At 44.7% G+C, this 279,823-nt stretch overlaps 3 protein-coding genes and 2 pseudogenes across 10 annotated transcripts; 3 read left to right on the top strand and 2 right to left on the bottom strand.

Annotated features, from left to right (window-relative positions):
- The first annotated feature begins 68,081 nt into the window (after positions 1-68,081).
- On the top strand, positions 68,082-71,877 carry LOC307098278 (phospholipid hydroperoxide glutathione peroxidase-like; annotated as a pseudogene). Its single transcript has 2 exons — positions 68,082-68,087; positions 71,190-71,877. The product of its transcript is annotated as a phospholipid hydroperoxide glutathione peroxidase-like (transcript).
- Positions 71,878-72,158: 281 nt separating this feature from the next.
- LOC307098277 (glutathione S-transferase P-like) lies at positions 72,159-76,399 on the top strand (annotated as a pseudogene). The gene is made up of 2 exons: positions 72,159-72,231; positions 75,817-76,399. The product of its transcript is annotated as a glutathione S-transferase P-like (transcript).
- Positions 76,400-93,568: 17,169 nt separating this feature from the next.
- CA12 (carbonic anhydrase 12) lies at positions 93,569-147,610 on the top strand. Of its 4 annotated transcripts, none has more exons than XM_079768210.1 (11): positions 93,569-93,817; positions 98,828-98,848; positions 127,993-128,172; positions 128,980-129,122; positions 131,544-131,639; positions 132,523-132,586; positions 132,810-132,967; positions 134,170-134,296; positions 143,086-143,118; positions 143,975-144,062; positions 145,209-147,610. In XM_079768210.1, exons 1-11 carry the CDS (start codon positions 93,733-93,735, stop codon positions 145,279-145,281), a joined length of 1,068 nt encoding a protein of 355 aa, XP_079624336.1. In that variant the 5' UTR covers positions 93,569-93,732; the 3' UTR covers positions 145,282-147,610. The 4 variants fall into 4 exon arrangements, with proteins under 4 accessions (XP_079624336.1, XP_079624335.1, XP_079624338.1 ...); XM_079768209.1 differs by having other exon boundaries at positions 145,206-147,610; XM_079768212.1 differs by lacking the exon at positions 143,086-143,118.
- Positions 123,317-189,463, bottom strand: APH1B (aph-1 homolog B, gamma-secretase subunit). 3 transcript variants are annotated; one of them, XM_079768214.1, is made up of 7 exons: positions 189,288-189,463; positions 187,846-188,016; positions 178,690-178,760; positions 177,501-177,623; positions 166,116-166,243; positions 161,257-161,449; positions 123,317-123,455 (listed from the first exon to the last, which is right to left on the bottom strand). In XM_079768214.1, the coding sequence occupies exons 1-6, from the start codon at positions 189,398-189,400 to the stop codon at positions 161,282-161,284; spliced, it is 774 nt and encodes a 257-aa protein (XP_079624340.1). In that variant the 5' UTR covers positions 189,401-189,463; the 3' UTR covers positions 123,317-123,455; positions 161,257-161,281. The 3 variants fall into 3 exon arrangements, with proteins under 3 accessions (XP_079624340.1, XP_079624341.1, XP_079624339.1); XM_079768215.1 differs by lacking the exon at positions 123,317-123,455 and adding an exon at positions 145,968-146,102; XM_079768213.1 differs by lacking the exon at positions 123,317-123,455 and having other exon boundaries at positions 158,106-161,449.
- A 6,033-nt stretch (positions 189,464-195,496) lies between these two features.
- RAB8B (RAB8B, member RAS oncogene family) lies at positions 195,497-266,448 on the bottom strand. Its single transcript, XM_079767621.1, has 8 exons — positions 266,253-266,448; positions 222,886-222,946; positions 220,055-220,115; positions 207,682-207,759; positions 206,599-206,688; positions 205,357-205,422; positions 201,885-201,935; positions 195,497-200,847 (listed from the first exon to the last, which is right to left on the bottom strand). The coding sequence occupies exons 1-8, from the start codon at positions 266,374-266,376 to the stop codon at positions 200,755-200,757; spliced, it is 624 nt and encodes a 207-aa protein (XP_079623747.1). The 5' UTR covers positions 266,377-266,448; the 3' UTR covers positions 195,497-200,754.
- Between the last annotated feature and the right edge of the window lie 13,375 nt (positions 266,449-279,823).

Below are 279,823 nucleotides of genomic sequence, written 5' to 3'. Positions count from 1 at the left end.
GCAAGATAAAATCAGCTGGAACCTCACAGTCACCTGTCCCTGACTTTTGCTAAAGTGTTGTGTGTTTTTTTAAACTGTTCCAGCAGTACCTAAAATAGTTCCCTCGTGATGGAAAATTTGCTTCTTCACACCTCTGTGTCCTCCCCTACCCCTTTCCCTTCTACCAGGCCAGCTCCTACTCCTTCTCCGTGAAGCATGCTGCCTCCTCAGGGAAGCCCTCCATCACTCACCCAAGCAGACCTCTAAGCTCCCCCGCTCCCCCCCACCCCCATTCTGTCTCTGCAGCTTGTTACCTGGTGCTGTTATTTTCTGTCTCCCTTGGAAACAGGAGCTTTTCTTTTTATCTGTGGATCCTAGGCACCTAGTTTAATAATTACAGATATTTTTTTAAAAGATTATATGGTGGGTGGGGTGGAAAGAGGTAGAAGAGGGCATAAAGGGGATACATGGTGATAGAAAAAAATAAAAGAATAAAAAGATTGTAGATTAAACGTTGGGAGTGCCCCCTTGAGCATGATTATATCAATTATTGCATGTAATGGTCCCCTAGGTATTCACAGAAAGGACCTCAACTCTATCAGAACAAAACTTAACATTTATTGGGTTCCACCTAGGTGCCAGATACTATATCAAAAAGTTGTTTTCATTTCTCCATTAATTCCCACAGCAAACCTGACAGGTAGGCATTATCATCTCCATCTTACTGAGGAAAGAACTAAGGCTCGAAAAAGGTTAAATAATTGCACAGAGATGCACAATTAATACCGGGTCTTTCATCAAAGTGGTAGCATCCCACCCACCCCTCAAACACACGGTTAGCTAAATGGTTTTGCAGTATTATATGGGGATAGCTGAAGTTCCTGATAAGGAGGAGTCTTAGGGACCACAGGACACAGAAGAGCCTTCTGAGTAACTAAAGAATCTTTTAGGTACCATAGTCATCATTATTCATCAACATCTTAATTTGTATTGCTTTTAAGGCTTCTCCTTTATCACTGAAATGTGAACAGCACTTTTATGAAGGAGATGGAAGGTTCTCTTGTTTAAGACCCACTTTGCAGACAAAACACTGACCAATTAAGAGAAACAGTGTTGCTCTAGCAACAAACAACTTTGACAGCGAAGGAGTCACTTCTTTCTCTGGGCTGACAGCGAAGGAGTCACTTCTTTCTCTGGGCCCCCTTTTCCCATCTGTACATCAGGGGGTTGAACTAAATGATTTCCAAGGGCCTTTCCGGGAGTACGCATTCAGTGATCCTGTGCTAGCTTATGGCCACCTCGTGACACTGGCACAGGCAAGAAGGCTCTTGTACCTTTGTGGCAGAGACTGCTAACTGTTCACCCCAAATCTGCTCTCTTTTCCTCCCGGATGAGAAATTTCTCATCTTCCTTGTAGCTAGGTGTAGCCATTTTTAGTCAATGGAGTCTGAGCAAAAATCGTAAGGATCAGCCTTGGCTGGCACTGTGGGCAGCTGGCCAAGACAAAAATACCTCAGTGTCCAGTTTTGTTTATCAACACATGGAAGAAAAGAGGGAAATAGATTCGAACAGGTCCAGGAAGAAATGTGGCTTTCAGTCTGTCTTTTCTGTGTTCTCTCTTCAACCATTTGTTCTTTTATTCAACTAATCTTATCTGTGCTCCTGCCACGTGCCAGGCACTGAAGATACAGGGACTCAACTCTGACCAGTGTGGCTAAATGTTTAGAGCATTAGCCTGCCATCAAGGGATCTCAGATTTGATTCCTAGTCAAGGGCAAGTACAGGTTCAATCTCTGGCCCCAGTCAGGGCACATGTGGGAGGCAACTAGTTGATGTGTCTCTCTCATTTTGATCTCTCTTCTCTCTTCTCTCTTCTCTCTTCTCTCTTCTCTCTTCTCTCTTCTCTCTCTCTCTCTTCCTCCCTTCCTTGCTTCCACTCTCTAAAAACCAAGGAAAAATATCCTCTGATGAAGATTAACAACAACAATAAAAAGATACAGGGACTCAGATCTTAGTGCTACTTGGGGTCTTCTATTGACATCCCGTTGCCACTATCAAAATGAAAAAACATTGTGATACCACTCTTTCCCCCTGAACTTGTTTGTGGCCTGAATGGACATCAGAGCCTCTGAGTTTCAAAGTGCTGTCTAGACATGGGGCTTTAAACCTTTTAATTATAATGACTTTACATGTAAAGGGCCTGTCTTGGTGCTTGGCATACATACACCCTCAATAAATGTTCGTTTTCCTGAGACCTTGTCAGATAGGAGGATTGATGAGGGAGAGAAAAGATAATGGCCTGAAATCATTGATTCTAGTATAGCTGGCACAAAAGGTTAAATTGTTGTTCTTTGAAAGGAATATGGACCAGATCACTCATTCAAAAATTTCTCTGATGCTCAAGGCTCATCTATATATATAAAAGCCTAAGCGACCGTCGCAACCAAAACAACTGAACAGACAACCGAACAGGCTGTGTGGGGCGACCAGGCCAGCGGCGGGGGCGGGGGGGGGGAGTTGGGGGCAACCAGGCTGGCAGGGGGGGGGGCAGTTAGTGGTGATCAGGCAGGCAGGCAGGTGAGCAGTTAGGAGCTAGTTGTCCCAGATTGTGAGAGGGATGTCCAACTGCCGATTTAGGCCCGATCCCACAGAGGTCCCGGATTGGAGAGGGTGCAGGCTGGTCTGAGGGGACTACCCCCACCGTGCATGAATTTCATGCACCGGGTCTCTAGTGGGATATAAAAGTGGGCAACATGAAGTCTCATCTTCAAAAGAATGAGGAAGGCGCAAGAGAAACAGATCAGCAAACAAGCAATTACAACACAGTGTGATAAGTGCTAGGAGGGGAAGTACAGGATGTTGCTTAGCCACAAACAAGGGGCAACTAACCCAGGCTGATGGGTGGGGGTGGGGGAAGCATGAGACAGGGCTTCCTGGAGGAAATGACATATGACCTGAAACTTGATTGATACCTAAGATTTAGCCAGGTAAAGTGGAGTGGGGGGAGGGGACATGGTATCCCAAACAGAGCGAACTGTATCTGCACAGGCTCAGAGGCTCGGAGAGGACCTGATACTGTCCGTCTGGCTGTCGAGTCATGGGCAAGAAGATGTGAAGCTGAGAGGTGAGGTTGGCAAGGCAGGCTGAAGCTGAATCTGGAACAGAGGACTGCCAACACAGGGAGATCCGGTCCTTAGGACCCTGACATCTTTCAGGGTTGCACTTTGCCAGGTCTGGGAGGAGGGCTAAGGGGGCAAAGATGCGGAAAGTTAAGAGATAAGACAGAGTAAAGAAAGAAACTAGCAATTATTAAACATCTGTAAGATGTTGGACAGCAGTAGTCATCTGAGCAATGCAAATTAAAACCACAGTGCACACCTACCTAGAAACAAATAAGCAGGAATTAGAAAGCAGATGTGACTCCCCTCCCCCAACCCCGCCCCCACAGTCATGACCATGAAATCCCTGAAACTGTGTGCTTGAGGAGCTTACAACCCACTGGGAGGGAAAGGAGTAGAATTTTGATGGGGCAAAGAACCCTAGGCCTGGAGAACCTCCATCTCTGCCTTCCTCTCTGCTTTGCCAACCTTAATCTGACCTGACAGTTCAGCTCTCTGAAATATTCAGCTAACCAGAAAAGGAATTTCTCAAACATCCAGAGCATAGATTCTTATGGCCCCAGACCCTTCTATGAGGTGCCTGATGCATTGGAAAGATTCAGGGTTTTGGGTGCAATCAGGCTGGGCCCTGTCTCTGCCACTAGCCTGCTGCGTGACCTTGAGCCAGCAGCCTGACCTCCGGAGCCTCCGTCTATGCAATGGGATTAATAATAGCTGCTTCTAATGTGGTGACTTGCCTGTTCTATCTCCCTTCCCCAAATACTTAGGTTTGGAAAGAGAGAACAGGGATTCATGTGTTATGATCGGAACCATTTCCTGAAGTTGCCAACACCCATCATTTATGCACTTACGTAACCAGGCCAAAGGTTCTAAGCATATTTTATAAGTACATCATCTAGAAAGCACTGCTGTGCCTGACCTGGTTATAAATTGGCAGCAGTGGGTGTGGGGGAAGGTATTGAACACCATTACCATCTAAAGAACAGTGGTGGGAAAGTAGGCACAGTGCCTTAGAGCCCTTTCGGCCTTTCTCAGTTACCTGTGGAGCAGCTGGGGCTTTCCGACTGCAAATGGAGGCCAGAAGCAGCAAGGCTTCATGGACGTACCCTTGCTGGGAGCCCCGAGGGCAGAATGATTAGACACCTGGCGGGGTCAGGAGTGTCACCGAGGAGGAAACTGGTCTCAGAGAGTCGATGTGTTTGTCCAGCACTCCACGAGTTCTCTGGATGGCTCCTGACCCCTTGGTGCTCCTCGCTTGCCGGAGTCTGCGTGCAGCCAAGTTGCAGAAGTGTTTGCTTGGGCACCTCCTTGGGCCTGTCCTGAGCTTAGGATGCACAAGCTGGTTCTACGGGAGAAAGAGATGGTACGGAGGGGAAAGCTCTGAGTGCAGCAGTCAGTATAACGGGTCCCTCCATAAATAACCTTCAGACTCCAGCCAGGGAGCCCTGTGAAGGCAGCGGTAGGCCCCGCGCAGAGTGCCTGGCGTGCACGAGGCACTCAGGGAATGCCATTAGTCTGGTATAAATAAATGTGCATCAAGTGAGAAGTTCAGTCTAAAGCTTACTCTGGAAGCTGTTGGCTCTGGAGAGGAAGACTTGGTGGGAGAGGGAGGGAAATTTACTTTTCACTGTACATCCTTTTACTCCTTTAGAATTTGGTACCACTGGTTTTGAAAAAGTTATAATTAGAGAAAAAATTTAAAGTCTAACGTGACCCCCGGTCAGGGCACATGCGGGAGGCAACCAGTTGTGTACTGCAATAGGAGGGAGAGAGGTGGGTCTTTAGAGTTAAACTAACTTAACTTTGACTTCCAGATAATCCTGCTACTTCCTAGCTCTGTGCCCTAAAACAAGCTGCCTACCTTCTCTGAGCCTCCGTATCTAACTACAGTGGGGACAATGATCCTCCATTGGACGGTTGTGAAGGTAAAATGTAGTAACATATTAACACCTTGAGAGACTCACCATGTGCCAAGCACTTTTCCAAATGCTGTCTGTCTGTGTTTTACCTCATTTCCTCCGTAAGACAACCCTATTAGAGGGATACTATTTGTTCCCTCCTCCCTATTTTACAGATGAGGAAACTGAGGCGCAGAGAGACTAAGGAACTTGCTTAGAGTCTCACAGCCAGGCAGGCCAGCTCCTGAACCTGGCTCTTCCCACCTCCACTCTGCTGCCTTGAAATGTTAGCAGATCCTTTTCAATAGGGAATTCTTTAAAAATATAAACATTTTCAAGCTCCCCCAAAATGTCTTTATAATTGTGGGCTGTTGGATATGGTGACAGGCTAGTGAGGGCAGTGCTGGTTAAGGAATCAGCAAAGCAAAAGTAGGGAGGGAGGGAGGGAAGAAGGGAGAGAAAGAGAGGGGGAGAGAGAGAGAGAGAGAGAGAGAGAGAAAGAGAGAGAGGTGCATCAGTTCTAATGCAATCAGAGAATATAGTTGAATTGTAGCATATGTATAATTTTTCTGTTTTACACTTTATTTCTATTATTTTTAAATTTTGAATTATGTATTGGAGGAGGGCGCCGTAAGTTCTTAGGACTTGGGGCCTCTGCAAACGTTAATGAGGTGAAGCAAACGTTTAGGCAGGTGCTTCCCCCTGTGGGTCCGAGGCTGAGTCATCTCCTGCTTATATGGCTGATTCTGCCTGTGGTATCGATAGTAGGTGTTTTTATGGTTTACATCTGATAGTAACTTATCTGTGATCACTTACCTCTTTTTCTTCTAATTCAGTTTTTTAAAATTCCAATGAATTGAACACCCAGGCAATTGGGCTGTCGATTTCATTGACTTTCTATTGCACTTGGAAGAAAAATACGGAGTAACCTCAAAAAATTAAAAATGGAACTGCCTTGTGACCCAGCAATTCCACTTCTGGGAATATATCTTAAGAAACCCAAAACACTAATTTGAAAGAATATATTTGCACCCCTATGCTCATGGCAGCGTTATTTACAAAAGCCAAGATTTGGAAGCAGCCCAAGTGTCCGTCAGTAGATGAGTGGATAAAAAAGCCATGGTACATTTACACAATGGCATTCTAGTACTACTCAGCCATAAAAAAGAAGGAACTCTTACCTTTTGCAACAGCATGGGTGGCCCTGGAGAGCATTATGCTAAGTGAAATAAGCCAGTCAGAGAAAGACAAGTACAATATGATTTCACTTATATGTGGAATCTAATGAAAAAAAATAAACGAACAAACAAAATAGAAACAGACTCATAGATAGGGAACAGACTGACAGCTGTCAGAGGTTGCGGGGCTAGGGGGAAAGGTGAAGGGATTAAGCAAAAAAAAAAACCAAAAAACAAAAACTCATAGACACAGACAACAGTATGGTGATTACTGGATGGAAAGGCGGGTAGGGGAAGATAGAAGGGGAGAGAGGGGGGATAAATGGTGACGGAAGGCAACTATACAATATACAGATGATGTATTATAGAACTGTACACCTGAAACCTATATAATTTTATTAACCAATGCCACCTCAATAAATTCAATAAAAAATTTTTTTAAAAAAAGGAAAAGGAAATCACAATTCCAATGAATTGAACACCCAGGCAATTGGGTTCTTAATTTCATTACGTTTTTATTGGAAGAAAAAATTCATCTGTGTGAGCTTCCTTAAAAAAAAACTTACGAAGTCAGAAATGAGTCTGAATTTGTGAGGGGTGAGGGCCCTTATTTTGCTTTGGCCGAGTTGAAAAGCCTTCTTCACCATGCCCCAGGTTGTGTTTCCTTTCCATTTCCCCTGTCCATGCCCCTAGGACCCCCAATGTTTCCTATTACCCTCCCCCTCTGCCCCCAACAATCAGGCCACTCCCTCCTCTGAGCCCCTCCCAAAGGCCTTGAAGGGGCCTGTGCTCAGCCCGTGCTAAGACCGGGAACTCCTACCGCTAGAACCAATCCTCCTCTTCATGCCCCGCCCCTCAGTGCTCAGCCTGGCAGTGGGCATTGGCCAAAGAAAGGAGGAACCATAAAAAGGCCCCATCCCCACCTCCCACCGCCCATTCTCACTGCAAACTTGCATCATCTCTTCCCGACTATGCTCTTATCAGAAGCTTTCAACAACTCCCCCGCTGCTCCTAGAAGCAAGCCTGGACCCTTCCCTGGCATGGCATCAGGGCTCCCCTACATTTGGTCCCCACCCACCTGCCAGCCTTGCTTCTCTCCACACCCCCACAGGGGCCTGACTGCTGAGCAGATCCTGAATGCTCTGGCCCTAGCTTCTCCCTCAAGCTGCTTCCTCTGCTCTGTTCACTCCAGCGGGTGGAAGTCCTCGCCTTTCCTAAGGCATACCACGAAGCCCATCACCTGGAAAAATTCTTCCCAGCACCCATCTCATTCATATTTTCTCTTTCCCCCTCCCTCCTTCCCTTTCCCCCCGCTTTCTCCCTTCTCTCCTCTCTTCCATGCCTCTCTCTCTCACACACACAGTGTGACTTGATCTTCCTCCATTCACGTTCCCTTGGGCCTCTGCTTGTACCTGAGAAACAGCACTTATTTCAGTCTGCTTTGGAATAGAATTCATCTTTGCCTCACCTCCCAGTTGAAAACTGCATCCCTAGAATGCCAGAGCTACTCATTCTTCATTCACATCTGCACATTTATCATCGTACTGGCCCCAGGGTTTTTTATACATAATAGTTTCTCAATACATGGTTGGCCCTTGAGTACCGTGACTTGATGGACAGAGCCTTGGCTTTGGCAATGGACACAACTGAATTTGAGCGCCCCACCACTTTCAATAAGTGTGTGACCTTGGACAAACCACCTACGTACTCTCTCTGAACTTCTTAGGTCCAAAAGCTATAAAATGTGGGCTATAATAGTGCCTACCCATTGGGTGGTGAGGAATGATTGAGATAATGTGCATAGAACATGTAACTCTTGCTGTTCATCAAGTAGGTTCCTAATAAACGTGAGTCACCAACTTCATCTTACGAATACTTTTAAAGAGCTGGACCCTGTGGAGTGGATATCTGGGGGAAAGCCTACGAGAACATTTGCATTGGAAGACAAAGATGACCTCCTTTCAACCTGGGCCTGTCTTCAAAAGGGATGGCAAAGACTGCAAGGATTCTTACGGAAGGGGGTGGCACAAAACTGGCAGCCCCAGGCCTTGTAGGATGTGGGCCACACCCTTCCCAACTAAAGAGGTCAGACACTGCCCAGGAAATCAGCTTGGGTGAGGATAAAAAACCACAAGTACATGAAGCTAGGGGATGACGAAAGGAAGGGGATATCAAAAGGACTAATGAAACACTCTTTCAAGAGATCTTTAACTGAACACTTAATTAAATCAGGTACAGTTCTAAGCACTGGGGAAATCAGTCCAAGAAAGGTACAGAGCACCATGCAAGTAATCCAGAAGAGGAAAACTCCAAGTCATGGACAGATTCTCAGTTAAATGGAAAGTGAGGTTAAAGGAGGACAGTGGGAGGAATGGGATCTTAAAACAATTAGTCAGAAATTTCAAGAAGATAACATCTACACAGATAACATTTCTTTAAAACATGTAAGAAAGGAGCCAGAGGGAGATCACACTGGCATTCTAGAGTAAACCAAAGTGTTTGCACTGAATGCTGGGATGATTCATTCACTCAGCAACTACTGACTGAACATCTATTTCTCTGGCCCACAGCAGGCTCTTTGCTGTTCCTTGCCTTCACCAGACACACTCCCCACCTTGCCTTTAATCTATCAGTGTCCTCTCTGTTTGAGGGCTCCCCGCCTCTCCAAAACAATAGCACCATTTAGAGAAACATAAACAAGCTGAAAGTGCTGTGACAGGAGAATGAAAAATATCCTAGTGAGGACCCCCTCTAAGTCATCTTCATACACCAGTGCCAGGCACCTAGTAGGCATTGAGGAGGTGTTTGGTGAATGAATGAATAAATATAATTGCTAGGCAATGAGAAGGCCACATTTGTAAATTAAGAAATGCTACCATGATTACACTTTTGTAAAAGTTCATTTAAAATTGTTTTAAAAATCCATTGGGAAACACTAACAGGGTTGAATGATGGAATTATGGGATTTTCTTTTTCCCCCATTTTGCGTACGATAGCAACATTTTTTAATAATGAAATTATATTTTAGCCCATCCCTGCCCTGCTTCCTCCCCAAAAGAGAATTGTGAGAATAATTTACTCCCTAATTTTGTGCCATGTGAAGACTGAGAAAACATGACCTGAATTTCATAATGCAACCAGATAAAATTTATCACCACATTATTTTGATGTGTGTGGTGATAGGCATGATCATTGTGTAGCCGGGCATAAATAATAGTCCCCATAAAACACTTTGATTAGTGTTAACTTGAAATAGCCAAACTGGGCCTTTCGTTGGAGTATTGGGGCAGGGGAGGCAGGAACTGGACCAAGGAGGATATGGCTCTGTTGGCTTCACGAGGAACCCCACTTTCCTGGCAGATGATGTCAGGACCTGGGAGCTCTGAGGACCTCGGCTGACAGATGTTCTGGCCTCCAAGTGTAGGCAGCAGAGCAGGGCAGTAACTGGGGCTTTCAGGCTTCACAAGGAGCTTTTCACCCCACCAGGAGTGCCACTACCACCCCAAACTCTCCTTTCCCTCCAGGGTCAGCCTTCCGGATATGAGGATGCCAATGAGGATACTGTCTATAATGTCATCAATAAATACTTATTTGGGCAGTGGAACCATTGTTTTTTAGAGGGCTAGAGGGACATGTTCGTTCATTCATACGACAAATACTTATTGAGAACTTGCAGTGCACCAACCAAAAGCAAGGTCCTACACATACATGATATCATCTCTTGCTTTTATCAACATTATGTGGATGTTATTGTCCCTATTATATAGGTAACCAAACAGGCTCAGAAAGGCTAAGGAACTCGACCTAGGTCAGACATTTAAGAAAGTTATGGGAATTGGTTGGAGAGGGATGTAAAGAGGGAAAGAGGAGTGATCCAGGCTGACCTTTGGCAGACTTGGATAACCATTCTCTCCACACTTCCCATTGGGACAAAGCAGAGGTTTCCAGACTTGGTGTTTAAAGGCTGTATGATTATCAATGACCACTCTGGGTCTCAGTCTCCTTGTTTATAAAAATAAAGTGCTTAAGAAGTATGTTTTTCAAGTGTCTTTCCATCGCCGGGTTCTTTTCACAGTGTTTCCACTTCTTGTGTTTGTAAAAGCTCTGCTGAACAATTCTCTCTGGCCACTGGTGCAGAGCAACATTCAGGTCTCTCCTGAGATTGCCCCATAGAGGATATCGGTGGTGCTGCAGGAGCCTTGGCTTCCTGGGAGAATACACACAACAGACAAAACCAACATAATCACTTGGTAGAAGCCAACTTTAATTACCTCTTTGCTTTAAAAAAAATAGATTTAGAAAACATTCTCACAGCCCTTCCCACGCTTACCACACCAAGGCTGCTGGAACATTTAATGACGGGGAGCATTTGTAGCCTGAACTACTGGTTCTATGAGTCATTTTAAGATTGGATTATATTTTACTTCCTACACCTCAGTTTCTTTTAGGCCTTGTGAGGTCTTTAATGATTCAGTCCTGATTTTGCAGGGCTGCCGAACAGTGATTCTAAAACAATATATTTGTCTCTACTTCTTTATTTTTATTACAATAGTCAATTTTTGGTTAGGTAATATATGCACGTGGTAAACATTCACAAGTCACTACAGAGTTTTCAGTAATTATCATGTGACCCAGCAATTCCACTCCTGGGTATATACCCCCAAAATTGAAAACAGACATTCAAACAAAAAGACATGAATTTTCATAGTGGCACTGTTCATAATAGCCCCAAAGCGGAAACAATAGAAATGTCATCAACTGGCAAGAGATAAAATGTGGTTTATCCAAACAATGGAATATTATTCAGTCATAAAAAAAGGAATGAAGTCCTGATATATGCCACTATTTGGATGGACATTGAAAACATTATGCTAACTAAAAGAAGCCAGACACAAAAGGCCACATATTATATTATTCCATGTATATGACATATTCAGAAGAAATAACTCAACAGAGATTTTCTCATCTGTAAATTAGTGGTTCCCAGGGTCTGGGAGAAGGAGGGCAATGGGAAGTGACTGCTAGTGAGTATGAAGTCTCCTTCTGGGGTGATGGAAATGTTCTAGAACTAGATAGTGGTAGTGGTGCACAACATTGTGAATGTACTAAATGTCACTGAATTGAGCACTTGAAACTAGTTAAAAAGGTAAATGTTATGTTATGTGTACTTTACCACAATACAAATAAAAAAAAGAGATTCATAAAAACGAAGTTCCTCTTTCTCTAGGTCCCCTTCCTGAAGACAAAACTAATACCAGCTCTCTTCTCTATCCTTCCAGATATTATTGTATGTATGTTATGTATGTGCATGTATATAGTGTTCATATATTATATATGTGCTTATGTTATGTATAGTATATATATGCATATATATGAAAAATATATATGTCCTTTTCTCTCTTTTTTTTGAACACAGATGGTCACACCATTCTATAACTTGCTTTCTCCTCTTAAATGGGTCATCTTTTCAATGTTTTGATCTTTCCAAAATGATATGTGAAAAATATCATCTCATTACAGTTTCTGTCTTTATTTACTTATGAATGAGATTGAGCATCTTTTTATGTATTTCAGATCCACTTTTATGTATTTTCTTATCTGTGAATTTTCTTTTCATATACTTTGCCCATTTTTATGTGAGGTTGTTTTTTGTGTGTTTTGTTTTATTTTTGGTTTGTAGGTGCTCTTTCTAAATTAAGATTCTTAGTTCTCTATGATATGAATTCCAAATATGTTACCCAATTGTCTTTGATCCTCTCCCCCCTAACATCTGTATAACCAGAAGCATTAATTGTCCGTTTGAATTACCCAGCATGGTTCCAGTTTTCCTGACTGGACCTTGACTGATACATTTGGGTGTTGTTGTTTTTATTATTGTTCATTTGTAAGAATTCTTTGAATATTAAAGAAATTGGCCAATTATCTATCATATGTTGCAATTATTTTTATTAGTTTGTTTTGGCTCTTGTTTATTTTTACTTTTATTCAGACATTTAAAATTTTTAATATATTCAAATTTATCAATGTTTGCCATTATAGTTTCCATATTTCTTTTTAAAAATGTTTTCTTTATTTTATTTTACTTTTTTCATCACCATTTATTCCCCCTATACCCTCTTCCAGCTCTACTTCCCCCCAATCACCATACTGTTGCCCATGTCCATGAGTTCTTTCTCTTTATTTTTTTTTTCCATTTTGCTCAATCCCTCCACCACCTCCCCAACCAGAGCTGTCTGTCTGCTCTCTATCTCTGAGTCTGCCTCTATTTCGCTTATTAGTTCAGTTTGTTCATTAAATTCTCATCTGAGTGAAATCATATGGTACTTATCTTTCTCTGACTGGCTGAATTCAATATAGTTTCCATATTTCATGGCCTGCTTAGATAGGCCTTCTTCATTCCAAAATTATAAACACATTCACCTGTATTTTCTTGATATACTTTCATGTTTTACATTGAGCTTTTTATTCATCTGGAATTTATTTTGGAGTAAGGAGTGAGGTAGCAGTATAATTTAAATGGTTTTCCCAAATGGAAAATGGTGTTTAGTCAATTGTCTCAATAGTATTTATTGAACAGCTCTTCCTTTCTCCTTTAATTTAAGATGCCAATTTATTAAGTATTACATTCACATGTATACTTGGGCCTATTTCTGGACTTCTTTTTCTATTGGCCTATCTGTCTCTTTATAAGTCAGTTATACTTTATTTAACCAGAAATCAGCATTTAGGGACTCATTAATTTAAATACCTCTACATTTGAAGTAAGGGAACTCTTAGAAGCGAAAACACAAGAAAGGGAGGGTGGAGTCCCTTCATGTCTGAGAAGCCAGAGGCCGATTCAAAAGGATATATTGAAAAATTAATCTCTTAAACCAAGGCTTCCTGAATAATTTTTAGTTGATAAAGCAAATACATCTTAAATGTCTGATTTCAACAAAAGGTTATGTTTTTTTGTTTGTTTATGTATTTTCTGGGAGATTTCATAAATTCTATCTTCCAACTCTTTTACTGAGCTGTCCCTTCCGCTATCATTTTTTTTAAAAAAAAAATTCCGAGAGTTCCTTGTTGTTTTCCAAAACTCCTTTTTAAAATAGCACCTGTTCTTGTTTCATGGATATCTTACTTTCTCTTCTCTTTTCTGCCTGCTTTTATAGTCTCTGAGTTCATCGTTTTGTTTGTTTTATCTTTTATCTTTTAAATTAGAGATTTTCCTCAGTTATATATATGATTTTGGTTCTTTATCCTTAAGAGTGAAGCATGAAAAAGCTCATTGGAAAGTGGGGGGTGGGGAGAGGGGGAGAGAGAATAGGGTTATTGATTAAAAGGCTTCAGGCAGGATAACGAGGCAGAGACCTCACTGTTTATTTAGGTGACCTTCAACTGTCAATCTCTTAAGCCCTTTTTTCTTGGGCAACTTTCTCCTGAAAAGAAACCTCCAGTCTCTTGTCTAGTGGGTACGTATCTGGCTGCCTGCTCCTTGGGAGTTAAGCTAGGGAAGAAACTGGGGGGTGGGGAAGTGGTACTGGCAACACAGGGACGCTACAAAATGGGAAGATTTGGGGGGGGGGGGGGCGGGGGCAGGAATTTGACATTTGATTTCTCAAAAAAGCATTAAAGTACTACTATGTGGAAAATCCATGTTCAAGACCAGTGAGTTTGCTGGGCAAGGCCTCCGGATACATGAGGTGTCGCTATATTAATAACTATTGACCTAAGTGTGTGTTTGAAGTACAGACACAGCTTGTACCCTTCGCAGTTCAACGGTCTCTGGCCACTGCACTGCTACCGCTTGCCCCTAAACACTGTACAGAGCCCATATGTGTGTGCTGGCGGGACGTGGGGATATGGTGGAGGCGGAGTCCTTTGGGAAACAATTTCATTCACAGGCATCCTAGGCTACTTCCCTATAACCTTTAGGGTTTTGTGCTGGTGACGACCATTTTGGTGTCTCTTAAAAGCTCTCAATTGTTCCTTCTTCCCTTTTAACTGGGGATCAGATGTGCGGGAAGGGTTTGCTTTGAAATGTTTTTGTGCCAGCAAGAAGGCTCAACGTGTACTTGTTTTAGTGCTCTGCCCTCAAACTTCCAAAGGGAAGATCTTTTATAAATTTGCTAAATTCGCTGTGAGCTTGTGTCTATCAAGCCCCGCTGTTGGCAAAGTATTTTGCAGGTTGACATGGCCATCATTTTAAAACAGGAAGTTAGCTTTTCATCCTTAGTCTGAAATCAAGTGCTTCTGAAAATAAAGTCTTCAGCCTGAGAATTGAACATGACAAAAGTCACCACAGGAAGCTAGGTGACTCTCTCTGGCTTTGCCTCTCCATTCACAGCATGTTCATTCATTCGTCCATCTCTTAAAGACCCAATTTGTGCACGGCCTCCTTTAACACTGCAGTCTACACCAACCAAATGAGCTACCCAGTCAAAATGCAAGACTTCCCATGTGCAAACTTGGGGAAAAGAGGCTTTATTTTCACTGCTGTAAAATATTCTCCGTCGTGTGAATGAAACACAATTCATTTATTCATTCTCCTGCTGATTCATGATGTTGGGTTGGTTCCAGTTTTTCCTATTACTAACAATACTGCAATAAACAACCTAGCACATCCCTCCTGTTGCCTATGTGCAAGTTTCATTCACTAAGGCAGCAGTTCTCAAAGTGTGATCTAAGGACTCATGGGGGTCCCTGAGGCAGTTTTAGGCACATGTCCACCTTTTAAATGGTAAATCTCATAACTTCTGAGAATTAAATTCAGATTTATTTAAAAAAAATTTTTTTAATTTGTTTTTTATTTTGTTAGAGAGAGTAGAAGGAAGGGAGAGGAGGGGTAGAGAGAAAGAAACATCAACGTGAGAGAGACATATGGATTGGTTGCCTCCTGCTCCTGCCTGACCGGGACCGGGGTTCTAACCTGCAAGCGAGGTACATGCCCTTGGCTGGGAATCAAACCCGTGATTCTCTGGTCCATGGGCCAACACTCTGGGGCCTGATTGATATTATTCATATAGAACTCCACCCAAAAAACAGCACGATTAAAGTATATATAGCTCGGGAATGCATACATATTTACTGAAACTGAAAACAAAAATCAGAAGGCAATGTTAAGCTGAAATACAGGATAGTGGCTACCTTTTTATGAGGAGGCAGGGGCATCGATGGGAGGAGGCAGATCGAATTAGTTCTTGGCCTGTGTTTTGTAAGGAAGGAAGAACCTTTTCTCTAGTCTTTAATGTTCTCTCAGCAGGTCTCAATTAAATTGACATGAGACAGCCCTAGCCGGCTTGGCTCAGTGGGTGGAGTGTCAGGGGCATATGCCTGGGTTGTGGGCTGGATCCCCAGTAGGGGGCGTGTAGGAGGCAGCCGATTGATGATTCTCTCTCATCATTGATGTTTCTATCTCTCTCTCCCTCCCCCTTCTTCTCTGAAATCAATAAAAAATATATTTTAAAAAATTGACATGAGACAGATACACAAAAGAAAAAATAACCAACTTTAATTACAAAGGTATGTATGGAGGACTCCACATACATGAGAGAGTCAAAGAGCCTACATACATGAGAAGTTCAGAGACAGAAATGGAAAATGAGGCGTATGGCATGCTGAGCTGGATGAGGCCAAGTGCCTTGGGCTTTTTAGAAGGCCATTGCAGAAAGATAAGAGCTGATGTTCAGTAATTAATCATTTGCTCTGCCACACAGATAGGTCAAAAAAGTTACTTCTGATGGTAACGCTTATTCTGGGCAATGTCCCTAATTTAAATTCTTTAAGGACAGGTAAAAGTTTCCGATGAGCTCTCAGGGCCTTGTCTGCCTTTAGCTCAGCATAATCCACATACTCAGAGCACATCGTGGGGTGACTCACTCTGAATCCCTATAGTTCATTATTGTGCTTTACAATTTACAGATAGGCTGCAGTTTTCGTTTATATGTATTAAGTGCTGTGTAAATATTTTATTTACTAGATATAAGGAAGACACAGTTTCAGGGGCACCCAGCCTGCTGCTGAGGTCTGAGTGGAAATCACACTCCTCTTGCCTCTGGGTTTCAATCAACTGAGAAAGAGACCCAGGGCGAAAAGTCTCGGCTTTGTTGCTGACAAAGCTGGATTTGAGAAAGTGGAGGCCAGATGGTTTTCTTCTCCTTTCTCCCTGGACCCAGGTGGTCAGATGCAAACTAGGGGGCCCCTGCTGACCTCTCCCCAGGTGGCAGGGCCGACTTGGTGGAGGAGGAGGCAGGAGAGAAGCCACTGAAGGGACAAGGAGGGAGGGGCTTTCCTTCCTCGGGGAGTGGAGTGCCGTCCCTGGATGAGACACACACAAACTCCTTCCCAGGATGAGTCCCTGGATGCAGAGCAGGAGGTGACAAATGCTGTGTGAGGGCCAAGAGCAAGTGAGCTGTGCCAGGCCGAGTTGTTTGCAGGTAACAGTGGGATAGAAGGCTTCTCAGAGGAGGCCACAAATATTTTGCCTCCGAGTTTTGAAAGATGGTTGGGATCTGGGCCGGTAAGGGGAAATGGTATTAACCCAGTGGCTGCAGCAGTGAGATCGGGCAAGGGGCTGAGGCCTCAGCTGGGGTTTCTGTGAGTCCCCTAGGACAGAACTGGCCCTTTTGTGGACACTAAGGGTGTGTCACCTGAAAGCATTGCAGCAGGGGGGTCACCAGGCGGGGCGAGTGAGGCAGGGTCAGGGGAGGGGCTGGCTAGGAGTGGGGAGAACCTCCTCTCTGTCTCCTCCCACCTGTGAGAGAACCCTTACAGCTGCTGATTCCTGGGCAGGCACAGGGAGACAGCAGGAAGCATGGGGGTCCTGCCCTGCAGAGAAGTCCCGACCTCACCCTCCAGGGAGACAGGTGAGCTGGGTTTGTGACCTGGTGGCCTGCCAGCGGCTTGATTTTGAGCAAGGAGCCAGGTGAGTCACATTCAGTGAAAACCTACTTCCTATGTGTCAGGGTCTTATTTTCTGTGCATCGTTTTCCTTGATGGTACCTAATCCTGACAACCACTCCGTGAGGCGGGCAGCCACATCTCCCATTCACAGATGAAGACTTGGAGGGTCAGGGGAGGTACGTAATTATCCAAAGTAATGCAGGTGGTACGGGATGCCACCTGTGAGGTGAGAACCCAGTTCTGTCTGCCACTAAAGGTGATGCCCTTTCCATTATACTGCTTACCCTTCCTGGGCCTCAGTTTCCCCTCCTGTAAAATGGGAATAACATCTACATCCCAGATCTGTCATGAAAACTAATTGCCCAGCCTAGCACACGGCTGACTTCCCTTCAAGTCCCAGCTGCAGGGTCAGGCTGACTCAGAGGTCGGCTGTACCTCTCTGGGTCTGGCTGTTCTGTGCCTCTTTTGGGCCAGGGACCTAACCACAGAGGGCAGGATGGTGAGTTACACGGCTCATTTCACATCATTCATTCTCTCACGTTTCTAACAGTTACATTTTCCCCCTCACTGACTGTAGGGGGAGGCCCCCTCCCCCGGTCATGCTCATTCACACCTAGGCTGAGCTCATAGCCAGGCTCTCTCATGAGTTAGAGCCTCACACTCTTGACCTGAGAGCCAGCCGTTTCCCACAGGCAGGGACTAAGAAACCAGAGTGGACCCACAGAGCAGTGAGCTAAGAAGAGGAACCCCTCAAACTATCAGAATGGGCCCCATGCTGTGCCCGCCTCCTCTTAGACGCTGTGGCTTCCGCGAGGCTGCACTTAAGGGGCCAGTGGACCTTATTTTCAAGGCTTGTTTGCAGTTCAATTTGTCTGATTCTATTTAATTAGATTTAGTTCCTTTCAACAGTGAAGTGGCAGGTGCTGGGCAAGGTTAGCGTGTTTAGGTTGCTGAAGCTCAGCTCCCCAGAAAACAACTTGGTTAGGGATGTAATTCCAGAAATGGAGCCTAATTCGCAGATATTTTAACTAGAACAGGGATGGAATGGGAGGGACTGGAAGGCTCTGTGAGTTTTATTATTATTGAGGAGTCTAGTTCTCTGCCTGTTGTGCTTCACCAGGGAGAGGGAGGATTCATTCACGTCTCACCCCAAACAGGCCAGGCCGCAGAGAGCTGCTCCCCCGCTGTAGTTTATAAACGTGTGTTTATGTCTCTACGGAGCTGGGCAAGCAGGGGGAACAAACATAGTTAAAGCTGTCCCCCTAGCATTCTCTCAACTGGAAATTTCCGATTCTGACATCCTGGTTAGCTTTTAACACGCTGAAAATATATCTTCATCTATGTTGAGTGGGCCATACTGACCACAAAACAGAAAGGGGGCAGTGATAGATATCAAGGTTAGCTGGCAAAAATAAAAGGAGTTAAACTAGTCAATGGCCGGAGAAACTGTACCCGTCAGCGGGACCTTACAAAGAGAGACAACACAAGATGAAGGAAAAAGCCCAGCAGAACTGAACACTGTTGACATTCTTGCAACCACAAATGTGAAGTGAGCTCAGAGCCCGGTGGGAGGGTAACAAAACAGAGTTAAGGTGGAGGTGGAGGCTGCTCTGCGCCTGAGTCCCACCCAGGTTGCCTGGGCAGTGGACTGTCTGCCTTGCAGAAACTGAAATCAGATGAGGAGAAAGTCACAAGCACAGGAGACTTTGTGAGTCTGCAGACTTGGGTTTCTCCCTCGATCCTGGCCTAGGGCATGTAGACAACCGGTAAGGTGGCCCTGTATGCCTGTGGCTGCCCCTTTGGCCCATGGGCACCACTGCCTGGCAGGAAGCTTCAGGAGCCCGGGACTGGGAGGCGTCAGGAGCTTAACCTCCTGGAGGCCCGCCTGAGGGCATGGATCAGAGACTTCACACCAGCCCTGTCCCTCAGGAGGGGCGAGAGAGAGGAGAGCCTCAGTCCACTCATTAGCCAGCTAATTAATTCTGGAGCAGGCCGTTGGAGATGTCATGGGGAGGACAAAATGAATGAGATGAGGCCCAGGCCCCCAAGGGGAGGGGAAGGCAGATGCATATTCACGACTAGTGACATAAGCCACATGAAGGTGGGTAAACAAAGCACTACAGGAACTCTTTTCCTCTTCAGTGGTCTTTTTCTTATAGAGGCCACGGTGGGATTTTTCTGTTGTTGTTTTTATTGATTTTTAGAGAGAGTAAGGGAGAGGAAGAGGGAGAGAGAAACATCCTTGTGAAAGTGAAACATTGATCGGCTGCCTTCTGCCCACCCCCTACCAGGGATCGAGCCTGAAAACCGGAAACTGGGCATGTGCCCTGAGCAGGAATAGACCCGGCAACCTTTTGGTGCATGGGACGATGCCCAACCAACTGAGCCACATCAGCTAGGGTTAGACCATGTTTTTATAGGGGAAAAAACAACAACCCCAAAAACAAACTTAGCAAAAGGAAAAAAATGAAAATCACATTATATTATCCCACCCAGAGAAGCATCATTAACATTTTGGAGTACATCCTATCCAGACTTTGACCTTATGCAAATATATGCATGAATTCAAGACAAATATGTGCTTTCTCGCTCTTTTTTTCTGAAACAGAATTATATTATAGATAGGATTTTGCCTTTTGGAATCTCACAACACACCACGAACATCTTTTCAACTAACACATATATAGACTAGTATTAGCATCGACGTATTTAATAGCTGCGTTGCAGTCATCATTTGACTTTAAAATAATTTAGTTGACCGAGGTGGGGAGATGGGGGGGATTGGGGGCTCCAGTGACAACACTCAGTGAACTTGATATGTGTTTCTTACAGTTTTGAGAGGCAGCATTGGTATCAGATCCTGCCTAAGAAACCTAAAGGGTAAATGCAGGCAGGCTGGCAACTGATGGACAAGATAAAGGCGAGGGGTTGTGCAGGGATCAGCCTCCGGTCCCATGGGCTGAGGGTGTGAGCATTTCTGAGAAATGCCGTGGCTCGGTGATTGCATCAGCATAAAGGTTACGGCGGGTAAAAGAGCTGAGACTTTATTTCCATGCTAATGAGGACCCTCTGGGAGGCTGAGGAGGGAACGAGGCTGTCAGAGCCCTGCTGTAGGAGATGGATCTGCTAATTGTGTGTAAGACAACTGGAGGGAGGGCGGGCAAGAGGACAGGAAGCCCGGTCAGCCGCTTACCAAAGTCTGAAGACAAACGTTCCCTCCTTCCAGGGGAGTTAAAGGTTCTGGGTTCAAGTGTGGCCTCTACTATCAATGAACTGGAATCAGCCAGTCGGTCACTTTCCTGAGCCTTACGGTCTCATCTGTAACAAAGGGCATAAAAGCAACCTCCAGGGGCGATGCCAATGCTCTGGCACTTGCTAAAGGTGGTGGTTGTACGACTTCGTGAACAGCACTAAAGCCGCTGAATTGTACACTCTGTGTAGCAATTAATCCTACGTTATGTGAGTTTCACCTCAATTAAAAAACAAAAACAAAATAACCCCCAAGGTTGTTGTGAGGATTAAGTGAGTCCAGTGGGTTTGTTTTTGTCGTATGTGGGCAAACAGGAAACTAGCTTAACCCTTCTGTGCCTGGATCCCTCCACAGGCATCGGGCAACAACTTATTGGAATCCCTTTAAGGTTTCCAGGCTTTTAGTTCAACTTGGTTACTAAAATCTCACTCACGGTGCAGTTTATAATTTCAATACAGGCATAGCTCAGAAATACTGCGGGCTCGGTTCCAGACCCCTGTAACACAGCGAGTATCGAGTCGTCATCTTTTTTTTCTGGTGGAGGATCTTGCCTTCAGTTGGTAAAAGACACGTCATCTGTAAAGCACAGTAACACTAGAGGTGCCTGCATCCTTGTTCTTCCCGGTCCTGCTGCTTCTGCACCACGGGGGCTGTGCCTGGCTGCAGGGAGCACAGGTGAGGAGTGGCCAGGGTGAGAGGAGGCCGTGGTGGCAGGTTGCTGAGTGTGGGAGGTGGCAAAACTGGCTCACAGTCCCTTTCCTGGGGCTTCCCTTGCCTGAGTCATCACCACGTGGCTCCTGGCCACAAAGCCTCCTCTGGGCGCTGCCGGGGATGGGCGGTTCTCTCCCTGCTCCGGCAGGGCGGTCTCCGTGTGGGTGCTGGACAAGCTTCCTGGGGCAGCATTCAGCCAGGCCCCACTGAGGACCCCAGGGGGCAGCTATGTCCCCCCATTCCAGAGCTCTCCTGGTGCTAGCTTGGCTGGGACTGACCACTCAGGCAACCCAAAGGTTCCCAACTGCCCCCCTCCCCCCCCCCCCCCCGGCCCCGGCCCCCTGCACGAATGCCTACTTTCTTCTGAGAGTCCCTTCCTGTGTCCTCCCAGCTTCTGGCCCCCAGCCGCTTAGGGTGAAGCCTCTGCTGAGTTCCAGCCCCCTGCCTGCTGCATCACTGGCCACTGGCTACAGGAAGCATTTACTTCTCCTCCTCCTCTGGCTTTATGCTCAGTTTCCGTTGATACCAGGCTAACATTTTCTTTCAGCGACTCAGCAAGGACAGATGCCGCACACGCTTTATGGCTCCTCCCTCATTGGTCCCTGGCCTGTCGCAGTCATTACTTGATGGACTCGAGGAAACTAGTCATTAAGGAAAAAGGAATGGGGGGGGGGGGAGAGAGAGAGAGGGGAGAGAGAGAGAGAGAGAGAGAGAGAGAGAGAGAGAGAGAGAGAAAAGAAACAGACGTTCTTAGCTTTTGTCCCCACGCCAGCCCTTGTCGGCTGAAAGCACACTCACCACCCTGCTTGCCAGCACTTCAGACATTCTGGCTCCTCTGGAGGGCGCTGTCACCGAAGACATGTCAAAATGGTAGGGCTTTTCAGACTGAAATGGAGGAGGCCGAGGCCTGTCTCAAGCCTCCCCCGCCCCAGGTAAAGCTGCAAGTGCTTACGGACACCGCCATCAAAGTACGGTATGTATAAACAATGGACATGTTTCCTCTCCCTGCAGTAACCTCCTCTTTCTCTTTTCCGGGTGAAGGTCTCCTACCGATCCTTCCAAGCCCAGCTCAAGGGCTATACTTCTGGGAAGCCTCCCCCTCCCCCCCCCCCCAGGGAGCAGTTAGGGCCCCGTCCTCTGTGTGCCCCAGGGGGTGGGCCCGGGCCCATGAGGCGTCAGGTTGGAAGGACAGGATGCTGGGCACAGCGCCTTTCCTCTCTCCCCGGCGGAGTGTCCTGTGAGGGCCACTGGACATCGTGTGTGTATGTTACCTGGTGCCGGAAGCTATGAAGCACCATATTAAAAATAATATCTGGCTGGGTTTACTTAGTTGCTTGTACCTGTTCCTGAACTATGAGCTCTTTGATGTCAAGGATGCTTTATTTATTTATTTATTTATATTTTAAAAATATGTTTTTATTGATTTTTTTTTAGAGAGAAGGGAAGGGAGAGGGAGAGATAGAAATAGATGGGGAACGAGAAAGAGAGAGAGAGAGAGAGACAGAGAGAGAGAAGCATTGATGTGAGAGAAACATTGATCGGTTGCCTCCTGCATGTGCCCTGATGGGGAATCAAACTAGCAACCTTTCGGTGCATGGGACTGAGCCACATCGTGTAAAATGTAGCCTCAACACTTTACACAATGTTCAGTGCAAAAGTGGGCACTGGACAGACGTGCCAGGCAGGGCAGCTGCTCTACCCAGGCCGCAGCCGGGCAGGGAGGCTGGCACCTGGCGCCTTAGAGCGGCACAGCTGCTGGCGAGGCCCTGGCCGGTCTTCCTTTGGGACTCCTGAGATCCGGTTTGCCTTCGCTGCTCCCAGGAGCTCTTGCTACCAACTCCTCCAGACTCTTGGCACGCTCCCTCTTGCTTCCCCAGCCACCCAGCACTTGACCATGGCCTCTGTCTTCAGCTCTCCTCTGGCAGGTTCTCAAACTGGACCTGCCACAGCCTCCCCAGCACTGACCCCTGCTTGACGGACCCAGGTTTTGTCTCCTTCAGCCAGGCTTCAGGCCTCATGTGTGATCCCAAGCTCAATGCATTTATATCAGCGTTAGAGAGAACAGCAGGGCTGTGAACTGATGGGCTGCAGTCAAGCCTGGGCAGACCTGGGGTCAGGTCCTGGCTCAGCCCCTTACTAGCTGTGTGACCAGGACCAGCCGCTGAACTTCGTAGAAGCTCAGTTTTCTCATCTGTACATGAGAAACACACACACACACACACACACACACACACACACACACACACACTTGATGCAGAGGGTCACTGTGAGGAGTAAATACGAGGACACCTCGTAAGCCCCTGGCCCTGTGCTTCACACATAGCAGATTCTCAGTAAGTGTCGGTTTCCTTCCTTTCCTGCTTTCAGGGAAGCCTCGTCCAAGTCTAAAAGTCCGCGAGCCTTGGAAACACAGGTGCCCATGTTAAACTACAACCTGGGAAGGTCCCCACGCTGCTAGGAAGTTTATCTTCCCAGAGGAACGAGGACCCCAGGCGACCTCTGTGTCCCACAGAACAGCCTCGCCCCAGGGGAAAGCCGGGCAGGTCCGGAGCGGGTGTGGAAGGTGGTTAGAGCTCACAAAGCACACGGACAGGGCAGTGCAAGCAGGAGCAGTCTTCCGAGAAGCATCGCGTGAGGAGAGCTCCGGGAGGCCTGGGCATGACCCCGGGGCTCAGAGGGAGGGCAGTGACCTGAGAGCAGGTGACCCTGTACACAGCCGGGAGCACAGGGCTCGCCCAGGAACCTCTGCCCTCGGCCGGGTGGAGCGTGCAGCATCTGACACGGACTCCCAGGAAAACGGGAGAACCGAGGCAGCACGTGCCCTCTTGGGCGGACGGTGAAATGGGTACATTGGGGACATGCCAAGCCGAACAGAAAGGTGGTGGCAGCAGAGGGGAGGGCAGCCAGTGGAGTCAACTTGCTGCGGTCCCTTGGAGCCGTGGTTCTGAGAGGGGTCCCGGGACCTGCTGTGTCAGTGTCACCAGGGTTTGTTAGAGATGCAGCAGGTCCCCGCCCACCCCCCTACAGACCTACTGAATGGGGTGCGATCAGCTGTCTGGATTCTAATAAGCCGTCTGGGTGATGTGGATGCTGGCTGAAGTTTGAGAACCACAGACTTGACGGGTGCTTTTGCTCACTAACCTGAAATTTCCTTCCCATTTTGAAGGGATGGGAGATGGCATGACACTGGAATGGTTATAGCTTTCAGAGACATTATCTGAGTTCAGAGCCTGGCTCCGCCCCCACGTGGCAGTGTGGGCTTGGGCAAATCCATTTATCACTCTGAGTCCTGATTTCTTCAAGTGTAGCACCTCTACTACGCAGGATTAGATGGTTAGGTTTAGAGAGCATGTATGGAAAGTATTTGGCAGAGTGCCTGGCACATAGTAGGTGCTCACCATCACGACCATCATCACCACCATGACCAGGAAGAAGCCCCTGCGGAGTCACAGCCATAGATGCATCTACGGAAAGTCATCAGGCCACACAGGGCGCATCTTGACCCAAGAGTGTTTAATCAGCTGCTCAGGATGTTACTGTATGCCACCTGGCTACATCCTCATTAAGCTAGGCACAACTTAAAGATAATAATCACGTTCAAATTTGAAGAGAAACTAACTTCCCTATCCAATTTGGATATACCCAGGAAAGCCCCAAGGAGAGAAGTAATTCTCATTATAATATAACCAGACATTTCCCCACCCTACCACTTTCCCTTTCCCCTTTAGATAAGCCCCTTAAGCACACAGAAGCCCTGGGTAAATATTTGTGGAGCGTTGAATGAATGGATTGACTCAATCTGATTTGAAAATGCCCAGCTGTTGTGCAATATAAGGAAACCAATCTGTGACCAGAGCTCTAGCCTCTTGTGGAAGAAGCATGGCAGCCATAGTACCTACAGGGTGATACATTGACATCCGGAGAAATGAGGCACCGGGGGGACTAGGAGAGACCAAGTCACGGGACAGGGGATGGACTTGGTTTTCTGAATTTAGTGAAGGCCTTTTATGATGCGACGGCCAGTGGCTGTACCCCTGGCTGTGCACATGGCATCTTCTTTCACGCCCAGTGCTGCCGTAGTCACCGTGTGGGCTTCCCTGCTTCCAGCTTGACTTTTTTTTAAAAATATATTTTATTGATTTTTTTACAGAGAGGAAAAGAGAGGGACAGAGAGCTAGAAACATCGATGAGAGAGAAACATCGATCAGCTGCCTCTTGCACACCCCCTACTGGGGATGTGCCCGCAACCAAGGTACATGCCCTTGACCGGAATCAAACCTGGTACCCTTCAGTCCGCAGGCCGACGCTCTATCCACTGAGCCAAACCGGCTTCGGCCCAGCTTGACTTTCTCCACTCAACTTCCCCATTGTCTACAGCACGTGGCTTATCATTCACTCCCACTCCCTGCTCGCAGGACGACGTCCCCATGCCTTGGCAGGGCGGTCAGCGTCCTTGGCAATTTGGTCCCAACTTCCATGTCCAGCGTTACTACCCACAGTCAGTGCCTCGGCCACACCCAAGTCCCAACTGCGAGAGACCTGCTCTGTCACCCCCCCTCCCCCCCCCCGCCGGCCCCTGACTGACAGGCCTGGGCCCCTCTCGTCCGCCTGGAGGACCTGGACACCTCTTCCCAGCCCCTGCTCCAAGGCAGTTTTCTGTGACGTGGGCCCGCCAAGGCCCAGTGGCTTCGTGAATGCTTTCCAAAGTCTTTACTGGACCTGAAATTCCCTTTACCTCCTTTTCCAACTCACGGATTCCTAGTCTTCAGAACGTGGCTCTAATAGTGCTTCAAAATTAAAAAAAAAAAAAAAAAGATTTCTTGACGTAATTCCAGACTTAAAAGGAAGTTGCAAGGATAGTACAAAGGATTCTTGTACACCTTCCACCCAGATATTAAGGTTTTGCTACATCTGCCTTAATCTTATCGATCAGGGTGTATCATTTTATTTTTTCTAAACTGTGAGTTATCCTTATACTTCTCTATTCCTTCAATGTGCATGTTTTCCAAAACCAAGGACATTCTCTGACATAATTACAAAACAATTATCAAAATTAAGAAGTTAACTTTGATGCCAACTATTACCTAATATGCAGATGTTACAGCAAAGGAAAATCCCGGATCATGCACTACATTTAGTTGTCATGTCTCTTCCGTATCTCTCTTTAGTGTCCCTTAAACTAGAGCAGTTCCTTGGTCCTTTGTTTGCTTTGTGTTGTTTTGGTCTTTCATGACAATTGACATTTTTAAAGTGTCTGGGCAGTTATTTTATAAAAGTACCTCATTTTGGGTTTGTTTGATGTCTCCTCACGAGGGGTCCGTGGTGTATAGATTCGGTCAGTGCATCGCAGAGGTGATGCTGTGTTCGTCTTTGTGTCACAGCAGGAGGCACATGACGTGGCTTTGTCCCATTCTGGTGATGTTAACATTGGTCAGGTGGTTGATTTGTTGATACATATGACTCCACCCTGGCCCATGAGGCCCTTCTCAAGGTCAAGGAGGGGTTCCATCTGATGTCCAGTACTTGAAGATGTGGAGATGCAGTTAGGTGAGATTCAAACACTGACTCAGCCGGGCTCTGTGGCTGCTTCTCAGCTAAGCCTCCCAGCAGCCCTATACTAGTAATTTAGTGGTGGTTGTGCTCAGTTTACAGGTGTGCTCAGGGAAGAGGAGTAAGTTGCCTAAGGGCACTTGACTGGTAAGTAGCAGATCCAGATTCAAATCCAGCTCTGTTTGCCACCTCCCATAACACTAATGCCCCGGAGACAATAGACAGTCAATAACATCCATTGTTTTAAAAAATGTTTTAAATAGAAAAATCTAACACCAAAACCATCAAAAAACAAACAAACAAACTTAATACTATCCTACATCAGTGAGGATGGTTTTTACTCATGTATCCCATCAACAAATGTTTATGGTGGGTCTACTATGTACCAGGCAGTGTTATAGATAATAGGGGTGTAGTAGTGAACAAATAGCTTGCATTAGAATGTGGTGGGACTCTGCAAATACCAGCAAATCCAACTAAAGTGGCTTGAACAATAACAAGAAGGCTAACTGTAGAGCAGCTCCAGGGTTGACTGAGCAAATCAAAGATGTCAGGGCTAAGGTTTATAGTCTCTGGAATTCTCTTAGCTTTCCCCTTGGGAAACAAGATGTTTGCCTTAGTTTAAGGCAAGACATCCTCAAAGGGAACAAAGGGGACATTCCTGTCATGGTCCCTGTATATTGAGAAAGAAAGTCTCGCTAGAAGCCTCCCAATAGACTTCCCTTCCACATCATTGGCCTGAACCACATCACCAGCCCATGCCTACACCCACCACTTGGCGAGAGGCGTGAGGCACCATGCCTGCCACCACCCAGACCACCTCCTGGCTCAACCATCCCCAAAGCACTGGGTTGTCAGAAGAGTAGGAGGAGAGTGAACAAAATCACAGTTTTTTTTTAAGAAGAAAAGAGGGGGAAAGGTTATTGAGAGGGCAACTGACAGTATTTGTCAACTCTCCCATTTACTAACTTACCAAATATTTACAGACTCTGGCTTCTTAGAAACTCTTGTTTATACAAATATAAAGTGGCCTCATTGCTATTCCTCATATTCATTGTATCAAGTTCTACTTTTTACTAAGTTACATAACGTCTCTACATCTATCCCTCTGTCTCTTGTCTCATTCCAAAATAAGGTCTCCAGTTTCTGAGTGCACAGAATCTTAGCCAGGGAAGATTTTAAGAAGATTCAATAACTGCTTCCAGGATGTTCATGGACCACTGCACAGGGCAGGGCCTGGAGGGTCCGGCTGCGCCAGCATTCACCGTTTAGTTGCTGGATGGGGAGACCCAGTGGAAGGGCCAGGAAGGCTGGGAAGACACTCAGGTCCGCTTTCTCAACGGGTATGGGAGTATTTATTTCAATAGTTTAACAACCAGAATGACGGTATCCATGGACACGCTGGACATTGGCTCCAATTCTCACAAGACCATTTGCAGTGTCAGTGTACTGTCTATGGCACAATCTTTCCTGATTCTGCCTCAGGGTCAGACATTTGGGCTGCCTCCGTTTAAAAAATATATATATATATTTTTATTGATTTCAGAGTGGAAGGGAGAGGGAAAGAAAGACAGAAACATCAATGATGAGTGAGAATAGTTGGCTGGCTGCCTCCTGCATGCTCTCTACTGGGGACTGAGCCTGCAACCCAGGCATGTGCCCTGACTGGGAATCGAACCGGTGACCTCTTGGTTCATAGGTCGATGCTCTGAGCCACACAGGCTGGGCTGCTTCCAGTTTTAACTGCAGTAGTCAGCTCAGTTCTAAGCATCCCTGTATACACCTTTGTTAAAATTGACAATATATAAACATACATTTATATGATATATGTGTATTTATAAACACATCCTTCATATTTTTTATTTATTTGTTTCCTTGGAACAATATTTCTCAAAGTGGTGCTCCACGGTCAAAGGGTATGACCAATTTTGTAATTTGCTGCAGTGATTTGAAAGCATGAGCCTATGGTTTAGAAACATCCTTACCTACTTTTTCATAGACTACTGCTGCTGGAGCGTGGGGAGGCACATGGTGCAGTGGGAAGAGGGTGGGCATTGGGATGAGGAGAGCTGGGCTCAGTTCTGGGCCATGTTACTTTTTGGTAGGGCTGGGGACCCGGCAGTCTCTCAGCCTTTCTGAAGCTTGGTTTCCCCGACTGTAAAACAGGGGAGATGCCATCTCTCTCAGCACCAGGCACAGTAGCACCCATTGCCTCTGTCTGTTCCTGACGTTGGCCTGAGGTCCTCCCGCCCTTGCCATGCCCTCACCAGGGCTCACCTTTGAGAGATTAACCTTTTGCTCTCGGATGTCGAGTGTGACACGGTTAGCATCGGTAGCAGCTCGATGAAAAAAGCAAGCGAGTGCAAAGGGTTAAGTCCAGGAAGGGGCTGGGTTTGTACCACACGGCAGTGTGTAGACTGCCACCTTCTGGTGTAAAGAGTCAGTGTTCAGATGCCGCAGGGCACCAAGCTGCTCCCCTTGTGTCCCATGAGGATCTGCCCCAACAAGCGAAGCTGCAGAAGGAGGGGAGGCCCTCCCCACCTAGGCTCGCCGTGGTGTTGGTGGTGCTTCAAGGTGATGTCCTCCTTCTGCCAGTGAAACTGTGGAGGGAGAGGCTGGGTTTTGAAAAAGCTGCTTGTACATGATGGTGTTTTGGGTTTTGAAGACGGTGAAGGGGCTGGCAAAGGCACCTTTGCAAAAGCAGGAGGTCTGTCAGTGATTTTTAAACCCTGTTTAGAGAGGCTGACGGCCGTGGTCAGTCAGTCCACACATATTTACAGAACACCTACCATGTGCCAGACAAGTGCTTTGGCAAGCAACATTGAATAAGACCATCAGGGCCCCTACTGTTCTTGTCTAGTGGGAAAGTTAGGGAATAAGATTATTTATTTTAAAATAAATATAATTTTTGCCCTGGCTGGTGTGCCTCTGTTGATTGGAGCATCATGCGAAACACTGAAAGGTTGTGGGTTCAATTCCGGTCAGGGCACATAACCAGGTTGCAGGTTTGATCCCCCACCAGCAACCTGAATCAATGTTTCTCTCTCACATCACTGTTTCTCCCTCTCTTCCTTTCCTCCCTCTCTAAAATCAATGAACATATCCTCATGTGAGGCTTAAATTTTTTTTAAATTAATATATTTAAAAAATATATGAAACGTATCATGAACTTGCAGGGGCCATGCTAATCTTCTCTGTATGGTTCCAATTTTAGTATACATGATGCCGAGGTGAGAACTATACACTTTTATTTATGTAACTGAAGACAAAATGGCATCTATAACAGAAGAATTTTCAACACAATATTTCACTTCCTGAACACTATAGCTACTCTTATTTTACTATCTTCCAGTCCCTGTATGGTTATAAGCACATTTTTAGAGCTATACTCATGATACACATTATCCTGAAGTTTGTTATATTTTACCCATAATAAATGCTTCTCCGTATTGCTACTTAATCTTCATAATTATCACTATGGCTCTATAAGAGGCAAAGTGTGACTGTATCAAAATCTATGTAGCAATTCCTGGTTTTTTTTCTCCATTTGCTTTAATAGATATTGCTGATGTTAACTTCTTCATGCAGATTTTTATTGCATTACCTTTCAGTAATCATGAATATGGTTCATCCCCTTTGCTGCCATATTGCTTCTCAAAAGAACTATTACTAATTTACAATGCCACCAATATGATACCAGTGAGTCAATTTTACCACAGCAGGTGCTTTGAATATTGTTGCTTTCATACATTCTTGAGAATTAATATTTTAAAGTTGGGCCCCAAATTTGCTTTCATCTGCATTTTTTGGATGCCAGTAGGCAGGTTATTTTTTGCACGTGTACTGTTTATAATTGCTCTTGTGTGAACTGTCTGTTCATGTTGTGGTTAAATTTTGAATGAGTTTCTTGTTTGATGTCTTTCCTTAGAAGAGAGAAAAGCAATAGGAGAGAGAGTGCAGTATTGCAGCCCAGGGACCAGAGTGGTACTTACTACATTATTCATTGGGTTAATAACTCCTCCTGGAATCTTCCTAAGAAAGCCTAGATGTTCCAGAATCTAAAGTGCTAGTCTCTTCTGCTTCCCTGAACTACGAAGTGAGAAAGGTGATTGTATAATACCCTTGGCTGTGCTTGACTCAATGGTGGAAATGACATAATTTCTTACTGTTTATGAAAAAGAGTTGGACACCAGCCCAGGTTACAATAATGCAAATGAAAATTATGTGATTGGAGAGTTAATCTAATGACTCTGAAGTATACAGCGTGTCCCTGAGTGTCTCCATTGGAGGAGTCCCTCTGATATGATCCAAACCCTTGGCCCAGAGAAGTGAAGTAACTTGCCCAAACTCACACAGCAAGCTAAAAGCCTAGCTCCCGATTCTCACTGCATCTTTCCTGTGTCCTGAATGTGAATGTAAATGAACCTGTGATTCTCTCCTTCCAGGGATTGTCTGCCTCCCAGTCTGCCTCCAGCACTGGGATTGTCTGCCTCCCAGTCTGGACAATTTCCAGAACATAGCTCTGGGAGTGCTTTCTGTGTTGGGAGTTGGCTTCCTTTTCCTGCAGGCCTCTAATGAGAACCCTGGGCCTTTTCTTTCTGGGAACTCAAAGTATTGTACCATGTAGGGTCTGAGCAGTAGCTGAAAGACCAGTTTATCAGAGCACAGATCCTCCTGGAAGAACCTACAAATGTTAGGAACTGGGTTTGTATGAAGGTGAGCCTTTTGACTCAGTCAGTAAGGCTTTCTGGTTTAATACCTCATTTCTGTTTTCTCGATGATTAGATGAAGAAGGGAACTAACATTTGGTTAACACATACTATGTAGTAGGTACTATCTCTTTTAATTTCATAAAACCACATCTGCCTTCACACCAGTCACAGATTTGGAAATGGAGGCTCAGAGAGGTTGCGTAACAGCTAAGATATCATTATCTCATTGATCCTCAGCTGGGGTGGGGGGACCTAGAATGGCCAGTCAGAACAGCCTAGGAGCTTTTTCAAACGATCCGTGAAGTTTCCATGCGTCTTTCCTATTGAGAACAAGTGCATCCTGCAATGCCACCTGTGGGATTTGTGTGCCCAGGTGCTACCCCACAGACATTCATTCTGGACGAGTGCCAACACACTGGTGCTGTCTAGTGGGAAACAGAAATCCATGTAGAGGGGCCGCAACAAAGACAAGGAAAATAAGCACCTGGGAAAATTCCGTATAGAAGAAGAGATAGAAGAATTCCAAGGATTGTGACACAGGGGAACATAACTCAAGACCAGAGAAGAGAGATAGTCTTGGTGGGTGGGAACGAACCAGGGGCAGGCCCAGAGGAGGCTGACCAATTCCCAGGAAGAATGTGGTCAGGGGAGGGGGGCCTGGTGCAGGATTTGGGGGGCACTTGTGGCAGAATCTCCGTCTACCACATTAGTATAGAGAGACGGCAGCTCTGGTAGAAGGAGCACTTGACCAGGAGTTCTAAGACCCAGTCCTGGCTGTGTGACTTCAGGCAAGTCCCATCACCTCTCTGTGACTTGGTTTCATTGATTGATTGATTGGTTGGTTGGTTAATTCTACCTGAGGATATTTTTTCCACTGATTTCTAGAGAGAGTAGAAGGGTTGGAGGAAGGGAGGGAGGGAGAGAGGGGGGAAAGAGAGAGATAGAGAGAGAGAAAGAGAGAGAGAGAGAGAGAGAGAGAGAGAGAGAGAGAGAGAGAGAGAGACATTGATTGGTTGCCTCCCCCATGTGGCCCAACTGGGACCAGGGATCGAACCTTTAGCCCAGGTATGTGCTCTTGACTGGGAATCGAACCTGAAGCCCTTCGGTGTGTGGGCCGACACTCCAACCACTGAACAACATTGGCCAGGGTGTCTTTCTCTTTGAAATGGACATAAAAATAACCTTCTCTGGCTACCTCTCAGAAGGAATTTGGGAAATGATTGAGTTAACTCACATGACAGTTTTTAATAACTTATGAAACACCACGCAAATGTCACAGAAGGACTACTAGGAGCAGCTATAAGCTCTAATTCATCATCATTCCGAATTTCAGTGTTTTCAGCTGTGGTTTATCAATGAGGTGAATTTGATGCCTGTTGAGAATCTGTGCACCAAAGCTTGGCTCAGGGCAAGCCCCCCATGTTAGTATTCCTACCCCACCCTGATGTTGTTGTACCACTAGCCCAATTAGTATGGATTTCAGCTACACAGAAAATACCCTCTGATAGTAATCGGACTGCCCTTAAAAAAAAACCCACCTCTTGTTCTTTAAACAGAGTTTTTGATGAAAAGTTCATTCATGTAAGCATATATATATATATATATATATATATATATATATATATATGCACACTAGAGGCCCGGTGCATGAAATTCATGCACGGAGGGGGGTTGTCCCTCAGCCCAGCCTGTACCCTCTCCAATATGGGACATCCCTCTCACAATCCAGGACTGCTGGCTCCCAACTGCTTGCCTGCCTGCCTTCCTGATTGCCCCTAACCGCTTCTGCCTGCCAGCCTGATCACCCCCTAACCACTCCAATGCCAGCCTGTTTGCCCCCAACTTCCCTCCTCTGCCGGCCTGGTCACCCCTAACTACCCTCTCCTACAGGGTTGATCACCTCCAACTGCCCTCCCTTGCAGGCCTGGTCCCTCTCAACTGCCCTCCCTTGCAGGCCGGGTGCCTCCCAACTGCCCTCTCCTGCTGGCCATCTTGTGGTGGCCATCTTGTGTCCACATGGGGGCAGGATCTTTGACCACATGGGGGCAGCTATATTGTGTGTTGCAGTGATGATCAATCTGCATATTACTCTTTTATTAGATAGGATAGAGGCCTGGTACAGGGGTGGGGGTCAGCTGGTTTGCCCTGAAGGGCGTCCCAGATCAGGTGGGGGTTCCCTTGGGGTGTGGGGCAGCCTGAGCGAGGGGCCTGTGGAGGTTTGCAGGCCGGCCACGCCCCCTGGCAACCCAAGCGGAGGCCCTGGTATCTGGAATTTATTTTCCTTCTACAATTGAAACTTTGTAGCCTGGAGCGGAGCCAAACCTGGGGCTCCCTCCATGGCTGGCAGCCATTTCTGTTGGGGTTATAATTGAAACTTTGTTGCCTTAAGCGGGTGGGCCCGGCCAGGGTGTGCGGAAAGCTTTGCTTCCCCTGTTGCCGCTGGCAACCCTGGCCTGCTCTCTCAAGCTCCATTCTGCTGCCATTTGTTTGAATTTGTTTACCTTCTATAATTGAAACTTTGTAGCTTGAGTGGAGGCTTAGTGTAGCTTTGGCAAGGGCAGGCGGAAAGCTTGGCTTCCTCTGTTACCTAGGAAACCTTGTTCTCTGTGGCTGTAGCCATCTTGGTTTGGATTAATTTGCATAATCACTCTGATTGGATGGTGGGTGTGGCTTGTGGGCATGGCTTGTGGGTGTGTCGGAGGTATGGTCAATTTGCATATTTGTCTATTATTAGATAGGATACACACACACACACACACACACACACACACACACACTAGTGGCCTGGTGCACAAAATTTGTGCATGGGGGAGGGGCCTATGTGTCCCTCAGCCCAGCGTGCACCCTCTCCAATCTGGGACATCCCTCTCACAATCCAGGACTGCTGGCTCCCAATCGCTTGCCTGCCTGCCTGCCTGATTGCCCCTAACTGCTTCTGCCTGCCAGCCTGATCACCCCCTAACCACTCCCCTGACAGCCTGATTGATGCCTAACTGCTCCCCTACCAGCGTGTTTGCCCCTAACTGCCCTCCCCTTTAGGCCTGGTCACCCCTAACTGCCCTACCCTGCCAGCCTGGTCACCCCTAACTGCCCTCCCTTGCCAGTCTGGTCGCCCCTAATTGCCCTCCCCTGCTGGCCTGGTCACCCCCAACTGCCCTCCCCTGCTGGCCTGGTTGCTCCCAACTGCCCTCCCCTGCAGGCCTGGTCCCCCGCAACTGCCTTCCCCTGCAGGCCTGGTCCTCCCCAACTGCCCTCCCCTTCAGGCCTGGTCCCCCCCAACTGCCATCCCTTGCAGGCCTGGTCCCTCCCAACCCCCCTCCCCTGCTGACCATCTTGTAGCGGCCATCTTGTGTCCACATGGGGGTGGCCATCTTCTGTTGGAGTGATGGTCAATTTGCATATTACCCTTTTATTAGACAGGATAGCATAGAAGTACAACTTAAAGAACAATAAAACAAACCACACACTGAGCTGAGGAAAAAATATCACCAGTATCTGCAGAGCGCCTACTTGTCCATCCCTGATGCATCCCCTTCACTCTTCTGTTCTCATAGTGTGTCCGTCTTTCTCTTGCATTTTAAAAATAACTTTACCACACATATTATCCCTAAGCAATATATTCTTTAGTTTTCCCTGTCTCTGAACATCTATAAAGGGGGTCATAGTATGAGTATTCTTCTATAACTTGCTTTTTGCTTCTGTGACCTCCCTGTGTTGAGAGATGCAGCTGTAGCTCATTCACTTTTACTGCTGTATAGTACTCCCCTGTGGGAATGTATTATCATTTATTTATCCTCCAACAACAAATGGACATTGGGTGGTTTCCAGTTTGGGAATATTATAAACAACACTTGTCTATGTCTCCTGTGCATGCTCTTGTGTGGTTGATTTGTAGTAGCTCTTTATAGATTCTGCACATGACTCCGTTGCCAGTTGTGTGTATTATCCTCTCCTGGTCTCTGGCTGGTCTTCTCATTCTGTGTGTGATTTTTTTTCTTAAATGAATAGAAGTTTTTAATTGTAGTGCAGTTAACTTCAATCTTTTCTTTCATTGTTTCCTTTCATTTTTGGCATCTTGTTCAAGAAATTATTTTTTTTATCTGAGGTCAGAAATATGATCTCCTGTAAAGCTTAAAAATGCCAAACGTCTTTCTTAGGACTGTTCTGTCTCCTGAGCTCCCGAATCTTTCCATAAAATGCTCCGGAAGCCTGAGGCTATTTCTATTCCCGTGGGTCTTCTCTCAGCACGGAGGCCTTGGAGTCCTGACAAATACCTAGAGAAAGACTCCATTCCTGGAGTGGGCGCTGCAGGCCTAGCTCTCAAAGGCCGCGTGTGTCCTGCGCTCTCTAATGGCCCCAGGCCTCTAGGGGGCGCACTCACACCAGACACGGAGCTCCCTGCAGCCTGCGGGGCTCAGAGAAGGAGCCATCCAGGGGCTCCTCATGCTCAGCCCCCGCCAGGGTGCCCTTGCCACCCTGCAGGCCGCAGGGGCAGCACCTCTGCCTCAGCCGATGGCCTCCTGTTCTTACCCAGCTTCTCCCTGGGCCTAAACCGCTGGTCCCAGGCCTCTCTCTCTTCTTGCCTTTGAAGGAACTACACCAAAGCTTCCCAGCGGGTCTTGCTTTCAAATCTGCCCTCCCACCTCTTGCTCTATCTCCTTTCTTGGAAACTTCCTGATCCCTAATGCCTTTTGGGGGACAACTCAGTAAAGATTTTTTATTGGGTCAGAGGCTACTGTGGTCCAAGCCTGAGCTGCTGTGGCTGCTGCTGCAGAGGGCGGGATGGAAACGTGCTGCACTCTGGCCCTGGCCCTGGTCCTGGGGGCGGGGGGTGCAGGGCTGAGGCAACCAGTGGCACTAGGAGAGGGAGGGGGGTGGTGGCTGCTAGGGCTTATGAGCTCAGGAACAGGGTGAGCTACTGCCAGGACCACTCTGGCCAAGAAGCAGGACGAGGGGCTGAGGCCTGGGACAGGGAAGGCTGGTGCGCCAGATACTCATTTGAATCCCAGCCCCTCCACTAACTAGATGCCAGACCTTAGTCAGGTTACTCACCCTTTATCAAACTCAGTTTCCTCATCTGTACAATGGGATAATAAAGTCTGCCTTGCAGGTAATTGCATGTACACTGCCTTGCAGTCCATTTAGTTGCCTCTGGTTCCCCTTTCTCATCTCATCTCATCTCATCTCATCTCATCTCATCTCATCTCATCTCATCTCATCTCATCTCTAATCTCAGGAGTCACTGATGCAATATTGGGGGTGCTTGTACCCCCCAGAAGGTGCAAGAAGACCTCCTGATGTCTGGGTCTGGAAGCTTTTCTAAGTGAGTGCTTCTCAGGCTGTAACATCCATAGGAGTCATTTTTTTTGCCATAGCTTTTCTCAAACTCTGTAGGTTAGTGACTAGGACAAGGCATCTCACACTTAATACTCGATGTAATATGTACATCAGATCACTTGGAGATCTTGTTAAAATGTAGATTCAGAGTCTCTGAGTCAGCCTGGGATTCTGCATGTCCCCAAATCTCCCAGGTCGTGCTGTTGTCTGGTCCTGGGAAACACCAGCATAGTGTGGTACTATGTCACTGGAATCGTTATGCCAGAATGATTTATAGAACCTTCCTCAAGTAGCAAACTTCGAGTAACTATTTAAGGTATATCGAAATAAAATAAATTAATATGGGTTTTATAACTAAATACTTACAAAGACAGAGTCTGACTTACTAGAAAATATTTTTTTAAAGTCCTTTCAGGTGTTCATAGAAATATTTTTAGACTTCCATGAGGGTCCAGAGTTGACATATAAAATTCTAATTTGAACCATAAAAATTAATGGTTGCACGGAGTGTCAACATTTTCCTTGCACAGCTTATATCTAGTACCTTTTTTTTTTAACCCTTCTTAAACCAGTGATTTTCAACTTTTTTCATCTCATGGCACATATAAACTAACTGCTAAAATTCTGTGGCACACCAAAAAATATATTTTCCTCAATCTGACAAAAAAAAAAGTATAATTTTTATTCATTCACACCAGATGGCTGTCGATGTGTTAGTTGTTGCCATTTTTTTATTTGACAATCTAAGGGAAAAGAGGTTAATGCCCCTGACTAAGTGATCAGGTATTGCATATTTTAAAAATTCTTTTGGCACACCAGTGTGCTGTGGCACACCTGTTGAAAAGCGCTGGCTTAGACCAAGTCTAGGCAGAGCAGAATGATTGTGCTCATTTGTAGATGACAGAATTGAGGCTCAGCCAGATTCAGCGATCTGTTCAATCACTTGGATTGTCCCTGGCTCCTCCCTGCACCTGGGTCCTGTGCCCCTCCCTCCTAGGATGATGTGACACAGGATTCTATGCACCTTCAGATCCTGTGTGTACAAGCAAGGCAGCTTTGGGGATAAGGAGACTAGAGAACCCCTAGCCCAGGTCAGAGGTGCAAGATACTAGAGCTAGTGCATTGTCACCCTTCTCCCTGACCCCACTCTGTACTTCCGGATTTTAAAATGCCACAGTCTTGCCTATACTAAAACAAGCATGTTTGCGATGCAAACACCCATCCTGTTATCTTCTTGCACTTGTTGTTTACAGGACAGCAGGAAGGTAAAAGTAGCCAGTGTTCAGCACCTAGCCTGACTCCCTTTCGCACAGCACGGCTGGGCCTATCTGATTGGCACCTGAAAGCTCTTAGACTTTTGTGGAGAAGGGGTGGCGGGGAGCAGCAACCATCTCTCTTCAGAGTGGGAGCTGATGTGTGTTAATCAGTTAGGCATTCATGAGTCTAAGGTTGTGTGTATGATTTTTTCAACCTTGAAGGTTTCAAATTATTGATGCTGGGGCCCCACCCTCAGATCTGCGGTGGGGCCGGGGTTTTTAGTTTCCCAGACATTCTGATAGAGAGCCGGGGTTGCCAATTGTCAGACTAAGGTCAAGGATTTGACTAGATCCCCCCTACCTCAACCCCATAGGCAGGTTACTTTTCTCTGCTCTGCCCTAGGTTTGGAGGCCTTGCTCACCTTGAATTAAAAATGTCATGTGAACTCCATTCCACACAAATCAGGTTGTGGGTATGGAATGCGGGCTGGAAAGGAGGCTGGCTCATTTCTTGGCTCAACCGCTTGCTATCAGAAAGGCAGCACCTGGACGGGGCCATGGGCACAGACCTTCTGGGCTTGCATCTTGGTTCCAGTGCTAACTAATGTAGTGACTCCGGACACACTGCTCAGCCTTCCTAAGCCTCAGTTTCCTTATCTGTGAAATGGGCCTATCAGTTGTTGAAGGGATGCACAGCTGGGGAGAGGAGAAGAGGACACACTTACATGACCTGAGCCCAAGTGTCTCCTTAAGTTTTGTATCCTAGGCACCTCACTGGCCTCACCTTCGTCCTTGTTAAGAGGGGGTGAGAGGAGATAATGCCTGGCAAGTTCTTGGAGCAGCACCTGCTGTGTGTCAGATGCTCAATAAACGTTGATTAGGAGCAGGGTTGGGTCTGCAACCCACCTCTTAAGTTGGTCAATTCCACTGGCGGCAACCCCTTCTCCAGAATCATCTCCCTCCCTGTCCCAGGCACCCCACAAGCCGGCCAGGCGGGCACCTCTGTCTCTGTCTGAACAGGTCCCTCCAGCTCCGGTCAGGCCAGCAAGCTCTGCAGCTCTATAAAAGGTGGTTGCAGTCAGTATCTTGAAGGCTGTAAGGAGTGGGACCCATCAGGTGACACCCCGTCAATGGGAGGAGATGGCAAAGAACCATCTCACTTTATATAAACTGCACTGACCCCCAAAGATAATCATCAACCCCACCCCAATGCATCTCACAGAGACTGGAGGTGGGGTGACAGCATTCAGGAGGGAGAAATGGGGTGCTAGTTCTGCAGAAATGACGATTGGCCTGTCAGAAAGTTTCTACAGGGCTGGCCACACGGGTAGAGTTGCTTTAAAAATGTTAAATGTTTCCAGTTATGGACTCTGGCGGGCAATTCTGGAAAAGAGGCAAGATCCCACGATCATGATATGTTGTTAAAGCACAGCCAGGCAGTGTTACACAGGGCCGTTTACAGCAGGAAGGGGGCCACCTCTTCTTGGGAGGGGTGGGGCTGAGGCCGGGCGGGGACCTGAAGAAGGAAGGCACCTGCGGGAGAGAGATGTTTGCAGGAAAAGACAGAGCCTGTTCAGGGAAGAGTCAGGAGACCCCGCCTGGCCGGCCTGTGGGGTGTCTGGGGCAGGGAGGGAGATGATTCTGGAATATGGGTTGCAGCCACTTGTGAGGACTATGAGTGTCCAGGTAAGGACTATGGGCTTCTGTTGGCTTAATGGGACACTCTGAGAGACGTTAAGTAGGAGAGTAACATCACAGGATGTTTTAACTTTTTCTATGTTGTCTCATCATGAAGACTATTACAATGAACTATATATTTTAAAATTTTCTATTTCTAACGTGTTTTAAAGTCATAGAGTGTACATCTACATCAACATCCCAGAACAAAAATTCTCGTGGGATTTTATTTATATAACCAATAATTAAAGGCAGGTACATTATATCTGTAGCTATTTGAACAAGTACCATAGTATATATTTTCATTTCTATTGAACTATAAATCCTGATAAGTAAATTGCGAAGTCTGAGCAACTCTGCCAAGTCTATAGAAAAATATGACTTACTATTTTTATTTGCATTTTCAATTAAAAATAACTTTGCTTTGAATAGCTTCCCCCAGTAACAATCAACGTTCACCTATGCTTACTGGGCATACAGCATGTCCCACCTCTGCAATGACATAGGCGAATAATCCAATAACTTCTATGCTTTTAGAAACAGCAGCCAAGTTTCATAATAACACTGTTTTCGCTGGTTTTTCACGACTCACCTTGGCCATTTCTAAAACTACTTGTACTTCCTCCCTTTTCTTCTTTTTACTTTTTATTTAAACAAGTCAAGCCCTGGCCAGTGTTGCTCAGTGGTTAGAGCTCAGCCCATGCACCGAAGTGTTGAGTGTTCGATTCCAGGTCAAGGGCGAGTACCTGGGTTGCAGGTTTGATCCCGGACCTGGTCAGAATCAGGTTCAGGAGGCAACCAATAGATGTCTCTCTCTCTCTCTCCTCCCTTCCACTCTCTCTAAAAATCAATGGGGAAAAAAATCCTTGGGGGAGGAGTAACAACAAAAAGAATTCAAATCCACATAAATGTTGTAAACACAATACAACAAACACTTGTATATCCTTTAATGAGATTCACTAACAACATTTTGACTCATTCTATCTCTTTCCATATATGTACATACACATAAACTATCTAATAAAAGATTAATATGCAAATTGACCGTACCTCTGCTACACCTACAAGCCATGCCCACCAGCCAATCAGGAGCAAATATGCAAATAAACCCAGCCAAGATGGCTGCGGCCACAGAGAGCAGGAGGGAGGCTTGGGTTTCCCCGGCAATGGAGGAAGCCAAGTTTTCTGCCTGCCCTTGTTGGCTCAGGCCTCCACTCAATGCTACAAAGTTTCAATGATAGAAGATAAATAAATCCCAACAAAAATGATGGCAGCCACAGAGCTGGAGAGAGCAGGAGGCTTGAGTTGCCCCTGGAGATGGAGGAAGCCAAGCCTTCTGCCTGTCCTGGCTGGCCCAGGCCTCCACTCCAGGCTATAAAGTTTCAATGATAGAAGATAAATAAGTCCCAACAAAAATGGCTGTGGCCTCAGAGCAAGCAGGAGGCTTGGCTTTGCTCAAGGCTACAAAGTTTCAATTATAGAAGATAAATAAATCCCAGATACCAGGGCCTCCACTTGGGTCTCCAGGGGGCGTGGCCAGCCTGCAAACCACTACAGGCCCCTCGCCCAGGCCACCCCAGGCCCAAGGGAACCCCCACCCTGATCCGGGACACCCTTTAGGGCAAACCAGCTGGCCCCACCCATGCACCAGGCCTCTACCCTATCTAATCCTATCTAATAAAAGAATAATATGCAGATTGACCATCACTCTAACACACAAGATGGCTGCCCCCATGTGGACACAAGATGGCCACCACAAGATGGCCAGCAGGGGAGGGCAGTTGGGAGGGACCAGAGCTGCAAGGGAGGGAAGTTGGTGATCAAGCCTGCAGGGAAGGGCATTTAGGGGGGGACCAGGCCTGCAGGGGAGGGCAGTTAGTGGTGACCAGGCCTGCAGGGGGGGGCAGTTAGGGGCAAACAGGCTGGCAGGGGAGCAGTTAGGCATCAATCAATCTGGTAGGGGAGTGGTTAGGGGGTGATCAGGCTGGCAGGCAGAAGCGGTTAGGGGCAATCAAGAAGGCAGGCAGGCGAGCAGTTGGGAGCCAGCAGTCCTGGATTGTGAGAGGGATCCCAGATTGGAGAGGGTTCAGGCTGGGCTGAGGGACACCCCCTCCCCACCCCCTGTGCACAAATTTCGTGCACCGGGCCTCTAGTACATATATATAAACACACATGTAATTTTTCTTTTGAACCATTTGAGAGTAGGTAGCAGATATCATAACTCTTTATTCCTAAATATTTTAGCATGTAACTTGTAAGAACAAGGATACTCTTTTATATAATTACAACACAATGACCAAATTCAGGAAGTTTAACATTATTATAATATAATTAGTGGCCCTTTGCAAGAATCTGTGCTCCAGTAGCTCTCTGCCTGCTGCCCCGCCCTCCTGTAGCTCCCCCACCCCCTCACCCCTCCCTACCCTCATAGCTTGCTGCCCTGCCCCTTCTGGTAGCTCTTCTCCGCCCACTTGTAGTTTGCTGCCCCACCCTCCTGCAGACCCGTGATCCGGTCGTTACACCTCACAGTGTATGGATAATTAGCATATTCCTTTCTTATTATATAATACAATAATACACATTCTTTTTTTTTTTAATTTCTTTATTGATTAAGGTGTCACATATTTGTCCTCATCCCCCCATTCCCATCCCACATCCCTCCCCATGGATGCCCCAACCCCCTGTTGAACTTAACCATTGGTTAGGCTCATATGCGTGCACACAAGTCCTTTGGTTGATCTCTCCCCCCTCCCCCCACCCTCCCCTATCCTCCCTCTGAGGCCCGATACTCCGATCGATGCCTCCTTGTTTCTGGTTCTGTTCTTGTTCATCAGTCTATGTTGTTCATCATTTCCCCTAGATGAGCGAGATCATGTGTCACTAGAGATATACTTATATGAACTGAATGTGAGATGAGCAATAATAGTTATGCTGACAGGCAAATGAATCAGTCTGTAGTGAGTTTCTTTCTGGACCAACAGTTCTTTTGAGACCCAATATCAATGTCCACCAGTTCCTTATGTGTACATGTCGGCACTGACCCCTCAGCTCTGGATGGTGGACAAATGGTGGTAATGCAGGTTCGATTCCCTCTGGTTGGGTCTCGGCCGGACTCAGGGGCACGGCTTCATCTGGACCCAGGGGCACGTGGCCTCACCTGGACCCAGGGGGTGCGTGGCCGCAACTGGACCCAGGTGCACGCGGCTTCCCCCGGACCCGGGATCCAGCCTCACCCGGATCCAGGGGCACATGGCCTCACCTGGACCCGGGATCCAGCTTCACCCGGACCCAGGGGCGCATGGCCTCACCCGGACCAAGGGGCGCGTGGCCTCACCCGGACCCAGGGGCGCGTGGCCTCACCCGGACCCAGGGGCGTGTGGCCTCTCCCAGACCCAGGGGCGCGTGGCCTCACCCGGATCTAGGGGCACATGGCCTCTCCCGGACCCGGGATCTAGCTTCACCCGGACCCAGGGGCGCGTGGCCTCACCCGGACCCAGGGGCCCAAGGCCTCACCCGGACCTGGGACATTCTTTAATCAAACTTTACCAATTAGTCCAACAATATCCTTTAAAGCAAGTTTTTCTCCCCCAATCCAGTTTCCAGTTGAAGAACACACATATCTTATTTACTTTTTACCTAGAGTTCTCTTTAATCCTCTTTTATCTGGAAGTATTCCTTAGTCTTCTTTTGTCTTTCAAAATATTGACGCTTTTGAAGTTTATGAGCCAGTTTTTTCATAGCATGTCCCTCAATTTGGATTTGTCTGATTGTTCTCTCATGATCAGATCTGATTTACGAAGTTTTGGCAGAAATACTCCAGGAACAGCGTGTCCTTCTCCATGCGTCAGGCCAGGAGGCACACGATGTCGGTTGTTTCATTACTGGCGATGGTAACGTGATCATTTGGTTAAGGCTGTGTTTCCAGATCCCTCAGCTGTAAAGGGTCCCTTCACCCTTTGTAATTAATAAATAATTTGTGGGAGAAGACTTGCAACTATGTAAATATTCTGCTTCCCAACACATTTTCACTTGATGCTTTTATCATCCTTTAAAGATGTTTTGCCCGTATCATTTGTTAGTATAATAGTTACAAAACTGTAATTCTCTTACCTATCATTTCTTCCACATTTGTTATTTGACATGAAGAAGAGCTTTCCTTTCCCTTACTAGTTCTTATTCTTTACTTACTTATTTATTCATATGTATACATGTTTATAAGTATCAGTACAGGCTAATAGATTCTTTTGATAGATATAATACGTTATAATCTTTTACTGTTATTATTTACTTTGATGCCAAAGTTGTCCCTGATTTGTCTAAGAGTAAACTGTTCACGGTGGCCCCTGTTTTTATTTTATTTATTTTTAATGTCCCTACCAGTTCTTTTTAAATTAATTAAGAATTTTTTTCATAAATGTCTTAGCACTCTCTCATTTTCTGGGTCCCAAAAGGTGTTCCAGACTCACCTTGTATTTCCCTCTCTAGTCCTGGACTCAACCATTTCTCCAAGGAGCCCTCCATCCTGTTAGTGGAGAACGGTTTTTAGAAAACAAGATTTGGGTGCTGGGTGTGATAGAATATGCATTTTAGAAAAATAAAATAAAGCTCAGCAGGTCATGTTGGGGCAGCTGCGCTGGGAGCCAGACAGCAGGCTTCTCCCTCCCTTGCTGTCTTCCCTGCGCGTGGCGCTCACCTCAGCGCCCTTCACTCAGCCACACGTGCTTCCCCGACGGGGCTGGCAAAGGAGGCCCAGCTGCAGAAATGGTGGAGCCATTTTTTGTGTGGCCTCCTGCCCTCGTTTGCTGCCTCCTGGGCATTAAAGGCGAGCCTGAGAGCTTGTCCTGCTCTGAAACTATTTAACCTTCGACATTCAAAGAATTTGCTGCTTTGGCTGGGACGCTCAGTTGGTTGGAACGTAGTCCTGTACACCAAAAGGTTGTGGGTCAGGGCATGTACAGGAGGCAACCGATCCATGTCTCTCTGTCTCTCTGTCTCTCTGTCTCTCTGTCTCTCTCTCTCTCTCTTTCTCTCTCAATATATCCTCAGGTGAGGATTTTTTTAAAAACTACCCCCCCCACCCCATTTTTCAATGGCTCCATTCTTTGGAAATATAAGATTTTGACTCAAACTCTGGTTCCTCTACCTGTGTGACGATGAGCAACTTAATATTTCTGGGCCTCAGTTTACTAGTACTCTGCTCTAAAATGGAGGAATAATCTTTAATATAAAAAAATAAATTAATATGAAAGTGCTTTGTGAACCACAACACCTCTATTAAAAGGTAAAGGGCCATTATTCCTATAAACTAAATCGTTTGATGTACTAATAGCTTAATGAGCTAACCCTCTCAAGTCACCAAAGCAGTTTGAAGAAATGGGAATCACTTTGAAGCCAGAGAGATCCAGTTTGCTATAGTTACCTTGGGTCTCAGTGTCTTCATCTGTAAAATGGGATCACAATACCTACTTGTAATTTGTTACTGGGTGTCTGCTGACTGACAGGGCTGGAGCGGGAGGAGGGAAAGAGGTGAGTGTTGCCGAAACCGGTTTGGCTCAGTGGATAGAGCGTTGGCCTGCGGACTGAAGGGTCCCAGGTTTGATTCCGGTCAAGGGCATGTACCTTGGTTGCGGGCACATCCCCAGTAGGGGGTGTGCAGGAGGCAGCTGATCGATGTTTCTCTCTCATTGATGTTTCTAGCTCTCTATCTCTCTCCCTTCCTCTCTGTAAAAAATCAATAAAATATATATATTAAAAAAAAACAAAAAACGAAGTGAGTGTTGAGTGTCAGGGTGAGAGGGCATAGAGCAGGGATTCTAAATCTTGGCTGAACCTTAGAATCACTTGGGGAACTTTGAAAAAATCTCAATGCCCAAGCTGTACCCCAGGCCAATTATAGTAACATTAATATAGTACAACTAGTAGCCCTGCGCACGAATCCGTGCTCCAGTAGCTCTCTGCCTGCTGCCCCGCCCTCCTGTAGCTCCCCGCCCCTCCCCCTCCCCACCCTCATAGCTTGCTGCCCTGCCCCCTCCTGTAGCTCTTCTCCACCCACTTGTAGTTCGCTGCCCCACCCTCCCGCAGACCCATGACCCGGGTCTGTGGATAAGGAGAACAGGCATCAGTAATTCTCAAAGCTCCCCAGGTGATACCAATGTTAAGTGAACTAAAACATTGAACTCTAACTCCTGCTGTTTCTTCTCTGGTCTTTTGTGGGATCATAACCCAAAATGGTAGCTAATGGTGGCCACTCCAGGCCTGGGGGCAAGGTGGCGAGGAAGTCACTTCAGGATGGGCGAGCCTTTCAGATTCCCTCACACAGGAGCAACTGCTGCATCGGGGCTGCCTGTTTCCTAAGGAGAGTTAGCTCGAACTTGTTAAGTGACGTCATTTGAAAGCTACACAGGTCAGATTGCAGCACATGCCGATGCCTCCCCTCCCCACACCCTCCCCAAGGACATAGGATCTTATTTTTAAAAACCCTCCTTAATGATAGTTATATAGTGAAATGTTGTTGAAGCTGCCTGTTCAAAACATCAACAATATACTTAAATGTATAATAAGCACATTATGCACTTAACCTGGGGTTAGATGGAGAATTGTCATCTTGACCACATGTCGGGCCGGGGAGAGGCCTCCAGGAGACCACGTGGGCGCCCTCGGCTGGGCCCTCGCAGGCGGGGCTGGTCCCTGGCCCACGTTGGAGTAATTTGGGCTTGGGAATTACAACGAGGCTTTGTGTCTACATTATGTTCTCGCCAGCACATTTTTGAAGTGCCTCTAATTTAAGGCCTGAACCCCGGAAGATGGAGGGCTGTATCCCCGAAGATGGAGGGCTGTATCCCCAAAGATGGAGGGCTGTATCCCTTTGCTTTGTCAAAGGGCTGGCAAGAAGAGCCAGCGCAAGACCCAGGAGTCTTAGCTCCTAGGATCCCCCTCTCTCCCTGGAGCAGATGTCTTTGCTGCCTGGAGATCTTTCCCTTTCCCAGGTAAATGCCTGATTCCATCTGCAAGGAGGCTGCTGCCTAGATCATGCAATAAGTAGTCCAGGTGGTTCTCAAATTGTCCAGGTGGCGGAACACCTGGAGGGTGTGGCACTCTTCCAGCTACGGTGTATTGATCACCAAGTAGGTGCCAGGTGCCTTCTGTGCATTGTTGTGTCTAATTGGCCCCACACCCTGCAGGATGGATAATGTCCCCTTATCCCCACGTATTTCCCAGTGATAACACCAAGGCTCAGAGAGGTGAACTAAGTTGCCTTAAGTTACACAGCTAATAAATGGCAAGACCGAGGTTGGAACCCAGGGCTGAATGACAGACTCCACTCTCAACACTAAGCTACACTATTCCATGTGGAGCAACCCGCCTCCTCTGACTTATAGACATATGAGGATTCGTGAGCAAATCTTGCCCCTGCACAAAACCATCAGGTCCAGAGGAAGTACTTGCAGAAGTCCCACTGCCCTTCCGGAGTGATTCCCTCTGGCCTCTACGCCCACCACCACACAAATGTGACCAACAAGCGGCAGGGAAAAGCAGTTCTTTCACTCTGGCTGTTCCCAGGGGCCGGTTCCCAGCCTTCCCTGGAAAGCTCACGGTGTGGACACATCTACGGCCTCCAAGATGTGTTTCTGGTTTTCACACTCGTTGTGGCCTCTCTGTGTTTGTGCCCATCCAGTGCTGCCCCCCCCCACCCCCACCCCCCGCCCCCCTGGGCAGCAGAGGCTAGAGTTGTAATTAATTTATCTTAACGTTTAGTCTTGATTTTTGGGTGGAGGGTGGTGCTTAAACAACAGATGTTTATTTTTCACAGTTCTGGAGACAGGGAGGTCCAAGGTCAAGGTGTGGGCAGATTCAGTGTCTGGTGAGGGCCTCTCCCTGGAGCATAAACAGCCATCTTCTGGCTGTGTCCTTCTGTGGAGGAAGGGATCTGTTTTACAAAGGCCCCACCCTCATGACCTAATCACCTCCCACCTCCTAAACCATCTCACTGGGGATTAGGTTTCAACAGATTCTTTGGGAGGGGACAGAGACATGCAGTGTACAGCAATGGGGATTCCTTGAGGGCAGGGATGTAGCTGTCTTGGCCTTTGTTTCTTTCATTCCTAGTTTGGAAACTCGCTCCAAAGTTACTGAAGCAAAACACAAGTAAGCAGATGGGGATTTACCTGGATGCGGGGTGAAAACTGACCACCGTGAGCAAGACTGGGACCAGAAACCCAAGCACTTCAGCATCTTTAACTCTCTCTCCTTCCCTTCCTCCCCCTACCCTCTCTCCCTCCCTCTCCGTCTCTCTCCCTCCCCCTCTCTCTGCCTTCCTCATATTCACCAGATCTCCTGTCTCCTCTCTAGACATTCATTTCCTCTCCGTCATCCACCCCTGATTTTTAAAATTCATGTCCATAGAATTACACTCACAGCATTGAAGCTGGAAAGGATCTTAAAAGTTACCCATTTAAATTTCCTTTGTTTACAGTTGGGGAGGCTGAGGTCTAGAGTTGTTTAGACACCCACTAAGGTAACACCATGAATTAGTGGTCAGACACAGTATTAACTACGAAAGGCCATAGTCAATATAGTCACGGGCTCCCCTTCCCCTTGTTGGTCTGTCCCAGGTTTTGTCCCTCTCTGACACTTGGATTCCTTTCCTAGAACCTACCGCTGGAAACCCTCCACCGAGAGATGAGCCAAGGTGGGCAGGACCTGTGGCATCTGTGGGTGGGCACGGATGAAACACTGGCCCAGCGCCTGCCCGTGGGAAAGGCGCTCACTGAATAGTAGCTAATGCTTGCATTCACTGCTTCGCCAGGCTCAGAGTTTAGTTTTAGAGAGGAGACTATAGCAGTCAGTTCCTTGTGGATGTGCACAGGAAAGGTGAAGAATTTCCATTCTTCCCTCTTCACTGCTCGGATGTGGATGCGGAGTTCAGGTCGCAGTGAGCCACTTATAATGATCGTTAGTGTCCCTCCAATGGGTATCGATCCATCATTACCCTCCCAGGGGTGGCCACACTTCAGTGCCACGATGGAAAGCAGAACGTGTGAAAGTCCTTGAAGACATCACCTTCCACGATGGAAAGAAACAACCCCCATCTCGCACATACGTTCAGATGCTGACGGCTATAGGTCAGGCACCAGAGAACGGAGATCCCCAGCAGCAGTAGTCACACTTCCTTACGTTTACAAGATGCTTCCAGTTTTCAAAGCATTTCCCATAATCACTGCGGCAATCCTGGGAGAAAGGCAGGGGAACCTTCTACCCGGTTTACAGATAAGGAAACTGTGGACTGACGTTGTGCAACAGAACTGGGGCTGAAATGTCTGCTGTTTCCAAGAAAGCACACTGATTCCCGTAGCCAGAGAGCAGAGGTTGGGTCCACTCAGGAACTATTTACCACTTACTCCATGAGCCCGGCGCTGTTTGCGTGTCAGGAAGGACAGTGCAGGGGACAGACGTGGTGCTGCCTGCCTTCACGGAGCCCACAGTGTAATGGAATTTGGCCAGGAGACTCACTCTCCATCTCCAATTTGTTCCTCTGCTCAGGGTGCTTGCTCATTCCAGCATGACCTTAGCATGAGTCTCTGCTGTAATTCTCCACCGGCACACGCTCCAGAAAAGCCGCTCCTTTTGCTCATCAGCCAGCACAGGCCTCCTCCAAGCCCGCAGATGCTGGCACTTCCCTCAGTGTGGTCGGCGGTGCCCACATACGGGCGGGCGATCAGAGCCCCACACGTATCCTCTCTCACGTCTCAGACACTCGGGGTCTGCGGGCCGGTGGTCAGAGGCCCGTCCTCACTTGTTGACCCAAAGCTAACAGAGGAGCCTTCTTGGTGCAGATGCCCTTCGCCACATTATGGTGACGGATCCCTGGCCCCGGGCCCAGCGACTTCTGTGTCAGATGTTGGAGGTAGAACAGCAAGGGACTGGGAGGCTGGAAGCTATTTTCATCCTGTCCCAATGGCTTAAAACACCGGCTTCTGGCGTGCCTTATTTAGATGAATAGTCTTGCCCTAAAAAAAGGCAAGGCTGTGGCTCAATTGAGCTCGCAAGTTGCTCAAAATGCTCTGGGTCCTGTCTGGGGCTATTCTGAACGTCGTTAGATGGTGTGAGGTGGACACAATGACTAGGCAACTGAAAGAGCTTCTGGGAATCGTCCCCCTGGACGTTGGGGCCAGGATGAAAAGCACTGGTGTCTGGGAGCCCAGCGTGCCCTTTCTGCCCACTGTCATTTTTAAATAGCGTGGCTGGGAGGCCGACTCACCCATTCAGAGAAAAGTGTGTTCCTAGCCTCCCAAAGCAGAGGGGCTGGGACTTGCAGACACACCGAGGGGAGCCCAGAGACCGGCTCCCACTGGGGAACCACACGTGCCACATGCACCAGGGACACGCTCTCTTGCGGAAAGGAGCCACGTGGCGGGGCTCTGGTGGGTAAACACATTCATTTCAAACCTCTTCTCAGCACCAGGCTGGCCGGAGGGGAGGCTGTGGAATAGGGTGAGTTTGCCTCTGGTGTCCCGTGCTGCCTCCTGATCACTCGCACCCCCTTCCCTGCCCCACTGCCGAGTCCTGTCCACACCCTCCTTTCCCAGACAGCACGCTGTGCTCCAAAACGATCTCTTTGTCTCGCCATACCCATCTCGTTAAACTATTGCTTTTTTTTTTCCATGTAGAACCCTCAGTGGCAGGAGAAAAATGTCCCCCACTTTGTCCCAGTGTCCAGCATGCCTGGTCTCAGGATCTGAGCAGGATGCACAGATGAGAACAGGTGTGAGGACAGATGTGTGGGCTCTGGAAGCTTGGTTCATTCCTGCCCCTGCTGCTTCCTGACCCAGTGACCGTGGTGGAAGGCTCTTCTCCTGTTGGAGCTTCCTTCTGTTTACTTTTCTGTGATGACCTCATGGTCACCAGCCTATCACTGGCTTCAGACAAATATAAGCAATATGGTGCGCCCTGTATGAGTTTTGAAATCATCTTTCCATCACAATGTCAAAACCGACATCCATCCACTTCGACGGACAGGCTTGACTAAGTTATAGTTGGACGGTGATGGCGGCAGCGATGCTCAGAGTGTGCAGCTAGCAGTGCAGGCTCTGCAACCAGACCAAGGCGCTCCGTAAGTATCACTATCACCAGTAGTTTACGTTTGTAGAGAGGGTTCAGATGCAACATCCAATTTGCACTGAGTCCTACAGCATCATCCTGGGAGAGGCAGAGAATCATACCCATTTTACAGATTAGGAAATTCAGACTCAAACGGAGGAATTGTCTCGTCTGAGCACGGAGCTCAGGTTTTCTGACTCCAAGACCAGGGCTCTTCCTAGCGTTCTTTGCCACCTGGACAAAGGTACTCTTTAAAGCCAAACAACACAAGCTCATTACAGGTCAATATTTTTGTAACTCTTTGTCAATGGCTGCATAAAATCAAGCAAAGGCTTAGATGTGGCTTTTGAATGGTGAGTTCCCCACCCCAATGCTTGCAGCTTGGCAAAGCTGCAGAGTCAGGTAGGACCTGCCAGGTGACAAAGGCTCTGTAAGGATGACCTCAGAGGAATGACCTAGTCTCCCCCAAGATGACTGGGGAACAGCCAGACTCTTTCTGGGCTGCTGGTGGGTGGGAGGGCGAGGAGGGAGGACATGAGACGTCAGATGACTGCTTCCGACGAGCTGTATTGAGGGAGTTCCTTCACTAGAGTCCAACTGCTCTCCTTAACTTCCCACTTCAATGTGAGAATGAAAATATTTGGTTAAAGGCAGAATCCAATATTCCACCCTGAAGAATAGTTCCAGAAATAAGGAGGAACAAATGCAGCCAGAACCCTCTGCCTGTGGAAACAATGGTGGCAAAGCAGTGATTCTTTCATTCTGTTCCTCCCACCCATCCACCAGTCCATCCCCATGGGCATTCTTTCATCCAACACAGTTATTCAGCTTTGACTCTTTTTTTATCCCGTCCTCACTCGAGGATAGTTATCTATATCTATACCTATCTCTATCTCTATCTCTATCTCTATCTCTATCTCTATCTCTATCTCTATCTCTATCTCTATCTCTATCTCTATCTCTCTATCCTATATAACAAAGAGCTAATATGCTAATTAGACCGGACGGCAAAACGACCTTCCAGAACGACCTTCTGGAATGACCTTCTGGAATGACCTTCTGGAACCACCAGTGGGCGGGGGTGGGGGGTGGGGTTGCAGGGCTGCGAAGCAGCCGGGGCTGCAAGGGCTGAGACAGCCAGGGCTGCGAGGGCCTACCCTTGCACAAATTTCATGCATCTGGCCTCTAGTATATATATATTTGCTTTTATAAAGAGATGAAGGGGGTGGGGAGAGAGAGACACACATCAATGCGAGATCAGTTGTCTCCCTTGGGATCGAACCTGCAACCTAGGTATGTGCCCTAACAAGGAATTGAACCTGCAGTCTTTTGGTTACGCGACGACACTCCAACCAACCGAGCCACCCAGCCGGGGCATCCGCTTTGACTCTTAAGGTGCCTATTCCGAGTGGCTGTGGCTCACCCCGCAGTCACCGAGAACCACAGCCAAGAACAGCAGCCTGGCGCCTCCTCTCAGGGGCACACCTGGCTCCAGGCAGCAGCGTGGTCTCCTCAGTGTGCACCTTCCCTCCCTCCTCCCTTTTCATCTGGCCCGAGTCCTCAGATGTGGTGAGGATGGTGATTTCCCAAAGCACGGCTGTTATTTTGTTTCCATATTCAGCCCACCTTGATGCCATGTGTTTACTTTCAAGGCACCCTTGCACCCTTTTTTCCCCTCGGCTTCTTAGAAACAGGTCCTCCCAGACGGACTCTTGGCTCCTCCCCCCTACACACAACTGGTTACACCCACACCCCCTCCTCGGAAGAGCCCAGAATGATGACTTCCTGTTGTCAGTGTCAGGAATCTGCCCCCGAGTGGGGAGTCACATGGCTGTCATGAGCTTGAGGCCCTGAGCTCTCTCCTCCACTGTCCACATGTGGAGGAAGGTGGGGCAGGGAAGGAGTCGGTGCGGCAAAAGCGGACAGCACGCAGCCCCGGGGGCCAGGAGACCCGGTGCTGCCTGGTTTTTGTCCTGGCTCTGCCAGTAATAACTTGCTCTATCTGTATTCCAAGGATGGGCACTTGCTTTGACTACAGGGCTACAGGGAGGACCATTAGCCACAATGAGATGTCACACGTCAAAAGATTCCAGGCTATAAAATATTATTCTGAATGACAGATTGCTGCAGGGACAAAAGAGAGTCCTGTGGATTCCCCTCCCACTTGGGTCTGCTTTTCTGTGGCCATGGAGGAAGAGGAATCACCTCTCCGATCTGGGGCTGCAGGGTCAAGTCCAGACAGCTCTAGAAAGGGTTGAGAAACCAGAAGTCTGTCACACAACCTCACAGGGCAGGTCCTCAGAGATGCTATCGCCGATGCTATCTGTGGCTGGAAAAAATGCAACATGTTTCAAAATCTTTAGCAAGAGTTTGAGAATATTCACCTGTGTAGGTAGGTGTTTTATAGTTCTGTTTCTCAATGTCTGTGCATACAGCTCTGTTTCTCCCTATATTTATCCCATTTCATTTATTTTTTGAAATTACTTTGCCTTTTCATTCCCATTTCTTTTGGTATTTCCCGCTTAAAGTGGTCATAATTCAAAAATAAGGTTAAAAACAATAATTATTCAAGGTTCATTGTTCTTATCTGTGTTTATTGAGTGTGTGGATTTTTTGTTTTGTTTTGCTTTTTTGTTTTGTTAATCCTCACCCAAGGATATTTTTTTCATTACTTTTTAGAGAGAGTGGAAGGGAGGAAGCGGGTGGGGGTGAGGGGGGAAAGATAGAGAGGGAAGAGAGAGGAACATGGACATGGATGTGAGAGAGACACATGGATTAGTTGCCACCTGCATGTACCCTTGGGGCAGGGGATCAAAACTACAACCCAGGTATGTGCCCTTGACTAGGAATCAAACCTGTGACCCTTTGGTGCTCTAACCACTCAGCAACACTGGTCAGGACATCTATTGAGTTTTAAATACCCTGTTCTGGTTTTTAAATAGGATGGATAGAATATTTTATGAATGGTGAAATCATTAAGCAAGAAAGCTTATTTTTCACCAACATACCAGAATGTTTTTTACAGCAGAGTGTTTGAAACTACAGAGGGTTCTTTTCAGATCCTTAATGAGCAAAATCTTCCTTTCGGGGAAGATTTTTAGAAACAGCCAAAAATGAGTTGGATTTCCTCTGAACCTTAAACAGCTCTGTCCTTAGCACCATCTAAACAGACCCTTATTCCCTCTTCCCTGCCTCGGGAAGCTCTCCAGGCCCCTCTCCCCAATACCCTCCCATGACGGCTCAGTTATGGGTCTGGGAGGCACTGCCTTTAGACCTGAGTGAGACGGGCTCTTATCTGGGCCTTACACTTTACCAGGCCTGCTCTGGCCCCCTCCTGTCCTTCCCTGGAGTGAGGAGTTCATGGGGCCAAGTGGCTGTGTACGGGGAGCCCACACTAGACCATCACACACACACTACCAGTGGTCGGCAAACCGTGGCTCGCGAGCCACATGCGGCTCTTTGGCCCCTTGAGTGTGGCTCTTCCACAAAATACCACGGCCTGGGCGAGTCTATTTTGAAGAAGTGGCGTTAGAAGAAGTTTAAGCTTAAAAAAATTTGGCTCTCAAAAGAAATTTCCATCGTTGTACTGTTGATATTTGGCTCTGTTGACTAATGAGTTTGCCCACCACTGCACTAGACCATCCCTAAGGTACCAGGAACTCCCAAATTCCCTGCCCAAGGGTCTCCAAGTGTAATTTCAGGGCCTGCACAACCTCTTTTTCAGGCTGTACTACTGTTGTGGTCACCCTTGGCAGAGAGGAGGGCTTGTAGATGGTGCAGGTGGGGAAGGGGTCAGGAAAGGCCTCTCTGAGGAGGCGACATTTGAGCAGAGGCCTCAAGGAAGTGAAGAAGCCCCGGGAGAGGGTGGGCGCTGGGGAGAGGAGCACTGGGCAAGGCCCTGAGGGCAGGGCAGGCCGAGTGGAATGAGGAGGGAAGGAGGTGGCAAAGGGGGCGGGAGCAGCCAGGGCCTGGGTCACGTAGGGCCTCGTTGGCTGTTGTGAGGATTTGGATTTTATTCCTGGTGATGGGATATTGTTGGAGGGTTTGCCACAGGGCAATGGTATGATATGACACACACAGGAAAGGGGACACTGGGACTTCTGTGTAGAGAATGGACTGAGGGAGGCCAGGTTGAAGCCCGGAGCCTCCTGCACAACTCCAGGCCCGAGTGCTGGCGGGGTGAACTCGGTCAGATGTTCTCATCCGGGAGTTCATGCACTTAGATGGGCAGAGGGGCAGAATATATATATCTCCCCTGCAGGGATGCAGACTGAGTGTGTACATTCCCCGCTGCTCTGAAATAATAGTAATCAAACTCTCCACTAGACCCGTTCACCTATTGTGGTAATAATGAAGCAATCTGTTAATATGTTTGTTATTTAAAATATTTTGATATCTATATTTCAAAATGATTAGTTTCTTTTGCAAGCCTCTCTGTTTTATTTGATGTATTTAAAAACAGTCTGATGCAGGGATCCCTGGGTTCCTGGCGAAACAGCTGCCAGGACTGGGGGGAGATAGTTAGTGCCTGTGCTCACACCCGCACGGGTTCTGGGTGTATTTGGCAGGCAGAGCCGGCAGAACTAGCTGATGGGTTAGGTTGGATGGGAAGGAAGAGGACTCAGGGGTCTTTGGCCTGAGCAGGTGGATGAAAACTGAGTGTTACTACAGAGAAGAGGCAGACGAGGGGAAGAGCAGGTTAGGGGGTGGGGCAGGACATGGAAAGCTCGGTTTGGGGCATGTTGATCAGCGGACCTCCAGGCGCAGAGGGCCAGCGGACAGCCGCATACAGGAAAGTAGAGCTCAGGGCAGAGACTGGGGCTGGAGATTCAAACTTGGGAGGCATTAGGCTGTAGGCTGTGTTGAAAGTCATAGGACTGAATGTGGTAAATGTCACTGCTCTCATCTTCTAGACAGGAAACTGAGGCTAAGAAGAATAAAGTGTGGTACCTACTATTGGTAGCTTGTTCTTTACGCCTGTCCTCCTCTACTAAGCAGCCCTGCCTGCTCAGCGGGCTGAAAATCACCTGGTGGATCAAAGCCCCTCACGCAAGGACCACATCAAGGCAATGGTCTGACAGAGCAGTGTGGTACCAGAACGATGAAATGCATGAAGTCGCCTTCCACCTTGACAAGTGGGACTTCTCCTAGTTCAGACCTTTGCGGGCCTGTGGAGCCCGGTCCCTTCCCGGGCACCGACCTGCTCCAGCCACAGCGTCTTTCAGGCCGAGATTACTTTAACAAGGTGGTAATTTACCTGCACAGCCAGAGACATTCTCATATACGATTGCTCACATTGAGCTAAACCTCAAACACTATTTACCAGAAACACAAGGGTGGTTAGTAATTTTGTTTTCAGACGCGAAGGAACGAAGGAAGGCACAGAGCAGTCGTGATCAACGTGACTGGCGGGAGGCCTTGCTTTCCTTATCTGTTATCTTCCTTATCTGTTATCGAAGAGGGTTAACGAGGTGTTGTGAACATGCCCGGGCTCTAAATGAGGTTTCACTTTTCTCTCAACTTGCTTCCCTGTGTGTGAATTCTGGGAACATTGGAGAGGGGTGGAAAGTTCAGGTGAGGTCACCAGGGTTTCTGTTCCTGGCTGGCTGCTCCGATCAGGGGTAAATCTTTCTATATTGGGTGTGGTTTTTTTTGTGTTTTTTTTTTGGGGGGGGTGTCTCCATCCTTTTTAAGCTCCTGAATAAGAAGGGAAACTCTCAGAAGTGACTGGAGAGATGAAATTCATGAGTATAGAACACTCTGAACATAACGCAAAAAGCCCAGAAGAATCCTGTATTTCACCCTGAAAGTATTTCTCAAGCGTTTTGTCTCCCAGACAGTGGTAGCACAGAGATAAAGTGCAGTGTGGAGAAAGGACCAGGCTTTGGGGGAGGGAGACCCAGCCCCAATCTCTGTGCTTCCACTTCCTAGCGGTGTGACCCGGGGGCAGGTTTCCCATGGTAGCCCCTGCTGGTGCCTGCAGAGTGCCAGGTGCTTCACAGAAAACAGCTTGTCCCCACCTGAAAGTCACTCCCATTCTGCACATGAGGAGACATTACCTCCAGTTCAGCGCAGGTCCCAGCTAGTGCGTGTCCAGGATTCATACACAGGTTATCGAGATGACCCCAGTTCTGCTCAGTAAGGCTGGGAGGCCTGGGGTGGGAAATATACGTGAAATACCTGGACATAATTGTTGCTCAGTGAACACCAGTTCTCTCTCTCTCTTTAGTGCTAACACAGATAATACAGGCTCACAATCCAGAAAAAATTCTTTCCATTCTTTTTTTCGTTAATCCTCACACCAGGATATTTTTCCCATTGATTTTTAGAGAGTGGAAGGGAGGGAGGGAGAAGGAAGGGGGAAGAGAGTAAGAAGAGAGAGAGAGTAAGAAGAGAGAGAGAGAGAGAGAGAGAGAGAGAGAGAGAGAGAAACATTGATGTGAGAGAAACACATCTATTGGTAGCCTCTTCACACGCCCTGATCGGGGCTGGGGATCGAACCATTCCAGGTACAGGCCACTGACTGGTAATCAAACCCTCGACACTTTGGTGCATGGGCCGATGCTCTAACCGCTTACCCACACCGGCCAGGGTGCTTATCATTCTTCATCACCCCCTTCCTTTCTTCCTGCCATCACTTAATTTTCACCAGCGTAAGAAGGAACCGTCCCTGGCCCAGGAATCTGCTTGGTCACCAGGAGGCTTTGTGGGAGCTTCTGCAGCCTTCCCCTCAGCAGGGCTGGGCCCTGCCCCTGATGTCCAGGTCTGTGGAAGGAGTGTTTTTTGCAGATCTTAGAATCAGCTTTATATCTGCTGAGCACATGCTATGGGCCAACCATGGCAGCCAGCATTTTGAGTGTATTTCTCACTTCATCTTCAGAAGAGACCCGTGAGGTAGGTGCAGCGATATATCTCTATTTCAGAGACGAGGAGACTGAGTTCCAGAGAGGGCCAGTTCCTAAGGCCACGTCACTCACCAGTAGCAGCTAGAATTAGAAAGCAGGTTTGCCTGACTCCTAAATTCTTCAAGCCCCTTAGAAAACAGACATTTCTTTGGGCAAACTGGGGTTTGCCCATCTCCTCCCAGCTGCCTCCTTTGTTCTCCCCACAACCCAGTAAAACAAAAACAAGCCAATATAGATTATTTGTAAAATGAAGATTTCTAGGCACTTGTGAGGGCCCAGGGCTTTAAGTAACTAGCCATTGTCAGAGGGAAAGCTCTGTGTGTTATGTGACAAAGGCCACGTGGACAGTCCACACCTCCGGACTTAGTAATTGTACCCCTGGGCTTCTGCTAAGGTTATATTTAACATAAACAAAAGCCTCCCTGAGTATGTTTATCATAAAGTTATTTTCATATCTAAAATTTAGAAGCAGCATAAATGTCCAAATAAGGAACTGGTTGTGAACCATATGCATGCACCCGCACGCCCGGCCACTACACAGCCATCCAAGTGGTGATTTTTAGACCGTTTAGAAGTGGACAGACGTTTATGGGCACATCACATATGATTAAGTGGGAAAAGTAGAGTATGAAATACATATGCACCTAAGCCCAGTGTGTGTGCGTGTGGGCGTGGTCTGGAAAAGAATGAATGAAAATGAAACTAGTGGTGTGAGGTTGGTGGGATCGTAGGTGCTTTTCGTTTTTTAAAAAAGCAGTTTCTGCTCCTGTCCAAAAAAAGTTCAAACAATAAAGAAGGGGTGAAATCGCAAGTATTTTCACTGTTCAGTGGCAGTTCCTATTACATTTTCTCGTGCCCTTCTCATGGAAGAATTTTTAAATTTAAAAAACTCCTCAATGCTACTTTTAGTTATAAACACAGCAAAACAAGTAATTCCACACACACTCTCCGCCCCCCAATAGTCAGTACCTGTTTCTTTCAGACCATCTGGATTCTTTTAATAAGAGTTTACTTTGGTTATTACCATTTGTTAAATTTTGAAATATTTCAGACATACAAAAAATTTAGACTAGACTGTAATGGTCACATGTATACCTACTGCCCAGTATAAAAAACAAAATTGAATTTAAAATACAGTCTTATTTTAAAGCCACTGTGTATACCCCCTAATCCCATCCCTTCCTCCCTTCCTGTTGATGGTCACGACTCTCCTGAATTTGCTGTTCATCATATATTTCTACTTTTGCTATGTATATATAGCTCTCCAAAATATCTGCTCTTGGCTTGCATGTTTTAAGTTTCTCTATAATTTACATTATACTGTATGTCTCCTTCCCAACTTGCTTGTTTCACTAAATATTATTTTTGTGAGATTTATCCATACTGATACAATAGCTCATTCATTTTTGCTGCTGCTTAAAATTGCCTTGTATGAATGTAGCAATCCTTTTGGTGTCCCACCTGCCTATATCCTCAGCGCTCACTGTTTCCCTGCACGCAGGCCTGGGTTCCCACATCACTGCCTGAAGGCTTTCGTTGGCTGCTGGTGCCTGCTTGGCTCTGGATTTAACAGCCCCCAGGAGCGGGCTGCACCCATCCCTCAGGGGAGTTGAGGGATAGATTCCCCACTCCCTTGCTCCTCAGGCGGGATGACTCAGAGTGAGGCACTTGTTCTACACTGTCTCCTAGAATTTCAGGTGGGACTAAGCTCCAGGTAGTTGCCCACAGTACTAACTTGCTTGATAATCATCTCCAGAAGTAGATCCGAACCAGAGCTTGGGGCACAAGGTAAAATTTACTAGGAATCAACACCTGTAAAAGGTAAGGGGAGAGAGCAGGATTGGGCAGAGGGAGAAGTAGAACCTGTGATGCAGGGCTGACGAAGCACTGGCCAGCCTAGTTATTTTCATATCTAAAATTTAGAGGCAACATAAATGTCCAAATAAGGAACTGGTTGTGAACCATATGCATGCACCTGGGAGCATGTAGTGGCCTCAGAGGTAGACCAAAACGGATAGGCCTTTATACCCCTACTTTGCTCAGGCCCTGGCTACGGGCTGCCCCAGGGAGGGCATGATCTCAGATGAAGCTGCTCCTGATAACGGAGGTAGACCCTGAAGGAAATGACAACTGGAGGCTGATTTCTGACTGCAAACCAACAGCTGGGCAGCAATGCCTTCCTTAAAGGAGACTCTGGGAAGTATGTTGGGGTGGAAGAAGTTTTCCTCTATATGTTCTTTCAGTTGGTCCAATAATTAAATTATATGAGACAGATTAAGAGAAAACAATCCAATTTAATTACATACATATGTATGGGAACCCCACATACATGAGCAGTTCAGACGCGAAAAGATAGAATTATAATATAAAGGAATAAGGTAATGCCCGAGGCCTCAGAGGGCCACAGGATAATTTGCAGGGTGATAAGAAGAGCAGATGTGCAGTAATTAAAACTTTGCCCTGTCCTCTAAATAGGCCATAAAAGCTTATCTATGGCAAAAACTCTTATTATGGGCCAAGGTCCAAATTTAAATTCTTTCAGAAAGAGGTAAAAGTTCCTCCTGAGCCTGCAGGGTCTTGGGTTGCCTTCAGCTCAAAAAAACCCACATGCCAAAGTAGCACATCTTGGGGAGGCCTGTTAGGCAGCCCTTCACAGCACATCCATGTCTACCACAAGAACACACCTTTCATTGGCTTTCCTGTCACATATTTGGGGTCACCTCCCACTTAAACTACTTGTACTTGTGTCCTTTGTCTCAGGATCTGCTTTTGGGGGAACTCAAACTAAGACAATGAAAATATCTCAGTGTACTTATTTATTTTCCTGTTAAGGGGCGTCCAAATTGTTTTCAATTTTTTGGTGCCACAAACTACGCTGCAATGAACCTTCTTGTACGAGTCTCCTTGTGTACGTGTTGTGGAAGTTCTAAAGTAAATACCTAGAAGCAGAGTTCTTGGGTTACAAAGCATGCATGTCTTTGACTTTACCAGGGGTTGGACCAAGGCCCTGTAGCTGAGGTCAAGATTGAGGGTAAGGACATGCTCGGGGACAGCCTCATGTTGAAAAGGTTTTGTGATACATGGACTTCATCACAGACCAACCCTCAGAATCTTACCTCTAGAGCAGAGCATCTCAAACTTTAATGTGCATACAAATCCCCCGAGGATCTTATTAAATTACATATTCTAATCCAGTAGGTTTAGGCTGGGACCTGTAATTCTACATTTTTGTCGTTTTTTAATCCTCACCTGAGGATGTTTTTTTTCCCATTTATTTTTAGAGAATAGAAAGGAGGGAGGGAGGAAGAGGGAGAGACACAAACAGAGAGAGAGAGAGAGAGAGAGAGAGAGAGAGAGAGAGAGGAAGGGAGGGAGGGGGGAGAGGGAGAGAGAGACAGAGTAACATCAATGTGAGAGGCACATGGATTTGGTTGCCTCTGGCACATGCCCTGACCGGTCCAGGAATCGAACCTGCAACCCTTTAGTGCTCTGCAGATGTTCTAACCACTGAGCCCACTGGCCAGGGCTGAAATTCTATAGTTTTAAACTTATGATCCTCTTCTGCTGCTCCATGGACCTTACATGGACCTCTGGAGAGAGAGCTATCAGAATATCAAAGTATAAGATCCATGATTTTTTTTTTTTTTACCATTGCTAACATAATAGGGTGGAAAGAGCTGACCTAACAGAGGGGAATGGGCTATGGGCCAAACCATTGGGATATTAGAGGGATATTAGTAGGCATCTAGGGACCATTGGTGGATTTTGGGGTAATGTCATTCTAATTTACTCCTCAATTTTGTCATGGTGGAAGATAGACTAGTGTGTTCTTACAGGAATCCAAGTCTATCTTGTTAAATGTCATCTGATTTTTCATCTCATTTTCATTGTTGTTCCAGACACAATGTTTGGCTGTGAATTTGCCTTTGAAGAGTGCCCTGGCCAGGTGGGTTTGTACTTCAGTCCCCAGAGGGGTTGACCTGCTGGGACATTTTGAGGATTCACAGCCATGAACCCGTCATGTGGGAGGGTTCTCTGTTTATTCCCATAAATGTAGAGGGGCATTTAACATCAGTTAAAAAAAACACCCACTTCCATTTCTATTCAAGATAGAATAACAAGGATTGAATTTACCCTAAAAAATAAGATAAAAGAACTAAAAAACTGAACAAAATATTTGAAACAATGGCAATAAATAAGATGGGGAACAAATGAGGTGAGCCCTACAATTATCTAGCTCTCTACCTGGAGAAAGTTTCTAGAGAGGAGAGAGCTGAATACAGAGACCTCCGAAGATCTGCTGAGGATCCCCTTTGAGTATTCATATGAGTGCTGGTCAGCCCATGCATGGGAAGAATCTTGCTGAGACCAGAGAAAGAGTCACCAAAAAGGATTTGAGGGAAAAGTACTCAAAGTTCACATAAGGCCAAAAATAATGCCTGTTTCCAACAGTCAGAGTGGAATTCAGGAGGCTCTGACTATAATACCAAGAAGGGTCTTGCCTTGGGGAAAATTTTAAGTCTAAATTAAATGCAGCTCTGATCTTGCCTAACAAAATTAAAAAATAAGATCTGAAATGATCAAACTATATCCAATTAACTTAACTGCATTCCAGAACAAAACTCAAGAGTTTTTATATAAATACAAAAATATTCAACATCCTACAAAGTGAAATCCACAATGTTTGGCATCCAAACAAAAAGTATCAGACATGCAAAAAGGCAGGAAAATACAACCCAGGATGAGGAGAAAAATCAATTAGTTCAAACTGACCCAGAAAGAATACAGATGATAAAATTCATATACAACAATATTTCTAAAGAGTTATTATGACTATATTCTATATCTCAAGAAGCTATAGGAAAGATTCAACATGATAACTAGAGACATGAAAGATATAACATAGACCCAAAGTGAACTTTTAGAGAGAAAAACTATAATGTCTAAGATGAAAACAGGCTAACTAGGATTATTAGATTAGACACCACAGAAAAAAGAAGTGTGAACTTGAAATCATAACAATAGAAACTATCCAAAATGCAACTTAGAAAAAAGACTTAAAAAAAAACAGAGAATCATTGAATTATGGTGTAACTTCAAATGGTTTGACATATGTGTAATTTAGAGAATGGAGTCCCTAAAATTGGGGGCCAAGGCCAAAAATAACATTGAAAGAAATAATGGCCAAAATGTTATAAATTTGATGAAAACTATAAACTCACAGATCCAAGAAGTTCAAAAAACCCCAAGCATAAAAGCCTGAAAAAACAACATGGAGGCACATCATAATCAAATTGCTTCAAGTGAGCAATAAAGAGGAAATCAAAAGCAGATGAGCAAAAAGACACATAATTACAGAGAAACAAAGTAAATATGACAGAAGATTTCTTGTCAGAAACAAAGCAGACTAGAGGACAGTAGAATTTTTAAAGTATTAAAAAATGATCAAACTAGCATTCTATACCCAATGAAAATATCTTTTAAAAATGAAGATGATCAAGAGAATGCGAAGAAAGCCACAGACTAGGAGAAAATATTTACAAAAGACACTACTGATAAAAGATTATTATCCAAAACATACAAAGAACTCTTAAAACTCAACAGTAAGAAAACAAACAAATAGCCCGGCCAGGTGGCTCAGTTGGTTGGAGCATTGTCCCATGTGGGATTTTGTGGGAATCCACAAAAAGGCTGTGGGTTCGATTCCCAGTCAGGGCACATACCTGGGTTGTGGGTTCCATCCCAGGTGGGGCACCTACAGGAGGCAACCAATCAATGTTTCTCTCTCTCATTGATGTTTTTTTCTCTCTCTAAAAATCAACAAAAAACATATCCTCAGGTGAAGATTAAAACAAAAGAAACAAAAAATGGGCCAAAACCTTAACAAATATCTCACCAAAGGAGTTATTAAATGACAAATGAGCACATGAAAAGATGCCTCACAATATATATCATCAAGGAAATGCAAATTAAACCAATGAGATACCACTATATACCTATTAGAATAGCCAAAATATGGAACACTGACAACATCAAATGCTGGTGAGGATGTGGAGCAGCAGGAACTCTCATTCATTGCTAGTGGTGATACAAACTGGTAAAGCCACTTTGGAAGACAGTTTGCTGGTTTCTTATAAAACTAAACACACTCTTACCATATGATCCATCAATCAGATTTCTTGATATTTACCCAAAGTAGTTGAAAACTTAGGTCCACAAAAACCTGCACATGGATGTTTATAGCAGTTTTATTCATAATTGCCAGAACTTTTAAGTGACCAAGATGTCCTTCAGTAGGTGAATGGATAAACTGTGGTACATCCAGACAATGGACTATTATTTAGTGCTAAAAAGAAATGAGCTATCAAGACATGAAAAAAAATGCATATATCTAAGTAAAAGAAGTTAATTGAAAAGGCTATGTACTGTATGATTTCAACCATATGACATTCTGGAAAAGGTAAAACTATGGAGATAGTACAAATATCAGTGGTTGCCAGGGGTGGGGTATGAGGGAAGAATGAATAGGCAGAGCACAGAGGATTTTTAGGGCAATGAGAATACTCTGTATTATACCATAACAGTGGATGTGTGCCATTATACATTTTCCCAGAACTCACAGAATGTACACCACCAACAGTGAACTCTAAGGTAAACTGTGCACTTTTGATTGTGATGTGTCAATGTAGATTCATCAAATGCAAAAAAAATGTACCATTCTGATGGGGGATGTTGATAATGGGAGAGCTATAAAGGGTTGAATGCATGTTTGGAGGCAGGGAGTACATAGAAAATCTTTGTATTTTTTTTTTTCTTTCTTCCCATTTTTCTGTGAACCTAAAAACTGCCCTAAAACAACCTTGAAAAGAAAGAATTATAACAGGCAAAAAAAAAAAAAAAAAAAAAAAAAAAAAAAAAAGACAGATGAAATACATTTACAGACATACAAAAGCTAAAAGAATTAATCACCAGACTTATTCTGTAAGACATGTTATTGTAAGTCTTACAAGTAGAGGGAAAATGATACCAGAGGGAAACCTGGATGTATATAAAAGAATAAAGAACATTAGAAATTTAAAGATATTTTTCTTCATAGCTAATAACCCAAAGACCATGAGGAGAGAAATAGAAGTATACTGTTATAAGACTTTTATAGATGAAGTGGCATAATGCCACTTGACGGTAAACTGTGATAAGTTAAAGATGTCTATATATATAAAAGCCTAGGTGACCATCTGACCGGCTGACCGGCCAGTACATATTATGTGCACTGACCACCAGGGAGCAGATGCTCAACGCAGGAGTTGCCAAGCTGTGGTGACTTGGCAGTGGCGGTTCTTGGGTGATGCACCCCGAACCAGAGAGGAGGGAGCCCAATTCCTCGGAGGGCCACGTGATTCCACCTTCGGCCATGGGTTATGTGGTTGCTGGGGCACTGTCAGCCCTGAATCTGGTTTACCGCTGAGCTGCAGTAATTAATTTCCTTTCCATGTGCACAAATCTGTACACCAGGCCACTAGTATATTATAAACCCTAAAGCAGCCACTAAAGTGGCACAATAAAGAGTTATGATTAACCAAAAAAGAGGCAGAACAAGATGGGGAAATGGACAAAAAATAGAGGGGGAAAATAGAAAACAAATAGGAAGGTGGTAGAATTAAAGCCAACAATATCAACAATCACAATAAATGTATATGGGCTAAATATCCAATCATGAAACTATGATTGTTATATTGGATAAAAAAGCAAGACTCAGCTATATGCTGTCTACAAGAAACCAACTGTAAATATAAAAACACAAATAGGTTAAAAGTAAAAGAATGGAAGAAAATACACCATGCTACTAGTTAAGAGAAAACTGGAGTAGTTACATTAATACCAGACATAGTAGATTTTAAAGAATACTGCCAGAGATAAAAAGGGTAATTTCATAATGACAAAGGTGTCAATTCATCAAGATAATATAATAATCCTAACCAACTGTGTACTTCATAATAGAGCTTCAAAATACATGAAGCAAAAATTGATAGAACTGCAAGGAATTATAGACAAATCCACAATTATTGTTTGAGATTTTAAAACCTCTCTATCAATAACTGATGGGACAACTGAATAGAAAAAATCCGATCCAAGGTGCAGGAAAGGAGTGAGGAGGAGATTAATTAACAATCCTTGAGGGCAGATAATCGGCCAAAATGTGAAAACATGGTTAATAAACTCAGTAACTCTGGGGCCAAGGGAAAGGAAATATTTGGTAAATATGAAGCTCTCTTACTACTAACTACGTATAATTAGGTCAGAAGATTCCAGCTTCCAGAGTCTCAGCCATCCTTCCTATTTTTATATAAACAATCCATAACAGGAATATTGTTGCTCTTTGATCATACAAGACCAGTCTGCAGCAGAATCTTTTGAATTTTATAAAATCAAACTGAGAGAACAGTCTACCACAGAGAGGAGACCTGCTTTTTAGTCTAGTCCTATATGCACTCTGAGTGACTCCAAGCATAGAAGACTGAAACAAGGAAATGAGGTAAACCACCATAATTAGAGGATAGTGCAGGATGGGCAGAGCTACTGAGGAGACAATCCCTCTATCTACCCAACATCCAACATCCATCCATCCATCCATCCATCCATCCATCCATCATCCCCCTACTTACTTATTTACTGTTCAACATTTATCCTTATCTGTCTATCCATCCATCCACTCACCCATTTATATAAGCAGTCACTAACATTCTGGGTCAGGGAGTGGGGGTGGGGGACAGCTTCACTTGTGGCCCCCTGATCTTTGGTCCTATTAAAGAGTAACTAGATTTCATATCTTATTTGCCTTCAGGAGAAATTACCATCATTGTCCCTTGGGGGGCACTCTGGAAAAAAGATATCCTGTTGCATGAAACCATGATCTATCCTGTCAACTCCAGCCTTCTCAGACCAGGCCCTACAGCACTGGGTTTCCAGGAATTAGGGCAGAGTGAGAGACACCCCTTGGTCCAATTGTGCTGAATGAAGGGAGAGAGAACCATCAGACAAGAGGCTCTTCTCCAAAAAGGGAAACCGAGATGGGTGGGAGTGGGGTTCACGTCTTTCCCTCTACTTCTCCCATTCCTCCCTTGTTTCTGTCTTTCCTACCTTCTCCACTCAAGAGTACAATTTGGTCCTTAAGAGCCAAACAGTTGGCAGATATGTGAACGTCTCTTAGAAATGCTGAAATAAACCCCCCGTGAGAGGGAATTGGGAGACCTGAAGACAACATCAGCTTTGGAGTCTAGGTTCAAATCTCAGAACTTAGAAGATATATAATATTAAGTTATTTCACTTCTCAAGTCTTGGTTTTCCCATCTGTAAAATGAGAATAATGCCAACCTTGTAGGGGTGATTGAGAGAACTAAACAAAATAACGCATTTGTGGGCATTATATTTTCCAGGCTACAGCCTTAGATATCTAAAAAAGAAAACCTAACTTTATTTTTCTGTATTTTAACTTTAAACACTATCCTGAGCTCCCGTTTTGCCTCCTGGTTAAATATAAATAAACAACAATAACAAGACAATAGTCTATTCCAGGCAAATGCAGACAGTTGAAGGTGTTTCTTAGTCATTTTGGTTTTAAACTACTCAGTCAAGGAACTATTTTCTCTTCTCTTTTCTTCTGGGGTGTCTGTCCTCCTTTATCCTGGGGGCTTAAGTGTTATCACCATAGTGGACGAAGACACCTTCCCTGGTTTATTCCCTGAAATGCGATCCATTTGACTAGCCTTTGTTCCAGAATATCCTGGCATCTTTCTCTACAGCAGGGCTTATTTTTCTCTTGGAAATACAGATTCTTATAAATCCAAGCTCTGCTTTGTTCACTCAGAACTGTTCCGGGCCCTGAGTTCAGCATGTACCTACACATCGCTGGTACTGTCTGCCTTTCCCCGAGGGCGAGGCCTTATAGCCAGTATCCCTGAAGCCATTGCATTGAGACACCTGGACTGAAAGCTTAATTTATTTTTCATTTTAAAAATCAGATAAAATATTGATTATTCCAGTAACTGAGATTCATTTGCCTAAAAAATGGCGATAGTAAGTCCCTATATTATCATGAGGCTAAGATGGGAAGGCAGGCAGCGTCAGGTGGAGGGAAGCACTTAACACATGCCAATGGGATTTCTCTGTTTCCCCCAGCCGGTCCCTAAGATGACGTTCAAAGTGTCACCTTTCCCTTCGTTTGTCTTACACTGTCTGGTGGGATATGGTTAATATAAAACAGACACTAAGATGTTTTTAAATGTCAAGTGAAGACAAGTTAGGACTTGCTCTCCCACCGTAGGAGAGCAAACTGTAGTCCAGGATCAAAAGCAATTGTTTTCCTACTTTCCAAAGCTGCCAGAATTCCCTTAGGGGTGTGCACCTGGTAACTGTGGGGACAGGCTTAGAATCGGAATGATATCATCATCACAGCTCACGCCAAACCCCAGTCTGATGAAGATATGATTTAATCCACCTTGTCTGAAAAGAAAGGAAGAGCCGAAAACCCATGCCGGTGAGCCGTGCAATCCTCTTAAATATCAAAAACTCACTCCCTGTGGAGCATCTTCAAAGGCCAGTGAAGTTGCAGGGGACGGGGCTCATGCCAGAAAGCACAGTGGGTGGCACTTGGTTGTTCCCATGGGGCAGCCACAGACGTCATTTCACACCACCCTTGGATGGAGGCAGCGGTGCTTGGGCACCCCGAGCACCTGGGGCCTGCACCCTCAGCATCCCCTAAACTCCCGTTTGGAGAGCCTGACATTAGCTGTGGGAGGAGGGCGGAGCACCGTGTGCTCGGGAAGTAGCCCATCAGTGGCCCCCGGGATTCAGTGGTGCCACCCTCTGCAAAACCCCCAACCAATGTGGAAGCCACAATGTGTTCGGGGACACACCCACGCAGGGCCCCGGGGCATCCCCTCCACCAAGGCCCAACCAATGGGGAGGCTGTTGGGCTTGTGCCCTTGGCCTTGGGGATTTGTCTCTCCTCTGCCTTCCCTGGAGGAACAGTTGCTCCTCAGATGGGTGGGCAGCAGGAGGCCCGTGTTTTGAGTCACAGATGTCTGAAAGGGAGCTCTGGTCTGCAGATCCGATAGGTGGGAATGGTCCTGAGGGTGGTTCCTCTCAGGGCTTGGGGCCAGGTCAACAACCTCAGGCTGGTGCCCTCAGCAGAGGCAGAGGCAGGCAGCCAGCCAAACCAACCCAAATTATCACGACTACCACTTACAGAGTATCTGACTCCAGGCACTAAGTACTCTGCCTATATTAACTCGTGTAATCCTCACAACACCTTGCATTCGTTTTATTATCCCCATTTCACAGATAAGGAAACTGAGGCTTAGTGAAGAAATTTCCCAAAGGCACCCAGCAGACAGGGTGGGACCAAGGGCTTCCTATAAAGAGTCTGCTTATAGAAAGTGAGAGGGTGCTGCCAGGGCATTGCCTAGGTTTATTTCACACCTGGGGTTTTCATACCTGCAAGCACTATCACCTAAGATTCCACAAAATGCACTGTGTTCCATGCCCATGGGGCAACGCGCAGCCTGGCTTGGCTCACTCGCACAGTCTGGGTCTCCTGGTCCAGGCCTTCTGCACACCTTCTGGGGCCTCTCTCTGGTTATGGGGCTGAGTCTGGAAAGTGCCCTGTGCTATTTGTCAGCTCTTTGCCTCTTTCAGCAGCACAAGGAGCTCGGTTGGGGCATGTGCAGGAAGAAATATGATTCTTCACAAGGCCTATCAGCTCTGGGTATCAGTGCAAACAACCCCCTGGGGCTTAGCAGCTCTCAGGAACAAAGGCCTCCGTGTTTTCTCAAAGGACTACACACCTCTCTCCTCTATAGTTCTGCTTCAGGCTTCTCACGTTTTCCTTGCAGAGGAGGAGAAACACAGTGGATGCCTCCCTCCCAGTCCTGGTGGCTTTTAACCCTCTTGGAAGACAGAGAGAGCACATCCTGGAGGGGCCAGGGTCGGCGGGGGGTGGGGGGGTGGGGAGGTGTGGAACCAGAGATCCAACGCCCGAGGCTGATGCTGGGTCAGGCGGGTCAGTGCACAGGAGTAGACTGCTCCCCAGCGCGCAGGCACAGTGAGTGAGGGCACCCGAGGAGAGGAGGGGCCGGGGTGCAGGAGGGTGAAACTGAAGATGAGAGAGTGAGGCAGGTGGGTGGGCAGGAGCCAGGTGGAGCAGGAGCTGTGGGAATCAGCGGGCTCCAGGTGGAAAAGAAGCGATAGGGGGGCAGGAGTTTGGCTAGAGGCGACAGGGCCAAGTGGAGTTAGCTTGCTGGGCCCATGGATCCATCAGAGTTAAGAGAGAGACAGGCCAATCCAATTGTTCACTCCTCTGAGGCATACTGTACAAGTTAAACTAAAAACCTTACAGGATTCTAAACAAACTTTTGCACCCGCTGGCCTCCACTTTCCTTTCCGGCCTCACCTCCACCAGTTCCCTCTTCGTGCCCCCTCTTTCCCAGCCAAAAACGTGTGTTCCTGCGCATGCGCGCTCTCCTCCCTCTGGCTGGCGAAGTGCCGTTGTCTGCCTGTGGGAATCCTGCTCCTCTGACCTGAAGAGATCCGACCAGGAAGGATATTGGAAACATAGTTATCAAAAATGTAAGTTAAAATAATAATAAGGCATCACAGATACCTATGAAATCAGCAGATGGAAAAACCAAAAAACCAAAAAACAAAACAAAACAAAACAACAACAACAACAAAAACACACACCCCACCAAACAGGTACATCTACTGCTGTGACATTGTAAATGGGTCCAATATTTTGGGGGGAACCCTGGAGCAATATATTTCAGGGAAGAGAGAAATGTTCTTGCCCCTTCACCCCCATCAATCTTACTTTGCAGAGCTAACGAAAGGATACTGAAGAAGAAATAAGCTACATGCATAAAGATACCCCTTACGCCGTAATTTTTAACTCTGAAAAAAACTGGAAATAACCCATTTATCACACAACAGGGTACTGTAAAGGAAATTACATTCACTAACAGATGGAAATTATGATGAAAAGTATTTAGCAAAAGGAAATGCTTATAATGCTTAGGAGAGCACAAAATTGTATTGTGATTATACTATAAAAATATAAATGTATGAGTAAGGATGTGTAAGAGAACACAGAGAAAGGAAAATCAGTACTTATTAGGGTATTATTTTTATTAGAGTGTTGTTGATGTAATAAAAGTCCCCTATAGTAAATGCTACCTTTTCTTCAAAACCCCTGATTCACCTCATTTCTAGTTGGTTTGTGGTCCTTATTGTATTATGCTTTGAATGTAATTATTGTAGTGTACTAGTTTAAGTCCCCTCTGGACCATAAAACTCTTCAAGAGCAAGGACTCTGTTTTATTTTTCTTTGTCTCATCTGAGGACTGGAATTTGACTGGCACATAGCCAATGGTCAATAAATATTTATTCTACCGCTAAGGATTAGATTATGCTTAAAAATAAAACTCAACAAATTACTCTCCCTACTCTCTTGTCTCTGCAAAAAGCACTCAGATAAATAGAAAATGATGTTATTTTCAAAGGCTTTCTGGAAAGGGAAATTCACACTTTAAAAGCATTTTGGAGCCGCCTGCTGAAGCCAGCACTTCTTTGTGTGAGGGGGTAGGGGAGCCTGGGGTGGAGGGAGGTGAGGGTGGGAGGGTTAGCAGTGGGGTGGGGTGGGGCTCTGGCCAGCACCATGTGTGGTCCCTGGACGACTGGCGCTGTGCTCAGTCCATGCACGAGTTCTCAGCCAAGGGCATCGACCAGCACATGGTTAACCTGGACAAGCACCAGGGCTTCGTGTGCATTGTCACCAAGGTGCCTCCTGGATTCCCAATGAGGCAAAGCAGCTGTAAAGTACACTCAGCTGGCCGACCTGCACGCTGACATGCTGAGTGCCGTTTGTGGATCTTGGCTTTCCCTTGCAACCGGTTTGGGAGGCAGGAGTCAGGGATTAATGCCGAGATCAAAGGGTTCACTGCTGGCTATAATGTCCAATTCGATACGTATAGCAAGATCTGTGCGAACGGGGATGACGCCCACCCGCGTGGAAGTGGATGGAAGTCCAGCCCCAGGGGAGGGGCACCTGGGGAAATGCCACCAAAGGGCACTTCAACGAGTTCCTTCTGGACAAGAGAAGTTGCGTGGTGAGGTGGTACGGTTCCATGGAAGAGCCCCTGATCGTAGAGAAGGACCTGCCTTGCTCCACAGTGTGCACCCCAATCGGAGCCCAGCGTCTGTGCCCCTTGGAGCCTTCCACCGGCACCATGACAGTCTGTCTAAAAACCAGCCCGCTGGTGGGGCAGACTTGAGAACTCGGTGTGCTCCCCTCTCTGCCTGGCCTGGCTCCCAGCTCGCAACCCCAGCCCTGGCTGCCTTGTGGGAATACAAATTGAGGGATGGGGGCGGGGGGAGTTAGCAATCTGGAGATACACATAGATGGAGCAATGCAGGCAATACTTGGAAATCTCCTGAGGCTCTGGGGAAGTATTCATCTCTGCCTCTTAAGACAACAAGATGTTTCAAGATTGGGGCCTTGCTGAGGTTTGCCCCTTGGGGCCCTGGATCCCTGCCAGAAGGAAAACCCCTTGCCATGCCTACTGGGGGCCCTAAAGCGGCCGTGCCTAATCAGAGTCTGTCTGGTGTGAGCCTAAGTATCAGGGCTGGTGAGGGGACAGGAAATGTGATAACGTGGCAGAAGCTTATCCCTCTCAAACAGAGTAACGGGACTTTGTCGAGAAACTATTTCTAAGTACCCAGGTTTCACTGAGTGCCAGTCATGCTATGCACATCACCTTAAGCTTCTATTTTACAGATAAAAACTTCCAGTTCAGAGCTACTATATGACTTACCCAAGGTCAAATAGCTAGTGAGGGCCGGGTCAGGAGCCCAAAGCAGCCATAGCAGGACCCTACTTAGCATGCCTTGCAACTCATTCTAAACACCCATACTTGGACTGTTTGTCCGGGATGATAAAATCATCCTTTTCCTTCTTTCTTTTTCTAATTTTCAGAAGGTCAGTTAAGGTTTTATCCAGGATCATGGTGAGGGAGCAGGTAAATTCTTGCATATACAAATGTCTCCTTTCTTGCAGCCTGTAACTCAGACTTTTCACAACTAGCTTATACATTTTTTTCAGCCTGATTTTACTCCATGCTTTTTGAATCACTGTGGTCATCAGTCACTTTCTCCTTAAGAAAATCACACACTCCTTTTTATCAGTGCCTTTTCCTGATACTTGAGTATATAAATCATTTCTAGGACATGTTTTCTCTAACTGAATACATATTGAGGATGAGGGTTGTACCATAATATATACATTTTAAAGAAAAAGTAGTTGCTTAGACCTTAAAGGCAATTGCTTTCTTTGGATGTCCTCCATACACAGGGTACAACGGGCTTTGAAGGGGATAAATAGCAGACAGCCTAAGAACGTGCAATAGCAATATTAGGCAAATAAAACTTGCATACATCAAAAATACATGCTGCCTCTCCCAGCACCTAATCAGTGTGTGAGAAGTATGCATATTAAAGCACTTTTATTATGAAATATGTCCAGTCTACACAAAGGATAGAAAATAATATCAAATAGCCGTACGCCACCATCTAACTAGAGAAAAGTATTGTAAATGCAATGAAAGCCCCTCCCAACCACATTCTCTTCCTCCCTCCCTCCCCAGAGGGAATCGCTGTCCCTAATCGGCATTGATCGCTCCTGTGAATGTCCATATTTAACATATAACTTTGCAGCTTTACAATTTTCTGTAAAGTGAACCATCTGCAGGCACCTACAGTCTGCTTTCTTTGCTCAATGTTAGGTTTTTGAGGTTTATCAATGTTGGTGTAGGTGGTAAAACACTGGACTCTGCTCTTGGAAAGGTGAGATACTCACCTCACGAGAGTCGAGTACAGGAACCGGGACCACTCAAGGGGAGAGTGGAACATTATGTCCCGTTTCACACTCAGAGCACGCAGAAAGTCACCTTATTATTATTTTAACTTACATTTTTGATAACTATGTTTCCAATATCCTTCCTGGTCGGATCTCTTCAGGTCAGAGGAGCAGGATCACCCTGCTTACCTCTTGTCCTCTCCCTCCTCCATCCTCCCAGTGCAAGTACGTTACATGTGTGTACACAGGTTACCCCACTGTAACATGATGCCTTAGACTGCAAAGCAGAAGTCAGAGTCTATGTTGTGTATCTCAGTGTTATCCAATAGAAATGTAATGTGAGCCACACATCCCTTGAAATGTTCTAGCAGCCATATCTTAAAAAGTAAAAAGAAATGGGTAATTTTAAATACACACTTTAACCTAATATATCTAAAATATTATCATTTCAATATATAATCAGTATAAAACTATTACCTGAATAGTTTTACCCACATTTTTTTCATACCAAGTATTCAAAATCCGATGTGTACTTTGCAGTTCTAGCATGCGTTAGTTTGCACTGGCCATGTTTCAAGAGCTCAGTAGCCACATGTGGCTAGTAGCTACTGTATTAGACAGCACAGATGTACCTTTACAATCTGGCCTGCAAACACACACTGAGCGATCCCTGGTGTGTCAGCAGTCACATCAATGAACGAACACTGTGAAGGTGTCTGCACCCTGCCGTGAGCCTAGAGGAAGAGTCTCTGCACAGGGTCTCTGGGCTGCCAGGATGGTGCAGGGGGGCCTGGCGGGAGGCTCAGCACTGCAATCCCCTTCCATAATCTTAGGAAGGTCCCTTGGCCTCCCAACCTTTTGGGGCCCCAGTTTCCCTCTCCATAAAATGCGAGGGTACATTGGAGTTGTTTAAAGGGCCCTTGTAGCATCGATGATCCTGAGCTTTTTACCTCCCCTGGCCAGTCTCCCTTGAAGGAAGGACAGTGCTGGTCCTCAGCCGAAGGAATGGCTGCTGTTTGTCTTCCCAACATAGAGCACCGCGAGCTCTCATTAGACACAGACTCCTGCGTGTTCCATGCAGCCTAAGCGTCACCCTTTGTTCCTTTAGGAGAACCAGGATTCCTCCCCGGGCCAGTCTGGCACCACAGAAGCCCACAGTTGGAAAGAACCACAGACCAACTCCCCTGGGTGGCATGGTCCAGGCGGCGCTTTATTTAGATGAATGTTCACAGAGATGCTACAGTTCAGTCTGGGCATATGATTATACGGTGTGGATGCCCTTGTGGTCTTACGGGAAGTCAAGAGCACTGACTGCAAATCCCAGCTCACACCAAATTTACTGTGCCCTGCCTCGGTTTCCCTTTTTCTCAGGTTGGCAGTACCACTGTTACGTAAGGTATGACGGTTTTATCCCAGTCCCCAAATCCCCTTCTAAAGAAGCATGAGCCTTTACTCTAAAGGCAACATAAATCCAAGTTTCAAAGTACCTCTGGGCTGAAAGCAGCTCTGAAGTCAGGAGGGATCTCAGGCTCCATCCTCCTTTCTTCTTGAAGATCAATGGTACTCAGGAGGACATGCCGCCAGGACCAGCCTGGGAGAGCTGAGGACAAGGACGAGAAATGGTAACTTTTATTTCACTCATCAAGACATCACTGAAAGAGAGGCGGGTGAGTGTATCCCCGGGCAGAAAGGAGAGCTCTCGGCTAACATTTTCCATTCCTTTGGAGGCGGGCACCCAGGGAACTGTCTCTCAATCACTGCTCCTTAATCATGCGGGGAGGGAGAGGAAGGCTCTTTCTAATGGGCACCTCTATCAACAGTCAGGAGGGGCCACGTGTCAGGGCATCTGAATTTTGGCAGGTCGTCATTGGACGTAAATCTAAAGTTAATGCAGCCTGGCTGGCAGGGCTCAGTGGTTGAGTGTCAACCTATGAACCAGGAGGTCATGGTTTGATTTCTGGTCAGGGCACATGCCCGGGTTGTCAGCTCGATCCCCAGTGTGGGGTGTGCAGGAGGCAGCCGATCAATGATTCTCTCTCATCATTGATGTTTCTACTCTCTTTCCCTTCTTCTCTGAAATCAATAAAGGTATATTTTTAAAAATAAAATTAATGCAGTGCTACCTCTGCCTGCATCATCTCTTTAAAGAGACATCATCACCCAAACCTTGCAGGCTCATTCAGAGCTTACCTTTCCTCTGAGAGCTCATCTTCCTGGACTATCTTTGGTTCCATCCTCTCAGGGTTGTGACATTTGTATTAATTTCAAAAGTCACTTAGAATTCAGGCCTGAGCTCTGCCGCCTTTGTCTACACCGCAACCACACTGCCCTACATGAATAAGCTACTTCCCTATTCTAGGGCACAGCGAGGCCATGTGTGTGCTGCTGGCTGACCAGGGCCAGAGCTGGAAGGAGGCGGTGGTGACCAAGAAGACCTGGCTGCAGGGCTCACTCAAGGCCTCCTGTCTATGCAGGCAGCTCCCCAAATTTCAGGATGGAAGCCTCACTCAGTCCAACGCCATCCTATGACTTCTGGGCCCCCTTGGGCAGTATGGGAAGGTCAAGCAGGAGGCAGCCCCGGTGCACGTGGTGAGTGACGCATGAAGGTCGCCCACAGCAAATACATCACCCTCATCTACACCAACTACCAGGCGGGCAAGGAGGACTATGTGCAGGAACTGCCGGGGCCCCTGAAGCATTCTGAGACCCTGCTGTCCCAGAACCAGAGGGCCAGGCCTTCATCGTGGGCGACCAGATGTCCTGCGTGGACTACGACCTGTTCAACCTGCTGCCGAATCTCCAGGTCCTGGCCTGGCTGCCTGGACTCCCTCCCTCTGCTCTTGGCCTACATGGCATGCCTCAGAGCCCTGCCCAAGCGCAAGGCCTTCCCGGCCCTCCTCGAGCACATGAACCTCCCCATCAGTGGCAACAGGACACAGTGAGGGCTTGTGGCACCCTCAGCAGGAGGCTGGGTCTGCCTTCCTCGCTTTCCCCAGGAACAATAACATTTCCAACAGAGGAAAAAAGTAATTTAGAATTCAATTAAATTTAAAAAGTTGCACACATATTAATCTAGTAAAAAAAATATTATAAAAGTGCATTCAACAAAAAGTGAATGTTCATTCCATCTGAGTCAAACACCAATCTGCAACTAGTTTCCTGTGTGTTATTTCAAAGCTATTCTATACATAAAAATATATATTTTCAGGCATTAATAAAAAGGTGTACTGTTTAATTTTAAAGCTATTTTAACTCAAGGTAGAAAGGTAGAAACCCGTGGATTAAAAAAAGCAAGAAAAAAAAAAAAAGAGAGAGAGAACGCAAAAGGCTTGGGGTATAATTTTTTTAAATGATGTGTTGATGTGTTGAGTTTAAAAATATTTTGATGAGTTTCAAATCATGGAAAACAAGATGCCGTGAATCATGGACTGTCCCAAATAAACTGTCTAGCATGATTATATACTTTTGTGTTCACTTGGCAAGGACATCTTAATGAGTTTACATAATAATATACAGAGAACAGAAGCCACCAAATAAACTGGAGTGAGTAGAGAGAGCCGGGAAGGGGCAGAACGCCGACCGCCTCAAGAACTACCACTTAGAGGTGTCGAGAAGGAAAAGGTGAAAGACTGGAGAGGGAGATGAGCTAAACTCTAGGCCAATGCTTTCCTGTAGGATTTTCTGCAATGACAGAAGTGATCATGCTCTGCGCTGTCCAACAGAGTCGTCACTGCTGCTACTTGAGCAGTTGCAATGTGACTATGTGACATAGGGATTGGCTTTTTTAAAAATTTTTATTCCATTTAGTTTTAATTCATTTGAATTTGAATAGCCGCCTGGGTTAGTGGTTACCATACTAGGCAGTGCAGATCTGGGATTCCTGACATCTTTGGGAGCATCCGAGAACACTGAGGAGAATAAAAAGGAGGGAGAGAATAAATGAGGGGAAAGAAAAAGTAGAAGAGAAGAGAAGGAAGGGATGGAGAGGAAGAGTGAGAAGAAAGAGGAGCCATCAGGTCTTGCCAGAGGGAAGGAGAAGGGAAGAGAATGAAAAAAAAAAAAAAATGGACCATTACAAGAACTGAGGGAAGGAGATGGGAAGAGAAAAAGACACAGTGGAAAGGCACAGACAGCTGAGATCAGCTATCTTAAGTGACAAAGAGTGACCTTGGACTTGGAAGGGGGCTTCCCACCACCTCTGGCATTTATTCGGGGGGTCTCCGCGACAGCAGCACTGGAACGTGCTCCGGAGGGCTAACTTCTGGAACAACATCCCACCCACACTGACCTTGCGAGGCCTGCGGACCTTAACTACCTAATCTGTGAAGGGGGCAGGGGTCCACTATCCCAAGGACCCCTCCACCCTAATGTGCAAAATAAACTACTCCCAGGAAGACCCACAGATTTGATATACCACTAGGTGTCACCATGAACCAAAATGAATTTTTATTTTTTTTATTTTATTTTTTATCCTATGATGTTGATTTCTTCTTTGAATTTATGTCTGATCTCCACATTTTGTTTGATATTTTCTCACTTTGTCACACCAAAAGCAAAGTGGTGTGCTCTGGGAGCTTACTAAACAGGGATCCTCATTCCAGTTTGGCTTCTTTTTCTTTCCATTTAAAACTCTGCTAAATGCCACAAACATGATGTGTATGCGTGCACTCGCCTGCTTGCCATTCATTGAACGCTTACTGTGTGCCGGGCAGGGGCCTCAGGTATGGCTGTGTAAGTTGTACGCTGAACAACTCCAGGGGGGAACTGCTTACATGGGCCTCAAAGAGGTTGCTCAGCTCAGCAGCTCTGCAAGGCTCTGGTCTGGGCCACGGTCCCTGCCTTTTCCTTCCTCCCTGTTTTCTCTCTTAAGAGAGATGGTTAGTCTAAAATTTTCTTTGTAATTAAAAATATCTGTGCCCTATATACATTTTGAGAGTTATACACACCACATGTTGCTTTACCTTCCATCCTCATGAGAACTAAGCTTTTGTTTCTTTACAGAAAAGCAATATCCCTCATCTTTATGAATAAAGCAATGTACTAAGCCCGTGGTCAGCAAACTGCGGCTCGCGAGCCACATGCGGCCCTTGAGTGTGGCTCTTCCACAAAATACCACGGCCTGGGCGAGTCTATTTTGAAGAAGTGGCGTTAGAAGAAGTTTAAGTTTAAAAAATTTGGCTCTCAAAAGAAATTTCAATCGTTGTACTATTGATATTTGGTTCTGTTGACTAATGAGTTTGCTGACCACTGTACTAAGTCAGCTGGGAAAATCAAGTCTTGGCCTTTGCCCTTGAGGAATTCCAGATATGCAAAACCTAGGAATATCTGGCCACATGCTAACGTCCACCATTGCCCCTGAATGTTAGACTTTGTAGGTACGTTTTGTTCTAAATAGTTGCACAGCATTGCACAGGTTGAATACCTCTTATTATAGCACTCTAAGGGTTTATCAGACCATAAAAAGAATTAAATGTTTAATTGCATTTAAGATACAAAACAATATCCTATGTTTTGCATATCTCAACCTCACCTTTGACTAGACGAGGCGTAGCAGCAATTGAACACGAACCTGTTGACTAGGACCTCTATCTAGGTCTAGCCTGAGTAGGCTCTCTTGGGGTTTTGCTGTGTCACAAACCACCTCAAAACTTAGTGGCTTAAAACAACAAACATTTATTTTTTCTCATGCTTTTTGTGAGTCATTTGGACAGTTCTTCTGATCTAGGTTGGTGTGGCAGATCTCTGAGGGTCTGTATGTGACTCATGTGGGGTTGGCTGGCCTCTCACATACCTGGAGATTGACCTGTTGGTTGAGGGGGACTCAGCTGGGATGGTTTGTCTCTGCTCCATGTGATCTCTCATTCTCTAGCAGACTAATCTGGCTTCACATGGTTGTCTCACTATGGTAGTCTCAGGGTACCAAAGATCACTGAGAGAGGGCAGGCTGCAAATTTCTGCTTATGTCATATTTGCTCTTTTCCATTGGTCAAAGAAAGTCACATGGCCAAGACTGGAGTCACTGTGAAAGGTATTACTCAAGGATGTGGATTCAGGGAGGTAGGAACAAATTAAGGGCTGTTGCTATAACCATCTACTGGAGTAATTTAATGCTTCCTTATCTCTGCTTTCACCAAAATGATAACAATACTTTCTTTACCTATTGCCTAGGGATGCAAAAAGAAAAAACACAGAAGAAACTGCTGTATGTCATTCGAAGAGAAGGGAGACTATAAACATTAGTATTAATTTTATTTTTTGTGTGTGTCTCTTCCATAACATAAACAATCTATTCCACTTATTAGAAATTCCTATTAAATATAAAATAATAGAGTGTAAAATATAATTGAAAAATAAAATTTAAAAAAGAAAAGGTAATATTTTCAAAAGAAATTTCTATTTATCTCATAATCTTCACTTATAAACAGGTACATTTCAAGGGACACCCACCTAACCCACCTAACAGTGCAAGTATGACATTTTTCAGGAGCAGAAACCTAGGAATATCTGGCCACATGCTAACGTCCACCATTGCCCCTGAATGTTAGACTTTGTAGGTACGTTTTGTTCTAAATAGTTGCACAGCATTGCACAGGTTGAATACCTCTTATTATAGCACTCTAAGGGTTTATCAGACCATAAAAAGAATGACCAGGAGTTTACAGTGTCTGTTCTCATTCCTATTTGCATGTTGCCAAGTATTACTAAAGATAACCACACCCCTGCAAGTTTACATTCGATCTTCCTGAAACCAAGATTTGGCAAGAGCATTACTTCCTTTTCCTATAATTTGTGATCTCTACCATTTAATTAATTAAATAAACACTTACTGAGCATTTACTGTGTGAAGAACTGCTGCAGAGATAGAGATGAATGAAGCACAGTTCATGCTCTCCTAGAGGTCGCTATCTAATGGGACAGTTAGATAACTAACAACAAACTATAAGGCAAACCTGACAGGTCAGTGCGATGGGGAGCTTTGGGGAAGGAATGATTTACACCAATGGGATGAACTCCAGAGGACCTCAGAAGGAGGATGACGTTTGTTCTGAGCCTTGAAGAATTAGTAGAATTTCTCAGTGTGGAGAAAGGTGAGAGAATACTATGGAGAGGGAACTGTATGGTAAACAGGTAAAGTTTAAAGTACATTACATGCTCTGGAGAAGATCACCCAGGGAGATTTGTGGGCTATGTTTTAGTTAAAGGAAAAGGAGGTGAGGTCAGCTTGTCAAGACCTTGAATGTTCTTATTAAAGAGTTTATATGCACTAGCCAGGTGGCTCAGTTGGTTGGAGCATTGTCTTGTGCACGGAAGGGTCACAGGTTCAATCCCTGGTCGGGGCAAATGTAGGAGGCAACGGATTGATGCTTCTCTCTTACATCGATGCTTCCTTCTCTCTCTCTCTCTCTCTCTCCCTCTCCCTTCTGCCCTTTCTAGAACCAAAGAAAAACATATCCTCGGGTAAGGAGTAAAATAAATAAAAATAAAGAGGCTATAATGAGGGCCTCCAAGAGTCTATGATTAAAGCATTCTTGTGATTATAATTATTTTAGAAATGTCACTCTGTCCTCTGGATCCTGACAAAATGGCAACCCATTTTAAGCTACTGGCTGTCTCACACAGCCCAGCCCTGTGAGTGTCCAGAAATGAGGCATCAGGTGGGTCTGAGTATCCAATGAAATAACTGTGAGAACCTTCTAGAGGAACAGCAATGTGTTGGGTCCCAGCAAAGGGTTTGGGACCTACAGTCTATAGCAGGTGTCCTCAAACTACGGCCCGCGGGCCACATGCGGGTGTTTTTGCCATTTTGTTTTTTTTTACTTCAAAATAAGATATGTGCAGTGTGCATAGGAATTTGTTCATAGTTTTTTTTAAACTATAGTCTGGCCCTCCAATGGTCTGAGGGACAGTGAACTGGCCCCCTGTTTAAAAAGTTTGAGGACCCCTGGTCTATAGGGTGAAGAGGAAAGGTGCCAGAGTCAGGGAAAATTTTATCTTGGGCTCTTTTCTCCCCCACATTTTCATGGACAGATTACAGTTTACTCTAACTCCACTCTAAGAGTCAGAGTAAAACAGAATCACCATTCCTACATCAGCAGGAAACGGAGCTTCTGGCTACAGTAGGGCAGGCTTCACCCCTGGGGATGGGAAGGAGATAGCAGGTGCAGATAGATTCACATGTCCTGTAAAAACAGGAACGCCCTGCTCAGCAGAGTACTGGAGGTCATGGCCAATGTGATAAGGCAGAAAAAGGAAATAATAGGTATAAGGATTTGAAAGGAAGTGACAAAACTGATATTATTTACAGGTGATATGATTATATACATAGAGCACCTCACAGAATTAATAGAAAAACCTTTAGAACTATGACTTATGCTTGACAAGGCTGTCAGGAATAAGATCCACTTACAAAAAATAGCATTCTTGTACATCAGCAATATTCAATCAGAAAATATAATAGACCATAAGATGTTTCACAAGAGAAACAAAACTACAAAGTACCTAAAAATTAATAAGAAGTTCAAAATAAAGTTTTGGGGAAAAATGTAAAACTATTATAAGACATAATATGAGTTGAATAGGCAAAAGATATGCCATATTGGTGGACAAGACTCCTTAACATGTAAAGGTATCTATTCTCCCCAAAGTTAATCTAAAAATTCAAGGCAATTTCAATACACACCCAACAATTTTTTTTTGATGGAATGAAAAGATGTCTTCATAAATTTATATGAAAGAGGTGGTGGAGAGGGAATTAGATAAAGGTGGTCAGAAAGTACAAATGTCCACTTATAAGATAAATAAGTTCTGGGGATATAATGTACAACATGGTGACTTATAGCTAACACTGATATATGGTATATATGAAAGTTGTTAAGAGAGTTGATCCTAAGAGTTTCATCACAAGGAAAATAATATTGTTCTTTTTTTGTATCTATAAGAGATGATGGATGTAAGCTAAACTTATTGTAATCATCTCACAATTATGTACTAATCATTATGCTGCACCTTAACTTTATACAGTAATGTCAATTTTGAAAAAAGAGGAAGGACTTGCCCCACTATATTCCAGTGTTACATATTAAAACACTATGGTGCTGATGCAGAAACATGCACATTGACCAAGGATCAGAAAGTACTCAGAATTGTATATGTGTATGTTGATGCATTTGGATGTGAGTGTACCCGCTGTATTAAAAAGAAGTCACCACAAATCAATGGGATGAGGGTGGACTGCTTAGGAGATAGTGCAGGGAAAACTAGCTCACTACATGGAGAAAAATTAAGTTGGATAGCTAACATTATAAACAAAGGTGAACTTCAGATGCACTAAATATATGAATGTGAAAGGTAATCCCTCAAGACAAATAAATAGAAAGGTACATAGGAGAATATATGTATGATCTTAAAATTGAGTTGGATTTTTTAAAAAACAAGACCTAACAAATATACCCATAGGAAAAAAGTTGATGGATTTAACTATGAAAAATTAATGGTAATGTAGTAATGATAGATATCATTTTCAAAATTAACTGACAGGTGCTGGACTGAGGAAAAACATTGGAGACTTCTAAAACCAGCAAGGGATTATTACCTAGAACATATAAGAAAGTGCTACAAATCAACCAGAAAAGAACAGCAAACCCAATAGAAAAATGGGCAAAGACTATAAATATGCAATCCATGCAAGAAAATCCACTAGTTTTGCTCAATCCCACTAGTTATGAGATAAGTGAAAAAATTAATATATTTTTATTGATTTCAGAGAAGAAGGGAGAGGAGAGAGAGAGAGAGAGGAACATCAATGATGAGAGAGAATCATTGATTAGCTGCATCCCACAGGATACCCACTGGGGATGGAGTTCACAACCCAGGCATGTGCCTTGATCAGGAACCAAACCGTGACCTCCTGATTCATAGGTCGACACTCAACCACTGAGCAACACCAGCTGGGCTAGATAAGTGAAAATGAAAACAATAGCAAGAGATCTCTTTTTACCCACAAGGTTGGCAAATATTAGGAGGTTGGCAAATGCCAAATTTTGGCAAGGTTGTAGGGAAACAGGAACTCTTTTGGTCATCCGGTGGAAAGTAAACTGGCAGAGCTATTCCAGGGCATGTCAAAGATAAACAAAGCAGACACTAGTTAAAGCAGCAAGGACAGGCTCTGTTCAGTGACTACTGCAAGGTTTTGGGGAGAACAAATGGTAAATCTTGGGCAAGTCTCTTGGTGTAGGGGTTTGGATGGAGTCTCTAGATGCCAGGGTTCTGCAGGTCTCAGGCACAACTTGGGCTATCTCTTCCAAATCTCTTTCCCCTGGAGGACAGGATAGGGGAAAGGCCTCAAACCCCCCAGTCATTCCATGTTTTTAATAGTGGCTCTGCCACTTATTCCAGTGAGAATTTGGGAAACTTTTTCAAGTTGTTTGGGAAGGACACCACAATCCATAATTATAAACTATATTGATGCTTATAACTAGAGTTGTTTGTTTTTAATGGAGGCATCAGACCCGTCTGTGATAAGAAGGATCCCTGGGCTCATTACCCCTCTGAGAGAAAGTACAAGTCAACACAGGCCCAGTTCATAGGAATGAAATCAATGCAGAGGTTGTAAGAGTGAGCCTCTCAGAGTTGGTCTCATGGAATTAGCTGTCAGCGGAAGGGGAAGAGGGCAGAGAAAAGCGAAGAAAGGAACAGCGCTGACTTGCAGCCGTTGTCCAGACAAAGGGGAGGTACAGGGAAGTAAAAGATAATTCCTTGATCTTCCACCGGGGGCAAGAGCAACACAGTGATTTTGTGAAGATTCAATAGCAGGTTTAATGCTGGACAAAGCATGTCTGGCCAAGACTGGAAACAGAACTTCCAGCATTGAGCTAGGATAGGGAAACATCTCAGCCAAGTGACTTTTATATACAAACTTATTTAGAGGGAATTTGTAAAAGGAAAAATTATCCACTAATCCAACCTACCTGACAATAACTTCCTTCTTGCACATTCCATCCTTATTCTTGTCCATGTCAACAAAAAATATTTACCTGGTTACTATTGAGTAAATACACCATATTTTGAACACGACTTTAAAAGAAAACTAACACGGGACCATAAGCACTTCCCACATTTCTACATAGTATTAATAATTTTGACATGGGTAACATATTAACACAAGTTTCAAAAAGTCACAAAACCTGGAAAGACTAGTGACTTAAAACAGGGAGGCAAGTTTCTTGATTTCCTCAAGAAGGTCAGGAAGCTCCTAGAAGAGCAATAACGATCCAATGTGATGCATTCAGATAAATATGACAATGGGTAGATTGCCAGTAAGTCAGTGGCTTGGCTTTGGGAACAAGGGGAAGTGGGTGTCCACATAGTGCTGGTCACATGGGGGAAGTGAGCCCACTAAGATGGGTTCAAGTTCACAGCCAGAGCAGAGGTGGCCACGTGCATGACAATGAGTCTTCATTCTAAGTTTTCACGCTGATTAGTGTTTCATCAATAGGCCCTCTAAAGAAGCTTCTGGACCTCAGAGCTCCTCAAAGAGCCCATGAGCCAGGGCTGAGAACCGGGACCCTCAGTGAAGAGAAACGTTAGGGTTGTCGTCAGAGCTGGACACCCATTTCATTCCTTGTCACAGTTCTAGGCAGCTGCCAGCCATCCTCCCCACACTCACTCTGGTTCTGCTTTTGTTCTCTTCTCTATTTCATTGACACCCACCCCGCTTCAACTTTCTCTGTCCTTCAGCATGAGGAATCCATGGCCTATGGTCTAAGGTTCTCTAGAGTAAGTGCTGTCCTGGGGAACCTAAGGAATGAACTCAGATCTGGCAGAGGGATTAAGTCACTAAAAAGATAGTGTCCCAGAAAACATAAATAGTCTAGTTATAACTAGTTCCATTAAAAAGTGAGCCCTAACTCTTATTTTAAGGATAAGGAGCAGAGTGGGCATAAAGAAATTAGCTCCATAGGTGAGATATCCTTGCTTGGCTCAGTGGGTTCGCCATGCAGGTTCTCTCCTCTGGAAGTCTCTCTAGTTCTCTGGCTGTTTGTTGTCTTGGGTCATAGGACTCTATGAATCCTTGGCTGCCTACCTGCCCTGCTGGTCATGGGATATACCTCAGCCCCTTCTCAGGGATTGAGAAGAAGCTGGATCCTTGCCAGGGATGGCCTCTGGCCAGAGAGGCAACTCAACTTGGTCTGTTGGGAAGCTCCCTGGCCTTCACCTGTCCATACCACAAAGCCAGCAATGTTAACTGCACCTGGCTTTGTCAGGCCTGCACAGTGCATGGGCCTTGTCAGGCACTGGAGCCGAAACAAGGTGGCCCAGCTCAGTGTGCAAACTCCAGTGGGCGAGAAGCAGGAGAACCACACTGTGCGCTCCCAGCACTCTATAACCAATAGCGATGGATGCAAACAGAGATCAGTTTTCTTCGTAAGGAACTGAAATGAGGGATAGATTGTATAAGCTGATCTCTGCAATTGTAGAGAACTAGAGAATCCAAGCAAAAGGAAATTACCAGCATATTCCAATAATACGTGCATCTCTGAGCTCAGGAATACCTCCCAGCTTCAAGACTCCAGTGGTCAAGCATTTCCTGTGGCCAAGTTGTTCGGAGTCTACTTGTTCAGAAGGCATCATTGCTTCGGTAGGAAGATTGGCTTGTTATGACAAAAGCTACGTTCTTTCAGAGACCAATGTGTAGAATTATGGGAGGAAGAGATACCTGGAAATCTTCACTCATTCTTCTCTTAGGGTTCATGGGTTTTGGTGGGGTTACCCAAACGAGAAACGATGGGGTGAAATAGTCCCCCTTCAGCCAGTCAAGAGCTTTCTACAGCAGAGAACTACCTCTTCTATAGTGCTAATTATGTGCCACTGTGCTAAGTTCTTTACCTGCCTAGTTTATTATGTTGATTCCTCCCTATTGCTCTTTGGGCTATACATATTCTATGGCCCTCATATTCTGAAAAAGTAGAAAATTGAGACTCATAGAGGTTACATGACTTTCTCAAGGTCACACAGGTAATGCCTGGTAGAGATGAGTTTCAAAACCAGGTTCATGTGCTGCCAAATCTCCTGCCCTATACCTCTTGTCCTCCCTAACCCTGGGTGGACGTTATCAGAATTGATATTAAGACTATTCGCTTTAGTTGGCACCTGTGAGCTTGCTAGAATGTGATCTGTGACTGTAACTGTACTTTGTTTTAAAAAACGGGTGAGAGATGACAGTGCTTCAGACTAAGAACAAGAAGAACAGGATCTGGACCAACCCCCTCCAGAGAAGAGTGGATCCAGCAGGAATGAAAGGGAAGAAGGTTGTGAGAAACCGTAAGGTATTCTATTCCAATGATATCTCTTAAGCAGTTTCGGTGTCAGCTAACTATGGTTTTCAGAATAATTTACCCAAAAAAGGAAAAACATATTGGACAAGGTTTATCTTCATTTAAAATGATAACTTTCCCTGTGTGTAGAATTTCGAATTACTGTAATTTTTTATTAATCACACAGAGTGCTTTATAAAAGTCTGGATGATGAGCCATTATTCCCCACTCAACAGAAGCAGCAGCTAAAGGATTCGGTGGACAAGTAATTGGACCAGAATCACCAGTAACCGTGGTACGTGGTGGCAGGGGCTGGGTGAAAACTTACAGTCCCTTGTTGGAATCCAGTTTTCATTTCCTCAGATTAGTAAACCAATCCTGAGATCAAAGTAACGCCTTTCCTTTTGTTTCAAGCCCACTCTTAGGAGTATCTTGTGTATGTCAACTCCTTTTATTTTGTTTTATAAGGTACACGTCTATGGTCTCTGCCACACCCACAACCTGTGTGAGGTTAGACATTCTTGTTTCAATTTAATGGGTCAGAAAACGGAGGCATACTGGGCAAGAGGTTTGCTAAGGACCCAGAGCTGGCTCCTGGCACAGCCACGAATCTGGCGTTTTTCCTGCAGGTCACATTGCCCTTCAACTGATCTGCCTGAAACTGAGCAGGGCAGCGAGGGTTCACACAGAGGTTATGACTCCAAGCCACAGCTGCAGAAGTAGCTGCGAGGAAAGCTACAAAACTGACTATTTTCAAAGACCTGGGCATTTGCACTGAGATCAGAGGGTCCATTCAAGTCCTGGCCTAGAGAGTCCCTCAGCCACTGCCCAGTTAGAAGAAACCCCTTGGCCTTTTCCTTTCTTCTCCCTCTTCCCCTCCCCTTTCCCCGCTGTCCCTCCAGCTCTCACTCTGTGCCTCCCTCCACACCCTCAAGCAGACTTCATTAATATAACACGGAACTATGAGGTTGGGCTCATATTCTCTGTCTCCTTTACTGTGTTTAATCAAAACTCTGTGGGCTCAGGTTCCTCCTATCACATCTTGGCTGCTCTGTGCCTGGATCAGAGTGCAGGACTCCTCGGTAACGGGGCTTGGGGAGGAGGACACAGCCATGACCCGTGCTGGGCGTTATGCAATCGCCACATTGTGCTCCTGGTCAACAGATAACTGATCACAGCATCTAGAAAACTGGAGAATCCACATCTCAGAGGGATCCAGAAAGAAACCGGCCTCATTTGACGCATGTATTAGGACACCTGTGGAAAGAGCCTGCCTGGGCCTTGGAGATAGTCATCTGGCTGACAATTCAGTCTCTACCACTCAAAAGCCTGATGAGCTCGTGTATGGAAAGGATTTAACTTCTCCAAGCCTCAGATTCCTCATCTGTAATGGGTAGGCTGTAATCCTGGCCCCTGGGTCACTAACAGAATTGATATGTAACTGGAATAAGATAAGGCGATTGGAAATTCCTCTGTTCATTCACCCTCTATGTGTCAGACACTAGGCATAGTCCTTGTTCTGAGCAAATGTGCCAACTTAAAACAAATAATCTCATGCCCAGCTGGTATGGCTCAGTGGCTGAGTGTTGACCCATGTACCAAGAAGTTGCTGCTTTGATTCCCCGTCAGGGAACATGCCTGGGTTGCAGGCTTGATCGCCAGCAGGGGGCATGCAGGAGGCAGCCAACCGATGTTGATGTTTTCCTCTCATTGATGTCTCCCTCCCGCTCCCTTCCTCTCTAAAATCAATAAAAACATCCTTTTAAAAAATCTCATTATAACTATGTAATTACAATTGTAATAGTGTAATACAAGGTTGATGTAGAACCAGGAGGGACCCATTCTGTCCCGGGGCAGAGAGGGAGAACATTGGTATAAGAATTAGATTCTGTGACTTCATAAAACCTGTGAAGTGCACAGCTAATACCAGGCTCTTCTTCCTCAAAGCTGGTGCCATTTGGCAGTATTTGCCCTAATCGTTGACCTTTCAGGCAGAAGGGTTAGAGAACAGAGAATTTTATTTCTTCAGGTAAGAATTAACTCTTCAAATAGAGTCACTCAAATGGAAATGCACCCATGTAGGGGGCTAACGAAAGGACTGGTGGGAGAAGAACTGACATTTATTGAGTACCTACTGTTTGCCTGACACCGTGCTTAGCACTTTATTCTTACAACCTGTAGGGATAGTGAACTGAGGTTCAGAGGCTGCGCCACTGTCACGGCCATCTGGTAAGTGGTGGGGCAGACACTTCAGCCCAGACCGTCTGACACTAAACCCCACATTCCTGTCCTCCACACTCCTTTGCCCTTTGACGCATCAGCCTCACCCTCATGTCGATTCAGATGGGGTCATTTTTTTAACTTGAGGTATAATTGACATATAACATATTAATTTTAGGTATACAACATAATGATTCAATATTTGCATACACCGTACATTGATCACCACAATAAGTCTAGTTACCATCTGTCACCATACAAAGGTACATCCCCCTTTCCCCCCAACCCTTCTTATGATGAGAACCTTTAGGATTTACTCTCTTGGCAACTTTCAAGTATGGGCTAAAATATTATTGACTATAGTCACCGTGCTGTACATTACACCCCCATGACTTACTTTGTAATTGGAAGTTTGTACCCTTTGACCCCCTTCACCCATTTCACCCACTCCTGTACCCCTCTACTCTAGTAACCACCATTCTGTTTTCTGTATCTATGAGTTTTGGTTTTTGTATTCTACATAGAAGTGAAATCATATGGTATTTATCCTTCTCTGACTTATTTTACTTAGCATGATTTCCTCAAGGCCCATCCATGCTGTCATAAATTTCATTCTTTTTATGGCTAAGTAGTATGCCATTGTATATATGGTACCACATCTTCTTTCTCCATATATCTATTGATGGACACTTAGGTTGTTTCCATACCTTGGTTATTATAAATAATGCTAATCTAGGGGTGCATATATCTTTTGAACTTGTGTTTTTGTTTCCTTTGGATACATATCTACTAGTGAAATTGCCGGATCATATGGTAGTTCTATTTTATTTTATTTTTTTGTTAATCCTCACTAGATGATATTTTCCCATTGCTTTTAATTTTTGTTGTTGTTAATCCTTACCCAAGAATATTTTCCCATTGATTTTTAGAGAGAGTGGAAGGGAGGGGGAGAGACACAGAGAGAGAAACATCAATGTGAGAGAGACACATCAATTGGTTGCCTCCTGCATACACCCTAACCGACCAGGGTTGGGGATCGAGCCTGCAACTGAGGTACGTGGCCTTGACTGAATCGAACTCAAGACTCTTGTGTGCAAGCCAACGCTCTAACCACTGAACACATCGGCCAGGGTGATAGCTCTATTTTTAACTTTTTAAGGAACCTCCATACTGTTATCCATAGTGGCTGCACCAATTTATATTCCCACCAACAGTGCAAGAGGGTTTCTCCAATAGGGTCCCTATGCTATAAGACAGTAGTCTAGTTTCATTCTTTTGCATGTGGCTGTCTAGTTTTCCCAACACCATTTATTAAAGAGACTATCCTTTCCCTCATTGTATATTCTTGCCTTCTTTGTCATAAATTAACTATATATGCATGGCTTTATTATTGTGATCTCCATCCTGTTCCATTGATCTACGTGTCTGTTTTGATGCCAATACAATACTGTTTTGATTAAGATAGCTTTGTAATACAGTTTGAAATCAAGGAGTGTGATATCCCTGGCTTTGTTTTTCATTCTCAAGATTGCTTTGGCTATTCAGAATCTTTAGTGGCTCCATACAAATTTTAGGATTATTTGTTCTATTTCTGTAAAAATGTCATTGGAATTTTGATAGAAAATTCACTGAATCTATGGATTGCTTTGGGTAGTATGATCATTTTAACAATATTAATTCTTCCAATCAGACATTTTATTTTATTTTTTTAATATTTTTAAATTGATTTCAGAGAGGGAGAGGGAGACAGAGATAGAAACATCAAGGATGAGAGAGAATCATCTATCAGCTGCCTCCTGAACACCCCCTACTGGGGATCAAGTCCCCAACCTGGGGATGTGCCCTGACTGGGAATTGAACCATGACCTGGCTCATAGGTTGACACTCAACCACTGAGCCACACGTGCCAGGCGGATGGTGACATTTCAAAGAGGTTTGTTCCCTGGAGCCTTCTGAATGGGTGTGTCATTTGGTGGCCAACGGCTTCATTTTGAGCTGAAGGTCTGCCTTCCACCCTAACCCACTGAGTAATGGTTATTTATTGACTGACAAGTCCCATCTGATGACGGCAAAGCAAGTTGGTACATGTTCAGCCACACAAGCCTCAGGTGAAGCCTCTGGCAGGAAAAGTTCCCACAGTTGGGAACTTAAGCTGATCAGCTTTGGGGGCTGTTTGAGGGGGAAATGGAGTGGCTTTGACATTCAGCTTCAATACTTTAGAAGTTTGGCCATTCCATACGTTTCTGTTTGCTTTTCCCCTTTGCTTCCCTAAGATTAAAAAAAAAATACCCCAAAACAATTAGGGCAATGGGTCTCAGTTTATAGTCTCAATTCTCATTTAATTGCTACCCATTCTTCCTCATTAACCAGGTCTCTGATCTAAACATGCAGTAATCATCCCATCACGGTCTTTCCATCAAACCCAGTTCACAATTTTGCCTTACTGTTCCACTAAATCCGGCCCACTTTTAAAAAACCTCTCCATCTCTAGGGATCCCTGGAGAACACTTACCTTAGAGGGGCATGTTTCAGGAGAAACTGTACTTAATGTTTAGTCAGACATAATGGGAAAACACCTGGAGTGGGAATAGCAAAATGCATGTGCATGGCCTGCTTACCTTTAACTGGTCTTGAGATGTGGGCCGAGTGACTTCACCTCCATGGGCTCAGTATGTGCATCTCTGAGCTGCAGTGTCTCCCCCACCTGTGTGTTCACTAGTACATTCATCTCCTGAAGCCCTGGGTGACAGACCGGAGACATGAATGTCTTAAGAAACACAAGTGAAATGCTCACTCACCACTCACCACTCAGGAGCTCACTCTCTTTCAAAGGTCAACCCTAAGCCTACTGTGGTCGGGAAGTGCTTGTAACAAGATCATCATTGTAACTACTTCCTTAACAAGACTTCAAAGCTCTTTATGAACCCAAACAATAGCTGAACTGATAGGGACAGAACAATTGCACCTCTTGAAAGGTGGGTGGCATGTGCTTCCTGGTGGCCCTCAGCAGAGAATTTTCTCTATCCCCCCAAAACCAGCACAGACAAGAGGCCTCGCTGGTCACTGAGGCCAGCCTGAGAGTCCACCTAGGCTGAGGGTCAGCACAGACCTGAGGGAGGTATGGCCAAGAGAAGAGGGCAAGATGGATCAGGTCGCAAAACCAGAGGTCATGTGCCAGGGCTTGGGGTGGGCAGCAGGGAGCCAAGAGAACAGGCCTGGTCACAGAGCGGGAGGGAAACTGAGCCCAGCACCGGGAGCAGTGCAGAGACACTCGGAGGGCTCAGGGAAGCCAAAACACTAGCGACAAGGGCGGTGAGAACAGCAAGTCACAGTAATGCAGCAGGAAGATCGGGGAGAATTGGGGTAGCAGGTGAATTAGGCCTTTGACTTAACCACTGAACATGGACTACATACAAAGGGGATCAGAACCACATGTGCATGACTAGATGTATGTACACACATTTAAATGAATACAGACATGTGAGAAAAGTGGGCAGAAATGGGCAGCAGGTGATGATAATATATGCACTGGAAACAGAACTGACACTGATTTAGACCTAGTGCAGCACTTGACACGTACTAGGTGCTCCATAAATGATGTAAATCCCTTTCCTCCACTGCCCCCCCAGGGAAGGGACCCGTCCGCTTCCTAGAGAATGAATGGGTATTGTGAACCAGCATGAACCTTGTCTACTTACCTGATACTAGAGGGAAAGCTAATTGCTTAGTCAAGCTGTTCACTTGTACTCACTGTGCTATTTACCTAGTCTTATTTTTTCCTAAAACTTCATCAGAGGACAAGCTTAGAGAGGGGAAGGGAAGGAGAAGGAGGGAAAGAGGGAGAGAGGGAGAGAGGGAGAGAGGGAGAGGGAGAGGGAGAGGGGGAGAGGGGGAGAGAGAGAGAGAGAGAGAGAGAGAGAGAGAGAGAGAGAGAGAGATTGCTTTCCATACATGCCCTGATGGGGTGGATGGAACCCACAACCCAGGTATGTGCCCTGACCAGGAATCCAACCAGCAATCTTTTGGTGCACAGGGTTGACTCAACCAACTGAGCCACTCCAGCTGGGCATACCTAGTCTTAATTAATTTTTTTGCATCTCCATTTCAAAGGTACGACCTTATCAGGATGCACTATCCAGTCCACAGAAATTCTGAATTTGCATGCAACCCCTCCGCTGTCTTGTCTAGCCCCTAACGTGTGCCCAGTCCAGGCTGGCACACCCCTGTGGCCCTGAAGGAGGATCTTGTCCCCATGGCATGGTACTCAGGGGGCTTCTCATTAAGGGCGGTGAGCGGCCAGGGCCACTGGAGTGAGTCCCTAGACACACTCGTCCCCGTGGGGCTGATCTCAACCACGCCTACCCGCTGCTCCCACGGAAAACTGGGCTCCCAGGTCAGCCGCGTTCAGGTGGAGCGCCCGGTCCACTGCCCCCCAGAGTGTGGCTGAAGTCAGGGCGACGGCTCACCTGGGAACTGGGACGCCAGACCTCCTGTAGGCAGGGCGTCCTTCCCCTCCGCACGATGACATCACGGAGCTGCTCCATAAAAGCAACCCGCAGGGAGCCAGGAGCGCAAAGAACAGAAGTGCTGGCCGAGCCTGCGCCTGCGCTTGCGCTGCGCGCACGTGGTCCCGGTGCCCGGTGTGGCGGTCCCTGCGCGCTCCCTGGTCCCAGCCCGGGGACCAGACTGAGAAGGAGCCGAGCCCAGGGCAGTCCGCGCCTGCCCCGCAGGAGCCACCGAAGATGCCCCACAGCAGCCTGCGCGCGGTGGCCGTCCTCCTGCTCTTGATCTTAAAGGAACAGCTTTCCAGCACAGCCCCACTCAACGGTAAAGTTTCTGCCTCTTTCCTAACCGTCCGGGAGCACTCCGCCACACCTGGACTGAGGGATTTCCTGCGGGGCTGTTTAATGATAAAGTAAAATCATTGAGGGGAGGGGGATCCCTAGGGGAGGGTGGTGGTGCGGGGAGCGGGAGCAGGGAAGGACATGCCTGGTATCAAATTGCACATTGTTAGGAGGGATGCTCCTGTTTCCTTTGGAATGCACGACGTGTGGCGAGGGAAACGCACTGTCTTCCTATTGAAATATGTCTGTGTTCTCCGAGCACCTGCAGCTCCGGAGGGCTTGCTTGGGAACTTGCTCACTGGGCCCCGGGGAACCGGGATTTAAAATGCTGCGCTCCAGTTCCCGCGCGATGGGAAGGGGACTGTGGCATCCGAGCAGGGTCGCGGCGGGAAGGGTTTGCAGTGGCTCCAGGGCAGAAGCCTCCCACCCGAGGTGGGTGCTTTACTCGGGAGGACTCTTCACCATGGGGTTTTACCTGCAAGTCAAAGGGATGATGCATCCCATCCTTAATGATTGTTTTTCTCCGGGAGGGCTCAACTACACTAAGCGAGTGTGTGTTTGTGTGTGTGTGTGTGTGTGTGTGTGTGTGTGTGCACTCAGATGAGCATACACACCTTATTTCTGAGTGTAATGAGGGCCCTTAACCCCGAGGCTGGAGCTGAGGGTGCGGAGTGAGGTGGCAGGAGGCAGTGGGTGGACCTGACTGTAGACTCAGGTCTGTGCAATGAATTGCCGGAGTAGCTAAGGTCAGGTTAGTCAATCCTTTGTAACACGTGGAGGAGGATGCCAAGCTGTTGCCTGCCTCCCCAACAGCTGGGCGAATGCTGTTCTGAGAGGGTAAATGGTGACTTTTGTGGAAACTCCCCCGGTAACTGATGGTGGCTCCCGCCCTTGACAGTTTGCCTCAGGTTGTGAAGACATGTGTGGGTGCTATAACCCTGAACCCGTTAGGCTGAAATATTTACAGAAGGACCCAAAGTGATCATAATGGCTGAAAATGTATACTCCCTGGTGGTGGGGAATTGGTCCTGTTCAGCATGTGAAACCGGGAGCCCCCTTCCTTCTTGGAGGTCATTGTGCCCCCGGGGGGCAGGGGTACGGGGTGCAGGGCACGGGACAGTGGGGAGCTGGGCTAGCAGCAGCTTTGCCATTACTCTGAATTCAATTCCAGTCCACTGGCTGGCATGATATGCTTAATATTATCCCCCCCTCCTACCCCCAGGGAGAAATAGAAGGTCGGTGAGAGAAAGGCGCTATGTAAAAGTGGAAATTAATTTTTAAAATTGCAAACTTTGACATGTATCCCCCTCTGGAGAAAGCTGCACCGAGACCTGAAGTTCCACTAAAAGTCTCCTTTTAGTTCCAAGCTGTTCTAAGGCAAGAGAGAGAAGCAGCCATTCATTGGCTGGCGTTCCTGAAAGCCTGTTACTCCCCACACTCTGGGGGCAGCTCCTCCGGCTTGTTCTCTTCCTGCCTGCTTTCCCTCCCCCTCCTCCCCTGCCCTCCGTGCCTTCCTTCCCCCCCCCCCCTCTCTCTCCTTTGTCCTCCCCTTCTCCCCTCTCCATTCTCCAAATTAGGGTGGTGTAAAAACTCCACTTTCACCCCACACTGAGTAGCCCACCTGCCTACCCCCGGGTTTTAAGAACACAGTTTTTATTTTATTATTCCTCATGAGATTCTGGGCGTCTTAACTGCCTTGGGGACAAGGTCAAAGCAAAAATCACTGAGGTGTAGAGTGTCAGTATTAACCCAAGGTTGAGGTTGAAGGGGGGTTAAGCTGGGTATTGGGGTCAAAGTATGGCCTTCCCTCTGCCCGGAGCATTTAAATTTCCAGCAGTTGGCCCTGGTGAAAGTCTGAAGAAAACTGTCTGAGGTTGGGAAGGAGCAAAATAAGGTGAAGTCGGGTGTCTTCTGGAGAAAGCCTTGGGTTCTTAGCTGCTGGGGGGAAACACTGCAGTGAATTCTGCAGCACCTGCTCTGTCTGAACCAGGTGTGGCGAGCTGGGCAGTCTCAAGAACTCAGGGAATGTTCTAGCACCCAGGACAGGAAGCGGGCAAAGCCCAGAACCCCTGACCTGGATCTTTGTAAATATCACTTCCTTGGAGAGCGCCCAGGGCATTCTCCCTGCCTCGGACACACTGGGCTGCAGGTTCCAACAGGCACACGCTGGGCCTCCCAAGGCTGACCTTCTTGGGAAGGAATAGTTCCCCTCCCAGAAGGGCCACGAAGGGGCAGTGGCAGCGGCCTTGGCCTGACCTGTCTTGCAGGGCCAGTTTAGTCCTGCTAAGTACGACGCCTGTCCCTAAAGATAAAGGTGGGGAATCAGGAGGCGCCATGCCCACAAAAAGCAAACAGACACACACGTCCTTATGGAGTCTGCCTGAGGCCAGTTCTGAGCTGGCGGCGAACCAGGCTGGGGCCTGACCTTCACCGGTGAACCCCCCCAACTCAGATCACCCTCGCTTTCATTTTATGGCGATTAATCCCCCAGCCGCCTGCTCCGGAGCCCTTCCAGACGCTGCCACTTGCACTCAAAGCCCCAAATGTTGAGGACCAACCAGGCGTGGGCAGAGAGAGGAGGGCAGCGACGGGTGCTCTGGATGCTGCTGCTTTCCAAGGACATCCAGGGCTGCCGGGCCTCAGGTGGTCCTGTGGCAGCCCTGGATGTCCACTCTGCATCCTCCGTCCCTGAGCCCCCACAGCATCATGCTGATGCCTCGTCTGAGGATGAGCGCTGCAGTCATCGGAGAAGCCTCAGCTGAGTGAGCTTTCGGGAGCAGAGCAGAAGACGCAGGATATTGGGGGTATGATTCGATTTGGGGGAAAGCGCAGCTAAAACTTCCGGCCCGAGCAGGCCTGCTCCGAGGCAGCACCTGGTGGCCTCCAGGATCACTGGGCTGGCCTGTGTCTCCAGGGCAGCGAGGGGAACTCCCGTGACCTGTCAGACCACATCCCAGGCCGCCAAGAGCGCTCTCCGCCTGGCTAAGTGGAAACCATCTGCTTCTCTGTGTGAAGTCCGTGACTGTATTTTAATAGTGAACCCCGAGACAAAAGGCTGAAGGCAAATGTTCGGGGAGGAGGTTTGATGTCTTCTGGAGCGTAGTGATGTCTGATGGGAGCTTAGGGTAGGGTGTCAGTAAATGCCTAAGCCTAAACAAATCATGAAAGAGCAATAGAGGGGCATGGCAGGGGTCCTCAAACTTTTTAAACAGGGGGCCAGTTCACTGTCCCTCTGACCGTTGGAGGGCCGGACGATAGTTTAAAAAAAAACTATGAACAAATTCCTACGCACACTGCACATATCTTATTTTGAAGTAAAAAAACAAAACGGCAAAAACACCCGCATGTGGCCCGTGGGCCGTAGTTTGAGGAAGCCTGTCGTACCGCGATGTGGAGATAATGCAAAATAATTAACTAAAGAGTATTCAAAGGGGGTGCCGTAAGGAGCAGGAAAATGACTAGGAGTGTCAGGGGACAGGTTTAAAAAAAAAAAAAAGCCTTGTTAGAACCACCTGACTCTATAAACCATGTACAAGTGTATTTTAATAAGATTACCAATTAATATTGAGAATTAAAAGCACTGAAGCAAAGAAATGAAACAGAACAACAACAAAAATATGAGCTCAAACCAGCTTTAAAAATAAAAGCAAAGTCCTCTTTTAGCTTCTAAAATCCACCATTGGCTCGAGTAGGAGATGCCTAGTTGTGATAAGTGACCAGTTAAGTTTTACTCAAATCAGTTCCCGAGAGAGAAGGGATGGGAGAGCCTTCCTCTTCCCGCTGTCCCCGGTGGGCCGAGAACACGGAGACACTGGGGCACACTAGGAGACAGGGACTGAGGAGCTGGACAGTCCCCTCACTGGGATGTGTCCCTGAGACACCCCGCGTCTTAATTCAGGGTCTCCTTCGGGAGGTGAAGAGGGAGGTGTCAGGCAGGGTGACGACAGCACAGGTCTGCAACAGCTTTTCAAACCACGTGTTTTGATGTAGGAATGAAGGGCTTTGACGTGTGCGGGGTGGGGAGTGGGAAGTGGCGGGTGACTTCCGTTATACTCCCGGCAGAATTTTTCCTACACATTCCTCCCACCCCTGGGATCTAACCCGCGTGAGGGCGGCAGCTTCCCCAAAAAAACACTTTCCTTTTGAGAGTAGTGTTTTCCTCTTTATGTAGCGATGTGAACTCTTCTCCAGGATATGTTGTTAAGTAGGGGAAAAGCAAGATGCAAAACAGTGTTTCCAACATGCCAGCCTTTGTGTGAAAAAAAGGGGGGAGCCCTGGCCAGTGTGCTCAGTGGTTAGAGTGCCAGCCTGTGCACCGAAGGGTCGTGGGTTGAATTGTGGGTCAAGGGCATGTACCTGGGTTGTGGGTTCAATCCCCGGCCCCAGTTAGGGTGCATGTGGGAGACAACCAATCGACGTGCCTCTCATATTGATGTTTCTCTCTCTCTCTCTCTCTCTCTCTCTCTCTCTCTCTCTCTCTCTCTCTCTCCCTTCCTCCCTCCATCCTTTTTTTCCTCCCTTCCCTTCCTTTCCTCTCCCTTACCTCCCTCTCCTCTCCCTTCCTCTTTGCCTCCCTTCTACTGTCTTTAACAATCAATGGGAAAAATATCCTCGGGTGAGGATTAACAAAAAAAAGGGGGCGGGGGGGGGGGCGGCGGAAAGAATACAATACATGAGTGTGTGCAGTCATACCATAAAAGATTCCATCAGCTGATGAAACTGGCCATCTCCAATGGAAACAGAGAGATCTGGCAGGAGAAAGAGCTTTTGCTGTAGACCCTTCGGCAGCTTTTGGGTTTTGAGCCTTGTGAACTCATTACCCATTCAGCTAATAAAATGTGGCTTCTCTAAGATGTCTGGGGAGGCTTTTACTGAAGAAGTTTTGGGCACCCACCCGCTTTTCCGTCTCACCCATTTCAAAATGAAACCTGTGTTTTTTTCTGACTTGTTCAAGCACAATTGTACTTAACTTGCTTTGTTTTGTTCTTTGCAGGGTTCGACTGGACCTACATTGGTAAGTGGAGATCTTACATATATTTTTAGGAAATGGCTGTGTTTAATGAGAAAGCCAGAAATGTCACGATCTCTGGAGATTTTTTTTGGGGGGGGGAGGTGTATAGAGAGCAGCTCTGATATTATTAAAAAGGCACAAAGGCTTCTCTGAGGAATCGCTCCACCGGGGTTGCATGCTACACTTTCTCCTAGCAGACGAGCAAGCTCTGTGTACTTGAACTTTGAGTCAGTGTTAAGGCTTCCAGGTTCCTGCACGGATTTCTACCAGACCTCCCAGGTGAAGAGGCCCAGGGTACTTCCACACAGCAAGGGCCCGGGCAGGAGAGAGCCTTTCTCTTCGGTAGGACATTTACCGCACAATAAACAAAGAATAAAGGGCTCTTTTCTGCAAGTTTGGCTCAGGCCCCAAGACATAAGCTGTCAGTATGTCTAGAATTAACTTCTTCTTGCCCTGTTTGTAAACAAGCAATAGACGAAGTGGAGATGGTCCATCCCCAGTGAAAAGAGATGCTTGTCTTACATGGGGAGAGAGGGGCATCAGTCGTGCAATGCGGTTTCTGTGGGATTGGGTCAAGAACGACTTTGGCCAAGTGGCAGGCTTGCAAGATGCACGCCTTGAAATCAGCGTAGCTGGTGTGTTGCACTGAATGGGGAACTCGGTCATCAGCTGGAGTGGGAATGGGAGGCCAAGTACCTGGGTCCCCTGGCAAGTGCAGAATGTTAATACAGTCCCCCCTGATCTGCAGTTTCACTTTCTGTGGTTTCAGTTACCCAAGGTCAACCACGGTCTGAAAATATTACATGGAAAATTCCAGAAATAGGCAATTCATCGGTTTTACATTATGCGCCGTTCTGAGTACAGTGATGAAATTGCGAGCCGTCCCACTCTGTCTTGCCCAGGACGTGAATCATCGCTTTTGTTCTGCACATCCATGCTGCCTGTGCTCCCCGCCTGTTAGTCACTTAGGAGCTGTCTTGGTTCTGGGGGTGACGAGGGGAAGGCCACACACACACAGCCTTTAATACGGCATATTATACTTGTTCCATTTTATTATTTTTGATGTTCATTTCTTACTGTGTCTAATTGATAAACTGTGCCATAGGTATGTATGTACTGGTAAAAACATAGTATATATAGGGTTCGGTATTATGTGTAGTTTCAGGCATCTACTGGGGGTCTTGGAATGTATCCTCAAGGGTAAGGGAGAATTACTATTATGTCCTGTTAAGGACAGAGTCACAAGGGATTTGCAACATAGCTTGTATGGTAAGCGGGCGGGTGGAACTGGCCTCGTGGGCTCAGGAGGGGTGGTGACAAGCAGGGAAGCTGATTACTTCAGTGGAAGCAGAACCCAGAGAAAGACCTGGCTTACATTTGTAAAAGCCTTTGTTAGCCCAGGAGGCACAGAAAAGTCATCAAACTAATTGGTCAGCTACCTACAGGCCAAGGTTTCCGTGGCTCTAGCATTGATGCCTCCAGCATTACTGACATCCCTTATGTAGTTATTATGAGCAAAGCGCTGTTGCTAAGTGGGTGGGTAACTAGAAGGGTAGGCTGTGATCTGTAGCTGGGAATTACTTCAGGCTCACAATTCAAAGCAGGATATAATAGGTAATAATAAGAGATAATAAATGGTTCAGTGCTCTGATGGTTCAAAGAAGGATGAGAATGCTAGGGCTGTGTGGTCAAGGAAGGCTTCCTGGAGGAGGAGGGCTTTCACCTGGGCCTTGGGGGATTGGAGGATTCAGTGTGACAGGGCAGAGGAGCTGTTGGCCAAGATGACGGTGGCATCACATGAGTGGAGGCAAGGAAGAACAAAGTGGTATTTGAGGGAAATCATGTAGAGAAGGAGTTACAAGGGAGTGATGGGTTCTGAGTTCAAAAAGATAGGTTGAGACACACAGGGGAGGCATGGAAGGGCAGGGCAGGCCCTTCTGACTTTGTCCCATCGATGGAGGGGCAGGGCAGGGAGTGATCTGCGTTTTAGGGAGAGTAACATGGTGGTGGTGGTGGTGGTGGTGGGGGGGAGTGAGAGGGAAGGATAAGCAGGAAGCAAGAAGGAGTTTGGCCTTTGTAGAAGACATCCCATCCTGTGTCTTAACATCCAGTTTATGGTGAACGCAGTAAGAGAGAAAGAAAGAGCAGGGCAAGAGGCCCCACAAAGGAAGAATGGACAGGTTAGGGCCTCAGGGCCTCGGGGCTCCATGGGCAAGTTCAATGTGTGGGACGTGACAAGAGCAGTGCAGGCATGTAAAGACGGCGGGACCCAGGTCCTGGGCCTTATTCCATATGATCTTTAGTAAGCCACTTGAGTCCTCTGGGTCTCGCTTTCTCCACCTCTGTAACCTGGTGAAGGTGCTGCTATCTACATCATTGAACCTCCAACTATGGCTCGGGGTCACCCACATCAGAGCCACCTGGAATGCTTTCCTAGTATGCAGATTGCTGGGACTTAGCCTGGACCTGGGGAAGGGAGGAACCTCAAAAGCTTGTCTATTTCATGCACTTCCCAAGTGAGAGAACCACTGACCAGAGGGGGTAGCTTGCCCCACCTCTTGTACTAGCCTCCCAGGTATAGTGGAAACACCATTCCAATCTCTCCAGGGCTCCCTGCCTCTGTGTGACAGCCCCTTTCCCCCTTGCCCAGGGCAGAGTGAGATAGTTCCAGAGAACAGAGAGTTGAGAAGGTGTGGGAGGAAAATCTTTCTGCCCCTTAGTCATGACATGGTGTTCCCCGAAGGAGGGCTTCTCTGTCCAGCCACGTCTACTAGTTCAGAAGCATTTTTTCCTGACCACTAGCTCCGGCCAGCCCTCTGTCCCTCAGTTCTGCACAATTAGAGCAGCTATTTGCTGAGGAAGCAGAGGGTAGAGTCTAATGATGCATGCCATGAACCTGGGAGGGGGGGGCGGCGGGCGGTGGTGGTGAGCGTAAAGGCAAATCTGGCTTTTCATTAGTGAAATGAGCATGTGATGTGGACTTAGCTCTCAGTGGGGGCCAGTGAAGGAAGACGGGATGGAGGACAACTGAGGAGGCAAACAGGTCCCGGCTGGCAGCTGGCACCTGGCCTCAGAGTCGCCCAGGTAAACAGAGGACCTGGCATAGGTGCTGGGGAAGAATGGTTTCCAAGCATAAGGGCTGCCCTGAATGGGGCAATTCCAACCAAACACCACGTGGCTTGCCCAGGGCGCAGACTCAGCTATTTTGCATGTAGATGCTGCTGAATCATCCTGATCAGGGACCTCCCACTGCCTGGAACACGTGGCAGGACTTCTAGAAACACGTGGAAAGAGAACTCTACCCCCATCCCTCTCCACATTGAGTCACCAGGATGACCTCTCAGATACCTCCCTGGACACAGGAGGGCCATCTGGTAGCCAAGATGGGGCCAATCGTCCCCGGTGCACTCTGCCCGGGCGGCTGAAGCAGCAGCTGGACATGTGCTGGGTTGGGAATTGCTGGGTGGGCCCCTCCCCCTCCCCACTGGAAATCAGTCCCAGGTCAACCCAGCTGAGCCCCGGCAGCTTCACCAACTCCGACCTGGAGGACAGCTGCAGGTCAGGCTGTCATGTGAGCTGAGGATAGACTCCGGCTGGTAAAGTCAGGGGAGCGGGTGCCCTCAGGGGCTGGGGGTGATGGAAGGAGGCGCCAGGAGAGGAGCTGCTCAGGTTCAGTTGGTGAAAATTCATCATGCTGTTCGCTATGATACAGGCACTTTTCTGTGTGTATATTGTAGCCAAGAAAAGAGGTAACCAATTCCAGCTGGCTGGGAGAGTCAGCCTCCCCCTGATAGTTTTTTTTAGCCCTCCCCAAGAAAACCCAAAAAATTCCTCGGTGTGTTCAAAACAGCAGAGCAACCAAAGAGCATGACTCTGTTGGAACGAACAACCCAAGAACGCGTCACGTGAGCAGAGAACAGGCACCACGCGCCAGCCTGGGTGACCAGGCGCTGCTCTGGTGCTCCTCGGGTCGGGCTAGTTCAGAAGTCAACACCCACCACAGTCTGCTAGAGATTTTGGAGAAATAAGACCCTTAAACCTTCCAAGGAGAAGGGATGAAAAGGGAGCATGGAAGCCAAGTCCACCTCCTGGAGGTTGAGTCCCACCTTTTCCCTGGTCAAAGCCCTTGAGGCGACCTGTGGGAGCTCCGGGCTGACGTGGCTGGGCCTGGGGGTGCGGGCGGCAGGCCACAGCCACTCCCAGGCTCCGGCCCATCTTCTCTGCAGTGGCTGGGCAGCCCTCAGCTCTGGTAGCACCCGTGTGACCCGGGAATGCCACAGCCTTCCTCATGTGCTCTCCTTCCTCCCAGACTGTAGATGCTCTGTCTTAGAGAATTGTCTTTGGGAACGAGGAAGGGGTCCTCCATGGGGCAAACACTGCTTCTCCAGGCTCCCGCCTTCCACCTCCACCCACCTTCTGGCCTGAATCTGCTGGAATATGAAATTGCTATCCATGGCCTTTCCCTGGGACTTGGGACATCCTCCTGCGCCCTGCCCGAACTCTGAGAACCGACAGGGAACACACGGAAGGAGGCTAGGAGGAAAAACTCTTTACCTTCTATTCTTTAGCGGTGATAAAGGTGCCACGTGGCCTCACAGGCAAAGGCAGTGTGAAAAGCAGACTAAGTTAGACCTCACGGGAGAACGCCAAGGGCAGTCAGGGAGCGCGTGCAATTAAAAGGCCGGGCACTTGTTTTCCCCAGAGGTAGGGAGGGTTAGCCAACTAAAACACCAGCGACTTCTCTCCTGAGGATGACTGAGGAGAGCGCAAGGCACTCCTGAAGAGAGAACAAGAAAGGCCAGAACATGTTTTTCATACCAGGAAATCCTTCCCCCTGTGTCTTGGGGACGTCCCTTGAGGCTGGCAATCCAACCAACCTCCATTTATTAGCTCTGAGCTAGAGTTCCAGTTACTTCTAACTGACGCTGTGTCAGCCTGGGTCTGATGAGCTGTTGTCTGATTCACCCCCGTGGTAATTGCTTCTCATCTGTCCTGAGTTGCAGCATTGAGGTTGGTGTGTTCGGGAGGACCTTGGCCTTGTGGCTGCCCACAGGCCTGCATTTAGCTGGCCTTCCCAGCTGGGTAGAAAGATAGGAAAGCTAGCAGTACTCCTGAAGGCAGGTGCAGTGTCAGGAGGGGCAGCACGAGGCAGAAGACCAGGACGGAGAAGTAGGAAGTGTACAGAGCCCACACCCAGGCGGACCTCCATTTGGAAATACCTGCTGGCTCACTCTCTGGCGGACTGACCTGAGGAAAGTAAGGACCTCTCCGAATCCTGGTTTTCTCAACTACAGCATGAGAGCAATAGCACCTACCTCAATGGTTCTCAAGGTGTGGCCCCCGGACCGCAACAGCAGCGCTGTCTGGGCCCTCAGATGCCCTCCCTGAACACGGTGAATCAGAAGCGAAACACGTGGAAAGAGGCTGGGAGGACATAGCCAAAGCCTATCTTGTGTGTGACTTTGTTAGAAATATACTCTCCCGGCCCATCCCAGATCTACCTATGACTCAGAAACTCGAGGTCAGGGCCCAGCAGTCTCTCTCTCTTTTTAAAATCCTCACCCGAGGATACGCTGACTGATTTTAAGAGAGAGAGAAAGGGAGAGAGAGAAAAGCATCGATGTGAGAGAGAAACATCTGTCGGTTTCCTCCCACACATGCCCCGACCGGGGACTGAAGCCACAACCTTTATGGCGCATAGGACGATGCTGCAAACAACTGAGCCACCCGGCCAAGGGCCCAGCAGTCTAATTTAACAAGGCCACCAGGTGATCCTGATGCTCAGTCAAGTTTGAGAACCAGCTGTTTCATAGAGGTGTGGTGAGGATTAACTAGGAATACAGCAGGATTAGATAAGATGTACATCGAATAAGATGCCTTAGTACCAACTTGTTTCTATCAGTTAGCCGATGGCAGAATTGGTTTCATTATACGTCGTTTTGCTTAAAGCCCCAGCACCTCTGGGGAACATTACGTGAGGACTTACTGTACATGGAGAGAGGCTAATGTGCCTGGCGCACTGTAGACAGTCAGCAACGCTAATCATCGTTTTCCTTCCTTCACCTCCCAGTTATGGTAGAATTTTATCTGCTAACAATTGAGAAATGCCTTGTAAACTTGGCAATTGCATGAGTTTTGTTAGAAAGGATCTGCTTCTCTATGCCTTTGGAATTGCCTGGGTTTTTAACAGCCAGGAGGTACTCCACCTACAGTCTGAACCAACGGAGGGCCTTCCCATGTGAGAAAGAAGGGGCTGAACGAAAACACAAGGGCTCTCAGCCTCGCAAGGACATCGGAGGCCAGGATGTTCTTTCTAGGCTGGTCCTTCCTCCCGGCCAGGGTGGAGTGGGATCTCCTCTCCCTGATGCTTTCCTGGCCTCTGGGGACTGGGTATCTGGCTCCATAGCCGTGGGCACCTCCGCTGTGTCGCTGAAGTCAGGGGAGAGGAGGCCGATCCCGGCCTCCCCACCGAGCCCGTGGCCGCTGGGCCCCACTCCCACCTGAGCCTCGGGGCTAAGCCTTGACTTAGGGCTCAGGAGTGGAGGCCTGAACCCGGGCAGAAACCCAGGGCTCCATAAGCCCAGCCCGATGCAGGGGCCCTCACCTCCCTGAGCAGAGGGGGGCCTTGGCCGGCAGGTAAGAGCCGGCTTTGGGGCTGGGACCGGCCCTGCCGGGTCTCTGGCTGTGCTCAAACTTGCCCTTTCTGCTTCCTGCTAGTCGGGAGCCAGGCATTCAGGGGAGGGCAGGTCACAGCTCCCAGGAGCCGGTTGGTGCCCTTGGCAGCACAGAGGGAGAGGAGCCCTGCAGCTCACCAGCTCAAAGGAAAGGTTGAACGCTAAGAGGCTGAATTCAAAGCAGGCTGATGAAGGCAGCTCCCGGCAGGTATGGACTAAAAAGTCTGGCTTCCAGGAGGGAGAGAATGGATCAGAGGCTGTTTCGGTCTCTGAGGAGGGAGCAGGGTCCTCTTTCCTGGAGTGTTACTGTCTTCCCTGCCGTGGCAGCCATGGGGGGGGGGGGGGGGGAAGGGGGCGGGCGCCACAGTGGAGCCCAGGAGCACGGCCAGTCTCTTCCGGGCCACGCCATGTGCTGCGGGCAAAGACCGTGTTTCATCGGTTCTCAGATACACACCTTTCCTGTGTGTCAGCGTCTCGGAAACTGGGATGTATCCTCCATGGCAACTAGAAGCCGGGAAATAGGGTAGTTGTCTCACACTCACTCACGGAGGAGCACCTGTCAGATGCTCAGAACACAAAGAAAGGAGCTGAAATGATTGGTTTCAAGAATTAAATCCTGAAGACAGTGGTGGCAAAACCGTGTAAAAATAATGGCTCGTTTGCATACTGTTCAATATAGCGTATAGGAATGATGGGGAGTATTAGATTTTTAACGACAACTTTTTCCAATTTTCAATCACTTCATAGTTCACATATACTTTTTGATGGTGTTCGATCAGTATTCCAAGTATTTATGAACAAAGTCATTTAGGTGCCATTTAAAAACATTTACTAAAGAGTTCCTTTAAGGGGCAAGCTTTCCAGGGACCAGACAAGCGTTTGATTTATGCCAACCAGGAAGGAACAAATACTAGTTGCCGCCTCCTTCTGTCTATAAAGGTTGACTCAGAACTGGTGTAAACTACCTTTTTTTTTTTTTTTTTAAATCCTCACCTGAGGATATTTTTCCATTGGTTTTTAGAGAGAGTGGAAGAGAGAGGGAAAGACAGAAAGAAATATCGATGTGAGAGAAACACATCGATCGGTTGCCTCCAGCATGCGCCCTGACCAGGGTCCAGGCCTGAGAGGAGCCTGCATCTGAGGTACATGCCCTTAACTGGAATCAAACCTGGGACCCTTCAGTCCGCAGGCAGACGCTCTATCCCAGGGGTCCTCAAACTTTTTAAATAGGGGGCCAGTTCACTGTCCCTCAGAACGTTGGAGGGCCCGACTATAGTTTAAAAAAAACAACTATGAACAAATTCCTATGCACACTGCACATATCTTATTTTGAAGTAAAAAAACAAAACGGCAAAAACACCCGCATGTGGCCCACGGGCCGTAGTTTGAGGACGCCTGCTCTATCCACTAAGCCAAACTGGCTAGGGCAGAACTGGTGTAAGTCTAAATGGTTCATTCCGTTCATCTTAACTCTTCAAATGGTTTTTCAATCATTAACTTGTGGCTAGATCAGCTGTGACTTCTGGGTGAACTGGCTGAGACCCACCCCGATGCTGTAAGGATGCTTGCAGGTTTAGGGCAAATGGTTCATGCTGCCCCACCTTCTAGGACAGGTAGCTCAGGAAAGGCCCCTCAGATATGACGGGAGAGAGCTTTACGTACAGCAGGGAACAGTGACATAGGCAAATGGCGCCCGGTACCTTCAGAAGGTGGTCCCTCCTTTGTGCCCAGTCTTCTGAGAAGTGCGTGAGAAGTGGAGAAAGGAGACGAGGTGACTCTGAAGGTTGTAGAACAAAGAGGTTTTGTAGCAGGTCTGAGGCGGTCAGGCAAAGAACTGTTGTCCTTTTTGGCTTTGGCCACCAGGAAGCTCAGGAGCCTAGAGGCAAATTGGTGGCTCCAACTTGAGTAACTGTCTCTTCTCCTAGGACTTGCAAATCTAAAGGTTCTCCCTTCTAGTCTACAGGTATTTTTCCTGATTCTGAGCCAAAATGTTCTGACAAATAGATTTCAGGATTTTTTTTTTTTTCCCAGAAGTGGCACCCTACATTTTTATCCCTCTTTTATTCTGCCATCTCCTTCATGGGTACCATTGTTTAAAATATTTGTTTTAACAAATTCATGTACGAATTAAATAATCCCAAGATAACTGGTTCACATTCATTCCACAGTTATTTACTGAGTAAATACTAAAATGCCAAGTGTTGGACAGATCCGAAGGAATGATGAATACTAAGGTACGGTCCCTATCGTTATGGGCCTGAGACTCTGGTCAGAGAAAATACATTAGACAGGCCTTATGATACAGAGAGATGAAGCACGGGGGAGACCTCACCTCGTGCTTTTGGGAAAGAACTGAAGAAGGCTTCCTGGTGGAGGTGATGTCCAAGCTGAGCCCTCCAAACTGGAGGACACATACGCGCTAGCAAGGCAAAGGGGAAGAGATGAAAGGGCACATGGGCAAAGGTCACCTAGGCTGGCACATTCTGGGGACTACCAAGGACCTCACTGAGGCGGGAAGGGGCTGAGGAGATGGGCCAGGGGCAGAGTGTGAGGAGCTCATGAAGCTGAGGAGTTGGGACCTCACTCTGGGGGCAGCAGGGGGATGGCGGGAGCGTACCAAATAGAAGACTGAGGTGATCAGATAAGCATTTTAGAAGGATCATCCTGGCTGCAGGGTGGAGAGTGGATGAGTGTGAAACACTGGAGGAAGGGAGACCAGAGGGGTGTGGGAGAAGGGGATAGGGACCTGAACAAAGGGAGGGGCGATGGGGATCAGACCTGTTGGTACAATTCAGCCTAATGGTGTGATTGGCCAGTGCAGCCTGGTTGAGGATGAGTGCCTGGCTCTGTTGGGCCTCACACGAAGTATTCTGAAGTATCAATAAGACTGACATCATTGCCTAGGTGGGACCCCGGGGCGGGGGGCAGTGCTGATGTGGCCAAGCCCCACCCCCACTTACCAATGAGGCAGTCGGCCCAAAGAGAGCTCAAGGAGCCGAGCTGGGACCAGAACTGTCTCCTCCTGACTGACTCCCGTCTCATGCGCTTTCCTGGTCCTTTGGCGAATGCTTGTTTTATGCCAGTCACTGTGTGCCCTACCCTACAATCACCAGGCTGTGTAAAAGCCACTGAGGAAATGCAGCAAATATATACCTGAGGATATATTTTTATTGATCAGAGAGAGAGAGGGGAGAGAGAAATATTGACTGGTTGCCTCCAGTATGCGCTCCAATCAGGGATCGAACCCGCAGCCTAGGTATATGCCCTGACCAGGAATCAAACCCAAAACCTTCTGGTGAACAGGGCCAAACAGAGCCACCAGGCCAGGGCTGCAGTGAATTTTTTTTCAAAGAAAATAATATAGATTTGCCAGAAACAAATTATGCCAAAACTTGCTTTTCTTCCCCACATCAGGATAAGAGGCTTAGTGGTTAAAGAAAACACAATGGACTTAATACCTCTTGACATAAATATTTGATATGGTTCCTTGTGACACATCCGTGAGAAATGTGGATCAAAGACCAGTGCGGTTGCTAGGAAGAAAAAAAAAAATAGAATCCACTGTTCATTACTGTCATTGCACAGCTGGGAAAGAGGTCGGATTCCTGTGGGGACGAACCTGAATCAGCACCCTTTCAGATTCTCAGGAAGAGGATGGGCAGCTGAGAGGTGTGGTGATTCAAACGGGAAGGATCCGTGTTAGAAGGGAGAATAGGGAGTAGGAGACACGTACGTGAAGAAGCGTGCCAGAAAAGCGGATCAACGTGAGTGGGCTGGGCTGCAGGGCAGGAGGTAGCATGCAGTGAGCAAATATCACGTACGCACAGCACACGGCAAGACAGAGCCTGGCTGCAGAGGCTGGCTAGGGAGACACTTGTTGCGTGGGTGAGGAAAGAACGGCTTATTCCTCTATTTTTGGCTCTGGGAGTCAGAGAGAGCACCGGGGAGAAGGTGGCACATGATCTGGGATGGGAGGGTTTCAGAGGGGAAGCCAGTCGGAAACAAAAGGCCACAGCACCATGCGTTTCTCATTAGAAGTAAAAGGAGACACGGCACCTGTGAGGTGGACGGGGGAACTTGTTCTAAAAGGTTGGAGCAAGTTCTCTCTAAAAAAAGAAGGAAGAGTTGAAGCTATTCAGTTCAGAAAGGCCTGGTTCTGGCATGGCTTGGAAGTCTGTCATATCTGGACACTGACCTCCTGCGACCACATTTCCTCCTCACGCCAGCCCTGGGAGGTGGTGCTGCCACTTGCGTGTTGTGAGTGAAGCTCAGGGAACCTCAGAGCTGTGTTCAAGGTCACACAGCTAGTAGGTGGCCGTGCTGTGAGGGGCAGCTTGGTGAGATGGCTGCAGAGCCCCCTTCCCACTGCCTCTCACGACCTTCCCACAGTACTTCCTGACCTTCCTACAGTACTTCCTGACCTTCCCACAGTACTTCCTGACCTTCTCACAGTACTTCCTGACCTTCCCACAGTACCTCCTGACCTTCCCACAGTACCTCCTGACCTTCCCACAGTACTTCCTGACCTTCCCACAGTACTTCCTGACCTTCCCACAGTACCTCCTGACCTTCCCACAGTACTTCCCGACCTTCCCACAGTACTTCCTGACCTTCCCACAGTACCTCCTGACCTTCCCACAGTACCTCCTGACCTTCCCACAGTACTTCCTGACCTTCCCACAGTACTTCCCGACCTTCCCACAGTACTTCCTGACCTTCTCACAGTACCTCCTGACCTTCCCACAGTACCTCCTGACCTTCCCACAGTACTTCCTGACCTTCCCACAGTACTTCCTGACCTTCCCACAGTACTTCCTGACCTTCTCACAGTACTTCCTGACCTTCCCACAGTACCTCCTGACCTTCCCACAGTACTTCCCGACCTTCCCACAGTACTTCCTGACCTTCCCACAGTACCTCCTGACCTTCTCACAGTACCTCCTGACCTTCTCACAGTACCTCCTGACCTTCCCACAGTACTTCCTGACCTTCCCACAGTACTTCCCGACCTTCCCACAGTACTTCCTGACCTTCCCACAGTACTTCCTGACCTTCCCACAGTACCTCCTGACCTTCTCACAGTACCTCCTGACCTTCTCACAGTACCTCCTGACCTTCCCACAGTACTTCCTGACCTTCCCACAGTACTTCCTGACCTTCCCACAGTACCTCCCGACCTTCTCACAGTACCTCCCGACCTTCCCACAGTACTTCCCGACCTTCCCACAGTACTTCCTGACCTCCTCACAGTACTTCCCGACCTTCTCACAGTACTTCCTGACCTTCCCACAGTACTTCCTGACCTTCCCACAGTACTTCCTGACCTTCTCACAGTACTTCCCGACCTTCCCACAGTACTTCCTGACCTTCTCACAGTACTTCCTGACCTTCCCACAGTACCTCCTGACCTTCTCACAGTACTTCCTGACCTTCCCACAGTACTTCCCGACCTTCCCACAGTACTTCCCGACCTTCTCACAGTACTTCCTGACCTTCCCACAGTACTTCCTGACCTTCTCACAGTACTTCCTGACCTTCCCACAGTACTTCCTGACCTTCCCACAGTACTTCCCGACCTTCTCACAGTACTTCCTGACCTTCCCACAGTACTTCCTGACCTTCTCACAGTACTTCCCGACCTTCTCACAGTACTTCCTGACCTTCCCACAGTACTTCCTGACCTCCCCACAGTACTTCCCGACCTTCCCACAGTACTTCCTGACCTTCCCACAGTACTTCCTGACCTTCTCACTGCACTTCATGCCTCTCTGGCAAGGAGACGGCCTGGATGACAGTCTACAGGTGTGAGAAGAACCATCAAAAAGCAAGTTTGCTCCCCATAAGGGAAAATGAGGGAGTATTTTGGTTGGAATGCAGATTAAATTGATGACTACATGCTAAGAATATAGAATGGGGGTGGGCAAACTATGGCCCATGGGCAAAATCCAGTGTACCATCTGTTTTTATAAAGTTTTCTTTAAATACAGCTGTGCTCATCCATTCGCATATTCTCTGTGGCAGCTTTTGCATTACAACAGCAGAGCTGGGTGGTGGCCACAGGTGTGCAGCCCCCAGAGCCTAAAATCTTTACTAGCTGGCCTTTTGCAGAAAATGCTAGCTCACCTCTGGATGCAAGGCACATAGTAAGTGCTCATTAAATGGTAAGTTAGAAAAGCCTGGCAACTCCTTAGGCCTTGGAGTTTAACAAAATTGGATTGAGGTCCTGGAATGACAGAGGCAATTACAGCCTAAAAGGAAAAGCCAGAACAGATATCTGTGTCATCAGTACTCCCTGAGGGCAATACCATCCCTTTTCCCAGGGGTCCCCTGCCCCCATGCTGTAGGCACTAGCCTTACTCTCCTGGCCTGGAGTCCTTCTGAATGTGTTTCTTCTTCCCTGAGGCCAGGCCTCTGACCTGCCCCGGGATGATTGACAGAGAGGACACGATTCCTTTAAAAAGAACCTCCTCCCCAGCGTGTGATCTGGTCCTGCCTTCCTTGTGGACCAGATGATGCAGTCACAATAATCTAGATCAGGGCTTCTCAGCCTATGTATACACTGTTGACATTTTGGGCAGGATAATTCTTTGTTGTGAGGGACTGTCTTGGGCATAGTAGGATGTCTAGCTGCATCCCTCACCACTTGCCCATCAGATGCCAGTAGCAAAAAATGTCTCCAGACAGTGCCAAATGTCCCGCGGGACAAAATCACTCCACTTGAGAACCACCGGCTTACTCTGAAATATCACGGGGGCAACAACATTCCAGTCCAGGACAATGAAATCCATAGTCAGAAAGACAACACTCCTTGTAAGGGCACAGACCTGTTAGAGATGCCCCCAGTTTGCACCACTGGATGGCTAAACAAAACGCTGAGCATCTCAGCCCGCAGCACCGCATCTGGGTCGCTACAGCTGGGGCTGTGCTTTTGCAGAAACCCTGGGTAGTTGCCTCCTTATGTCTGCGTGACTGAGGAGGCTTATCCAAGTGCTCCTTCCTGCAGCATGGGTAGCACCTCCCCAAGGACAATTTCTGGTCCCTCCCCCAGGATGTAGGAAATGCTTATGAACCCCAGCCTGCCCTGCCCCCGACTCCAGGCCAGTTCCCCAGTTGCATCAGTTTTTACATCCATCTCAAGTGACAGGAAGAAACTGCTGGAGAGCTTTAAAATACCAGTTTATCGACGGATTCACTTATTCTGTCGACCAGTCCTTAATGATGCCCTTTGTGGGCTGGCCAGTGGGGATCCACAAGACAACACAGCACTTGCCTTCAGTGGGTTGATGGCTGAGGGGCTAGCAGGCGTATAAAGGAGAAATCACAATGGGGCAAATTAAGTGCTGTGCTAATGCGCACTGGTCCTAGGGACACGGGGGACACACAGTCTCAATTTGGGGGCAAAGGTAGCTAGCTATCAGGGCAAGGAGCGTGTGTGTGTTCCTGTGTGTGCGTTACAGGGGTGGGACAGCCTTCCACTGCGGGCAGCAGAAGTCCAAAAAGCTGGCAGGAGAGAGCCTCGGGCACAGTCAGAGAATCAGGGCGGCAGCAGCCGGTGTTTGAGGAGTGCGTTGGCAGACAGTTCTCCCCCGGTGTCCTGTTTCATCCTGTGTGAGCAGAGGCGCTGACGGCTTCTGTTACAGACTATCTTTTCAAGGATGTTTATGTAGCAAATTGTCTTAGAAGATAGAGAGAGTGTGTCTCCTGGCAGGGCAGAGAGCAGATTTGTTTCCTATCCAGTTAAATAGAGATAATGTCTCCCTTGGGAGCGAAGGTGGGGCAGGCTTGCTAATTGTCCCCTTTAAAAGATTAGGGTTTCCTAAACTCTGAGTTCCCTGGCCGGCTGGCCATATGCTGAGCAGTTAGCATGTGCAGGCGTCATCTGGCCCTCATTACATCACTCTGGGAAATCGGGGCTTGGGAAACAGGCACACATGCCACTCTATCACTGTTGTGAGGTCAGCAGGTCCTCGGATAACTTCATTCTGTTCAAAGTTGTTTTGTTATAACATTGAAGTGCTGCAAGAACCTCACTCTTGTTTATAGCAATTAGCCCATGGTGAAATTGGTTTTGTTCTATGTTGTTTTGCTTTAAGTTGCAGAACCTGTCAACGACATCGAGAATTTACTATATTAAACTGTCCTCTGTCTCTGACTCAGGGGTCTTGTGTCTTTGCCAGCATCCATGAAACTGGCAGGCTAACTTGTTAGTCTGGGTAAGGTCTTAGACCCTCCCCTCACCCCTAGCCCCTACCCAGTGTTTGACAGGTGGAGAGGGGGTGGAATCATGAGGGTCTTGGGGGCTGAACTACAGACCTTGCGATTAATCTGAAGAACGTTCAGTAATGAAACGTCTTGACTTGGTGTGCTAGTGTGGAGAGCAGAGGGCTGTGAGGTAAGCCTGGAGAAACAAGACTCTTGAGGGGTATAGATATGGAGCTATGGGTCTGAACAAGGGCTGTGCCGGGGAGGACAGATGAAGGCCAAGTTTTTGTTTGTTTGTTTGTTTTGTTTTGAAGTCTAAATAGTCCTTGATAGCATTCTTTTTTTCCTGACCCAGGAGTCAATCCAGATAGCCTTTTGCATTTATTTGGGTATCTCTTTAGATCTCCCATGCCCTTGCCATTTCTGAAGCATATAGACCAGATATCTTATAGCATGTCCTTCAGTTTGGGTTCCTCGGATGGTCTCTCGTGAGATTCAGATTGTAGGTTTTGGCATGAATCCCACGGAAATAATGTGTCCTTCACCATGAATTTCCTCAAGAGGCACTTGATGCCACTTGTCCCATTATTGGTGATGATTTTGATGTCTGACTTTCTCCATTTTAATGTCACCATTTTCTGCTTTATAAAGAAAGGTGATCTGTGGGGAGATCCTTTGATACTGGGTATAAAAATTTGAATATTGATTGTTTATAACAGTATTGTTTAATTTCCTGATTTTGATAAATATTGTGATTATTGTAAGAAAATGTCCTTGTTCTCAGGAGATAGACACTCAGGTATTTAAGTATGACAGGACATGATGTCTGTGACTTTCTCTCAGCTGGTTCAGAAACAATGACAATATAGCACGTGTATGTATGTATAGAGAGAGACGGTAATAAAGCAGGGGTGGCAAAGTGTTAACAACTAGTGATTCTAGGTGAAGAGTAATGAGACTTCATTGTGCTATTCTTCTAAATGTTCTGTATATTTAAAATGTTCTTAAATGAAAAGTGTTTTTGAAAAGATACCTGTAAGAGTAAAACTGTCATGTCTCTGTGCCTGGAAGTGGGGGCCCAAGGAGAGGAAAAGAGGACTTGATTGCGATTCCAGGCTTGGGCTGACATGGAGAATGTCGGAGGAGGTAGAGGAGATTTTGGAGGGAGGAGGGTGAGACAGGAAAAGATGGTGAGTTTGGTCATTTTATTTTTTAAAATATATTTTTATTGATTTTAGAGAGGAAGGGAGAAGGAGAGAGCGATAGAAACATCAATGATGGGAGTCATTGATCAGCTGCCTCCTGCACACCCCACACTGGAGATTGAGCCCCCGACCCGAGCATATGCCCTGACAGGGAATTGAACCTTGACCTCCTGGTTCATAGATTGGCACTCAACCATTGAGCCACACCAGCCAAGCAAGTTTGGTTATTTTTAAAAATTATTTGTTTGTCTGTCTGCCTTCCGCTCCAGCATGTCTGATTTCAGGAGCCCACAGAGCACCCATCGGGGCATCCAGTAGGCATCTAACTGGTCTAGAGCTCGGGGGGAAACCTGGGCAGGCTGGGAAGGGATTGTTCCAGGGGAGTGCGTGTGAGAGGAGAAGAGCCAAGGACAAAACCTTGGGGACAGCTGACACGAGGGGGCAGGGAGCCACAGAGAGCTCAGAAGGGGCAGAAGAAATGGTAGAACAAGTCAGACAAAGCCATGTCGCCAGAAACTGGGAAAGGTTTCAGAAATGAGGTGGGGAGTGGGATGGAGAAGGTACTATGGCGAGGGCTGAAGAGTCCAATTCAGTGGGATGTAGGCTGGGAGGTCAGAGTCCCAGACTGTGAGCTCCGAATGGGAAGATGCGTGGCTGGGAAGAGGCGGGGAGAAACCAGAGTGGAGAGAGGGGTCCTAGCAAAAGCCCACAGCTAAATAATTTGTTCAGGGCCACGTTCATCTTAGCTGTCCAGGATCGTCCCTGAGTGCTGTCTGACTGCCAAAGCAAGTCACAGCGGCGCACACACAGCCAGCCCCCCCCCTCCCCCATGCTAACGAGGAGTGCCCAGAGGTGGATGGGGGAGACAGCATTCTGCCAGCCGGAACAGACAGCTACGCCAGCGACTAAAAGCACCTGTGACGATTTCAAATCTCTCTCTCCCTCTCTCTGCCCAGGAAGGAGCCTGTCACGGGGCAGCCGCTGCTCACAGTATTTGCTCTCCCACCCAGTTCCTTTAGTGCCAGAGAACATTACTACATTGTCTTGTACAGAATATGCCCTCTAGCAATTATCATTACTAGAGGCCCAATGCACGAAATTCGTGTGAGAGTAGGCCTTCCTTCTCCCAGCTGCCGGCACCGGCTTCCCTCTGGCACCCGGGACCCGGGCTTCCCTCGCAGCCCCTCGCAGCCCTGGCTTCGTCTGGACGGTTGTCCGGAAGGATGTCCGGACAGTCGTTCTGCTGTTCGGCCTAATTAGCATATTAGCTCTTTACTATATAGGATTATTTGAAGTTCCCCCTTTTCATTCAGAAGCCTGTTACAAATCACAGCCTCGTTGACCCCTGGACTCTCATTTCCAGGAAGAGGATGTAGTCCCTCCGTCTTCCTCTCTGCCAGCTCCAGTCCCAGCTCGTTTTCTAAAACCCACACAGAACACCAGTGCTCAGTCTCAGTCAACAACTGTTTTATAGAGTCAAATATTTAAACTACAACAAAAGCAACAAATAGCCATTCAATGGGATATGACCCAGCCATAGAAAGGAATGAAATACCGACAAACGCTACAACCTGGGTGAACCTTGGAAACAATGTGAAAGAAGCCAGATGCAAGTTGTATAACGCCTTCTAAATGAAATATCCAGAGCAGGCAAATCCTCAGAGAGGAGGGGAGCAGATGAGCAGTTGCCAGGGGCTGGGGGAGGAGGGGAAATGGAGAGCGACTGCTTAATGGCTATGGGGTTTCCTTTGGGGTGAAAATGTTCCGGAGCTAAACAGTGGTGATGGTTGCACAACCCTGTGAATATCACTAATGGTAACTTTATATATATATAAATGTATATAATTTTACTACAATAAAAATTAATTACAGTTGACTCTTGAACAACACGGGTTTGAACTGCACAGACCCTCTTATATGTGGGTGTGTTTTTTTCCAGCAAATATACATAGGGCTGAATATTTGGTTGGTTGACCATATGATTTCACTCATATGTGGAATTTAATGAGCAAAATGAATTACCAAGCAAAATAGAGACAGACTCATAAACAGAGATCAGGCAGACAGCTCTGTTGTATGTATGTGTGTGTGTGTGTGTGTGTGTGTGTGTGTGTGTGTAGCAAAAAAGAAAAAAAAGAGTGAACTCATGGACATGGACAAGCGTATGGTGATTGCGGGTGGTGGGGGAGGGGTGGGTGGAGGTGGACGAGGGCATAGAGGGGTTAATGATGATGGATAAAATAAAATATTAAAAAAATACATATGGTTGGTGGAATCTGACTTCACAGATTCAACCAACCGCAGATCAAAAGCAGTATTTTCCATCCCCGGCTGGGAATCCCGGGAAGTGGATGGCCAACAGAATGCACTGTGCCACGCCATTTTATATAAGGGGCTTGAACATCTGGGATTTTGGTGTGGGGGAGGGTTGTCCCTGAGGATACCGAGGGACTACTGTAGTTCTAGGGGAGTTAAAAGTTATACAAGGATTTCAACTGCACGGGGGAGCCCAGGAGGTGTCAATGCCCCTAACCCCTAAGTTATTCAAGGGCCAACTATAATTTTTTTATTTTTAAAAAAGCAACCTTACCTGACACGGGAGAGTACGGCGCCCTGGCTTCACCCACAAAGCCGCGACCTGCTGAGAAGGGCTTTCCACCCGGGCTCTTCCCTCTGGCTGCACGTTAGACTCACCTGGCAGCTCTTTAATAAATTAAAGCCTTCTGTATTTGGGCCCCACCTGGGACCAATTAAACCAGATCCAGGGTCTGGGCCCAGGGCAAAGTTAGGAGTTTTGGGAGATTCCAGTGTGCACCCAGGGTTGAGAAATGCTGCTCTAGACCCAGGGGTCTCAAAGTGTGGTCCACAGACTGGCAACAGCACCTGGGAACCTGTTAGAAATACAGATTCTGGGGCTCCAGCCCAAACCTGCTCTGTCAGGCACTCTGAGGGTGGGGCCCAGCAATCAGTGTTAACAAGCCACCCAGGGGATTCTGATGCACACTCAAGCTTGACAACCACTCTTCAGAGTCTAGTCCAAGTAAATTACAGAAAGTTTTACTCAACCAATGAGTGTTTCCTGAGCATGGGCAATAAGTTTGGTTCTGTGCTGTGAAAATATAGAGACTTTCCTCGACTCTCCTCTATATAATGGGTTAGATTCTTAGGAAAGAACTTGTACATTAAATTGAGATGAGCCTTTTTATGGCTGAATAATATTCCATTGTATGCGTATGCCACATTTTATCTACTCACATGTTGATGGGCACTTAGGTGTTGATGGATAATTTTCACCTTTTGGCTATTATGAATAATTCTGCTGTGAATATTAATGTATAGCTATCTGTTTGAGACCCTTGCTTTCAATTCCTTTGAGTCTATACCTAGTAGAATTGCTGAATCTCGTGATAACTGTATGTTTAACTTTTTTAAGGAACCACCAAACTTTTTCACAGTGGTTGTACTATTTTATATTCCCACCAGGAATATGTGTTTGGGATGATGGGAAAAGTTCTGGAAGTGGATATTGGTGCTGGTTGCACAACAGTGTGAATGTACTTAATGCCACTGAATTCACTTATAAACAATTAAAAGTCATTGCTGTAATTTATATTTTACCACAATAAAAAACGATTAATGACATGAGCCAAGAAAATGGGTTTAGAAAAGCAAGTTATGCTCCCCCTGGTCAACAAGAGTCATAGTCTTTTTATGAGCAGGAGGTCTGGCTCCACTGTGCTTTTAAAAAAGACTATTTCCACATCAACCACGATTCCTTTGTGAATGAGTCAGAGAAGAGCAAAGGGAATATGGTGACGTGGGCCAGACTAGGTTTCAGTCTTGAGATTAGGCCGTTACCACTGAAGAAACCTGTCTAACTTATTAGTGGCTCGTTGTTGTTCAAAAACCATTTATTGAACCCTTCAGTGTGCCAGGCTCTGTGTAGGAGTCAGGGATACAAGAATGAATGAGCTGAGAGCCTAGTGCAGTGGTCCTCAACCTTCATCCAGCATCAGAATCACCCGGTGGGCTTGTTCAATGGCAGATGCCTGGTGCCCCTCCAGAGTGTCTGATTCACAGGTCTGGGGTGGGGCCCAACAATCTGCATTTCAAACAAGCTCCCCAGTGGTGATGATGATGGTGCTTGTCCAGGGACTACACTTTGAGAGCCGCTGGTCTACTGGGGTAGAAAGACATAAAATATGATTTTGATAAGTGTAGTGCTGCTAGGAAAGAAAGATGCAAAGGGCTCTCTAGGAGAGAGGTGGGCTGCAGAGCTTCTCCACAGTGGACACTCTCAAAGAAGGTGGCAGGGATGGAGGAGCGGAAGCAAACAGTTGCCACCCATTTGCCTTTGGCAGCCTGCAAACCCCATGCTCCTCCCCATAAAAGCCTTCCCTCCAGCCCGGCAGATGGGGCTCAGTGGCTGAGCATCGACCAGGAGGTTGAGGTTCGATTCCTGGTCAGAGCACACGCCCGGGTTGTGGGCTTGATCCCCAGTGTGTGGTGTGCTGGAGGCAGCCGATTAATAATTCTCTCTCATCCTTGATGTTTCTATCTCTCCCTCTCTGAAATATATATTTAACATATATATATAAAGCCTTCCTTCCAGAAAGAACCTGACAGAGTCCCCTGTTCTCCACCCACTCCCTGGACCTCTCCTCTCCCTCCACCCCAACAATATTGCAGACGGATTATGGCGGGGAGGGGGAACAGACTCTAGATGTGGCAAGGCGGAGAAGAAGGACTTCCCGAGGACTCTGAGTTAAGGTGATAACCCCGGGCTTGCGGTGTACGTCTTCCCACCTCCAGCCTGCGAGACTGGCCCCCACTGCCATGGCTAAACCGGAAATGATACCAAGAGTGGCTTGGCAGGACTTTACCCAATCCCTGTCCCTGTCCTCACTCTCAAGCTGATCCAAACAAAAACTGAAATAAGAAAAAGGTTGATTTAAAGCATGGATTAAAGCACCGTTAGGAAACGTTTCCATTGGTATTGATCAGTATCATAACATCCCAGGAAGACTGATGGGCCCGCAATGGCAGTCCTGCTCGAAGCTTTCTCAGTAATAAGTAACCCTGACCCTCTAGCCCGTGCTCACCGCCCTCGCTCCGACTCATTTGTAGCATTAATGGGGGAAAAGCTTCAACACCAGTTTGGTTCCTTGGCTTCTGCTTGTTTATAATAAAATCATAAGACCTCGTCCATCAATCATTAACCCACACCCCTGCTGGCCTCCTTTCCTTCTGATCACCTTTGCAGGCCTGCTGAGTTCCAGGATTTCTGATGGGTTTTCACTCCCTGGGTTTCCTCTCCAAGCAGGCTTCAGTGTTCTGGTCTGATCCATTCAGCAAACATTAGCTGAGTGCCTCCTTCAGCCCAGAGTTAATTTCTACCTCTGCTGGCTGGGTCCATCCCCTACTATCTGCTCAGGGCCACACTCCATTAATGAGCTTCTCTCTCTCTCCTGATCCACCTTCCTTCTCTACTCCCATTGTTTCTGCGTAGAAATATGCTCAAATCTCTCCATTAAAACACCAAAGTTTTACTGTTACCTTCATCTTCCTATAATGCATATGTGTGTATGCACCCACACTCTTCTCTCATTCCTTTTGGCTAGATTTCTGAAATGAGCTTCAGAAATCCTTCAAATCAATTCGTTAAGCATTTAGTAAGTGCCACTATGTGCTCAGACTTGGGGGAGAGATGTGACAAAAGTTCCAGTCTTCAAAAGGTCTTTGAAGCGTGCAGACTTGGAGTTCTAGTCTGGAACAGGTTTATGCTCTACTGGAGACGACAGTCCTGGGTGAAACAGGTTAAATGACAATTCCAGTCACTGTACCAACGGAGGCTGGCTAAGGTGTTCAGGGTCGGGAATAAGCACTGGAGTAGCTTTGGCAGAACTTGAGCTGGACTTTGAGGAGTGGACAAGATTTGGAAAGCTGAAGAGGAAAGAAGAAAGCATTTCATTCAATTTTTTAGCCTAAGAACATTTGGGAAGGGTGGTTAGCACAGCTTGTTCTGAGGATGAGGGAGCTGGCCTGAGCAAGGGGGCCGACTGGGAAGGCCTTGACTGTCTGAAGGGTTTTTAGGTCATGACAGACGGCTATGGTTCTGCCTTGTTTTATTGAGGTGAGATAGGGCATGCTGTAGGAAAGGGAGTGGAGAGATGGAGTAGGGCCACAGAAGCAGGGCTGCACCTGGTTAAATCTGGTTATTAGAAAGGAGATTGGCAGCTCACAGGAAAGAGTGAGGCAGGGACCCTGCAGGGAGCCTTTGCAGTGTGACCTGGTGAGGGCCTAACCTGGAGTGTGGAGGTGATGGAAACTTGACTTCAGGACCTGATGGTGGTGATGGAAACTTGATTTCAGGACCTGGAGGAGGTGGTGGTGATGATGGAAACCTGACTCCAGGACCTGGTGGAGGTGGTAGAGGTGATGGACACCTGACTCCAGGACCTGGTGGAGGTGGTAGAGGTGATGGACACCTGACTCCAGGGCCTGGTGGAGGTGGTGGAGGTGATGGACACCTGACTCCAGGGCCTGGTGGAGGTGATGGAAACCTGACTCCAGGACCTGGTGGAGGTGGTGGTGGTGATGGAAACTTGATTCCAGGGCCTGGAGGAGGTGGTGGTGGTGATGGACACCTGACTCCAGGACGTGGTGGAGGTGGTGGTGGTGATGGAAACCTGACTCCAGGACCTGGTAGAGGTGGTGGTGGTGATGGACACCTGACTCCAGGACCTGGTGGAGGTGGTAGAGGTGATGGACACCTGACTCCAGGACTTGGTGGAGGTGATGGAAACTTGATTTCAGGACCTGGAGGAGGTGGTGGAGGTGATGGAAACCTGACTCCAGGACCTGGTGGAGGTGGTAGAGGTGATGGACACCTGACTCCAGGACTTGGTGGAGGTGATGGAAACCTGACTCCAGGACCTGGTGGAGGTGGTGGTGGTGATGGAAACTTGATTCCAGGACCTGGAGGAGGTGGTGGTGGTGATGGAAACCTGACTCCAGGGCCTGGTGGAGGTGATAGAAACTTGACTCCAGGACGTGGTGGAGGTGGTGGTGGTGATGGAAACTTGACTTCAGGACCTGGTGGAGGTGGTAGAGGGGATGGACACCTGACTCCAGGACTTGGTGGAGGTGATGGAAACCTGACTCCAGGACCTGGTGGAGGTGGTGGTGGTGATGGAAACCTGACTCCAGGGCTTGTTGGAGGTGGTGGAGGTGATGGAGGTGATGGAAACTTCACTCTAGGACCTGGTGGAGGTGATGGAAACATGATTCCAGGACCTGGTGAAGGTGGTGGAGGTGATGGAAACATGACTCCAGGGCCTGGTGGAGGTGGTGGTGGTGATGGAAACCTGACTCCAGGGCCTGGTGGAGGTGATAGAAACTTGACTCCAGGACGTGGTGGAGGTGGTGGTGGTGATGGACACCTGACTCCAGGACCTGGTGGAGGTGGTGGTGGTGATGGACACCTGACTCCAGGACCTGGTAGAGGTGGTGGTGGTGATGGACACCTGACTCCAGGACCTGGTAGAGGTGGTGGTGATGGAAACATGACCCCAGGACCTGGTGGAGGTGGTGGTGGTGATGGAAACCTGACTCCAGGGCTTGTTGGAGGTGGTGGAGGTGATGGAAACTTCACTCTAGGACCTGGTGGAGGTGATGGAAACATGATTCCAGGACCTGGTGAAGGTGGTGGAGGTGATGGAAACTTGACTCCAGGGCCTGGAGGAGGTGGTGGTGGTGATGGAAACATGACTCCAGGACCTGGTGGAGGTGGTGGTGGTGATGGACACCTGACTCCAGGGCCTGGTGGAGGTGATAGAAACTTGACTCCAGGACGTGGTGGAGGTGGTGGTGATGATGGAAACTTGACTTCAGGACCTGGTGGAGGTGGTAGAGGTGATGGACACCTGACTCTAGGGCCTGGTGGAGGTGGTGGTGGTGATGGAAACCTGACTCCAGGACCTGGTAGAGGTGGTGGTGGTGATGGAAACATGACTCCAGGACCTGGTGAAGGTGGTGGAGGTGATGGAAACTTGACTCCAGGGCCTGGAGGAGGTGGTGGTGGTGATGGAAACATGACTCCAGGACCTGGTGGAGGTGGTGGTGGTGATGGACACCTGACTCCAGGGCCTGGTGGAGGTGGTGGTGGTGATGGAAACCTGACTCCAGGGCCTGGTGGAGGTGATAGAAACTTGACTCCAGGACGTGGTGGAGGTGGTGGTGGTGATGGAAACTTGACTCCAGGGCCTGGAGGAGGTGGTGGTGGTGATGGAAACATGACTCCAGGACCTGGTGGAGGTGGTGGTGATGATGGAAACATGACTCCAGGACCTGGTGGAGGTGGTAGAGGTGATGGACACCTGACTCCAGGGCCTAGTGGAGGAGGTGGTGGTGATGGACACCTGACTCCAGGACCTGGTAGAGGTGGTGGTGGTGATGGAAACTTGACTCCAGGGCCTGGTGGAGATGATGGAAACTTGACTCCAGGATCAAATGAGGGCAAAGAATGGACTGAGTCAGCCTGGCTCTGAGATTTTGAGTCTTGGAAGAGTGGGTCCAATTGTTCTCTGATGAGGCATTGCTCCATTCAGTTCAGATATAGGTCATAACACAGCAACTAGCTGCTATATGTGGATCTTATTTGAATCCTGAATTTTACAAATAAATCATTACGAATTTTGAGAAAAATTGAAAAATTTTAATTTTGTCTGGATTTGATATCATTAAGGAATTAATTGTTTTCTTTTTAAGAGTGGTAATAATATTTTGAATCCTTATGTTTTGGAGAGACATACTGAAATATGTACTAATGACATATATTTGGATTCATTTCAGAATTATCCAAGAACAGGGGAGTGTAGGAATAGGATAGATGAAGCCAGATTGACTATGCATTGTTAGTGGTTGAAGCTTGGGGTGTGCTCTCCTCTCTACTGTTGTATACATATGAAATTTTCCATGAAAAAATTCTGGGCCTCGGGTAATGCAAGTCTTGTAGCCTGGGCCTGATTGTTTCCAATCAGAAATCACAAGAGGCATTTCAAACTGTGCCATGTTAATCTCTTGTTACATTTCAAAACAGAAATTCGGTCCTCTTCTGTTTTGCCTAAAGCAGTTCAAGTCATGAACTGGGAAGAAATAATGCCTTGCTTTTATGTGGAAACAAACTGGGAGATACACATGATCTCCTTTATCATGATCATGGGAGGAATCCAACCAATCGAAGAGGCAAAGCCAACCCTCAAGAGAAAAGCCACATTTTTAGGTAGCTGGAAATAAATGCTTCTTTTGGAAGAGTTGGTCCCAAGGGAAGTCTTCTGGCAGCAGACACAAGGCATGCGTGTGAAAGCTGAGACTGTGTTGAAAAATTACAGCCTGAGCTTCAACTACCAGTGAAGAGGCTGGTGCTACTGTGGAGGTGCGTCACACATTGCCAGGCAGAGCCTGGGGGCAGAAAGGAGCCTCCCACTGACACCCTGATACTAGTCTGGTGCCCACCCACATGGCACCTCATTCTCACAAGCCACAAAGGTGGAGGCTGCTTTGACAACGTCCCCAGTCGTGTGAGAAGGGGACGCCAGCCATCACATGCTGGTGGAGGGTCCCAGGAATCGCCATGAAGCCCATACTTGGCAGGCCATCTCCCAGGCTACAGGGCAGCGACCAGGTTTCTTTTGCAGTGAGTGGTCCCAGGCAGAACAAATTGTCATACATGTTAACTAGAAAGCTAGGAGGGCAAATTTTGAACTTGAGGGGAAAAATTATATCTGGGAATGGAAGGCTAGGAGATTAATGTAGGTGTGTACTTCCCTGGGGACAAACAAGCACTCAATTAGCATGAGAATGCCTCGCAGTGAGCACGCAAGGGCCTGCTCTGTGCCAGACATTGCGGTCAAGGCAAGATGAGTGAGCCATGGTTCTTGTCTTCAAGAAGAGCATAGGAAGGGAGGAGACAGGTGCACAGAATCTTCTGGGAAAGTGCTGAAACAGAGGGCATGTCAGTCCTGTGACTCAGGCAGGGTAATTCAGCCAAAGTCTAACTTTGGGCAAATCGGTTCATCTCATTTTCATCTATAAAATGGGGCAATTCTTGCCTTGCTCACATGGTAGAGTTGTAGAGCTGTAAGGAGCTAGACCGTTAAAATAACAACAACAACAACAACGATAAGTAAAGAAGTTTCAGTAGCCCCACTGGCCTGGTTTAATGGTTGAGTGTTGACCTATGAACCAGGAGGTCACAGTTCAATTCTTGGTCAGGGCACATGCCCTGGGTTGTGGGCTCAATCCCCAATGTGGGGCCTGCAGGAGGCAGCGATCAATGATTCTCTCTCATCATTGATGTTTTTATCTCTATCCCTCTCCCTTCCTCTCTGAAATCAAAATACCTTATATATAAAAAAGCATCAGCAGTTGCATCAGCAGCTGCAGGAGTAGCCCTCTTATCTAAGGGCCTGTGACTGGCACTCATGGACGAGTGCCCTCTGTGGACGGCAGCCAAGACCATGGGTAGGTTCCTGATGCAGATGCTGCCCACTCTCCAGCCAGCCCTGGAGTAGCGGCGCCCTGTAACCTCATTCCCATAGTTGGTTCCTTGTCACATGCCCAGGAGCTGCTGTGGCATGAGCAACCCTCTCCAACTCGTTCAAACTCGCCTGATTCAGAGGGTGAAGGCGCTTAGTTCTAGTAATCTTAATAAATCCAGAGCTTGAAAGCCAGAAGGGATGTTTGGAACATGCTGTCCAATCCTCCCATTTGTACGCAGGGCAAAGGAGACTTAGGCAGGATGTCACCGGCTTGAGGTCACTGAGGTGGTGGGACAGCTGGTGCCAGAATCTGGTTCTCCGACTGTCCTGGTCCAGGAGAGCTGCTTCTCTTTCCTGGGAGGTTTGGCCACCACTGCTGCCTTTTATAACCTTGGTCTTTTCCTGTCTCCACATACCTCATTCAGCCTAACGTCCAAGGAAGAGTAGTTAGAACAAAATAAAGGAGAAAAGTTCTTCCCAAGCTTTTCCCCAAGCTCTCTGTTCTCCAGGATCGTTCATCCTTCGGAAAATGTTTTCTAAATGCCTGTCATGTGTGTGGCCCCCGTCACAACCCGGGTTCACAGAGATGAAAAGGAGATGTCTCAGTCTCCAAGGAGCTCCTGGGGCAGTCAGCACTAAAATGCTCTCTTCGTGAAAACTCTGCTCTAGGAAGAGAACGTCCTTCTTCTAACCTGGTTCCCTTGAGTCACGCATGCACGGAGAAGTCCTCTCATGGCCTCTTTTCTTCCTGAGAATTTCCATTCATGCCCATCTGGCAGCTTCTGCCACCTGGACCCTGGGCCCAGGCGGTGTAGTGAGCAGAGAAAAGGCCTTACTCTGGAGGGCCTGCCCCCACTCCGTGAGCCTCTTCCTGGCCCTTAGGGTTTGCATGACACCTCAGGATTGCTTCCTCCCTGCTCCCTCCTGTCCCTGAAGAATTTGGTTTGCCCTCAGCTGAATCACTGTCTTCCCCCAGTCTGCCCCATTGCTTTGGTTCCTCCAGCCTCTCCCCAGTCACCATCTTGGTGCAGCTGAGCTGCCTTGAGTCCAGCGCTTTGAGGCCTTGGCTACAAAAACAGCATAGTTCAGTGGGAACTCTGACTGACGTGTGCACGTGAGGAAACGTGTCCAGTGAAAGGTTGGCCTGGAGAGTCTGACATCCCTTCCAGCTCTAGCATTTCTGAAAAGGTATATGCAAAGGTTAACAGACTGGAAGGTTCTAGAAGGGTTCTACTGTGTGTGTCCAGACCTAGCACCAACTCCTCGCAGCATTTTAAATGAATGTGGGCACTGAGTTTTGCTTCTGACTCTCCTTACTCTCAGAAGAGGTCTCCTGGTTAGAGATTGCAGTGCAGGGAACCAGGGTGCTGAGGGCCAGGACACACACTCACACTCTTGTTGTCTATGGAAGGGTCCCCAGAAGAAGTGGTGCTCCTTCCTCCTCTGCTCTAGTTAACACCCTTCTCTGTGCTGAACACTGATGAATGGACCCCCGAAGGCAATGCTGGGTTCCCAACCCCGAGAGGGCCCACAGGGCACCACCATCTACTCCAACAAGCCGTGACATGCCAATTATTTGCTCTTCTGGAGAAACCTCAGCCTGAAATCTGTTTAATTGCCATGGAGATAATCTTTTAAACATAGCTTTTACATTCTTTAAAGACTTTTCCCTGTGGGAGTGAGAAGGTTTATCTGACCGTGGGACGGGATTATTCATTTTCATTTCCAGAGGGAGGACTATCACCTGGTAGTCATCAGGGGGCCTGTGCCATGGAGGATTTATTTTAAGTCTATGCCTCTTCACTGATAGTTTGTCAATGAGGTTGTAATAATTAGTTTGTAGTACTGTCATACTTTTTCTCAGTATAAACCTTGCACTTGGCTCTGCGATTCCAGGCCTGAATTACTTGATGTTTGAAAAGTATCCCTATCAGGTTGGGTTCTGTATTTACCCTGGACGTGGGTTTCAAGAGCCAATATCCTCAAGGGTTTCCTCTCAGGAAGATCATACCTATAAATCCATTAGCCTCAAAGACCTACCTGGTAGGTCTGCAGTCAGTCCGACACCGATTTTTCCCATCTGGGCATCCGAGCAGATTCATTAAGTTCTTCCCACTAGAATGCAAGCTTGGGCCAGCAGGGGCTCCAGTTGGTGTGCAACCTGGCGGCCCTAAGGCCCAGAGCGAGCCCTGCTCACAACAAGTAGACTGTGAAAGTCAGCAGGTCTTCATGTGGAGAGGATGTGCTGTATCAAAATAGGAACAATGTACAGAATAAAGCAGAGCTGGTGGGCTCACATCCCTGGTCTGCTGCTCTAGTCCTTTCCCCACATCACTACCAGCAAGTGGTCTGGGGCATTGGCTGCACCTGGTTCTGTAGGCTGAGCTCTCTGGGCCTCGGAGAATAGACCTCTGGGGAGTAAGAAGATAATAGGTGTAATTCTATTGAACGCAGAATTACAAGGTTAGAAAAAAAATTGTTTGTGGAAACCAGATTAAACCTTGGGCTTGAATCTCTCCTTCCAGGTCCTGCTGGGGAGAAGAGCTGGCCCAAGAACTACCCGTCCTGTGGGGGCCTGATGCAGTCCCCAATAGACCTGCACAGTGACATCCTCCAGTACGATGCCAGCCTGGGGCCCCTTGAGTTCCAGGGCTATAACGTGTCTGCCAACGAGCAATTAACCCTGACCAACAATGGCCACTCAGGTGAGGGAGAGACCCCAGAGACCTGCAGGTGTCTAGCTTCCCTCAGCTGCCTGCCTGCCCTCGTCCATCTGCCGGGGAGGGGGCTCCACTGAGGCACCAGGGGGAGGGGCCCAGACCACTTCCTCCAGGGGTGCTGGGGGTTCTGGGCTCAGCCCCTTCTGCCAGGGCAGCACCTGTCAGAAGAAGCACATGTCTTCGTGTGAGAGAGGGGACAGGCCCGGGCCCCTTTGGCCATTGGCTGTGGCGTGGGAGCGAATTCTTGGGCATCATGAACTCAAAGAGCCACACAGTTCATTGCGGGCCCGCACCCAGGCTTTGGAGTCAGACAAACCTGGATCTGAATGCTGGCTTGAGCTTTCACCTGGAAAATGGGCATATGGGGGTGGGGGGAGGGGTACTGTGAAGATGAGAAAGTATGTATGTTGGGATCTGTTATCGAGTAGATGCTTCATAAATGGCAATTATTAATGTTGCTGTGATAGAATTCTACAGCTTGGCAGGCGCTTCATTAAAGGGTCTATCTTCACGGTCAGGTGTGCAATGCATGGCCATGTGAATAAGCACCCACCCGTTGGCCTAGTATCAGTGTTCCTGCCATCATTTTCCATTTTCCAAGGGGAACCAGGAAGATGCTGCTGCCGCTGGGATTGCTTTAGTGAAACGGGGGTGTTCTCAGGGACAGAGGCCCGGTTCCTGACCCGCAGGCTGTGTTTCTCGGGTCTCCGCCTTGCTGTATCCACCGGCCCCCTATATGGGACCCGAGCAGGTGCTGCCTGACTCTGAAGGTCACCTCTCCACTCCCCACAGTGAAGCTGAAGCTGCCCCCGGGCATGCACATCCGGGGCCTGCCATCCCGCTACAGTGCCACACAGCTGCACCTGCACTGGGGGGACCAGAATGACCCCCACGGCTCCGAGCACACTGTTGGTGGGAAGCACTTCGCTGCCGAGGTGAGTGGGGTGGCCAGGCTGGCAGGAGCTGCCCAGGGTGGGTGATCTGGCATTCTTCCCCTTGGCCGGTGTGCGGGAAGACCAGAGCATGGGGGTGGGGGTGCGGGGAGCTGTAAGATCAGTGACGGGGTGGGGGTGGGGGGCTCTGCCTTCATGCTCTCCACAGCCACACCCAGCCCTGTGAGCAGCGCAGGAAGGTGTAGCTACTCCGGCCACCCTGCAGCTCCCCTGTGCTGTCCAGGTCCCCTTTCTCTCCTAAACAGGCTGAGTTTGTCTCTGTATCGTGTACTGAGCCATGCTGCTCAGAAGGCAGTGCTCCCAGGGGGCACAGTGGGACACACATGCCCGTTTTCTAGACATCGCCCTGTTGGCACAGATCCCACCAGCTTGTCTAGCTGACGCACCCCCTGCTGAATTACACTGGGCTAACGGCTCCCCTGACTTCTCAGTCTTCTCCACATGCCATGTTGTTGGCGCAGGTCTTTCCTGTCCCATCTTTCCTTTCCCTGAACACGGGTTGTGCTTGGAACTTGGGACCCAAGTCCAGGGCTACTCTTTTACTTGGCCACAAACCAAGGGATGGCTGGCATCGTAATGTGCAGGGCGTCATGGCAACCAGAGACTCACCGAGGACAGCTTGGGTTGTCAACAGAGCATTGTGTTACGTAGCCCTGAAGCACTAACCCCAAATGCCAAAGGAAGACAGGAGGAGGCGCGGCGGGTGCGATGGTGGGCGAGGGGAGAGTTGCTTTACGTCAGAGCTCCCATGGACTTGAACTTGGTGTGTGTTCTGAATGTTTACAGGGCAATACGAGGAGGTAAGTACAACTGATCAGCCAGCGGAGCCCACCGTAAACACTGACATGACCGCTCTCCTCTGTTCTTAATTGCTGAACTGCTTAATGCCTCAGGCTAATGACAGGTTGAGCTGCGAATGTGGAAAGACTGTAATTCCGGCCCAGTCGCATGGCACTGCTGGAGGTGCACATATTCCAGGCCAGGCCCCTCTCTGAACCCCCAGAACTGCGAGTTCTTCCAGGCTAACTGCCGTGTGGAGGCTCCTACTTTCCCATGGGGAATAAAGGAGTTAGGGTGTCGGCCGGGAGGGTTTGGACATTTAAAAATATTTCTAGTTATTGTATTTTCCGCTATTAAGCCACATCATCAGGCCAAGAGCCTGGTGAAGATGGGCCATAGTTGTCAATAACAGAGAAAATGCACCAGGTTAACCCTAAGTGGCGGATTCTCTATGGAGGGTCCTTGGGAGTTGGAGGTCCTTCTGGATGGAGTGTGTGTAAGACAACTCCATCCTCTCAGCAGGGGCTTCCCTTCCGTTTGTATTAGACTTCACCTCCTCTCGATTTAGTCTGAACACAGTGCCCACAAGCTCAAAGGTCAGCGGTAAAAAGAAATAAGGCTCTAGGACCTCCGGGGTTTTAGCCATATAGGATTCTGTTCCGTTTGTCAAAGCGATGCCAGGCAAGGATGGTGTTGGACAATAGGGGAGGATGCATCCTTCGGGGGAGGGGGGTGGGAGGGGGGAATGGTGAAGTAGGAGCCCCTAAGAAATACTGAATAGAGGTCCACATGGAAAAAGCAATAATTTGATGCAATTTTTAAAAATTAGAAAGGGCCACTTGAAAAGTGGGGAACATGGAGCTGTATTCAATAAAATATTCTTGAATTCTAAATATAACCATATACGATGGAAAAAGAGGCAAAGAATCAACAAAAATGCATGTGTCAAACCTGTAGATCTACTTACTAATATGTTTTTTTGGGAGAACAAACGACACCACCTTTAGGATTAAAAATCAGGTTATAAACGTTGTCAGAATTTGTCCCAACAATGTCTTAATGCTTACCTAGACTTGTTTTCACTTGAGACCAAATATTAGACTTGTGATTTTCTCTACCTGAGGGATAAATGTGTGTCCTACTGAGGATACAATTACAATTAAGTTACTAGCGCAGTTAGAGGTTTACTGCCCCAGCCCCCACTGCTTCCAGATCAAGTGCATAGTGGCCAGACACATGAGGCCATTTTGCCCCGGGCTCCAGAACAAGTAAGGAAAATTAGAAGGGTGAAGTGTTCCAAAGTACCAGGCTGGTATAAAAACCCATTTGATCGTTCATTCATTCTTCATTCAGTATTAATGTGCACCTGGTACTTTCCAAGCAGGATGTCAGACACGGGGATGCAATGAATTAGTAAGATGGACAGTCTGGCCTGGCAGTTTGCAGGGGGGAATGAGGGAAAAGGGAAACTGTGGAGGCCATGAGGGAAGGGTCTGAGAGGCGTGATCTACCTGGGGGGGGGGGGGGAGGTCGGTCCTCCCCATGGGACTCCAGTCTCTTGCAAAAGCCAGAGGTTCCCACGAGTCGCCCATCCCCTCATAAGCGGCTTCTCGCCCACTGCAGCTGCACATTGTCCACTATAACTCGGACCTGTACCCCAACGCCAGCACCGCCAGTAACAAGTCAGAAGGCCTCGCCGTCCTAGCTGTTCTCATAGAGGTAAGAGAGGTTAAGAGGGGTTTTACGTGAAGTTGGAAGCTGGGATGATATCAGACTCGGCATTTGGTTCCATGCACACCTGTGTCTTGCCTCCAGAGCAGGGGGGTGTTCCCCATAGAGTTCCTTCTCTCTTGGCCTGGAGGCAGCACTTCCTGTGGCTGAGCAGCAGAACGGGGCATGTCCTTTGTGACATCGGGAAAATGAGCCCTAGCCCCCAGCCCTAATGCCTAAGGGATGGAATTGCCCAGGTGGACAGGACGTGTGAGTGTGAGTGTGTGTGAGTGTGAGCGTGTGTGAGTGTGTGTGAGTGTGTGTGTGTGTGTGTGGGGGGGGGGGGAGGTGGTGAAGTAGGAATCATTCAGTTCTGTACCACCAGATGCCTGAACTCCTGACACAACTCCAGGCATCCAAGGTCCATCCTTATGGACCCTGGAATGAGTTCTTCCCTAATCCCAGAAAATGGGAACATCTCCTGATTCCCCTGCATCATTTTCCCCTAATGAGATAGCGTGTGCCTTGTTTCTCAACATGCGCACTGCCTGACCTGGCGGCATGAGCTCAGGCTCCCTCGAGTTCCGGTCAGAGAACAAGCCTTCGGGCTCACAGCGGGTAACCGGGAGCACGGGCTACATCCCGTGCCCCGGGACACTCCAGCCCAGCACCGTGGGTGGAAACAGCACATCCTGAGCTACAGGAGGCGGGATGTTCTACCAACCCCATACCAGCCTAGAGGCCCATCATAACTGTCCTCGTGAAGGGCATTCTTCAGGGAGGCCTGGCAGCAGTGACCATGGCCCCAGCCAAGCTCTCCCATCACCACCGTCGGCCCAGGCTCGGCCTATAGGAATCTCTCCCAGTTCAGCCCGCCCTGTCTCTGTTGCAGATGGGCTCCTTCAATCCTTCCTATGACAAGATCTTCAGTCACCTTCAGCACGTCAAGTACAAAGGTGAGGGGTCCTGGGATGCCGAGTCGCCCTCTGTTGGGACGGATGTAGTGACTCCCGTGTGACCTGAAGAAAAACGGATGCTGAGGGCAGGTGTCTGGGACCAGGTCCTGGGGTCCGATGGCCCAGAAAGGGGCTCGTTCCTGTTTCTAGGCTCAGTCACAGGCTCAGCTGCTCCTCTGCTGTGCGGAGCAAGGCCGACGCATCCCCCAACCTGTCTCTCCAGGCCAAGAAGTGCACATTCCCGGCTTCAGCATTGAAGAGCTGCTTCCCGAGAGGCCGGCCGAGTACTATCGCTACAAAGGCTCCCTGACCACGCCGCCCTGCAGCCCCACGGTGCTCTGGACGGTGTTCCGGAACCCCGTGCACATTTCCCAGGAGCAGGTGAGCGTCGGCCCCTCCACGTCAGAGGCCACCAGGTATCACCGTAGCCTCCCCGGTGGCTTGCTGTCCTCACTTAGAGTTTCACTGGCTCCTATTCCAACCTCCCAAATGCCACGGGCGCCTGGGGAGCGCTGTGTGGGGCTATCAAGTCAAACGAAAACGAACCCATCTCCACCGTTCTTTAAAAAACAGTTGCTAAGTTGCATTTCCCACGATACCCCTGGGTGGATGGTGTTCACTCCCCGGTGGGAGGGAGCGCGGTTCCTTTGCAGGGGCGGAATAAAGGCAGGGTCAGGTTGAATGGGTTCAGGAACCGGGGAGCTGGGGCTGCTGCAATGAGGGAGTGGGGATCTCTGCCCTCAAGCTCGCAGTCCAGTGCGAGACGGAGGGCCAGAAGCCTGGGCAGCCGTCTCTGCCCCTCTCGCCGTACAGGTGATGAAAGTGAGGGTTAGATTTGAGGAGACTGGCGGGATCACCGCTGGCTAGTGACAGAGCCAAGCGTTCCAGGCCGCTGCCTGGCCCTCTCCGCCACAGCCTCAATTCAAGAAGAAGGTGGCCGGGGGGCCGGGGCTCAGGCCCAGCCCACCGTCACCCCCGCAGAGCGGCTCCTTTTTTCCTGTGAGCTACCGATCTGAGTAACCTAGATAAAAGGCGGCAAGTAGGCAGAAAGGAATAAAGATGGGGTGACACAAGGAGAGAAACGTGTGGGGAAGCAGTCACATCCTAACCCGAAACTGCCTTGCAAACAGACTATGTCATCCATGTGGGTAGGTGAAAACCCCATGGAACTGGCCATCCGATGACCTGGGAAGCTCTTGCCTCCTCTTGCCCTTCCTCCTGATGGGAACATCGGAATAAGCCCCAGGCCCCCCAGATTTAGAGTCGGGCCCCAAATCGGGCTCAGGAGAGCGGAGCCCCTCCAGCACCCCAGGTGTCCCTCCCTGCACACAGACGGCTGGCGGAACCTGGAGGTACCTGCACCAGCCTGCCCCAAGCCTGGGAGGTGGGACGACAGATCTCCTTACCCCGTGCCCGGTCACCAGAGGCCCGCAGGGGAGGGGCCGTCTCTGGCCTTCCCGCTGCTCTCTGCTGAGTCTCTGCCAAGGCGCTGGGGGCGGGGGGGGGGGGGCACAGTCCCCTCCTCCTGAGGTCAGGCCAGGGGGCCCTCACTCTGCCTGAGGGTGTGGGCCCCTCTCCCGCAGCTGCTGGCTCTGGAGACAGCTCTGTACTGCACACACGAGAATGACCCATCCCCCAGGGAAATGGTCAACAACTTCCGGCGGGTGCAGAAGTTTGACGAGAGGCTGGTGTACATCTCCTTCCAACAAGGTGAGGACTGCAGGCGTGGGGGGAGTGTGGTGCCAAGACATCCTTTGCCCCCGCCCCCCACAGGCTTTGTCCCGATGCCCTTGGGTGGGTTATGAGCACTCTGGCCGCCATGGGAACCAGGGTGCATGAGGAGCTATTGTGTGGGGGGTTCACTGAGATCTCCCTTCGTGCTCTTGACTTCCCTGAGCCTTTGTGGGGAGCACGCCAGGGGCAGGGCCTCGCTAAGTCCGGGAGTCTCCCACAGCTGGGACAGAGAGAATGCTCCGGGGACTCTCTGCTCTGGAGACCTGCCCCTTCTCCCGAGGCACATGGTAGCCCCGTTCATGCGATCACACGGCTCACTTCTCCTTCCAGGCTTTCTTAGCCGCAGGGCCCATCCGCAGCCTCGCTGGGTGTTCGCCACCAGCACCGTCAATGTCCAGGGTGTCCTCTGGGAGGAGGCGCGTCTGTGGGCTGAGCAGCTGGTGGTCCAGTGTGGCAGGCCCGTCCGGTGGGCAAGCGCCGGCACTCACTGCCTTTCTGCCTCCTCCCCCGGAAGCTGCTCAGGCCCCGGCACAGCAGCTACTGAAGGAAACCTAACAGTTGGCTGTATCCCTCCTGCTGTGAAAGCCCGCTCTCCCTTTTAAACCCAGAACGTAACTCCTCATCTCGACTTGCTCGGCACCTCCATCCGTACCGCAGGAAGCTAGGGGTCTGGGAAAAGGGGGGAAGGGAGCACTCCTGGGGCCCACGCCCTTCTTCAAACCTCCGAGTTTACTCTCTCCCTGCAGATGCTTGAGCTTTTCCCACCTTGGGAGTCTCAAGTGGTCAGGGAGGTCCGTGGAAGGACCACTTTACCCTCTTGCACGTCACGGTGGCCGACCTGGGCCAGGTGTGCATATTTAGAGAGGGCCCCATTAGTCCACGTGTGCCAACTCTCCTTGCCAGCTCTCCGCCTTGCTTTGTTCCTTTCTTATTGTGTGAGATTATAAATATCACCTACTAAGCTCAGTAAACATACGAAGATTGTATTTCAAAGCCCTGGTCAGAAAGCTGTAGAAGCACGCCCTTCTGAGTCACCCACCTCTGGTCGCTAGTATGTCCTCCTCTGTCAGTTGCTTAATCAAGAACTGCCCATGAATTTATCTTCTGTGTCCTCCTCGCCAGATACCACTCATTAAGGTAATTTCCCCTTTCCCCTCCATTTTCTGGCCTGAAAACGGAATCTGTGAACCACAGACCTTCCTGAAAATTGAGAGAATGTATGTGATGTGACTAAGAGAGCTCCTTAAAGGCCTCAGATGTGCAGAATTCTTCCCCTGGATCTAACCTGGATGTAACCTTCTCTTTTCCTGTTCCTCTGGAGCAGTGGTCGGCAAATTCATTAGTCAACAGAGCCAAATATCAACAGTACAACGATTGAAATTTCTTTTGAGAGCCAAATTTTTTAAACTTAAACTTCTTCTAACGCCACTTCTTCAAAATAGACTCGCCCAGGCCGTGGTATTTTGTGGAAGAGCCACATTCAAGGGGCCAAAGAGCCGCATGTGGCTTGTGAGCCGCAGTTTGCTGACCACGGCTCTGGAGTATATAGGGTCAAAGGTAAAACAGAAATTCCTCATCTCTTAAACAAAATTGAGAACTCTGCCTGCAGAGAAGGGACTTGCCCACGTAGACCGCGTGGACCTGGCTTGTGATTTGAGATGATGATCGTCTCTGTTCTCTGGGCTCGTCTATACACGTTCCCGGGGCCAGGGTGACAAATACTCCCCCGTGGTCAGGAGATGTAGGTTGAAGAACTCACTTTGTTTCCTCCCGACTGTATGATGTGGGCAAATGATGTCCCTCTTTGGCCCTGGATCCCTCGGCCGTGGAATCACAGGCTGGCCTGGTGAGCTGACCCCCTTCCAGGGAGTGTGTGCTGATCCTGAGTGGACACTAACGGCCTCCCATCCTGACTTTACGTTGCAGGGACAGTGTTTGAGGGCGGTTACAGAGGATGAGAAGAAGCCATGCAGGAACTTGAGGCTGACATCCCAAAGTAACCCCCACTTGTAACGATAAACTGTGGCGTCGGGAGTAATTAGCCATCTTCTTAGACCGGCTCAGGTCTAAGCTGGCGCTTGTAGAGTGGGCGGTGCCGTCAGGGTGCAGTGGGGAGCTTCAGTAGACCGCCCAGGTGGTGAAGGGAGCAGCCCACAGACCGAGTCCCAGCTTTTAGGACGTCATGATCAAGGCCCAAATGCAGCGTTGCCACTGCCCGCACCGCCCGGCTCAGCCAGAGCTGCTGCTGGCAAGAGCCCAGGCTGGGCCCAGCTCTCCTGGGAGTGAGACTCCACGGCAGTCCAAGGCAAACCTGTTCATTTGGAGGCTGATTATAGAAACGTGGCCAGAATTCTCCCCTCCCTCTCACTTCCAAAGGATGCGGGCAGCAAACGGGGCTGTTACCAAGGAGTAATGAGGAGGCAGCCCCCCAGGAGTGAAGCCCCAAACCAGGGCACTGCATTCACGAGGCCCTCTCACACCAGCTGCCTCAGCCAGGGGTGCAGGTGTGATGGGGGTGCAGGTGTGTGGGTGAGCCTGCTGGTCAGTGAGAGCCCGGAGCGGTTTGGACTCCATTATTTGCACACTGTCTCCGAGGCGTGTTTGCAATTAGGTGTGGCTCCCTCAGGGTTTTCTCTGGAAGTTGTCAGGAACAGCGGAGTTGGAAAACTTTGCCAGGAGAAAAGTAACCTTAAGGAAATCCTCTGGGAGAGAAAGTGCATGGACTTTGAGAGGAGGACCTGAGACTTAACCAGAGTGGGACGATTGGGGCGGAGTCCTTTAACTTGACCCTGCCTTTTCCCCGGTGTGCTCAGAAAGGAGGACAGGACCTGGGTTCTGTCCTCAAGGGGGTGTAGTCTAACCATGACTGAGCCCTACGCCAGGGCTTTCCAGCCCGTACATTTGGGGCTGGATGATTCTAGCTGTGGGGCTGTCCCGTGCACTGCAGCTTTAGCAGCGTCTGGTCTCTGCCCACCAGATGCCTGTAGCACCCCGACCTGTAACAGCCAAAGCTGTCTGCAGACGTGGCCAGATGTTTCCGGGGGCGGAGGGGCAAAACTGCCCTGACGGAGAACTACTGCCCCAGGAGTGTACAGGGACTTTTCTATCACAGGACTCCGGAGTTTTACACCACAAGCCCTGGTGGTGACTCCATTGCCACATGGCATTCTCAGTCTGGAGAAGGTTAACCCTGAAATAATAAGCTTGGGGTTTCTCGTGTCAAACAATCAAACCCAAGAGGGACTCTGGGCCCCATGTTCTTGTAGAACTTGAGTATCCTTTTTATATAATTGGGTATGTCCAAGGCTAAGAGAAATGGGTGAGAGAGAACTATTCACCCTGAAGATTACAAACCTCTTTCCCAGGGGTCCAGACGCCGCCCAGGTGGCAGCTTTCCTCATAATCCCTTCATCATTCCCCTCCCTCCCTTTAGCACAAGGTTTCCTCGCGTTGTTGCCTTTGGTTAAAATGCCCCCTCTTCACGGAGAGGTGACAGTCGGGTCAGGCACTTTCCACAGCTCCTACAAGGCGCCTCCACTAAGTGACAAAAATGGAAAGCTGGGCTGAAGAGGGGAGACAAGGCTCATTGTCCTTAAGGCGGGATCGGGAGAGAGGAGCACATCCCGGGACCATTCCCGCCTCAGGAAGTCAGATGCCCCTGTGAGGAAGGGAAGGACTGCAGAGGCGGAGTCACAGTCCGGGAGCCCAGTTCTTGGTTCCTGCAAACTGTCTCTTCTTAGCCTCAGACACCAACACTGGGTCCAGAGAGCCCGTCCAGCCTGAGTACTCACGTTGTCTAGCCCTATTTCCAACATTGAGCGACAAGAGGAAGCCAAAAAGTTTCTATAATCCTGTCTTTAGTGGGCCTGCGCTGAGCAACTGCATGTCCCCGCAGTAGGACCAGAGCTGGCTGGGGTGCAGGTAGACAGGAGCGCTGCACAGTGGTGGCGGGGAAGTGTGTGTGTGGGGGGGTCTTACCCACAGCAAATCTGTGGAGTAGCCCGATCAGATTCTGCTGGACCCTAAGGAAACCGGGTCCTTTTAGAAAACCTTTAAAAAAGAGGTAGAACCAAAAGCTTACAAAGCTAAGATGGCTAATTATCTAATGTTTCGAGACTGGAATGTATGCTCTGTGGTTATTGACCTTGTGTTTCTCAAAGTTCCTATTTATAAATAAACGCCATGAGATGGGAAAGGATCAGTTCTTCCAAAGCATCCCCATGAGAGCCCAGAGGAGCGCCTGCCTTCCAGCTGCCCCATGGGGGCTGACAGGTCAGGAGTGACCATCCACGGGCTGAGCAGCGAGTCCCAGTCCCTTCATCCAAGGCAGCTCACGACACGGCGGGCTTTCTGCGCACAGCCCGGCTAGGCTCTGTGGGGAACAGAGAGCCCGCCGTGGGCCTTACCTTGCCCCTAACAACAAGCTCTGGCCCAGAGCAGACCGTGTTCAGAAACGACAGTGGGCACAGGGGTCCGGCCGGGAGCTGGAGCTGCCTTGGCGAGGTGGCCTGTGACCTGTCCAGAGCCAGCTCCCCGGCACCCACCCACACTGTCAGCCCCCTTCTAGCATGGCAGCTGTCTCCGTGTGTGCACCCCATTTGCTTTGCCCACACTGTTCCCTTTGGAAGGCCCCTCGCCTCCTCCACCTGGAAAATCCTTTCAAAGCCCAATTGCAATCATGTCCTCCCAGAAGTCTCCCCCATCCCCCTGACGGCGACTCGGTCTCCTTCAGAGAAGCTGGCGTCACGTGCCGTCTCTGTGACTCTGAGCGCACCGTGGGGTGATTTGTTGCCACACGGAAACAGAAAGATGTCTAACTTGTCCGCACACTACAGGCGCCGTGAGGACAGGGATGATGGGCGTCTTTCTCACTTTTTGTGCCTGGCACTGTGCCTGGTGCTCATGACAAGTTTGAAAGAATGTAACCAATCCGCCTCCCTTCCCCTCCCCTCGCCAGTGTCTTCTCTGCAGAATGATTTGAACATAAGCCTGGCAGATGGTTGCAATTTAGTTTTATCTTTATTTTGCTTTGTTATCAGTTTGCCAGCATTAAAATCAATTCATTTGTTTAAGAAAAACTAAAGATGGGAACTTAGCTGCCACGCTTTGAAGGCCTGGCGGGGAGTTGCCCAGAGATGCTACCAGGCTTTCCGGGGCCCTGGCCCGATCAGGATAAAAGCCCAGTCTCACCACCACCATTCCTTCAGCAGGGAGAGCGCCCAGCACCCCAGGCCGGCACTGGAACCCGCGCCTGCTGGCCTGAGCCTTGGCCCTAGAGCGGTGTGGCTCCCTCTCCTGGGCCTGCATTCCTGCAACCTGGAGGGAGGCGGGGCGGGGGGGGGGGGAGGGGGGAGCCCGCCGTCCCTATCAGAGTCGTAGAAGACCAGTTCTCTCATGTGATCCCGTAGTAGCTTCTCGGCCGATTTATTTGTCAAAATTACTTCTTTACTGGATTATTTTTTCATAGTGTTAATAAGGAAAAGTCCCCAGGTAGGTCCTCCAAAGATGACTGAGCCCTTCTTGCCAAAGCATCATCCAGATGAGGGCTAGCATGTCGCTGACTGGAGTCTATGACTTGTATGAAGCATCACAATCAGAGTTTTACCACTTGGAATGGGATTACCCGAACGCTCCCTGCCTCTTTCCATTTTCACTGTGTAACATGGCCCCTACCCAAACCGTCCCATACTTTAAAATTATACTTCGAAAAGGACTGTATTCCTTTTTACTCAGAATTCTGTTTGAGTAAACAGAATTGCAAATAGCCTGGAAAAGGCTGGACTTGTTCCAGGAACTTCGAGCTGTGTCAACGAGGCGCTTGTTCCTCGGCTGGACTTTTCTGTTTGCACTTGAGGCCTCAGAAGCCCTCAAGAGCAGTTAAGCCGCAGCCCTCGCTCCAGCACGATGCCAGTGGAAGACGCAGCTCCTGAGCCAGCCAGACCAGGTAGCAACGCCCCCGTGGCAGGCAGCCTGCCCGTCTTCCTAAGCTGTCCCTTCCTGGGAGAGGCATGTGACAGTCACGTTCTGTATCTGTGTGGTTTCCTTCTGAGTGTCGGATTGCCCTGTCTCTGCTCGCCCTGACATGCACCGGAGCACTTTATGGAGCGCGGACGGCTTCCCCATGTCGGTGCGGCGTGCCCCCTGTTACCCTCAGCTCAGGAGCTCCTCTGTCGTGCTCTCATCCAGGGGCTCTCATGTCCGTCTCTGTCAACCAGGCTGCCTCCGTTTCTCCTGTCTGTCCCACTGATCTTCAAGGGGAACTGCTTGTCTTGTTCACCGTCAGAAGCAAACCATTTCTTTGTTGAATCTGCAGATGAATTTCTCAAGCTCTGTCTCTCCTGCATCATCTTTGATGCCTGTTCCCTGCAGCATCCCAGAGGCTGCGTGATGCAGGCTGTAGTTTCTCTCTCTGGGCCTGGTTCTCCGGTCGCCCCAACAGCTCTCTCTGCAGCCCAGAGTCTCCCCGGCTTCCCCTCGCCCTTTAGCTCGTAGATGCTTTGGTGTCTGCCTCCCATGGGACCCAGCCCCGTGGCTTCACCCCCTCTGCAGAGAAGCCCTGCTTCTGTGATGGTTGGTGCTGCAGGGGGCAGGGCATAGCATCCCGACACCTTCCTGCCCTGGGCTTCTGCAGGGCAAGTCTCAGGAGGTGGCGCCCCGCCACCATCCCTCTTGCGTAGTGGCTGACGCTCTGTACTTGCTCAGTCAAGCTGCTTTGTTGAAGCTGCATCGAAGTCGCGGCTGAAAGCTTCTGTCCCAGCCTTGGGGCGCCCCTTGTTGTGGTGCTGGCTCCCCTCTCCCTGTTCCCAAGGAGGGGCCACCCGGCCCTCACAAGTAGTTGTCCTGGAGCAAGAAGCCCGGCCAAGCCCCGGAGAAAACCAGGCCGTTGTGCACGGGCCTCATGCAGCGCGGGCACTGCTCAGGGAGCCAGGCAAGCGGACTCTCCCTCCAGACCAGCCACCAAGCGGGGCTCTTGAGAGAAGCCCAGTCCTGGAGGCCCGGCCTCTGCAGGCTGCCCAGCTCCCCAAGGCCACGGCGCGGGGCAGTTCCTCCAGCCCCAGATCCCTGTCAGGACATGTGAGGTGACTGTGAAGGTGGCGACGATAGAAGCTGTCGGGTTTGGACGGCTTAGCCAAGTGGTTGGGCTTCCTAGTTACAGTCTCATGTGGTGAGAACTAGTTTGGTACCACAGGCATCTGGAGTTTTAGGAACAAAGGACAAAGGTGTATTTCATCGAAAGGCCTAGAAAGAAAACCATGACTAGTTGAGGTTTTCTGGGTGGTTGTTGTTTTTAAGGTCCTAGAGGCCTTGGTCACCTCCAGGTTCCTTAAAAGGAAAAACACACCCAATACCAAATTCCAGAGTGCGGAGGCCGCAGCAGAGCGGGCAACAAGCATGAGCTGCACAAACACGACGCTCTCCCAGAGTCCTGAGTGCCTCCCGGGCCACACACGGACCCTTGTGTCCAGGCTGGGGTGCCACTTGGGAGGCCATGGGCTACTGGTGGTGGCTGATAGAGTCCCGAGAGCAGGTCACCCTGTGCTTATGGACAGCTCCTCCCCACACCTGCCGTTCATCCCGTACAACTCCCAGGACCACCTGGGAAGCCAGACCAGAGACTCCAGGGCCGGCCTTGGACCGGGAGGCTGCAGACTCAGTATGCGATTGCAGAATAGCAGGGAAGGACACTGGCTGGTGGCCCGAGGGAATCAGCCCGACGCTGGCCACCCGGCAGAAGGCGTGAGCAGAACCTCACCGGCTGTCTCAGGTCTGGTCCCCTAGGGTGTCAAGTGACCCCAGGACAAGGGCCTGGCCCTCTGCTGGCACTTCACACCTGGCCAGGGCTTGCCCAGGGTCTCAGGGCCACACGGGCTCTCCTTAGTGTCAGGCTGGGTGGCCACCTCCTGCATAACTCCTGCCTCCACCGTGAACTGGAGCAAACATCCACACACACAGGCCGCAAGTTCCTCCCGAATCAGAGAAGCCACCAGAGAAGAGGGGTGTGTGAGCAGAGGCTGGTTTAGACGGAGGCCCTGCTGGGAGGAGGAGGAGTGGTTCTAAGAACGGGAAGGAGCAGGTTGGGCACCCAGAGGCTCCAGGACTGGGCTCCCTGTCCTACGGGAGCAGATGGAGTCACCACGCCCCTCCCGCGGGGAGGCCCCAATGGCTGACTACAGGATCTCACCTTAGGCCCTGGGCACTGTGTCAGTCCCACTGAGAACGCCTAACTCGCCCCATTTATCTGCCACAATAGCTGCTGAGAGAAGCCGCACTCCGCTGGTCCCACATGGCAGAGAAGGGAGGCTGGTGCGGAGGAGTTTCTCATTTATCCAGTGGGGCCAGAGCAATAATAGCACCAAACCAGGACAACAGGACTGGCTGGGGACGGAGCAGAAGTGTGGGGACAGGTTCCAACCACGCTCTGCCAGCCCCGCCAGCCAGACATGGCTGGCTCCTTGCTGAGGAAGAGGGGCGGGTACCAGAGAGGCAGGTGACAGCCTGCCAAGCAGAGGGGGACGCTTAGCCTTCCTCACCTGCCACCTGGGCCATTTCGTATGAAAAGCTGAAGTCCGGCCCAAGCAAACAAACTGCTGTGGTCAAAGAACATCAGAAGGAGGGATCACTGTGTGAATCCCCTCGGCGGGCCGTGCCCTCCACCCCGTCTGCCTAGTACCTCCAAGCCAACGGAAGGTAGAGCTTCCACACACTGGTCATGCCCACCACGGCTCGACTCGGTTAATTTCCCATCTTTTCCTTCCCTTTCGAAGAGCGAGACCTCACCTCCGCAGGACTGAGCCTGGGTACGTGGCCGCCGGCGTGCATGCTGCAGCGGGTGATCGCTGTGATTCTCAGTGTGGTCTGGGCCTGCGGCACCTCCTGCCCACCCTCTGTGCTTCTCTGTGCTGTTGCTCTGGCTCCGGCCCTCCACACTGTGGGTCTGACCCTCAAGCCTCTCTCTGATTCAAAGGTGCACCGCCAATCAAATGCTCCCCTAATGAGAGACCTGATCACTCTGTACAGCATGTGTGCATTCAAAGAGCCTGTCTCCGATCTCTGTTGGCCATGGTGGGAAGCCATTGCCTGACAACATGCCTGGGCCCCATGGGGAGGTCGGGGGATTGGCGAGGTGACCTTGGGGAGGGGCCCCTGGTTGTTTTGGACTGTTTAGAACTGTGCAATGGAACTTGGGGGGCAACCCTGATACAGAGGCATCCCAGTGGGCCTTACACCCACCAAGCAAAGGTAGAGTAAGTTCTTATTCTGTAGCCCAGGGTTTCTCAAAGGGTGGTACATGGACCACATACATCAGCATCAGCTCGAGGAGTTTTAATAAGAATGCAGATTCCTGGGCTCCACCCCAGACGGAATCAGAGTCTCTGAGGGTTGGACTCAAAAAAGTCTACATGTTAAACAAGCTCTTCAGATGATCCTGGTACCCATTTGAGAACCCCTGCTGGAGAATGACCACAGTTTGCAAGTGGCCCCCTCTAAGTACTCCAGCCAGTCCTGCTAAGACCAGAACCTGGGAACAGAGATGGGGAATTACACCTTCCAGTGGATGATTATGTACCTGCCATGTGTTGTCACACCCGTGTGCTGTGGGGAGAGAGGAAGGGGAGGGAGGCAAGTAACGTGTGTTCACTGCCTCTTCACCAGGAATCATTCTTTCGGTGGCCCTGGCTTGCATTCTTGGCATCTGCATCGTCCTGGCAGTGGCCATCTGGCTTTTCAGAAGGAAGAAGAGGTGAGCTGGTTTTGCTGTGAAGCAGGAGTGGGTGGCGTAGGTGTCCATGAGGATGAATCCGTCTGGGAAGGCAGCCTGCACAGTGAAGAGCCCCCGCCCCCGGTGCCAACACAGCCTGGGAGCGCTGGTTCCCAAACACCCCTGGCTCAGGCCTCCTTTGCATGAGATGCTGGTCGTACAAGGGTCGTTATGCTGGAGGCTCTGCCAGCCTGGCTGCTGATGCTAAAACCTTGGATGAGGCTCCTGGTGGTGGTGGTGATGGTGGGGCGGGGGGTGGGGGGGTCCCATTTGCCTAAATGTAAGCAGCAAGGCTGTCTTCCAAGATCTTTACATCTGGTGTGTCTTCTTTTTTTATATGTATATTTTTTATTGAATTAATTGGGGTTATATTGGTTAATAGGTTTCAAGTGTACAATTCTGTAATACATCATCTGAATATTGTATGTTCACCCCCCAGGGTCTAATTTCCTTCCATCACCACTTGTCCTCCCTTTACCCTCTTTTACCTCCCTTCCCCCCCCCCCACCCCTTCCCCCTGGTACTGTTGTCTGTGTCTACAAGTTTGTTTGTTTTTCTTAATCCCTTCACTTTTTTCACCCAGCCCTTAAACCTCCTGACAGCTGTTAGTCCTTTCTCTGTACCTATGAGTAGTTTCTATTTTATTTATTTTGTTCGTTAGATTCCACATATGAAATCATATGGTATTTGTCTTTTATGAATCCAAAAAGAAACGTGGAGTCAAACTTTATTTTTCACTCACTTTAGCTATAGTGCCCTTTGCTCATATTTCATTGTTATGTTTATTTTTCCCCCCTAAAACCCAATTGATGTTTCCTGGCATGAAAAAAAAGGTTGCCAGGAACCCTGCTATGAAGTTGAAGGTTTGAAGCAAGGGTGGTAATGAGACCTTCTTCAAAACGCAGGCCTAGTACTGTCAGGTGTTAAAAAAGAACAGTTGGACAATGAACAGGTCCCATTTTGGTTAATGCTTTAGTTGCAGCCATTCCCTCCGAAAACCAACAGAAAAGGAGCCGAGATAGGAATCTGGCCCCTAAAACTTGCCTCGTTTCATAGCTGAGCCAGGCTGCGCTAGGCCTCTCTCCCCCTTTGACTAATGAGCTGTGTGTGTCCTTTTCGTCCCAGCAGTAAGAAAGGTGGCAGCAATAAAGGCGTCATTTACAAACCGGCCCTCAGGAAGGAGGCGGAGGCCCACGCCTGAGGTCCCGGCACTGCAGGCACCGAGGACGGACTTTGCTTTGGATGCTTTCACACGGCGGCTCCCTGGACACTGGAACTACCTGAAGGTTCTATGCAGCTCACCCCACAAACACCCCAGACCCGTGGGGGCCTCTAGCTGGGTGCCCCCCACCCTGATGCTCAGCCTCTCCCAGGGCGAACGTGGATGGGAGAGCTCGCCCAGGAGCAGGAACTTGGAGCTGTGTGCTTCATCTGTGTGAGACCAGAAGAGGTCTGGACTCTGGGGACACACACCACGTCGCCTGCGGGGGGCTATTATAATGGGAAGTCACTTTTCTCCAGGGGTTCACTCAGGTCAAAGGTCAGCTCCTTGTCCAAGTTCACACCAGCATGTGCGCATGCGCACCCTCTACTTCGATTTGCTTTGAAGACTCAAGTCTTGCCTCAGGGAAGCCGGTGTTGTCTTCCTCTGATCCTCCTGCTGTGACACGACCTTTAGTCTGACCTTGCCACCTGGGCAGTGGGGGGTGGGAGGGGGAGGGGAGTGGGAAGCACAGGCACAGGGTCAAGGTGCCTGAGACAAAAGAAAGATGGAAGAGGCATCTTCCCAGTCCTGTCCTTTGGGTCAGACACGCCGACTAGACTGTAGAGAGCATGGGAGACAAGGTCTGAGGAATCTTGGAAGCTGTGAGTGTGAGAAGGACAGACTAGGAAGCCCAAGCCCATCCATCATCCATGGGGCAGTGAGGGTTGATGCTCTGTAGATGTTATCCGTAATTGGGCCACCCCTGGAACATGTGCTGTTGTTTTCTCTCTCCTAGAGCGGATGTGAGTTCTGAGAATCTAGGAAATAGGCAGAAGCAAAGTGACTGATGAGCTTTGTCTCTTTTGCCTCAATTTCATTTCTGCCTCCTGTGTGGGATTGGGACTTGGCTACTTCTCTGACCCTGAGGATGGAGCCACAGCTTAGTTAAAAGATATTTTCAAGGTATGACAGCAGGGAGTTATCTGTGCTGGGCTGGCAGCATGGCATGTAGGGACCAAACTAAGGAATGTTCCAAAGATCCCTCGTGGTCTTCCCCCCAAGTCCCAAAGGCAGCTCCTGAGAAGACAACTCCTTCACTGTCCCCTTCGATGGAAGAGCCCAGGAGATCAGTGAGTCCCAGGCCCGAGCAGGGGCCCCCACCGCAGCCTCTCAGGTCAGCACCTCCCAGTTCACAGAACTCGCTGGTTCCCAGCCTCATCTGACAGCATGGAATGTCCTCCTGAAGCACGGGTCCCTTTCTGTCCTCCCTTCCCTCCTGCTCTCCCTCTCACTCTCACAGGTCTTCGCCACTCTCCACTCTCACGACTTCCCTAGTGACGCAAGCCCTGTGCCTCTGTGGCTTGTGTGCCTGGCAGAGTTACAAATGACCCCGCGGCGCCTCGGAGACGTGGGTGCTCGGAGCCTCTGGCAGGGCTGGGGCCTGGGTGGCCTCCCATGCTGCCGTCAGCACACCTGACGCTGGTCAAACGACAGCAGGGACAACCCAGTGACCAGCGACGTGAACGAGGCAATGCTTTCTTGGCCTCGGCCCAACGTGGCCCATCAGAAACCAACATAGAGCAGTGGGACCCACTCACAAAGCTCTCTGCGCCTTTGGTAGATAAGTTTTGTACGAGAACAGAGCGATCACTGGACCTGGCAATGGCTTTCATAAGAAGGAAGATTTATTGGGTAGTGAAAGCAGTGGCATTTCTCTTGCCCCCTCCCCCCCACACAGCCCAGGCTCTGGCTTCCTGGGCATCCGGCTGAGAGAAAACAAAGCCAGGGAAGCAAGCAGAGGCTCCCAGAGCCAATAGGCGACCTCCCTCCTAATCCTTATGGGGCTCCTGAGGCTCCACCTCTGGGACTGGGAAGCCTTCCCTCAGGCTCTCACTGATCCCACTGACACCAGTCACCACGGAGGGGAACCTGTGCGCGGGGAGGGACGTGGGGAGGCCTGGCTTCGTTGCCTCTCACTAGTGGGGGTCAGGAGTCTCTCCATTTTGTTTCTTTAGCATCATCTGATAAAACAGTAAAAACCTACACCTGTTTTCTTAATAGACATTCTAAGATTTTGCTGCATGGACTATTAATTGCATTTCAAGTTCAGACCTTAACTTCTTCTCCCCTTCACTAAGCTCTCTGAGCGCCTCCTGGCTGGCCCTTGGGGAGCACGGGGTCTGCAGCACCCCTCTGTCCCTGTGCCTCGGATGGAGCATCGGCCACTGTGATGAAGGTCTGTTTAGCACTTATGTATTTATTGTAAGAATGATTGTAATGAAGACACTGTAAATATGAGAAATTATAAATAAAGTTTTTCACAGGAGACTGCTTTTTTGGAGGTGAGGTGGAAGCACTTGGCAGTTGCCAGGGCAGGGTGACAAGTAACCAATCAGAATGAACAGCAATGCCGTGTGCATCCAGGTCTGAGAACCTGGCTCCAAAGGCTCCCGCACTGAGGTCCTTCATCCCTTTATGGCAGGTGCAGGCCTGTGGCGCCTGCAGCCCAGGTCACAGCCGCTTCCCCGGGGGCGGGGAGCCGGGAAGTCTAGAGTGATCAGGGAAAGAGCCTTGAAAACTAAGTCAGAGATAAACAGACGCTGGAAAAGAGGGAGCTATTCTCCACCAAAGTGCCATGAACACAGGAACGGGTCTCCTGCCCCTTTACTAGATACTGTACCTCGTGGGGTGGTAGCCTCTCTTGGTTGCCTGAATGTGACCTCATTTTGGATCCTTTTTACAAAACACACTGTCACCCTCCGTGTCATCTTTTGTCTAAGTCCAGATTTCAGATTCTGGTTTGCTGAAGAAGCCAGGCCATCGTTGTTTACTTGACTTACTTAGGAAAGCTCCCGGTTCTCACTTCAGTCGCCCCAGGGTGGAGATGGGTGCACTAGAAGTCACCCCCCTCCCCGCACAGCCCTTGCCCCCACTCCCTGCTCTCAGTTCCCTTGCACTGAGGACCGGGAAGTGTGGTGACAAGAGCCACAGGCTGGCCGAGGAGACCCCAGTCCTCCTCCAGCGTGGCCATGACCTCCTCATCGAAATCCAGCTAAATGGACCATCTAAGCGCACAGCCCAGCAGGAATACAATAAAATATAATGCAAGACGTGAAATTTTAAAGTTCTAGTAGCCACACCAAAAAAGGTGAAAGAAACCAGTGACATTAATTTTACTATATTGTATGTAACCCAATAGATCTAAAATACTATAATTTCAACATGTGATCAATATTTTGATATGAAAGATTTTCATTCGTGGTTTTTTTTTTTTCCATAGCAAGTCTGAAATCTGGTGTGTATTTTACACTTCTAGCACATCTCAATTCAGATGCTACATTTTCATTGAAAACATTTAATCTATATTTAGACTTCATAAAATTTACAGTTGAAAAAGCAGATTCACATACTGGCTCCAAATACACCCAGAAGTTTTCCAAATAACTGAATCAATTGTCAGCTTTTAAATTTAAACTTATGAAAATAAAATAAACTGAGTCTCTCTAGTTTCACTAACCACCCTCCAGTGCTCAGTCGGCCCATGTGGCCAGGGCAGCACAGCCACTGTGCGGATGTGGGACGCTGACCTCTTCCTTTGAGAGGGTTAGACCCAGAGGACTTTCACACAAAAATAAACACTGGCAGAAAGCTTTGGAAGGGCGTGAGGGGCGGGGGGTGGGAGACAGAGGATAGGAGGGCGGAGGGCGGTAGGAAAGAGGGCAGGTGGAAAATCAGGCCTAGGCAAACAGACCAGCTGACCTTAGACCAGCTGCAGGCCTCCTCCCACCTCTCCCTGGCTCAGGAAGGAGCACTCCCCAGCCCTCCCTGCCCTGGCCATGCTTTTGGGCCATGCCCTGGAGTCCAGGTGCTCAGCAGTGACTCCAGCCTGGGGCGCCCCAGTGCCTTGTGGGGAAGCTCTGGCTGTGGACACAAGGGCGCCTGGTTAATTGCCAGGGACCTGATGATGTGGGACCCTGACCTAGGGCTAACTGCAACCCCGCCCAACCCCCACCTCCTTGGTCCTGACATTCCTGCACCTGACAAGGCAGTCTCCACTCCAGCTCCAAGGGGACCAGCACCTCTTGAATTGTTAGTGGTGCCTCTGAAAGAACAATCACTTTGCTTCCTTCGGGGTGGGGGGAGAAGTCTTGAGACCCACTTAGAAGACGAAACCAGACCTCTGGGGCTGCCTGCGGGGAAGCGGGGTGTCACCTGTGCAGTGGGCACTGTTCTGGCATCACCATCCATGTCCACATTGGAAATGGCCTGGCAGGTACGCATGGCCCAGGGTGTGGGAAAGGTGTGGAGGATCCCCATGCCTCACCCGTACCCTTTGATTATTGAATGACTGGGCAGAGATAAGGGCCCAAGTGCTTTGTGGTGTCGAATGATTCACCATAAAAATTTATTGCAACCAGAGGTCAGCATATCATTGTGACTGCAGGTCACCCAGGGCTTCAGTATTGCCTCTCACTTGTATACCTTCACTCCAACAACCCAGGGGAGAGGGAGCAAGGCCCTTATCTTCCAGGTGGGAAACGAATCCAGGGCTCTGGCTCTGGGCGAAGCCCAGGCCGCACAGCTCCTGCAGTGCTAGGATCTCCAGTGACAGTGTGGGATCCACCTTCCACAGCTCCAGTGGCATGGAAACACCTTCTTGTAATAGAATTTACTGTGCTGATCTCAATCATGCCGTAACCTCATAAAACCCCACAGGCTGAAGGCACTAAAGAGTCTCTGCCAATGATTTCTGGAAAGTCAACAACAACCCCCTGCCTCCAATCTGACTGGTAACATTAAACCCTGGCCTCTGGTCAGGAAAGTCTGACCGAGGAGTGACAACTGCAAGCAAGCAAAGGAGTCAGCCCAGCGCTGGGCGGGTACCCTCCCCTCTTCATTCAGCAGAACAGATTCCCAAGGACAAGTTCATTGAACCCTCCCTTTTCCTCAGGCTGAACTGGGGAAAAGGAACACACCTACACAGTGTAATTCCATTTGTATAAAATTCCAAAATATGCAAACTCTAGGGACAGAAACAGGTCAGTGGTTGACTGGGGATGAGGTGGGGAGGACAGGGGGGATGAAGGGATTGCGAAGGGGCAGGAGAAATTGTTGAGGTGAAGATGTGTTCATTACCTTGATGGTGGTGATGGTTTCTCCACATATGTCAAAACTGTTCACATTTTACACTTTAAATATGTGCCCTTTATCTTATATCAATGATAACTCAATAAACCTGCAAAAAAAAAAAAAAAAAAACAGGGAAAATACTCCCCGACCCTCAGCCCGATGACACCCTGCCTGTTCTGGCAGGTCCATTCAGAGCTTATCCTCCTGGTCCATCTGGAAACCTGGTGGGAGCCCAGGCAGCATGATCGCTATTCACCCGGCTGGACATGACCTCTCGATACTCTAAGTCAAAGTCATTATTTCTGCCTGAGTTCACTCATTTCAAATATTAACTTTTAATTACCTGCAATGAAGACAACAAACATAGGGCCTCTGGGTTCAAGGGCAGACTGACACTCTCCAGCAACTCCGTGTCAGTGATGACAGAGTCACCCGGCTCCTCTGGAAGGAGCAGACTCTTCCGCAGAGGCAGGCGACATAACCAGTTAGAGCCTCGCTGAAACTAGCTTCCCAAGCTACCTAGACACCCAACAACAGGTCTCAGGCATCGTAGCTCCCCTCCTTCCTAACTACCCAACACAGAACCATCTGAGAATTTTTCCTGACTATGGCACATGCTTGCTGCGGAGAACATGCATGATCAGGAACTTATCGTTCCCTCCTAGTCGCTGCGTGAAATGTGGATTGATCTCCTACGATACTGTTATATACCAAGAAATAGATATTTGGTCCCCAGGTCCTGGCACAGAGTTCCTAAATATTATTCATGATAAGCCCCTAAGCCATACATACCTAAGTTTATGCTAAGGAGGTGATGCTTGGATGGGAGGGTGCTGCTTGTCAGAGGGACCAACCATCTGATTAGTGAACTGGACCTTTTAGCTCCATTCCCCGACCTCCAGGGAGTTCAGTCACCAATGGCCGATGATGTAATCAATCATGCCTTCATAATGGAGCCTCCATATAAACCTTAAAACCACAGGTTCAGAGAGCTTCCAATACATGCAGGTGCTGGGAGGGTGGTGCACGCAGGAGGGCATAGAAGCTCTGAATTCCTTCTCCATACCTCGATCTATGTTCCTCTTTATCTGGCTACTCATCTGTATCCTTTATAATACACTCGTAAATATAAGCAAATGTGAGCTAGTCTAAGTTTTGTGAGCTGTTCTAACAAATTAACAGACTTGGGGAGAGATCATGGGAACCCACAATTTAGAACTGGTTAGTCAGATTAAGGGATTAAGCGAAAACAACAACAACAGATAAAAACACTCGTAGACACAGACAGCAGTATGGTGATTACCAGAAGGAAAAGGAGTTGGGGCAGGCAGAAGAGGGTAAAGGGGAGATAAATGGTGACAGAAGGAGACTTGACTTGGGGTGGTGAACACACAATACAATATGCTGATGGTGTATTGCAGAACCTGAAACCTATATAATTTTATTAACCAATGCTACTGCAATAAATTCAATAAAAAATAAAAAAAATGAAACTATGTGCATATGTGAAAATTTTAGGAAGAAGAGAAATACAGGTGACAACCTGGGACTTGGGGTTGGGATCTGAAGTGGAGAGAGTCTTGTGGAATTGAGCCCTTACTTCTGTGGCGTCTGCACTAACCTCAGGCAGTTAGTATCAGAACTGAGTTAAATCGTAAAACATCCACAGCGGGTGTCCACCAGGAACTGGAGAATTGCTTGGTGTCAGAAGGGTTATGAATAAAGGAAAAGGCATTTCCTTTCATCTCGCATCTATCATTCAAAGTAGTTTCCAACGGACTTTCTCATATGTTCTTATTCAAAAGCAAAGATTTAACAAACACTACTGTTTGCTGAGCACAGATTACATGATCGGGATGCAACCATGATTTAGATAGAGTCCCCATATTCAATGATAACTGGTATCACAATCTCACTTGGGGAGACAGACAGAAACCACTCATCAATAAGAAGAGTAGTATGGAGAGAATACTAGGTGTCCATCAACAGAAGAATGGCTAAGCAAACTGTATGTCCATAAAATGGAATACTATTCAGCAAAAAGTTGCGAATTATTGATACACACAAAAACATGAATCAATCTCAGAAAACTATGTTGGGTGAGAGAAGTCAGACACCAAAGAGTACATTTTGTGTTATTCCATTTCGATGCAGTTCAGAACAAGTGGAGCTAATCTGTGGTGACGGATGTTGGAGCCAGCGGCCCTCTGCAGAAGGCGGGAACCGTCTGGGGAAAGGGAAATGTTCTACATCTCCATGGTGGTTACACATTTGTCCAAACTCATCTAATTATGCACTTCAAATCGGTGCATTTTACTGTAAGTAATTATTATTTGATTAAAAAATATGCTAATAAATCACAGTGGAGAAAGCTACTTTGCTTTTCTGAGTCTAATCAGGAAAGACTTCACAGTGACATTTGAGCAGGACCTTAACGGAGAAATAGGATTTTTTTTGCTTGGAACTAAAACCAAACGCAAAGATGTGGAGGTATGAGAGTCCATGGTGCATGGTAAGCAGAGGCCTCAGGGATGTGTTTGAGAATGTGTGGGAAGGGAGAATAGAAAATGCTGGGAGGCAAGAAAAAGTGGTTGGGATCAGATTGTGAAAGACTTTGAATGACACACACTTTCTAATAAAGACAAAAATCAAAAAGTGCCTCGTTTATGGTTTTATCTGATTACATAAATAATATATACTCATTGAAAAAAATAAAAATAACTAGGTATAAAGCCAAAGGCAAATGTTCCCCCTTTGGTTCTTGGACCAATGCTCCAACCAGTGAGTCACATCACCAGGGCTTAAATCTGTAATTAAATAGATTGATAGGATACATATCATATGCTCTATAAGGGTAGGATCCTATTTTCACTTTTGTATTCTCAAAATCTAGCACAACGTCTGGCATGAGAAATATTTGTTGCATGGAAGAATGGTCTATACTTTGCTTTTGCTTTAAACATATTCCAAATATCCTCACTCTTTTTAATGGCTGTAAAGTGCTCTGCTCTTTGAGACAAAGCTCTATTGATAGGCATTTGTTGCAGATTCCTTACAGCTGCAGGACCATTATAAGATCCTGTGTGCCTAGATGTATTTATTTAGGATAAATTCCTAGAAAAGGAATTGCTGGTTCAAAACATGAACATTTCAAAATTTTATAAATATAATAGGTTTTGCTAAGTGACCACTCAAAGGATTGTATTAATTTGCTTTCTCACAATATGCTGTTTCTACCATATGCTCAGCAATCCTTGATATTATCAATCTGTTTCATCTCTGACAACCTAGAATCTAAAAATTGTGTGCTTGTTTTGCATTACTTTTATTAATGATTCAGCATTTTATCTTATGTTTACTAGTACTGACTACTGCATTCTGTGAATTACATTTATGCCTTTGATAACTTTTTACTAAATCATATTTTTAATTTGAGAAGCTTCTTATATATTATAGGTGACAACTCTTTGTAATATATGCCAAAAATATTTCTCCCTGTCTTCTTTGCTTATAGTAACTTTTGCTATACAGTTTTAAATTCTATGTCGTCAAATCTGTCCATTTTCTCCCCTTTGTGATTTGCAGCTGCAGTGCAGTGCTGAGAAATATTCTCCACCTTAAGATTATTAAATTATTCTAATACGGTCCTAGTTCTTATATGGATTTATTTTTTTCCATTTGAATTTTTAATATGTCTACATTTTGTGTTATAGTAAAAGTGAGGAAAAGATCTAGCTTTACTTTTTTCCTCCCAAATATAATCAAATAAATCATCAAACAATCTGTTTATTGAGGTGCTGATTCTTTTCCCCGTTAATTCAAAATGCCAATTTTATTATATACCAGATTCTCATCTATACATGGGCCTGTTCTGGAACTTTCTATCCACACCCATTATTATAGACTAATGGTATACTTGGGTATCTAGCAGGCTAAACACAGCAACATTTAGATAGGCTTTATTCTCTGAAAGTAGCGTTGTTTTTTCAGTCCAATCTAGAGATCAGGTAAATTGACAAGCAGGACACAGATTCATGTATCACATTAAAAATTTTAAATATTGATATACTGGGTATTCTTTCATAGTGTGTTAAATAGGCATGGAATATGAGGAATCATCTTTTCATTCATTATATTTTTTGTTCAGTTATTGCAGAACAACAAAAAGTCTGAGTGTAATAAGATTCTATATTAATTGCTAATAAGTACATTTTTCAATGAACATGTACATTTTTGTAATTCTTTCCTTTTACCTTGTTTTTGTTTTTGATTTTATTTAATGAAATGTAATTTTGTATGTTGATGCAAATAACAGTTTGGGGGTCCTAATTTGAATATCTGTTTTATCATTTTTATAATAATTCATTTTTACTCTGTTTTATAAAAGTATTGATCTGTGATGGATTAGGAAAAAAAATTTTTAAATAGCTCTTCACTTCAGATAGTTTGAGAAGCAAACTAGTTCTAGAGAGCCAATCAATTTCAATTTATAATTCTTTGCTCTTGTGTAGAGAAACATGATTGTTTTTTGTATGTTGATATTGAATCCTATGACTATACGAAGTTTACTAATTAGTTCTAGTCACCTTTTAGTAGCTTCCTTAGGATTTTCAACACTGACAATTATACCATCTGAAAATAAATAATTTTCTTTCTTTCTTTCCAATCTGTATGACTTGTTTCTTTTTCTTGTCTTTTTGCACTGGCTAGGACCTCTAGTAAAATATTGAATAAAAGTGGTAAGAGTGGACATCCTTGCCTTGTTCCAATCTTAGTGGAGAAGACATTCAACCTTTTATCATTTTAAGTATGGCTTTAACTGCAGGTTAGATGTTCCCTTTTCAGGTTAGAGAAATTCCTTTATATTATATTCCTAGTTTGCTGAGAAATAAAAAATGGGTGTTAGATTTTGTTTAAAACTTTTCTGCATCTATTGATGTGATCCTGTTTGTTTTAGTCTGTTAATATGGTGAACTGAATGATATTTGTATGTTAAAACAATCTTGTATTATTGGGATAAACTCCACTTGGTCATATGTATTATACCTTTTATATATTACTGGATTCAATTTGCTAAAATATTGTTGATGACTTTTGTATGTATATTAGTGATAGATATTTGTCCATTTCATCTAAGTGTTTAATTTATTAGCTTTAATTTTTAAATAATATTCCCTTTTTATTTAATAATATAAGATCTGTGGTGATGTCTCCTCCCATTCCTGATATTCCTAATTTGTGCCTACTTTTCCCCATATCAATCTGGTCAGAGCTTTACCAAGTATATTAATTTTTCACAAATAACCAGATTTTTGTTTTATTGATTTCCTCTGTTGTTTTTCTGCTTTCTATTTGATTTTTGCTATTTTCTTCATTACTTCCTTTCTTCTACTTATTTTAGCTGTTGCCTGCTCCTCTTTTTTTTTTTTAAATTTTAATTTAATTTTTGTTTTTTTGGGTGTTTTTTTTTTTTTTTTGACTGCTCCTCTTTTTCTGGTTTTTTAAGTAGAAGCTTAAGTCATTGATTTTAAACATTTTTACTTACCTAATAAGCATTTAATGCTCAAAATGTCCCACTCTATTCCCTCCTTAGGCACTTTGCTTTGACAGCTATCCCCACCCTCTCCTGCATCATCAATTATTCCCTTTCCACTGAGTCATTCCTATCTTCATATAAACATGCTGTTATACTGTTATAGTATAGGAAAGAGGAAGGAAGGAAGGAAGGAAGGAAGGAAGGAAGGAAGGAAGGAAGGAAGGAAGGAAGAGAGGGAGGAAGGGAGGGAGGGAGGGAGGGAGGGAGGGAGGGAGAGAGAGAGAGAGAGAGAGAGAGAGAGAGAGAGAGAGAGAGAGGAGGAAGGAGGGAGGGAGAGAAGGAGGGAGAGGAAGGCAGGAAGGCAGGAAGGCAGGAAGGCAGGAAGGCAGGAAGGCAGGAAGGAAGAAAGGAAGGAAGGAAGGAAGGAAGGAAGGAAGGAAGGAAGGAAGGAAGGAAGGAAGGAAGGAAGGAAGGAAAAAAGAGAAAAATACCCTCTCTTGCCCGCACATCCTCCGCAGGCTATCATACCTCTACTATAATTATATGGTTATCTGTACTCTATATACTGTGCCTACTTCCTTATCTCCCAATCTCTATAATCCACTTCACTTAGCTATATGTCCCCACATTGAAATTGCTTTTATCAAGGTCACCCAGCAAATCCATATCTTCATATGCAACCACCAATTCTTACTCCTCACCTTATTCATTATTTAGCATCATTTCACATGCTTTTGGCTCTCAGGCCACCACACTTTCCTGGTTTTCCTTCTTTCCCCAGAGACAAGTCCACCTCCCCTTTCCACCCTCTCAATGGAGCAGCCCACGGTTGTCCTCAGTCCCACCTTTCCTCTCGATCTACATCCATCACCCAGGTGCCCTTCATCCACGCCTACATTTTAAGTACCATCTTATGTATTGGAGCTCTTCTATATTATCTCAAAATTTGTAGCGCCTTTTGTAGTTGCCTTAAAGTAATACTTATGTGTTTTAATCTGGGCAGTCAGATTAAATGTTCCACAAGGACAAAGATCTCTACCACCTGTTATTTTCTTTGTCATCCTTTGTCTGTGCATGGTAAGCCCTGGTTAAAACTATAAACTCCATCTCTGATTGTGCTCAAGCACTGAAAACATATGGTTTTACTTCTGGTAGAAGCAGCAGGGTTTCCAGTCATCCACACTTAAGCAACAAGTACCACCTGCAAGTTACTGAGCCTTGAAGCCAGGACCTGCTCAGGGCTCGTAGTCTATTATGGTCACCTTACTAGTAGGCTGCATGCCTCGTTTATTTGGCCCGTGTTAGCCTTTGAGTTTGACATGCTTGCTTTGGAGTGTATCAACCCCCCAATTCTTTTACTGAGACTGAGACCATAAGCCAGTTGAGTTGTTCCTTCTACTTAGCATTTTCAATGAGGCGAAGGTAAAATATACACTTCTTTCCATTGGAGGTTTCTCATGTGTTGAGGCTGGTCACAGGGAAATCCCTGTCCCAACTAAATACCAGAAATAACAATTAAACTAGAGCCACAATTTCAGTGTGAAAAGGCCGACAAAATTGTACACAAATCTGGTCTGTTACCTTAGGAATGCACACCCTCCACCCCCTGGCTTACAAGTTAGGAGCAAAGAGCCCTTGGTCCCTGGGGATATTTCATCTAATAACACAGTCAACATAAACGTGGAGCCTCATTTCTAACCAGAGTGAACAGGCACCGCATGGTTCTCCGTTTCAGCCACAAAAATCTGTGCAGCCTTTCTGATGGCAAAGGCCAAGCTCGACCTCTTAGCTGTACTGTCTCCTCACCAAGCGGAAGGGGAAAAAGGGACTCCATAGGCCGCTCAGGGTCACCGGGTAGAAACTAAACTGCACTCTCCTTGTCAATCAACTCCCATCTTCAGCCACAATTACATGGTATTTTATAAATTCACTATTTTACAATTATATTTTTCAAGGTGGGGCTCTAGGATCTTGGAGGACTCTCCTCCACATCTCAAGGACCTTCTATGCACCAAACTGCTTCTAAACACACAGAAATGAAATAGGCCTTATGATTTTAAACCAGATAACAAAGACTTATCTTTCAAAAAAAGTCTCAGAGCTGACAGTCATAAACAACAGAATGTACAGCCAAGTTTTATAAAGGAAAAAAGCTGTAATAACAGATACCAAAGGATACTTTATTCCAAAAAAGAGGACACATGGAAAATGGGTAGTGCCAAACAATCTTTTTATTGTTCACTGAAAAATACAGGTCTGGAAAGAGTCTATTGCATTGTGTATTGACTGCAAGGTCTGATATTGCAAGTATATATAACAACAGTATAACATATTAAATGATACATATTATATAAAGAGATAATACCCACCTCTCTAAACACTAATATTTAATAGAATGAAGTAAAAAAGCCTTTCATAAAATGAAAAATGTAAACATTGCAATAATAAACAAAGTGCTCTAAGCAAAGCACTTTAAAATTGTTTTGTTGTGACATGTACTCTGTCTACCTGGACTAGGAATGGTGGGGACCAGGAAAAACACGGCTAACAAAAAACTAGAACTCTCAAGAAGTGCTTGAGAGTGCTATCAACCCTATGGATAAGAACACCTAGCATTTATGAATGAATCTGACACTCTCAGCAAACACTGAAATGTGCTTGAGAATAAAGATATTAACGTTGGGAACAAAAGCCATTTTCTATGCAGTCTGCAGATATCATCATTTATTCCTTTCAGCCATGTTTTCATTAAGATGCACTAAAAGAGGCTATCCTGGCCAGACAGCCAGGCCAGGATCGAGGTAACAGAACTTCTCCAGGTACTACTACTACTAATTTAAATGAATTAAAAATAAATACAAATGTATAGAGAGCAACAAAATCAATCTCTATTATTCACATGGCAACATATTCAAGAGCTGCAACACTAGTCACATTCCAAGGTCCACTACATTTCCCTCCAAACTGAGGAAGCTCTGTGTGGAGAACATTCGACATCAACACCACCTCCCCCTCTCCAAATACTATCAGGGTTCAGAAAGCTCATTATAAATAACAAATTTTTTAAAAATTGCATCTCAATATATATACAGCAACAGAGGAAGACTGTACACTCCCTCTGGGATTCCTTGGCATTAGGCAAAGCAAGGCTCTGAGGCTATTTGCAACAACAGTGCCGAAGCTAACTATGACAATGCTCACATTCTATGAGAAATCGGGATTACGGAGTTCCTTTATTCATAGGTAATCAAGGACTATTAAGTAACTTCCTGAACTAAGACAACAGTCTCACCGTCAAAGAAAATTTTCTTCTCACCTGAGAAGTTTGTATAAGTGAGATTTTACAATATCTCAGCTTCTTTATTTAATATGAAACTATCAATGCACAGAGGACATCCTCAGAGGTCAAGTATGAATAATATTAACATTCTCAGATTGTTCTACATTTGACGGGCCAGCAAATACTTTATCAGACTAACCATTTAAGAGATTTTTAAGTCAATAGTAATAACCAAGTATGTATTTTTCTTATTCTGTTCATCAAAAAATACCATGTTCCAATAGGAATAAAGCTCAATTCAGTGGGAATCTTGTTCCCCTCAACTCTGCACAGTAAATTTCACCATTTGGTCTCTACGACTCTGGCTTTTCCTATGACTCTTCTAGTCTAAGGGAAATCTCATATTAAGGTGGAAAATTGCAAACCCCAGCAGAACCACTGGTTATTAGGACTGAAGCAGACTTTAGGAGAAAAACTGTAATTGTTTAGGGGACTAAGCAATTGTTGTTTCTAGCAAGGTTGTAGCCTTGCTAGGAACACAACTGCTCTTGAATCCCTAGACTGAGAAATTCTAGTAATTTAAACACAGGAGGGAATTTCATTGCAAAAGGTCTAGTTCAACGGTAAGGTTCTGGTCCCCAGAATGATGGTGAGTGGCAGCCCAAAATACTGGCCACATTTCCATTTCGAACATGTTCATGACTCTTTCCCCATTACAGTTTATCCAGTCCTTCCATATGTCCTATCACTGGTGAGCCCCGCCATTGCTGCTCCTGTTTCATTTGGTTGTTCTGCTGCACATATGGGATTCGCTGAGGTGATCACTTTAATGTGCAGGAAATCTCCATTTCATACCATAAGCTTCCTAAAAGCCATCAACTGGGAACCATTTCAAGTGAGTAAAGGCACAACTCACTGGCATTTTCTCTTTATAAAGGAAATCAAAAGCATTGTTTAGAAGCTGAACAAACACCTTGGGTATTCCTATAAATGGAGTTATATATCTGCTACCAAAACTCAGAGACATTTAGTAGATTTACGTATAGACTAGACAGATTACATAAAAGCATGAATTTGGCAGTTGAAAACATATTTCCAATTTCCACTACACCATTCAGGGGCAAGTGCTGGTTAGTACCACAGGAGCGAAATGTGTCCACACCACCCTCTTGGTTTGTTTTCCTCATACACTCCCTCCAGTTCCAGCAAACCTGGCGCTGGTACATCACTCAGCAGCCTGCCACGCTGCTCAAAGGCAGAACAATGGGATTCACCTCAACTAGCCCAGCAACTAGCAGGCCGCTGTGCTGGCCCGCGGAAAGCCTTAAACTCAGAAAAGACTCAGAATTGCATAAAAATTCCTGGTTTTAGAATATCTCCCCAGAAAGTCAGAAAATGATTGGGTTTTTAGTTAAACTGAATTTGTGCTCAAAAACAATGTAATGCCTCAGAAAGCAAAATCAAGAATGGAAAAACTACAGACTGATACAGCTTGTTAGTCAATAGCTTACTTTGGCTAAATTATCATAGTACTCCAGTGCACTGTATTACTGCATTTAGAGGCACAGCCTACATGTTCTCATAAAACAGGGTACTAGTGAAGTACATGAAAACAGTTCATGGCCTTTTGTGACTTCAGAACTGGAAAGGACAGAGGCTGGCCAGGACTTGCCATTCAGCACAAGTGAGTCAGGAGACAGCTAAACATCTGGGTTCTATTCACTCCTGGTGGTCTCAGCAAGTTCCTATCTGGACACTGATGGTTCTCAACTTGGCTGCACATCAGAGTCATCGAGGAAGCTTTTAAAAATTACCCAATGCCCAGAACAATTACACCTGGAGGCGGAAGCCCAGAAACCAGTGTTCTCTTTGCTTCCCCACCAGGCCATTCACACGTGCAGGCAGGGTGAGCTGCTGCATGAAAGCCGTAGCACAGCTAGATAGTTTTGTTTTTCAGTCAATTCCACCAGGAAGAGGAATTTTTAGAAAAAGGCACAGTTATGTTTCCTCTAAAGATGCAGCTTACTGTGTGAGAGTGCTGGCTCGGGAGGTTATCTGGAGCGCTGGCTGTAGAGGAGGAAGTCCTTGTCTTGGCAGAGTAGGTATCGTTTCAGGCTTCGGCGGCTGCCTCCAGCCACGAAGAATGCCCAGGTGCCCATGAGCAGCATGATCATATATGCCGACACCAGACTTATTTCATACTGAGGATTAAGGAAAGTCTGCAAACGAAAAATAAACCAGCTTGGTAACAATGGCTAGCATATCAAACATGTGAGTAACCAAAGACAAAGGGAGATAGGAAATACTTTTAATAGCTGGGGTGTGTCTCACCAAACATGCGATGTATGTCCTGTCCTGGGGAGCACCAGAACCCGCAGACACACAGACTAACCTAGTCAGCAGACACTAGCCTATAGATCTGGGCTGTGCTGTATTCGAATGGCAACCCTAGGAGGTAATGAGAAGCCAGAACCTACTGGAATACCCAACGGGCGATACATGCCATATAACTGGGCCCAATTTATATTTCTTCTGGGCAAGAACCAGTTAGTTCTTAGAACTGAAAGAAAGCTAGACAAGTCCAAGTTACTTTAGTACGAGTCCTTAGTATTTGAGGGAACATGAGGGGACAGCAGCATCTCTTCTTTAGCTGCACAACTGCTGTCAGTCCCAAAAGTTCATTTGAAAAACACGGATGGGGTGCTTAGAGATATTGGGCTACACAATAGTGAAGACTCTAGTTTCTATCCTAATGGAGCTCATACACTGTAAGGGAGATAGGTAATGAATGAAGAAACTAAATTAATTACATAATTACGAACTATGGTGAATATTACATCAGAACAGTTATAATTGTGATGGTGACAGGACAGGTAAGAATGAGGTGATCTATTAGGGTGGTCAAGGAAGGCCCTGAGGAAGTGGCATTTAAACTGAGACACACAGGAGGAGGAGTGAGCCAGCCTTGTGGAGACTAAGGGCGGGAACAAAGGAGCTCGGCACAGCTGAGACCCTGAGAAGAGTCGATATTAATCATGTGTAGGGATGGAGGGGCCGCACATGAGGTAAGGAGTGTGGATTTTATACTCAGTGCAATGGAGGGTCACAATGTTTCCTTCCGGTAGGGGAGCTGAAGGACTTGAGTTAGATTTTTAAACTGCAGAGAAAGATTAAAGGAGGCTATGGTGAGAGCAGTGAGACTAGTTAGGAAGGTTTTGTACTGGATGAGGAGAGTACAGGATGGGGACTTAGACTAGGTGGAAGCAGAGATGGAGAGTGGATGCAAAGAACTGACAGAACTTGCTGATGGATGGAATGTGAGGGGCAGTGAGAGGCCATGCTTCTGGCTTTAGATAAATGGTGGTGCTATTTGATGCGATAATAAAGACGTGAGGAAGACCAAGCTTGGAGTGGTGGGTGAGAATCTAGTCCAAAGAGGACATGTTAAGGGTGACATGCCTGTTAGATTTCAAAAGGCAGATGTCAGGTAAGCAGTTAGATATATGAGTAGGGGAGAGGAGAGGCCTGGGTTAGAAACAGGAATATAGAGACTCAGTCCATAGATGGTATTTTAAACCATGGTTACGAATGAAATTACCCATGGAGCTATTGCAGAGAGAAGGGAAAAGAAAAGTCAAGATCAAGCCCTGAGAACATTTATAAATTGTTTGTGCTGTTCGGTATCACAGGAGCAAATCAGAAGTGTCAACACCATTCCATTGGCCTGACTTATTAAAAAAGAGTCAGCAAGGACTCTAAGAGCCAGCAGTGGAGTAAGAGGAAAACCAGGACAGTGTGATGCCAAAGTCAGAATAGAAAAATGTCTCAGAAAGAAGGTGGTCAGCTCTTTTTAAAGGTTGCTGAGATGAAAACAGAACATTGCCCATTAGATTTGGAGAAATGGAGGTCCTTTTTGACCTTGACAAGTGCAGTTTTAAAGTGGTGGTTGAGCAGAAACTAGATTGGGCTAGAAGTATGAGACGTGAAGAAGTGAAGACAATTTGGGGGGATCACTCTGAGAAGTTTTGCTGTGATGGGGAACAGGGGAAAAGAGGGTGGTGCTGGGAGGGGAGAAGGCAATAATAAGTTTTATGAAGATATGCCTGTACGCCGATACAGAGATGGAAAGGCTGGTGAAGGAGGACAGAGGACAAAGGAGCGAAGTCTTCAGTAGGAAAGGATTAGGTCTAGAACCCAAGTGGAGGAACTGACCTTTGACAGGAGGAGGGATTCTCTGCTGGGCCAGGGTCAGGTGGGGAGATAGGTTCCGATGTAGCCTAGCATTTGCACTTAACAAAAGAGAGGATCTGATTGGGCCAGTGTGTCACTGTACACCTCTGCGAATCAGAGGCTAGGGTTGTGCCTCCAAAGCTCCTCACTTTCCTCACCCTCACCCTCACCCTACCTGCACATGTCCCTGGCTAAGCTCTGGCCAGGGAAATAGGTGATTTTGCAGGTAGCACCTATGTAAAAAGAATGCTTTTCTAAAGAGGCATCTGTGGGCATGGCAGGCATTGAACATTTTCTGGATTCTTCTTCAGAATAATTCTATACCTCAAATCCACTAAATTTTAAGTGCAAAACAAAGAAAAAATTGATTAGACTACATTAAATAACATTTGTTCATAAAAAGACCACATCAGGAGACTATAAAGACAAACTACACTGTAGAAGAAGTTATTTGCAATGCATACACCTGACAAAGTCCTCTTTTAAAGAATACAGGATATCCCCCCAAAAATGTATACACTCTTTAACAGCTGATACCTCAATTCTGAAAATGAAATATATTTTACTAAGCGAAGATTTGACTTTACACAGTTGCCATCGTATTAAGGGTAATGTTAGTATCCTGTACCACTGGAAGGTTTTAGGAAGGAGATGCAGTAACACTGGGTCAGAGGACAAGGAGGCCAATATAAGAAAACCTGACACAAATTCAATGTGTGTATACATTTTTTTGGACATTCTATATATATAGAACCTCCCCCTCCCCCCCAAAAATCCAAACAAAACAGACAGACAACCCCATAGAAGGATGGGCAAAAGACCGGAACAGGCACTTCACAAAAGGATTATCCAAATGGCCAATAACTATATGAAGACATGCTCACCCTCCTGCCCCTGGCTGTTCAGTCCAGGATGCTTTCTCCAGACCAGTTGTTGGCAAACTGTGGCTCGCGAGCCACATGTGGCTCTTTGGCCCCTTGAGTGTGGCTCTTCCACAAAATACCACGTGCGGGCACACACGTACAGTGTGATTGAAACTTCGTGGCCCATGCGCAGAAGTTGGTTTTCGGCTCTCAAAAGAAATTTCAATTGTACTGTTGATATTTGGCTCTGTTGACTAATGAGTTTGCTGACCACTGCTCCAGACCACCTGCAGAACCACCTCTACTTCAAGTCTTTGCTCAAATGTCACCTTCACTGAAGCCTATGTTGACCATCTAATTCAAAAATTCGCCATCTCTCCACCTCCCACACTCTGGATCCCTTTTAACCTGCTCCACTTCTCCTTTCTTTCACAGTACCTACCAATTTCTAGATACTATATAATTTCTCATTATGTCTACTGCTTATTAGATTATAATCCTTACTAGATTATAAAGGCGGTGATCTTTGTTTTGGTCACTAAACTGTTTTGTTCACCTAGAACAGTACCTGGAACCTAGAAGGCACTTAATAATTATTTGTCAAGTGAACAGTCACATAAGACCGTTGGATTCATAAGAAGGACATTTGCTTTTTCATGTAACGTCCTTTCTGGTTATAAAAATGTATGTTGTAAAAAATTTGGAACATGCCAAAAACTATAAAGAATTAAAAGAATCTACCCAGAGATAAATGTATTAATATTTTAATGCCCTCTCTTTCCAATCTTTTTTTTTTTTCATGAAGATTTGACTTTACACAGTTGCCATCGTATTAAGGGTAACGTTAGTATCCTGTACCATTGGAAGGTTTTAGGTAGGAGAGGCAGTAAGACTGGGTCAGAACACAAGAAGGCCAATATAAGAAAACCTGATACAAATTCTAAATGGATGGGGAGGAGAGAAACATAAGACAGGACACCATCAGAAGAAAGCTTTTACATTCTTTAGATGAGAAATAATAAGGGTCTGGACAAGAGAGTGATGAGAATGATTCTGATATAAATATCTGACAAACTGTAATAAAAGTCAGGCCCAAGGCATTCAAAATTACTTAAAAAATGTATCTAGTCAGGTTTTCTTTTTAAACATTATTACTCTTGAAAACTGGCATTATTATAATATCAGAGAGAAGGGATTGAAATGGTCACTCTTGTTACTGATCAGTTAGAGTAAAACTGATACAACCCTGTGGACAGTATTTTAGCAATTTGCATCAAGGGCTTTAAAAATATTCATACTATTTAACTTTATAATTCCATTCCTTGGAACAATATATTTTAAAAGTTTCATGTACAAAGATGTCCAAGACAGCATTATAATAACCAAAAGTAGAAACAGAAGGGATTAGTCAGTTAAGCACTCTATAATACAATTCTTCTGTAATGATATAAAGCCATTAAAATTTATATATTAAAAATATTTATAAGAACATGGAGATTGTTTAAGATGTGTTACACGACAAAGCATAATTCAAGACTATTTCAGGTTTGACTGTACTCATTAAAAAGAAAGACAGTAGGGAAAAATCTTTAATGAGATCAACCAAAAATAATAGTTGTCTTTCTGTAGTAAAACTTAAATGATTTATCTATCATTCTCCATTCTTTCAAGTAACATTTCTGAATTTCCTCATTTTCCCATGAGCATGTACTTCATTTAGGGTGGAATCTACCACTGCAGACAGGTGGACTTGAGCTCCAAAAAACAGTTTGAGCACAGTGGCCGTACTCACCAGGGCTGACACCAGCAGGTGGGTCAGAATAACTGCAAGAAGGGGGTACCAGTTTTTCTTCTCACAGCCATCAAAAAATATAATGCCCCAGAACACGTGCAGCAATATGATCACCAGCGTCATGAAAGCTGAAAGACAGCCACCCATTAGTGCTCAGGCATTCGACCAGCAGACGCCAAAGCCCACTGAACACCTCACCTGGTCATGGTACACAGGCTCTTGGGGTTCCACACCACTGGGGGGGCTTCACTGCCCCCTGACAGAAGCAGGACCAGGACACACATTTGCTCAAATGTAATTTGGAAAACATTTCTAAACCAGGGGTCAACTCTGCAGCTGTTTCTCTAGAATGTGAACTGTTAAAAGTCAACTTGAATCTGGCTTTCAAGAAGTGTCTCTGACCCCTAGCCAGTTTGGCTTAGTGGATAGAGTGTTGGCCTGGAGACTAACAGGTCCCGGGGTTCAATTCTAGTCAAGGGCACGTACTTCAGCTGCAGGCTCTATCCCTGAGGGGTGTGTGGGGGAAGCAACCAATCAATGTCACTCTCTCTCCCCCTCCCTTCCACTCTCTCTAAAAATCAATGGAAAAATATCCTCAGGTGAGGATTAACAAAAAAAAATAAGTTTCTCTGAGGAATGAAATAAAACTATTGTAATATCTAATCAGCTTTTTCTAAATTAAGCCTTCTACACTAATTAAGAGACACTTTTCTCAATTAAATGGAATATCTTTTGTATTTTTGTTATTTGTTTTTGTTAATCCTGACCTGATTATATTTTTTTCCCATTGATTTTTTTGGGGGGAGAGTGGGAGAGGGAAATACAGAGAGAAACATCAATGTGAGAGAAACACATCAATTGGTTGCCTCCTGCATGAGCCCTGACCAGGGCCCATGAAGTGATGGTGTAGAGTTGAGACCACTGAAGACACTCAGGAGTTAAGTTTATATCAGAAAAGACAGGGTAGAAACTACCATCTACACAGGCTCAAATGTTCACACTCTAATGTTTTTCTAAAACCTAGATGTCAATCAAATGGCAAGAGAAAGCAATGACACCATAAATGTGTCATCTGTTTGTCAGCTTATGTTTGCCCTTCTGTCTATGCATTACCATGAACATTAAAACCAGCCAATCATGCTCCCAAGTCCTGGAGTTACAGCTACTTGGGAAAATGCTCTAACTTAGGGAATTTTCAGACCATTCTCATCCAAAAGAGCATTCTTCTGTGAGTTTCACACGAAAATCCTTAGCTCTGACCTTTCTTCCAAATTCTGAGCCCACATTTCTGTTTGCAAGGCCCTTTCCTGCTGAAAACATACCTTTGATGGATTGGCCCTGTCTCCAAAGTAAAGTCTACATCTATGCCTGTCTGTGCTGGGCACTGATCTAGGCACTGGGGGTATCATGGTGCACAAAACACAGCCTCATCTGGCTGGTATTCTTCAGTGGTTAAGCATCGACCTATAAACCAGGAGGTCACAGTTTGATTCCCCGTCAGGGCACATGCCTGGGTTTTGGGCTCGATCCCCAATAGGAGTCATGCAGGAAGCAGCCAATCGATGATTCTCTCTCATCATTCTATCTCTCTCTCCCTCTCTGAAATCAATAAGAATATATTAAAACAAAACAAAAACACAGTCTCATGGAACTCTCCCTACCTTTACAGTTTACTGTCTTATTAACACAATATCTGACCTCTTGAGCAATTATTAAAACAATGGACATTTCTACTTGACTGCTTATTTATTCAGCTAGCACTAGTTTCCGGCTGACTCCCTTGGTCATCATAAGTCTTTACTATTGCAATGTGCTATTTAGAATACTGTGATTTTATTGCTTACTAGAGGCTTGGCGCAAGAAATTCGTGCACGGGGTGGGGGATGTGTGTCCCTCAGCCCAGTCTGCACCCTCTCCAATCTGGGACATCCCTCTCACAATCCAGGACTGCCGGCTCCCAACCACTCACTTGCCTGCTTGCCTGATCACCCCCTAACCACTTCTGCCTGCCAGCCTGATCGATGCCTAACTGCTCTCCTGCTGGTCTGATTGCCCCTAATTGCCATCCCCTGTTGGCCTGGTCACCCCTAACTGCCCTCCCCTGCCAGCCTGGTCGCCCCTAACTGTCCTCCCCTGCAGGCCTGGTAATCCCCAACTGCCCTCTCCTGCTGTCCCGGTAACCCCTAACTCCCCTCCCTTGCCAGCCTGGTTGCCCCTAACTGCCCTTCCCTGTTGGCCTGGTTGCCCCCCAACTGCCCTCCCCTGCAGGCCTGGTCCCCCCCCCAACTGCTCTCCCCTGCAGGCCTGGATCCCCCCCAACTTCCCTCCCCTGCAGGCCTGGTCCCCCCAACTGTCCTCCCCTGCAGGCCCAGTCACCCCTAACTGCCCTCCCCTGTAGGCCTGATCGCCCCCAACTGCCCTCCCTTGCAGGCCTGGTTCCTCCCAACTGCCCTTCCCTGCTGGCCTGATTGCCCACAACTGCCCTCCCCTGCTGGCCATCTTATAATGGACATCTTGTGTCCATATGGGGGCAGCCATCTTTGACCACATGGGAGTGGCCATCTTGTGTGTTGGAGTGATGGTCAATTTGCATATTACTCTTTTATTAGATAGGATTCTCTCCACAATTGGTTCAAGGTCCAACAGAAACAAAGACCTGGATATCTAAACTATTCTGCCACATACATACATACCATTTGATACTTCTCTCTAGTAAGTGGAATTAACTCCAACTAGAAATAAAGATTTACAAAGAGTATCTATAGGGTACTATCTTTTAATTACAAAACGTTTCTCATTTCGTGTTCCTAAATATAAAATTCTAAAGGTCCTTCAGTGAATCTAACCCTAAAATTTATTTTGTTCTAATATTCTTAAAAGTAAAAAAAAATTCTCTAAATGAACCATAAGATTATCAAAATTAGCTTATAATCTAGATTAATGAAAGGAGCTTCCTTAATTTGCAATATTTTGAAACATTAATAAAAAGATGAACAATTCTAATAAGTATTGTATGTGTGAAATTGTAGCTGTCTAGTTTGATAATGTACTTCCTGTACTGATAATTTTTTTAAAATCAAATTCTCTTGGTACAAATTATTCCAATCTAACCTATTTCTAAGCAAAATGTTTCAGTGTTATCTTTAAAAGGCTACATTTAGCTGTTTGGTTCTTTTATCCCTCCTGAATATACCCCCAAGTACACAGATTCATAAATATCTTCATTTTCCCCTTTCTTGTTCCTGATTTCTACTTCTCTGCCCTTGCAAAGACAATCACCTAAGATAGCAACTAATCCTACTACTGGATCCTGCCAGCACAGAAGTTGCTATCTTCTGGCCTCCCCCGACAACTTCAGAGAATCTCTCACCATGCCAGAGCGAGCCAAGGGCTGCTGCTGGGCGAGGGCGGCAACAGAAAGGATGTGACTACCAATGGGCTTCAGACTTCTTTTTCCAAATAAGAGAGGAGTCTGGAGTGTCAAGGTTCTGTGACACTCCTCCATCCCTCTTGGTTACAAAAACTCTCTGGATTCAATCTCTAATGACCTAGCCCAAGTAGAAGTCAGGCCACAAAACTAAAGTAAATGAAAATGCCTTTCCTATAACAGGGATTTAACTTTAAATCTTTGCTTTAACAAATGTAAGAGAATTTTATGACCTACTTTATTGTAATATAGATGTACATTTATTACTAGTCAAGTAACATTCTCCAAGATTAAAGAGACATTTTGAAAATCATCTGATAATACACTGTCCATAAGAAAGGCATAGAACTGTCTCTTAATACCAACTATATCAGTGATGGGCAACCTTTTGAGCTTGGTGTGTCAAACTTCGCCAAAAAACTGAGCATAACTCGGGTAGTATGTCACTTTGAGGAAAAAACATTATTTTGCAAATGTTTCATCCTCAGGAGCAGCAAATGTTTCATCCTCAGGAGCAGCAAATGTTTCATCCTCGGCATGCGGCTGCCTCAGCGGCCACGTGTCATCAGAAATGGCTACGCGTGTCAGTGCTGACACGCGTGTCATAGGTTCACCATCACTGAACTATATCATAAAGGATACATCCTGAAAACAAATTGAATGACTATAGGTTTTTAAGTAGCAGTTAATATTTTATATTTATGAATATACCCCCAAAGTATGTTTATGAGTCAAAAAGACTGCCAAGGATATAGTTTTATGCTTAAAATCCCTCTGGCAAATGTTGAAAATGAAGAAATTCTCTCCTCAAATTAGCTCATCAGTGTGGAGTCAGGGGGAAGCCCCTTAGAAGTTGTTTGATCTAGACGCCTATGCAATGAAAAAGTAGATCCCACAGGGTCCACTTCAAATGATTCCATTTTAGAAGTTTGTTTCATTAAAACAGTCACTGTAGGAATTCATTCTCAAACTGAGCCCAAACCTGCCTTCTAACTCAGTGATTCTTAGCTAGGATGATTTTGCCCCCAGGGGGCGTTTGTCAATGTCTGTAGACATTTTTGGTTGCCACAACTGGGGGTGGGGTGCCTCTGACATATAGAACATAGAACCAGGGGTACTGCTGAATGCTCTACAATATACAAGACAGCCCCCCAACAAAGTATTATCTGACCCCAAATATCAATAGTGCTAAGGAAGCCTAGGATCATTGTTGATCCTAGGAAAGCTCTTGAAGAATCATGAGTCAACTCTTTTTTTCCATAAATGACACATTTAAAAATACTTGAAACTCTATATTAGTCAGTTATTGTCACAAAAATGCTACATAATAAACCACATCAAAACTCACTGGCTGGCGTTGCCAGTGGGAGCATGGGGTCCAAAGTAGTGCTCACTGAAACCTGGGATCTGGCAGCAGACAGTGAGCGTGGGCTCTCAGGATTCTATTCCTTTGTATTCATGCTTCATTGATTGACTTCTTGAAATTAACTAGGACTTTCCCATGTTTATCTCAGGTCTGGAATAGTTTCAGCACCATCAGATTTAACTTTTCTTTAAATGTCTGTTCCAAACTAGCCCTCAAACTATCTATTCCTCCTGTCATATGTAAAGCAAAAGCAAGCCCATAAGAACATGGGTGGAGATTTAAATAGAAGTTGGAGATAAGATTTGTAGTTGGACTGAATGTGCACTAGGAGACAAACGAAAGAATTGGGAATTACTCCAAAGTTTTGACCTGAGCAACAGAAAGGATGGAAGTGCATCAACTGAGAGGGCTACTTGTGCTCTGCATACTTGATAGTATATCACAGACTACTAGAGACTACAATAGGCCACAGTTTAGTGAAAGGACTTTTTAGAAGTACAGTTTTCCATTCTGTTATTTGAGCAGCTTGAAAAAAGACTATTACATGACTGATGTAATGAAAACATACAATGAAAAAATACATTTAATGATAAAATTGATAACGTATTACAGCATAAGCATATCCTTGTGTCATAGCCAGTGCAGTTAGCTGTGATCATTTATTATAAGAAACTAGAGGCCCAGTGCATGAAATTTGTGCACTCGGGGGGATGGGGGCCCCTCAGCCCAGCCTGAGCCTTCTCACAGTCCAGGAGCCCTCGGGAGATGTCTGACTGCCAGCTTAGGCCCGCTCCCCGCCAGTTGGACATCCTTAGCGCCGCTGCGGGGGCGGGAGAGGCTCCCGCCACCACCACTGCACTCGCCAGCCGTAAGCCCGGCTTCTGGCTAAGTGGCACTTCCCCTGTGGGAGCGCACTGACCACCAGGGGGTAAGTTCCCCTGGTGGTCAGTGTGCGTCATAGTGACCGGTCGTTCCACCATTTGGTCGATTTGCTATTAGCCTTTTATTATATAGGATTAACATTCTAATAAATTCAGAAAAGGGTAAAAATTGTAGATTAATCTCTGTGGCCTATCATTTTCTCCATGTGATTAATAGATGCTATATTTTTTCTACCACTTTGCAGTTGGTAATGTAGTTATTTGAGATAGTCTTGTTTATAAGGAGCTTTCATTTAAAAATCTAAACATTTATTACTGTTATGTCTCCTTGGGCAAGAGAAAAAATAAACAAGTAGGACCAAATCAAACTAAAAAGCTTTTGCAGAGCAAAAAGACAGCCACCCATCAACAAAATGAAAAGGGAACTCACCAAATGAGAAAACATATTTGTCAATGATACATCTGTTAAGGGGTTAATATCCAAAATTTATAAAGAATTTATAAAACTCAATACCAAGAAGACAAACAACCCAATTAAAATATGGGCAAAGGATCTGCATAGACACTTCTCCAAAGAGGACATACAGGTGGCCAATAGACATATGAAAAAATCCTTAACATCACTAATCATCAGAGAGATGCAAGTTAAAACCACAATGAGATGTCACCTCACATCTGTCAGAACGGCTATCAACAAATCAACAAACAAAAGTGCTGGCAAGTCTGTAAGGAAAAAGGAACCCTCGTGCACTGTTGGTGGGAATGCAGACTGGTGCAGCCACTGTGGAAATCAGTATGGAGTTTCCTCAAAATATTAAAAACGGAACTGCCTTTTGACCCAACAATCCACTTCTGGGAATATATCCAAAGAAACTTGGAACTCTAATTTGAAAGAACATATGCTCCTCTATGTTCACTGCAGCATTATTTACAATTACCAAGATGTGGAAATGGCCCAAGTGCCCATCAGTAGATGAGTGGATAAAAAAGCTGTGGTACATTTATACCATGGAATACTGCTTGGTCGTAAAAAAAGAAGGAAATCTTACTTTTTGCTATAGCATGGATGGACCTGGAGATTATTACGCTAAGTGAAATAAGCCAGTCAGAGAAAGACAAGTGTCATCTGATCTCACTTGTATGTGGAATCTATAGAATAATAATAAATAAATTGACAAACAAAATAGAAGCAGAGGCATGGATACATGGAATAGACTGACAGCTGTCAGAGGAAAGGGAGTTGGGGGTGGGGCTGGATGAAAGAAAGTGAAGGGATTTAAAAAACATACATGTAACACACAGACACACACAACAGTGTGGCGATAGCCAGAGGGGAAATGGGTTGGAGGTAGGTGGAGGTGTGCAAAGGGACGATAAATGGGGATAGAAAGAGACTTTGCTTTGGGTGATGGGCATACGATGCAGCATGCAGATGATGTTTTGTTGAGTTGTAGATCTGAGACCTATATGGTTTTGTGAACCCACGTCACACCAATCAATTCAATAAAAAATAAAATAAAAATCTAAACATTTAATAAACTGCCACATTGGAGAGCTTATACTTTAAAATATTGTGAAAGTGAATAAATGAGAAAACTCACTGGGTTACAACAGCAAGGATTTATTCTCATGCTCACTGGTCTGAAGTTGACTAATTAAGGCTGGGTTCTGCTGGGCAGCTCTGCTGCAGGCTGCTGGGTTTGGCTCCTCACTGCATGCTGGGCCCAGGTCTGCTCTATACATGTTCATTCTGGGGTCCAGGTTCCATGGGCATTGACTATGTGGGGCATGTTCTCATGGCACCTGACCAGAGCCCCAGAGGGCAGGCCAACCATACAAGTGCTTTTTAAGCCTCTGACTTACATCACATCCACTAATCGGCTAATACAAGTCACATGCGTGAGCTCAAAGTCAGGGGCAGGGAAGTACATTCTGGCCACCATGAGGCCAGGCAAGGATGTGGCTGTATAATTCTATTACAGAGAAATGACAAATTGGAACAAAAATGGAATCTCCCACATTCCTCACACTTTCATTTTTCTTCCAAGCTCAATATTCCTCCTCCCTTCAATCATACCCCGTACAAAAGAGCTTCCAGATCGTTCACCGTACTGACAATGTCCTGTACCAATTTTAGTTCTTCAGTATTCCTGTTAAATACAATGCTCGGAACTGAACTCAATATTCCACGTGTGGTCGGACCATATTGATTTCTCCTACAGAAAGGCTTGGTGATCTTTCTGTGCCATGTTGTGCCAGCAGCAGCCTCAGGCCTCTCGTGTTTACCGTGTCTCCTGATTGTATCATTTTCTCTTGTGCTTGATGATTTAATCTCTTGCTGTTTTGTATAGTAACATGCTGTACAGGCTTGTAGCCAAAGAGCAATAGGCTATACCATATAGTGTAGGTGTGTAGCAGGCTACACCATCTAGGTTTGTGTAAGTACAATCTGTGACATTCACACAAGGACAAAACTGCCTAGCGACACATTTCTCAGAACGTAGTCCCCAGTGCATGACTGCATTCACCCATTAATTCTCTACTCAAATATCATTTCCTCCATAAGCTGTGCCTAGTGCGGTGAAGGCCTGGGGAGGGGAGCAGATATGGGCTAGAAGGGATCAATGGAGAAAAAAGGGGATATCTGTAATACTTTCAACAATAAAGATAGCCCTAGCTCATTTGGCTCAGTGGATAGAGAACTGGCCTGTGGACTAAAAGGTCCCAGGTTCGATTCCAGCCAAGGGTACATACCCAGGTTGCAGGCTCCATCCTCAGTGTGGGGCATGCAGGAAGCAGCCGATCAATTATTCTCTCTCATCATTGATATTTCTCTCTCTTTCTCTCTCCCTCTTCCTTCCCCTCTAAAATCAATAAAAATATTTTTTAAAAATAAAGTTAAAGAATAAAATAAATATTTATGGATCTACCTAAAAACAAAATATTCCACAAGGTGCTGAGGATACTGCAGTGAACAAGACAGACAGTCCTTAGCATCTGGTTAGAGAGAAAGACCTAAAGAAATAACTACACAGTTGACCAATTAATACAACTGCAGTCAGTACTACAAAGGAGAAGTACAATAGCATCTGAGCATGGGTTAGAGCCTGTGTTCTGTGTGCTTATAGAACTTCCTCATCATAGTGTTTATCGCACTTTAATTAGCTGTTGTCCTTATTCTCTGATACATTTACTGGGCTGTCTTTTCATAGCTTGGTATAACTCCTATTGAGTAAAAGTGCTTAATAATTATTTTTGAAATGATCAAATAGATTTGTTCAGAATACGAAATTAATGAGCCAGGATAAGACTTGAGCTTAGGACTCAAATTCCCATACTTTTGCCTCTATACAGCATTACCAAGTTAATGCTAGCCTACTACACAATTACAAATAAAAAAGAACTTATACATGTATGTGTTATTTATAAACTATACCTACCTGTAACATGAAAACCTAAGCACATACAGCTATCATATAATCTATGTCTTACACTAATATAGGTATACTAATTAATGGCCCCCATATTCCTTATTTATAATGGAATATGTTAAACAACATATAAACTTATAGATTTAACTGAAAATTCAAAATGAGCTCATGCCTAAATAAATGGTAATTATGGCAATCATAAATAACAAACACAAATATATACAAATTAGGAGTTATTTTAAAATACGATAGAAGGCAATTTCTTAAATGTATAACTCAAAGTTTATGATACAAAGAACAATGTTATAATAAATAAGACACTCTTGCACATGATAAAGTAACAGCTGTTCTTTCACTCTATAGATCCATATTCACAGCAGGTCAGCCTGCCACCATAAACTTAGACATTAAAATCTTTTCTTTTTAAAAAAATATATATCTTCATTGATTTCAGAGAGGAAGGGAGAGGAGAGAGAGATAGAAACATCAATGATGAGAGAGAATCATTGATCGGCTGCCTCCTGCACGCCCCACACTGGGGATCGAAATTGCAACTCGTGTATGTGTCCTCACCAAGAATTGAACCGTGACCTCCTAGTTCATAGGTCGATGCTCAACCACTGAGCCATACCAGCTGGACAAATATTTTCTTTTCTTTAAAAATTTCTGTGAATTTATAGAAATTACAAATACAATCCTCAAATTGCTAGCATATGTTTCTTTTACCTTCTCCCAAAAGAATTACTGAAAGCTAGTCCCAGGAAAACAGCCTAGCTCACTAAAGTGAATTAGCACCCTCTAGTGAAAAAAGGAGGCAGAAAACTAAGTTCCATTAGGAGAACACTATTTCATATCCAAAGGTTGTTGATGCAGCATTATAACAGGCCAATTTAAGAAAATATAGAAAACTGGTGCAGTAACACCCTCTCCTGATTATGTTTTGTTCCTTTACTAGTATATTAGAATCTAACATACTTTAGCTATTAACATTATATTTACTCTAAGAAACTGACACTCGGTACTATAATCATTAAAAATATTCTAATTATGGAATGTTTCTAAAAAGATAATTTGCTATGTTGGAAGCACCACTAAATAAGTATGGCCCATTAATCCACTTTCCCATCCTCATCATGTAGCCAGATGCAAAGGGCCTTGACTTTATCCTGCAGACCTTGGGGAACCATTACACATTTTTATATAGTTTGTTGGCTGCATACAGGATGGATTCACATGGAAAGTGGAGGTTGAAGATAGTAATCAAGACAGGAGATGCCCAGGCCTGAATCGAAATGGTGAACAAGTGCCCAGTGGGTTTGAGGATCACTACAACATGCAGAATGTCTCTAAACTTCTGCAGCAATTTTTTTTTTAATTTGGTCATACCCTGTATATCTTTTCTATTATTAAACTGGATTGAAATGCTTAATCATTTTTTTAGTCTTGTTCTTCCTATAAAGGTAACTTCCTTGAGGATAGAAATTACCTCAGTGTAGACAATAAATAATGATTTAATTTGAAGAATGTGTGAAATGTTATTTCAACGATATAACTTGTGCAGATAAAAAAAACATATGGTGAGTTTTTTAAAAAGGACTTTTAAAAGATTCTTCTTGTGAAAGTAAGGAGAAATCTTATGTTAATTATGTACATTACCAACTCTCAAATGTGATCACTGCATCATAATGACAATTTTTATCTTGTGGATAAAAAAGCTCTTTGAAATGAGTTGGTCCTTTTATACTGCATCTTTAAGTTTAAAAAGTCAACTCACCTATTATCATTTTTCCTCTCAATTTTTTAAAAATATAGTATGATTTATTTTTAAATGTTCAAAAGTGGGAAAATGAAACATTAATTTTCTTTCAGATACATACACGAAGGTAAAACTTTCAAAACAAACATGTATACACGTTAGACTTTCAAACTTGATTAAACTAGGAAATTAATAACTCAGAATCAGGTTACCTGCGAGGAAGGAGTGATGAGGAACAAGGGACTCTAAGTCCCTGCTAAAGTTCTAGTTCTAGCCCGCCCCAGGCCTTCATCACCCTATTGCCTGTGTCCATGGATTATGCATGTATGCATACAAATTCTTTGTATGATCTCTTCCTCTCAAAGTTTTTAATTTCCTATCCTTTACTTTGTGATGTCTAATAGTATTTGCCTTTAGAAAACATAACATAAATTTCTATTCACTTGAATTCCTAAGCCAGGGAACTCCAATAGGATGATCAATTAGACCAGAAGCTTAAACATTCACAGCTACCAGGCACATACCTGAATTTAGGAAGAAGTAGGGAGAGTCTCCATGAATGCCCACTGTGCCTGGCCCCAGGGAGTCAGACAGGGTGTTCACAAAGGAAAATACTCCACTCATGATTCCAAAGCCCAAGCCAGAAACTAAGAAGGAAGAAAAACATTGTTAAACCCTTTCACGTTATGATTTGTCTTCAAATTTCCAAGGACTGGGAAATACTATTTTGTGGAAGGGGAAAGGTGCAGATGCTATTGGGGAAACAGTGGAAAGCTGGCTCAGAAGAGGCAGGTGCTTGGCTAAATGATGAATCGAGTGAGTAGAGGAAGGGGAATGAATAGTGGGATGTAGCAGAGAAATGAAAAAGATCTAGACAGAAGCAATAGGGGAAATAGGGAAGGATACGATGCTGAATCTCTGGCTTTAGTTTATAACAGAGTCTAAGTTTGATGGCTTAGAACTAGGAACTGTACTTGAAGTGTGACTGCAGTGTAAGAAGTGATCCATGGGCCAAACTGGCTGATTCAACTTACAGACCTAGATCCAATTTTAAAAACATAATTCTAGCCCTGGCTAGTGTGGCTCAGAGGTTAGAACATCGACCGGAGCACCAAAGGCTACGGGTTCGATTCCTGGTCAAGGGCATGTACCTGGGTTGCCGTTTGCTCCCCACCCCAATCAGGGTGTGTGCAGGACGCAACCAGTCAATGTGTCTCTCTCACATCTATGTTTTTCTCTCTCTCTCTCTCCCCCGCCCCACTTTCACTCTCTCTGAAAAGCAATGGAAAAAATATCCTCATGTGGGGATTAACAAGACCCCACCCCCCAAAAAACACACACAACATAATTCTAAAAAATATGCAGAGGTATTAACTATAGCAATATAATGAGTCCTCCTAGTACAGCTAAAGTCATGATAACCACCCAGAGAAGGTAACAGTAACCTCATTTAGAAATTGTTAGTTAACTAGCCCTTAGAGTTCAAAACTTAACTTTCAAACCTGGCTAATATTTAATGGACACACAGATAAACGTCACCTGCAATCATTTCCCCCTTTACATAAGGGCCCTGAAAAGCTAGAAAAATAAACAATATACACCAAGAGACCAGACAGCAATAAAATACTATATCCACAAAGATGTAAAAGACAAAAATGGCTTTCATGACAAATTTTATTTCTTTCTTAACGACACCATGCAATTCCAACTTACCATAGGCCAGCAGTCGCATAGAAGGTGCTGGCTCATCTGGATTAATAGTCTTCAAACCTTCATTGGCTTTTCTAAAATGAAACCACACAGATAATTGTTTTTAAAGAAAAAGTGGTATATCAGGAAAATACATGAGATACTTCAAAATCCAGACACTTAATAAGGCTTTTGATAAGTCTATACTCTAAATCCAAAATCCATTTAAACAAAAACCCAGCAAATTTGCAATTACCGCCCTAACCAGTTTGGCTCAATAGATAGAGCGTCAGCCTGCGGATTGAAGGGTCCCAGGTTCGATTCCCGTCAAGAGCATGTACCTTGGTTGCAGGCACATCCCCAGTAGTGGGTGTGCAGGAGGCAGCTGATCTATGTTTCTCTCTCATCGATGTTTCTAACTCTCTATCGCTCTCCCTTCCTCTCTGTAAAAAATCAATAAAATATATTTTTTAAAAAATTTGCAATTACCTAAAATCAACCAAAAATTCCAACCCACTTTTACCTTTTATCTAATTTTCACATAAAAGAGAAAAATAAGAAAAATATAAGTAAACAAGACATCAGGAAAAAAGCAATACTTCTGACTACTTCCTGAGATTAGTAAATACTTAGTTCAATATCCTATGGTGATCAGAGGAGTGGCGGTGTGAGAGAGGACCTTGGTCTCTCCCCCTGAAACTTTAACAAGTTGATCAACTATAACTCAACAAAGGCCTCCCTGCTCAATATAGAGGCATGCCTGCAAGATCCACACATTGAAGCATGTAAAGGTGGGAAAACGGGAACTAATGGGAAGGCGAGAAGGGAGGAGAGCTCAGATGGATGCACCTGCAGTGGGGAGCTCCCGGCCCCAGCCCGCTTGGCCAAAAGAGGGGAGGAAACCCGTAGTAGCCGGCAATTCCTTCGGCTGGGAGGACCAGGGAGTGAGCACTACTTCAGGAGTGAGCGGTGTAAACTGGTATGGCCACCATGGAAAACGGTCTGGTGATTCCTCAAAAAATTAAAAGTAGAGTTACCATATGACCTAGCAATCCCTCTCCTGGGTATATACTCGAAAAACTCGAAAACATGTATTCACAAAGCTATATGCACCCCTAACTTCATTGCAGCATTATTCATGGTGGCCAAGACATAGAGACAACCAAAGAGTCCTTCGATGGACGACAGGGTAAAGAAGATGTGGTACATATGCACAATGGAATACTACCCAGCCATAAGAAAAGATGAAATACTGCCATTTGTGACAGCATAGAGAGACCTTGAGAACAGTATGCTAAGTGAAATAAGTCATTCAGAGAAAGCTAAGAACCATATGATTTCACTCATATGTGGGATATAAAACTGAAACTCGTGGACACAAATAGCATTGTGGTGGTTGCCATAGGAAAGTGGGAGAGGAGGATCAGGGGGTTAAGGGAGACTAATATATGGTGACAGAAAATGACTTTGGGTGGTGGACACACAGGGCAATATACAGATCTTGAATCCTAGAAATGTACACTTGAAATCTATATGATCCTTATTAAGCAATTTAATTTGAGAACATATATATCCTATGGCATTTACCACTCTGAACTTTTAAAATGTTTTTTATTAATTTTTTTCTTTTTTAGAAAAAGAGGGAGAGGGAGAGAGAAATATCAGTAAGAGATATTTCTTCGATCAGCTGCCTCCAGCACCCCCGCTGCTGGTAAGCGAGCCAGATATCCAGACATGTGCCCTGACCAGGAATTGGAATCGGTGACTTAGTGCACAGGAGGATGCTCAACCAACTGAGCCACGCCATCTAGGGCTGTCACTGAATTTTTTCCTTTTCCCAGAGAGATATGTCTTCAATCCCACTGTGTTGGTACTTTGTTATGTCTTCTACCTGGCTATACTCATTCTGCCACCCTCCCTTCTAGCTTCCACTCTATAGAACCTCAATTGTATTCGACCTTCACAGTCTAGTTCAGGCAGGAATTTCTCAAAGAAACCATCTTTACCAATGACTGGTAATCACTATCTCTTCTTTTTCTTATATATACAATAATGATGGTCTAAACCTCTATGTAGGTATTTAATCATATGGTTGTCTGATTCTAAAATATTTACATATTTGATTCATATCACCCCACCCCCACCCCCAAACATGCTTCAGGGGAAAAATAATCAGAGGAGAATAGAATGCTACCATCAAAAAAGAAACTAAATGAATACCTGAATGAAAGATTAGAAAATTGCTTAATAAGAAATGATCCTTAGAGTGATCACATCTGTGCTTCTGTTGTGCACAATTTACAAACTTTCCCTGCTCCCCACACCAATGTGCTAGGAATGTAAGGTGTGGCTGGTCAGTTCCACTATGGTCACTATTACTAATCCTTGTTGGCTAGAATCTCTGCGACAATGATCCTGACTCAAAGGATAGTTAAGTTCTTTTTAGTATAAATATCATTAAATTAAAGGCAATGCAGAGGTCAACCAAAATAGTAATAAGCAGAACGAAAAAGAGTCTTTGTTTTTCTAGACTCAAAAGAAACAATTTGCCATTTCATTCTCCATTTGGTAGAGAAGTTACCTTCCTATAAAGGTAACTTCCTTGAGGATAGAAATTACCTCAGTGTAGACAATAAATAATGATTTAATTTGAAGAATGTGTGAAATGTTATTTCAACGATATAACTTGTGCAGATAAAAAAAACATATGGTGAGTTTTTTAAAAAGGACTTTTAAAAGATTCTTCTTGTGAAAGTAAGGAGAAATCTTATGTTAATTATGTACATTACCAACTCTCAAATGTGATCACTGCATCATAATGACAATTTTTATCTTGTGGATAAAAAAGCTCTTTGAAATGAGTTGGTCCTTTTATACTGCATCTTTAAGTTTAAAAAGTCAACTCACCTATTATCATTTTTCCTCTCAATTTTTTAAAAATATAGTATGATTTATTTTTAAATGTTCAAAAGTAGGAAAATGAAACATTAATTTTCTTTCAGATACATACACGAAGGTAAAACTTGGTAGGATCATGAGCCAATGACTGTCAACCTCTTTCTCTGGAGCAGTAACCAACTAAAATGTCCAGTTTTCCTAGACAACAAACTTACGTGCCACTAGATGTTGTTAAAGGCCAATTAAAGCTTAGAAACATAGCAGTAATACTCTCCATCAACAAATGAATATAATGGTATAAAAGAATCAATAAACTTTGGAGGATTTTTGTTTTATATAAGTTGCTCAGTAGTGAATACAAGATTTTTGCTATCTGGAATAGCAAAGTACTACCCCAAATATATTAAATACATAAACTCAGAAGTTAATAAACTTCCTCATCCGATATTACACGTTTGTGGGAGGAAAGGTCTATGGCACTGGTAGTTCTCCATGTTCAGATTAGGAAGTGAGAAAGGACAAAACACCCCCCGTTTCCGTGTTCCTGACAAAACACACGACTGATGATGTGAGTAAGGGACAATGTTCTTATGACCATCATACTGAAGTGGAAAATTCTTTGTTTTCTTTTATTATAGTTTCCAAGAACAAAAAAGAAAAAGCCCGATTTAAAATATAAACTTTGAAAAACTACTGATAAATCATTCCATCTTTCTCCTTTGTTTTGATTCTTTGTGTGTGTGTGTGTGTGTGTGTGTGTGTGTGTGTGTGTGTAAGAGAGGGACAGTACAAAGGAATATGCATATAAATTAAATACATTATTGTATAAATTTTAAAAATATGCCTCTTAAGAAATTATAGCAATGATTGTCTTAACTTATTTTATAAATGAAAAATTTTCTCAAATTACCAAATATTTGTGGTATTAGCATTATAAGACAAAATTAAATTAAACTACAAAAGCTTCAATCCAAGCCAAGAAAAATTCGAATGTAGGTTTTAGGCAATGTACAGGACCATAACTTGGATTTTTAAAAAGAAATTAAGATAGAGAGCGCTGCCACTTGTAGCCAGTTTTCACAGTGCAACGCTTTGCGAAACTGAAAGTTAGAATTCATTCACTCAAGATGAAGTACTGATCTGAAGACCTGACCATAAAATAAACTGAGGTAGACTGCAATGATAAATATTTTGATTCAAGTCCATAAATGGAAAAAATATACTGGTGCAAACTCTCCACATTTTCATCTTGGTATCAACTTCAGATAACAAAAATTTGAGGACATACTTTAAATTTAAATGTTCAAAATGCACGTTGGCAATGGAATACTTAAAATATTGATTAAGCCAAAGTTCCTATATTTGAAGGTAGTATAGCATAAGAGAAGAATTTAAATGCATCTATATAAATGTTAGCCATTAATCAAGCATCATAATAATTCTCAAACTTGTTTTAACACATAACTATATAACATCCAACATTTCTAAAATCTTCTAGGAAGATATGTACAAAATTCTAAAGGCTTGCTAAAGATGCATTCCAAAGGCTCCTGTTAATACAGATTTGTTCTAATATCTTATTTGCAAATTTCCAAAAGTCCTTTTGGAGCAGTAAACATGCTTTTTCTGGAAGGCCAAAGAGGCTTCTCTGAACTTGCTGCATAAGAGCATGCAGATTGACAGTCGTAATTCCTTCTGCATATGGCCCTATTCCCTCACTACCCTCATTAAAAATGTCAACCAATGTTCAGTGAGTAGCCCTTTGGAACCACAGGTTAGTACCAATAAAGAGTTGCATGTCAGCCTAGCTGGTGTGGCTCAATGGTTGAAGCGTTTACCTATGAACCAGAAGGTCACAGATTGATTCTCGGTCAGGGCACATGCCCGGGTTATGGGCTCGATCCCCAGTGTGGGGCATGCAGGAGGCAGCCAATCAATGATTCTCTCTCATCCTTGATGTTTCTATCTCTCTCTCCTTCTCCCTTCTTCTCTCTGAAATCAATAGAAACATATTTAAAAAAAAGAGTTGCATTTCAGATGGGAACTGTGAAGAAATAAGAAGATACCCTAAGTCCCTAAAGGGTTACTAAATCCATGTCTTAAACTGTGAAAATCTACTCAAAGTTTTGCTTCAACATTAGATTCATCATATGGAAAATGCAAAACCACCATGAGCCAAAGATGTTGCTGACAGGAAACCCAGAGCAGCCTTGGACGCTGAGTTCTTAAGAGAACGGTGCCCAGTCCAAGGGGAAAGGGCCACTGGCCTCCACACTGCTGTGATCACACAGGGTGCTCTGCTGGGCCCTGAGCACAGGTAAGCTCCAGGCACTGACAAAAAGGGACATGTCCACTGACATCAGAGAACAGGGACCGGAAAAGGTTTGGAAGCCACAGACATGTCTTCTGAGGACTAGGTGAAGAAATGAGGAACATTTAGCTGTGAAAGAGACAACCACCAGGTGACAGAGATTTCATTTGACTGTATGTTTCTTGAATGGGGCAGAGGTCAGAAAGAGGGAGATTTTGATTACCTTAATAATATTCTATTGTTAAAATGCTCCAGATTAAGAGAAAAATCCGGAGAAACCAAGATGGCGGCATAGGTAAACACATAAACTGCTGCCTCGCACAACAATTTCAAAACTACAACTAAAAGACAAAATGGACATCATCCAGAACCACAGGAAGGCTGGCTGAGCGGAAATTCTACAATTAGAAGGAAAGAGAAAAGCACACTGAGACTCACAGGAGCTGCGGAAGGCAGAGGTACGGAGGCACGCGTGCACGGAGAGAGCTGGCAACTGAGTACCCGGCTAGCTTTCTCAATCAGGAGGGAGACAAAAGCTCCCGACTGCTCTGAAGTCCAGTTCCGGGTGAGACTCTGGGGACCCAGACTCATACGGGGAGAAACTGGACTGTCTGGCAGCAGGCAAAACTCGAGGGCGGCTTTCTCTCAGAGGTGCTTGCAGCAATTACCGTGGGACACTGAGACCTGGGGGGCCTCTTAGGGCAGGGCTGACGGGAAGCCATAGCTGATTGCTCCGCCCTGCAACTCCGCCCCATCCAAGCTGAGTGCAGAGGATTTTGCATATGAATGGCCTTGTTCTTTTGAATTCTTAATTTACCTAACAAACTGCAGCTGAGTCAGTGAGACCCAGAACATCCAAAAGAAGGCCCAAGGCCCCACAGCAGCTTGCATTGCTTCATAGCTGGGCCTCATCTGGGCACCTCCAAAACCCAAACAAAGAAGAGGAATCTGCAGATCTCTCCATAGCTCCTGCTGGGTGGCCCCAGGCAGAGGCTAAATTAGCACCTCCTCGGAGACCCAAGAGCCAGTGTGCCCAGGGGTCAGAGTGGGACCATCCAGATTACAACTCCTCAGATCCATAAAAGACACACTCAGGGGCAGACTCAGTGAGCACCAAAGCCCCACTGAAGCAAGTCTTATCTCATAAGGGTGTCTCCAGCACAGAAATCCTCCCATCGTAGACACAGGTGATCCTCACAGCCAGTTGGCCTGGAGGTCAATTCCTCCCAGTGATACCAACAACAATCAAGGCTTAACTACAACAAGACTGTGCACACAGCCCACAAAGGGGTACACCAAGAGTGTCCACCTCAGGTAACGGGGAGGCTGAGCCACTGGGTCCTATAGGACACCTAGCACACAAAGCCACTCTATCAACTCAGGGAAGCAGCCAAAATGCGGAAACAAAAAAACAGGTCACAAATGAAAGAAATGGAGGAAAGCAAACGACTGGATATAGAGTTCAAAACCACGGTTATAAGGTTTTTTCAAGAATTTTCTAGAAAAGGCCGATAAATTTAGCGAGGCCCTTGAGGATATGAAAAAGGACCAACTAGAAATTAAGCATACACTGACTGAAATTAAAAATAATATACAGAGATCCAACAGCAGACTAGAGGATCGCAAGAATCAAGTAAAAGATTTGAAATACAAAGAAGCAAAAAACACCCAACCAGAAAAGCAAAAAGAAAAAAGAATCCAAAAATATGAAGATAGTGTAAGGAGTCTCTGGGACAACTTCAAGCGTACCAACATCCGAATTATGCAGGTGCCAGAAGAAGAGAGAGAGCAAGATATTGAAAACCTATTTGAAGAAATAATGACTGAAAACTTGCTCCACCTGGTGAAAGAAATAGACTTACAAGTCCAGGAAGCGCACAGAACCCCAAACAAAAGGAATCCAAAGAGGACCACACCAAGACACATATAATTAAAATGCCAAGAGCAAAAGACAAAGAGAGAATCTTACAAGCAGCAAGAGAAAAACAGTTAATTACCAACAAGGGAGCACCCATACGACTGTCAGCTGATTTCTCAACAGAAACTATGCAGGCCAGACGGGAGTGACAAGAAATATTCAAAGTGATGAATAGTAAGAACCTACAACCAAGATTACTCTACCCAGCAAAGCTATCATTCAGAATTGAAGGACAGATAATTTGCTTCACAGATAAGAAAAAGCTAAACGAGTTCATCACCACCAAACCAGTATTACATGAAATGCTGAAAGGTATTCTTTAAGAAGAGGAAGAAGAAGAAAAAGGTAAAGATAAAAATTATGAACAACAAATACATATCTATCAACAAGTGAATCTCAAAATCAAGTAAATAAAAAAATCTGATGAACAGAATAAACTGGTGAACATAATATAATCAGGGGCATAGAAAGGGAGTGGACTGACAATTCTCAGGGGGAAAGGGGTGTGGGGGTGCGGGAAGAGACTGGACAAAAATCGTACACCTATGGATGAGGACAGTGCGGGGGGGGGGGAGCGGGTAAGGGCAGAGGGTGGGGTGGGAACCGGGTGGAGGGGAGCTATGGGGGGAAAAAAGAGGAACAACTGTAATAATCTGAACAATAAAGATTTGCTTAAAAAAAATGCTCTGGCCCTGGCTGGTTTGGCTCAGTGGATAGAGCGTTGGCCTGCGGACTGAAGGGTCCCAGGTTCGATTCTGGTCAAGGGCACATGCTCTGGTTGTGGGCTCGACCCCCAGTGGGGGACGTGCGGGAGGAGGCCGATCAATGATTCTCTCTCATCATTGACGTTTCTATCTCTCCCTTCCTCTCTGAAATCAATAAAAATGTATTTTTTTAAAAAATGCTCCATACAACCACAGATTGATGTTGATCTGTTAAGGATAATATATTCTTGTGGAAACTTAAATTTTATCCTTGACAGTTATTGGTTGCTTTTTAATATTTCCATGAACTAATGGAAATTTCATATTTAAAAACCTTTTTTAAGATATGACTTTTGCTTGTAGTCAATGGCTTCATGGTTTTCAATTTGTAATATCAATTGCTTCATTATTAAATTTCAGTATCTGTTATTTAAAGCAACAAGTAAACAATATTGAAAGCTTAGCATATTGAGAAGAACAAATTACCAGAAGTTATTATAAGAGATATTGTTGAGGTTCTGTCTTGGTTACATCCATGAAATTCATGGAGTAGCTTAACTATCTCATGTGCCAAAAGGGAAAGAGTACATTTATCATTCTACTAAATCTTACTACATAATCAAGCCAATCTCATGACTGCCTGAAAGAAAACATGATTCTAAGTCAAGCTGTGTTTCAAATCAGTGGTTTCATGTGAGGGCCTCATGAATCCTAGATGACCTACTTTCTGGCCTAAAGTTCCCTAAAGGGAACTCATGCCCATAGCTTTTTTTTTCAAATGTGTTTTTCTATTTCAGATATAAAATCACATGAACTATCACAAAATGAACCCTTATTTTCCCTAATACAATCAAATGGTAGGCATAATCTCTATAAGAATTATTTATTTTAGTTGGTGGCAAAGGGAAGCTGGCATAAATTCTAAGGTAAAACAGTTTTTGTTGTTGTTTCAATGACTATTTCTCTAGCTTATTTTTCTTCATAGCAGTTATCTTCTAATATACAATGAATTTTCTTATTCATTCATTTGTTGCCTCTTTCCACTATAATACAACCTCCACGAGGACAGAAACTGTCTTTTAATCATGATGTATTATTCCCAGTGCCTAGAATAATGCCTGGCATTGAGTAAATCCTCAGAAAATATTTTTTTGAATGAGTGAATGAAGGAAGGAGTATCCACAAGCTAAAATACTCAATATTCTCAGGTTAGAAATGTTCTAATCCTTTGGCTACAAACTATGCAGGAAGGCATGGATCTTCAAATACCACACGGCATTAATGTTTCAAATTACTAAATCATAATTCAAATTAACTGGGGAAAAAAGATAAACAAATGTTTAACTTACTTTAAAAGTCTATAATATGCAAACCGAAACATTTCTTGGATAAGGACGGAGACTAACACTCCAAAGATCAGCAGGTATTTCTCTGTTGGTCCATCTCTGTTGTCAGTAGTGGTTCTTGCCACGAACCAGACAAGGGAGGAAAGCAGTAGAGATATCAACCAGAAGAAAGCTCTGAAATTAGGGGGGAGAGGGGGAAAGTCACACGTAAGCCTAAGTACAGAATTAAATTTTTTTAAAAAATTAAGTGCTCGTAAAGTGATGCTCTGCATCCATTGTTCTTAATCAGTGGGTCAGTGGTGCGTTTCCTCTGTTGAGACGAACATGTGAACCAAAAGGAATTTAGGATTTTTCCAAACAGTCACTCTTTTTCAGTGACCCTGCTACTTATTAAGTACATCTGCAGACTATCCGCCAAGCACTGTCTAGCTGGAAGTATCTGTTATTCTTCCTAATTAATGCTTTGCTCATTGATGTGCAAATATGTCTTTCCCAGAAGAAAAAAAAAAAGTCTCTATCTCTATTAATAGAGTGATTGGTATAAAACCCAGGAGTTGAAAATCTGCACTCTGATCTAGATCAGTTTCCCAGGCCTGGTTTCTGCAACACTCCTGCGGATTCTAACGATTGTAACAAGCTTTACGAACCCTCTGCCCAATCTCTATCGCTTTTTAAACGATGATGTGATGCAGCACTCTCTATACAGTGGTGAGAGATGAAGAGACTCAGAAAAAGTGGGCATCGCTGGCCTAGCCTGGCTGTTTCTCCTGGTGCCAAGTGAGACTCCAGGGTGTAGGGGTATGAGGGGAGCCTCAGCAAGAGCCGCCGGAGGAAAACTGGGGTTGTGACCATATTCACCGCCAGAGTTCGGTGTTTACCAAGCTCCGGCGAAGAGACGCACTGACAGGTGCTTCTGTGTTGGTGCAGGTTGAATCCCGCCCCCTAGACATTCCCATTCATGGACCTGGGGTAGGGGTTGGGCATCGGTCTGTTTTAAAGCACCAGATGCCCAGGCTCTTAACCCCTTTGGGATTACAAAATCTGAAGTTAACTTGGGACCCTCCCTCTGCAGAAAAATAAAAGATGCATACTTGAACGTATCGACATTTTTTTTTCATGCAATTTAAGTGTTTTCACGACTCACTACACCCCACCCACGGACCCTAAGCGAAAACTCAGGAGCCAAGTCTCAGGGTTTTTGATTCCCACAGTGTGAGCTCCTTCCCCGGAGCCTGCCCTCTGGGGTCGGGAGTTCTCGTGCCTTTCCTGCTGACCCTCGGAGGCGGGCGAGGCGTCCCGAGGAGCGGGTCTCGGCTCTCCCGTCTCAACCCTTTTCCCTTTCAAAGCCCAACAAGGTCGAGCCGTTCGGTGGGGAAGCCTGGGGTCGGAACCCCCCGCGGGAGAGGGGAGCCCCGGTTCTGGGTTTCCCAGCGCAACCGCCTCACCCGACGATGAGAAAGATGATGCGCAACGGGTCCGTGGCGATAGTGAAGACGTAGAGGGCGAGCGCGGGCCCGAAGGCAATGAAGGCGCAACCGAAGAACACAGCCGCCGTCATGGCGACCGCGCCCGCGGAGCCTGGCGGAGACGCGGAGAGCTTGGGGCGCAGCTGAGCTGAGCGCCAGGCGGGGCGGGGCGCGGGCGGAGCGCGGAGGGATTGGGGCGTGGCGGAGAGGGAAGGGGCGTGGCGAAGGGGAGGGGGCGTGGCGGAGGGGGCGGGACGCGGTAGGGTGGGGCGCGGGCGGAGGGGAATGGGGCGGGGCATAGGGGCGGGGAGGAGCGTGGGATGGGCGGGGCGTGGGCGGAGCGCCGAGGGGACGGGGCGGGGGGGACGGGGCGGGGGACGGGGCCGGGGGGTGCGGGGCGGGACGAAGGCCTCCACGCCCGGCTTTCGGTCTCACCCAGCCCCTGCGGCCCACCTGGGCCCGGAGCTGCGTTGAGGAAGACGTTGGTGCCGGAGCTGTAGCGCCCCCCTTACGTCTCGCTACACGTACACAGAGCTCAGTCCAATGGTGCCGGCTGCTGTCAGGCTAACAGGAGAGGTCCCCAGTCTCCTTTGGGGCCAGAGCCGGGTAACATTCCAGATCAACTAAAATAAAACAGTACCCGACAGAGACAGGATTCCATTTCTAAATAAAGGAATTTTTTTATAAAGCAAATTTTTTTATTTGCATAGTTGCGGGAACTTCGTGCTTCATCACTCATATATAAAACCCAAGCTGGGAGAGCGGTGACCCAGATGATAAGTAAAAGACAGTAAAAGGATGAAATAGTGGTGGAACATGCTGTCCTTCTCAGAGCTGTGCTGGCCAGCTGATTTTGTTTGCCAACCCCACACTCCAAGTCTTCAAAAAAGTTGTTTTTAAAGGCATTCTCTGATCACCCTATAGTAAGGGCAGTATCTCCTTGCTCTGTTTTTACTTGCTCATTGGTCTCCACTCTTAAAAAGAAACTTTTGGAGGGGCGGGGGCTTTGTTTTGTTCTTTGTTATTTCCTCAGCACCTAGAATATCTGTTCAATTAATGAAATAATTTAAAAAGTGGAACTTACAAACATTTGTTATTTTATATTAATTTAACAATTTCTGAGAGATTTAAACATTAAAACTGGAAGGCTATGTTTTCTGATCATTCATATCTAAGATTTTTCTCCATGTTTAATGGGAATATTAATAATAATACCTCATGGATTCTTTTGAGGATTGTGCCTGCACATTAAGTGCTATATGTGTTAGCCATTCCTACTCATTCTTTAATGTCTACCATGAATAAAGCTCTTGGAAATTAACATTAAAAAGAAAAACACCAGTAGGCAAAAGTTGGGACTTAAATGAAGATGTTTTACAGGTCACCTCTGGAAATAGGCCTTCAAATTATACATCTGCAGGTACTTAATTTTTATGGTAATTTTTATGGTAAAATGTCACCTGTGCTCATTTAAAATAGACATATGTATTTTTCATTTACTCCACAGAATACTTCTTTATTTTGAAATATCTTATCCAGCATCTATCAAAACTGAGGTTGAGACAACAGTTCAAAGAGGTAGGATGACTCGCCATTAGACAGATTCTTGTGGTTCTATCCTGAATCAAAGTTATCAAATGCAATTCCATTATTTCAGCTCCATGCAGAAATGCTTTCACAGAAGCGTAATGTGCTTATACCTTGGCTTAAATTAAGATTTTTATACAAGAAATGGCCATCTATATTTTTTCTCTATATTTTATAAAATTGATCCATTATCATGGTTCAATATCTCTAATAGATCCATGCTTTACTATTTGAGTTCAGGGCTAGAAAAAGTTTTGTTTCTCCTGACACATTCATATATACCTTTTGAGAGCTAACTCATCATATTCAGGCTTTACCTGATGCCCAGGAAGCGTGGAGCTAAGTTTAATAGTCAATTACAGCAACTATTGCTTTTTAAAATTATAATTACTGCCATGGCAACAGAATATGACATTCTTGTATCACTAGATTAATTATTTGATTACCCCAATTTTAACCAAGATCTATGTGTCTTGGTTAAAACTGACTCAAATACTTTGGAAGTTAGCAATTCATGCAGATATATGTCACGGAAATGTGTATTCATGCTATCTTGACCATATTTCGGTTCAATCTTAGTTCCCAAGTCCAGTTAAAAAATGGGAAGGCAATGCAAAATGAAATGAGTCTGCCCCCCCCCCCCGCCCCGATCTGTGAAGACATCTTTACCTGAGGTCTGCTGGGATAGAAGAAGAAAGCAACTAGACCCAAACTGGCAAAATAACCAAATAGTCATCTTCAGAATTCATTCTTATTTACTAGAAAAACTTATATCAAGTTTTCTCTGAATAATGGCACCTCACATTGCTTTTTACAAAGCACATTATACTGATTTCAATTCGGTTTACAAGTGAGGGATTTGAGGCTAAGAATAGTGTGCAGACTCCTTAAGGTTTTTAAATTTTTATTTTATTGTTGAGAGTATTACAGATGTCCCCCTTCCTCTTCCTTAATCCCCCTCCACCCCACTCTCCCCACCCCAGGCCTTCACCTGTCTATTGTCTGTGTCCATGGGCTATGCATATCTATATCTATATATATATAAACCTAATATGCAAAGTGTCCCCTAGGGAGTTCAAGGGACCGGGAGTTCGATCACTCGCTATGACATGCACTGACCACCAGGGGATGGCGTGGAACGACGGAAGGCCCCAGCTGGCAGCTGGGGAAGGGAGGCCCTGGCCAGCAGCCAGCAGCTGCTAGGGACCCTACCCATGCATGAATTCCGTGCATGAATTTCATGCTCTGGGCCTCTAGTATGCTTATAAATTCTTTGATTAATCTCTTTCAGCTCTCCTTAAGTTTTTATGAACTTACTATTAGTTTTCCCCAAGACCTAAAAACATAAGGGTACTAAGTGATATTGTGGGTTAAATCCCTAAAAGGTGACTGGGAGAAGGAGGAAAGCACACACCTTGGATGCAAATATAGTTTTCTGTGTGTGTTGGGGAGGGGGCAAAAAACAATACCACGTTTTTAGCAATTTATCAAGTAAGGGTTTGACATAGCTACCAGTAATTCACAATATACTAATGAATTCACTTGAGCCTTGTTTTCTGGCAGTGCTGATAGATGTATATTTATTCAAGCATCATTTGTTCATTCATTCAAAATGCATGTTGGATGCTACTAAGTATCAAGTACAATGCTAGGCATTAGGAATAAACCAATGAAACAGATGTGTTCCTGTCTCCATGGAGCTTACAGTCTAGTGGGGAAGCCAGACAGGCAAGTATAGGGTGCTATGAGAATGTACAGGAAGGGGGAAGGGCACCTAATCTAAACTTGTGAGGTTTTGATAACAATAACACCCACCCATTCAGGTCTCATCTTCAAAATTAGCAAAACTAGGAAGTAGGGAAGAAATAGAAGGACAAGTGAAAAGGCCTCACAGTGAAAGAAAATAGTTCAGGATGTCCTAGGAATGTGAGGAGAGGGATGAGAGATAAGACTGGAAAGGTCAGCAGGTTAGAGTTTACCTCAAGTCCTGGGTTTATACATGCAAGTGACACGGTCAAATCTTCTTTGCACAGCTATGGAAAGTGAGATTACCAATAGGACGTCTTCGGCGTACTGCAGGCATGAGATGATGGTGGTCTGAGTCAGAGAAATAGCTGGAGTCTGCAGAGGAACAGACAAATTGAAGAGAGATTTAAGAACTGTGCAACAGAATTTAGTGACTGATGAGCTACACAAATTGAGGGAGAGGAAAAAAATCAATTAGAGGCCCGATGCACGAAATTTGTGCAAGGAGCTTGGCCCTTGCAGTCATGGCAGCTTGCCTCGGCTATCACAGCCCCAGCTTCATCTGGAAGGTCATCTGGAAGGATGTCTGGAAGGTCGCTCGGCTGTCCAGTCTAATTAACCTATTATGCTTTTATTATATATATTATTTTCTATTATAATTGACAATCAACATTATAATTTTTTGTTTATTTTGTTTTTTAGATTCCACATATAAGTGAAATTGTATGGTATTTGTCTTTGTCTGACTTATTTCACATAGCATAATATCCTCTAGATCCATCCACATTGTTGCAGATGGTAAGATTTTATTCTTTTTTATGGCCAAGTAATATTACATTGTATATATGTACCACATCTTCTTTACCCAATTGTCTATTGATAGACACTTAGGTTGCTTCCGTATCTTGGCTATAATATATGAAATGTCCTTTGTCTCTTGTTAGCCTTTGTTTTAAAGTCTACTTTGTCTAATATGAGTATTGCTACCCCAACCTTTTTTTTTCTCATTTCCATTTGCATGAAATATATTTTTTCATCCCTTTACTTTCTTCTGTATCTATATTTTGATCTGATCTGGGTCTCTTGTAGGCAGCATGTGTATGTATGGTTCTTGTTTTCTTCTCCGTTCAGCCACCCTACATCTTTTGATTGGAGCATTTAATTTATTTACATTTAAAGTAATTATTGGTAGGTCTGTAGTTATTGCCATTTTACTATTCATATTTTTAATCTTTTTCTTCTTCTTAAAGAAGTCCTTTTACCATTTTATGTAATATTGGTCTGGTGGTAGCTTCACCAGGCACTTGGTGTGGTTAACATATATGCAGAACCAAGACAGCAGCAGAAAGAACTATCCATTCATCTTTTGATTAGAGCATTTTGTCCTTAAAGTAATTATTTGTAAGTATGTAGTTATTGCCATTTTATTGTTTTCTGATTGTTTGATTTTTTTTTTTTTTGTAGTTCTCTGCTCCTTTCTTTAAAAAAATATTTTTATGGGTTTCAGAGAAGAAGGGAGAGGGAGAGAGAGATAGAAACATCAATGATGAGAATCATTGATTGGCTGCCTCCTGCATGCCCTCTATTGGGGATTGAGCCCGCAACATGGGCATGTGCCCTTGACCAGAATCGAACCGGGATTCTTCAGTCTGCAGGCTGACACTCTATCCACTGCGCCAAACTGGCTAGGGTTCTGTTCCTTTCTTATTCTCCTGCTCTTTTCTCTTGTTGATGACTTTCTGTAGTCTTGTTTGGATTCCTTTCTCTTTATTTCTTGTAGATGTCGGTTTGTGGTTACCATGTGCTTCATATATACCAAGCTACGTTTATAGCAGTCTATTTTAAGTTGATAGTTGCTTAAGTTTGAACACACTCTAGAATCACTACCATTTTTACTCACCCCCTGCACATTTACCAGTATGTTTATGTTTTTCTTGTGTTTGTGTGTATCCCTTAATTTACTGTTGGAATTACACATGATCTTCCTTTCCTACTTTTGCCTTTTAGCCTTTCTACTGGCCTTAGTGTTGGTTGACTCATTGCTTTTATTATGTGTTTGCCTTTGTCAGTGAGAATTATTTTCTTAGCAATATTTTTATTAATATTTTTTATTTTTCTTCTTCTTCTTAAAGAAGCCACTTGAACATCCTATATAATAAAAGTCTAATATGCTAAGTGTCCAGTCGACTGGTCAGCCGTCCAACCAATCAAAGCATAATATGCTAATGTATGCTAAGGGCGCGCAACCGTTTGCTATGACATCACTGACCACCAGGGGGCAGACGCTCTGACTGGTAGGTTAGCTTGCTGCTGGGGTCCAGATGATTGGGACTGAGTGAGACGGGCCAGACACGCCCTGGAGCCCTCCCACAGTCTTTCCCCGACTGGCCAACCTCCTGTGACTCCCCTGGCCCTGATTGTGCACTGGTGGGGTCCCTCAGCCTGGCCTGCTCCCTCTTGCAATCCAGGACCCCTCTGGGGATGTTGGAGAGCCTGTTTTGGCCCGATCCCCCAGGCCAGGCCGAGGGACCCCACTGGTACACTAATTTGTGTACCAGGCCTCTAGTTTCTTATATTGGTTTGGCGGTGATGAACTTCTTCAGCTTTTTCTTGTCTGGGAAACTATTTTTTCTTCTATTCTAAATTATGGTCTTGCTAGGTAATCTTGCTTTAGCGGGGCTCATAGTCCTGCATCACACCTTTTCTCCCTGTTCCCGTCATCACATCATTTCCTTTTAATTCCAACTCCTCCTATGCCCCTCTCCTAAAGACCCTTGGTATTACAGAGGGCCCTCTTGGATAATCCAGGATAATCTCCCATCTCAAGATCACATCTGCAAATGAAGTAACATTCACAGATTCAGGGGGTTAGAATGGATGTCTTTGGGGGCCATTATTCAGTCTACCACAGAAACAAATTTAAGAGCTGTGAAAAAAGATGAAATTATTTTGGAAAAGTGGGGAAGATTGCCACAGAAACTAAGAGAAGAGAACATTTCTGGGAGGGAGCAATATATTCATCAAATGCTGGCAAGAAGTTAGCTAAGAGAAGGACAGAAAATTGCCAGCTACTTTTGCAACTAGGCCGTTATAAACATGATGTCCATGAGGTGATAGGGAGGAAGCCAAACTGAGTAGGCTGAGGAATAAATGCAAAATGAGAAAGTGAAGACAGTATGTATAGGCAACCCTTGGGTGAAGCTTAGCTATGGCAAGAAGAGGAGAAAGAGCAATAGGTGAGAAGGACATGAGGCAAAGGGGTGGAAGAGTTAAGGATGCTTAGATACTAAGGGGAAAGGGCTCACACAGGATAAGCGTTTGAAGGTATAAGAGCAGTGAGTTCCCTGAGAAGCAGGATAAAGGGGCAGGAGGAATGGATCCAGAGAAGAGGCAGAGAGAAAGCATGGGCTAGGAGGAATGCCTCTGCTACAAGAGGAGGGAGCTGAGGATGAGGGCGGCTGCCCGTGGAGCTGGGGAGGGAGAGGCAATGAAGGTGGTTTTAGACAGATGCTTTCCTGTGAGGCAGGAGAGGAGAGGTCTGTCTACCAGAGGGAAAGGAAAGAAGCAGAGTGTGTGAGAAGAATAATGAAGGTCTGGAGTGGTTGTGGGGATGAGCAGGAAAGGCTATGACTGGAGACGCGCACAAGCACGTGGTAGAACATCAGTAGAGCTGGGCCTTTGAACCGTGTTATTTGGAAGTGAAAACAAAACAACAACAAGTAAACTTGCAAGGACTAAGAAGGGAGGGCTGGAGTGCTATCATAGAATAATCTCAATGTATTCTGAACTAAGTATGAGCAGGAGATCTGGCCATTTTAAACAGCTCTAAGTCAGAAAGTTTGCGAAAATATCCCAAGTTGGCCATGGTTTGAGTCACACACCTATAAATTCGAAGAAAGATTTTCAAAACCTGCAACCCATTTCAGAGAGTCATGAATATTTTCATTATGTAGTTTTTATTTTAGACGAACATTATTATAAAAAAAAGTTCACCTGGAATAAAATCCACTTAAAAAATAACAAAAACACAGCAATAGTATCAGTACACAGTTAATGAATTGGCTTAAACAAGACTAACCACATGACAGGCCCACTTTATCTGCAGGAGCTTTTCACATTAAGCCGTTGGAACAAAAATAAAAACACCAAAACATATGCAGTGGGATAATTCTATGGAAAAACTAGATATTTTCCATTGGGGGCATGATTTTAGTCAAAGAGTTATGGTATTTTGAAATAAAGGAAATGCTGCAAACAAAGTAAAAACCCATCTGTAAGGCCATAGGAATGAATTCTAATAAGTTCACATTTTTAAAAAATGTAAGAAAATGAAACAAGTTCTATTAGTTGTTGGCAATACGAAATGCAATTACATACGGTATAAGTTATTTCAAAAAAATGAAGTAAAATTTGAAAATATCCCTAAAATAATTTTTTGCTAATTTTTATTTCTGTAAATTTCAGTCACTTAGATTTTTTTTCATAGTGAGCATGACAACCATTCATTTTATTAGTCCTTTAAAAAAGACCAATTCTATTGTAAAATTGTGCTAGCCTTTGAAATTTTATTAGCATATCCTGTCTCTCTAGGTTTCTCTAGGACAAGGAATTTCATTTTTAGACATTCCTTTCTCCCTTCTTTAGCTATAACAAGAAGGAAAATGGAATGTACTTTCTGTTAAAAGGAAAACTATAAAACCTGACAGCAGAAATGACTGCTTACAATCTGACACAAGTACACCAACATAATGAAGTGCTGTTTTAAAATTTTAAGCTTAGAAGCTCATCTTTAAAGATTAAGAACTAAATTTATAAAGAAATCTAAGTCATAATCTAGAAAAGAAAGTCTGCTTATATGTATCACTTACTGTTCACAGGAAAAAACTTTATATAAGCCTTAATACAGATTCCCAGCATTAGAACCTGTAAAATGGAGTTATAATCTCTTATTAGAAATTTCTGCAAACATTTATCTATATTGCACAGCTAAATTTATTAATGGAGATAGGGAGATAATACTTCTTTTTTGCACTATTGGATATGACATGTATGTTCTATTCTAAACTACCTCCTACCTTTCCCAACGATGCCTTTAGTTCAAAACAAAACATATCATCTAAATTGTGTTGGATGCATAAAGGCTGGCTCACTGTTTTCTACCAGGTATTAGAACACTAGTAAGCTAATGAGGTATAATAAAAAATAGTCCTTCAAAGTAAAGAGTATAGTCTTCTGAAAATTTATAATAAAGACTGCACAAAATGTTCATGTAAATAGTAAGAAACCCTGCAGCACCTCCTAACTGATGCACAGGTGGGTTATTTTTTTTATAATCTGTCTGAAGTAAAATAGAGCTAAAATAAGTTCCCAGTGAAACATTTTACAATCAACTGATTTACATGCTACTTAGTTACAGCACATTTTCATTGTCTGATACCCTCAGACTCTATTTGAAAAGGTCTAGTCAATCATTGGCAGAAATGGGCACACTGATAATAAAGTGCAGCCACTGAATACCACTGGTACTGCTGCACAATTTTCATGTACCTGACCCATAGACCACAGAAATGTTCAAACTAGATTTCTTCATTTTCAGCAGGGAACAGACAATTATCTCTCACTAAATTCATCTACAAATAGAAAAAATAATGCACTATATGTACATTATTAAGCAAACTGGAATATTTATTGGGGCATTTTACCATGCAGAAGGTGAATTTCCTATGGTCTTAGCTCAAATTATATACAATTTAGCAAGTCTAAATGTAAGAAAATAGCAAGGACGATTTATTTATATACAACAGAGCATATACCCCGAATTGCTGCTACTTCAAAGAGCACCTGTAGACTCATCTAGCTTTTCATGGCTCTTTCAGAGGAATTTCATGGAGACTAGTTATTAATCCATATAAGACAAAAGAAGAGAGAAAGAATAAAACAAAAGCAAAGCATTCTGTTAAAAAAAAAAAGTTAACCATAGGATATGTCAGTTTTGGTTTGCAGATAACCCCTGAGATATAACCAAAGTGTTAAGACACCAAATAGTCAGAGGTAAATTACTAAGAGAATTACATTCATACATGGTGTCATAGCACTTGCTTTTTAGAAACGACTTTGTTACCCTCCAGAAAGCTTAACTGCTTGGAATATTTTTCAGAAAATTAGTGAATACAAGATGTTTCTAAGAAATTATTTTTTCTTTCCAAAGATGTATCTAATTTTAAGATGGTAGACCTATAATAAACTTTCAAGCAAGGAACCGCTTGATTATACTCGGACACCAACAGATGCCTTTAAGCTTATAGGTAAGTTTTTTAAAAATTTGTTAACAATGTTTAGTGTCCCCATCAAAAATAGCTCTGGAATATTTATATTTGCTGTAGCAAAATTGTGCATAAGTTTTCAAAAAGTTTGAATGGTTCAAGCATTCTATGATACATCTTAATTTGAAGCAGAATTCTCTGTGGTAACAAGCAATCTGTTTCCACTTCCATTTCCAATTCTTAATTTCAAGCATGATGGTAAACTCTGTGAAACAAAACAGGCCTAAGAGGAAGAATACTTCTCAACAGAATTCATTTCCTTCATCACCTCTTTGTTACTCCCCTCTGTGTTACGACACTGAAGGCTAGGATAACAGCAATGACATAATGACCTTAATTTGGCACACAGTTAACACTAAATCCCTTTCTTTTCCTATGTGATGGTTTCATCTACAAAAGGTACCCCAGTTCCAGGGTTTGGTGAGAAAGACAGCTAAGCTTTTGGTCGGCTTCGGCCCAGATGACTGGACCAAGTTCTCTAACAACAAACCTGAACAGATGGAACTGGGTCCTACCCATTCAACAGTAGCTGTTTTAAAACGGAAACCTTGCTCATATTTTCTCTAATGAAACAGCAAGACTTTTCCTAGAGGCTGCACTAAGTCTATTTATTCTTATTTTGTTTAAAAACCCAAGTAAAAACAGAATGAAAATCATTATTTTCACCATTACCAAGAGCTTATTTCTTCTAAATTTATGTTAACAAGTCATATCTCTTCCTTTAGGTAAGCTTTCTGTGAACTAAAATTTAAATTAACTCTTGTTAACTCTTGTACACAGGGATCATGGTAGGAATTGGGTATTACAACTAAATCAGCAATCTGGGGAGTAAACCTAAGACAAAATATATTATGTATGCTAATGTGATGGAACCACAATTAGACACTGAAATAAAACCCTAAATGGTACATTTCTCTGCCCATGTAAAATTTCAGCTCAAGAGTTCACAACTAGAAACAGACAACAATGGTAAAATATGTTACGTTTTAGATAACTGACTGATTACAATAGGTCAAACATAGGAAAACACAGCAAATATGAACCCCAGGAAAAAAGAGATTAAGGTCAATTCCAAATGCAGTTTTTATAGGTTAGGCAGAGGGAATCAACGGAAAAGTGATTTCTTCAGCTACCCAGACTGGCTAAAAAGTCAAGAATGAAGCAAAGTGCTAAACAATAAGAAACAAACAAACAAAAAATTACAGCCTATGATGAATAGGTGGACATTTTTAAGATAAATTTTATCAGAATTTAATGATTCTTATTTAAGAAATATCACAAATCAGAGCCCTTAAATAAATGCCATGAATGCAGTAACATCTGGCCATATGAACATCAGCCCAAATGTCCTTTAATTTTAGTTATATAGACCTCTGCTTTAAATGTTCTACTCTTGTTTTAAACATCCCCAAAGCACAAATTTGTCTAGAACTTTGAGACAAAAGTGTGCATGTGAGAGTCTAAGACTGTGCTATAACAGGGAAAGGCTAACACTGATGTGCAAAGTGAAAAAGAAAAGATAGCAGCTTCTGCAAAAGGCAACAAAACAAAGAAAAAAAACAAGTCTTGCATGTGTCTCCATTTCATTGCTTCCATGTTTGAAAAAAGGAGCCTGTTATCTCGCTAGGCTGTGGCTGGAATCCACTAGGTGTTCTGTGTGGAGAGGTCTAGGCTCGGTGGTGCTCTCAGCAGCAGCCTGGCGGTGTGATTCCGAGGCTGGGGGACCTGTGCTTTCAGAGAAGCAGGGAAGGGTCCTCTAGGTGTGCTGCAGTCTCTCAGAAAAAAGTTCATCAAAGCAGCGAACACCGGAAGAAACTGGTCTTCTTTGATCGGTTTTCTGTTATTTTCACTGGTCCACCTGCCCCTGATGAATTGCTGTCGTTCTAAAAAACAAAAGACAAAGTTACCAAGAAAACAAAAGTTTCATGGTTTGACCCCAATTATCTAAAAGAAATAATATCAAACCATATCATAAAGGTGCATTCACCAGGGTATTTTATTAGAAGAGGAACTCATTAAGCTCTGATGTTAATGGTTTCTTTGGAAAATGAGGGTTAAGATTAGAAAAATGTTTTTAGGATAGCACCTTTTATACGTATTACTATCAGGAAGCTCTTATTTCCAGATCAAAAAAATTACTGCCAATGGAGTGTAAAGTTTCAAGGGTAATGATGGAAACAATGTTAAGATATCAGTACAGACAATTTTGTTATTAGAGGTAAGAAGTGTTGGTAACATAAGGTATATAATTATATTCAGAATTCAGGTTAAAATAAACTATCAAGGTTGCCCTAATGATTCATCACTGAGATAATTTCAAATTTAAACAAACTTTAGCAACTTCAAGATCATAATTATATATAAATATAAATGTCACATCAAAACTAAACTAGATAATTTTATGGCAAAAATTTAATTTGTGCATTATTTTAAATTTTGGGTCAAAATTCAATGAAAGTCCACTTAAAGAGCCAGATGAAAGAACTGAAATATAGCTGCAGTTCAGAAATAAGAAACTTGGTCTGGCCGGCGTGGCTCAGTGGTTGAGCGTAGACTTATGAACCAGGAGGTCACGGTTTGGTTCCTAGTAAGGGCACATGCCTGGGTTGCAGGCTTGATCCCCAGTAGGGGGCGTGCAGGAGGCAGCCTGTCAATGATCCTCTCTCATCATTGATGTTTCTATGTCTCCCTCTCCCTTCCTCTCTAAAATAAAATAAATATTTTAAAAAAGAAATATAAAACCTGAAGAAACTGAAATAAGAATCAAAGTTCAACCAGTTGAATATATGAGTCAATAAAAAAAAGAGTTAATGTGAATATATTATAATCAGAGCTATCCTTTTAATCAAATAAATATACAGAATAAATAACACAAATTTACAAACAGTATAATGAAAATAAAATTATAAGTGATACAAACCATTTTTCTGTTGAGTTTTGTCATTATATCTCGTGCAAGTGTAAAAAATGCCTAAAGGTAAACCAAAAATTGCATTATTATATATTTATTATAATATATTTTAAAATAGAAATGTAGAATGTTTTTACTATTACATTATGAATATATTACTTTAAAGCTTTTAATTGAGAAAAGAATATAATTGTAATCATGACTATTATATCTTACTAGAGCACCACTGCACGAAATTCATGCGGGGGGTGGCGGAGAGGTGTCCCTCAGCCCGGCCTGCACCCTCCCGCAATCCAGGATCCCTCGGGGGATGGCTGACTGCTGGTTTAGGCCCAATCCAGGGATTGGGCCTAAACTGGCAGTCAAACATCCCTCTCATACTCTGGGACTGCTGGCTCCTAACCGCTCACCTGCCTGCCTGATCGCCCTAACCACTCTGCCTGCCTGCCTGATCGTCCCTAACCACTCTGCCTGCCTGCTTGATCACCCCTAACTGTTCACCTGCCTGCCTGATCGCCCCTAACTGCCTCTGCCTGCCTGCCTGATCACCCCTAACCACTCACCTGCCTGCCTGATCGCCCCTAACCACTCTGCCTACCTGCCTGATTGCCCCTAACCACTCTGCCTGCCTGCCTGATCACCCCTAACTGCTCGCCTGCCTGCTTGATTGCCCCTAACCACTCTGCCTGCCTGCCTGATCACCCCTAACTGCCTCAGTCGCTGCCACCGTGGCTTCATCCGGAATGACGTCCGGAAGGTCGTTCAGCTGGACAGTCTAATTAGTATATTATACTTTTATTATTATAGATTTTTCAATTATATCACAAACATTTTCCAATGTTACCAAATTGTCATTCATTCGTCAAATATTTTCTGCACATAATATCTGGCCCAACTTCCCAATATGACAGGTTTTTAGTTATGCAGAGCTTCCTCAGTACACCCAGAGCATCTGGGGGGCAGAAGCTCTGTCTAAGCCACCCCTGCACACCCAGAGCGGGGCACAGAAGATGCTGAATATCTGTTTAATCAGTGAATGAACAAATGTTTTACCCTGTAGCTCTAAAATATATTTTACAAAAATCTGTCTTGTATTGCCAATGTCCTCTTTCAAATCACTTTCACTCTTATACCTTATATAATCTTAACATTCCAAAATCCCAACAGTGCCTACAACTCAGTTCAATCCCCCACCATGGAAATCAGTTCAAATGCAGGTAGGACAAATCTGATTCATCTTAGTGACATTTTATGCCTAGTGTCTTGTGATCCAAACCAAACATTTTTTAACCCTATCATCCCCACTTTGTTTCTAGGGAGCCAAGACTCTTAAAGCTTATTCAGTTGTGTCCATGCTAAATCCACTGTTATGTCAGTCTCTTTGTTCCCAACCATGCTTGATGCCCCCAAAAATATTTAGCAAAAGGACTATTTCCAGTCAAGTCAAACAGAAACAATACATAGCTATTATTATCACTCACTATCGGTATCTCACTGGTCACCCGTAAGTCTAAATTTCTAAATAAACCCATCCCAGTTTTTATGAGGCTAACTAACTACACTAAATTAAAGCTCTGGGAAATTGCTAACTTCTGCAGAATACCAAGCCAGATTAAGCAACTGGGGAGCACCTAGCTCTACACTTCCATAACTCAATGCTCTCTCTAAGCCACAGGTGTGACCAGGGCACAGGTACTAACAGAGATCTCAGCCTACTCCAGTAAGCCAGGGTACTGCTTTCATTCTGTGGGGGAAACCCTATGTGGCCAACTCAGTGAGCAAGCTTTTCTCCTGCCTCCACCATTAGAGCGGACTTAAGAGGTTCCCCTCTTTCTGACGGAAGGAAATCCTTTTGTGGCAAGCAGAAGGAAGCATTTTTCTGCTTATCCATGCTCATCTAAATAAATCAGTAGAGACTTCCTGTTTCCTCACACCCATTAGCCAACCTGAATATGAGTTTTAGTTACTTAAAAAAAAAGTTATGATCATTGTCCACTATCCAATAAAGTCATTTAAGCCTCAATTTTTAGCTATGATGATATGGTGATCAGTGAGTAACCTAAGAAATTAAATGTTTATTAAATCATCAATATTATTGTTAAGTGAATTACATATATTAAAACATATTACATGTAATATTTTTATGACCAGTTTTTAAAATGTTTTTACAAAGAAAATATTGTCACCAGGGCGGGTATTGCTCAATGGTTGGAGTGTTGGCCTGCACACTGAATGGTCTCGGGATCAATTCAAGGGCACGTACCTGGGTTGCAGGTTCAATCCCCGGCCCAGTCAGGGTATGTTTAGGAGGCAACCAATTGATGTCTCTCCCTCTCTCTCTCCCTTCCCCTTCCCTTTCATTGTCTCTAAAAATCAGTGGCAAAATATCCTCAGGTGAGGATTAACAACAACAACAACAAAAATATTATCAAAAATTCTTCCCTTGGTAAAGAAAATGTATTCTTAGAAGAATTCAGATGGTTAGATTTTCTTTAACAGTTAACTTACTAAAAATTTATTAAAGTACTCTCTGGTAAACACACTTTCTTACTTCTACCAAATGCCATCGTATTACAATATATCATATGTATCATGTTAATCTACTTAAACATGTACATTAAGGGAATCTGTTCAATAAGCTAACAGTTTAATTTTCTCTCTCTCCCTCTCTCTCTCATTGAGACAGGAAAGTAATTAAGACTCGCCTGCTATAGGCCACTATAGGATGACATGAATGATGATAGATGAGCAGAGGAAGACACTGCATTTTGTCAGCTAGTGCAGGATTTTCAGCTTTCCAAATACAGGACAAAAGTGAACTTAAATTGAGCATCTATCTTCTATTCAGTGAATCTTATATTCACTTCTGTATTTGAGTGCAGGGTGTCCCAAAAATATGTATATACACTTGAACAGCTGATAACTCACTTAATTTTTACTTCTTTTCAGGTTTAACTGATTTGAAATAATGGGCAAGCTTTGAACAAAGCAAATTTATCCACAGACTTTTTTATAGGGATACATAAAAGATAAAGTTTACGGTCCAAAACAAGCAACATTTGACAAATTGAGGGCACACAAATACCAAACAAAGTGATTCTTGATGTTTGCGATTCCTTTGCTTCGCATTATCAGCAGTGCCTGGACTAGAACCAGTCATCAGTCTGAAAACAGGCATTGACAAAAAACATTACTCACTTCTGTGGATTTTTAAAATGAATTATATATTAATAAATACTCAAAGTGTGTACACATTTTTGGGGGACACCCTATATATTCTATGTGGAGGTTGGGTGCTAGAAATTCAACAACCAGGTCCACATAAAAGTCAGAAGCACAGCAGTTCACAACATCGAGGTGGAGTTCACACAAGGCATCACTAAATCAGAAAATAACAAGGCTTTGAGAATCGCTTGAACATCGGCAGATAAGCACCAGTGCTACTGTATAACAAGGCACCAAACCTGTCTTTCTTTCTTACCTCTTCTACATTTGTACTGGATTTTGCACTTGTCTCCAAGAATTTAATCCCATAGTCAATTGCTAACTGAAAGGCAAACAGAAACATTTAAATATAGTGCAAGTTACTTGAACATATAAAGCATTTATATTTTCTAGGGTTTTCAAAGTCCCAAAGGTAGAGTATCTAGTTCAGAACTCTTAAGGTTCTCAAATCTCTTTGCTTCCTTCTGTGTTTGAATTGAGATCTAACTTAACTATCATAAGCAACATGGCACCACTCCCCCTCACGATTTAAGTACAGTACTTCTCTTTTTTCCTATTATACTTTTAGTTCTCTTACAAGAAAAACTGTGACAGACACTCACCCCCTACCATTAATTTGGGATTCACTCATCCCTTTTATCTGCTCTGAAAGTATAGTTCTCCAACAGTGACTATACTAATTTTTCATTATTTTTAAAATAAATTGGTGCTTAACAGAAAAGCTTAAAATGCTAAGTATTCATTGCTTTGGTTTTTATTGATTGTGACAAATGTGAACTCTTCCATATTTCCATCTACTCCCAAAGAGTTTCCAGTTCATTTATAACAAGATTAAGAGAATGTTTTTAGGAAAAAAAGTTTCAGATTGAAACACACACACACACACACACACACACACACACACACACACACACACGGCTAAAACAAAATTACCAGACTTAAAAATTGAAGCTTCTACATCAATTTAGAAAATGTCACAGAAGTAAACATGTACATATAATAAACTCCTTTGCTTTGCATGACACAGAGAAATGCCTATAAACGACTAATAAATGACATCAATAGCTTGATGAGTTATAAGGAGTTTATCCATAATGACCTAAATTTAAAGTGTAGTACAATATTCTTTAAAAAATGAATTGGAGAATGATTACTGTTGAACTTCACCTATCTTATTAATTTTTTCCAAAGGGAATAAATTACTTTAACTATGGACATGGAAGAAACAGCCTGGACTTTAAGCTGCAGGAATCTGAAAAGAACCAATTTGTATCTCCCGGAAAAGAGCAAATTCTTTAGGAATGAGTCATGACTACACAGTATATAGAGTTGGATCTCGAATACTAATTCGTACCATTCAAGTATGGATTACATCTCTTTGTTGTTTTTAAAGGATTAAAATATAAATATTTTAAACACTTAAATCAATAATTATACTAAGAAGATAAATGCTTAATGTGAGTAGATTTGAATCTTTATGCATTCGGTTCAAAATTACCTTCTCCCCTCTTTCTTTTGACACTTGTCTTTTGTCATTCATATCGCATTTGTTACCCAGGATCATTCTTTCCACGTCTAAAGAGGCATGCTGTAGGAAGAAAACAGAAAGCTATAAAAACAGCCTGAAAAGGACAGTTATTCAATAGACAAATCTTAACCTATCAGAAACATACCCATGAATTTAATAATTAGACTAATCACCTTTCACTGGACACAAGACATGATTCAGAGCAATTTTAAAAGATGGGAGGAGGGGAAAAGCTACAGTATAAGAGGCTATGCAAACTTTCTTCCCAAAGGCTCACAGTCATTCTCATGTATTTTGGTACATGAACAAACAGAAATAAAACTTATGGTTATCTAACAACGAAACTTCCAAATATTAGTTTGTATCAAAGAAGAAAAAAAAACACACTTGGTCCTGAGTGAGCCAATGGAGAAGGTATTCTGGATTCTGAATTACTTAAAAAATAAATTCATATAGGTTAATATAATTGTGTACAAATTATTTCTGAGTCAGATTTCTTTTTGAAATGTTAAAAATATAATATCTTAATGCTAATCAATCTAGAATTAAACTAAACTTCAAATATTAAAGATGGTAAAACTGTTAGAAGGGCAAAACGATAAGTTGCTGGAATAAAGATATACTTTTGCCAGTCAATCAGATGATGGAACAGATAGAACCCAGGAATCAGATGTTTTAATCCTGGCTCTCCTTTTTAAAGGCTATATTAGCATAAGCAAGTCACTTCTTTCTGGCCTCAGTTTTCTCTTGTGCAAAATGGGGACTCAGATTAAATTACTTCCAAGATCTGGTCCAAGTTTAAAATTCTGTGAAACTGCTCCTTCCTCTGCCTCCGTCCCCCATCAAAATCCAGCAGGGCAGTCAGACTGCAGACGGAGATCTGCCCTCCATGGCACGCTAGGCGAGGGCCTGCCCTGCCTATGCCCATGCCCTACTTCTTAGCAGCTCAACTGCCTCTTCCAGAGACTGAAGCCTTTATAAGCACCAGCAGGTATCATCATTCCAGTATCATCATGGTGATCTCCAGCACCATCATTCTCTTTCCATATATACCTCTTCAATGTTTCTTATCCAATTTTTAATATTGTCGAAGGACTTTTCATTTGTGATGTCATAGACCAGCATGATTCCCTATAAGAGAAAAACAGATCTTTATTTAGTACAGTATATATTTAAAGTTATAAAATATAATGTAAATGTACTCCTCCCCTCCAGAAAGCTTTTGTTTGTGGCTCTTTTGATCTTTATAAAATACTAGAGACCTGGTGCACAAATTCGTGCATGGGTGGGGTCCAGCTGGCCCACCCCATGGGGGCCAATCGGGCCGGGCTGGTGAAGGGGAGGGGACATGGGGGGAAATGTTTGGGGCTGGGCTGGCTAGGGGAGGGCTGCAGGAGGTTGGCCAGCTGGCCCTGCCCCCGATGAGGGTGGGGAGGAATCAGGGGCAGGGCCGGCCATGGAGAAGGGCCATGGATGGTTTGCTGGCTGGCCCTGCCCCGATTGGGGTGGGGGGGCCGATTGGGATCCGGGCCAGCCAGGGGGAGGGGCTGCGGGAGGTTGGGGGGAACTAATTGGGGCTCTGATCAGGCCAGTTGGCTGCAGCAGTGTTCACCATAGTGACTAGTTGTTCCAGTTGTTCCGGTCATTCCGGTGTTCCGGTCGCTTGGCTTTTATATATATAGTTTTATAATATTTTAAAGTATGGAGAAGCAAAAATAAATAAATTCTTCCATAGCCTCACCAGGTAATTAAATACTCTCTTAACATTTTCACTGTTAACCTTTAATGAATTAGTGATTATGGTGAAGATGATACACCCTTTCTACCTGACCTCCTATGATAAGAATCGGCACTAAACTGGAGCTGAGAGAGTGTTTAAGTTAAGACTGAGACAGCACTGAGAGTAAGAGGCAATCACTTCTGTTGTGTACTTTTTTATTCAAGTAGAAATTGCCTTGCTTCTTACTCCTACGCTAAGATTGTAACCATACCACTTTAAAATTATATCTTTTTATATAGGCTGATCAAAATGTCACTATCTGCCTAAGTAAATCACAGGCATTTAAAATATAATAAATTTGTTATGCAAGTTTAATGAAAGGCATTGTCACCATATTTTTAAAGACCCAATGGCTGGTGTTTCTAAAGAGTTTATCTTCTACTAGTAAGTGTTTCAACTGATACCTGTATGCTAATATTCCAAAATCTATATCACAGACCACACTTCTGTATAGACCCACCCACGCATTCACCCATTCACCAAATATTTAGTAGATATCTATAATGTGCCTGATACTACACTAAGTATTACTAACAGTGAACAAGATAGACAAGGCCTCCTCCTCTCGTGAAAACAATAAACCAATAATTATGCAATTAATTATAATTTTGATCAATTGCTATGAAGTACTAGGAGCTCAGTATAAATGCTAATCTAATCTGTTGATGGGCTGGGGTGGTTAGGGAAGGCTTCCCTGAGAAAATGACATTAAAGCCAAGGTCTGAGGACTGAGTAAACCTGGACTGGGCAAAGGTGTGAGGCTGGGCTGGAGAGGAAAAGACCACAGTGCCTGGCACATAGGAAAAACGTCATAAATATCTTGCTGACCAGGAAGGCCCAGAACCCACTGGACTGAGTGAAAGAAAGTCAGTTTGGCAAAAGTGCGCAGATCCGATTGGAGAAGAGCATAAAGATGTGGCCAAAGAGATAGACAGATACAGGTCAGATGTGACTTGGAGACCACTAATTGGGCATCATTTCCCAGATGTCCTCTGTGGTCACTGAAAACTCAACTAAGTAAAACACGAGGTTGTCTTCATCCCCTCCAAATTTCCCTTCTTTCTTGTGCTCTCGTTTTGATGAAGGGTGACACAATCCCACCAGCCAGCCCAAGCGGACCCCTGCGAGTACTCTCTCAGAGTCAGCTGGTCCTGCAGGCCCAACAACCTCAATGGTTCCCGAATATGACACCCCTGCCTCACACACATGAATGGCACTTATATTCTCAGCAATTAACTTTTACCTGGATTACTATCAGAGTCTTTCATTGGTATCTCTGCTTTCATTCTTAACCACCTCTAATCCATTCTCCATAAGCACACTAGAGTTATCACTTTATTCAGACCTCTCCACTGGATTCATAATTAAACTAAAATTTCTTAACATGGTATGCAAAGTACTTCAGGTCTGGTTTCCAACTTGGTAAATAAATATAAAAATAAATCATATAAAACACACATATACACAAAGATAAAAGAACCCAGGAAACAATGAAATTTTAACAGAAGCTATCTCAGGGAGGTGGAATTTTGGATAATTTCTTGGGATTTTCCAAGTTTCCTATACTACATATAACCTTTTGATAACCAGAAAAATATGTATTATTGTTTAAATGGCAAACAGTAATATCCTCTACCCTCCCTCCTCCCAGCCTAGAATGCAAATATTTCACTTGGCTACATAGTAAAGAAGATTTTATCATTGTTAATGTAAATAATTTTTTTAAAAATTGAAGTGGAGAATTATATACTTAAATGGTTAATTTTATGTTATGTATATTTTACCACAATAAAAAAACCTCAAAATGGAACAGAATAATTCCTGATTCAAAGTATTCAGCTGCCTAAATATTAACATTAACCAAATAATTGCCATCACTCTACGACCCTTTGGGCTATGTGGGCAACCTTGATCTTCACTGCCTGTGTCTGTCGATGGCACTCTAGATGGTTAGCACGGGAAGTGTGAACACAGTGTAGTGGTTAAAGAAACAGGCTCTGATCAGAGGCATCTCCTCAGAGATCCCAGAGATGTTATTTTATCCCCCAGTCTCCATTTCTCATTTGTAAAATGAGGACGGCATGTTTTCCAGACTGGATTCTTTTGCGTATCTACTGAGATATTATGTATAAAGTACTTAACCTAGAACCCAGGACACAGTGTGGATTCAGTAAATGACAGCTAGCTATTTTTAGTTTATAATATCTTTGGTTTCAATAGCAGAAACCCTTTGACTATTTCATATGTAAGCAAACTGGCATTATGAATCAGTTGGAAATACAAACTCAAATGTACTAGTTAAAACTTTATATATTTGGGGAGAAGATGGCGACCGGCAGGAAGGTAGGGAGAGAGAGAGTGTGAGTGAGGAACCCATAGAGGAGAGTGTAGATGTGTGTGGTGTGTGTGTGTGTATGAGATAGGGTCAGTTAGATTCTGCAGGTCTTCCAAGGGGCTCCCGAACAGGGCAGCCCTAGACGGTGGAGCCCCATGCACAAAGCGGACACTTCTCGGCGGCTGGTGCGGACGCGGAGACCACGCCATCTTGAGAAACAGACCTGCCTGAGACTCGGATCCTGGCTTCTGACACAAACCAGGACCCTGCAGCCACTGGGGACAGAGAACTGCTATCACAGCTTCTGACCAACAAACAACAAGAATCCAGACTTCCCGGCAGATTTCCGTGAGTCAAAGAGCCTATCCCCCTCCTCGCAGGCGCGCTGATAGCGCCATAGTAACTGATAGACCCGCCCCTCCCCCAAGCTGCTGAGCGCCCGCGGCGCGCGGAAAGCGCCATAGTAACTGATAGACCCGCCCCTCGCCCAAGCTGCTCACAGGCGCGCGCACAGACAGCGCCATAGTAACTGATAGACCCGCCCCTGGCACAAGCTGCCGAGCTTTGCGCAGGGACGCGCTCCCTCTTAGGGAATTTGGCGCGCGCTCGCACGCGGGACAGAAGCAGCTCCCCGTCGGGGAAATCTGTCAGTGTGCACAGAGGGCTCCCCTTCGGGGAATTTGGGTGAATTTGGCTCGCGGGTCACAGTTCCCCCTTCGGGGATTCTTAAGAGCGTGCACAGAGGGGCTTCCCTTTGGGGAATTTGGCGCGCAGGACGGACTCCGCCCCCCTTCCGGGACTTTGGGAGAGTGCACTGAGCCGGCTCACCTTCAGGATTTTAAGAATGTGTGCTCTAGCCGGTTTGGCTCAGTAGAGAGAGCACACACAGGACGCAGCTCCACTTCAGGGAATTTGGCACGCGGGACACAGCTGCCTGGGATCCCTGACTCACAGCGCATTCACACTAAGAGCCAGCGACCCCAATTGTTGGTGCGTGCACACACAGGGACCCTGATTCTCAACGAGAAACCGCACAAGGCAACAGAGACTTTGACACTCGAGTCTTGGTGCAGACACAGGGAAACTCTGACTCCTGGCACATGCTAAGGATCTCATTCTCGGCACATACCAACAGTGTGGTGCAGACAGGGCCCCTGATTCTAAATGTGCACACGAGACCACACGGAACACTGGGGACACTGATCCTGGGCAAGTCTGGTTCCCACCAACCAAAGACAGCCACACGTCCTAGTGTCAGAGCACTTCAGTGAAACTAGGGTGGAGCGAAGTCCCCACAGCACACGGCCCAGGTCCACGCAAACGGAAGCTTGAGCTTTCTGGTAATAGCCAGAATGGGGAAACAAAATAACTCACAGAGGAAAGAAAATGTGGAGTCGCCAAGAAAGGAAATTAGTGAAACTGAAGCTTGCAACATGACTGAAAAGGAGTTCAGAGTAATGGTCATGGAATTTATACATCAGATGGATGAGAAAATCAACAACTTATGCAAGAATCAGGAAGAAATGAAAAGTGATATAGCTACAATCAAAAACACCATGGAAAGTTTCAACAGTAGACTACAAGAAGCAGAGGACCAAATTAGTGAGTTAGAAGATCAGGTACAGAAACAAGCTCAATATGAACAGCAATTGGAGAAAAAAATTAAAAAGCAGGAGGAAAGCCTAAGGGAGCTTCGGGACAACCTGAAACGAAGTAACATGCGTATAATAGGGCTGCCAGAAGGACAAGAAGAGCAGCAGGGATTAGAAAATCTATTCGAAGAAATAATGACAGAAAACTTCCCGGATATGGGAAAGATAAAAGTTACGCAAGTACAGAGAGTCCCAAGCAGGATCAACCCCAAAAGACCCACGCCAAGACATGTCATAATTTCAATGGCAAATATAAATGATAAAGAGAGAATCCTAAAGGCGGCAAGAGAGAGACAGAGAGTTACCTACAAAGGAACACCCATCAGATTGTCAAATGATTACTCAACAGAAACACAACAAGCTAGAAGTGAATGGAAGGAGGTATACAAAGTGTTGCAAAGCAAAAGACTGAATCCAAGAATACTATATCCAGCAAGACTATCAATCAAAATTGAAGGGGAAATCAGGAGCTTTGCAGACAAAAAAAGCCTCAGGGAGTTTATCACCACCAAACCAGCAATGCAAGAATTGCTAAAGGGAATACTGTAAAAAGAAGAAATAAACAGGTAAGAAGGAATACAGACACAAAAATAGATATGACTACAAACAAATACCTTTCAGTAATAACTTTAAATGTAAACGGACTAAATGCTCCAATCAAAAGACATCGAGTAGCTGAATGGATAAAAAAACACGACCCATATATATGCTGTCTACAAGAGACCCACCTCAGAACAAGAGACTCACACAGATTGAAAGTGAAGGGATGGAAAAATATCTTTCAGGCAAATGGAAATGAAAAAAAAGCTGGGGTAGCAATACTTATATCTGACAAAATAGACCTCAAAGTAAATGCCATAACAAGAGATAAGGAAGGCCACTTCATAATACTAAAGGGAGAAATCCAACAAGAAGAAATAATTCTGGTAAACATATACGCTCCCAATATAGGAGCACCCAAATACATAAAAAAACTCCTGGAGGATATCAAGGGAGAGATTAATAGCAACACAATCATAGTAGGAGACTTTAATACCCCACTATCACCACTGGACAAATCCTCTAAACAAAAAATCAGCAAAGAAACAGCAATCCTAAATGACTCACTAGACCAGATGGAATTAATTGACATCTTCAGAACATTTCACCCCAAAGCCACAGAATATACATTCTTCTCAAGTGCACATGGGTTATTTTCAAAGATAGACCATATGCTGGGTCACAGGCAAAGTCTCTTCAAATTCAAGAAGATAGAAATTATATCAAGCATCTTCTCAGATCACAGTGGCATAAAACTGGAAATCAACTACAATAAATATAATCCAAAGAAATCAAACACATGGAGACTAAACAGCATGCTATTAAACAAGGACTGGGTCACCAGAGAGATCAAGGAAGAAATAAAAAACATCATGGCAACAAATGACAATGAAAACACAACAATCCAAAATCTATGGGACACAGCGAAAGCAGTCTTGAGAGGGAAGTTCATAGCTCTACAGGCCTATTGCAAAAAACAAGAAACAATGGTAATAAAATACTTAACCCTACAACTCAAAGAGCTAGAAAAAGAGCAGCAAGAAAAGCCCAGTGTAATCAGAAGGAAGGAAATAACAAAGATCAGAGCGGAGATAAATGACATAGAGACCAAAGAAACAATACATAAGATCAACAAAACCAAGAGCTGGTTCTTTGAAAGGATAAACAAGATTGATGGACCTCTAGCCAGGCTCACCAAGAAGCAAAGAGAGAGGACCCAAATAAACAAAATCAGAAATGAAAGAGGTGAAATAACAACAGACCCCGCTGAGATACAAAGGATTGTTACAAAATACTACGAACAACTCTATTCCAACAAACTGGACAACCTGGAGGAAATGGACATATTCCTAGAAAAATATAACCTTCCAAAAATCAATCAAGAAGAATCTAAACAGCTCAATAGGCCAATAACTATGGACGAAATTGAAGCAGTCATCAAAAAGCTTCCGGCAAACAAAAGACCGGGGCCTGATGGCTTCACAGGAGAGTTTTACCAAACATTCAAGGAAGAACTAAAACCTATCCTCCTCAGACTATTCCAAAAAATTCAAGTGGAAGGAACACTTCCAAGCTCCTTCTATGAAGCCAGCATCACCCTAATACCAAAACCAGATAAAGACAACACAATGAAAGAGAATTACAGACCAATATCCCTCATGAACATAGATGCCAAAATCCTCAACAAAATTCTAGCAAATCGGCTCCAGCAGTACATCAGAAAGATCATACACCATGACCAAGTAGGATTTATCCCAGGAATGCAAGGATGGTACAATATCCGCAAATCAATAAACGTGATACATCACATAAACAAATTGAAAGATAAAAATCATATAGTCATATCCATTGATGCAGAAAAAGCATTTGACAAAATCCAACACCCTTTCTTGATCAAAACTCTCAACAAGGTGGGAATAGATGGCTCATACCTCAACATAATAAAAGCTATATATGATAAACCCACAGCAAACATCATACTCAATGGACAAAAACTAAAACCATTTCCCCTAAGAACAGGAACAAGACAGGGATGCCCACTCTCACCACTCCTGTTTGACATAGTACTGGAAGTATTAGCCATTGCAATTAGACAAGAAGAAGAAATAAAAGGCATCCAAATTGGAAAAGAACAAGTAAAGCTGTCTTTATTTGCAGACGACATGATATTGTACATAAAAAATCCGAAAGACTCCGTCAAAAAACTAATAGACTTAATAAATCAATTTGGCAATGTAGCAGGATACAAAATTAACGCCAGGAAATCTATGGCCTTTCTATACACCAATAGTGAACTTACAGACAGAGAGACTAAAAAGGCAATCCCATTTACCATCGCACCAAAAAAATTAAGATACCTAGGAATAAACTTAACTAAGGAGGTAAAAGACCTATACACGGAAAACTACAGGACACTGAAAAAAGAGATAGAGAAAGACGTAAACAGATGGAAGAACATACCATGTTCATGGATTGGTAGAATCAACATCATTAAAATGTCCATACTACCCAAAGCAATCTATAGATTCAATGCACTCCCCATTAAAATACCAACGGCATATTTCACAGACCTTGAAAGAACTCTCCAAAAATTCATCTGGAATAAAAAAAGACCCCGAATAGCCACAGCAATCCTGAGAAAGAAGAATAAAGTAGGAGGGATCTCAATACCAGATTTCAAGCTGTATTACAAAGCCACTGTTCTCAAAACAGCCTGGTACTGGCACAAGAATAGACATATAGATCAATGGAACAGAATAGAGAATCCAGATATTGACCCAAACCACTATGCTCAATTAATATTTGACAAAGGAGGCATGAACATACAATGGAATAAAGATAGTCTCTTCAATAAATGGTGTTGGGAAAATTGGACAGATACATGCAAAAAAATGAAGCTTGATCACCAACTTACGCCATACACAAAAATAAACTCAAAATGGATACAGGACTTAAACATAAGACGGGAAACCATAAAAATACTAGAGCAATCCACAGGCAGCAAAATGTCAGACATATGCCAAAAGAAATTCTTCACTGACACTGCCCCTAGGGCAATGGAAGCTAAAGAGAAAATTAACAAATGGGACTACATCAAAATAAAAAGCTTTTTCACAGCAAAAGAAACCATCAACAAAACAACAAGAAGGCCCACTGCATGGGAGAACATATTTGCAAATGGCATCACTGATAAAGGTTTAATCTCCAACATCTACAGGCAGCTTATACAACTTAATAAAAGGAAGATACATGATCCAATAAAAAAATGGGCAACAGACCTAAATAGAATCTTTTCAAAAGAAGACAGAAGGAAGGCCAAGAGACACATGAAAACATGCTCAACATCACTAATTATCCGAGAGATGCAAATCAAAACAACAATGCGGTACCATCTCACACCTGTCAGAATGGCTATCATCAACAAATCAACAAACGACAAGTGTTGGCGAGGATGCGGAGAAAAAGGAACCCTCGTGCACTGCTGGTGGGATTGCAGACTGGTGCAGCCACTGTGGAGAACAGTATGGAGTTTCCTCAAAAAACTGAAAATGGAACTCCCATTTGACCCAGTAATCCCACTCCTGGGAATATATCCGAAGAAACTAGAAACACCAATTAGAAAGGATATATGCACCCCTATGTTCATAGCAGCACAATTCACCATAGCTAAGATTTGGAAACAGCCTAGGTGCCCGTCAGCAGATGACTGGATCAGAAAACTGTGGTACATCTACACAATGGAATACTATGCTGCCATAAAAAAGAAGGAATTCTCATCATTTGCAGCAACCTGGGAGGAATTGGAGAACATTATGTTAAGTGAAATAAGTCAGTCAATGAAAGAAAAATACCACATGATCTCACTCATTTATGGATAATAAAGAACATTATAAACTTGAACAAAAAGATAGATACAGAGACAGTAAAGCATCAAACAGACTGTCAAATTACAAGGGGAAGGTTAGGGAGAGGTGGGGGAGATAAGAGATCAATCAAAGGACTTGTATGCATGCATATAAGCATAACCAATGGATGCAAAACTCTGGAGGGTGGGGGCATATATGGGAGTGGGGTGTGGGGAGGGCAATGGTAAGATATGTACACATATAATACCTTAATAAAAAAATTGAAAAAAATAAAAAAATAAAAAAAAATAAAACTTTATATATTTGATATCCTATATAATAAAAGCCTAATATGCAAATTGTCCCCCGGGCTGTCGTTCGACCCAGAGACTGGAATTCAACTGCTCACTATGACGTGTGCTGACCATCAGGGGGTGGCGTGGAATGTGGCAGGCGTCGGAGATGCGGCGCTGGCAGCGGGTGGCAATGGGGGTGCTGCCGGCCCCGATGGGCCTCAATGAGAGCAGGACTGCAGCGGGATGGTGGAGCAGGTGAGTGGGTGGCGCCAGGCCAAGGTGGGTGTAAGCGGGGGCCCCATTGCCCGCTGATTGCCCCGCAGATGGCGACTGGTGGTGGAGGGGGGCGGAGCTGCCGCCTGGCTCCCAGGCACTGACAGAGCCAGGCAGGGGCCTTGGCCCTGATTGATCACCCTGCAGGCGGGATGGTGGAGCAGGTGAGGGGGTAGCACCAGGCCATGGCGGGGTGCCAGGCGGGGCTGTGGGACTGCAAGGCTAGGGGCACGAGCTGGGGATGCGAGCCTGGGGGTGCAAGCTGGGGCCTGATCCCTGCAGGCCACCCCAAGGGATCCCACCTGTGCACGAATTCGTGCACCGGGCCTCTAGTATACTTATAATAACAACAGTTTCCTTAAGTTCTTAAGACAGTGTTCGTCTATGAGAAGTGTTGATAATGCAATAATATGGTCCTTTTCTCCTAAAGTCCAATTGTCCATCAGGGCTACTGCTATGCCTACAAATGTTGCTGAATAGTTTGAAATAGACCAAAAGACTCTGTGATGGTGGCGGACTCCGATGCAGTGCTTATCAACATGCTGCATACTTAAACCAATCACACTAGACCTGCCAGGACCACCACTTGCTGAAATGAGAATATGCCCCCACAGGTACATGATGGCCCCACATGCCACTGCAACAGATGACCTGCAAGATCCAGGACTCAGCACAGCAGGATTCCCCGAAGATTTATCTAACATTGTTTCTGGTCTGAAATTTCCCTCTGATTCACCCCTTCAGCAAGTATTTATTGAGCATCTACTATGTTTCAGGCACTGGCATTACAGCAGAACAAAAATCCCTACCTTCAAAAAACGAAAAGACAATACTATCTGAGAATAGCAACAATTTCTAATTATTTGAAGTAATGTGAAGAAAGACTAGGCAGTAGATAAATGAAAAAGCCAGGCAATCCTCAAATCTAAATTAAATAATGCATTTCAATGCCCTCTTTTCTCATACCATGAACTAGAGTTAGACATCCAAGGAACTAGAGCTCCACACTCCAAGAGTTCCTGCCCACTCTCTAGTGAAAACAAGCAGGCAAGTGGTATCAGTACATCACTCATGGAAAAGAACAAACTGGCCAATAGAAAAGCTTGTATGTATAATCAAAATTACCTGTAAACTATTCTAAATCATCGCTGCTTAAATGTTCTTATTTATTCCTAAAATCCTTCCTGGGGAAAACAAACAACAAACAAACAAACTTCTTCCGGGCAGGACAAGATAAGTCCTTTCCCTTTGATTATAATCTAAGCAAAATAGAGAGTAGCTGACAACTCTTTCTTAAAATGATGACCTTTCATAAGCACGAAAGTATTATATGGTGAAGTGTGAGGAATACATACCTATAAAGTGCTTAGTGGTGTATAGTGTCAAGGTGATAAAGCTTTGAAAAGGAATCCCCAATATTTCTGTGGGGATGAATTACTGGTACTCAAATAGAGGGTGAGTAGCAGTGGAGGAGGAATGGAGGGCAGCATGATAATAAAGGGATCTGGGGATTCATATCACATCTTCCTGAAAAAGGGGACAGCTCTCGCCCCTACAGCTGTCACCCTGACACTACTCCCAGGAACACAAGTCTTTTAGACAATGAGCTGGTTATGATGGCAGCTGGTACCCCACAGTCTGTCCAGGTTGAGCTTCATGATCTCAATTACTTAGCCTTCTAAGACTCTCTGAGGACAGAGTTTCATCACAATTCAAAGCTCCAACTAGTGCTTGGATTAGGCCTAAAAGCCAGAAAGAAAGCCCTGGTCTGGGCCTGACATTCTAGGCATGGTTCAGTACAGCTCTGCTTCTAAGCTGCCTTATCCACCACTGTACTCCCAGCAACACACAGAATCTGCTCTGAGCCAACAAGCAATATGACTGGGTTGTATAGATGAGGCCTTAGGATGGAAATTAGCCAAGGGGTGAGGTTATGAAAACAAGGATAAGGGCTACTATGTAGCAAAAGAAGGACTTGGTAGTTAAGATTCATCAGATTCTAAACCTTAAAGAGTCACATATCATTCAGTTACTTCCTGGCCAGCTGGCAAAACACTGGTGGAGGAGCATCCAGAGAGCTAAGCCACTAGGAGTGGATGTAGGGACCTGGTGAGAGGTAAGGAATGATGGGGCAAGGCTGAATGATGAGAGGGTGCAAGCAATGAATACTTAGTCACAAAGCTTGTGGCTTGCTAAGATGTGGCAAAGGTATTAACAAAAGGAAAAATCACAAAAACATGCAATCGCTCAGGATGTTTGTAGGAGTTCTAAAACACCTACAAGCCAATTACCTATTAATATTACAAAGACTGATGGCAAAATATATAGTTACTAAACAGAAAACATTTTTTCACATCAAAAAATCTATTTTCCGCCCTGGCTGGTTTGGCTCAGTGGATAAAGCATTGGCCTGTGGACTGAGGGGTCCCAGGTTTGATTCTGGTCCAGGGAACATGCCCGGGTTGCAGGCTTGATCCCCAGTAGGGGGCGTGCAGGAGGCAGCCAATCGATAATTCTCATTGTTGATGTTTCTCTCTCTCTCTCTCTCCCTCTCCCTTCTTCTCTGAAATCAATAAAAATATATTTCAAAAAACAATATTTCCGCCCCCTGTACTAGACTTTAGCTTGAATCCTATAAATTTGACAAGTGAATATTCATGTTTTACTTTCACCTGAAGAGTTGCAAAACCCCCAAACACACTCACCATGGCTCCTCTATAGTATGCTGTCGTGATGGTTCGAAATCTTTCCTGACCTGCTGTGTCCCTAAAATTTTAAACAAAAGAGAGAGCTGTTTTAAAAGACATCACCAGCAACACTGAGGAGAGATCATTCTGGTCTGCTCACAAATGCAGTGGTTTCAGGGGAGGGGAATAAGATACAAAGGGAGCCTGTGTGTGTCTGTGAGCTGGAGGCGGTGGTGGCCACGGGAGCCTGTCAAGAGCTCACAATGACTTGTGCGAAAAACTTGGACTTTGATGATAAAAGCAGCAACAGGGAAATCCATGGCCTGCTAGGAACCGGCATGCTGAATTAGTCAAATACATATTGGGGGAGAACAGAATAGTTCTAAATTCTTGGACTCCTAGAGGTAGTTATAATCGTTTTAATAAATGCCTAATGATTCTGGCATTTTGCTCTCTTGAGTGAAAGTCTGATTTCTGTACAAAGAAAGCAACTGGGCTGGACTTACTGCTGTGTAAGTTCTGCTCAGCCAAGCACACTAAAATGGGTCCCCTCGAGAACTTTCTCAGCAATGGAGCCCGTAATTAAACGGGAACCTGGAGTTTAACACATAATGGCTGACAATGTTTCCAAAGACTTTCCAATATGAACAGCATTGCAAAGTTACATAAGCTTTCATATATTCTTGCTTTTTAGCTGATGGCGTACCATTAGAACACATTCTAAAAAACACAAATGTTTCCAATTACATTTATTGAAGTAAGTCCCTATAAAGCAGATCAAATTTACTTGGTATCTGGGAAAGTCAATACTCCTACATTTGCTACTTACCAGCAGAACTAATTCACTCCCTGTGCTACTAAGACAAACTAAATTGTACAATTTAACTGTAGGGAAGAAAGAGGCACTTGTGAAAATACACTAGAAATCTAATGCATACCAAACCCAAACAAGAGATGAAGGCCCAAGGGAAATATAATAAACTGAAAACATTAACAAATCCCTTAATATTTATGTAAAGCTTAGAAGATAGTCTCAGATGATGCCCACCACAGCCCAGTGTGTGTTATTACCAGCATCCTTATCATGCAGTAGAGGAAATGGGCTGGGGTGGGGTAGGCTGTGGTCCCAGTTCTGCCACTAACCAGCTCATACCCTTGGATGAGACTCAAGCCACCTACATCTCGGCTGTTTAGTGCAGGGCCAGGCCTCACCTCAGTCATCTTATCCAACCCTTCTGTCACTGATCAGAATTAGCTATACAGGGCACTTGTTTGGCACATGGCAAAGAAGTCATAAGGAAAATATAAGCCAAGCACCTTTGAGCAGACCAACATATTATTGATTCTAACACACTACTTGATTTAGAACCAGCTCTGCAGCGAGGCTGGAGGGGAAACCCTTCCATATGAAGTGCAGGTTGTGAAGACTAAATAGAGACCATTTGCTGCTGAGAGTACTCATAAGCAGTGCCCTGATGTTATATTGAACTCTAATTAGCTGATCACCCACAGGCGCCCAGAAACACTCCCTATTGTGATGATCAGGACCACAAGCACAGAATCAGAAATTCTCTTTACTTTCTCCCTAAAACACTGTTTTATATGTTTAAAATATTTGGCTTCTTACTAAATACCGATAGATGAAAAGGGCAGCCTGTGGTAACCTTCACAATGTTTTCCAATGACAGATACTGGGAACTACTATGCTAATATTATGAAATTGACATGATGCTCCGGGAGATTTGGGTTGTTGTCAGAGCTTTATCACTAACCACTCTAAATCCTAGTTTCCTCCTTGGTAAAAGAGGTGCTGTATTTCAATACAGTGTTCTCATTCTATTCCCATCCCGAGATTCAAGGATGAAAATCAGCCTTAAAAATAAGTTCACATCTATTGCTTTACTATTTTACCCTGTATAGTCTGTGGAGCTCTCAATTTCTAAGCTGTGTCTGCTACTGTCATCATCACACAATAGACCAGTACACATCAAGAACCTTTCCCCAGGCTCCAATTCTATATGGCTCACCATGGAAGGCCCTGTACTGAAAGAAATTAAACCAGCTTATAGGAGGTTAAAAAAAAAAAAATCTATGAGGAGTTTCTGAGTTCAAGTATAAAATATTCAACCTGGCAATCTGGAAGAACCATATTTATTCACTCTAGTTTGACAGATTCTTCAGGAATAAACCAGTCAGATTTGGGTGGTCTTAAGGAGATCTTTGCCTTGTATATTGCAACATGAGAGATGAGAAGTATAACTTTCTTCTTCCTATTGCTAGTCTAGTGTTCCTCATTTTTTTTTTTAATGAGAAGACATATACAAATAAATGATAAAATATCAGAGCTGGAGGGGAACTCAGACATCACCAGTTTCATCAGTCAGTTTACAAATGAAGAAAAGTAGGCCCTAAGAAGGGAAGCAACTGGCCCCACGCCCTCAATTTAGAGGTAGTCCTGGCAAGAACCTAGGTCTGCACTTCCTGTTTAGGGTTCCTACCACTTGACTACTAAGCTTTATCTGATTTCACAGCTGCAACAACTACAGTGAAGAAGTAATGTACACTCTAGAATTTAGTTTCCTCCCCGATAAAATTAGCATTTGGGAAGAATGAGTTCTCAGATCTCTTCTGGCTGTGAGTTAGTGAGGATATCATTCCTTACCTTCCCACTCTTGGTGGAGAGACCTTTGAATGCTTACCCATTTCCCCTTGGTTCTGACAAAGAAAAGATGTTTTAGCTATCACAGAATAGCTCTCACTTATCACAATGCACATTTAATTCCCACATTCAATTCCTAACTAAAGTAGAAACTCTTATGTATATATATAGTGTATATATATTAACTTACCATATCTGAAGCTTAATTTTCTTTCCATCAAGTTCTATCGTTCTGATTTTAAAATCAATTCCTGCCAGAAAAAGAAAGAAAGACATGCTAAATTTCTTCAAATGTAATCCAAGTCTTAGTAGAAAAAGAACAAAGATTTCTATTGAAAAAAAAAAAAAAAGTTCTCCAACGCCCTGGAAAATGTGAACACAGAAGAGGGTGTGAATGGTATGTTTCCTCTGAGTACAGGCTGAAGAAAGGAATTACTCTGCAAAGAATTCCTACATGTTAAATGCAATGTTTTATTTTGACACTAGAGGCCCGATGCACGAAATTCGTGCATGGGTAGGGTCCCTAGGCTTTTATTATATAGGATAAATGGATGACATCCCTCAAAGTTACATAATTTGGGTAGTTTGAGAACATGCCATATTTTCTACTTCCTGAAATATATATATATATAAACAATGTTTCCTACCCCCAGCCCCCATGCTCCGTCTGTCCCTAAAGACAGCCATGGGACCTCTTCACAATGTCTTCCTCATCTCCTCCTTCCAGTTGTTTCTTTAGAATCTGCAACTGGCTAAGCAAAAAGCAAAACAAAAACCCCCAAAACAAACAAATAAAAACCTTGTCTATTTGAGGGCAGGGATGGGAAAGCCTGTATATTTATTTTATACAGTTAAGAAGTATTTTACATACATTTTAATAAATGTTCCCCACATCTTACTGGCTAGAGCTGAAATAACTAAAATAGTTTTAACCCTGGCTGCACTTTAGAATTAATTGGGAAACTTTAAAAGACAACAACAAAAACCCCTTATAACTAGGCCTGCTCCCTTCCCAAAATTCTGAGATTCTGACTTAAATGGCCAAGGGTAAGGTCTGTGCACTAGTAATTTTCAAAGCTCTCTAGGTATTTAATTCTAATGCGAAGCCAAAGTTAAGCACTCAACTGAGCCTGCCAGGTAGCATGGGAAAGTCATTTGGGGCTCAGGTGGTCACTCCAAGTTCAACCCCTCCCTCACCTATTTCTTCCCCACTATGGCATCTCAGTACTTATTTAGCAGTTTCAACTACAAAACACCACAAAGTCCTGGATAATTATCAGCATGCTCTGTCGGGAACATGCTGCCACTCTTTCTCTAATGGGACCTTGTTAGTGAGTACAACTCGGTTGCAGTTTGCTAAACTCTCATCATCTGGCTACTCAAGCTTTATTTTAAAATTTTCTATTCTTTTGTATTCTATACCGAACCATGTAAAGTGGTTTCCAAGACATTTAAAAAGCACACATGTCAATTATGTATCCTCTAAATTGACTTAAGCATTAACTTAAGCATTAGTTATCTAGGCGGTGGGGAGAGCCCTCAATGGCTATGCTACCACAACATTTCTATATATCAACATCGAGAGCACCCCAAAAGGCCGCTTGCCAGCTCCAGCTTCATATAATGCCTAGGCTTAACCAAGTGGGTTTTCCCCTTCTTCGTGTGGCACTTCCCCCCCCCCCCCCCCCGGGGACCAGTTTTAGGTGTTCTTGTATATCTTGAAATAGACAACTATCACACCCAAGCTAATCTAGTAGGGCAGCTTCTCAATATTCATTTTCCTCACTAATAACCACTGTTACTGTTAGCAAGTCCAATCTGAGACCCAATATCCCAGGTTACCTGGCTCATGTTTCCTCCGGGTACCTCACTATTGCAGGGTCATCAGTGGCAGGAGCAACACTTAGCAAAACCGTACACATATTATTGTTAGCATCACACAGATTTTACTGTGGCCCTCATTCATTGAAGATTTAATACGCACTGATTTTTATTGTGATTTATCTTTTCATACATCTCCGAGTTCAGTGTAACGAAGACCCTCTAGGAATTCTCAGCTATCCTTTATGTTTTTTTTGGTCCAGACATTAAGAACAGTGCCCAACAGGTATTCAATTAATGTCTCTTGATATTAACATTTTAAGAAATTCATAATTTTCCAAATTCATAGAAACAGAAAATAGGATGGTAGTTCCCAGGCAATGCAGGGGGGGGGGGGAAGAGAGTAATTGTTCAATGGGCATACTTTAGGATTTGCAAAACTCTCTAAAGACTTGTTTGACAACAACGTGACTATATTTACTGAACTGTACACTACTGAACTATACACTTACAAATATGGTTAAAATGATAAATTGTGTGTGTGTGTGTGTGTGTGTGTGTGTGTGTGTGTGTGTGTTTAAACCATAATAAAAAAAATACATGACTTTTAAAATATAGACTGTATAGCTGGAAAATTAACTCTCTCAATTGGAAGGCTACTATCCAACATTCCATCATTTAATAGTTCATTCACCGTTTAAATAAGAGATGATATATATCAAATGCCTGTTCATATGAATACTTTCCTTATTCTGGCTCATTGAGATGATAACTCCTGTTCTTCCAATGTTGTTTTTGCCTGTAGTTGGGAGTCATGGGCAACTTTTCCACCTTCATTCAACAAAGCCATTTTGAAGCTCCCTTAAAGTCTCAGTTACTCTCCATTCATTTAAAACATTTAGGAAACATTCTACTGACCTAGCCTTTTGTTTTTTGTATTTGTTAGAAGGATTACCTTTCTGTTATCTGAGAAGGTTTTACCATTATCTGGGAAACTTAACCATCTTTTCACTATTCAGTGGTTTTCAATGTTTGTAAGAGTTGTGAACTGGTATTTAGCTTTTGTTTACGCGCCTGTCGGGAGCCAGTTGATAGACAAATGCTGTAGAGCACAGTCAAATCAACACAACTTGAATTCCACTAAAAATGGGAAATGTTGTTTATATTATTATTGAAAAGCACAGAACCTGGAAGTTAAAAGACCCAGACTGTCGGTTAGGGCCTGTCATTAACAACTTTTCGGAGGTTGATTAATTGCCTGAATCTCTATATCCTCCTCATCCTTAAAAGCTATTGAGAGGATCTAACAGGTAAATTAGATGATGTGTATGACTGTGCTGTGGGAACTCTGAAACTCAATGTAAGTGTAAGATATTACACATCCAGATTCTATTATCCTGCAGATCTTGTCACGTCACGCATGGATTATAATAACAGTTTCCCAGGACGCTGTGCCCACCTCTCCCCCTGGTCTCACTCCCCTGCCCGACACAGTGAGAGTCACTTTCAGCAATCCCTGAGGTAATGCCACCTCACTATTTAAGAGGCTGTGGATCCAACTTCCAGCTTCCTCAGCCTGGCCACGCAGCCTATTCCACTGGATACACCGCTCTCCCGACACTGCCTCCGAGCCGCCCTCCCTTAGGCCTCTGTTCCTCTCAGGGGCCTGCACCCGTCCTCCCCTCGGCGTGTGCGTGGCCACCTCACTGGGCAGCCTTCTCTGAGGATGCCTCTTCACCCAGGCAGTTCCTCTCTCCCTCCCTCCTTCCTCAGCTGTCTACTCAGCCATGTCCATCGCTTCTCCCAGGCCTGCCTTTGGCCAGTAATTCAACCCTGTTATTTGGCTTATTAACATGCTCTGAATTGGTCTCACATCAAGCAAGAGCTCCATCCTCTCTGCCAGCCAGGCTGCACAGAGAAACATGCATACAGTAGACACTAAGTGAAAGGTTAAATATGCTTACGACATTGCAGAAAGGTTAAATTCTACTAAGTGTGGAGAGAGCTAGGAAAACCATGGAAGTCCAAAGTGTTCTTAGTATACTACAGTAACAAGAGTAAGGATGGTGAGAAATCTTATTACAGTAAAAAAGTGAAGATCATTATATTGCACTTAGTTCGACAACACTATCAGTAGAATATATAGATTAATAATCACTTTACTTTTTAAAAGAAAAATAACTTTCTGAGGCTACTCCAAGATTAAAAAAATAACCACTCATAAGAATAACAAGACAATTATATCAATTAGGATGCTTTCTGCTGCAACAGAAACCGCAAATCAAACTATCTTAAGGTAATTTGTTGACTCATATAACAAGCCCAGTGGTGAGTCGGGGTTTGGAGATGGCTCGATCCAGTAGTTCCGGCTCATTTCTCTGCATCTCCTTTGGCTCTACCCTCCTGGGAGTATCAACTGCATCCTCTGACTGATAGCAGTTCCTGACCACAACAGCAATACCAAGAAGAAAAGAGATCATCTTCCTGTGTCTCTTTCTTAAAAGTGAAGAACTGTTTCCCCAAAGCCTCCAGTGACCTTTCCTTCAAGTCTCATTGTTGGATTCATAACCAGATTTATAACCACGGGTAACCACGGGCATGTCACGTTCTGGGGACTAAGGCTGAGTTCCTGAACCAATCACTGCCTAGTCAGTTAGCAAGATTAAATTAATCAAAGCCTATCCTAAATTTAGATAAATCAAGTCCCATTCCCCAGAGCTGGGTCACTCCTCCAGATCCACAGGCTACTAAAATTAGGAGAGCAGAAAAGCTGTTGAATCAGTCATAATATCTGTTAGAATAATATTCAAATCTATCTAATTAATACTTTATATTCATAGCCATATGAAACAGAAAAATCATAACAGCTATCCCTACTACCATGAATGTCATTAAATTTCATGATAACTAGAGTACTTCTTGGAAGGTAATTTCGCCTGGTCTTCAGCCACAAAGCAGAAAATATGAAGATAAAAAAAGGACAATGAGCAACCCCAATAGCAAAGACGACATCTCTGTGGTTAAACTGTGATCACTCCCAGGAGAGTCCTCGAGCCCACAGTCCCAAAGGCCTGGCTTGTGCTCCAGCCCCAAACGATTAGACTGCAAAGGAGGGGCTGTCATATCAACAGCAGCAAGAGCTACATTACAGCCTATCCTGCAGTAAGGGAGCGACTTTTTTTTTCTTTCCATTTAAAAGGACTATATAACTTCAAAAAACATAGCTTTGAAGGGCATTACATTTTGGGTCAAAATGCCCTTCCGTTCTCAATCACCTTTTAGAAAGCATCGCTGTCTTCTGGCAGCATATCATACAATAATTCATGTTCAAAATCATGACCCTGAGTCATCTCAACTCATAACCACCCATGAGCCACCAGGCTGCATGCAGCTTTCCCAGCTAGCCAACAGTATGTATCATTTTTATATATACCCAGATGTAATTTAAGTATAAAAACATGCATGAGAATGATTATCAACAAAACCCAGATAACTGTTACCTTTGGAGAGAAATGGAAGAGGAGGGATTAGGAAGGCACTTCAACTCTGTAATTATTTTTAAAACTATGTGGTGGTACATGGATGTGGAAGTGTTTTATATTATGTACTAGAGGCCCGGTGCACGGAATTCATGCACTGGGGGGAAGGGTGGTGTCCCTCAGCCAAGCCTGCACTCTCTCCAATCTGGGACCCCTCGGGGGATGTCTGACTGCCAGTTTAGTAGGACATCCCCCTCACAATCTGGGACTGCTGGCTCCTAACCACTCGCCTGCCTGCCTGCCTGATTGCCCTTAACTGCTTCTGCCTGCCAGCCTGATCACCCCCTAACCGCTCCCCTACCGGCCTGATTGGTGCCTAACTGCTCCCCTGACGGCCCAGTCGCCCCCAACTGCCCTCCCCTGCTGGCCTGGTCGCCCCCAACTGCCCTCCCCTGCCTGCCCGGTTGCCCCCAACTGCCCTCCCCTGCTGGCCATCTTGTGACAACGTGGGGGTGGCCATCTTGTGACGGCATGTGGGACAGCCATCTTGTGATGACATGAGGGCGCGAGGGCCACCTAGGCTTTTATTAGTATAGATACTTGGAATTGTTCATAATTTTTAAAAAGCAATGATTATTTATCTAGAAAAAGGAGGTATGGAGGCACTCATTCACTCCTGGTAGAAAAATCAAACCAAATTTTAGAGATGAAAGGCACCTTCTAGATTTACTGGGGAGGCAGAGCAGGCACCACCTCCCACCTTTGTTCCATTTAAAGAGGGCCTGTGATCAAGAGCAAGACTGGATCAAATTCAGAAAACAAGGGGGCAGAGCAAGGGCTGGTGCTAGAGCAAGAAGTGCTGGCTACTCAGATTCTAAGCAGGGGTTCAGGGCCATTTCCTTCCCTGCCTGGAGGAATAGGCGCTTCCATTTGGGCCAAGGGCAACAGGAAGAAGACACATTTGGTCACTGCTGGGAGTGGCACTCTGGTTGGGGAACAAAGGAGTTCTGATTTTTCATTCCAAAGGCTGGAAGGAGGGAGCTGGGACAAGGGAGCGGGGGAGGGGGCCTCTGCCTGCCCCTCTGAGGAGAAGATAAAGTCGGACTTGAAGCCTGTGCATTGTCCAGGCGATTCACAGGAACAAGAGCTGGCAGAGACCAGGTAGTGAGGCTTTAGTGAAGGATATGAAGTCAGCACTTACGAAAAGACAGCTTATCAGATATTTCCCAGAAACCTGTGGTGTAACTGGAGGGAGGGCTTGACCAGCAGGACATAGGGAAAGAAACTTTGAACCAGACTCAGCCCCACAGCTAACAGACCTAACGGGGAAAAGGAACTTGGAATGACCAGTATTGGGCCACCTTTTATTCCACAAATTAGATATAATTTAACATGGAAAGGGAACAGATTCACAAAATTATTTTACACTAAAGTCAAATTAGCCAACAGATATTAATAATCTAACCCAGTGGTCGGCAAACTGCGGCTCGCGAGCCACATGCGGCTCTTTGGCCCCTTGAGTGTGGCTCTTCCACAAAATATCATGGCCTAGGCGAGTCTATTTTGAAGAAGTGGCATTAGAAGAAGTTTAAGTTTAAAAAATTTGGCTCTCAAAAGAAATTTCAATCGTTGTACTGTTGATATTTGGCTCTGTTGACGAATGAGTCTGCCGACCACTGATCTAACCTTTTCTGTCCAGGAGAATAGGGAGGTTTCCCCTGGGTTTGTGAATGAATGATAGGATACCATTGCTGCAGTGTGGGAAAGAGTAGGAAGGACTTTTCCTGGCCTTAAGACTAACTCTCTGGGGCCAGCCAGTTGTCCTGACCTTCAGCATAAGCTGTGACTTGTTGCATTTTTGCTCTGTGGGTGGTGCGGCACATACACAGCTCTGTCTCCTGCCTGTGTACTTGCTGGGCTTACTCCAGGGCAAGTCTGCTGCCTGACCCAGGAAAACCAGGGGTGGAGAAACAGCAGGGACCTTCAACTGAGGTTTTAAATACCTCATTCCCACTGAAATTCTTTTAAAAATCCAATTTGGATGCAGTCAGGAGAGACACAAAAAAAGAATTCAGATTTCTGGGATATTTAGCCTCCCAGTGAATGACAACAATGCAAGATTCCAATGCTGGGTGTAACATCAACAAAGCAAAAACCTGGGTTATTGATCCCCTTTGACCTACATTAAGAAGCAGAAAGTTAACACTGCACTTTTACAATTAAAACATGTACTTTGTTTCAAAAGGACATTTGGAAACAACATCTGTGACCCCAGGCTATCCAAATGTGGTCTTTCTATTTACATTTCAGAGATATCCCAGAAACAGAAAAAAGTTTCTTAAATATTAAAACCCTCTTTAAGAAATGGTGTGTTCACTTCCTTACTTAGATTTTTCTTATTAACTAGAGGCCCGGTGCATGGATTCGTGCACCGATGGGGTCCCTCTGCCTGGCCTGCGCCCTCTCGAAATGTGGGGCCCCTCGGGGGGTGTCAGGCTGCTGGTTTTGGCCCAATCCCCGCAGGCCAGGCCGAGGGACCCCGCCAGTGCAGGAATCCATGCACCGGGCCTCTAGTGTGCATGTAAGATCTTTGGTTAATCTCTTTCCGTCCTCCCTCCTCCCCCCTTCCCTCTGAGATTCATCAGTCTGTTCCATGTTTCCATGCCTATGCATTGAGCATCTGCCCCCAGGTAATCAGTGCTCGTCATAGCTACTAATCGAACAGTCAAATGGTCACTTAGGCTTTTATATATATAGAATATATAGATGATAAAGATATAATGTAGATGGATTCTGCCAGTTTTGAAACTTCGACACCCACATTTTGCTTATGTTTTTTTGTGTGGACTTTTAAATTGGAGATTAATGAAATTTTAGAGTAGCTGATTTTAGGGGAATTAGCTAAAAATCTCTAATTAGAAGAACAGATTCCTGAAATAAGAAAAAATATGAGTCACAGATTGAAGCTTTAATATACTTTTTTTTTTTCCAAAATAAATTAAGGTCTTGGAGAAAGTACGCAAATTTAGAAATAAAGGTAAGAATGTTACTTAGGTTGAAAAAAAAAAGGAGTTCAAGACATTGCTCTTTGGCAAATACCCATTTTGTAAGTTCATAACAGCATTATTTTCTCCAAGTACCAATTTTGTGGCATATAGTTAGAACCATTTAATTTTTTGTTTTATTTATATTCAAATTTACAATCTATTTTTTGTTTGTTTGTTTGTTTGTTTGGAAATTAGAAAGTCTAAAGTTTAGAAGGGAAAACACTTTAAAAGTAAGTTTAAAAGAGACTTTAACAACAGTTTGAAATGATCACTGGCAGCCAAATATGTTAATTTTGTTAAATCCAAAATTGGACAGGGGGATTTTTTAAAAAGTGGACTAACAAGTGATCTTTGAATATAACTGGTCCTTAAAAAAGACATCTGACTTTTTTAAAAAAGAAGACAGAAAGAAGACTAGAATTTTTCAGATTTCTTTGGCTCTTCCATTCTGTGACTAGGAAGTGATATGCTAAGCCCCATTTATGGTGTAAATCAAGTGACACATATTACCACTTCCTGCTGAAAAAGCTGCACATCTTGACACTCTTAGAACACTCTAATTGTTACTGAATTAAATTCAACTCTTGGCATTCTTTATAATATAACTGTACCTATAAAATCTAATCACACTAACAAACGATAACAAACTCAAACTAATTCAGGAAATTAGGAAGGATTTACTAATTTTTAGTTGAGCCATAATCATATGTGTGACAGATACAAAAATAGTACAGTTAAGAATAGTTTTAAGTAATGCCTATATTTGAGAGTCTCCAAGGGTTTAAAGATTTAAATATAAAGATTTAATTAACCCTTTATATGTATTTGGGAAAATAAAAGGGCAAAATGACAAATCATTATATACAAATTACAAATCATTATATACAAATCATTATATACTTTATATACTAAAAAACTACTAAAATATAACTATGTTTTGAATCACAAATAAAAGGTTCCTAAAATGCTAGAACTACCAAAATATCAAGAGAGAAAAACAGAAATAGCAAAGGAAATGTAATAACACAGCTACAATCTTAGGAAGCATTGAGAATTTTAAATCTGATTAAAGAACCAGCAAAGATTACCCAGGATTCAGCTCCCCATCTGAGAATGGGCAAAAGAATGCATGACTAGTCTCTTTTGCAAATCTTGCACTTTCAAAATGAAATGTGCTTTAAGTGTTACTCAATCTGGAAGTAGCAATGTGCTTGAAGTTGTCAAAATGTAGATTCTAAATGTTCTCAAAGAAGGGATGTTTTACCATCAATAAAATCCTATATAATAAAGAGGTGATATGCAAATTGACCATCACGCTGTCACAAGATGGAGGTGCCCCAGTGAGGGTGGGGCAGGCTGCACTGCGCGCCTGCCTCCGGAGTCCCCTCAGCCCCAGTGGGAGCCTCGGGTCCTCCTGCACCCCCCACTGACTGACAGCTTGCCCAGGCTCCTCCAACAAGCTGCCCATCCTTCTCTTCCTACCTCCCCCGAAGCTGAAGCCTGACTATGGTGTCCAACAAATTGGAAGTTATAACTCATGTCATTAAGAGTATCCTCCATTCCTCAGCCAGGGCCGGCCGGTCCGCGCTCCTGCTGCCGGAGTCCCCTTAGCCCCACCAGGGGCCTCGGGTCCTCCTGCACCCCCCACTGACTGAGACTCAGGCAAATAGGGCTGGCTGAGGCACAGGCAATCCACTGATGGCGGCTGGTCCGGCCCGAGGTTCAGGTAACCAGGGCTGGCCGAGGTTTGCACTGCCGGCAGTGGCAGCAGCAGAGGTGTGATGGGGGTGTTGCCTTCCCCTGATCAACTGGGTCACCTCACGCCTCTGAGGGCTCCCGGACTGTGAGAGGGGGCAGGCCAGGCTGAGGGACACCCCCTCCAGTGCATGAATTTTCATGCACTGGGCCTCTAGTCTTTTCATAAAGAGCCTAATTTATTAACTAAACTTTTTTGAAGAATAAAGATTCAGAATGCCTCTGAGATTTCCATTTCTTTCCTGTTATTAATTCATGAGCATCTCAAGAACCAAACTGCTCCTAAATGAAACCACGTGCATTTCCTCTGCTCCACCTACTGTTTCTGAGAAGGTGTACCTTTATAGCAGGCAAACCCCTCTACTATGAGTCACTACCACCTTCCTAAACCTGGAATTTCCTTGTTTGTACTTTGACAATTGAGGGTCAAAGTACACTGTTTCAGTTAAGGATGAAGGGAATATTGTGGTTATTCAAAAGATGACGATAAAAAGGCAAATCCATAACTATTGTTATGGGGAAACCATACTGCCAAATCACTGAAATTATCACCGGAAAAAATTACAACCACATTCCAATGATGTTGCACCAAAAATGCAGTGAAACTGATCTGCCAGATCCTTCCAAGTATGACCATGTATCATGTTTTCCATTCATCTGGAGGTAAGTGAAAACTAAAAAAGGAAAGAAAATCATAAAGTAATAGAACTAAGTAACAATACTACATGGGGCAACTAACTAAAAACAAGTGATATATATGTTTCCCTTTGAGAATGAGTTCTTAAAAGAGGAAAAACAAAAAAGATTGTTACCAATGTAAAATATATATGGGTTTTCCCATAACAAAAGTTTAAAGTTAGCAACGAGGGCTGAAACAAACTCTGGATACAATCTTATTATTTTCCAGGAAAATTTCCAAATCACGTCTTTAGAAAGATTTCAGCTTATAGTGGTGCAAACTGTAAAATTTAGCAATTTTCCTCACGCAGTTAATACGAATCAACTTTTTTAGGGTGGGATGGGGTGTCTGTAACAAATTACTTGAGGCCGAAGAGAAGACTCATCTAGTCAGACTCTCCTGCAATACCCACCTCATCTCTTCCCATCCTTCTCTCCCGCTGACTTTGTCTAGATAAAAGGAAAGTCATCAGAGATAATAAAATAAATATAACTGCAAATTCACAGTGCTCAGAATCTAGTTAGCAAAAAGGCTTTTCTTGATCAGCAGCAACATCAATGCCACAAAAAGTGTAGTAAAAGTAAGCAGCACGTACAGCTCACTGCAGCCAGGGTGACAGATGGATAATGATAATAAGCTACTGCCAATGAGGAGGGCTAAAGCAAACAGATGGAGTATATGCAAGTAAAAGAATGAGACAAAAATCAACAAAAATGACACTGATTACAATTTTTCCCAATCAAAAATGAAAAACGTCTACCAATGATAACATCATCCTCATTTGTAAACACCATTTCCCTGTAATACAAAAGTTTAAAGTTGACAGCACTCTATAACCTTTATGTATACAGTTAACACTTCTACAAGCCAATTATGCATCTCACATATATATAGTCATCCACCTCTAAATATTTAAGACATTTTTCTAACTTTATAGGGTGATAAAAAATTCCGCTGCCTAACTACTTCCTTGACTTGCCTTGTAAAACTGAATACAATGTTACAACTGGGCTGGGAAACAAGATTTTCTCTAACATATGTTTCAGACTTACAAATGCCATCCCCACTAATGAAGGAGCTCGAACACTTCATATTTTCTTTCGTTCCCATTGTCCCCTAGCTAACTGCCACTTTAAATACACAAAGGATGAGTAATAATTATATTCAAAGCATAAAATGAGTGGGTTGTCAAAATATGCTATAGTGGACTTCACATTGGACCATTATTCGCCCTAATTCTAAATCCCAGTGTTTGTGAGGGTTGGGGAAGAAGAAAACCTAAACAATATTGACAAGAGACTGTTTTTTTTAAAGCCATCCTGATACTGGAAAATCAGCCAGTGCCACACAAAATAATTTCTCCAAAATTGAGCAAAAATTATTTCAAGTTATATTTTATCAGCTTGTTTTTATAAAACCAAGTTCAAAGTGCAACATACTATTAAGTCCCTGCCCCATCCACTCCCAACACCAAGACAGAGGCCTCAGGTGTTAAAGCAAGAAACTTAATGCAGTTTCTACTAACCAGCCCTCAATCTTGGATAGGAAAATTATTCACCTTATGTTTCCCTTTACCCACTTCCTTCAAGACATACAGTTCTTTTCTTTTTTTAACCCTCACCTGAGGATATGTTTGTTGATTTTAGAAAGGGATGGATGGAAGGGGGGGGGGGGGGGGGGAGAGAGAGAGAGAGAGAGAGATAAGCATCAGTGGGTAAGAGCCCTGCCTGGTGAAGCACATTAAGGACCACTGAATGACTGTTAGCATCTGTCTTTCTCAGGCAAGTTTACAAAGTTACAAATACAAAATGTTTTTAAAACACCATAATCAGGCAGGCAGTGCTCCAACTGCCAAACATATAAGATACAAAAGACTCATTTGGAAGTCTCTGACCTGACCTTGGGTCCTGGAGGGCAGTGACCCTTACTTCCTCAACAGAGTACCTGGGAGTGAGTGCCCAAGAGCTATGTCTTCTCTTAGGTAAGTACAGACACACTTCCTTGAAAATACCCTCTCCCCGCCCCCCCCACACACACACATCCCTTCCCCTTATTTCTCAATGCTAGAGTAGCCACTGAAGGCCTTGCATCTTTTTCATCATGAAGGAATATTATAAAAAGTAACCCTTGATCATATCAAGGTTATATGGAAACTTAGAAAGTATTTATGTTATAAAAGCAAAATACAATGTGTACTATCTCTGTAACTAGGTAGAAAACATGTGCATATGGCCAGCAACATGTGAAACAGTAAAGTAGTTATATTAGGGTATGTTATTGTGAGATGATTTTCAAAATTATGAACTTAAAATTTTCATCTACTCTTCTATTATTTTTGCAGTAAGCAATTTTGAAGAAAATTTTACACATGTTAAAGTTGAAATAGTACTCACTATAATTATACTTCAAATTCTGGATTAACCTTTTGCACTCGGATGTCGAGTGTGACTCAACACGGTTAGCTTTAGAATAAAGGAATCGAGAAAAAAGCAAGCGAGTGCAAAGGGTTAAAGAAGCTTTGGGGGACTGCTCTTGCAAAATCTTATCACCCTATGTAATAAAAGGCTAATATGCAAATTGTCCCCTTGGGAGTTCGACCAACCAGGAGTTTGACCACTTGCTATGATGTGCGCTGACCACCAGGGGGCGGTGTGGAATGAAGCAAGACCCCGGCTGGCAGCTGGCAGCTGAGGGAAGGAAGGCCCTGAATGGCCCTGATCGCTGGCCAGGCCTAGGGACCCTCCCCGTGCACAAATTTTGTGCACCGGGCCTCTAGTTGGGTATAATACTGTTTCTATGGGGGGAAAAGCATTGATAAAGCACACCAAACAAACAGGTCACGCACTCCATCTGAAAGAGCCTGTGCTAACTGAAGATTTCAACCATTATTTACCAAATAGCTTGGACAAATTTTTCCTTTTTTCTCTAATTCCTACAGTTACAGTTTATTGGCTATCACCTGAACAAGAACATGTGGGAAGAGAAAGAAAGGGATAAAGAAATGTGAGCTTGCTTTCACAGGATGTGTCTTTGTGGCATCTGCAGACACAAATCCAGGAGGAAAGGCATCATCTGCAGGCTGTATTTTCCATGCTATCCCGGTCCCTAATTAACACAGATAAATCTGAGTTTGCCATACTATAATTTATTAGTCATATTCAATTAATCTAATCAGTTTTAAAACAGGAGAGGGCAACAGTGCAAGCTTTAATAAAGTGAGCTCATTGGACTTTGGAAGCTGCTCAGCTGAGGCTCACGGTGAATTCCCACACACCCAAAGGGCAAATGTGGCCTTGGTGAATAATTTGCATTGTCTATTTTTAACTCATCTTTCTAGTCCTAAGGACCCATATTACAATGTGGATTAGAAAAGAGAAACAGCAGGCACATATAGATTATTTAAAAAGTAAACTCAGGGGTACAGAATCCTGGGCTCTTAAGTGTGTGAGGGATGAGTAGAGCCAGAGAACTGCCATACATAAACACCTGAGAAAATAACTAAGCAAAACAAATGACCGTCAAGTTGAAAATTTTACTTCTGCGGTCAAAAAGGTGGTATTTTACAATGTTAAGTTTATCTACTCAGTTTTTGAACTGATGCAAAAGTATACTGATAGCACCCTAACTGTAATCCTCAATTACTAATATGAAAAATAAAACCAGAATGACCTACTCACATGATCATTTCACAGACACACTGTCAGTTCAAGGATGTCCTCAGACAAGCCCAGGGCAGGATTTCCACATCTGGTGGTCACAACATTATGTTCCCAATTTGGACAGTATAGTCATTAGGTCAGGAAACGCATACAACAGTGATGCAAAGAAGTTAAACATGACACACAATGACTGTGTATTTTTAACCCCAGATGGTCTGTCAGCAAAATGAGGAGGGTGAAGGAAAATGTCACTGGCCCTTTTGGGCATAGAAGGGATCACAACCATTGGGCTGTTCTTTGCATGAACTTCTGAAAGTGACAGAAGAAAGCAGAAAAAAATTGTACACTCAGAAAAACTGATATTTAATCTACTTCAGATAAGCCTTTGCAGGTCTCAAGGTTGAAGTCCATGCTTATAGATTATGATACTAACTTAGCAACCGATTCTTCAGCCTTTGTGTGAGTACAATCCATTCTCAAATGATAGAATAGGAACTGACTGAGAAATAGAAACTGGCAAGCTTTACTTGGGCTATACAAAAGAAACGGCTAAAGATTTCTCAACCACATAGGATGCAATGAGGTTCAGCTTAGTCAGATATAGTCACACTTAATGAAAATCAAGTTGACTAATGAAAGAGCAAGTTTTCGTATTTAATTTCACAAGAAGTATTGAGGCCAACATAGACCTGACCCTGTACTAGGCACCAAGAAATACAAAGAAGGGAAGTTATGGGTCCTAGGGAGCTCCTAGGCTAACAGTCACTAAAATTTCATAACGTGAAAATCCTACACCATACTTGAATCTCTTCAGGAGCAGGAACTAACAACAGATGACAAACGGAAAGAAAACATGATTTTCTAAGATAAAAAACTGCCTGCTTTAATTCTGTTATTCCCACAAGCAAGCATATAATTATCTCCCTAAAGGCTGAGAATAAACAAGTGGCATTTGTCTATCACAAATGGCAAAAATAGTAACAGCAATTTTTCACTGTTGTTTAGAAATCAATTTGACTTAAGATTTAAGAGGGATTTTTTTTCTTTAAGTACCCACGATCGTATCACCTTCACATTCCCTCCCAGCACTCCAGTATATAAACTATTGTCTTAATCAGGTTTGAAATTCTCTCGGAACTCTAAGAGCTTTGATGTCTAGATGAAAATCGAAATGAGCAACCATCACACTTAAAAAGGATGGTCATATTAAAAACGCCATCACTTTTAAGCTATTATTAGGAAAGGCTAGCGAGTGCAGCAAACCTCTGTAGTTCAGGTATAGAGTCTTGAGTTCCAGGCTCCAAAGTCCTTTGTCTGATAAACATGATGAAAATCTATTAAAGAGCTACCATTTATGGTGTACCTACTATGTACCAGGTATAACCCTAGGAAATAGTCATCATTATCCCCATTTCACCAATAAAGAACCTGAGACTAAAGAGGTTAACTCGTCCAAGATGACAAGCTAGCAAGTGGCTGAGCTGGGATATTAGCTCAGGAGGAGAATTCTGTGACTCAAGCAGAATTTCCTTTTAGAGTTCTCCCTGGAGGTACTAACTCAGATTACAAAGGATTTGTGAGGAACCAGTTTCCAACAGAGTGCAAAAAGCTGAACCTAGCTCTAGGTCATCTCTACATCACAAGGGAGAATGGGTCCACTCTGGGTGGACCTGAATATCAGGGATTAATTCTTTGAATCCTCTGAGTATGCTCAGTAGAGCCATTCCATAAAGAATTTATACTAGATTAATCTGAAAGAGATCTGATCATCCTAGCATCTTTCAAACTGGAAGACTCCATCACTACAAGTCTGTGTTGAACCAAAGTAAATTTCTCCACCAGGATAAGGCCCCAGTAAGGGAAGTCCAGGTGAAGGGGCAAGACAGGCATTGTGACACTTACCCTACACCAAGGAACGTGCTGTTCATTCTATAGGAAAATTTAAGGTATGCAGGGTGTTATCAGTGGTCAAATGTACTTCTTGGCCATCTGGAAGATACCTTTTAAATACATGTAAATTTCTTCCTATATAAGATGGATGCTTTTTTTTTTCTGTCCAAGTATAGTTCTATCTTCCAATTCTCATTTTATAATGAGAAAGAAATTATATTGAAAATTACTATAAATGATCATAAAAATTAAAATATGATCAGCTGGTAGGCTGTTCTGTAGACAGCATTGGGGCTCCAAACCTAGTGCTCTTTTTAGTATATCACACTGCTTCATTAGCTTCATTAGGAGACATTCTGTGGGATAATAAAATGGGTTGTTTGATATCATCTCTGAGGCTGTACCATAGGAAAAAACAACATAAAAGACAGAAGAAAAACTCCTTTCTGAAACAATGTATCAGTCAGAGTTTAATCAGGAAAAGGAACCACTTCAAGAATTTACACCAGAAGGAATTCGATACAGGGAATTGGTTACACGGTCATGAAGTTGAATATAGTAAAGGTTTAGCAATAGCAGGAAGCCACTACCACTCCTAAGAGAGAGACAAAAGGAGATGGTGTTATTGGAGCTGAAGTTCTAGAGTCACCTGACAAGAGGGTGGAAACACTGAGGGCCTGTTCAGTGGGAGCTAGGGCCCCAGAGAAGTCACCTAAAAGCAGAAAGGGAGAAGCAGAAATACCCTGTTTCTCACTTTCTCCTTCCTTCCAATCTGCCAGCATCCCTAATCAGGCTGAACACAGTCTGCAGCCACCTGACCCAGGAGTCTGGACAGGGGAAGCGGGAAGAGTGGATCAGAGAGAAATTTGACTAAGGGCACAATTAACCTTTGCTGCAAGAATTTAATGTGTGCCACTATTGTAAGCCACTGAGATTTTGGGGCTGTGTAACAGCAAAAGCTGACTAGTAGATACTGCCACAAACACCAAGTAGGTAAATAAATAAGCAGACAGAAAAATCAGATAAATGAAGAATTAACTGTGAAATAATATGAATAATTATTTTCAATAACTGCTTTGAGGAAAACATTTCCATCATTAATTTGTGAGCCTGGGGCAGAGGGCAAGCACCTGTACAGATCCCCGACCATGCCCTGGTCCTGAAGGAGCAGCACATTTGAGAACCTGTCTAGCTAGAGGTGGAAAGTAGCCTTCCCTGGCCATTACTATCTTGCAGCTTCACAATCAACTGGGCAGTTCAGCACGGATGACCTGGTGAACTGGGAGTGTCATACATATGCTGGCAAGTCCAGAGCCAGACCTTCCAAAAAGGAAGTCTGTCACTAAGTCAGCAATGTGGCCAAGCCTTAAGCCAGAGCAATATCAATATAGCTCAAGGCTAGCCACTGACATGGTGACTCCAAGCTTTTTGCTTATATTACTTCCATCACAGTACTCATAGTTCAGCCTCCTTAGTTATTTATAATCCCACCCTTGTCCCAAAATAGACTGGAAGCACCCAAAGGATGTGGGGTACCTTTTTAGCTTACAGAACTCTACAATTACCCACCTTAAAATACATGGCCCCACCCAACATATCCAACCCTGCTCTTTTTTTTTAATCCTCACTAGAGGATATGCTTTGGTTTTTAGAGAGGAAGTGGGGGGAGGGGAGAGAGAGAAAGAGAGAGAGAGGGAGAATACAAACAAAAAAACACATCGATGTGAGAGAGGAACATCAATCGGCTGCCTCCCATATGCAGCTCAATCAGAAATCGATCCTGCAACCTTTTGGTTCAAGGAACAATGCTCCAACCAACTGAGTCATCCAGCCAGGGCTCTAAGCATTTTTCAGGACCCCTTCCCCGCCCTTCCCCCTGGTCTGGAATATTCTCCATCCTTCCCATTAAGATTCAGTAACTCCACCTCCTCTGTCCTCTAGATAGATATTCCAGTGAGATGACTCTACTCACTCTCTACCCTAAATTCCTGCAGAACTTATAATAAATATCATTAGACATGGCATTTAATTATTCTTGTTTCATATAAGTTTTGCCTTCCCACTTAGACTTAGGCAGAGAATCTAGCACAGCATTCCACTGATTAAGTAGGTGTTCAATAGATGTTTAAAGGAATGAATGCAAATAAGTCCTTTACAAGCAGGAGCCTTATCTTTTACTTAAGAGTACTGCTTTTGGAGCCTCTCTCCTGTTTGCCAAAGCACTTCACAGGCATTCAATAAACACTTCCTGACAGTGATTAATTACTTCTGAATAGAATCAGATTCACATATCTCCAAACTGATCCTGCAATGCATCGTAATGACTGACAACTTAAGTTACTTATTTGGATAACTTTAGGTGATAAATGCAAAAAACTAAAAATAAAAAAAGGAAAAAAAGAAACACTAAAATATTTAAATGTTAGAGAACAGAACAAATCACAAAACACAGTACTAAGCATATATAAAATAGATGTCTTTTAGAATGGTGAAAAGACAACATGGAATTGAATGAAAGGTTCTGTTACCATTGTCTCAAATCTAATCCTTAAAATCATATGTTAATTTAGATGGGCTAAAGAGACTGGGTGATTTTTAAAAATCTACACACAATGAAATAAATGCCACTTCTGTAATTATATTAGGAGGACCGATATAAGTGCTACCACAAGGGGAGGAAAAAAGAAGTGGGTATTTCATGTTGGTTAGAGAGTTTTACTTTCTTCAGAAACCATAATTTTCTTAAAATTTTGGCAATGATCACAAAACCTCATGTTGCAAATGTCTCCACTGTGTGGGAACTTCTACCATTGCTCCCAACAACTAGAATGGCTTCCAGGGTCCATTTAGAGAGAAAAAGCAGAAAACCAAAAAAGGAGAGAGATAATACGCTCATTACGCCCAAAGACCCTAGTAGCACCACAGTAACTCAAACCAACAGCAATACCTCCATCAACAAGGGCTTGACAATTAAAAGGCCCAGTTTTCTTTCATGGAAAAAGGGATTTATTTGTCCAATTAAGTACAGCCTCTATAGAATTGGTTCAAAAATTGTTTTTTTAAGTTTTCAGCAATAAATCCAGCCACAGCAGTAGCTTTCTAGCTTTTTGACCCACATTTAAGAAATGTTTTTTTATATCACAGCACATTACATATATATACATACTTAAATAACGGAAACAAAAGTTTCAAAAAATAGCACTTGACCCTTACTGCCTGTTACTCTTGTACATGCGATTCTCTTATCTATTTTCTTCGGTTTTGGTCTGTTCCCTTCTCCTCCATTAAAAAAAAAAAAAAAAAAAAGTTGGTCTGCACACCCTAAATTGACTTCATTACCCAAAGGGTTGCAACCCACACTGAAAAACATTGGCCTAAAGAACATTCTGGAAGTCAACCAAAGGTTACATGCTATTTATTCCTTTTTTTTTTTTCTTTTTCTTTTTTAGAGAGAGAAACATTGATTGGTTGCCTCCTGTATGCACCCTGACCAGGGATCAAACACACAAACTTCTGGTGTAGGGGACGATGCTCCAACTAACTGAGCCTCCTGCCCAGGGTTCTTCCTTTTTAAAAAAAATAATCAATTGCTGAGAATGAAAGGCCACTCTAGCTTCACTTTTAAAATATATAAAAATATTTTTATTGATTTCAGAGAGGAAGAGAGAGGGAGAGACAGTAAGAAACATCAATGATGAGAGAGAATCATTGATTGGCTGCCTCCTGCATGTACTATATACGTATTCCATATAAATAGTTTTTATTTCTTAAAAAACAACAACAACACTATATGTCATTTTTTAGTTAGGAGGAAAAAAAATAGAAACGTGAACACTGAAAAGCAGAAACTCCCATCTGAAGGGTTACATAAGAGAAGAGAAATGAACTGCTGCTGAAATTGGAGGCAGGCGATCCGCCCTAGCCTCGTCCATTGTCAGAGGCACAGCTTTGTAAAAACTGTTCAAAACCGAGCACACCCATTTCCAAGGAACTCAACACCCTGCAGAACTCTTTTTAAAACTAAAAGTAAGCTCTTGAATAACTGCATTAGACAACCCTTTACCTCCCACACTGTAGTATCTGGAAAGGAATGACCAATTTGAATTTTTAAGCACTGGAAATTTCTATATTTTACAAAGTTGGTGGAGAGAAGGAAGGCATTTTTGCTTGATCTTGAGGGCAGATATGACATATGGAATAAATAGAAAATGTACAAAGCTATTTGGAAAACAGAATTTACCCATTTTAAGTTTCCATACTCATAAACAAAAGCAGTTGGAAAGAACTCATGTAAAAATTCCCCTTAACCAGAGAAAATTTGTTTTTTTTCTTTTGTTTATTTGGAGGACCATGATTTACTAAGCACCAATTCACTGATTGAAGTCATATTATGATTGCTCCCCTAATCTAACCTCTGCCTCCCTTGCCACATCCCAAGTCCACACATATCCACCCGTTTTTGGCAAAACAGTGCCCAGAAGACATTTATCCTCATCAGATTTTATTTGAAGATATAATTATCTAGGATAACTTAGTTACAATTTCAGAGAGAGGAAGGGAGGGAGGGAGGGAGGGAGGGAGGGAGGGAGGGAGGGAGGGAGAGAGAGAGAGAGAGAGAGAGAGAGAGAGAGAGAGAGAGAGAGAGAAAGAAACATCAATGATGAGAGAATCATTGATCGGCTGCCTCCTGCACGCCCCACACTGGGGATTGAACCCGCAACCCAGCATGTGCCCTTGACTGGAATTGAACCAGGGACCCCCTCAGTCTGCAGGCTGACTCTCTATCCACTGAGCCAAACCAGCTAGGGCTAGTCAAAACCTTTTGATTCCAAAGAGGAGGAGGGGAAGAAAAAGAAGGAAGGGAGGGGGAGAAGGAGGGGAGGAAAGGAAGACAGGGAAGACTTAGACACTAAAACATGCCTTAGTTTCTGCCAAAGTCTTATAAAAACCTACATAAACCTCATAGCTAACTATTGAAAGTGTCATGTGCTTTTAATTATATTCTGGAAATGTGCAAGCAAGCAAGGCAAAATTGTATCATGATTCTCATTTACATTTATCATTCCCTCACTATAGGAATATATAATCACATGCAGACATCTGTGGGTGATTACATATGAAGGTGGGCCTTTCAAGATCAGTTTGTGCTCTAGTATCTTTCTCTTCATACCCTAATCGAGAGGCAGTTCACTACAACTGCTTTAGTGAACAGGGAACGTGCGGGGAAATCCAGAGGCTATCTCTCCAACATGTATGATAATTTTATAATAGTGTCTTTGATTCCCCCATCTTCCTCTGACAGTAAAGTTCAAAGGACATCTCCTTTCCCCTATTTGTTTATAAGAATCACTTTGTACTTGACAACACTTTTCTTGGTAAGGATTCTCTATTTTTCCAGAGTTAAAAGTGATGCCAAATTGCCACTACAATACCTTGACTCTTCTGATCCTCAATCAGAATTTCCCCTCCCCTAGTTGAAAGTGACATTTTCTAGTACAAAAATTTCCAAACAAAATGGGGTTAGACTAGAATAAACATGAGTCATAGCTGAACATGAACTGAAACAGAAAACGTGCCGGTAAAATCCCTCCCTTAAAAACCTTATCTCACAACCCCGGATGTTTAAAAATGATAAACACAGTGACCTATGCAACAACAACCTGGATGCCAGCTGCTGTTTGTTTTTGCTATGAACTAGTCCGGCATGCTCTGCTTGCTATGCACCAAGGGTGCTTCTACACCGACTCCACCAACTCAGAAGGCAGGACCACAGTGCGCTGTGCGAGGAAGACAGGGCTTGGAATGATGCTGAATAACCAACTAGGGGCGTTCTGCCTTCGGATCTGAGCTATATGAGGTGCATTGGTCAGTAAGGATGTGGCAATACTAAGGAAACTGGTGGTTGGCAAAAAAATCCGCCAAAACCATAACTGGATTTAACTGAAGATTAATTTTGAGCTCCACCACACTCATTTTTACTTTTAACAAGGTATGTTTAAAGGAAGTATTTGCTCAATATAGTGCGAAGAAGCTTTATAAAGAAAACTTCAAGCCAAGGCTCCCTCTAAAGTCTTCCACATTCTTTTCTGCTCAAATGGTCATCATAGTTAAGGTATAATAGGGTTAAACAAGGCTATCAACGAGAGATACAGTGAGTGCACACAGCCTGGAATGGAGCACAGTTATGCTATCCCACTAAGTGAGACAATAATCTCCCAACCTCCCAACACGTAAAGGGGCAAGAATTCACTCAATTTGGCTGCAGTTTCAGGAACATCTGTGAGACATTTCTGCATAATCTCAGTAATTTCTATACTTCTGATCTACAATGGATATTCTACTATTTATTCCCCTGTCAAAAAAGAAAAGTTAGGTCAGAGAAGCCAAAAGAGATTTTAATGCAAATACTTAAGCCAATGAAAGCAAAGTTACCATTCACTTTTATTTGGGCTCTTGCAGATAAGACACATGTCTCAAACAAACCTCAGAATCCTCCCCCAAACTCTTTTCCTGCTTTAATCTTCAGATATTGCAAAGGCTCCAATGGGTCATTGCATAGTGGTATCTTTTGACGAAACAACTTTCCTTAGGTTGAGTTAAGGCCCGGTTCTCCAAAGCTAATTAAAACCACACCACATAGTAAGTATTGCTAGCATGCTGCTAGAAAATGCCTGTATATAATGTTAAGCTTTCATTCTTTTCAAGAGACAATTCAATTTCTCATTTTTTATTTAAATACCAGTCACACAAAACTAGCCTACAACTTAGAAAAGGGCCAAGACTGGTCACTGCCCACAGCTGCAATTGCCACACTGCCATTACTACTCCCCACGCTCCACACCCCCTTTTCAGTAGAAAAGACAAGACAGAAGAGGTAGTGGCACACTCTTCCTTCTCCATTCAGAGTCTTCATGGCAGAAGCCCTGCCCTGCTCCCCAAGTCCAACATGATTTCAGTGCTTCAGTGGAAGAAGTTGAAAATGGCTTCACCACAAAAGGTCAGATTCCCAAAAGTAGAGGTAACTTTGCACTGAATGGGGGTTTATACTGGGAGGCCTAGCTGTGGTGCTACCATCTCCCTTCCAGGTTTTCTTCTGCACAATTCAAACTCAGGAACAAAAGATTTTGGAGGAGATGGGATAACTAGACAAAGCAGCAATAAAAAAACACAATTTTTTAAAAAGAATGAAAGTGGCAGGTCTGTGTATAGCTCAAAGATGGCTTTCTCATAGACCCAAAGAAAGCCTTATTATCAAGGTTCACAGGGTGCCTACAGCTCAAGAGAAGGCCAAAGACAAAGAAGTTGTAGCCTATCACCTGGGGAAAGAGTTTCAGGACCTCCTCTGTCAAAATGAAATCACTTCAACAAAGGTTTCACAGGAGAATCGCAAATGAAAAAGGTAATTTCTCAATTTAACCACCTCAACCACAGCTGGCCTTAATCCAATATCTAGAGTTGCAATCCAAGATTATTTTATCTTTAAAAGATAAATGGGCAACCATTCTTAATATGTTTGAGTAAACAATGGTAAGTCTAATTTCAGAATTGTGAAAAAGATTTCTAAACAAGTACCTTTAAAGGACTCTTTGCCCCAAAGATGAGAACTTTATTTAATCAAATTATTTCATCAGTATCACTCTGGAATTCAGTTCAATGACAATTTTTTTTGAGCACCAAATAGGTTCCAATTACAGTGTTTGGCAATGCACAGAACACAAAAGATAAAATAAACCTTGTCCTTAAGAAAGTTATCATGGAGTAGGTAGGGTAGGGGGGAGGGAAGAAGACAGTTCCGCTTTTACACAGGAAGAACATGGGAAATGCCATGCGAAAGTCCAAAGTACTGCAGGGTTCAAAATGCCACTGAGGAAAAAGAAAGCATCTTCTGACAGGAAGGGGGCAAGGAGAAGACTCTGACCTGGCATCGTAAGAAAGTAACATCTGGGGAACATCAGGGAGGAGAGGCAGGATGCCAACAGGCAAATATGAGGTGTGATCATGGAACCATTATTCTGGGTAGTGCAGTGATCCCTAGACTTTTAAATTTTGTGAATTAGCAAAATTTCCAGAAACAAACAAACAAAAAGTGATTGTGATGAGGAGAATAAAAGGATTTAAAAGAAGGAATATACTTGGCTAGGAATTGTGTATTCCATAAATTTACTAGGGAGAAAACTAGGCTAGAAATACCCACTGAGAAAAAAATAGCAAGAATTCTATGGCAATTTCTTAAATTTTGCAAATGATAGTGAAATAAATAATGACCATCTATTAACACCATCACTTTATAAGAAACATTTTAATTCCAAAAAAATGTCAGAAGCATATCATCACAGAAAAGTAAAAATGGCATTTCTTCTCATGAAAGGGCAGCTAGTAACCTTACACTGGTCAGGCAAAACCTTGGCCCGGCACCTGTTTAGGAGGCCCTGGGTTAGAGTCTAGGACTCCTGTAAGGAGCAGAAGGAAATACAGCTGAAGCCGCATGGTAGGGAGTTTGGAATGGTAGACTGAGGAAGATATATTCAATTAGGCAAAGTGAAAAACAAGACTTTTAAGGGGAGAGGTAAGGAATGACTATGATATAGAATCAGAGCTATGCTCTACAACTAATTTGATCAAAGTATATAGACTGGAATGAGGGAGAGTGAGAGGGGTGCTGCCCAAGTGAGTCTGGACCTGCTCAGGCCACCAAGGAGGATACTGCAAAGATTAGGGGAGAGGAGTTGAGGTGGTAGAAGAATGGAAAGGACTTGGCAACAAATTATATGTAGGATTTAAGGAGGAAAAAAAGAGTCAAAAATGACTTCCAGGTTCTGAACCTAGGTAAATAAAATTATATTACATATATATATATATATATATATATATATATATATATATATATATTATATCAGTAGTGTTAACAGATATATGAAAATTCACAAAAGGGTACTAGATAAGGGTAGGAAATGAATTAATTTTGGGAAGGGCTGGAATATAATGAGACAAAGTTGGAGAGTCATATGTGGGAGGCTTGCAGAGGATCAAGCTTGCTTCCTTCGTCACCTGGGGGCTTCTGAACCACTGTCCTAGGTGCTAGGGATACAATGGGGACCAGATCTGGTACCTGCACTCATGTAGTTGCAATTTGGCAGAAGACACAGACACTAAAGCAGCAAATCACACAGATTGGTGTGATCACAAATTGTATTAAAGTGTCTAATGTCTAAAAGAGAAAAGAAGAAAAAATAGAGAACAGATACTTGGAAAACGACTTTAATTAAAAGACAAAATGAGACTACTAGGGGAAACAGAAGGTACAGTTAGAAGAGTCGGAAGTAAATCAGAGCAGACAATTCTGATGGGGGAATGGAAGCTGGTGGGGGAATGAGTTTCAAAGAGCAAGTAACAAATAGTTACAAATGCTGCAGAGAGGAGAGGGGGGGTGGGCGGTGAGTAGGGAGGAAAGGCCACTGACCTGTGCAGTGAAGACAGGATGGCCTGGGCAATGTTGAAGCAGGCAGCACAGAACTTTAAGGGGTTGATGAGTAATGAGATAGCAGAAAAGTGCAGGTGACAAGACTTGTCTTTCAAGAAATTAAACAACAAAGAAAAGGAGATGGGGAGATGAGTGACTTGAGGAAGCAGCGAATTTAAGGGACCTGCTTATTTGAATGGGGACAATTTCAATCAGGATTGAAAGAATAGAAGGGCCAGCAGAGAAAGAGAAGACAGAAGATGGAAGATAGGAGGGGGACGACTGCCAGAGCTGGGTCCCGGGACAGTGGGAAGGTATCACATTAAGAACATCAACCAACAAAACACAAAAAGACAAAAAAAAAAAAAAAAAAAAAAGAACATCAACCAACAGGTCAGCACTGGCTCCTTGGGGAGAAGGTGAAAATACCCAGAAATGAGAGATAGTAAGAAAGGTGAGGAAGCTCTTGTTAAGAGGCTGTGTGGTCTTTTCTGGAAAATAGATGCAGAGGAGAATCATTTGCTGTGATTTGAGTGAGACCTGAACAGCTGGACTTGAGGAGAGTACCAATAGCTGTCAAGTGTACAACAAACTATTACTGAGGGCCTCCCATGCCCCAGAAATTGTTATTATAAATACTCTGGGTAAAAGAGAAACAGTTTGATTTTATCGCTCTCACATCTAGAAAAAGACCCTAAGCAATAACAGGTGATAATTACACATCCTTTGAAGCTTATGTACGTGCTAATGGATGAGATATTGCTATTGCAGGAGCTCACAATCCATTCCTCAGAAAATATATGGTGTGATATCAAGACTACATTATAAAATTTCCAAAAGCCTCCTAATATTTAAATTTAAAAAGGGGGTGATAGTAGAAGAATATCATGTAAGGAAAAATATCCTGTAAGTAAATTACATCTAGAAAATTTGACTTTAGAAAATTAACTTTCATTTGAAATGCTAACAGCAAGACACCCATGAAAAACACACATGGTGTCAAAACAAGCCAGAGGAAAATCATTTGGGCAAAAAAATGAAAAAGGATCCCAAGTCAAATTTATAGAAAATATCCCTTTATTAACTTTTGGTCGAGAATATGTTTGTATATTTTCAGAAAACAACTCCAAGACCATGTGGATTCCTGCAACAGAGAGGAATTGACAGGACTGCTCCAGCCATGAAGACAGAAGAGAAACAGTCCAGAGATGGAAGACGCTGACAACGCTTTGCCATACTAGCAGACAGCAGCTGTGCGTTGCTGAAGGATGCCCAGGACCAAACCAGAGAGGGTCGGACCTGCATCACCACCATTTGTCCACCAACCAGAACTGAAATATCATTGCTGACATGTACACATAAGGAACTGTTTGACATTGAAATTGGGACTCAAAAGAACTGTTGGCCCAGAAAGAAACTCACTACAGACTGATTCATTTGCCTCTCAGCATAACCATTATAGCTTGTCTCATTTTCGGTTCTTATAAGTGTATTTCTTATATCACATGATCTCACGCATCTAGGGGAAATAATGAACAACATAAACTGAAGAACAAAAACAGACCCGGAGACAGGGAAGCATCAATCAGACTGTCAAACCTCAGAGGGAAGGTAGGGGAGGGTGGGGGAAAGGGGGAGAGATCAACCAAAGGACCTGTATGCATGCATCTAAGCCTAACCAGTGGTCATGGACAACAGGGGGGTGGGGGCATACGTGGGGAGGGGTTTGAAATGGGAATGGGGGGATGAGGACAATTATGTGATACCATAATCAATAAAGAAATTAAAAAAGAAAATATATGGTGTTAGTTCATTTATCCCACAAACAGATACAGTGTGCCTGAGCATCAGATAAGTGAGCTCTGAGGAAGCAAGTCACGGTCTCTGTTCCCCAGAGGTTCACAACCAATGTGATGCTTCTGTGCTTCCCACCAGTGGGGCACGCTGTATTGCTTGGAGCATTAACTGACCCACCATCACAACCTTTATGCTTCATTAGAAGGCAAGAGTCTGGGCATCTGAACATTTTTAACAACATATTTTCTGGATACAACGTAATTTTAGGGAGTGGACTGGACCAGAGAGTTCCATGGATGATTTTTCAGTGCCATTCAACCTCAAAATGAACTCTCTTAAAACCATTGCAGCTTTTAAATTTATAAACCAAATGTGTCAAATAAAATCTACCTTCCTCACACAGACCTTTAAGGCCCTTCATGATCTCATCCCTGCCACCTCTTATACTATCTTTGTAATATATGGTTTTTTTAAAAAACGTTTAAAAACACTTTTAAACTAGTGAAAAGCATCTCAACTCATCTTCCTGGTCCAAACCAAACCCAATTTCAGATTTATGCCTACCATGTACATGTAATCATCATCATCATGTACTACGTACCACAAAAAGGAAAAGTGTTAAAAAGCGGGGGAGGGTAGGCTTTATGCTTATACTGATACATTTATTTCCCTAATTCTCTTTATGAGACAGTTTAGTGACTAAAAAGAAAATTAATAGCATGTATCGATATTATAAAAATATGATTAATGACTTTTTGAGATTAAAGTATCATCATCTTGATTATTAGGTAAAGAAAAGCCTATTAACTAACTTTCAAGTTGGGTAATTTACTCCATTAAAACAGGGTCTGGTGTTTCAAGATTTAATGTATTGTTCAAATTCATGTATGCAAACAAACTCATTAAGATTCAGAAGCCTTCCTGCAGAGACTCACTGCACTTAGAATTCAGCGCCCTAACAGAAGACATCCAACTGGAGTATTTTAATGGAAACATTTGTCTTTTCTAGACAGGACATTCTCCACTATTGTTTTTGTTTTCCCCCAAAGGAGGAATTAAAAATGCCCTGAGAGTTTGCAGCAGCTGGAAGGCTGCAAAGAGCTTGCTTCTTACATTACACTAACATTCTGCACCGGAGGTCAAGGGCTGCTCTTGGACACCTCCTTATGCCAGGGGAGCCAGCGACAGTCACCTTCACTCTGGGAATGAGTTTAAAGACAAATATTTCTCATTCTAGCTTTGTAAAATGCACATGGTCCTAAGCTTTAAGAACTAATTTTCAAAAAAACTGAAGCACATCCCATTATGTGATCAAAATGTGTCTGATGGTATTTTTTATGAATCTTGTTCTAACAAGTTACCTGGAAATAAATGAAACCCTTCACAATTTATTGAGCCTGTGTGCTAGGCCCTGTCCTAAATGCTTTACTACAGTTCATTAACCCGCTGGGCAACAGTCCTCTGCAGAAGAGGGGGCTGGGACCAAGGAGGTTAAAAGAACTGACATCACCCAGCTGATAAGGAGTAGTGTCACTGTGCACCTTGCAGCACACCACCTCCTTAACGATAACCCATCTTTTGTTTTAAATATTTCTGAGTCACTACAACAGAAAGGCACAGTGGTTAAAAACACAGACTCTGGAACCAAAGCGCCTGGGTACAAACCTGAGTTGGTTCCACCACTTACCAGCTGTGTGACCTTGAAAAGGTATTCAACCATTCTGTGCCTCAATTACCTCATTTGGAAAGTGGAAATAACAACAGAATGCACCTAAGAGGTTGTTGTGAGAATCAAAGGAGTCAATCCATAAAAAAAATGTTTAATTCATGTAAAATGCCTAGAACTGTACCTGGTATACAGTAAGCAGTTGATAAATGTCAGCTCTTATCATTAAAAGCAAGTTTTTAACAATAAAGTGCCCAGGACTTACCCTCAGTGAACTGGAACTGAGTAATTCACTCACACCCCTTCATACACACATGCATTTTTTTTTGGGGGGGGGGGGGTCTCCCATGTGCCAAAGATGTAATACAAAAAATAATTTGTTCATTCTCAAAAACAAAATGAAACAAAAATCCGGCAAGGGAGTTACTATCCTTCCGTTGTCAATAAGGAAAATTGGTTAATTTGACCAAGGCTCTCAAATAGGAAGTAACAGACTCAGGATTCAAATTTAAGAGTTTCTATCTCAAAAATCCAGGTTCTTTTATCTATACAATGCTATTTTGAGTTATTTCTACTTTTCTATTTCGTCAGGGAGTCACAGGTTATCATTTAGGAGCAGTTTTGGAAGAGACTTTTGAGTGAACCTCACACAACATTCCCTTTTGCTTAGGAAGAAATGGAAGCCTAGGAAGTTTACTATTGTGTGCAAAGTCCTATAACAAATGCCATCGCTGGGGGGCACACCACTATTCTTTCCTCTCCCATGTTGGTGGCCTGCCTCTAGGAGGGCCTCAGCCTTGCTCCTAATTTTTTTGGGGCTCAGAGAAACCAACGACCACTGTACACATCAAGAATGCAACAGCTGAAGAAACTCCTACCATTTGCAACAGCATGGATGGACCTGGAGAGCATCATGCTAAGCAAAATCTGCCAGTTAGAGAAAGTTAAGTATCACATGATCTCACTCATTTGTGGAATATAACAAACATAAACTGATGAACAAAAATAGAGCCAGAGGAAAAAAATATTTTAGAATGTAATAGAAGTAATCCTGTTATTTGCAGATTTTTAATATTTCCTACAACTTTTATAATATTACTAGCGTTCCTGTTGCAGGAAAAATCCTGCAATAGGGTTTCCTTCTGCACTCTACCCCGCCCTGCCTGCTCTCCTCCCTTGTCCCCCGCCCCGCGATCTCTGCCAGCCCCCCTGCTTTTCTCCCTTCTCCGCCAGCCCGCCCGCTCTTCTTCCTTCTCCCCTGGCACCGCCTGCGCTCCTCCCTTCTCCCCCGGCCCCGCCTTCTCCGCCAGCCTGCCTACTTTTCTCCCTTCTCCCCCGGCCCCGCCTCTGCTCCTCCCTTCTCCTCCCCCCCGGCTTGCTTGCTTCTCTGCAGCTTTGCTCCCTTCTGCAGCTCTTTCTATGCTGTCCTGATATGCAAATTAGCCGCCATCTTTGTTGGGGTAATTTGCATACTCGTCCTGATTGGTTTGCGGGTGTGGCTTGGCTGGTGGGCGTGGCTTGGTGTAGCGAAGGTGCGGTCAATTTGCATATTTGTCTATTATTAGGTAGGCTACTATGTTAGTACAGTATTGATAATACTATATTTAAAATATTTTTTCTTGAAATATGAATGTTTATTGCATGTAATAGTATCATATTTAAAATTGTCTTTCTTGACAATTAGCTAAATGGCTAATTATTTTGTTAAAAAAATAAAATTATATAGATTTCTAAAAAAAAAGAATGCAACAGCTAAGTGAGGACCCAGGGGCTCTCCTCTGTGACAAGTTCATGAATTTTAGCAGATGGACTTATATCAAATTCAGCTGCTTGGGCCTTTCTGCTTTCTAGCTCACTGGACCATTCTGGAGACCCAGGGTTAGCAAATGGATGTTAGTCTAGTCCAGTGGTCGGCAAACTCATTAGTCAACAGAGCAGCAAACCGCGGCTCACGAGCCGCATGTGGCTCGCGAGCCGCCGTTTGCCGACCACTGGTCTAGTCTATAATGCATTGTGAGGAAAATTCTGCCAACCAGGGTTTTCCAAACAAAACCCAGAGCAGAGACAATTTCACCCTGGAAAAAAGGAAAGGACAGGCTGACATGAGGTTTAAGCCTAATTTGCCAAAGGAAAAAGGCTCACAATTATAGTCGCTGTTCCTAGTGATGTTACAGTCTAAGGCCAACAGCATACAAGCTTAACAAGCCAACGGCCCCATGTGGAGAGGCAGTGCTGAGATTTCTGATATAATTAGTTTCCTTTACGCAAAAGAGTTGGATTCATAATTAAATGCTGTTGCCTCCTGCCCACGTTTTGCTGTGCATATATTTGATTGCTTCCTAGGGGACTGTGTTAGAGGTCAGGAAACAACCCAAAACCACAAGTCCACTGACCTCCTAGGGCTGACAGGCAATGTGATGCACGTTTGCAATAGTTGTTCCTGGGGCCTGCCTAGGAAGAGGCTGATTTCATCTTTCCACTCAACACACCTCTTAAGAGTTCACTGGTCAGTTTACACAGTTCTCACAGACCACTGGAAGTGACCGCTACCACAGGCTAAGTGCCAGTGCACTAAGTCCCACGGAAAACGCCTGAGCCATTCTGAGAGGGGCAGGTTGTTGGGGACAGACTGTGGTCCAGAACTGAAGTGTGAGGCTTGAGTCATGGCTCCTCTACCTATTTACTTGATCAAATTAATGACCCTCTCAGAAACGCAGCTTCCTTGTCTAGAACATGGAGATACTAATCTCTGTCCATGGACAGGATTATTGAGAGGTTTAAACAGTGAAGTACTTTGTGAACAGTAAAGGTCCCAGTGAAGGTAAGGGGCCACTGAGATAGTCTGCTAATCTCCTAACTGGTCTCTGGGTGTAAAATCCCTGGTGACTGCGCTCTCAGGATACAAGACCAGACCCTGAACAGGTTTCAAATCCCTCCACAGTCTGCGCTCTACTGTCCTTCCACCTTACCTCTTGTTACATTCCCCCCTTCACTGGAGGCTGTAGCCAAGCAGGATTTCTCCGAATTCTTCCCGAGGCTGGACTGGCCGGCCCATTTACCCAACTGGTTCCTTCGGGTTCTGATTTTAGATTAGGTGTCATTTCTTCCTAGAAGTTTTCCTCTATCTCTTCTCTCTGCTTTCATAACATATTCTATTTATCCACTTGTGGCCCGTTTCATCATGTATTAAAACTGCCTTGATACTTGTTACTCTTTCCCCTCTCAAAGACTAAATAATGTTGCTTATTGAATGAGTGAAGTTAGTGACCTACTGAACAAATCACTGAAGCTCCCTCCCCAGCCTCTGCTTTTTACCAATTAAAACAACAAAGGCCAAAAAAGAAAAGGAAGGGAAAAAAAGGCCATGAGAGGATTAAAGACTTGGCCAAAGCAAACGGTTACTCAAAGGCGGAGATGTACTTGGACCTTATATCTCCTAGTTCAATCTCTGACTCTTCTCCCACAAAATGTTGACTATGTCCAGACTTCATGCTATATCATCAATGTCTTTTCATAGCAAGAGAACTGAAGGCAGATGAGGAATAAGAGAAAAGAGACTAGTATTCAGAAAACCAATGCTCAAGGCCAGGCCCTGTGTGACCTCAGGCACACAGTTCTCTGAACCTCAGGCCCCTCATCTGTCAAATGGAAATTTAGCATCAGGATACCTAAGCAGCAAGAGGCTTCCTATTATTTTAGATTATTTTTCATCTATTTCACCATATTGTATATGAAGAAAATAAGATAATTTGAAAATACTTTATATATCTCCTTTGACGTAATATGTTCCCAACTTTCAAGTCCTTATTTTTCTGATGACATTTAGCTTTATTATTGAAACCAGGCATTTTTAAAGGACAGGATTCTAAAACATTAAGCGGTTTCTTAAGTACCGAGAGAGGATAGTAAGAAGCTAGGAAAATTCCTTGACCAAGTGGAATGGGGAAACTGAGACAGACAGCTGAACAAACTGGCTGAGCAGTTTACAGCCAGATGAAGGTCACCTCCCTAGAGATAACATCTAGGCCTCAGTTGTATTTCAGCTCCAGGCCAGAAAAGCAGCAAAACCAGGTGGGCAAGGCCAGGATCAGCTGCAGTGACTAATGACCCCCTGCCCTGATTGCTCTTTACAGACCCTGAAAGAGCACACCTGGAAAACTGATGAATATGCTACTGAAACTCTCCCTTGAGACCTCCCCTACAGTCCCTGCCTGCAAGAGACAGATAAAAACCCTCAAAACAAAGAACCCTTGACCCGCTCTCCCTCTGGGAAGCACGTCTGTGGCTTTCCCTGCTCTCTGCTTCCCCGACTCGTCCCCCACAGGCACGCATCTCCTAAACTCTCAGGGAACCCACAAAACTTGCAACCAGGGGAGCAATGGGCTGTGGCAGCTTGTCCCAGGCTAACCCCCTCACCTTGTCCCCAAGGCCCCCTTTCTCTGACTTCCCAGAGAGCTAAGGCAGCCGAGCCTAAGCTCTCCTGTTGCTTCTATGCTAGGCCCTTCTTTGTTTCACGTTCCCCAGCTTTAATCAACATACCCACATAGGCACCGGGACTTGTGTTGTGAAATCTTTTCTGCACGAAGTCAAGAACCCACACTACAGACTGGCCCTAGGCAGACCCACTCAGGGCCAAGACCCCTGTCCAGTAACAGAACTACAAAAAGTTTAACTGACAAGATCAACACAGGCTGGGCTTGAATGAACTAATGCTACCACAGTGCTTCTTCCTTCTGTCTTCATGTCATCAAAATACTAGTGTCCACTTGCAAAAAGAACCCTTGCCCACAATTATTAACTGAAAAATGAAAAGTACAACTCCCCCCCCCCGCCCCCTTTTCTTTAGAGAGAGAGGAAGGGAGAGGGAGACAAGGAGAGGCAATCAATCAGTAACCTCCCATACACACCCCGACTGAGGACTGAACTCGCAACCTAGGCAGGTGCCCTGACCAGAATCAAACCAACGACCTTTCGATGCAGGGAATTACACTCAACCAACTGAGCTACACAGGCCCAGGCCATACCCTTTTTTCTTTACAAATACTGCTTGATTTCATAGACTCACAGAATGTTGGGGCCAGAAGAAACTCAGGAGACTATAGAAGCCGGCACTTGCCTGCATGATGAGAAAGCAGGCCTAGTGTAATGTCCTTGGGAGGGGCTTGTGCTGTGACTGTTTGGAAACATGCACCGCTTGTTTTTCAGAGTGCTATATATTCTATTTTGCAATAATAAAGAGATAATTTGAATTTTAAAATGTGGTAAATCATATAATGATATCACAACATATATTTAAAATTAAAGTCTAAAGGGCCATGATACACACCTCTGATTATATTACATACGCATGTTTTTAATTTTAATTATAATGGAATTTTGTGAAAGTGAAAGAAATTAGTTGGATTGTCCCATGAATTTTTCATGCTTCTATAAGAATTGGAAATCTTCAAAACAATAGTAAGTAGAGAAAATGGGAAATGCACTCACTCAAATTATTTTGTTTCTGAATGGCACCCTTATCAGAACGTCACTGTTTGCTACTGGTGGTGACTGAGACAAGTACCAGTACCAGTTTTTAATCTTCTAGTTCTAAACAATATAAGAGAGCAATACGGTCAGAAATCATTATTAATTCTCAGACTACGTTAGGCACAAGTTTCGAAACACAATAGTTCACTCCAACTGCCAACCAAAGCAAAAGCAAGAGACTGAACAAGTAGACAAAGGAATCAATAGGAGAGTAGAGTAGAATGTTGTTTTCATTATTCTCTTTCCAATCCAATTCCCTCTCCCCAAGTCTCGGTATGGGTGAGGTGTTAATGAAGAGAGTGGAATGAGAAAGTGGTCTGGGTCATTCAAAAAATGGAAGAATTGTTTTCTAAGCCATCTCAAGATTTTATTCAGGGACCTTCAGAAGAAAACAAAGTTAAATATTCTTTATTGAAAACCATAAAACAGCTACTCCATCCAAATTCATAAGCAACTAACAAATTACAGTAGGGTTAGTCACTGACATCTCAGAACACAAGCCCTTTTTTGTAATGGATTTTGTGTATTTTGTTGTTAAACAAAAATTTCAACTTCCATGGCTGAAAGTCCTTTTCAATGAAAGCATTTATTGGGCCATTGCTAGCAAGAAAAAAAGAATCAGGTCTGGGGGTATAAAGTCTAAACCACCACCAGCAGCACCAGGTGGAAAAGACAACGTGTTGGCCATCCTGGAGTTGGCCAGCCTTTTCATACATGAAGTAGGGGAAGAAACATGTAAGTTGTTGTGAAAGAACTTACATTGGCTCTAAATAAAGGGGGTGGGAGAAGGCAAAGCAGGGCTAGTTCTGGGAGAAGTGCTCCTTTGGATTGGTTATGGGCAACAGTCTGAAAAGTTCATGTGTAAACAGATGCGAAGGCACCAGGGTTTGATGGCATCTGGCTATCTTCTCTTTAGATAATAGCCACCTGGAAGTTAATTCAAAGTTCCAACATACACTCAGGAATGTGAGCAGTCTTGTTAGCTGGCCATAGCTATGAACAGCCTAACTGCTCCATCTTTCTCTCACTCTGTGGCCCACTGTAACTTAATCAAGCACATCTCAGAATTTTTTTCCATGTCAGTGTGTATGACATTAGAATATTCTGCAATTCCAGATAAATAAATATTGTATAAGGTCCTAAGAAAAAAAACCTCTTAAAATTCAACTTTTAAATAGACCACCTATATTTCATGTTAAAACCTGATTACATATTTTAGAGATTGTTCTATCACTTTATACATCAGGAAAATATCTATGAGTTGTTAAAATAATTATTGCCAAGTTCTTTGCCAAAACAGGCAAAATTATAGTGTGATGTGGGGGAAGTCACATCAGTCCAAGCTTTGCCAACAGAAAGCTGTGCAACACTACACACATTGCTTAACTGCTTTGTGGCTGGTTTATATCATGATGAAGAGAGAGTCCAAAGATTTCACAACACAAGTGCTTTGAAATTCTACAATGCTGTCATCCAGTCTATCTCAGTGATGGCAAGCCTATATTTGATGAACATTAAGGACATGCAGAGCTTTAGCATTTTCTCCTGGGAGCAAAGAATTAAAATTCATGTCCAGCAACAGGTGACTTATTAAACTGATGCTGAATGCTACAGGTAGGACTGCAAGCAAATACTTCATCACAGCGAAGAAGCAGGGCTGCTTCGGAATCTGTTTCCAAACTGTTTCTACCACTGTATGTGGCCTCCCAAAGGAAGTCCTGAGTAACTAAGTAACACAAAATAAAACAAAAAGCAGGCTTATTTCTTCTACAGACAATCAGGCATCCACTTCCTTTAAAGTTCTCATTAATTCAAATCAAAATAAGAAAAGTCCAAAAAACACAAATTTTGGGACTTTCCTGTGTTCAGTAGGAAAAGGAGAAAAGGACACATCTCCAGACACAATACAGGCAATAATCATTCACCAGTTATATATATATATTTAATCCTCACCCGAGATTTTTTTGTTGTTGTTTTAGAGAGAGGAAGGAAGAGAGAGAGACATCGATGAGGGAGTAACATCAATCAGTTGCCTCCAGTACACACCCTGACTAGGGATCAAACCTACAACCTACGTATGTGCCCTGACCAGGAATTGAACCCACAACCTTTTGGTGTACTGGATGATGCTCCAACAACTGAGCCACCTGGCCAGGGCCACCAGTAATATTTTTAATATTGAAATTTAGACACAATGCATTGAATAGCTATCTACTCACTTTAGAAAATAGACAGCATATGTGTTTGACATTGCCACCTACTCTCTCCCTCCACTGCCATGGCAGACATCAGGAATCCATGACCGCCCTCAAGCTTGCTAAGCTCAGACAGGACCTCAGGATTCTATACAACACAGCATTCCAGGTGACCCCTAACAACATGTCAATATTGGCATTCATACTAAAGCCTATTTCAGCCCAGCTTTGCATATTCCTCAACGTACTATGCCAAAATATTGAAATGGATCTTCAAAGACAGCCACTTCCTGATAGTTTGGAGATACAGTAAAACCTTAACTTAAACAATAAAATGGTAATGTTTCCCTGTAATAAGAGCAGAGAACATAACTGCAAACATTAGTTTTAGTCCAGACACTATGCTATTCCAGTGAGATATGCAAGTGGTTCTATAGAATAAAGGTTTATATTCTTCTTTTTAAAAATAGAATTTGGCTTTATTCAACACAAACACTGAATTCCAATCCACTCACTATCCTGTCACTCAAAGGAGTGCTGGGCAGAACACAGACACAAACAGAGCTCCATCTGCTAATTAAAACTGGGCACAAAACTGTTAACAGGCATCTGTTGCATTGTTTGAATCTAATGGGCAGAGACAAAGCTGAAATGGCTCTTCAAAAGCAAACCCAGTAATTTCACTCATTTTCTCTTTGGTATTTATGTTAGTGGGGGGTTGGAAGCATGGTGTTAAACAGCTTATTATAGAGTCTGAAAGATAAGTGAAATATCTTGCATATTTTAAAACATCCCTTTAAAACTGATCATAGAAGGCTATACAACATTTTATACTGGGGTAAATACCATTCTTGTGTAAAGAATTCATAGTAAGCACTTTTCATCTTACCTCAGACATCATCCAATCATCTATAACTATGAAAGAAAATAACTAAAATCCAAGCAATGCTTTACAACTTATTCAGTGCTTTCACAATTCATCCATCCAGTCATTCATCTGTCCAATTGAGTTGTCATTTAATACAGGCACAGGAGATTTAAGAGATGAATAAGACTTGATTCCCGCCCTAGGGAATTCACAGCAACCCTGAAAAATTGGTACTGTATTATTACACTCTATTATAGATGAAAAAACGAAGGCCCGAGAAGGACAACTGATTCACTAAAGGCCAGAAAACTAGGAAAGGCAGATGTCAGGTCATAAACCCAGATCTGACTCCAGACCCATTGCTCTTCTTAACATGCCATGCCATTTGCCTAACACCAAACATGAACAAGTCCTCTTCATTGGCTACTTACATGTCAGAAGATCCACATTATGTTATGTTCCACAATATGATTACTCACAACCTAAATCTACTACCTCATCCCCACTATAATGTTCTTCTCATTCTACTATGAAACACTCTTTCCTACAGAATTCTTCCAAGCAGCAATTCTAACACACGCAAGAGAGCTGGTCCCCAGGACGGCTCAGTGTGCAGGCAGTCAGACCTAAACTAGAACCAGCTTCAGGCCATGCCAGCAGCATCCTGGCCTTCCATTTCTGATTCCACAGTTCTGTTCAGATTCAGTTATCAGATTCAGTTCAAAAACCAACTGCTATTTTTTCCCCTGGTTTGCCTTATCTTCACAGATTAGACTTATTTCCCTCTACAACAATATGCAAACCAATTTCCCTCCAGCTTTTCTCAGTGGATCCAAACAATCTTGGTGCTGTTGCCAAGAGAATCTCCTCCCTGATTTGCTGCCATGCAGAACAGCTGGCCAAGTTCTTTATTAAAGTACACTTATGCTTAAGACATATCAATATCTGTAGCCAGGACACAGTTTCCCTGCTCTCCTCCTTAATTTTTGGGTGTCTTTTTTTCATTTGCTAGGACACAAACTGAGGAGATACGTTTAACCCTTTACTACCAAGTATTAAATTCTACATTTTCTGAAAAAGATAGGAAGTCTACTGACAGCTTTGAAAGAACACATGACATTAAAATAAGGCTTCATGTACAAAATGTTCAATTTGAAGTTGAACGTTCCGTGCATATTTTTGTTTGCAAGGATGAAACGAATGAAAACAACTATGAAAATTAAAATCAACTTGCTCTACATATCTGGATTACGCTCAGCCAAATGTTGATATCATCTTGGCTAAAAATGTAAACATGACAAAGTTTGTTTTTCAGTCAATAAGTCTTGATAAAAGCTTTGAATTGCTACCAACGAAAAACAGTTTTTAATAAAGTTGGGGTCAGCAAATGTTTTATATAAAGAAAGAGTAAATATTTTTAAGCTTTGTGGAACACATATGGTCTCTGTTGCACATTCTTTGTTTTGTTTGATTTTTTTTTTAATAACCCTTTAATACTGTAAAAAACTACTCTGACAGTGGACTGCAAAAAAACAGGCTGCAGGCCACACTGGCCTATGGGCAACAGTTTGTCAACCCCTGTTTTTTTGAGGAAACTGAATCCAAGAAAAAAAAACTGCAATGTTACAGAAGAAAACCTCTAAAAGTGCTCTGGTGAGAGAAGGCTGCAACAACTGTCAGCATCCCCTTATTAACATGATTGCATTAGTTATTTTGCACGTGGAAGGAATTTTAATGACAGGGTGCCCTTTGATCTCCTAACCTGAAACCACAGAAAGAGCAAAGGGCAGCTCCAGGATGCTGAGCTGTCCCTGTATCCACTCCTGTAGCACTCTGAACCACTGTCTGGGCATTTGCTATTTCCCGGAACAGATCTGGCTAATCAAAGTGGGAACATTTAACTTTCTCCCCATAAAGCGGCAAAATCTAACTTCTTCCTAGAAAAGGTGGTGACAAATTTATGGAGACGGTCATACTGATTAGATATAGCAGCAGCTTGATTGTGAAAAGTGACACAGACTTGGATTTGGAGTGCGCTGGAGGCTCTGTTACAACCAGCTGTGATCTTGACAATGTCAACTTAACCTTAGTTTTCTTATTTATAAAATTGGGGCAGGGGCATAAAGTAGATAATCTCTAAGATTTTTTCTGCTGTCAAACTATGACTATACTAAAATGAAACCACTCAGGAAATACCCTAACCGGAAGCGGGGGGGCGGGGGCGGAGAGACAGCAAAGGGAAGAAGCTTAGATTGTCTTGTTAGAGAACAGGATCTGGTTTTCTTTTTCTTCTACCAGCACCTTATTCAGTACAGGTCATTCCAATATGTCAATGTGCCCTCCTTTCAATATTAAAATGCACCCACATCCCAGAGGAAATATAACACATAGCTAACTGTATATCTGTTTCCTGGTTGTCTTAATGTTACATTTTATAGACATTTAATTAAGCATTAATTATGATTATGTGAGAGGTTTGGGAAGCCAATTAAAAAACTTTTTCCAATTCTCAAATATTTGAACTGAAAGCTACCTGTTCCTAGGCACTGGGCCTATAATTTCAAATGGGTAAAACAATCTTACTCAATAGTTGACAAATATTATCTGACTGATATACTGGAAGATTCCAAGTAAGTCAGTTGAAAGAAAACGTACCCTCCACCACCCAAAGAGCAAAAAGGAAATGAGGGGAGCCAGGACATCTGAGAGAATAGCAGGACCTTAGAGAAGTAAGGAAAAGTATCTGGGCGACAACTGCTATGAAAATGACTAATTGTCGCCTTCCTCTCATGATGGCAGACGCCTCATGAAAAGTGTCTAAAGATGGCAAGAGGCCCTTTTTAAAACTACTTAAACTTTAACAAACAAAAACTAAGTCTTAAAATGTCCCCTCATTAGAAGAAACAGGCACAAGGTATACATATCTACCAAACCACACACACACAAACCCCAGGCGTTAAGAAATGCGTCTTTCCTGTGACGTAGACCTTATCAAGGTTTGTCAGCAATGCTGTGGCAGACCTTGCCAAAACCCAGTTACAATAACCCAGGAACTTACGCACCTCGGAACTTCAAGAAATAACTCTTGACTGGGAGGAGATGAACCACCAACTCTCACTTCAACAATTCCTATCACCTGGGAATGGGATGGGGGTGTTGAGGGAGTAGTGGGATTTTGCTACTAGCGATGTGGACACTCCAAACCTATGTTTGTGGAAATTTTTACTACGATGGTATTAACATTCACCTTAGTTTCCTAACTTCATTTCAATTGCAAAGCATTGGGTTTCAGGTATATAAACTCTTCTACTGTTTGAAGACAGTGTGCTACCACTTCCTGTTGGGGCTCTGGGGTGGGGGGGGGGGGCAGTAAGTAGAGGCAGGGAAGATTTTCCCCTCCTCCATGTCAACTGAAGACACAGCTCATAGTCTCTTTTTACCACATCCACCCCACAGAAAATACAAAGACTAAGATTATTCATGAGATTCACCCCATTTATCTGTCTACCACCTGTTCCACACAGTGTCAGGACACTGTTTTTCATGCCTAAATAGCTGCGGCCCTCCATTGAACTGAATTGCAATCATTAAAAAAAAAAAAAAAAAAATCTACACAAAAAGAATTCTAATCCTTTAGAATGAAAAGTAATTTTTAAAAGCTACTATTTTAAAAGGATGTAGTCACCCTTATAGGAAATGTGGGACAAAAATTAAGGCAAAAAAAGGGAAAACTAATAAAACTATTATAAACAAACAAAGGTCATCCAAGGAGCTTAACAGAAATAGCATCCAAGAGACTTACTCACTTTCAAAGCAGGGGGCTGCTTCTGGGAGGGTCAAGCACAGAATGGACACAAGACGACCCACTCAACTTGTCAGCAACTGCCCTTTACCAACTAGACGGCAGCCTGTGTTCCGCAACGTGAAAAGGTCACTCCAGGTCTTGAAATTAGTACCAGCATCAAAATTAACGCCCTTTAGTTGCTGTAACCGCTCCAACCAAATCTCTCAGAAATATACTTGAGACATGACATTTTAAAATCTGCTTCCTCAGAAAAGAAAAAGTCCCACTCAAGACTGACTGCCAAGAACTTGCAACTCAAACTTCCCTAAGCCCAGACACCATAACACCCGGGAGGTTTCAGACCACTCAATTCCTATGAAAGAGGCCAGAACAAACCAGCCAACCATATAGCTTTGCCTGGTACTTGATTTGAAGAGCGCTCTCTACCCAGTTATGCTTTTTAAAACAATAATAAATTATGCTTAAAACATACAAATAATCAAATACTACTACCATAGCACTAGCCCCCAGTAATCCCAGAAATTCATGGTAAAATGTGCTGTAAGAATTCATTTGAAAGACGCTTAAGTGAGCTATACTCTTAGAAGCCACAAGCATCACCCAGACAACCAAAGTTAAGATCCTTCAGGCACTTAATTAACTGCAGCTATTTAACAAGGAAAAGGGTGTTAAGGTCACTTGGGATAGGCAGCTGAAAACCAGCTTTGATTTGCTCTTCAGTGCATTGTAAGTTAGAGAACTTGTTACCTGAACGCAAAGTCTTCCAAGTACAAAAGTTGGAAGGACAGCTCCCAGATCAGAAAAAAACTGAAAATAACCGGGGGTATGTTGCTTGTGGTGACTCAGAGCAAAATATACAGGGGCCCAGGCAGGCTCCGCAGCTGAGAAGTTATTAAACATCCAAGCCCAAGAATTTAAAAATTGAGAAGTGTTGCTTTTCAGGAGATGGTCAGTAAAGGACTCCTATTTTCCTGACCACACCGTTCCCCAAAGTCACCGATTCTCTTAATGCCCGTTAACACTCGCAGAACCATTTAATGCTCTGCAGACATCATCCTATCATTAGGCACTTTTTCTCTTTTTCCTGCACTTGATCCAGAGGAAGTGAGGACAGAAAATGGTAACAGTGCTCCCAGTTCCTGAAGAAAGTCCTGCTTTCCATTCCCTCCCCCCTTCCCACCTCCTCTGTCTTCGCAGCTCAACCTCTCCACTGAGTGCCCAGCCTCCTCTCCCCCTTTTTCTCTCTCACCAGCTCTCCTTCACTTTCTCCGCCACGTACCCCCACTCGGTCCTCTGGTCCCCTGAACCCTGCTCCTACCTACAGTTTCCTTCTGCCCCCGCCAGGACATCTCCGCCCAGACCCCGGTGCCCCGTCCCTCCCCTCCTGACCACTCCTTCCCCTGAATTCCCTCCCGTGGCTGGACTCGCACCATTCTTGCCCCGTGTCTTTCTGTTCCTCTACTTCGCGTCCCTCCCGTTCCCCCAACCCTTCATTTCCCCTTCACATTTCCTTCCTCTTTCCTGTCTTTTAATCCATCTCACACCCACTATCCCTTTCTCTCTCTCCGTGAGATTTCTTGTGTTCCACACACACACACACGTTGTCCCCCTAAGACCCTTCCCGGTCACCCCCCAGCCCTCTCCTTTCCCCCAACACCCTTGAGTCCTTGTTCCATTGGTTCCCCTTTCCCTTTCTTTGCCCCCAAGTTTCCCCTTCACCTCCCAGCCTCACATCTCCGCCCGCCCCTTTCCTCTCTCCGTCACCCTCTCCCACTGCCCTCGCCGTCCCGCCGTCCCCGGGGTCCTCTCCCTGGGGCCCCCAAGCCCTCCCCCATCCCCTCTCCAGGCCCCCTCGCCCTCGCCCCCTATTTCTCACGCCCCGTCCCTGGCAGCGGCCCCTCCCTCACCGATGGTGGAGATGAAGGTGGTGTTAAAGGCGTCCTCCGAAAAGCGGAAAAGGAGGCAGGTCTTGCCCACCCCCGAGTCGCCGATCAGCAGCAGCTTGAACAGATAATCGTACGTCTTCGCCATCTTCTCCCTCCGGCCGTCTGACCCGGGAGCGAGAGCAGCAGCGGAGCGAGGCGGAGAGGGGGCCGCGGCGAGGGGGCGTGCCCGCCCAGCCGCCGCTCGCCCCGCCCCTCGCCCCGCCCCTTCCCTAGGAGAAGGCCTGCGCGCCCCGCCCCGCGTGGCCAATCCGCGGGGGCTTTGTCATCACCGCCCCGAAACCCGGGGCTTCATGGGACTTGTAGTTCCTTCGAGGAGCTTCGGGCGTGCCTGGCGTGTCTGGCGCTGGCTGTGCGGACTGCCCCACAGGATAAAAGAAGGTCCGCTCGGGGAGGGGCGACCAGGTGGACTAGGCGTTTCCATCCAAGTTAGGAAGGGAGGCTCAGTTTCGCACTCTGCGTATCGCGCCTGTGGATTATCTGCAGTGCACTATCGGGTACTCAACTTCGTCATTTCTTTGTGTGCGGGCGGCTTTCAAATCCAGGACCTCGGAATCTGAATCCCGCGGTTCCTGCATCTCTGCCGCCGGGACCCAGAGCTGAGATGCTTTCTTTCCTTATCGCTGCTATGGCACAGCCTGTGGATTATCTGCAGTGCATTATCTGGCTTCTCCTCCAGTTCCTGCCCTGCACAACCTCTAAGCCCCCTCCCGCAGCCCCTCAATTACAAAGCTGGAAAAGAATGTTTGCCATTCTAACTTGAACCACACTCCTGTTCTCTTCTTCAGACTTCCAGACCAAAGCCAAATACGATGGGTATTTTAGAGGATCTGCTATGCAGACCATTCCCCTCTCCCCGCTGGAGGATGGATTTAAAAAACCTTGAAATTGAACATAATAGGATTGTGCTACAGGTCTATGTCCTTAAAAATTGCAAGCATCATGCGAGGCAGGAACTATGACCATGGGAATCTAGAGCCTATGACTTGGATTTTGTCTTGCTGATTAACTGCACACAGGCTCTCTGAGCCTTGTTTTTCTCATCTGTAGAATGGGTATAAAACAAACTGTTTCGTAGGATTGTGGGGAAAATTAAATGAGATACTGAATGTGAAAACACTTTGAAATCCACAAGGCCTTGTACAAATGTTAGTAGTGATGTTCCCTTCTTCAACCCTCAGAAGACAGGCACTCACTCAATGGATGACAAATGAAGGGGAGAAGTAACATTCTGTCATACCCAATTAATCTTTTATTTACTATCTTAGACTATCTTTTGTTTTTGTGGATGTACTACCATTCAGGCCTCTTTCATTCTCTAGTAGCAGAAACCCCATCAGACCAAGTTCTCCAGAAAGGTGTGTTTACTGGCTCAGGTAAAGGTGAAGGACAAATAAATAACTAAGGAGGTCTGGACCAGAAGCTCCACCCAGTCAGGGCTCTCTGTCTCTCATCTCTTCTTTTTCCTTCTCAGTTTTAATTCTAATATGTCAAATACCAACAGATAAGATCCACATGAACAAAAACTCTTTAGGGTCCTCAATTTTAAGAGGATAAAGGGGTCCTGAGGCCAAAATATTTGAGAAACTGGCCTAGGCATTTACCTTAGATCAAAGGAAACAACTTCTAGTAGGTTATAGGAGGTTATTAAGGGAACCAGTGGACTCAACCATTGGTGGAATAAGAAAAAAACATGGACAGTTATTTGAACAAGACAGCAGGCTTTTATAAAACACATCTTTGTAACTTCATGTACAATGACAGTGATATTTCATTCTGAGGCTTGATATGAAGGAAGATTTAGTTGGCCCTAATGTTGACCTTCACCTGTATGGAAAGAAGATGAAATATATCATTAATTCACACCTATTGATTATATAGTACCCAGAAGGTTGCTGCCAATCTAAAGTCTAATTCCTAGAGCCCACTGGATGGGAACAAAGCCCTAAGGAGGTCAAAAGTCACAATTTCTGCTGCCTAATGAGACGGTTTCTGCCCTCTGTCCCAAGCGGACCCTCCTTGTCCCAGCCAGTTCTTGGGCAAGTCTTTGAACACTGCCTGAGCCAAGGCTGAACAAGTGTGGACAACTCAGTTCTACATGTTGATCTTTATTCTGGAAAAGAAAAAAATATCTGCAAAGACCAGTGGGATCTTTTTTATAAAATGTGTGCTGATTAAAGTAACTTTTAGTCCCACTATCTGCATGCAACTGTTGGTATTCTCTTTTTGTGTGAATAAGAACACACTGCCCTGGCCCTTGTGGCTCCATTGGTTAAAACATCCCCCCATGCACCCAAGCCTCTTGGGTTCAATTCCCAGTCAGAGCATATATACAAATTTGGGGTTTGATCCCCACCCAGTCAGGGCACGTGCTGAGGCAGCTGATGGATTTTTCTCTCTCCCCTTTCCCTTCCTCTCTTTCTCAAAAAGATTAATAGAAAAATCTTTTTAAAAAGCCCTGGCTGGTGTGACTCAGTTGGTTGGAGCATCCTCCCATACACTGAAAGGTCTCGGACTCCATTCCCAGTCAGGGCACATACCCAGGTTGCAGATTCGATCTCTAATTAGAGTGTGTATGGGAGGCAACCTATCCATGTTTCTCTCATATCAATGTTTCTCTCTCTCTAAAATCAATAAAAATGTATCCTCAGGTGACGATTTTAAAAATCTATATATATAAAAGCCTACCAAAACGACCAAACAGGCTGCGTGAGGCAACCAGGCAGGCAGGGGGCTTAGTGAGGCATGACCAAATGACTGAACAGCAGGCTTCGTGGGGCGACTGGGCCAGCAGGGGTGGGGGGCAGTGAGGGGCAACCAGGATGGTAGGGGGGGCAGTGAGGAGCAACCAGGCTGGCAGGGGGGGCAATAAGGAGCAACCAGGCTGGTGGGCACGGGGGGCGGGGGGAGCAGTTGGGGGTGACCAGGCCATCAGGGGGGAAAGTTAGTGGTGATCAGGCAGGTGAGCAGTTAGGAGCCAGTGGTCCCAGATTGTGAGAGGGATGTCTGACTGCCAGTTTAGGCCCGATCCCACAGGGCCTAAACCAGCAGTCAGACATCCCCAAGGGGTCCCGGATTGGAGAGGGTGCAGGCTGGGCTGAGGGGGACTCCGCCCCCCCCCCCCCCACCCCATGCATGAATTTCGTGCACCAAAAAAAACCTAAGGTCAGAAAAGAAGCTAGAGTTAGTAATTTTAAAGTCCCTAAATTTCCTTAGGGGAATTTTGTTAATTGATGGGAATGTTTTTTTAAATTCTGTTTTATTCTCACTTCCCTGGTTTTTCTCTGCTACCAAGTGTATATAACATTGTGACTTTCTAACAGGTAAGTCTGTGCACCACCATTGAACCATTCAAACATTTTGATGCATTGATATTGCTTCGAAGAATCCCATTTTTTTTCTTTTATGCATTGTTAATCTTCATATTTTGTACAACAGCATGTTACTTAGAAATGAGGTTTTGGTGGTAGTAACAATACTATTGAATCAAGGCATTTTGCTCAAAAGACTGGACAATCTATTTGTAGATCTAAGGGTACCAAAGGTGACAGGTCGCCACTTTCTTTCTCCAAATGGCATCTTTAGATCTCTTTCTAAAGGGAACCACATCAATACTCTTGTGCCAGTGACCCAAACCCACCCTTGAAATACTACATCACTGCAGAGCACTAGGCCGACCAGCACATCCCATTTGACCTTGAAAATGTTTATTGAAGCTTTTGCACATGGCAGCTTGACTTACAGAAATCTAGATGTCCGAGTAGTTTACCCTCTGTGTTTTTTGTCAAGCCAGCACTTTTTCTTCCTGCTTTTTAGAAGTTGCTCCTCTCCCACTGGTGACTATGAATCATGGTACTTTACTCCTCCAGCCACAGAGATGGGCATATGACCGGGCTGGGTCAATTTGAGTTCTTCCCTGTGAATTTTCTAATGATGCAGAAAGGAAGTCTGTGTGGTGTGAGGTCTCTGTGAGCTTTTGTTTTTAATCAGACTCTAGTTCATTTTTTCTGTAGTCTCTTGTTGCTGCCCTCCTCGTTATGTTTAGTTTGTACTCAGGCTAGCTTCACTCATGGTAGCAGGCAAGACTGCCATGTTGCACAATTCCAAAGGCATTATTCACTTCTTACAGTAGTTTATTCATCTTGGGGGTTAAAGACTTCCAAGAATCTACAAACATATTCATGAGGGTGGATGTGTTCTCTAGGCAAATTTTCAAATCAATTCAGGCATTCTTTAACTGGTTTAAATTGCTCCATGACACTTGAGTGCAAGAAATGTCACCTTTCTTAATTGCTTAAATGAAATTATATTTGGCTGAGACTCCTACTTGTCAAGGGCTGGCACAACTGGTAGCAATCGTCACTGGGACTTTTCCTCCCTTGAATTGTATCCTACAAGAATCCAGGCACGTATGTGGTCCTGAAAAATTAGGGGCAAAGTACCTTCTGGCCATCAGTCTGCACCCATCAGTGTTGACGCTTCTGTCCAACCACTCTTGAGTTCTGGTCCTCTGCCATCTGTTGAGCACAGCTGTGCCGGTGGGCTACAAAGATGTCCTTCACGGTGATTATTTTCACTGACTGATGACTCAGCCATCGAATAAGCTGTCTCTCTGTTATCTAATAATAGTTTGTGTGCTTCTTTGTCTTCTCCCTTAAAACTTGAGCTGATGGAGAAAAAGGACATTGCTAATTTTTCACTTTGTTCCCAGCATGCCTAGCATGATGCCTTACACACATTAGGTATCCAATGGAGTTGTTGAATGGATGAACAACTGACTATCATGCCAGCAGTCAAGGTATTTTAAAAACATCTGGGACACCTTCAGTTTATTATTTGCCACAAGACTTAGGTATTTTTGGCCTCACCAATACCTTTCTGGTTGTACTCTAGCTTGTATTTATATGTTATTCATTTTCTAAGTACACTATTCATTTAAGGAATTAGTGTTATTATATATTATTTCTCTAGCTTGTCAAGATCATATTGAATGATAACTCCTCAAAAACATCAATTTCTCTTTATCACCTTTGTGTCATCAAAAAACATGCTATTTGTTTAGTGATGTTCCAGTGGATAATTCTATAATTATCTTTATCAGGGAGGGATAAACTATACTCTTTCTACCCACTGATGTTTCCTGAGTAATCACTAGGTGAATAATGTCCACTCAGACAAATATTCATTAAGCTCACACTATACAGCCAGCTCAGCGAGGCCACCTGGAGGATATAGAGATCTATCACGTGGTCCCTGTCCTCAGTTTATTTCCCAGCTAATTGAGGAGAGAACGCACAGGTGAAAAGTTTAATAATAAATGGGAGGCAGATATTTGTCTGGTACACACTTCATTTATTCTGATGGGTCAGGTGTCCATTCTGATTGGTTGGTTTTAATTAAGATTGATTAAGCATTCATTCTGATTAGTTGGGTGTCCATTTTAATTATTTGCACATACGCTATGATTGGTTAGACTTCCAATCTGATTGGTCAAATGTTCATGCAAAACTGATAGTAAAATATTTTGCATATCACCCACTGGATGTAAAAGTTAAATAAAAATGGCATGGAAATACAAAAAATTGCTACATGAAAGTACAGAATCCACTTGAACAACAAATCTCTATACGCCTAACTTCTTATAACAAAGTCAGTAAGGCGTAGAGAGGATGAAAGGACAGTCTGCATCCCTCAGACATGGGTTAACGAACATAACTGATGGGAGGCTATCCATGGCATGGCCCTAGAATATAGGCAAAGGCCCTGGTCAATGCCCAGATGAAGGCAAAATTCTTTTCTTGGGAGTAGGTACCTTATCACCCAGAATAGAGAAGAAGCCACCCAAGTTGCAAATATTCTGGGTGGCTCCATTTCTGGGTAGGGTCCAACCCACAGAAAGGGAAGGTAGAGTTTAGCCTGCATGGAGAGCTCAATATTATTCCACTAAAGGGTGGATGGGAATGAGCCATTCTTATAACTCTTATATTATTTCTTTCTCTGATAATAAAGTTTTCTGACAATAAAATATGTTAGTAAAATTCATTCCTTTCATTACCCTCGGCATTGCTATATAGGATTTTGTGTCCAAAAGGGGATATTCAGTAAGTCTTAGGAGTTTTGAGTATAGTTTCATATAAGCTTAAGTGATTAAATAAAGACTTTTGGGACCAACTTTAAAATGGACACTGACCCAACGGTAAAGTCAAGATGTGCCAAAACTCACAATCAGCATTATAACAGGTATTGGGAAGCATATGGTAGTAAATAAAACACTAAATGGCTTAACTAGTAAAACTATTTATTTAATCACATCCTACCTAATAAAAGAGTAATGTGCTAATTGACTGTTCCTCCGCTATGCCCACAGCCAATCAGGGCACTATGCAAATTAACTCAGCAAAGATGGCAGCCCCCACGCGCTGCCCCGCCTCTCATCACACAAATCCCGCCGCCTGTGCCTCCCGCTGCCCGATCTGCCGCCGCTGAGGGGAGACCGATTGAGGGGGACCGATCGGGCTGGCGGGAGGCGGGGGCCTCCCACCGCTCCGATTGGAGGGTGGCCAGAGCCAAGGCCTGGGTCCCTGGTGCCGGAGGAAAACTGGTGCTGGCAGCTAGGTGAAGGAAGGTTTATTGCACGCATCTTTGTGCAATGGGCCTCTAGTTCTGAAATAATAAGAAATAGAGCTAGGGACAGGTGAGTAATCCAGCAGCTAAAATGACATGCAGGGGACCCGGTGTCTCTCTTTTGGTTTCTTAGCAGTGCTTCCTCAAAGTAATACTTATTTCAACAGGCTGGCCCCAGGTGGTTGCAAAATGTCTTTCTGAAACTCCTGGGACTCCTTGCTTCCAGATTCAAACAGCAAAATTTAGAGCATCCTCTTTTTCAAGAGTTCAAATAAATACCCTAGAACTACCTGAGTTCCCTGGGCCCTGACTGCCCTTCTGTGATCCAACCCTAGGGTCCAAGAAGATGGCATAGGCCAATTGGCTTAAGCCACTGAAGCTGAGTGTGGGTCAGACTCACCCTGAATCACTGGGTTATGTTAGAAATAGAGGAGACAAGGCTGCAGAAGCAACAAATGAACACCTCCACCTGTTTCAGTGTCACGTGCATATTGATAGTTGTACCAAGTACTGCTAAGTGGTTGGTTATGTGGGAATTTCTGGAGAAGTCCTGGAGCTGAATCCAGGAAAATTCTGACTTGTCATTCTCTTAAACAAATCTTAAACTGGGAAGAAGGGGCAGGAAAGAAACATTGTTTTATAAAGAAAGGAGGTGTGGTCCAAAGCTAGAATTAACATAAGCGCTTAGACACCTGGTCCCTTTTCTACCCTACTTCAGCAACCAGCTAAGGTTAAACACTTCAGCAGCCTAGAACTTTGTAAGTTCTCTATCAGGCTCTGTCAAGTCTGTCCTGAGATTCTGTAATGGAAGAGCAGTAGACTAAGCATCTGGTGACCTGGGTTCAGTTCCCAGCTCTGCCACTAACTAGCTCTGTGACCTTGAAAAAGAACAACCTTTCTGTGCCTCAGTTTCCTCATCTGTAAAATGGGGGGAAGGGGACTGGATTAGATAATCCTTTTCTGCCTATAAAATCCTTTGGCTCTCGAATCTAAGCTCCCATAACAGGTGACCTAAGGTTTGCCATGGGATTTCTAGTCTTACAGACAAACCAAACACCCTGGTGAATTAAAGGGATTTATCAACAGCCTCCAGGCCTAGGGGATCCCAGGAGGCCAGGCAGGGTGTGGTGCTGGGAAAGGAGCCCAAGACACCTAGTTCCTTGTTCTAAATAGCATTCAGTTCACCCTATGACTCAGTTATCAGCACTTCTCTCTTTCGGGGCAGTGCAAAGTTTTAGTCTACTCTGTGCTGACAACAACAATTTATTGGGTTGCCAATCTATAGGGTTAAGAGAAAAATGAAATTCTGTTTTGTATTTTGAGCCATATCTAAATCAGACTCCTACCTCAAATTACGACTTAATAATTTTTCCTGAATCATCTTAAACATAGCCCCCAATTTAACAACAAGGGCTTATAGATGGAGTTAATTAGCGAGCAGGCCGAGTACCCAGAACTTAGGATAAAACACACTTTCGCTCTTGGAATTCCTTGCTCTCACTGCTCAGGCAGAACTGAAGAGTTAATATGAAGTTAAGCAGAACTCTTTGATTACTCATTTTTAAGATTTACAATTATGTATACATGATGGTAACAACCTAATAGAATGTTGAACAAATAAGGCAGAATAGCTGATTCTTTTGGGCGAGGGTGAATACTCAGGTTAAGAAAAACTGCTAATGAAATTCCAATCACATGGTAATTTCCCACTTACTGCCTTCTGAAACTAAAATAGCTATATGGTCTAACTGGGCCTGTTTGGGGGATTATCACAACATCTCATTTCTGCAATGAGTGGCATCATTGGACATTTAATATTCGTTAAGGCTTTTATGAAGCAGAGAGGTTTCCATATGTCTCTAGAGCAAAACATTTGTGGTTGCTATCTGCTACTCAAGAGTAGTTTTGTCGAAAAAGAGTACAATTTCTTGGTTCTTTAATTACTTCGAGGTTAGGCTATGTGATAGTTGGGACTGTGGGCCAGTCAATTCACTACTAGGAGAATACTGTTGTTTACTTAGGCACCAACTTAAAGAATTCTTTACAGGCAAATGACATGAAAAGACATGGAAGCCTAATATCATCGTTGCCCTTTTAACTCAATGCAAAGACCATTGTGAAGTGATATGTGAGATTTTTTAAAGCTGGCATTAGGGAGACACTATATAGGACACTGGACTTTAAGGTCAGTTTAGCAAGCATCAGTTTCTCTTTTCTGAGTCCTGACCAAAGAAATATATGACTCAACACTTAAAAAAATAATAATTAAAGGATTTCCTTGAAGTCAGTATCAAAGAAAAGGTAATTTCATCTTAATCACCAGGAGCTAATAACCTGGGCTTTGGACTCTGTGCCATTTGTTTTTCCTTCCCCCTTCTCATTAGCTTCTTGAATTGTAGATAATTCTCTGCTCAGTAACATCTCCACTAGCCTATGGATACAGACCATTAGTTGTGCTTAATCAGAAGTACCTTCAAACAACAGAGTTTAACCAAAGGTAGAAATCTTGGAGCTTACAGATTATCTGTAGATTTCTATTACTGATGCTTTTTCTAGCCCTCCTCACCCTAAAATTTCATTCGTTGGAGTTATTAAACATATGGACTGTAAGAAATTGACAAATGAAAAGGGACTTAGTTTGGCCAGACCAGCTATGAGATCCTACCTCAGGGGCCTCTGATTTCTAAGACTAGCTTCTGCTTTAAGATGCTATAAAACCAATAAATATAGAGATCGTTTATTGTAATGTTTCCAAAGTTCATACCTCAGCATACTGAGTGAGTCAGTAGATATTAGTAGGTGAAACTAGAAGAAAGGGTTTCATGGCCAAACCCTTTGGAAAAATGCTGCTATCATAGTGTTTTGATGGTACAACTTCTCAGAACCCTTAATATGTTGATGTGCAGTGTGCACACAACTGGGTGTGGTGTGCACTCTCCCCACACTCCTGCCTGAGGCCCCTTTTTGAGCACCTTATGGGACTGTGTCCTGCAGAATACATGTTGATAAACTCTGATTTAATCTAAACCCTTCATTTTAGATACGAAGGTCTACATTGTGAAGTCCTACTGGACCCAGAACACCTGTTCCTGCCTCCCGGGTTTCTCCTGAATCCCAGGGCAGGGCATCTCATGCAGCTTCTGTCACTTATCACATCCACAGAACCATCAGCCAAGGTGTGGGGGCACGAGATGGCTGTTTTCTCCCTACCTGGGGCAGTTGCTTTACCCCCAAGTCCTGGGGGACTGGCAGACATTGTATTAAACTGAAGTAAAAGTCATCTTATGTGCAGAGGCAAATTCACCCAGAATTCTGAAAGTGCAAAAAACTAGATTCTTAAATGAACATTCTGGAAGCTGTTTTTTGTTTTTGTTTTTCTGAAAAAAAAAAAAAAAAACCAAACACCACTAATGTAGTAATTAAGCTAATATAAGCTTTTTTCTTTTGCATTAGTCTGTATTTTGAGTGAGTTGTAGGATGTTAGAGGGTCACATCACACCCAGGCTAACTTCCTAGAGTGACATGTAAATTCTGTAAAATGATTTGCACAATAAAATGTTTTTAAAGATAAATTATTTCAATTTCTTTTAGGCATGGATTATATTCGTATTGTATACCTAATGACTAACACAGGGCTTGGCATATATTAGGCACGTGGTGGTAAATATTTTTGCATTAATTAGTAAATTATAATCTGATGATTTGACTTTAATAATGGTAATAATATATTAATGATAGCCTACCTTTTCAAAAATCTCAAAGATAAATTCCTTGACCTGGTTGAGATTTATAAACTGGTTAACACTCCTTATTGTAATCTTTTATTTTAATAAACAATTGCACTGTGATGTGATGTTTCTTTTAGGTAATAATAAATGAGCTCACTTCAATATTTGACTTTTAAACACATGCACACAGACCTCTAACTGGAATGAGCCAGTAGATAACGAGTCCTAACTTCCAGTCATTGTAGAATTCCCCTTTCAGTCACTTGGACTGTAGTAAGCATCCTCAGAGACATCACACATAATAATGAATCTGAAGAAATGTGTGATCCTGGAGGGCCTTCTGAGTCATCAAAGATGGATAAAGTCATGTTGGTAAATTACTTTGTATTCTATATTTTCATTAATTTAATAAAAACTTTTTTAGTACCTACAATATAGAGAGCAATTCACTAGGTACTATAAGGAAATAAAGATGAGATTTATACAGACCATCCCTTAAGAAGCCTATGTTCTGGAAGAAGAGGTAGGGCACACACATAAATAATTACAATGCTAGGTAAAATTAGGATACACAAGTAATATGCTATTGTGTTAGTTTATGGTTCTTTCAAATTAGTTTATTTTTCTTACAAAACTGGTAGTCTACAGCTAAGCAGATTACCCAGTGTATTAGAACGCCCCATTCCCTAGTTACTCTGGATAAATAGAAGGCTACATCACTTGGTTATTAGTGATATTAGATTTTACTAGCAGTCACCAGCACCATCAAGAGCCACGGCAAGACAGGACTGTCCTAGCAAGATCTATTGACCAGCACTAAGTCACTTACTGTGGACATACAACTCGCCTGAACTGGATGGGCAAAGAGGATGACGTGGGAACCTGAATTGTGGTGGGGCGGCTGTGGGTATGCTTTCAGGAAGCTGGATACTTGTGTGGGCAGCCATGCAGTAGTAGACGGGCCAAGCTGTCAAGTGATAACCAGAAATGGAGTCAGTATAGGCACACAAATTGTTGCTGGCTCTGCAGAGTGGTTTTGACTGAACGGAGAGTGAATTTGTGGGGGAGGAGACTATGGGGGCAGGAGAAAGACCTGTCTCTCCACACCCTAGAAGTCACTACCACCTGATGTTGGGAATTGACTCTTTTATTCTGATTTGGCCCATATTTTTGTCTCTACTTAAAAAGCAAAAAGAAAAATTTAAGGAAACAGTTTATATAACCAACATGTGAAGACCATTATGGAAATTCCTCCTTTATATATTAGGAACAATGCTGTCAGAGAAGGTGGGACTAAAGCCTTGGTCTTAGCCACGAGTCCAGAATTCTGTTAGCACTGTTAACATAAACACACGTTAGCATAACACAACAAATTAGCCTCAAAGTACACACTTTACACCTTTCCCTACTGACATTTTTGCCTTGAGAATTGATGATAAAAAATAATTTTTATGTGTGGACATAGTTCCTTTAAAATTAAATGTTGTGCATCATTAATTGTTTTAAAAATTGAGTTAATAAGGAAGCTCATAATTTTAACTTCTTTGCACGGCAAGCCAGGACTGTGATCATGACTGATTCTGAGGGGAATGCTGTGGACACAGGGATTGGTTTGTCCCATAGCTCCTTGCAGCTTGGCTGACGCCAGGACCCCCTCCACAAAGGGCAAGGCAGCACACGCCCACCTGGTGGCCCAGAGAGTCATGCTTTTCTCCTTCCTCCCACTTGGTCCCATTTGGGGAGACACCAGCAGGGGTACCCCCCCCTAGGATCACCATCTAGAGCTTTGGTATCTGGTTTTTCATGGGAGCTCAACCTCTCCAGTAAAATATTTAAGTATGGAGTTTATTCATTTGGGTTCTAGCCCTTACACCTACTGGAGACCATGCCTACTGCCCAGAATAAGAAAGTTATCTGTGAAAGACAGCAAACACTTGAAACAGCTTGTGCCTCTGTGTTTTACAGTTGAACAATTACTCACGCTATCCAGATTTGTATAGGTTCCAGAATTAACTCACACTTTTGGCTTATCTATTATTTGGCCAGATATCATTTGCTCTTAGGTCTTGGCAAGAAGAATCCTTCTCCTGAGGCCCCCTCCTTAGAGACCCCACCCTTGCCCTCTTCTGGCCACTCCTCCCCACTGGGCAAGGAATCCACGGGCCAGGTGGACGTATTTACTCAGAGCCATGCCCCCCTCTTAGGCCACACTCTAGGAATTCAGACCTCAGGATTCCCGCCAGAAGCCCTGCTTCCAAGATCCGCGTGGGCCTCTTAACCTGATCTATCCTCCCAAGGCTGGACTATGTCATTGCTTTGGCACCACAGCCCCAAGCAGTGGCCAAAAGAGGTTGTGATGTGGCCAGAGCTTGAGCTTATGGGCAGGGGTTCTCAATGTGTGTGTGTGAGGCCGGTCATGATGTGGGCTAGGTCTGCAGTGGGAAAAGAGGACATAGGTCCGGGCCAGGACTGCTCTCCATGAACCAGCACACTCTTGTGTGGAGCCCTGAGGAGCCAGAAAACTCTAAATCCAAACCTATTTTCTAGGTCATTATAAACAGATAGGGTGTCCCCAAAATGCATGTACACTTTGAATAATTATAAAAGCAGCGTTTATTAAAATACATTTCATTTTCAAAATTGAGCTATCAGCTGTTAAAGTGTGTATACATTCTTTTGGAACACCCTGTTTTTCTGTTAAGGTAGGAGACTAGCTTGTCAGCTTCGGCTACAATTTTTAAGTATTTAGACACATGATATATGGGCCTCCATTTTTATTCTTGCCCCGGGCCTCACAAATATGGGGCTAGACCTGCTTTTGGAATAGGTTTGATTTTGAGTTTGTTTTAACATCCTATATAATAAAATCCTAATATGCAAATCGACTGAATGGTAGAACGAACCAGTCACTATGACATGCACTGACCACCAGGGGGTAGACACTCAACGCAGGAGCTGCCCCCTGGTGGTCATTGTGCTCCCACAGGGGAAGCGCCGCTCAGCCAGAAGCAGGGCTCATGGCTGGCGAGAACAGCGGTGGTGGCAGGACCCTCTCCCGCCTCCACTGCAGACAGGCAGTAAGGAGCAAGGGGTCCCGAAATGCGAGAGCGATGTTCAACTGTCGGCTTAGGCCTGATCCCCCGGGCCTAAGCCAACAGTCGGACATCCCCCGAGGGGTCCCAC

This window comes from Cnephaeus nilssonii, assembly GCF_951640355.1.
Source record: "Cnephaeus nilssonii genome assembly, chromosome: 4".
NCBI lineage: Eukaryota > Metazoa > Chordata > Mammalia > Chiroptera > Vespertilionidae > Cnephaeus > Cnephaeus nilssonii.
This window is presented reverse-complemented; position numbering and strand designations above follow the sequence as displayed.

What these genes read in the sequence shown, in the direction of transcription:
- CA12 (XM_079768209.1), top strand. Translation starts at nt 93,733, where the DNA reads ATGCCCCACAGCAGCCTGCGCGCGGTGGCCGTCCTCCTGCTCTTGATC. An exon ending in CAGCACAGCCCCACTCAACG is followed by an intron (nt 93,818 to 98,827) that starts GTAAAGTTTCTG and finishes TGTTCTTTGCAG; the next exon opens with GGTTCGACTGGACCTACATT. An exon ending in TCCTAGCTGTTCTCATAGAG is followed by an intron (nt 131,640 to 132,522) that starts GTAAGAGAGGTT and finishes TCTCTGTTGCAG; the next exon opens with ATGGGCTCCTTCAATCCTTC.
- APH1B (XM_079768214.1), bottom strand. Translation starts at nt 189,400, where the DNA reads ATGACGGCGGCTGTGTTCTTCGGTTGCGCCTTCATTGCCTTCGGGCCC. An exon ending in TATGCGACTGCTGGCCTATG is followed by an intron (nt 177,624 to 178,689) that starts GTAAGTTGGAAT and finishes CTTCCTTCTTAG; the next exon opens with TTTCTGGCTTGGGCTTTGGA. An exon ending in CTACTTCTTCCTAAATTCAG is followed by an intron (nt 166,244 to 177,500) that starts GTATGTGCCTGG and finishes GCTGTCTTTCAG; the next exon opens with CTTTCATGACGCTGGTGATC.
- RAB8B (XM_079767621.1), bottom strand. Translation starts at nt 266,376, where the DNA reads ATGGCGAAGACGTACGATTATCTGTTCAAGCTGCTGCTGATCGGCGAC. An exon ending in CAAAAGAAAGAGGGGAGAAG is followed by an intron (nt 205,423 to 206,598) that starts GTAATTTTGAAC and finishes TTTGCCTTTCAG; the next exon opens with TTAGCAATTGACTATGGGAT. An exon ending in CAAAACTCAACAGAAAAATG is followed by an intron (nt 200,848 to 201,884) that starts GTTTGTATCACT and finishes TTTGTTTTTTAG; the next exon opens with AACGACAGCAATTCATCAGG.